This window comes from Drosophila innubila (genome assembly GCF_004354385.1).
Source record: "Drosophila innubila isolate TH190305 chromosome 2L unlocalized genomic scaffold, UK_Dinn_1.0 4_B_2L, whole genome shotgun sequence".
NCBI classification, from domain to species: domain Eukaryota; kingdom Metazoa; phylum Arthropoda; class Insecta; order Diptera; family Drosophilidae; genus Drosophila; species Drosophila innubila.
Window position 1 is genome coordinate 8039893 of NW_022995372.1, and position 288358 is coordinate 8328250.

Below are 288358 nucleotides of genomic sequence, written 5' to 3' on the forward strand. Positions count from 1 at the left end.
GGCATCAAAACAAGATTAGTCCCAAATAAATGGGTGACTAAGCTGAAACTAATGAACTTGATGTTTGTTTAAGCCAGTTCTGAAATGCTCCACAATATAGAAGCAAGCTCATTTCGATGGCTTGAATGAAGTTCTTAATATATCAATAATTTTTATTTATTGTAGGCTTTTAATATTGTTTTTGTTCACAAAATACTCGAACTTAATTTTGTTACAATTGGTTATAATTATTATTCGGAAAATGTATTGGTGAAAATCAAAACAGCATCAACTAAATGAATTTAAGCCATGTCTTTAACCAGGCGAATTTATACAGAATTTTATCAGGTACTGAGAATACTGTTGCCTTTTTAAGGGCGTCGCTTAGTTGAAAGATAATCACAACTTTTCTGGTAGTTGAAATTGAGCTTAAGCCTGATCAAAATTAAATTGGAAAGCTTATGGCTTTTGGTAAAGTTTTGCCAGCAGATGCAACCTGTGCTGTGCCACCTTGTGGCAATATAAACTAGCGCTAAAATGCGCACAACTCGTTCATCAAATCATTTTATGATAACGACCTACAACCGAATTTTAAAAGAAGCAAAGAGAAGACAAGAGCAGGCAAATCGTGAGCTTTGGCATCTGGAACGGCAACTGCAGCTGCAGCAGCAGCAGCAACTGCTAGTGCTTCATGTATATGCAACAAACAGGGGCAACTCAATTCTCAGTCAGTCGAATGGAGACTTGACTAAATGGGTCATACGGCTGAGTGCATTTTTGGGCGCGTCAAAGACGTCGATGTGTAAACATCAGCAGCTGCCTGACTGAGACGCAGTTCCGCTCCCTATTCCACTCAACTGCTACCCAACTGTTGCCCAACTGCTGCCAGATTATTACAGTGTAATGCGTCGCTTTCTACTTACTATACTTGCCGAGCAATATGGAAAATGTGTCACTGTCCCTCTTTGCCCTTTTCCACCATTCAGTGTTTCCTCTTGCCTTGCATTTGCCTTTGCCTGCGAAATATGCTAATGATCAACTTGAGACATGTTCAAATTATTGTCGAGCAGCTGCTCTGCGTCCAGCAAGTTAAGCTTCTGCAGCAATGTCTTAAAACTACAAATTCTGTTGCAAAAAAACAAAAACCTATTCATGACTTTTTCACAACTTTGAACTCTCCCATTTACTCAACTGTTGTATCCCGCCATCAAACAAAGAGAATCAGTCCTGCTAATTAACTGTGTTCATAATTTACTTTTTCTTTTCTTATATTTCTATTTTTATCCCATTTTATTTTATTCTGCGTTTTTTTATTCAATTTATTTTTTTGTTATTTTGCGTTGCTGCAAATTACGCGAGTATTTAATATAAATTTAATTAGCGCTGCATATGATTAACATTAGAGCTGGCGGCAATTTTATGCAACTCCCAGACAGACAATTGAAGCGCACCGAGAATTGCTGAGAGGTTTTTATTGTTATAGATTTAATTATTCAAATGATGTCGGTGGAAAATAAAGTGTGGATCTTCACAAGTAAAAATTTCAGTAATTTTGTAATATAAATTATCTCTATGCTTACACAAAATAAGAATTATTTTTGAAAAATTATATAAAACCGTAACTATATAAGTGTTTCGGTATTCGGCTCTTGAAAAAGAATTTAATTCGTTTTTGTTCGGTTAACGGTTTCTACACCTGTTCCGGCATTATTTCCTGATTCAAATATAGTAGTTGTTTTTTCGTTTTATTACCAGAAAATCAGCATAAAGAATACAATAGACTTAGTAAAAGAATAAGCGACAGCTTAGACTAGCTAAGATTAATTACTTGAGCTAAGTAACAGTTGCACAACTGAGAAAGGATTCTCATAGCTGTCAGCTTGTTTGTCTTCTTTCTATTCGTGAGTAACTTATCTAAAATGACAATAAGCTTAGTGACACCTCCACTGCTCTTATACTATCGCTCTCTCTCTCTCTCTCCTTGAACCCTTTCCCACTATAACTACTTTTTTGCACACTCCCCCTACTGGTTTTAATTGCAATTTCTGCTTTCGTTGCACATTTCAACGTGTGTTCCAGTTTTGTTTTGTATTTTTGTTTCTTTTATTTCCTTCTGCGTTCCCTATCAGCTAACTAAGGCGCGACAAGAGAATGGTCTTTGCCAACTCACTAATACTCACACACACACACACACACACAACAACAACAAAATAAAACAAAGAACACACACACACAGAGACATACGAATATGTAGCACAAATTGCACATTTTCCCCATTTGCCACTTGGCGAGCGTTGAATGTGATTGTAGCGAATGCAAGGACGAATGCACAGGATCCCGCATTAGTTCACGCACGGTTCAGTGCGCCAAACTTAATCCTTGTGCTCTGCCCCCACTCCTTCTGTGAGTGTATGAGTGTGTGTATGTGTGTATGTGTGCGTGCTTCGCTGGATCGTTAGTTTATAATTTTAAAGTTGGATTAAGCTTGCAGCGTGCTGAGGCAAGTGGTGGTGGTGGTGGTGGTGGTTCGGGTGCTGCGAAGGACACCACAAAAAGAATGTTCTGGTAAAATCAGGTCAAATGTATGTGTCACTTTTACAGCTTATTATGGCAAGCAGGATAACCGACCTCTGCTCTCTTTCTCTTTCTCTCTCTCTCTCTGTCTCCCTGTGTCTCTATTCAGCCTCAGCTTACCTCGCGCTTTGGTTTATCCTTCTCCTGCAGCCTTTATGGGCTACATTATCGCATAATGTAATCATTGGCTCAATGATGGCATGTCCTCAAGACAAATTCTTTGTTAACGCACCGCACACCCGAGCACAGTCGAGGACAACAAGGGACAGCACGTTCCTGTAGTGCTCCATAAAAAAATCCAATAAAATAATAAAAGTTAGTTTAGTTAAAGGCAATAAAATGACAACAACTCTCACATCCTGCGCGTTATCCTGTAAGCATTGCGCACACAATGACAATTTGTCTTCGGGCTGCATTTTATTAAAATGTTGCTTAAATAAAGGATAGAAGAAAATTAACGTTATAGTGGGGTCTGATCGACTATTAAAGCCCTTTTTCTCTACTTCGACATACTTATTAGATAATAAAATACATGTATCCTTAAAGGAACTTTCAAGTAAAATGTGTTACATATTGTACTACGGAAAATAGTTTTCTTAATTAACTTCGGTCACAGTCGAATTTTCAGATTAGATAGAGATCATGTTAATATTGTTATATCTTAAGAACTAATTGCAATCTCATGTCTTCTTCTGCCAGTTACATTATTTACCACCAAGTTCATGTACCCTAAGGCGCCAAATTTCATTATTCACTAAGTATAAAAGGTTCTATTGTTAAAATCAATAGCCCACCCCCTACTTACTTGCCATAAGAATTTGAATAAAAGGCAGCCATTATTCTCTATAAATTCAGGTGCCTGCGGCAAACTCGATTTTTCCTTGAGAACTTTTTACAAATATGCGAACAACTATTTTTATTGTTGAAAGTTTAATTTTTTTCGTGACTTTTATTAAAGTTTAGTTTATAAAGATAGGCCTTCAATATACGTTGCTTTTTATTTTTATATTAACAACGAATTTTTTGCGAGTTATTACAAAGTTTTTGGTTGTGTAAGAAGCCATTCCGCAGGAAGTTCTTAATAAGGTTGTTCGTCACAAATAAAAGTTCATTATGGTAAAGTTTGTGGTAAAGAAGTTCCATTCTGTGCCACCTTAAAGAATTTACCTGTCTCATTGCAAAACGCATTTAGATTTGCCACAAACAACAAAAAGTTGCCTCAACTCACACAAAAACTAATAAGTTTTTCCGGAAAAAGATTTGCACTTGTTTTCTTAAGTTTCAAGTTGCTGAACGAACACTTGTAACGATACTTTTTCTTATGCTCTTTCAGCAATTTTTATGACTACATTCGTCTCCCTCTTTGTCTCTTGTTTCACTATCTCTATCTCTCTCCTCTCTGGTCAATTAATATTTGTTTTCTGCTTTTTGGCAAACAAATTTGCATATTTATTGCACAGCGTTGTAGTGCGAGTAAAAATGGGGGTAAATAAATCTGCAAGAACTGTAAACGGCCATAATGTAAATAACGGTAACCATAAACCATAAAAAACGGCTGCAAAGTGAGCCAAAATGAGTTGCTGCTTATCGGCCATATTGATCTGGTTCTTAGCACAAAAAATATGTTTACTTTGAGTCAGCGATTTGATGTACGAGTCGAGATATTCGAAATGAGATAACTTCCAATTTATTGTGTTTTTCTTTTAGCTCACACACAAACACACAGGCACCAACTTAAACACAATTGGCAACATAACAAAATCAAATGCTTTGTGTCTACAACTTTTTAATGCGACAACTGCCAAACAACGAACAATGAACAATGAACAATGAACAACTAAAAACGAAGAACAACAACAAATGGCAAGGGCAATTTGTCAGAATAAACTCGTACACTCATATGTATACTAACTTAGAGAGAGTATATGTTGCCGACTTGGGTCCACGATAATTGATTTACTTTCTCCTCATTGTCGTCAATCAATTGCCATTCCCATTGCCATTGCCAGCACTCATACGCCACGTACACCCGCTGTCAACTACAACGACGACAACGACATCATAACGAGCGACTCACACACACACACACACACACACACACACACACACACACACACGTATACCCTCAAACATGCTGGATTGCTGATAACATTCGACTTTGGGTTCAGTTTCGATAGATGGGCGTGGTTACGCCCATTGATTGATGTCATTTTGTCAGTGGCAATTCCAGCAGTGCCACCAGGGGGCACTCAACTTTGCTCAGCACTCTGATAAAGGCTTAGGTTGGAGTGCAGTCAGCGTGATAATCTATCGGTTACCAAAGTAACTGAATCTAAAACGTAGCTGGCCTTAAATATAGAACAAGCTACAAGTTTTAGTATTTTAAATTGTTCTACTTATAATTGTTTTATTTCGTAACAGTTTTTGATTTTTTATTGAATGTTGTGTGTTCTATGCAGTTTCATTAAATCTTTTATTTTTTTTAAGTAAAAAAAAACTATTTGGAACCTCTAAGCATAGAATTCTTTTCAGTGTATAGCATACTTTTGGGACCTTTTATAGCAAGCGCATATAACATACTGCTTAAAAACTTGTCAGCGAAATGTAAAACACAACAAAAATGTATAAGTTTTTGAATAATAAAAGCAAAGCAAACTTAATGTTTAAATAAATAAAAGCAGATTTTAATTAATTGAGTTCATTATAGATTAATTTAACATTATTTTTCGAAAGGTTTAATAACAGCAGAGCAGACGATTAATAAACTAAATGTGTTTCCGAACTGATTTTAAGTCATGTCCAATAATTTTTTGTTTGTTTTTTAATCAAGCTGAACTTCTCTCTCTATCATTATATCATCTTTTTAGTATTAAGTTGCCAAAAAAGTTGCTAAAGTTCAGTAAGCTTCCAGCTAAATATAGAGGTTATCATTTCATATCAAATAAGCTTGACAATCCTTCTTAAACTTGGTCCAACTTAGTAAATGCATACGTTTACTTTGATTATTGCCATCTTTTACGTCTTCTACTTCTCTTATATATATTTTTTTGGCTATTGTTTATATTAAATGAATTGATAAATGTAATATTTGCTTCTCTTTGCGACTATTTCAACTGTTATAGTGTCTGTGAGTCGTGTTCTTGGCACGTTGCCATCTCCACTCGCAGCGTAATTTCATGTGTGTCTCGCACAATTGCGCCATTTAGATGAGATGAGATTGAGCGTGCCAATGTCAGTGTGTTCCTCTGCGTCTGTGCCTGTGTGTGTTTGTATTAGTTTTACTGTTTGATGGCTAAAGTTTGGCACGTGACAAAAGCCTGAGCCCGCTGTGGACCCAAGTGTGGGGTCTGAGCCCGGCGCTAAGTCGCGATGTTGGCCACAAAATGGCAAGCAGAAATAATGATGCTTATATTTATGAAATTTATGCGTGACACCCACTTGAATTCGACTATTTTTTGTGTGTGTATGTGTGTTTAGCTCTGTATGTATGCTGCTTATCAGCAGGCCACCAAAAGAGAAGACCTTTGCTAGCTGCGGGATGCCCAACAGGAAGCGTTGCGTTTTTCTCATGTTTTTAATCTTAATAAGAGACAATTTTTTTTTTTTTTTGCCAAAAATGACAGTTAGGAGAATTGGTAGAGGAGGTATAAGATGGAAAAATGGGGAAGCTGAAACTACTGGTAACAAAGTGCTGGGCAAAATGTTTGTGTCATAAGAGAGAGAACATAAGAATAAGGGCATGACATACTTACTTGTAGGCCCTGACCCTATTGGCCATTATTATCAATGCATGCGGGTGCTAAAGTTTTGTCCTTTTCACACTTAACTTTCTTCTTTCATTCATTCATAAAATGAAATCAAAAGATCATAAACACTTCAGCCTATAAGGACATTTATTCGAATGTGTCTGCTGTTTGCTCCCCGTCTGTGTCTGCTCGTGTGCCAGTCAAAGATAAACACGATTATATTTCTATTTTTATGCCCAACAGCGTAGCTATTAGATAAATAATATAGCTGCTTCTTTTTAGTCTTGGAGATTCATTTTCTTTGATTTTTGTTTGGCTTACGTCGAAAAGTTTGCAACAATTTATCGTTCGTTTTTCGTTAGTGTGAGTTTAAGTTTGTTCTTGGCAGGCGTTGCTGGATAATCAACAAACATATAAATAAAGCCAATAATGGCTGGAAAATTGATGCGTTTTTCCTTAAACTTGTATACCCTTTAGATAATATAAATCCGAAGAGGGAGAAACGATTGATTTCTCAAATTACAAAGTCATTGAAGATATTTTATTTAGTTTTTAAAGAATACGCATTTATTTTTTCGACTTACAGGGTATTCAATTTTCGTTTACTCCAACCTACATCATTTAAGCTTTAGTATTTTATTTGTTGAGAATTTATTATTGAGCTTTTGAGCCGCCCTTCAGAGTGCTTTCCATTGCCTGTCTCAGTCTTTGACCTCTCCAAAGACGGTCACCAGATTTCATGTCGAAGTAAGTAAAACTGGGGTCATCCGTCGTTTTGGGTCTGTATAAAATATTTATGTACTTGTTGGCCCTGCGGCAAAAGTTGCCTGTTCATTTTGCTGTATGTTCTAATCAACTTAAACAATTTTAAATATTTATCATAATTCGCTTTTGGCGCCTATTGCATTTTTAATGCCTCAAATTAATATTTGTTAAGCATGAAATACGGTTTTTTAATTTATTATGAATTGTATTTTTCAATGTGCTGCGGCATTGGCCTCTAGCCATCATTCAATGCTCTAATAAAATCGACAAATTGCTTCCAGTTTCTGACAAAAATTTGCTCTGTTGCATTTTTCATCGGCAGCTGCAGAGGCAACAACAAAAACGATTGCAATTTTAAATGACTATCGCAAAAATCAAATAAATAACAAAAACCTCCTACATATAGTATTTATTAGACAAATGAATGCTAATAAAGTTGTATATAGATCATTCCTGTAGAGATACCCTGTAGTTGTTTTCTCAATTATTAGATTTTTTTATATTTTTAATATTTTCTTTGATTAATCTGTCTGAGCACAAAAATAAATTTTTATTTCTTATTGCTATAAGAAAAATTTAGCATTTTTTGGACGGATTGTAGAGAATGAAATCTCTTTATAAAAAGGTATTCTAGAAAATATAATCAATATACAGCTATATTAATAATGACTTAACTTCTATAAATTTAATAAGCTTGTTTGTCAACTTTTTGGTGACAGAGTATAATAAAATTTAGGGCATATTATAAACCTCAACTGTGCTCTCCAAACACGACACAAAGTGTGCACAGACATACGAGTATAAGGGACAATAAAATGGGGAGTAACAGGCTATAAATAAGAAGAAAATAAAGAGAAAAGAGCGTAAACGTTGAAAATCAAATAAATCAAATGCTCGTAAATAAATCATTTGAATTTATTTTCATATGACCAAACGAAATGTTGACAAAATAAAAGCACAATAAATATACTTGAAATGGCAAGCAAATACAACATGACGACTCGACACGTTGCATAAGGACCTTCCGCCGTTCGCAGGACACGAGCCACGAGACAACAGACACAGGAGTGACAACTTAACAGGGAAGGTGCCACAACCACGGACACTACAGATACGGACATTTCAGCTTAAGGACCTAAAAGACTGACTGACTGACAGAGAGACAGACAGTCAGAAAAACTGTACTGCCGTTTGGGCCAAAGCTAAAAATGTTATTTTCTCACTTCCTGCACCTTTGTTTCTCTGTTGTGTGTGTGTGTGTGTGTGTGTGTGTGTGTGTGTGTTGAAGGTGTGTGTGACTGAGTGTTGTATGCCTTGCACTTGTGGTTAGTTATTTGGCTGCTGTTGCTGCCACAGCACTCAAATATTTGACGAATGACGACAGCTTCGCTGCCTCCCTTGATTCCAAACTTATTTTCTCTGAAAAGCTTACAATTTCATTATGATGCCATTTTAATACCCTATCCGATGGAGGCTGTGTTTAGGCCATAAGCATAATGATGATGAAAATAACTTTGTATATGAGATATTGTTTTTATTTTATTTATCTATCAATCTTGCAGGAAGACAAACGATTGTCGTATCATAATGTTGAACTCAGAATTTAAATTGCATATTTTATAAATATATCTATCGATTCATCTATCTACAGAGTGTACTTAGTGACATTATATTTTGCTTATTGCATAGTAAAATTAAGTATTCCCTTTCCAGAGTGTGTATGCAAACTTGTGCAATCTGTCGATGTTTGTACTTATGTGTCTATTTATTATACTATTCTTTGTTTATTATTATTTGAAATAAATAGCATACAATTTGTGTTTTTATTTCAATATACAACCAAAGACGTATTGCCGAACTCATTAGAACTATTGCCGTTTAAGGATCTTTAATTAATAAATTGTCTAATTGTAATAAATCTAATTGTCAGTCCTTTTACAGTTTGAGTACTTCTACAATTCATGTACACAAAAATTAATTAGAGAATTTGAATCGCTCTATATATTTAGCTCTATATATATTTTTTTCTTCACTTGTCTATCTTATTTTCTATCAATCTACTTGTCTGCATTTTAATGGTGCTTCAAGTAAAGTATGATATTGTCGTCTCATATTAATTAAATGAGTTCAATTAATTCTGCACGTGCTGTCACTCAACATCGTATTCGTATCTATGACATCCTAACAACACAAAATGTAGTCGCTATACCAACAATTTAAAGTGGCAGCGAATGTCAAAAATAAAAGCTTAACAAGAATAAAATCTGTATTATCAGGCCTGTTTCTCTTTTCACTTGTTATTTTAAAGCGTTTTTTAAAGTTTATTTTGTTGACACTGCATTCAAGTAAAATACTTAAAAACTATCAAACAAATTTTGCGAAATGAAATTAGAACAGGTTACAACAATTTATTTTCGGAAAATCTTGTCTAAAGTGAAAACTCGAATATAAAAGAGAACATCGTAGTAGAGTTTTGTGTATAACAATTTAAACTTTTTTCTTTATCACTAAAATTAAAAAAAATAACGTTTACGATATTAAATATTTATTGGAGCCTATTTTTAACGCAATCTCCTGCTCAATTCTGAAGCTTGTCTAAGGAGTTCATCATCCGCTTTATGCATTGCTGAGCACTTTCAAGCTTGTGACGTCATAAATGCTTCTCGTTTCCACATTACCCATTTTACTTGCCTGTTGTTGATTGCTTCAACCAAACATTTCCACTCGCTGTACAAATTTGGTGCTCTCAAGAGCCTTGCCTCAACTTAATTTGCCAATGCTTTTTGCCTGGGCCGCCAGCAAATCCTTTAAGCCCAAGCGTTCGTTGTTGTTTATGCCAACTGCTACAACAAGTAAACAGCCAAACAGCCAAGCAGCCAAGCAGCCAAACAGGCAGTCAGGCTTTCAACAACTCGTCGGTTGCAAGTTGCCTGGCTGCGTGCCGTCTCAACTTAAGCTGTGACAACTTCTCCTTCTCTCTCTGGTATCTCCTTCTCATCATCCCTCTGCGAGTGCCTACATCTAAAATTAATGCAAACTGGCATAAGCCGAGGCTCTCTACTGTCGGCTTGCTGCGTTGTTAGTTAAGTTGGCAACAAAAGTTGCCAGCATCTTGGGGGCAACTTGACTGTATAACTGTTTGTATGTGTGTCTGTGTGTGTCAAGTCCACGCCCACTGGCAAAACAAATTAATTACATTTTATTTAAGTTTGAATTTGTTTCGTGGCCAATGAAGACGATTGAATATTTCGTCAGCATATATTTGGCATTTCATTTGCCGCACTTTGTTGCAGTTGCAAATTGCACAGCGAAAGTTACCCGTTGTCTTCGCTCACTCTATCTCTCTCTTCAGACAGAGAGTCTGTCTTTCTCCTTCTGCTTCGCCTGCTGTTTCTTGGCTGGCACGTGCCGCACTTCCATTGTGCTAATTGAATAGTTAAGCGCATTTGATGTACCGCCAAGTGTTGCTTGGACGCAGACTGTTGCAATCTGTTGTTGTTGTTGAGTACTTCATTTGCAAGCGTGCCACTCGTGCAACTCGCTGTTGCCTTCTCCTGGCAGCTGACTGATGTGCAACAACAACAACAACCACAATCAGAATTATTACAACTACGACTACAATTCTCCAGTTAGAGCCTTTGTCTGCAACAGGCAATCTGCCACTTTTGCGGATATGCTGCTTATAATTGTTTTAGCCTTTCAACAGTGCAACATGGCAACAACTGCAATCTTTCTCTCTCATTCTCTCTCCCTCTCTATCTCTGTCAACAACAACAGCATCGAGGTGAACATATGCTCTTACGCTTTGCTGGCCTCTGAACTGGCTGTTGTTGTAACTCCAAGTGACGCCACTTTTGCATGTCATTCCTTCAACTTCTATGGTTGATGCTGTTCCTGTTGTTGCTGCTGCTGTTGCTGCTGTTGTTGTTGTCGTTGTTGTTGCTGCTGTTGCGTGGCTTATGTAGGTCACTTCTTGCGTTGTTAACTCATTTGAATTGCACGTCAACAGTTCGGAAAACAAAGCCAAAACTTTTGTCATTTGCCCAACAATAACAATAAGAACAACAACAGCAAATACAAATACTGCAGCAACAATAACAAAATCTACAACAGCGGCAACAACAACGTAAACATTGTAGACGTATTCATTTGAGAGCTACAAACAACTTTGTCGTTTAGAGCAGCTTTAAAAATTCGTGTTTTGCTTGATGTTTGCTAACCTTTTATAGAATTTGTTGAACAATTTCTTCAAAAGAATTTCCAGAACGTCTTTAAAGTGATTAAAATGAAAATTCTTCATTTTGTCAATTAAATTGATTATCCTTAAAACCATCCCAGATCAAATACTTTGCTATTTAATTATACCCGTTACTAAGAATATATGTTCAAATATATTAATATTATGTATTATCTTAATTAACCTCAGCAATAACCAAACTTATTAATTATTAAGGCAAGACAAGCACCCAAAAGTATGCAATATTTTTTATTAGATAATCATTTCTATGAAGTACTTTTATACATATTGAAATAAGTAACGGATATTCTATGGTAGTTTTATAGAAGTTTTATTGATAAGTAAATTCTAGATTACCCTGATATTTTGTATAGTATTAATGAGTATTTTCTAACTATATTTATGCAAAATGCATTTTTTTTATTGTTAATTGCAACAAAATATTAATTGACACTAAAAAATAAATGTTTGTATCACAATAATCGAGTAGATAAAAATTATTTTTGAAAATTTTAGTATTAAAATACTATTATGAATGCTATAATTCTCAGTATTTATCAATTTAAACCACAAAATCCATAATAACAGTTGTCATTATTTAGAGGGATTTATATTTACTAGAAACATAATTTGGCAAAACACTAATTAGCAACGCTCATTTATAAAAAACTTTGTTTATTTAACGTAAAAGCAAGTAAACTTTTTTTTTTGACTTCGTTCTGTGTTTGAAGCGCACTTTCATTTTCCTTTTTTGGGGCAAAGTTGTAATTAATAATTATAGAGGAAACCATTGAAGTAATATAATATTATATTTCCAATGGCAAAATTGCATTTATTTTGTTTGTCGGTTTGTTGGCAAAAATGACCAGCTGAAAGGTTTTCGGACTAATTTACTTGGCGTATTTCCTACTTTTTGGCGGGATCAGCTGGCAAGTTTATGTCCATTAAACTTCCGCCACAATTTCGCTTTATTTCTGGACTTTCTGGACTGAACTCTGGCTGCGGTTGTAACTGACTGGCCGGAAAGTTTATGCTTTTGTATTTCCGGTAAAGTAGCGCGAGGTTCTCTGTTTTCTATATTCGTCTATTCACTTTTTTTTATTTTTTCTTCGAGCGGAAAAGTGCAATTTTGAAATTTGTGCAGCAACGGAGGCGACTGAGTCTTTTATACTTGTGCTTTCTTTCACAAAAGTAATGTTCAAAGCTGAGCAGGATAAAGTTTCTGTCAGCGAATTGGGAAAGGGGAAAGGACAACAAGCTTGCTTAAGCATTCTTAAAGCTGTGACTGCAAAATATTACATTGCTGAGTCACATAAATTTGCATAAGTTGACTCAAAAATTGGGTACACTGGCTGAAGTTCTCAAATATTGACGCTAATTTCTCTGACCTCAATTGCAGCGAATTTAATAATAGTTACGCGTCACTTAGCTGTCATATTGCCAATTGATTTGACCAAAATGCGTTTTTTGTCGCACAATTACTATCGTGACGAGAGCTCGGAAATATGCTATGCATAATTTATGAACCAGGCTTATGTCAAGGGAGGGAAAAGCAGGCCCCGAAAACCGCCAATAACGGAACCCATTTGTATGCAGTACTCAACGCTTAAGCGGAAAAGCAATTGAGTTACTAATTACTTTTGCGTGAGCTTTAATCGCCTCTGGTCGCCTCACCCAGAGAGAGACAGACAGAGAGAGAGAGAGAGAGAGAGAGAGATAGAGAGAGGTCCTCATTTGGAGCGCCGCTTTGGCTGTCCATTAAAAGTACCTCCAAAGCGATGTTCGCTTAGGCGATGGCATAAACAATTAAATATTTACAGGCAGCAGCTGCTGTTGCCTCTGAATTTTACCCTAGTATTCTGTCAATTGCCTGCAGATAAAGGTCAAGGCTGTAAGGCAAGGATAGAATCTGCCTTCTCTTGGCGCTCATTTGCCTAAGTCTTAGCTGCGTTAATTGGCGCCTTTTGTTTGGCCTTAACTGCGCTAATGGCCATAAACTGTTGTTACAACCAACTGGGCAGCGACTGCTTGAAGTGCGATTGAGAATTTCTAAGCAACCCTGCCCTCAAGCAGCTGCCGTAGCTCATTCTAATTGCAAAACCGGGGCAAGGTAAATACCTTGCCGCAGGCCAACCGAATTCTAGTGCCATGAAAACCTTGACAACCATTTGCAGTAATAAGACCCTCATTAATGAAAAATTTGTACTATAGATTTACTTTTGCAATTGTGAAGATTCAAGAGATTTTAGACTGCATACTATCTATTGCAAGCTTGTTGACTTTAATTGTTAGTTGCTTAAAGTTTTTAAATTAAAATTGTGAGGCAAAACCCAGAACAAATTTTGAAAATCATCAAAAAAAATAAATGTTTTGAACAATGTGCTTAATAAAATTGAAACCGAAAAACTTAAATGAAATTGAAAATAAATTGTGCTGTCTAAACAACAAATTTTAGCAGACAAAGTTCGCAAAGCAAGTTTAAATTATATGACAATCTCATAAGTTCTTAATTGCTGCAAATTATAATCAAAATCATGATGACAATGACAGTGTCCGAGTTGACATTGTTGCTGCAGTTGGCATAAATAAACCAAAAAATTTAATTATAGTTCCGGCAAGAATGTGAGCTGAATATAAGCAATTTTAATTACCAGAGAGAACAATAAGAAAAATGAAAGCGAAAACACATCATAAAATTTGAACTCACAAAAATAATGCATATGCAAATGTTATGAGTCCTCTTAAAGAATTGTGAAGTTGTGTTTTATTTATTAAAATAAAATCAAATATAATTTCTTGCCTAGTAATATGAAAAACGTGCAACATTTCAAATTATACAACCGCCATAAAAGTGCACAACGCAAATTGCAAAAATATCTCAAAGGCAACAGCAACACGACGATCATTAAAAATCGTGAAATCAGCAAAGGGAAAAGCAAACTAACCAACAACAGGAACAAGAGAAACAGGAACAGAAAGCAAGCAGAAGCAGTTGCATTTATCATTTAATCATTCACAGCAAGTGCAACAAACTGAAATTACAAAGCTTCACGCCTCGGCATAACAACGTCGACAACGCGAACAACGCAATCAACGACATCAACAACAACGATAACAACACAGTGAGCAACTGGCGGCAACAACAAATTAATTGCTGGTTGTGCCACAAGGTTTGGCAGTAAACAACTGGTGACTGGCAACGCGGCAAATTGCTGTGCCCAAAGGTGTTGTTGCCGTGCAACCAGCAGCAACTGCAGCGACAGCAACAACATCAGCTCAATATAAAAAGCGTTTGCGTTTCTCAGCGTAGTTATGGTCGATCCATTAAAAATCTTTTGGGTTTTGACAAATAGCACCTATTTGGGTAAGTGTGTATAGCAATTTGTATATGTATGTGTGCGTGAGAGTGTGTGTGAGTTGTGTTGCTGTTGTGCAAACAAACTAAGTAGTCGAATGTGCACGCATATATGATTATTTACACCTGTTAAAATTTCATGATATGTGTACGTACATTAGGGTGTGTCCCTCTGTGTCTGCGTGTGTGTGTGTGTGTGTGTGTTGTAAGCCATACTAATGACACCCCTGTGATTGTGATTGTGTGTGTGCTCTTGTCTTCAAGCTTTTTAAATATGCATTAATATTTTTGCGAGTGGCTTTTCTGAGTGCGTTGCGACTTCAACTTAAATGTAAAACATTTTATTCGCTTTTTATTTTAATGGATGCATTAATTTAAGGACTAAGGACTAGCTAAAGCATAGGCACAACCACAGCAAACAGCAGCCATTATGCTAATGACTGTCATATGTTCAAGAGCACAAAAAGTGCTATAAAGAAAGGGTTTTACTTTGTGAAATAAAATAATATGATGGAGTTAATGTTATAACTTGTGCAACTTATTCAGTAAGTGACAGAGATAAATATAGTAAAAGATATTTCTCGAAACTTACAAAGGTGTTGCAAAAATTTTTAATAGTTCCAACACTCGAATATAAAAGTAATCAGTTGTCGATTAGGTTGTTATTATCACCAGATTTAATGCAATTAAATTTCGTATTTTTATTTACTGGAGGCTCAATTCCACTTTGCTACAATAGAGATGCAGGATATCGATAAGCTGTTTGATAAAGATTGCATATATTTTACTATACTCGTAGAAAAATACGTGTATATCTATACATTTTCTACAATGTTTTTATAAAATCTAATTTAATCCCCCAATGTATCTACAGGTCAATAAAGAAAATTATTTCTTCTTCTTTGTTTATAAAAACTTTCTCAGAATTTTAGTTTCTTTTTATTTGCATATTTATAAAATAGGACCAAATAAAGTGTATATTTTGAATCACTTTTTTTTTGACATTAATAAATTGCAAAATAACTATTTATGACCTGTCGTTGTTAAATCCTGCATTTAGGAAAAATGCAAATCTATTTGCAAGCATGAAAGGCAAAGCCAAATACAGAAAGTTTACCAGATAAAATAAAATTTTTGTATATGCTTTTAATTTACTAATTAGTTTTTCGACATACATAAACAAATAAATAAATAACGGCAATATATATTTTATTTGTGTTTTTGTTATTTTTTGTTGTCAACAGAAAATTTTAATCCCCTGGGCAGTAAACATTACCCATGCCCATTTATAAAAGCTACAAACATTGTGTAATAAATTAGCCAAGTTTATGATAATCTCCAAATTGTGTTTACACATGTATATTGGATTTAGTTTGCGACACAAGTTTTTCCCTTCAAAATGCAAAAACGAGAGAAAGTTTTATCCGGCTTTTCTACTTATTATTATAAGCTGAGTGTGCGATGTGGAAGGAGTAACGCTGCGTATGCGTAATGTGTCAAAATGTCAATGCCAAGGGCGAAATCTGCAAATGAGAAACATATCAAATGTTGATCTATTTATAAGTCAAAGGGTTCTGTCTGCTGTTAACTTTGGCAAACCAAATAAATATAACTAAATTAGCCTGCGGTCAAGTTCATACCGTGAGGGTTTCTGTGTGTGTGTGTGTGTGTGTATGTTTTAATTAGTTTTAACCTGAATTTATTGCTGTATTTGAGCCGTAATAAAATAACTTGCTGAGATAATGATAATAATAATTATCAACGCCAAAATCAAATTTTGAGCAAGTAAAGTTGGAGAGGGTAACAATGGGGAAAATGGCTTATAAGGTTAAGTAAATAAATAAAATAAAATAAATTAAATACTGCTGTAGAGTTGTAAGAGAGAATGAGATAAGGGGTAAGTAAGGGCGGAAGAGTAACATGATTATTATATATGACTGTCGAAATTGATCAGGTCAGCAAATTCTCTCGCCTGTATTAAAATCAGCGAGCGAAAAGTTTTTAATTGCGGCTGACCCTCAATGGACATAGGTCGTAATTAGCCCGCTGCCGAAAGTACGCTCCAGTCCGTGTCCCAGTCCGCTTCTTTGTCTCTATCCTGGTCCTTCTGTCTGCCCCTACCCATGTCACGTGCTTCTAAGAGCTGTTAATCAACAGCAGCAGTGAGCAGTGCGAAGACCTTGACAGCGACTGGCAGCAGCAACTCATTATGGCTGACAAAATATTTGTCAGCTCATCAACCGTTGGCGTTACCGTAATCGCCATTGCCATTGCTGTGCGCCATATTTTTTGCGTCATCGTTCTCTCTTTTTTATGGATTTTGAATTCTTTTATTTTTACGTTGGTTTTTTTTCGTGTTTTGTGCGTTTTGTTTGCCGTCTGTCACTGAGCTCACTTCTCATTTATATTTGCGTTTTTTTGTTTCCGCGCACTTTTTAATTAGTCAGGGCTGCAACGACAAAAACAACAAATATCTGGAAAAGCGGCAACAGAGAGAATTTGATGTTATAAGGCATATAAAAAACAGGGCATCATTTCATAAGTTTAATTAACATTTCGGTAACAGCGTAAACAGCGGGTTGCAGTTGAGTTGAGCTGAGCTGAGTTTAGATTGAAGTGCAGGTCACATCCGGCAGCGGATGTTATCCTTTGGGTAACTGGCTATGTGCTGGTGCCCCCTCCTCCTGCCCCGGTAAGGTTGTTGATGGCTAATGAATACAAATATGAAATAAAAAAGTATATATTCAGATTATATATTAACATTTGTGGGTCGCGTCTCGCAAAGCAACACATAGCCTTGCTTTTGCGTTGATTCGCGCCTAATTGAAATTTCCCATCAACAACAGCAACAGCAACAACATCAACGAGAAAATCATATAGCGGTTGGCCTAAAAGTTAATGAGTTGCACAGCCGACGAGGCTGAGGTTGTAGTTGCCCCAAGGGCGTTTATTCGAATAACGTTGGGGTTCAACGAGTTTATTAAATGGATTTAATTGTGTTTTACTTTGTGAGCCAAACTGAGGTTTTTGCGATTTGCGGCTTTTTGCTGATTCAGCAAATCCAAAATTTCGTGCTATGTACATATAAATCATGCGGCTTGACTCAGTAATTACCAAAAAACATTGCATATTAAATTCCAGAATTTCTTATCAGCTGGAATAAAATTCGAAATAATTACCTTTAAAAATAGTATTGCTTTTAAAAAATAATATTAATTGTTTTACTGTACATTTTCTAACTTTATTTATTTTGATTAACAATAAAATTACAAAATTTATGAACTTTAATTAAGAGCAGAATCTGCTGTCAGCTCAAATTTATTCCATACTCTTTCATGTGCACTACTTTCCTTTGATTCCTTGCATGAATACACATCATGAACTGCGATTGTCAAATCATCAAGCACCAACAACAACAACAACAAAGAAAAAAAAAGACACCGAAAAGGGCTTCACCAAAAGTTCTACAATGCTTGACCCCCAACCTGCAGTCACCTTAAATGTAATGCGCTTTGTTGCCCTTTTGGAAAAACGTAACTTCCGTCTCAGTAAACTACTCTGTAACACACTCCCTCACTCCCTACCACTTACCTGCATCTACACTTTTTGTTTACCATGGCTGATTTAAGCATCTCTGACATTTGACGCCACATTCGCTCTACACTAAATTATAAAAAAATAGAGAAAAAAATATATATATAAAAAAAGACAGACAAAAAGTTTTAAAAACAGCACACAGCGTAGAGAAATAAGTCTTTGTAGAGGAATAAGTGTGTTTGTTTGTATGTGTGTGTGTGTGTGTGTGTGTGTGTAGTATGTGTTGGTGTTTACAGAATATCTTGTTGCTGCCAGTCATTCATAGACTGACATATGCTAAGGTATAGCGCGGGGCGGTGGGTAGTTCTGTTCTGGCTGTTAGTGTGCCAGTTATGAGTCCATAAATAGCTGAAGATAGAAAGGGAAAGGGAAAGGGAACGGGAAGGGGAAGAGGAAAAAGGCGGGCCACGTAGGCGCACTTCACGCTGCACGTTAATAGTTTAAAGTGAGTCCTTTTGACTGGCTGGCTGCTCAGTTTGCTGCTCAATTTAACACCAACAAAAAGTCCACTTAAGCAGGCAGCACACTCTGCCTCTTCTCCTTCTCCGCCCATTTTTGTGAGTGCCAAAAATTAAGTCAAAATAGCGTCGCGCAGGCAATAAAACAAATTCAATTTCAGATTCCTTTTGCAGGTGTATGTATACAGGTATTTATTTAGCCTGGACGAATAACATTCGGAGTGGCTTTGTAAATAGTAATCACTGCTTGTGGATTTTCTTTTTTTCGGTTTTTTACTATTATTATTTTTGACCTATTTACAGAAGTTGTACGCTTGAGTTGTTGCCTCTAAAAGAGTTGCTTGCGTGCTGTATTTACCATTGCTCATTTCTCATTTTCTTTCGCTTTCCGGTTTTGAGTATTACGTGATGCCCCCGAAAACTAAACAAGGTCGAGCCAAATTCAATATTAGATTTCATTTGTTATTATATTAAGAAAACAAATAAAAGTGAAACATCAACAACCTCCTTAGTTTTCATTTACAAAGCTCAAATAAATAAGAAAATACTATGCAGCTGAGACTGGGATTATCCTAACATTTCAGACAGGTCTTCATTTGTATGACTTTCAATAAACAAAAAGTCTAATGAAACTCGACTTTTGTTTGTAGCTCAAGAATAAATACAGTTTATTGGTTTTCTGTTTGGTTTCAGCCTTTAACTTAGTCTATCTTTTTGCGACTTTTAATACTAGCAAAAACCATAATTATTGCATATCTAAATTTTAGTCTATTTCAATATCAATTTTTTAAATTTAAATCTTGCTTACAAAGTGTACCTATCCAATAGAACTTTGTATGTATTGTCTAATTTACATCAACAGAATGCTTATCCCCAAGTTCATACACCAAAATAGTTCACATTTGTATTGAGAATATATTGTAATTACATTTGCAAAATAATGTAAGTACAAAGTATTTGGCAAACATATTGAATAAGGCTATAAAGCGCACTCAAAACAAAATCATTGAATGGCTCTTTATATTGAACATGCTTTTGTAATGTAAGCTTGAGAGTTAAGGGTAGAAATGTCTATAGAAAATAAATTTAAAGTTCGCAGAGCATGAATTTATAAGCCTTTAAATGTCATGTAAAAGATTAAAATGCAATGCGAAGTGCGTTTAATAAAATGGTTTATGCATTTTCTTCAGGGCGATGGTGAACGGCAAAGGCAGGCAAAGGAACGCCCAAGCAACCGTCGTCTTTTCAATATTACGCATACGCAACGAGTGCCTGTCGACTGCCTGCTGGCAATATTAATTTTCCAACAACTTTATGATGTGTGACCATTTGTATGTGCATGTGTGTGCATTTCTTTCTCTCCCTCTCTTTCCCTCTCATTTTTCTGTTCACTAAGAGCATTCACAGCATTTATTTTGGTAGATATATATATATATATTTATATTATTATTTATTTATACACAGTATTTTGTTTTTTTGTCTTATTTTATACCAGAATCTTTTGTGCTTACACAAGTTGTAGTTACTATAAAATTCTCACAGGAAAAGCAGATTATTGCTTCCGGATGTGGGCAACTTTATAAAAGAAGTAAACTTTTTGCCTCACCTCCTGCGTTGAAGTGGCTTTGATGTGTGCATTGCTTGGCTGCCAAAAGTGCACTTCAAGAAATCTCTTTCAAAAGAGCTTTGCTCTGGCAAAATAAACCAATTATGGTATATACATCAAATATTTAAATACTGTTTACATTTTATTCGATATGGCAATTTTATTGAACCTGATGCAATAAAATCAACTTGCAAATTAAGCAAGGGATCACTTCATATAATATTGAACATTTAGGGTGTTAGTTTTCAAAAACTTTTTGATTAAATGAAAGTTTCAAATAGATTTCTGCCACACATACATTGCTCGGCTATATAGAAAGTCATTAGCGCAGCACAAATAAAATTTAGAAGCAGCAAAACCAGAGAGAAAACTCTTGAAAGTCCTCAACAACTTTGGTTTAGCAAGACATTAGCAGGAAATAAGCAAATAAAAGCGACCAAAAAAACTATACAAAGTGCTGAAAAGTCCAACGTTAGAGAGCTTGAGTTTTACTTGCAGCTTTGGGGTGCACTTTGTGGGATGTTCGGGTGAGACCGAACTACAAACTTATTTCACTTTGAGACAAAATGTTTTCTAATTTCTAAACGAACACATAGAGAAAAATAAAGAGGAATAGAAAGCTGAAGAGTCTTTGTTAAGTGACATTGCAACGAGCTGTTTATTATTATTAATTTCATTGACAATTTAATTATGCTCATTACGAAAGCAGCTTGCCTCAGAAGCGTGTCACAGTTTAATGCATGCCACGTTTCTCACATAAACCAATCCAATTTACGACACTCACAAACGCCAAAGGCACGCGCGGCAATTTGTCAATCGATAAATTCTGCCATAATTAATGCTGCTTATTGGCATTTCATATACCACATTCCAAAAAAAAAAAATAAGTATCTGTGTTATCTATCTCGTTTTTCGCGGTGAGGTCTACATCGAGCACGACATACCCTGAGCCCATGTACTCTTTATAAAGTTGATTGTTGCCCATTTTCAATGCCAGGTATCAAAATTACACACCGCTATGAACAACTTTCGGTTTTCTGAAGTCACTGATCACTGCAGACTACGTTATTAATGCCGATTGAACTAATACATCACTCGATTCTCACTTCAACGCAAGGATCACAATTAATTTATAGTTAAATAATATAATATAATAATTGTTGAAAACAATTGAAATTGATTTAATGCGAATCTCAATCTATTCGATGTACTTATATTCGTTTACGACATTGGACTTTATTTCCTTATTCCTTAATACAGCTTAGACACAATTTGTTGCATAAGTTTGCCATTGATTTAATCAGCTTTGCTTTTAATTGTAATTACCCAAAGGGATGCTCTGTGAGCTATTAAAGGTGGTATACAGAATTGGGATATAGAACGTCAGGTAATAAGTATAAGGAAAATGTGAATAAAGCTTAAGAAGGGGAACAATCATTCTGAAAGCTGGCAGAAGATGTAAAACGAAAGGTAAGTGTGATGAAAGAGAAAGCATTGTTGTGGTGAAATTACAGTTAATATGGCAATAGATTCAACCAAAGGAAGTAGCTGAATAAATAACAGGCGATAGAAGAGCAACAATGCTACTTACAAAAAATATATTGCAGCCTCACATTTCCTACTAGATAAATGCAGAAAATCATGCTATTTATTTGTGATAAAAAGCTAAATTCAGATAAGTGTACATCCTCAGTTCACAGCCGATATCACTCAATAGAAAAAAGAAATGAAAAGAAAAAGAAAATAACAAGCTATTACATTTCCTTCACCTCACAATTAAACTTAAATTGAATTTCTAATACTATTAAAAGCCCTCAGCATGACTTGCATTATAAACTTAGGGCGAAATTTAATGTTTGCTTAGTTACGTTTTAGGATAACAATCATAATGTCATCAGCAGTAGCCGAGCTTTTATGATTTTGCAAAATCATTGTAGGGATTTTTTGCATTAACTTTTCGACTCATATCATTTTAATGTCATTGCTATAACATAAATATAAATAAAAAACAGACATTGAACTTGTACATACACAAATACATACATAAATGATGCTATAAACATTAGGAAATAACCAATTTGGCAATTTCCTATATGCGGTTCGTTTATGCATAAATATTGAAAGATGGCATCGAATATTTTTCACATTTAAGCATTGCAAATATTTTGGGAATTTTTTTTGCTAGATTTCATTGCGTTGGGCCGCAATAAACAATCTGTTTATTTTAATATGCCGCCGGCGTATGTGTAGCCATTGTAAAAATATTATTGCTCATACGCCATGTACGCCAAATATTTACCAAATATTAACAAATAAAGGCTCATTGAAGACAAAGATACACAATACAAGATACACTCTCGTTCTATGAATAAATCCATAAAATACAAAGACAAACACGAGCAAAGCAAATATCTACACACATTTATACACATATACTCACTTGAATATATGTATGTATTGATTCCCATGCGAAAACTATCACTGTAAATATTATGGGCACGAGAAAGACATGATTTTAGGGGGAAAGAGCGAATAAGATGCGCAGCATCGAAACATTCAAAATCTCATTGAGAACGTTTAACAACTTTGATAGGGAGATGGTAAGAAAACCAAAAACAGGAAAGGAAACATGTCGAGCAGCAACAGCGCCAACTTTGCGCCAAGGAGCAAAATCATCATCCTGCATGCTGTCGCCTTCGTTCTCGTCAATGTCGTCGTCGTCGTCGCCGTCCTGACGACTGCGAAAAAAGCATTAACCCGAATTGGAAAAAATTGGGGGAAAATAGAAAAAAAAAACAACAACATAAAGAGTAACAGCGAAAGCAGCCACCATACAAATTGGAATGTGTGTGTATGGCACACAAAACAATAATACGAAAGAATACGAATTCGAGTACGAGTCTGAGTACAAGTATTTGCCAACGTTGAGCAACAGAACGAGTAGGAAAAAACAAAAAAGAACACAAATAGAAAATACTGTTAGCTAGCCAAATTCTAGATACATAGAAATCCATATCGCAACTCTCACAAATAATATATGAATGGCTCCACATACAAATAGAAAGGTCCTGTTGTGCAAAGGACGCAAACGACACAAGAGCCGTGACAATCTTTTATGTGATTTCTTTTGCCTACTTTCGTAGTGCAAATGGTATGGAATGCCAGGCAATCCAAAAATAGGAGTAGAGCTGTAAAACTTCACTGAATCCTTCGTCTAGTGTAAATACTTACGTCTAGAGCATTTCAAATTTATGAGCGCCAAAAATGATTTAATATATGAGCATAGGAGGACTATGCAAAATGTTTACTAGTTCGACAGTCGTATACTTAAATTCTGCAGAGTAAAATTTGACGCATTTGTATTTAAATATAAGGATTTTCTATGCAGTTCAATTCAATTTAATATAATTTTGTTTCATAAGTAATTTCATATTATTTACAAATATGAAATGTGATAGATATCTAATGTGAATTAAATATTTAAAGATATATTTTTGTCAATACCTTATTGAATATTTTATTTAAAATAAATAATAAAATTAAAGGTTTTATTTGTTTCGAAATAAAGAGATTTTATTTCACCACATTTTAAGTTTAGATTTATCCAATACATATATCATTTAATATATGAAGTTTCGCCTAAAGTATGTTAAGCATTCCTTTCATAGAATTTTCCAAGCACCTCCCCCATTTTGTACTTACATTGGCTTGCTCGGCCATTAAATGGCTTTCCATTATCATCTCAAGTTCTTGGAGCTATGAAGCATTTTACCGCCAAACACACAATTTAACAATAGCTCAGCTCGGCTCAGGATGGGAGACGGGTGTTTGAGAAAATCGTTCTACTTTGGCAGTGTGGGCGATAAAAACAATTTGAAGCAGGACCTAAGCATAGCTCACAGGCACTCAAATAAAGTAAGGTCAAAAGGAAGAAGAACAATAACAAAATGCAAGAGGCAAGAATACCGGTTTTTTTTTATTTAACATTTTAAACTGACTTTTCATGCTAAATAAGTATGGCATAAAAACAACAACAAAGCTTGGAGAATAGGTTGCAGGATGTGGGCAGCCAGCAGCTGTGGTTGTGTGTGTGTATGTCTTTTGCTGTGTGTGTGTGATTGTTGGAGTCTCTGCGGGACAAACTGAGCAGCATTTCCCATGGTGTCTGTATATTAATTTATTATCATTATCAGTGATTTTAAAATGGCGTCGTGACATCGTAAATTATAAATGGTGTTGTCTAAGACTAGACCAGAGACTGGGGACTACTTAACGCCTGCTATGCCACAGTTTCTCTTCGTGTGCCGCATTGTTGTTGTTTTTGTTCTGGTTGTATTGCTGTGTATAATTTGTGGCATTAAAAACAGCGACATGTACACGTTCCTCAAAGTGTGTACCATGTGTGTGTACTTAATATGCTGTCAAAGGTTGCGTATGCGTAATATTATGCCAGAGACTCTAATTATGTACGAGGCTAGCTCAAAGTGTTTGTAAGTGTTAAATTTTTGGTTTTATAAATTCAAAAGTGGTGTAAATTTTTTATATTAATGCTAAGATTTAATATTCGAGTTTTAGTTACTTTACATTAAGAAACTCTACTCCAATCACTTCTCAGTTGATACACAAACAAAACTTCAATGTGAAGTTATTATTAGCTCTGATAATCCGCTAATCTTAAGCCTTAAATGAAACTTAATCTGACATAAAGTGGTTTTAAAACTACCTTATCCTACAACCCTCAGCTCGTCTACTTAGGTTATTTAAATCAAGTTACCCACGCACATTCTCTAATGCTTACATGCTTTAATTGAGCTGAAAGCTGTAAAGTTAACACACATCTTATGTGCTCAGAAACGGGGCCAAGTTGTGCCCCCTTTTTTCTGCTCATGCAGACGTTTCTAGACTGCGAGCTAAGCGATTTACGCGTCGCTAATTTACACTAATGTTTGTCATTTTACATTTTTGCATAAATGAACTGACAACAACTGACAACTGTATGTGTGACACACAAGGCAGAAGTTCTCTTGTCTCTGAGCAGCCTACCGCATCTCCCTCTCACCCTCTCTTTCTTAATGCTGGCAACACTTTTTCAAGCTGCTTAATCATTTAATAAGTAAATTATACGCCCCGTTGTTCACAAGGATTCCCGGCCAAACTCTTTAAATACATTTTGTGTTTCTGGCAGCACTGTGAAAATGTTTTTAATGAACTTAATTATTTTGCTCGGCTGCTGCCGTTTGCCATTTAAGATTTAAAAGTTTTCAGTTGGCCTTTTCTTCAATATCCAAGAGTTTTTGATCTTTTTACCAGAGTATTTTTGCAGAATTAAAAAGTTTTCAAGTATAAAAAACTATGAAAAGTATACTATTATTTGTATCATAATTAATTTAACTTCATTTATAAAATTATTGTGTCAACTCTTTGACTGAGCGTATTTATTTTTTTCACTTCTTCAAGTTACTTTTTTCTTATTTGTATCCCTCGTCCTTTTTATTCCAATCTTAATTAAGTTGAAAAGCTGCTGTGACAGCCGAGTATCTCGAGGTGCAGACGAAATAAATTTAATTTTGAGCAAACATAAAAGAAATGACATTCAATGTTGTCTTAATTACGCCCATGCCAACAGAAAATGGCATACTTATATTGCGCATACGCCAGGTGTGACAGGCGAGAAACCTCTTTAAGTTTTAATGGCATTACAAACTTAAGCAATTGACAAAATTAATTACAGCATTCAACTCAAAATACCCTCTCCATTTCTCCCTCTTTCTCATTGACTTTTGCAGCGACGAATATTCGATACCAGATCACAGGCGGTAACATAGGCAATGCATTTGCCGTACAGAACACGACCGGTGTCATCTACGTGGCCAGTCCGCTAGACTATGAAGCACGACCAAGGGTAAGTGGTAGTATTCAATGTTCTTTCGTTCTTACCCTTTTTGTCTATCGTTTGAGCTGCTGACAGGCGCTACTCAAAACTGGAGCTGTAACTTTTTGTTGTTGTTGTTTATTTTTTTTTTGTGTTCATCTTCTACTCTCTACATGTTTTTTTTTTCATTTTTTCTGGTTTTTGACTCAACTTTTGGTTGTGCATGCATAATTTATATATTTTTGCTGCCTTACTGATTCAACGAGAAAAATATGCAAAACTATGCAAAACTTTCAAGCGAACAATTTTTCGACGTTGCGTAGTGCGACTGCGACGAAAGTCCACAGGAAAAAGAAATCAGAAAAAGAGAGGAAAAAAATTAATCAAAAAAATATGTGCTCATGCAAATACACAAGCACACATAGCAAAGCTAATATGCGTGCACGTGTGTGTGCGCGTGTTTGTGAGTGGCAAATTGTATTTGTAGATCTACAGCTGTTGGAACATTCCCACTGCGAATTTTTAACACGATTGCACGCACACAAACGTCGAAATGCTAATTTAACACGATTGCTACCCATTTACACCCCCCAGGCGGAAGGATGTGTGCATACTACACGGAACTGTCAATGCCTCATCAAGCAACGCCATATCAGAAACAATGCCACAAAACATGTATTGCCCTTTTGCATTTTTTGTTTCTGATTGTTGGCAAAACTTTGCCATTTATTTTATTATTGTTTCCTTAATGTCTGGCAACTCCCAAAATATCCATAACAAGAAGTTTATTAACCTTGCATCTTGGTAAAATTTTAATTAGATGTACACCTTTTCGATTCATTATTTTCAATTAGTATGAGCTGCGTTTGGAGGCAACACGCAATCGGAAGAACAACTACACCACCGTTGTAATTAATGTACGCGATGTTAACGATAATCCACCTGTATTTGATCGTCAAACATATCGCACACAAATCACTGAAGAAGACGATCGGAATTTGCCCAAACGCATTTTGCAGGTGAGCAATAAAAATGAGAAAACTATTGTTTAAATATTTTTTTTTTGGGCGCAAAGAAAATGATTTCAGTGTAAAAACTATTGCCTACTTTTGCGCGCAACTCTTGAAGTATTCATGTTATGTATACAGATGTAAATATTATTTAAATATATATAATTGGATGTCAAAAATACAATTTTCGTGATTAAAAGGATTAAATCAAGCAATTGCAATGTTTTACCATTTTTGCAGTAATCTCTTTTGGCCTGCTATAGTTTTAAGTAACATACATCATATTAAATTCTTTTTAACCGCCCGCCTCTTGCTATCATTATTTTCGCATCCCACATTTATTATCGGCTTCTTGGTTTTACGCAATTTAAATATTGACAGCACGAACAACAAGGACAACAACAACAATAACAACTTTGAGCAGAACAATGCATACAATTTGCATAAAAAGCCAATGCTCGAAAATGTGCAGAGCGAAAAACAAGCAAGCCAGTCGATTCCACTTCAAGCCACACGATCAGGCCACTCCCTTTGTCCCATGGTCCTTAACCAGGCGCTTCACTCTACCCAAAGATTCAGTGAGCCGAGCAATTTCAGCCGTAAATACAAAATAAATACTCATTCATTAATAATAACGTGATAGTTGCACAACGGTCTTACATGAAATATGTGGGAAAACAAGCATGTGTATATGTACGTGTATGTACTACCCTCTGTCTGTGTGTGTGAAAGTATGAGAATCCGTGGCAGCGACTTTTATTTAAGCCATAATTTACAACAATCAACAACATGAAGGAAATACCAATCTGTGCACTGGCAAAAGGTTAAATGCTCTATATGAATCGACATAAAAATCATGAATTCAATGCGAAATAAATATATAGAAAATATAAAATAATATAAACAATTGGAGTTCAATAAAGCTATTAAAGAGAGTTACTGACAACAAAAGATTTTAATTTAAATAAATTCTGAATATTTCTTGTGTTTCAAAAAGTTGGCAAAAAGTTTAAGATAATTTAAAACAAAAAGTTGTAATGATAAATGTAATTTAAACATGTTTGTAAAAGAAGTGCATGGGTTGGTAAGCTCGATAATAATTTAATAATTAGTTTATATTAACAGTTTAAATAAATGCTTGATTTGCATAAGTTTTATGGTTAAGTCCATGTGATTCATCCATAACTCTTTCATGAGTCAGCAAATGTTTGAACATTCTTTATACAATCAATTCGCAAGCATTTAATTTACATTCCATTTTTATACCCTATCAAGGGCTATCACGATTTTAAGCAATTGACTGATACATAATAATGAAGGCATCGCTAATTGAGTTTTTGGGTAGATCAATCTGATTAACTCAAAATGTTAAAATTTCAAGAACCTTATAGAGATTATATCAAACAAGAAGTTGTAATTAGTTAGTTAAAAGAAATATTTGACTTTTACAAATATAAATTATTCTGATTAAGAACTTTTCACCTAGATTCTGGGTATTTAACACCAGATAGTCTTTTCAAAACATAAACTCCGTCCTTTAAATCAGTCAACAGCACACCGAAAGTGTTTTATGTAAAAGGCGACTGTGTTTTCGTCTTTAATAAAATTTTTAATAACGCAATGTAAAGTCGACTGCTGAATGGCGTTGGTGTCTGGTCAGCACAATTTTAATTACACATTAATGTAGAAGTAAAAAATTGAAGCGTCGCGACGCGTCGCCAAGTGAATCAGGCCATTAATTGTCTATAGTGAACGAACATGAACTTATATAGAGATATACATGAAGAAGAAGGAGGGTGGAGAGCTGAAGGTATTGGCTGCTGTCTTCGACACCTTTGACAAAATTGATTTTTTTGCGGAGAAAATTGAATGCAAATATTTTTGGTATGAATTTTGTTGTTGCCGACGATGCGACAAGGGAAAGGCCTTTTAAATTATGCATGCTGAGCCCACGAGCTGGTATATGCATTGGTATGCGTGTCTTTGACAATACGTGTGCGAGTGTGAGTGTGTGTGGGCTGTTCAAAGGACAATGGCATGGCACACACACTGACAATAATAATGGGCACAATGATGGCACGTAGACAACTCTTTTGTCATATCAAATTGTGTTGAACATTTAACGTAAATTGTCGGATTGTCCATGGCGGAAAGCCGTATGAATGGGGGATTGAAGGCACTTAACACATGGCAACAACGGCACTTTTTTTTTCAGCCAAGCGGCAAGTGGCTGTGGCATACCAATGTTGCCAGCTTCATTGAGCAGCCAGTCATACATAAATAAATGGCAATAGAAAATGATAATGGTGGTTTCCCTGCCTTCCTCTCTTATCTATTGTTTTCCATTAAATGCATTTTCCTTTCTTATCTGATAGCTGTAAAAGCTATCACATTGTTTGACGAGAGTTTACAATTATTGTCTTAATTGGCTTACCAAGTGTTTGATAACTTGTTTGCCAGCAAATCCTATGCGTACATTAGCAAAACTCTGAGAAGACCGACTACAACAAGCTTAACTCAATTTGTTTTGTGACCACACAATGTACAAACTTTGTTTTTCTTTTGAGCAAGTGTGTATGTTGCAACTTCGCCAACAGCAATAAATTTTAAGCCATTGTCAGCTATTAAGAGTCTTCTTAATAAATGACAAAACTAAGCTCAGTTTCCTATTAAATTGGTCATCAATTGTTACAGCTCTTGGTATTTCCAATAGGTTTTAAATAGTCAAAGACACTCTAGTTGTTAATTACGAGTAAGAGCTATTTTTAGGAGTGTTGAATATAATAATAAATATAAATTAATGTTCTCAGGTATTTTTCATACATTTTATTCGCATTTTGGTATTGTTTTGTTCATAAAATATGATTGTTCATATGACAGCTATATGATATAGTAAACCGATTTTAACCAAATTTGGTGGGGATGCTTAAAACCAACTTAACTCCATTTTATTTGAGTTTGGTTGAGATATCTCAGAAAACAAAAAATTTTTACATATTGAAGGTGAATTTTAACCCAATTGCTTCTATGACAGCTATATGATTTAAAGCACTGATTTAAACCAAATTGGGTCATATATATCAATGAGGAACCCTCCTGATGGATAAAGCTTTGTTTACTAAACTTTATCGCAAATATTCGTATTTTGTAGTATTAAAAAAAACCTGTACCCTGTTATTCCCAGCGTTACCATATGGCAACAGCCGAAAAATGGACCTGAAAATTTTGAAGCAACTCAAAAAAAAGTTGCTCAGGACGACGTAGGTTAAATATACTGACATATCTTTATTTGGATAAACGTCCCATTTTCGTTCGTATTTTTTACCTTATTTTAATAGCCAAGGCAATATACATTAAATATATAATAAATAATTTACCAGTTCTTAACTCTTACAACGTTCAAATGCTTCGATAAACACAGAAAAAAATAAAACGATAATATGTTTCTCACAAAAATATCAAGTTATTTGTTATAAGCAAACTCTCTGGTTAGTTTTATATTAAAAAAAATGACAGGAGAGTCTTCTTAAATGAATTTACTTATTGAAATCTACTCTAAACCCTCAATCAACTAGTTCTCTTGCATTTATCTTAATTTTAATACATTTCTCAACAAATCTGTGTCACCTATTTTCCAAACACTTTTATCCCGCTTTTTTTAGCTTTATTTGAATTAATGCCAAAAAGCCACAACTGCTTATCAACTTAATATTCGAAGAAAAGTAGCAAACAATTTGCTCATAAAAGTACAGAAAAATATATAAATATATAATATTTTATATTGAGTCAAGTGGCAACCAAAATATTCCAAGCAGGCACAACAAAATTACCCAAAATACAGATTTCATTTAGTAGCCGCAAAAGAAAAAAAATAACAACAGAAACAACAGATACAGCAAAAAAATTCCACAAGCCGATTGAATAATTACATAAATCTGAGTTGTATTAGCATTTTTAACCAAGGCGCAAAAAAAGGACTGACAATATTTTGTAGTCGCATTCGAGGAAAACTGAACGGAATACAAAAAAAGACAAAAAAATAAAATACAAAATACTAAATCGAAGCATAAATTTACAAGCAATCTGGGATGCAAAAACCACTGGTCGCCACGCCCCCTTCCCTTTGCTTTCTTATGCGCCCACGCGCGTCTGCTTATTGGACATTTAAAGGTTTTTGCTCATTTACATATTTGATTTATAGACTGAATATTGTAAGTAAGGTCCAGAAAGGGCCACCGAGCGCTTAACAGTTCTTTTTCCCTTTTCATTGTAATGCAGTTTTTACTGATCTCTCTCTTACTCACCCATACTCTATATCTGTTTCTTTTTCACTTGCAGGTTACTGCTACGGATGGCGATGTAGATAGACCAATAAATATTGTATATTTCCTAACTGGCCAGGGCATCGACCCTGATAATACGGCAAATAGTAAATTTGATATAAATCGCACAACTGGCGATATTTTTGTACTCAAGGTAAGTGGCACTCATAACATTCAAGCTGATACCGACACCATAAAATCCAAACCCTAATGAATGACAAATAAATTCTCCAACTGACGCGGACGAAGGACCCCCCGTAGTGGTGAGTCTGTAAATGGCACACCATAACATTTCATTATTTTTTTTCTTCCTTTCCACCTGCAGAGTGCTCTCTGTTATTGGTTATAGAAGAGAAAGAGAGAAAAAGAGAAAGAAATGGCGTGTCAGCTGTTGGCAGTTTACAATCGGGCCAACAGTTTTTTAAATGAAATAAAAAACTCAAAAATTATAGATTTGTATTCAAAGCATATTGTCATATTATATGGTGGCCTTAATAGTCTCTGTTGTTTATTATCCTCAAATCCAATCTTTTGATTTTAATATCTGATGAGGTAAAGTAAAGTCATTAAATTGTCAAACGACAATTGATAAAAATGTTGAAATATTTATGAATTAAATATTAAATATATTTGGCAAAGCAGCCAATAATAATAGCAAATGTACAACATTTAATAACATACAATTTAAACGCTTTAAACTATTTTCATGCGCAACATACTCGCACACAAAAAAATTAAATAAATACCAACATTCGGTAGTCGCAGCAAAATACTTAACGTTTTTATTTTTTTTTCTGAGACTTGCTTTTGATTGTTTACACCGCGACTGCGAAATGTAAAGCTTTCCATGCGCGTCGGTGGCGTATGATTAATTTAAAACTGTGTCAAACCGCGCATTCTCACACATACATGCAGAGCATACATTTTTTTGGACTATAAAAACTGCAACCGTTTGATGCCAGCTACATGAACTCCAATTAATTTCAGACAAAGTCCATAAAAACAACCAGTCAAATGGCAGTGGCAGCACAACCAGGGTGTCATCAGCATGCCACCAGGACCCATGCCACAATCCAGTTTAGCTTCAGCCCTGGCATTCATATGCTGCATCAAATGCTCAAATGTTGCTGCTGCTACTGGCGGCTTGTTTAATTTGTTTTATTGTTTTAGTAACTGTATAAGGGGGTGCCAGAAGGGGTGGCAAAGAGTGAAGGAAAAGGGGGAGCCGACAGCATGTGGTATTTGTGGTTTTGACGCTCTACAAGCAACCACATGTAAATGACATTCGTCGTTCGTTATTGGTGCGTGGTTGCCTCGCATAAAATTGTGTTTAAAATGCTGCCTGTTGGTGGGAATACAGGAGGAAAAAGGGTATAGCAGGAGCAACGCTGGATCGTTGGGTTTTAGCAAGCGACACTCGACAGCTGCAACGCGGCATTTAATTTGTAATTGCTATTGCCATTGCCATTTCTCGCATTGCGACTGCGATTGCTCTAGAACTCGTTTTCCTATTGCGATGCGTGTCACATGGCACTGAAACGTGCAATGTTTCTTTTCCCCATCAGCTTAAATTGAGCGAATGCCATTTTCTGGAATTTCTGGAATTTTAGACAGTAGTCTTAAATAATTTCGTTGCGAATTTTGCATAATTGAAATGATAAGCTCGGTTGGGAACTTTAAAGCAATTAATAATTTAATGTAAGTTTCAGCTCTATAAATAATGCTAATTAATTGAGAGTAAAAATGATTTGACTATTTTATAAAGATAACAGAGTTGTAATTAAATTTCCAAATTATATTTATAATTAATATGCAAAGCTCCAGCTGAAAGCATAGCGTAATAAGCCTCATATCGACTTTTAACATAGGCGTTCAGACAATTTGCCCAGTCACAAGTGTTGTCAAGTCATCGAAATAGATATATATGAGACACATATCTATATTGGATATTAGTAATATGAAACAGAGCAAACCAGCAAAAGTAATATGAAACAGAGCAAACCAGCAAAAGCAATGAGAAAAGTCGAGTACTTTGAATTTATATTCCAGATATTCGAAATGATTTTGCGAAGCTTCTAATGTGAAATGTAATTGAAACAGGCTTAATCCAGAAATACCAGCAACAAAATTCCAAATGAGCTGAGTAAGCATAATTTAAGGATAATTTAAATAGCATCACAGGCAGGTAACACCCACCCAGTGGGGAGGAAGGGGAAATTGGGCGAGTATGACACACATTTTGTTGAAATTGAACACATTTCATTTGATTTGATGGCTTTTATTTTGTCGTCTCGGCAAACAAACGATGAGTGAGGTGGGACAGTGGAAGTGTAGACAATAACTGGGATTGAGGTGATTTCATGTGGATAACTCATTTAATGAGAGAAATCTAATATGAAACATAGCAAATATAGCCGCAAGGATGTCCACACAGCAAGGGAGAAACAAACGAATCAAGAACATAGGCAGGCTCTAACAAGGACCTGAATCTGACAATGAGACATCCCAGATATATGTCCGACTGTATGACTGTCTGATTCTGTTGGCTCAGTTGCAGTTTCCTGCCACTGGCATAAAATAATTTGCAAACAAATAGACAAAACGACAGAGAAACAGACAAACAGACATACAGCTGGCAAATCAAATGGTTCTCACTCACTTCCATCTTCTCCACTTTCCTCTCTCCTCTTCATTGCAGCCATTGGACCGGGATCAGCCCAACGGGCGGCCGCAATGGCGTTTCACAGTATTTGCCCAGGATGAGGGCGGCGAGGGTTTGGTCGGCTATGCGGACATTCAAGTTAATCTGAAGGACATCAATGACAATGCGCCACAGTTTCCGCAGGGCGTCTACTTTGGCAATGTCACCGAGAATGGCACAGCCGGTAGCCCGGTGATGACAATGTCTGCCATTGACTATGACGATCCCAACGAGAGCACAAATGCCAAACTAATCTACTCAATTGAGAAGAACGTCATCGAGGAGGAGACGGGTGCCCCCATCTTTGAAATTGAGCCCGAAACAGGCCGCATCAAGACAGCCGTTTGTTGTTTGGACCGTGAACGGACACCGGACTACTCCATCCAGGTGGTCGCCATGGATGGCGGTGGCCTAAAAGGTCTGTACTCCTGAATACACTCTTACCTCACACACAAGCACTCGTATGCCCGACAGTTGTCGAATGTCTGACTTTGATTTTTTCCCTCCTCACCTTTTGTTACAGGCACTGGCACCGCCTCCATACGTGTCAAGGATCTGAACGATATGCCACCACAGTTTACCAAGGATGAGTGGTTCACGGAGGTGGATGAAACGAATGGCACCTACATACCCGAAACTCCTATTCTCACTGTCACCGTGCAGGATGAGGATGAAACCAACACATTCCAATACAAAGTGGTGCCAAACAGTGGATTTGGTTCTGACAAATTTGCCATGGTCCGAAATGCCGATGGCACGGGCTCCTTGAAGATTATACAGCCACTGGACTTTGAGGATCCTCTTCAGAGCAGCGGCTTCCGCTTTCGCATCCAAGTGAATGATAAAGGGGAGGATGGTGGCAGCGATAAGTATCATGTGGCATATTCCTGGGTCGTCGTCAAGTTGCGGGACATCAACGATAATGTGCCCAGATTTGAGCGGGATCACATCGAGGTGTCCATCTATGAGGACACAAAAGTGGGCACCATTCTCGAACAGTTTCGGGCCACAGATGCCGATCAAGGTGGGCACTCGAGAGTCAACTATAAAATTGTGAGAGCCACCAATCGGCGACGTCAGTTTGCCATTAGCGACAAGGGCGCAATTATCATACAACGACCCCTGGATCGTGAGTCTGTGGATCGTCATAATGTCCAGATCTTGGCCAGCGACGATGGAAATCCTTCACGCACAGCCACAGCTACACTTACAGTTGTTGTCAAGGACGTGAATGATAATGCTCCTACGCTGGCTGAGGATTACAGGCCAACGTTGCCGGAGAATGTCTCGGCCCGCAAGATTGTTGAGGTGGCTGCCAAGGATGTGGATGATCGACAGCGGGGCAATGGAGGTCCTTTCAGTTTTCGACTCGATCCGCTGGCCAGTGATGAGATACGTGTGGGCTTTAAAGTGGAATACGATCGACGTAAGTGAAGACATATAATGAAATTATTTAATGTAGCTTCAAGCTAAAAATATGCTAAGGAACGCTAGATGAAATTGAATGCTCAAAAACAGGATCTCTTCAACGAAAACTCAGAAAAAATACTTGATATAATTTATTTTTGTTTTAATTTGCAGTGATCGCAAATAAAAGAGCTAATTGACTTCTAAAATTTAATTTTAACTCATATTTTACGAACAAAAAAAAAAAAATTACAGGAAAACAATTCAATCCAAATTTTGTTTAATAAAATCAAAATTAAAAGTAATTTTTAGATGTTTAATATACAAAATAAAAATTATAATTAGTTTTTATTTTTTATGAAAAAAATGTTAATACATTTTACATAGCATTTATGAATAAGAGAACTTTATTCTCATCTTATCCAATATACAGGACAAACAGAGACATTCTTTCAGTACAAGGCCCGAAAAGTTGCTAGAAGATTTTTCCAAGTGTAAATATAAAATACTAGTCGGAAAGGCTATAATCGAAATCCCGACCATAGAATACCCGTTACTTATTTCAATATATTTTAAAGTAATTTATAGAAATTACTACCTAATTATAGCTACTGCATACTTTTGGGTGCTTGTTTTGAAATAATTATTAATCAATTTGATTAACTTATGCTGCCGTTCTACTAGTCCGTTCTTGCTGCGATTAATTGAGACACTAGATATAAATATATTGTCTTAAAAACTGTCAGTGTGGTGGTTTTTCGAGATTTAAAACAAGCTTGACCTGCTCCAACGCCATTGGGATCTGCTTGCCAAATTTGGTTGCTTTTTCTCTTATACTCGTAATCTCTGAGATCTAGGCGCTCACACGGACGGACAGAAGGACATGGCTAAATCGACTCGACTATTGATGATGACCAAGAATATAAATAGTTTATAAGGTCGAAGATGTCTCCTTCTCCCTGTTACATACATTCCAACGAATACTATATACCCTGTTACTTATTTTTGAAGAAACGAGTATAAAAACTATTCAAAACCAAATTTGACTAGCCGATTTTATTACCTAAGGAGAAGAGCAAACAGTTTGCTCAGTTATGAATCTTTTTTGGGTTGCAACCACAGGTCAATTTAAGTTCATTATCAATCGCAATTCTGTGTGCATTGACTGAGTCGAGAGATTCCCTCGGTAGTAATCTAGTGCAAAAAAAGAAAAAAGAAAAATAAAAAGTAGAGGCACACTTCAAATGTGCAGAGGCAACCAAATGCAGCATGCAACCGCTTGAAGTCAAGTTGGCTTTTGGGTTTTGGCAACGAAGTTTACTCCATTCAACACAATCAGAATCAAAAACGTTAGACCAAAGTGTGTTTGCATAGTAATGGTGATTGAATTACGCCACAGACAATCAGCATCATCAGCATTGTTTGTGTACAGAGTTAGTTAACTAAAAAAAGAATAAAACAAAGAAAAGTGAAGAGAAAGGAAACTGCCAAATTGGGAGAGTTGGGAGTTAAATGGAGGCCAGTTTCTGGCCAAGACACTCTCAAATTGACTCTTCTATCTCTGTGTTATTTGCCATTTCATTTGCTTTCTCCGGGGCGTAAATGAAATTGGTCTTCCCAGCTTTGCTGCCTTTGGTTGGGAAAGCTATTTGAATTGGTGAAATATCCATTATAAAAAAAAAACACACAGAAATAAAACAAAATCGGGAGGTGAACAAAAGAAATTTGAGGTGTCACTTTAATAGGATCCTGACATTGACAACCTTTGCAGTATTTGTTTTTTGTGAATTGGTTTTTATAAGCTAATAGGGTTCACAATGTTTTTCCTTTGAAATTTGTTTTTAACCATTTATTACGGGTCGTCGGCGCGTGCTTGGATTTCAAGATCGATTTTTTTAGACGTTGCAAAATAAATAATTGATTCGAAAAGCCGATTAAATTCTTTGGTATAAACAAAAAAAATAAAAAATTAAAGGGGATTTGTTGTGTCCCAAAAGCGATATTATTAATTTGCATAATTACCTAAATGAGTTGAGTAATTACTACAAAAAGTCCCCATTTATACGTGGTCAGCTATCATTGAGCCTACAAATTGTGAATCAAGCTAATGTAAAACCCATTCCAACTAGCCATACATATGTTCAGCTCACACTAAATAATCATTAATTATGCCTAATTAAAGAATAAATGATAGCGACTCTTATGTACATATATAGTATACAGATATTGTTGCTGCCAATGAACCAAACAAAAAAAGAATACAAATTACTCAATTGAAATGCATTAAATATTTTATTATATGCATATATTGATTGCATATCAAAGCAACCACATTTTAATTCGATAATCACTAGTGAGTTTCATATTAATAATGCCACAAAATGTCGAACCATTATTTAACATTTTGCTCAATTAACATTATGCAACTTTGTAGGTGACAAGTTTCTACGCAAACATTGTTTATGAAATTACTCTACAATCAATAAATATTTTTTGTATTTTTGTTATTAAATTTAAAAAAAAGCTGATACACAATATTAGATGTCCAGTGACTATATTAATTTATAATTTTCAATATTTTATTAACTAGAACTTTTACTTGTCAATATTAAATAATTAATAAACGTGACAAAATATTCTTTGAAAAGCAGCTATAATTTTTTGAATAACTAATAAAAAACGTTATTAATATAGAATTTTAGGTAAATTTTGAAAAAGATAATTAATTACTAAATATGCAATTACTACAGCTAAAATTCAAGACATCTAAGGCACCTGCATAGTTCTACAGAACTTTAATACAACCGTTTACAACTGAAATTGGCTCCATTTAAATATCATTTGCTAGCTTTAAATAAGCTAGAGAAAAGTCTTGAATTTCCTCGTCCTTACACAAAAATTTCTTATTTTTTTCCCCCTTTTGCTGTTTTCATGTACTCAACCAACGACAATACGAACAACCCTAAATGAAATCCATTTGAATGCCTTGGCCAACAACAATATTAAACGGCAAAAACCCTAAACAGGAGGCGACAATGGGAATGGGGTGGCCATCATCTCCTCGCTGCGTCCCTTCGACCGTGAGCTACAAAAATCCTTTACCATACCCATCGAGATCAAGGATAACGGGGCCCCTGCCATGACGGGCACCAGCGCATTGACGGTGACCATTGGCGATGTGAACGACAACAAAATGCAGTCCGGCAGCAAGTCGGTGTTGGTCTATAACTATCAGGGCCAGTCGCAGGACACGCCCATCGGACGGGTGTACGTCAACGATCCCGACGACTGGGATGTGCCGGACAAAAAGTATTATTGGGAGGCGCAGGAGCATCAACGATTCAAGCTCGACACTGACACGGGCATCCTCACAATGCGCGCTGGCACACGACGTGGTCGCTATCAACTACGCTTCAAGGTTGGTCTTAACTTTAACTTTAACTTTAACTTTAACTTTAACTTTAACTTTAAATTTAACTTTAAATTTAACATTAACTGTAACTGTAACTGTAACTGTAACTGTAACTTTAACTTTAACTTTAACTTTAACGTTAACTTTAACTTTAACTTTAACTTTAACTTTAACTTTAACTTTAACTAACTTTAACTTTAACTTTAACTTTAACTTTATAACTTTAACTTTAACTTTAACTTTAACTTTAACTTTAACTTTAACTTTAACTTTAACTTTAACTTTAACTTTAACTTTAACTTTAACTTTAACTTTAACTTTAACTTTAACTTTAACTTTAACATTAACTTTAACTTTAACTTTAACTTTAACTTTAGCTTTAACTTTAACTTTAACTTTAACTTTAACTTTAACTTTAACTTTAACTTTAACTTTAACTTTAACTTTAACTTTAACTTTAACTTTAACTTAACCTTTAACTTTAACTTTAACTTTAACTTTAACTTTAACTTTAAGTTTAAGTTTAAGTTTAAGTTTAACTTTAACTTTTAACTGCCTCCATTAGGTGTACGATCGAGAGCATGGTCAGGAGGATATTCCGTCGAATCTAAGTGTCACTGTGAGGGATATCACAGCTGAGGCAGTGCAGCAGGCGGGATCCATGCGCTTGGCCCACATCACGGATGAGGATTTTGTGCGCACATGGAATCCGCTGAAGCAACAGGTAGAACCCTCGAAGCTGGAACGTTTCCGCAACAAACTTGCCGAGCTACTTTACACTGATCGCGACAATGTGGATGTGTTCAGTGTACAGTTGCGTTCTCAATCTCCGCATCCCTTGACCGATGTTCACTTTGCTGCCCGCTCCGCGACACAGCAGCCATACTTCAAGGCGGTTCGGCTCAATGGGGTTGTCCAGATGCATCGGGAAGAGATTGAAAAGGAGGTGGGACTGAATATAACCATGGTGCATATAGATGAATGTCTGCACGAGGGTCGTGGCAAATGTCCCAGCGGTTCTTGCACCTCCCGCGTTGATGTTGGAAAGAAACCCTACACGGTTAGTGTAAATCGCACCGCCTTGGTGGGAGTTCGAATGGAGTTGAGTGCGCAGTGTGTGTGCCGGGCAAGAAACTTTACGGATCATGATTACAATTGTCGCTACCATCATTGCTTCAATGGGGGACGCTGTGTGGAGACACGGAATGGACCACGCTGTGTCGCCTGTCCCGTCGGCTATGGAGGACCTCGTTGTCAGCAATCGACGAGGAGCTTTCGTGGCAATGGTTGGGCTTGGTATCCTCCATTGGAGCTGTGCGCCGAGTCGCATTTGAGTCTGGAGTTTATTACACGCGAACCGGATGGTCTGATACTCTACAACGGCCCTATTGTGCCGCCCAAGCAAGGCGAGCCCGTTATCAGCGACTTCATAGCCATTGAACTGGAACAGGGCTATCCACGGCTTCTTATCGATTTTGGCTCTGGCACACTGGAGTTGCGTGTCAAGACCAAAAAGACACTGAACGACGGTGTCTGGCATCGTCTGGACATCTTCTGGGATGCGGAGAATGTACGCATGGTGGTCGACTTTTGTCGTACTGCCCTCGTTGCCGAGCTGGAGGATGGCACGGCGCCAGAGTTTGATGACAACGCCTGCCAGGCACGTGGACAGATTCCCCCGTTTGCGGAGACACTGAATCTGAATCAGCCGCTGCAATTGGGCGGCCTGTACAGGCAACACTTTGATCAGACGCTCTACAATTGGCAATATGCATTCAGCTCAAAGGGATTCGATGGTTGCATCCGCAACGTCGTTCACAACTCCGAGCACTATGATCTGGCATTTCCGGCATTATCGCGGAATAGTTTTCCCGCTTGCCCGCAAACGGATGAGGTGTGTTTGAAGACGGAGCACACGGCACGCTGTTGGGATCATGGCAATTGTGTGGCCAGCTTGGTTCAGGCCAAATGCCATTGCCAGCCAGGTTGGATGGGTCCAGGCTGCAATGTTCCCACCGTGCCGACCACATTCAGAGCGCAGAGTTACGTGAAGTTCGCCTTGAGTTTCGAACCCGATCGGTTTAGCACTCAACTTCAGTTGAGGTTTCGAACCCGTGAACAGGCGGGCGAACTTTTCCGGGTGAGCGATCAACATCAGCGGGAATATGCCATTCTGGAGCTGCGACGTGGTCAACTGCAGTTCCGCTACAATCTCAATTCGCTGAGGAACGAGGAGCATCTGCTGACGCTGACAGCAATTGCTGTCAATGATGGCCAATGGCATGTGGTTCGAATTAGCCGATATGGCTCGGCAGCCATTATGGAGCTGGACGGTGGCGAGTCACGACGATACAATGAATCCTTTCACTATCAAGGACATCAGTGGCTGAGCATTGACAAGCAGGAGGGTGTCTATGCAGGCGGCAAGGCCGAATATACGGGCGTCAAAACGTTTGAGGTGCAATCGGACTTTCAAAAAAGCTGCCTCGATGACATCAGGTAGAGTATCACACACATTTCACATTTCACATTCTCATTCCCAGCTGCTATGCTAATTATGCGGCATTCAATTTGCTGTTGTTTATTTTTGAATTGTTTTGAAGACTCGATGGCAAACATCTGCCACTGCCACCGGCCATGAATGGCACCCAATGGGGGCAGGCAACGATGGCCCGCAATGTGGAACGCAATTGCCCCTCGAATCGACCGTGCTCCAATGTTATCTGCCCGGATCCTTTTGATTGCGTTGATTTGTGGAATGAGTACGAGTGCACGTAAGTACAGCTCAACGCCTGCCACTACCTTTCTGTCTCCCTTCCTCCCACTTGCTCTCTGCATCTCTTCTATTGTTGTAATTAGCACCACAGTCGAATATGTGCTGAGTTGAGTTGTGTTGGGTTGTGTTGTGTTGTGTTGTGCAGTGTTCATGTTGTTGCCTGCATTTTGCGGGCTTTTTCCTTTTCATAAAACATTTTGTGTACATTGCAACAGGCCACCACTGTGGTTGCCTTCTTTTGTTGCACATATGTGATATGTACTCGAACTGCACTAATTGCATACAATGTACTTGCCCCATTCACTTTGTGATCTCATTGTGAATCTCACTTGAACAAAAATCGTATTCAACAATGAACATTTTTGGCCCTTCGAAATACGTTTTCTCTTGGTTATTAGGGAGGTTTTTAGAGGTTATAAGAGACATTGTTGCATCAATGTCGATGTAGTTTGCTCTGATATTAGAATTTACCATTTTTCATTACATATTTATTATTATAGTGTGTCATGTAAATTTTCTAATGTAAATTTATTTTTGATTAAATCATTTTGTGTTGTTTAATTTTTTTTTATCAATTAATTTTTTTTTAATATATAAAGTAAGTACACAAATATTTCGTTAACCATTTGAGTTAGGTTTACTTGCCACAAACAGGCACGCAACAATGCGTCATTAACTGTGGCAGGTGCCACATAGTGTCTGTTTCACATTTATATTTTTTTATATCTATTTCTAAGCTCAGGTACACCTGCAGCAACTTATGATGACTGAAAGGGGTGTGAGGTGTTGCAGATAAATCGAAAGTGAAGCCAAAACAAATAATATCAATTGTCATCAGCATGTCGTGACATATCCCAGATGCAATGCCACCACAAGAATATCTATAGTATATATATATATATATAAAATAAACATAAAAATATTATTTTCTTATTATATGGAAAAGTGTTTCCATGAGAACCCGTATTTGCATGCCAGCACATGACTTTCGATCCTGCCACAATGTTGACTGCTGCTGCCAGCTGCCATTTGCAACACCTACTCCATGCGGAGAAGCGAGCACATTTTCCACATCATTAGTTTTGCCGAGTGACTCCATTTCAGCCACACTGAGAACAAACAGACGCCCCCAACCTGTTCTCGTCCTATCTATCATGCTTTTTCCATGTCGCCCCCTCTCATTTTACAGTTCCCCCGCTCCCCTGTGCCAACAGCTCGTGCTCCATTTACTTTTGCCATTATATCAGCAGCGGGTGGGAAGCTGCAGCATTTACTGTGAATGGCAGCCCACTTTTGGACCCATTTGTAAGACGAATTGAAGAGTCGGTTGGCGCTTTAAGCAAATTTAAATAGTGCCACACGGATATGGACACAAAACGTTGCCTTACGAGTTTGTCCAGGTGTCGACGTTCCATAAATTATGCCCGCTTTACCCTCAATTCGAAATTCATTGTGCTGCGGGAGCTGTGATTCGTGTCAGCTGGCGAAATGTTGCCACTTTCTCTCTTCTCCTTCTTTCTCTATCTTCCCCACTTTTTCACGCTTCATAACAAGATGAATTGACCCACATTGTTGCTTTAAATATATGTTTAACTTGGCTTCCCAAAAAAAAATGTGATATCGAATTTGTAGTTCTACATTAAAAGCACATAAGATTCAAGGATTCCACATTAATGTAAGGACTTCTCTGACAGCGGCTTCTATAGTTACTGAACAAGCAAAATTAAACTATATTAAATATATCACTGCGGACGGCAGTTCGCGTTAGTGACGAAAGCAGCACGAAGGGTGCGAAAGGCGACTAACTATATATACAGCTAAGTTGGAAAATTTGCTACGACTGTCCGATCAGATCGAGTTATATACCGATCGACAGGTTTAGTTCTAACTTACAAAATGGCGTACTAAAACTTTTTCTAACCAACCTGGGTCATGAGATACGGGGGTGTAAGTGGGAGGGGAAAAATTTTGATAATTGCAGCTTATGGGGCCGTTAAGGCTTTTTAATAAAAATTTTTAAAAATTCTACTTAAAAATACGCGTCGATTGATACCTCAATCACCCAAATCCGATAACTGGTTCAAAAGATAAATAAATTTGAAAATTTTAGTGGACTTCTCAAAATGAAATGAAAAGTCAGTTTGTTTGTCTGTTTGTCTGTTTGTCTGTTTGCATCAAAGCGCTAAAGAAGCTTAAATGTAATGATGGGGATTGATTCCTTTTCAAAAATCTAGAAATGTTTGTTCTACGACTTTTTCAATTTCCCGCTAGTTTAGCGGGAAAACGCTAAATCCCGCCAAAATTCTCAACAGTTTCCAAACCATAGAAGCTACAGATATGTTCTATATATCATTAGAAAGGTGTGTTTGAGGGCTTTTAGGCGTACCTTTAAACTTTTTTCTGAAGTACTCAGGTAACATTTTACAGGTGAAATAAAGTTTTTTAGCTTACATTTTGGCGATTTCTGACAAAGCGGCTCTAACGATTTTTGTTAAATTTTAATATGTTGTAATACGTACAATTTCGCGTTTTTTGGTATATGAAACATAAATTTTGGTTGAGGGGTTCGGAAGATATTACTTGTTAAGTGAATAAATACATTTTTCTATCGGTCGAAAATCACGTTTTAGTACGAAAAACTTTTTGGTTTTATGAGATATCTCAACCAAAATGATACAATATGCATTTAACTTGGTTTTATATATTCTGACCAAAGTTGGTTCAAATCGGACCACTATATCATATAGCTGTCATAGGACCGATCGGGTCAAAATTAGGTTTTAGTATGAAAAACTTTTTTGTTTAATGAGAAATCTTAACCAAACTTATACAATATGCATTTAACTTGGTTTTATATATCCTGACCAAAGTTGGTTCAAATCGGACCACTATATCATATAGCTGTCATAGGACCGATCGGTCCAATATTAAGTCTTAGTATGAAAAACTTTTTTGTTTTACTAGATATCGTAACCAAACTAATAGAATATGCATTTATTTAAGACTTATATATCCTGAACAAAGTTGGTTCTAATCGGAACCACTATATCATATAGCTGTCATAGGACCGATCGGGTGAAATCCAAGTCTTAGTATGAAAAACTTTTTTTTTCATAGTAAGTACGAGGTCTCCGACAGTATAGTATGCTCGGCTGTAGCAACGCGAGCAAAGCGAGCAGGGGGCGGGGCCCCCTAGTTTTTCTTTATAATTAAAGAAAAAAAATTTTTTAAATATGAAATACGTTCAACAACTAAATTTTTATATTTTACTATTTGCCTGCATTAATGATAAAGTTACAATGTCAAAAGCAAAAGCAATTGCAAAAATTTCTGATATCCCACAAAAAAAACCTCTAAACGAGGTAAAAGTCTAGTGACGAAAGCAATTTCTAGACCCAAAATTTCTGATATCCAATTTTGTGACGAACAAAATTCAGTTTAATCTAAAAATTTTAAATAAAAATATAAATTAATATAAAAAAACGAAAATTGGCATTCGGCACTGCGCAAAAAGTTATTTTTATGTACAAAGAAGATCACCCTTTTTACTCACAGTGCACAATGCCAATTTTCGTTTTTAGACCCCGTACTTAAAAAAAGTACAGGGGTCTATTGGGTTTGTTTTACCGAATATGTGCGTAACAGGTAGAAGGAGGCGTGGCAGACCCTATAAAGTATATATATTCTTGATCAGCATCAATAGTCGAGTCGATATAGCAATGTCCGTCTGTCTGTCTGTCCGTCTGTCTGTCTGTCTGTCTGTCTGTCTGTCTGTATGAACACCTAGATCTCGGAGACTATAAGAGCTAGAGACACCAAACTTGGTATGTAGGTTCCTCTATACTGCAGGCAGATCAAGTTTGTTTCAAAAATCAGCCACGCCCCCTTAACCGCCTGCAAATCGACATTGAAAATTTCATATCCAAATTATAAGAGCATTTTGAAAGCCAGAAATTCCAGATTTTGCACAGATGAAGATATAATTGTCCAAAATTTTTGCTGAAAATTTCATTCTGATCGCACAGTAAATAGCGAAGATATTCAAATAATAAATTTTGCTGTTAAATTCGTTGATGTCGCGTTGGCAGTAATTAAAACTTGAATATCTTGATAAAACAAAAAATTTTTATATATTAACATATTAAATAACAAATTGGCGTCCATTCAGGCGTGAGCTTCGGTGGCGCAGTGTACTGAGTCGCGGAGTCGGACAGTGCTCGTGGGTTCGAGTCCTGCCGTGGGCGAAAGATTTTTAATTTATTTATGTTCGAATTCAATTTCATTTTATATTAAAACAAACTCAGTGCTTATTTAAAATGTAACATTAAATGTTAAAATATAAATTATTTCTTTTACTTTTTAATTGAGCACTAAAACAAGCAATATGGTCATTTAGGAGGATAAAGACATAAGTGCAAGAGTGGCTCAACACTTTGAGCCTTTGTCTTTTGAAAATTTTTGCAATTTTGTCGCGGGTTCGATTCCCGGCGGGAACAACTTTTTTTCCAGCTGAACTTAAGCTTTTTTTTTTAATTTGTACAATTTATTGAAATTGTTATTTATGAATGTTATACTGACATTTAATATTGAATACATGTTTAAAAATTTCATTTAAATAATTTTACATTGGTATTTATATAAACGTTAAGTTAAAATTCTATGTTAATTTCATGTTTATTATAAATTTACTGTGTAAATTTATGTTTGTAGTAAATTTGTCTTTTTTTGGTTTTCAATTATTTTACTATTTGATTTAACATTTAGCATGTTTAACATGCAGTTTTAATTTATTCTCTGTTAAGGTTTCACTTATGCTTAACATAGCCAAATATGCATAAACGCATGTTTATATATATGAATGCTTAGCTAGAAACTTCTTTTGTTTTGGCGCGTGCCAACATATGTATGTATGTGTGCACTTAACAGATCTTTGAATTGCACATATGGATGTCCTGCTCTTCCTAATGATTAATGCATATGTATGTCTATTTGATTTTAAACTGATTCTTTTTCAACTCTTTTGTGCGCGCTGTGTACAAGTGATTTTGAAATTTGATTTTGTTGTGTTACCAAGTGTTCCATTTTAAGATAATTTGTGTGACTAGAATTTTTAATTATATCGGAAGCAAATTCGAGCGGCGACAAATTTAATATATAAGAGTTTATGGTAATCTTAAATATTATTTAGTTTTTAGAAGTGACTGATTTTGGATAGTAAGTACGGGGTCTCCGACAGTCGAGTATGCTCGACTGTAGCACCGGCCGACTAGCTTAGTTTTATATTAATTTATATTTTTATTTAAAATTTTTAGATTAAACTGAATTTTGTTCGTCACAAAATTGGATATCAGAAATTTTGGGTCTAGAAATTGCTTTCGTCACTAGACTTTTACCTCGTTTAGAGGTTTTTTTTGTGGGATTAAATTATTACAATGATTATTTAAAGCAATAATATTAATGATCATAATAATAGTTGATTATTTAAAGCAATAATAATAGTCATAATTAATTTCTAACTCTCATTACATTATCAAAACTATTGCGATTTCGATATAAAAAAAATGTTAAAAAATTTATCATCGTACGACTTCCAAATTAATCAAACCACTAAAATTTATATTACATATAAATTTATCTTAATTATTTTTTTAATTTTTCATACATTTTTTAACTAAGGCGCATTGCCATCTGAAATACTTTTTGTATCTTTAATGACGCTGAGTTTTTCCAACAACATGATAAAAATATTTTGTTGGAGCTATCAAAAATTTAAGAGCATGTAATTGAAAATGTTTCAAACACATTTTAGTTTTAGCTTGTGAAATAGAGATTACTCCTAGAAACTTTGAACTAATCCTTTAGGGAGCTGAGCTTTGTCTCCCCTGCAGAGCTAACGCGCTTAATGCTTAATGCAGAAAAAAATACACAACCATTTCGACAGCAAGTCCTTTTCCGTTTCCGCTTTCCACACTCCTCTTTCCCTAAGGAATTTCCACCAACTGGCCAGCAACTTTTGTGTCCAAATAAAAAGTTGGAAGCTTTTAAAAAGTTATGCACAACATGAATTTTACAAACGTAACACTAAAACTAATGTCTGCTCTCTCTCTCTCTGTCTCTTATTCGCTTACTTATTTCGCCTCTTTCTGTCATACAGCTGCAGCGAAGGACGCATCATGTCAACGGATACAAAAGGCTGTGTCGATCGCAACGAATGCCTAGACATGCCCTGCTTAAACGGTGGCACGTGCATCAATCTGGAGCCGCGTCTGCGATATCGATGCATTTGCCCCGAGGGATATTGGGGCGAGAACTGTGAACTGGTGCAGGAGGGACAGCGACTGAAGCTTAGCATCGGCGCCTTGGGCGCTATATTCGTTTGCCTGATTATCATATTGAGTAAGTACTGTAGAGAGCAACAGCAGCAGCAGCTGCGCAGTTCCCCTCCCTTCCATGGCGCAAGGGAAGCAGGAACACCTCGCTAAGCTCCTGCAATTTCGCATGCATGTGTGTCAGTTAAAGCGGCTTAAGCCGCATTCACATCCGCATAGGAGCAATCTCTCTCTCCCTCTCTCTCTCTCTCCCTCTTTCTGTTGCTCTGAGGACAGCCTCCAACTGTGGCGTGTTGTTTTTAGTTGTCTGTTTTAACATGTAAATGCAATTTTCAGTAGGTTGGACACGCTGCACTTAAATTCCGGCGAGAAAAAATATACCCGCCACATTTGTTTCCATAGGGGGGAAGTGGGAATTGGGGGACACTCGTAAAGTGCCACATTTCTTGCCCTCTTTTTGTTTTAACGCCAACCAAGAGCAATTTATTTTGTTAGCGAAATTCGACGATTGCATGATGGCTAATTAAAAAACCCCATCCAGCAACCCAATGAAATATATTTAAGCAATTACAAAAAGTACTACGAAATATTGATGGGAATAGTTGACCTTTTTCTACTTTTATAAAATAATATTTGACATTTATTAAAAGGCGAATATAGCAATCGTAATTTTTAAAACAAAATAAAAACATGTATAAAAAATAAATAGCAAACACTTATTTGTTTCAAGATAAATTCAAAAAGATTTTGACCAGGGACGGTAAATAATATTTATTTTGTTTTATTCAATTGAAAAAAATCATTCACTTCTAGTAACTTTAAAAGAGCGTGAAATATAGCTAAATTTGTATTAACTGGTAATCTATGAAATTTCACAATGATCTTCAAATTTATGATTTTTATAATGTTACTCATAAAACAATGATTATTTTTGAGCAAAAAAAAAAACCCAAAGTTGTTATTTTGATTCTTTTTGTCTATTTCATTTATGAATATATCGTAAGTAAATAACAAATGGAATGTACCTTTAGTAATAGCTTTTACAATTTCTTGCTAATGGACTGTTAGCTAATTATTCATTTTGACTAAGTCGATGAACCTTAAAGCAAACTGTCATTGAAAACATAATTTATTTATTTGTTTATTCAAGAAATTAAGATATTAAGCAATTAAAATCGATAAAAATAATATTTTAAATTTATTGCCAGCAGAGTTACGGGAAGAGTTTCTATTATTTGTAACCGTTTGCGTTTCTTCCTTATATTGATGAAATTTTTTCTAAAATTTGGCTTTTACTTTAGTACAAGATTTCATAGTATTTCAATTTGAGCTGCGTGGCATTTATCAACACTGGCACTTAATGTACTAGCGAGCAAACGAGCGGCGTTAAGTGGATTTGACCATTTTCCAAAAAGTTTTACACACAAATGTGAGATGGCAATTGCGAATGGTACACTCTGGCGTATACGCAATGTGCGACACTTTATTTTAGTCGTCGGTTGTAGGCAATTTGACTCGTTTGGGATTTCAAAGGATTTTCAATTAGCGTAGATTTATTTTTTTTTCTCTCTCGATGTCTTTCTTTTTTGGTATTATATGGCCCTTTCTTTGTTCAGGCCAGCTGCCGACAATTTATTTGTAGCCATATTTAAAAGCTGAAGCTGATTTATCCATGAGGCAGCAGGCCTGACAAAAATAATCGAGGCTAGTTTTAATGAGAGGAAATGGGAGAAAGGCGTGTGGTTTGAAGTTGCAACAGTAACAACAACAATGGCAAAATGCCTTAAGCTAATTAGGCGTTTCGGGCCAGCTAATTACACAGTTGGTGTTGCCTTTTTCGTACGCATACGCAGCGTTGGCCATAAAACCGCTAAACCGCAAAATAGGCGCAATAAATAAACGCAAACGAATGCTCTGGCACAACAGGAAGGCTTCCTTCATCCCTCACTTCCTCCCCTCACACATTTTCCGTTTATGAAGTGAAAATTTCAAGAAACTGACAACAACTAACGAACACACTGAAGGCCAATTTCGCCTTTGTTGTTATTGCATTAAAGTGGCGTAAAGACAAAAACAAACTAAATAATTATCCAACATTATTTACAGTCAACGCTTCCTCCCTCTCTCAGCTCTCTGATGCCTCTTGTCTGTGTCCTGTGTAATCTCAGAATCGTTGAACTGTATTTTTGGCATAAAATTTCTAGTGCCTTTCCCAGTCAAATGGGGGATAAAAACCCCAACAAAAAATGATACAAAAATAAGTAAAACTATACTGATGAGCTTCCTTACAACAGCAACTAACCTGAAGTTTTGGGCAAAAAATAGGCAACTATAGAAAGAACCAGTCCAGAAAAAAGTCATTGTAAATGTGTAGTATAGCTAAATGTAAACAAAGGCACCCGAAACAACCCAAACAACGGGCTTTGTTGTTCAACTGGAGTACTTAGTTTTTTGTTTTTTTGTGCCCATAGATGTTACAATTATTGCTAAGTTTTAGGGTTAGTCTCTTGGCTTTTAGTCCTGTCTGTTGTATTCGGCATTCTGTGTTGTTCTTGCTAGTTGCACGAATGTTTGACCTCACAAATGGTCGACGTACAATAATTATCAAGTGTGTACTTAAAGCTCAACTACACTTTTGTAGATTATGTATATAGGAGACTAAGTATGAAAATTAGAAGGAAAATTTAAAAAATGCAGAAAAATTTACAATATCAAAAAACTAAAGCTTTAAAAAGCTAAACAAAAATTAAATAGTTTTTGATAAATGAGGAAAGTGATTTATTCATCATTAATTATTAATTTTAAATTATATTTTATTGAATACCAATATTGCTTATAAATTGTTTTAAAAAGTTTAAGATTATTAAATATTGTTACTTATAATTTTATAAGAAAAAAAATACTTTTTTAAATCGAAGATTATTAAAAACACTTTAATTTCTTAATTAATTTAATTTGTACACTTTTCTTGCATTTTGTCACTATAACTGTAGAAAATTTTAAAATACTTTCAATTGCAACTTCTATTATTTCTCATTTGTATAATTTTAGCCTTCAATTCCACTGATATTTCAGCAACTTGCCCCAAGTACCATTTAATGAAAGCAACTCTTACCACCGCCTGTTACATAGTATAGAACTTAGATTCAAGGATGCCTTCAGGCTTTTTTTGTTTTAAAACCTGAGTGAGACAAGAATGAAAAATATACACAAAGTGACGCAGTTGGCTAAATGTTCGTGGCATGGTGGATAAAACAACAACTTCATTTACGTTTAATGAGGCTAATTAAATATAAAGAAAAATGTAGCTGCAAAATAAAGTATAAAATAAGAGAATGAAAAGATAAACATATAAATGAAGCTAGAATTTTTTAGGGAATAAAGCGGGAGAAAACACTGAAGATCATAATAATAATGACAGTCGCTGAAAAGTTCAAACTCTTGGCTTATATTAATGAACTTTTTGGCCAAGTGTTTGGCCTTTTCTTGTTTCTTAAGCAGACAGAAGCAGCTGCCAGTTGTTGCAACTAATGAATCCGCTTAACCAAAGTCAACTTGCAACACGCTGCAGCGCCATGGCGCGCCATTTGAAAAGTGAAACTGAAACCGAGTCTTAATTATTTTTACTTGACTGCCATGTTTGCGAAGAGGGCTCTTTCTCAAGACTGAACCCAGTTAATATTGCTGTCAACTGAGGCACAAATGATAAAATGCACTTATTTTTCACGGCTAGTCTGTTTTTCTATTTTCCTTTCCTATTTATTTTTTTTTTTGTGACAAGTTGTTTACACAAACTGGAAGCATGTTGCAACTGGAGTCGAGTGTAGTTTCGCATTGGAGAAGCATAAAACTTATTAATAAGTGGATACTACTTAAGTCAACTTAACACAAAAAGAGTAAAAACAAGTGGGAAAGGCTATAGTCGAGATTCCGACCATAGGAATACCCGTTACTTATTTTAATGTATACAAAATTTCTTTATAAAAATTACCACCTGATGAAAACTACTGTATTCTTTTAGGTGATTGTATTGAAGTAATAACTTTATTAATAACTTTGGTTAGCTAATACTCCCGTTCTAAATGTTCAATCTTGCTGCGGTTAAGTGAGATTATAGATAATATTAATAGATACCGTAATTTACCATAAAAAATAATTGTACTTTATAGGGTCGCAGATGCCTCCTTCTAACGATCACAATATACCCTTTTAAATATTTTTTAAGTAACGGGTATAAAGAGCATAACAAGTTTGCTGCTTTTGAAATGTTCCGTTTTTGGCCCCGTAATCCGCTTAGCTTCTTCTTCTGCTTCTTTCATGTATGAGTGCTTCTCTTTTTCCTTGTTCGGCACCAACAGGCACATGCGTAGTGTCGTGTGGCACAACTATCTCTCCCCTTCTTTGTCTTTCCCTATACCCTATCTTCAGTCTCGCTTTAGGACAAAGTTTAACCTCACAATTACAAGTACTGCAAGTTGGTCACCAGAAATAGTTCATTATCAGTTTGACAATTGCAAAGTGCCTTTTTATTTTGTCTTTGGTTAAATAATAAAACTTTTAAATTATCTAACCAAATAAGTTGTTCTCCTAATGCAAAAACGATTTTGGTTTTCAGCAAATTTGAAATCTATTTTTCAACTATTAAAGCCGAGTTCATAGTTTTGACTACTTTCTGTATAAAAAGTGTAGCTTGGTAGACTGCTAATTTATTGATGGAAATGTTACAAATTTGCTGCAAATATATTCTTCAAAATTTCTAAGTCGGTAAAAAGTATGCAATCAATTATAGTAAATGGGCTGCTTGGGTATTATAACTCAACTAAGTTTTCTAGTGAATTGTTTCTTATCTTAATTTTATTAAATTCATTCTTAACTTTAACACAAAATCCTAACAAACTTTAGAACGACTTTTAATTGTTTGTCTTTGTTGTTTAAATTAAATTTAAAATTACCAACATTTCATTAATATGTATTTAAATTTTCCATCTCCGATAGTTCTCGCATTGATATTCGTGTTGTATAATCGCAAGCGTCGGACGAGCAAAAAGAAGAAGCGTTCCGGCACCGAGAAGGATGTGCGCGAAACGGTGATTAGCTACGAGGACGAAGGAGGCGGTGAGGACGATATGACGGCATTCGATATAACACCATTGCAAATACCCATCAGTGCACAAGGAGGAGGCACAATGCCACCGGACATTGCCGCCTGTAAGATGCCCATAATATGTAAGTAAACACATGCCACGTGCCACCGTTCCGTTGAGAAGAAAATGCTGAGAGCTTGAACTATGAACAGATCCAGTGATGACGCTGTTGCCACCGGGTCAGGAGTTGAATGTGGCATATCTGATGGAGGAGCGAAAGCAACGCATCGATAAGGATCCCAATGCGCCGCCGTTCGATGACCTGCGAAATTTTACGTTCGAGGGGAGTGGCAGCATTGCTGAATCGCTCAGCTCGTTGGCATCAGGTGAGGCGAATCTATAGTCTAACTTGACACTGACCCCTGACCCCACTTCTCCCCCTCTCTCTCTCTCTCGCTTGCAGGCACAGACGATGAGAATCAAGACTTTAACTATTTACAAAATTGGGGTCCACGTTTCAATGCCCTTGCCGCGATGTACGTGCATGATAAAGCGAAAACCAAACAGCAACAACACGAGTCTCAACTAGGTGGCGCCACGCCAGCGGATAATGGCCTGGCCGTGGTTGCAACGGGCAGCGGTGCCGGACCGGGCGGTGGTGCTGGTGGTGCCAGTCCCACAATGGACCCGGACAAAGTTGTATTATAAAAATAATAGACATAAATAGTTAAGTTGTAGTTAAAAATGATGTTTCAGCTGTAAGCATTACGCCAGGATGTGGCACATTACATAGCATATGTGGATTGTGTGTGGATTGTGAACTGTGGATTCTACAGCACTCAACTACAAACTTATGTATATCTATGTACATCTATCTTTAAATATAAATGTGTGTTTCAGTGAGTGTGCGTGTCTGTTTTAGGTTAGGTTCATATACGCCATTGCGAGTACCGTTACTTCTCCAATACCAACAACAAAAAATACTAAAATACAGCATTGAAACTACTAAAAAACAAAATCAAAAATACATTTTAGCCAGAGTTTATTCCAATCAGGAATACACATTTTCTCCAATTTATTTTTTCTAGTTTTGTTTGTTTTTCAATACTGCATTACTGTCAGTCTCTTGTGGTATTTTTCCCGTGAATCAAACTAAAATCGAAAACAAAACGAATACTACAGCGTATATACCCGAATGTAAGGTATATACCAATCGAAAAATTACCAAAACTTACTTAGATTAAGCATAATTAATATATTACAAGAAAAGAGTTTATAAAACTTGCAACACCCTGTATAAATACGGCATTAACTTTAGCACGTAAGTTGCGGTCCAACAGACCAAAACTAGAACTAAAAGACCCCCATTTCGATTCTATTAAATTATCGCTCCCTTAACACCTTTTCCTCATTCCTTCCCCATACATTTGTCTGCAACATTGGGTGCAACCCACTCGAGATTTTTTGGACTTTGCTCTGGACAGAAGCACGTGTCCGATTGCCAACCGATTTCGCACCTGCTGCAGGCGTCACGTGTCCAGCGAAAAGTTGATGTTGCAACAAGCGGAGGCAGCGGCAGTGGCTGGAACACTGCTCGAAACTTTGGTGAAATTTAAAGCAAACTGAAAAGTACTGTAACATAATTTTGTACATAATAAATTCTGTAATTTAAATATTTAATCTGAAAATAAAAGATTCCAACTATGAGGCAAGTGGAAGCAGAATCTCCTATTACAAATGGTATGGGATAAAAAATAAAAAACATACAGATACACACCTACACATACACAAACAACTACTAGACTAATTGACTACAATTAAAAGTAAATTTAAATTTAATTAACGCGAAACAAAATTGATATAAAAAAAACAATTTCATATTTCTGCATTTACTAGTGGTGAATAAAAAAAAAAAAAACAAAAGAACAGACACAGCAAGAGAAAACGATAAACAGAAGAGTAAAGTAAATTATTATAATAATAGTAAAATTGTATAACATGTATTAAACTAAAATATTTACATGGCGATACAAAACGTTAATTAAATCTACATTAGTTAATGGACAATTTGTTAGTAGTTAGCACTTAAGCATAATTTTTTAAAAATTAATAAACCCCCAAAAATAAAAACAATAAAATTTAAAATGCTGTAAATGTCTATTTCTGGAAAAGGTGGAAAAGGCATTTTTACCCACCTTTAATTCACGATCCTTGTCCGCCGAATATCTTTCCCTCTCTCTCTCTACCTCTTATCGATAGTCACTAATATGGCGTCAAAATTTGAGTTAAGAAAAAGCAAACTATTTCGGTAAATATCAAGTGTTATGTTATGCAATGGACTGGCAAATACCCTGCAATTATAAAAATAAAACATGATTTATTTAGCATCTGTTTAAAATATTCCTGGCATGTAAAACAAAAGGATATTGTTAGAAGTTCACTCGATAAGCTCGATATCTCCTAATCAGCTCTTATTCTAGAAGTTGATGTCTCGACTTCAGATTATTCTCATCATCGATCTCAGAATGGTTTGCCAAACAACATACCCCGTCTGTTTTATTTAAAGGAGTATATAAAATTTACAGGGACAGCGAATTTAAATTCAACTCAACTGAACTCACCGAAGCAAGCGACAGGCGACAGGCCAAACATGCAATGCGTTTTATACCAGAACAACAAAATGTGGCCATTGGGACAGTGGAAGAGGAGAGGCATAAGGAAGCCTGACCTGACCTTTAAGGTCTGCGGCCGTCTGGCAGGCGTCCTTGTCACCCAAATGGTTCCTGCCCCGGCCAATTGTGATTTGCTTCGATAACATTTTTTCGGCGCATAATAAATGAGGCAGCTTTTGTGATATCGATACGAAATACGAGAGCTGTGTAAATCGAGCCAGAATTTGTTGATAAAATTGATAGCCTCAATTTGTTTAAAGATAACACGAACCATAAATGTATGTGGTATTATGTGGATTGTGTGTGGATTATGTGTTGTTACTTGCCAAATGATTTTACAATTTACTGAGCAGGCTTATGCATACATGACTCATATAAATAGCATATTTTCAGTTAACTTGGGATTGTTTAAGAAATTACTGAGCAATTTTGTGCTCTATCAAAAATTTAAGAAAAAAATTAAATAGAAAATATGTTCATTAAATCCATTCATCAAATGGTAACCTTTATTCGTAATCAACGTTCAATTCTAAGATGCTCTCACCAAGAAACCATAGTTTCGAAATCAATTCCTAGTCCCCGCTTTTTGAGTTGAAAAACGTGATTTTTTTTATTTTTCAATGAATTATTAGCATATCTTAAGTATTTTTATTCCGATCCTGAAAAGATTGGTATCAAAACGTGTGTTACGACCAGGACTTTCAAATACAAAAGCAAATTGTCCTTCAAGCATAATTTTTGTTCTTGCATGGAATAAAATCGCAAAATTCTTCAACTTAAAAATCGGGGACTAGGAATTGATTTTAGAACTATGGTTTCTTTGTAAAAAAAACATCTTAGAATTGACCGTAGATTCCGAATATAGGCTACCATTTTTTTTTTTTTCGAAAAAATCGATGCACTTTAGTGTTAATATATATGTGCAATTCTCTACGCATTCAAAGTGAAAACAAATTATGACAAACCGCGAAACTTATAGCTATTGATTAGAACTGTAAGTGCTGTTAATTTTGATTTTGGGCAATGGTTAGTTTAAAAAAAAATTACAAAAAACCAAGGCATTCGCATGCAACTCTGCTTTTAGCGGAACCTGGTGGAGTATTTTAATGCGACAAGTTTTAAAATGTTGTGCATTGATGCATCTTAATATTGTGGCTTATTTTTAATTTAACTCCAATCACTTTGGCGCGCGACATTTTGTTCCATTATGTTTTTTATGTTATTTGTTTTATTTGTTTATTATTTATGCACGACTAAAAGCAGTCGGAAAGAAATTTATTAGTTATTTGATCCTAAAAGAAAGATATCGTCGAAAAATCATTATTATACAAACACTCCATTTTGGAAGTGAACTTTTGGCAAAACCGGCAAAAATACGGAAATCTTAATTTATTCAAAGATGCAGTGGGTATGCTCAAGCTAATGAACTAAATAATGTGTAAAATGTTTAAACAAGTAAATTGAAAATGTTTCTGCAAGGATATTTTAAAGATGTGAGTTTTGATCAGTTTTACGTTATTGGCTGCGGTTGACATTTCTGGAGAATTGCCCATATAACAAATATAGTTTTTAGTATATTTTAAAATTTAAATAATTATATTAAGTTACTTTATTAAAACTCGATAAAAAAAGCCTACGAAAATAATAGTTACATATGATTACAGTTTTAATTTTTTCCGAAGATATAATATTTTTTTTGGAAATAAACTAAATCTCATCGTGAGGTCTCTAAAAATTAAGCCAAGCCGAATTTTTCGAAAAAAGTACACACACTCAAATGCAGTTATTTTAAAACAAGATAAAAGTGCATTAAACGGATATCAAAACACAGAATAAATAAAGAAGTATAAGTAAGCATAAGAGAGAAAATAAAACAAGTCACGTTGTTCGAGTTAATGAAGCTCTTCGAAAGACAACGCAGAAAACATTCTGCTAATTGATGTTTGCAAACAACGAATGCTGCAACTGTTGCAGCATGCAACAACAATATCCATTCAACAACACTGAAACCACAATTTTTATAATTATCACCCAAACCTCCAAAGGCCATCGGAATGTGCATATGTATTCGGCATATTCCATTAGGCCATTTTGAACTATTTTCTTCGAATGACTTAATAATAATTATTCTAATTTATAGCCAAATTAATGCAATTTCATTTTTATTTGGAAAATATCAATGCAAATTCTGCGGAAAAATCCACTCTCTCTCTCCCCGTTTTCTGCACAGCCGTGAGCAATGCAATTTATGCAAATTACATGGATTTTGGCCCAATTCGTTTGCCATAACATGCAACTGTTAAATTATTGAACACAATGCACTTAATTTAATTATTTTTATGCTGCAGCAAAATTTGTATCAATATTTATGAAATTTTATTCGAATTAATTTCTCTGCATATTTTTCCTCTTTTACTCTCTCTCTCTCCCGATCCCATTTAAGCCAACTCTATTAGCAGCTCAATTCAATGGGTATTACTTGGACCAAATTGAAAACAACATTTGGCTGTTGTTATTATTTCTAATTGGCTTTTTTGCCGAGTGCCCCAAAGCGAACTCCGGGTCCGCATTGGCATTAAACACAATTGCCAAAAGCTGTACGTAAATGGCCAAAACTGAGCGGCATTAGACGCTTCCTAGCGTTGAATTTAAATATAAATTATCGCATAAACATAAAATTTAATTATGTAGTCATTTTTTTCGTTGTTGCTGTTGTGTTTTTTTCTCATTTCACCTGCAATAATTGTTTGATTTTAGTATAAATTATTGACGTTATTAGTTTAATATAAAACAATTAAAAGATATTGCTGCTGCGGCTAATGGAGCTAAGAATTAACAAATACGAACATAAATAAAATAAACGCGTACAATTTCTTATTTGTTAGAGGAGCTGTTAAATGTATAATAATACGTTCTAAATATAACTAACAATAAATTATTGAATAAAAAACAAATGGCGCCACATACTAGTAATAAAATATATTTTAATTAAAAAAATTTAACTATTAGGAGTTAATCATCATCATAATTAAAAATAGTCTTAAAAGTGAAACATAAACGATTATTTTTAATTTAATGTTATTAAAATTGATTTATTTAGCAATTTATTTGAATTTTCAAATTAATCCGTTTGAAAATTGTCAAACAAAAATATGCCGAAAACTTTCAATGTTGCCAGACTTGTCTAGCCAGAGTGCCAAAGAAGACTTCGCAAAACAAACAAGAGGTGGCACAAAAAAAAAGCTTCACAAAACACACAAAAGGTGGCGCCAAAAAATCCGTATAACAGTGTCTGTATCTTAGTGTGTACACGAACCGCTTATAAAGGTAAATTTAAATATTTAACGGTAAGATTGACTTTCTTGCCGCCACTTTTCTCTGTTTTGCGAACCTTATTTTTGGCACTCTCTCTCGACAATTTTGATGATTTTCTGCAGTTGTTGAAATTTTTATGCGGAATAATTAAAAAATTCAGTAAAGAAGAAATAATTGTTAAAACATTATCAGATTTTTTAAGGAGAGAGAAAAAGGTAGAGAGCTACAGCTAATGGTGTTTGACTAAAAGCTACTATGCAATTTGCCTAACTTACCTAAAATATAAGCGATATTTCTGTATAGTTGAACGCAAAATTTTGTCTAAATTCCTCATACGAATTGAAAATTTTTTTAATTACAAAGAAAAAGAAAAAAATTGAAAGAATTCCATTTTTTTTTAAATCGAATATAAGGAAGACAAATACAGTAATCATAATTTAGAAATTTCTTCAATGAAAAATATTCTGAGTCAAAATTAGAAAGACAAAAATACTTTTAATTTGGCTATTCCTAGTTTTTGTCTTCTCAAATTTTGTTTCCTAATTTTTGTTTTCCCAATTTTTTTGTAATTTTGGTAATCGTATTTTTGGATTCCCAATTTTTTATTCCAAGCTTTCGTATTTTGCGTAAAATTTTTCGTATAGGGAATCAATTATAATATTTATTTATAATTAACAAAGGCAAAGCTTTCACACATTAGAATCTGTGTTTATTACCCGACAAATTACAGTTGTATTGACACTCCGATAGCCGAAAATAAGGCAACTAATCAGCCGCAATTCATTCAAAAAACGCTTACGCAAAATTCTCACGCCGCGATTGGTCTTCAAGAGACTCCCAGCGGAGATGCCTGTTAGCATCACGTGGAGCTGCCTCCGCAAAGTAACCCACAAAGATAAAATCGGAGGTAAAGAAAAAAGAGAGAAGAACAACTTGATGGACCACACGTTGTTTATAACTATTAATCATTCGATTATTAGGTTTAACAATGAAGATTTGAGGTAGAAATAAGATTGAAAGCTACCAAAAATCTTGGCAACACGAAACTAAATACATTTAATCAATACAATATTAATTTTAATTAGTAGACCCAAAAAAAAAGTGTAAATAAATCATTCATTTTTAATTGTCATCAAATTCTCTGCTGACAGCAAATAAAAAAAATAATAAATAAACTCTCAAAACTAGCGTTGATTTCAAATTACAAATTAAAAACAGAGAAAAAGCTGAAGGAAAAATGTGTAAATATTTTATTAATGATGTTATTTAATCAACAAACACAATTTGTTAAACATTAAAAATAAGCCAGCAAAAACTACTGTTAAAAATTTAACTGAAATCTTTACCATTTTTCTCGGCTTAAAATCAATAATGAACTGTCAACTGAAGAGTGTGAGTGGAGTTTGTTGTTTTAGTTCCCGCTTGTGGCATCAACGTTGACCTTTCTTAATGACCGCAGTTCCTATGCCACGTTGTAGTTGTTGTTGTTCCGACTGCCTTTAAAACACGTTAAGTGGATTCGCATTTTTTTGAACAACGCGCCAAAAAACTTCGTTAATGACTTTGCCGGGGCAGCAGTTGAAAGTTAATTGTCGTTTAAAATATTTTAAACGATAACGAAGAGAGCTTAAATGAAGAGCGATAAATATCTTTAAAAAGCTAAGAAAATATTCCAAGTAAGTTAAAGTAACAAAAGAAAAAATATATATATGATCTTATTGCTATTAAATTAAATGGTAAAATATAATAAATCTTAACAAAATAAATTTAAAGAGTACCAAAGATTAAAAAGGAATGTTTAGAAAATTAAAAAATTGGGCATTTTAATAAAATCAGCGCAAAGTGTTTGATAGACAGTAAGAAAATTAAATAAATTTAAAAAATATATTCTGGAACATCAAATTAAATATTTTGTGTTTAATTGTAAAGAAAAGTTCAACTCCATTAGGTGTTTAACTAAAAAAAAATTAATGTTCACCTAAGAATTACACAGGCCAACAAAAAACAACTTTGTAAAAACTTTTTGAACCATTTCACCTAAATCTTACATATTTTTGGATGCTGAGCCCGTATTTAGTATCAGTTTTTTTTTATCACCCACAGTTCTCTCACAATATGACATCAACTATATATTTCAATATTGAGAAAATTTGATACATAAAATTAAAAATCATAGGTTTTATTAGGTTAGTGTCAACCACGACTTAGAGCGTTTAGGTTAATAAAGATTACAAACGCACTGCGAGGTTATATTTACCGGAAGAAAACAAACAGCGGTGTCATTTATCAGAACTACCAACCTTATAACATTTGATCAGCAAAGACACAAATGATTATGTACTAGACTGCCTAGTCATATTGTACTGAATTGTACTGACAACAGTGCCATCTAGTTACTGATTACATTTTGGAGGGGTATTTGAATTGTATTAACTCTTATATTATATTATATTTTTTTTAATATTAAAATGTGAGAAATTGGTGGGTGATACAAAATTTTTATTATTATTTTCAGAATCAGCACACGAAACTACACAGGAATTAGGTAAAATTATTGAAAAAGTTTTTTCATTGTTGGCCTGTGTTATTTCTTATAAATATAAGACGTGTCATTTTTAGTGCATTTTAAGCTAATTTAAAATGTATTTTAATACAAACTTGCAACCAATTAAATTACCTTTAATTGAGTAATAAAATAATTCGAGCTTGTAACAAATTAATTTACTATTAATTGAGTAATGATATATTGATATTTTCAGTTTAATTTAACCCAATTTAATAACTGCTGTTCCATAGCAACGAATTTTTATATTGCCATGTTCATTTTTTATTTATGGAACTTTAGCAGTCATCATTTTTTTAGTGCTATATTTTTTGTATTTACCTGAAACTGAAACTTTTGCAACTGACACTTTTATCGCGCTGGTGGTCGAGAATTGCAGACAAATTTGTTCGGGTCCAAAAGTGGTCAAAAAGTTTTTGTTTAAATGCGGACGCTGCGTCAGTTTTAATGACTCTGACGACGACGATGCTGGCAAACTGAAAGGCTGACAAACGCACGTGTCGGAGACGGAGTCAAGATCTGAGGCAGTGTCAGACGAAGTCTTGGTCAGGGATGCTGTTTGTTGCCAGCAAGTTGCAAGCAACTGTTGAAAGCACACCTTACGCACGTCTTTCTAACCAATTTCTGCGCTTCTCAACTTTCTCAAACACTCTGTCTGACAGACAACTGAGACAATTGCAGAGAAGGCAAAGAAGACAGGTAGAGAAAAAAAGAGAGAAAGAGAGAGAGAGATGAATACATTTGGAGTGAAGTTGATTTTGGCTGCTGCCAGAAGTTTATGGACAGCCACAAGCAACTAACTAAAGGCGACCACAAAATACACGCAGACCGACAATTCTAAACGGCATTCATTCACATTAATAGAAAGGAAAAAGAGAGAGAAGAGAATGGAAATGGGGAGCGGGAGAAGTACTGAGACTCTGTCTGAGACGGAGACTAAAACGCGCAGTGGAAGCTTTTTAAGATATTTAGCTGCGGTCTCCCATGTCCCAAGTGTCTGGTCTTCACACAGGCGACTGTGTGTGTGTGTGTGTGTATGTGTGTGTGAGTGTGGTGTGTCTGTGTGTATGTCGGTGCGTTAATTCATCATTCGTTTAAATGGGTGTTACCTGTTAAGTGCGTTTATCACGTGCTGCTTTGGCTCTTTTTTTTATGAGTTTACCTCCTCTTGTTGCTGCGGTTAGCTGCCCCACCTCCCCCACTCCCCACTCTTCTGATGCCCTGTAACCGTACCTTCGCACCAGCGAGTTTTAAAGTCAATAACTTTCATGTTTTCAATAAAAAACGTGAGACATTTTAATTAAAATTTAAGCTCTTTAAATTTAATCTTGAATTATTATATGAAATTTTAGATCATTTTAGGTAGAGAGCTGCATGTAATTTGAGTTTTTCGCTAAAAAACTGTAATTCATATTCAATTTTAGTCTTGTACAATGTTATGTAAAGGATTAAAATCGGCAACTTATAATGGATAGTTTATTTCGATTTGGTTTTCTATAAACTTAACATTGACACAAAAAAGTTTACTCTATTCAAAATTCACAACTGAACAAATCAATTTGTTTATTAATATTCAAAATAGTCCGAGCCTATCTAAATAATTAGACATATTTATGAGTTCATAAATTGTACAGATATGATTACCATTCGGTTTTGTTTTCTCATTAAGTGTGGAGTTCGAAACAGAATCAAAACTTCGGCAGCTTTTAATTAAATCCCGATAAAGGCCGAGAAATTTGTTGCGGTTTGTCTAAATAGCTTCACAAAAGGTAATCAAACTGAAAAAGAATTTCACCAAATTGGAAACAGAAAAAAATTCAAATAAAAAGAAATACGAGTATATATGCATATAAAATGTGATGACGATTTCTTATCCCCCTTTTTGGTGCGCACTTATTTATGTAAATCTTGAAAGCGTCCACAACGCAACTGGCAAACAACCAAAATGCATTTTGTGGAGCTCCAATCACCAGCTAAACCAAAACGAAAACCAAATCCAAATCCACAGTCAAAGCCAAAGCCTATTGAATAATTTTGATTTGATTTCTTGACTTTTTTCCTTGCCTATTTCCTTTTTTGGACTGCTTTAATCACTTAGTTACTTGATTTTCCACTTTATGACGGATTATGTGCAAATGTTTTCGAGCGTTGCGAGAAAACGAAGGAAAAAAGACAGACACAAATAAATCTGTTGAACAATTGTAAAATTTATGCGGATTGGTATTTCTTCGATTCAGTGAGCTGGGAGCTTTTAAACCATTAATCACTTCAGATTCGGCCATTTAGGTTCCTTGAAATTTATGTCATTATTATGTGAGAGGTAACAAGCTGAGAGTACAGCGAAAAATCTAGTATTAAAAGCACAATCCCAAGAGCCTTTGTATATTTGTGACTGATATGGTCAAGAACTATTGAATTATACACTAAGTATACTTTTAAATCAAGTAATCGATAATACTATAGGAACTTAAAAAACAGGATCATAGGTGAGCTTTAAGGACAAGAAGACGGTTCTCAGTGATATGCTCTAGTAAAAATAAAATGAAACAATATTTTCCTAGTTTTACACTTAATCAAAAAATTAATGATCAGAATTTTAAAATGACTCTTATTCCGTGTATATCGCTTTCAGTAAATACTGGCCAATAGATAATTTTCATAGAAAGAAGAAATCAGGATCATAATGATGAATGCTTTCAAATAAAACTAATTTTAAGCTGCTCTTATTTTATCTAAGCTTATTCTTCGATTGTCAACAATTCAAAAAGCATGCCACGAATTTGTTGTAGTTGCTGCATTTTGTTGCTTGTTACAGTATTCATCCCAGCTTTAGGCGGCTTGCATCCGGTAGCGGTTCCAACTTCAACTCCAATATCAATCCGATGCGATCCGTTCGCCCGTTGACCGTTTAACTCTCAACAACTTCCGTTACGCTTGAAAAGAATTTTTTGCGTTTATTTGTTTTGTCGACGCTTTTGTATTATTGGAAGCTTTTCGAGATGATTATCTATCTCTCCCTCTCATTCTCTTTTGGCCGCTGTCTGTCTCTCTGTCGATCCGTCTATTAGGCTCTTTTGTTATTCTCCGCCAACCATTAATATCGCGCCGCCGATCGCCTTTCATAATTGTCACACATTTTCAATAATGAGACAAAGAGGGGACAGTGAACGAGTCAGAGAGAAGAAAATGTACTGAAACTGGTTCTCTGACTGGCTCTTTGGGTCAAGTCTGTGGGACCCCAACGATTTTTCTATCATTAGCGCATTTTAGTGCATCTCCTCCCCTTTTTTTTAAGATCACCACAGCTTGCACATTTTACGGCGTCATCTTTTGATTTATAATTAGTACTTTTAATCATATATTTGCTTTATCATTGGACTTATGAGAACGACTGGAATGTTCCAAGGTTGCTTAGAATAACGGTTTTAACTTGAGATTAAGTGACGTGCAAAATGAACCTTTCTCAACTTTGCTACCGGATACAGATAAGAAATGCAAATGACTTATGTATAAATAAAATAAAAAATTGCATTGCTACAAAAAATATGCATTCGAAAATTGAATTCGAAAGTATCTGATTCAAAAAAAAAATCTTTCTAAAGAACAGCGAATATCAAAATATTTGCTGTGCACTTTAAGTAAGTATTTCGAAATCGTTTGAAGAAAGAACTCCGAACTTTGGATACATTTTTATTTTTTCTGTTTAGATGGTTTTTGATATTTTGGACTCTCTTAGTGATGTAAATCCAAACTTCATATCGAGTTTTATAACAAAATAGCAAATAATAAGTATCGAGTTTTCGATATATCGGAAAATAATAGATCGAGTTGCAAATATTGAGTGTTTAAAAAAAATAACTTTTTATTTGATAACGCAATTATAATCACACGCGTACTTTTATTACAAATCTTTTTTTTCTTGTATCGTTTTGATGCCTTATTCAAACTTTGACAAATTTGTAGGTCATTTATTTCGGTCTTTCATTAAATATAGTATAACGATCAAACTTAATTCTGCAAACTAAGTGCGATGAACAAGCCCAATTATCCTTTTCGGAAAATTCGAGTTGTCGATACTTCGATGTATTTTTACATCAGTAGACTCTCTGATCAATTGCAAATAAATCCTCTCGAAATGAACTCACACTATGCAAAACATAAACAAAACAGAGCTGCGTTCATTTTACCGGCTTTTTGATCGCCGCAAATGAATCCACAAAGACTCTTGCGATCTCGTTCTCTTGTTGTGCCTCTCACGAAGACAGTCGCGCTCTCTTGATCATACAAGCACGTGCAGCCCAAAGCGGCACCTACAACAACAACCACAAAACAAAACAGACAACTGTGAGGGGGGCACGATGCATTCTCTCTCTCATTCCCATTGGCGCGCTCTCTCGTTAAAGAAAACAGCAACAACATTGCTGTTAGGAATGTGCGTGTACCGTGCTTTGCTCAACGCAGCACGAATTCGATGAGACAAACCATGATGAAATAAGTATATACTCTCAACATGAGACAAACGAATCTCTTGGCTTGGTGTTCGTGATCGTGTCTGCGTTCGGGTCACGCGATCGTCGCTAGTTTAACGAAAGCATCCCATTGGAAGACGCGATCATCGCATTTGGTCTTCAGTTCGATTTTAACACGCGAAGCGCACACGACGTACAATTTACAATTCGGCAGCGCGTCTGCAATGAAAGTGATTAAAGAGTGTGTAAAGAAGTGCGATAGATGCGCAGCTTAGTGAAGCGTGTGCGGTGGGAGTAAAGTGCGAGAGGAGCGAGAATAACGCATAAATTTAAATTTTACTGAATGCTCCTGTTTGCTTACATTGAGCAACGGTCTGTGTAAAGTTATTTTTGGAGTTTTTAGATTTCGTTTTCATTTTCATTTCCATTTTTGCCTTTGCCTTTGAATTCGTGTTCCGTGTCGGGAGTTTGGAGCGTTAACGGAACATTTGCATTTGCCACCCATCGGGGGATCCGAGAGGCATTTACAGTCATTTTTGCAGCATGCTCCCCGCTCCATTTCCGCAGCGAGTGCAAAATATTTTGTGAAGAGAAAATATAAAGTGAGAAATACTCGAAGCATATTTATTTTTGGTCCCACCCTTTTGCCATTGCCCCCCGCCACTCACATGTGTTTCTAATAATGAAGTGTTTATTTTCGGCTCTCAAGTGAATTGTTGTTCTTGTCGAATGCCCATACAATAAGTCGACTGAGTGTTTTGTTTTTTTTATTTTTGTTATTTTGCCAAGTGCAACTGCGGATTATCTTTGGAGCAGCGACAGTCCATCGAATGGATGTGGTAAGCATAACAGCATTTTATTCGCAGATACATAATTTCGATATTGAACTTTATCTCTCTACATCTTGCTCTCGCTCACCCTCTGGCAATTGTGATTTATGCAGTTGCATATTCCGAGTATCGAGTACATTTCACATTATTCTCTTGCGGGCGTTGGTGTTTTGAAAAATGGCCAATTTAATGGCTGCTGTAGAACTATAATTTGTGTGATTCCCCCACTTAGATAACGCTTCCATTTCGTTACATTTCTGATTCCCTGTACTCCCTGTAGATGTATCTTTTTTCGTACGGTTTACGTAAATCACGTTTATGTTGCTAAATTAACAGTTCATTTTTATGAGAACCTGAGAATTACTGGAATTACTTAGGAGTCTCGTTCGTTAAAATCTCTTGAGGTTAAAGAGTGATAAAATTATTAATAATAAGCATGTGTACTAAGCTTATTACTATTATTTTATTTGCCATAAACTAATGTGAAATAAACCAAAAAAAATGAAACATGTTATGATATCAACTCCAGTTATCCCCAAGAAATAAATTTTTTTTTTAGAAATTAGATATTTTATTTAAAGTTCACCCCATATAAATTTCACGTATTTCTTGATTATTCTCTATTTATAAAAACATTTTCAACTAATAACTAATGTCGCCTTGTTAAATATTATTTCTTGCACTTCAACTTGATCTATTTCGAAGCTTTCTAACGTCAAGTGAGGCATTTCATGTTATTTCGTGTTGGCTTTCAGTAATTTTTCTTTTGTTATTAGAGAATGTCAACCTTAAAACACAAACAGTTGCCGGTTGCCCGTTGTCAAGTTGCATCATAGCCCAAATCCGCCTTGAGGCACAAGTTTAAAACAAAAACTCACAAATCATGTTGCATACCAGCCACAGTAACAATAACAAAATAACAAGGCGGACATCTGCCGCGCCCCTTCTTCTTCTCTATTTCTATCTCTCTCTTTCTCTCTCTCTCTCGCTCTGCAACCCATTTGCCACCCTCGAAGCGTCCCCTCTAAGGCAAGTTGAGATCTCGCCAACTATTTGCACACATAAATCTGACTTATGACGCCCACTCAAAGGCCTTTGATGGGCGGGATGACGTTGGGAAGCGTACCGGTACAGGGTCTGGGCAGGTCACAACAGTTACTGTTGATGATATGTCGTCTCTCTTTGCACCTCTCTCTCATCCTCTTTTCGCAGTGCCAACTGCCAAATGGCTTTCAAAATGAAAAATGCTGATAACTGCAACAAATCACACAAATACACTCTACACCCAGTGGGCACTTGTCGACGTAAACTGAAGAATGTAAACTCGTTCATAAAAATCATTTATGGCCCCAAGACAATAACACAAAGAAAATGAACAAATTTCCTTAAGCAGCCGCCAAAGAAGCATCTAATTTTGAATACAATTGCTACAATTTGTTTTTCCTATGAGGATGCGAATTATGTGAGTGGATATTTTTTTTTAGCAAATATATACATATTTTATAACTAAAATATTTCTTATCAACCAATTAGCTTCAGGCCCAGAATTTTTAAATAAATTAAATTCGGCATAAAACCCGCTTAAAACATTACCTGATCTGAACGGATCAAGAGAAAAATTGAAATATCAAATTCTTTCTAAAAAGCTGCTCAAATCATTTCAATAATCTTTAAGCTTATCATAAACATATGTAAAAGGTCAATAACAACAACGATAGTTAAGAAAATCTTTAGTAAAGCAGTAAGGAGTGTTTCAAAGATGATAATTGGTATTTCTACTGTCTTGATTGTGGAATTGAATTATTTACAACATCGTGGTACACAATCGTGTTTCATTTGTCCATACACTAACTTGACAACTGTACATTGACTTTATTATAATGTTAGTAAAATCTTAGAGAATTAGATATGTTAAAAGTAAAGCTCAAACGATTTGCTGGTAATTTAAATAGGGACATTCCCAAAGTCGAGTAAAGTTTAAATTGCCGAGTTGAATTGGGAATGCGGTGGTTATGGTGCTGTCGCTGAATTAGCTGGAATTGACAGGCAAAATACATCGAGAAAAAATTACCTAAAAACACCAGCAAATCGAATGAAAGAAACCGCAGAATGAGGGGGAGTTCCTAGTGATAATCTTCCAGTGGGCCTGGGAGAAAGATGATGATGAAGATGCGCGCGCGAGAAAAACGTGACTTACCCAGAGCCAGTTTTGGAGGCATTTTGCGATTTGTTGTTTTCGTCTGAACTGAAAGAAAAACAACAAACAATTGGGAGTGCAACAAATGACAGTGAGAAATTTGCCTTGTATAAAAGCAACAGAGTAACAAAGTTTTGACTCCAAAGGAATGCAATCCAAATGTCAAACTATTGCAAATTGAGGGCGACAACTGAAATGTTTTAATATCGATGGGTTCACAATATTGTCAGTTCGCTATTTTTTTGACATTAATGATAGTTGAGCCAAGAAATTCTTTGAAAAACTTTGACAACGACAGCAAGACAAGATAAGTGGAATATGCTAGAGATGGAAAAATAAAAATCTTGTTTAAAATTTCGTTGAAATGAAACTGGAAAGTATGTTACAAAAATTGTTCCATGTTCTGCAATTTTTTTTTTTTTTTGGCAAAGGAGTTTTTATTGATGATATAATAAAAATAGTAAAATGAATGAAAAAAATTCTAAATAATACAATCTAGTTGTCAATCCATCGGTAAATAATACATCGAGTTACCAATATCAAACCTGGAAACTATGGACAGTAATGGAAAAAATGAAGTTTTAAATTTATATGCGGATTCAATTTAGAGGCCAAATACTATAATGTAAAAACTGACATTCGCAAGGAAATCCGTTTAGATTTAAAAAAGTTATGATAGTTTGAAGTTTTCGGAAAATCGTCAAGGGGAAAGTATGATAAAAAATAGACAGTGATGGAAAGTTTGAAACCGAATCAAATTATAGTTGAGGTCTTGATTTTTCATGAAAATAGATTTATTATTTGATTGATAGAAAAAAAATAATTTAGCTAATGTTTTCGATATTTCAATGTATTTTTACATCACTAGGACTTTGACTTATTAAAAAAATGATAAAAATTCTAAAACAGAAACTACTTGTTTAAATTAAATTGCCTTAAAGAAAATTCCAAATATGTGGAGTTATTAATCGTATCATGTGCTCATCTCCAAGACAAGCTGTCTGGGTATACAGTTGTGTTGGCAAGTTTCTCTCCCACTCTGTTGGGACTGTCGCCCTGGCATTTTCGCTAAATTTTTATTTGTTCCCACAGTTTGTCGCTTGGCATAAATACGTCGTTAGTCCCAGTCTGAGATACAGATACATCCACATTCACATGGACAACCATATCTACAGCTTCAGCTCCAGCTCCACTTGTGGAAAAACTTGCAGGAAGCCGCCGCAAAAAGTTGAACAAGACAATAACAACAACAACGACAACAACAGCAACAACAACAACAAGAGTAACAACAACAACAATAACGACAAGTAGAACCTTTCGAATTCAACGCAATCCTAATAGCAATAGAAGTTAGTGCCATACAAGCACGTTTAATGTTCTTGGAGGCGGTGCAACAACAACAACAACAACGAGAGCGACAAGAACAACAAGGAGGAATGAGAACAACAACAACAACAGTAAAGTAAGACCGTGTATCTTCAACGTGAAGTGTCTGTGAAATGTTGCACAAGTGAAAACAACAAATGGGTCGCCTTGTCAGTCGACTTACAGCAGTCAGTGTGTGGCATAGTTGACCCCACATATCCCCTCCCCCCCCCCCTACCCATACCCCATTCGTTGCATTCACGTTTCTTTAGGGTCTGTCGATTAGCCGGCAGTTCATGTCAATGTCTGTTGCTGCCCCCTTCACACCTCTACACCTCTCAAAACTGACTCTGCCCCTGCCACAGTCAACATTTCACAGTCTACACTCCACTTGTAAAGTCTTGCCGCCTAGCGTTGCACAATTGCTCGTCATATTAAGCTGCTCTCGCTCTCGTTCTGACTTCCATTCGAAAATGAGAAATTGTCGCCGATTGTCAGTTGTCAGGATGTGCCTCAGTCCCTACCCCGTGTACCCCTCGCAGTGTTCCCCCCTAAGTGCTTATAAATCAACTGTGCCTCATAACTCTGCCTCTCTTTTTTTCTGCAAATGTCACAACGCTTAATGAAGTTCGTCAGGGGACACATTGGAGTCACGGGATGGAACACATTAAATTCATATGCACGATTCCAGATTGCAAAACTCACAAAACTGGCCTTAAGGAGGATGTTTGTATTTATTAATAGGCATTATTTTCAACGTTGTATTATGTTTCGAGTTCATTTAACAAGTTCCCTTGAAAAGACCACAAAATTAATAAATTTTCCTTTTTTATTGGGAGGGCTGCAAAATTGTACCAATTTGTATTGGTTAGGGAATAGAGGATTGAAGGGGATTAGTGTTTCAATTTGCTAGAAATTTAATAAACGTATATGTTATGATGAGTTGTGTTTAATGTTCAAGTATAGTTTAGAAAATATTTAGAGTTGAGTTTCATTTTATTGAGATTTAAAAGAAACCATCTAGTTTCCATCAATATGCAAACAATTTGAATTTCGCTTTGAATTCTCCCACGATTAAAAGGTGCTGCGAGCTCTGAGACTAATTGTTTCATTCAAGCCTCGACAACAGCTTAACCCACGAACCACTTGGTGGTACAGTGGGTAGCATAAGTAGTTCTCCAAGTTGCAGTCGTCAGGCTAAAACACATTTGGCTACCACTTAATTTGCACTAGAAGAAACCTAAGCTCAAGGCACTGCACGTTCTTTCTGACTGAGAATCGAGTTTTGTTCCAAACTGAAACTCCAATAAACTTATTAGACGGCATACGGAATACAATTACTTAAAACAGGTAGGAGAAGAAGAGAAGATTAGGTAGTCGAGGAGGCGTAGAAGAAGGTGCTGATGCTGCTAGTTTGTCAACCAATTTGAAAAGCCGCTGGGCAAAGTATCGTGAGAATCTTTTGCTGCCACAAAAGAGGAACCAACTGGCAAAAGGAGAGAAAAAAAAAACAAAAAACAAAAACAAGAAAACGCAAAGTCACGCGCAAGATTTTTTGGCCTGAAGCGGAGGTCGTAGTCGTTGTGGCTTTGTTGCTTTGGTCTGTCGATGAGGCCAAAATATGGCAAGAGTTAAGGCCAACTTACAAGCACATGAAGAATGCATTTTGCGCCAAACCAAGCTGTTTATATGAATGTATGTATGTATGTGTTGTGGCCCTTTTAGCGCGGGCGTGCAAATAAATCTTTGCCACAATTGCACTCTGTCTGCACTCTTGGCTTAAAAGGGGCCATGGCTGCGATGCAAGTGTTTTCAATCGCACACAGGAAGTCTTGCGCGTGTCTTACCATCTATGGAGGATTTCAGAGTTCAGAATTCAGTATTCAACCAATTTTCGAATTGTCTCTAGGCCTATTCGAGACTGTGGCTGAGACTGAGACTGACTCTGAGTCTGAGTCTGAGATCTTTAAACGCTAAACAGTTCCATGGAATGCGTTGTGATTGAAGGCACACCGAACTATGCGCAGTTTGCAGACAGATTCCAGATATCAGATTGCCCAATACCAAATCAGGTTGCACTCGTGTATGCGACTTGTTCCATGATCATCATGATGATCGTTTCCATGTAGCACAATTTATTTGTTGCCTTTTTCATGTTGTCCACATGTTGTGACTTTGTTTGGCATACATAATAACAACAACAAACAAGATGGAGAAGAGGAACAAGTAGAAATGTCGATAGATCACTGACTGATCATCAATTCGCTGACTTTCTGTCTTAACCTGGCCTGGCCTAATGATCGTCATGAGTTTTATTTTGTTTGGCATGTTTATCTGCATCTTTCATGTTCGCATGTAATTTTCTTGTGCCTCTTTGTAAGTCTGTCCTTACGATCACTGATCTGTGCTGATCATTTGCTGTTTACATGCTCTCTTATTCTTCAATCGTATTTTCCAACCTAATTAGCTTTTTGACTTGCTTGTTGTCGATGTCGATGTCGCTGTCAATGTCGCTGATTTCATGTTGGCCTGCCTTTCGATTGTGAGTGATCTTCTTCACGTCGAAACGATCAGCGCCGCGTCAATTGTTCATGAGAAATAAAACGTGCTTTTTCTGTAAGTGATTAAATGGAAATTGAAGTGGAATTAGTAACAAGCCAGCAATTATTGCAGTCCGACAAACAGACAACCAACGATCAATTCGATTACAGTTGAAGTGTTTAGCGATCAGTCTGAGAATCAAACGATCACTTGATTTATTCCCATATTTGTACTCGTTGCTACTATACAGTTTTGCTCAGTTTTGTAACAGTCAGCTTTTGTCTTATCATAAAGAATGATCTTTAGCTAAAGAAAATATAAATCTGATCAAGTATCAAATAATCTTATTATAATAAGAATTATATTATATGCGATATGCTCCTGCACAATTATGGAACACTTAAGATTTATCTCCTTAGAAAAGCTGACTGACCTATAAATAAATATGAGTTGATCTTTCAAAGAATCAAACTAAAAAATTTCAGCTATGAATTTGAGAATCGAGAATGCTAAGAATCGAATGTGAGTTTTATTAGAAACTTTGTTTTTCGTAAATTATATTTTTTGTTCCACTAAACTGTTGGAAGATCTCTTTATGAAAGTTAACTATATTCCATATATCTCCATTTCTTAGTTTCTCAATAATCCACATTTATCTTATCATATTGTGCTGTTTTTCCAACTATCAAAAACTCGTTTAAAAAAAAAAAAAATGTTTTATTTCCACATATCATAAAGAAAGATCTCTATCTAAGGGCCCATTCAACAGACAAAGACAAATTGCCACATTAAGCGATAGCCGATCTAAGGGAAATAACAACAATTAATTCAATTTGCATTTGTTTAAAATAAAACAAGCCACCGAAGAGAAGAAAAATGAAATTTTTGCCATGCATATGCAAATTGAGAACCCAAACAAATTGTTGAATACAACAACAATAACAACGATTACAAAAACAACATATATAAGCGACTGAGGCAACAACGCCCGTCGGGAACTATCAAAGCCATACCAACTATTTGGTATGGCATGCGATTTTATTGACCATTTCAGATTCAATTAGAGGTAATTTAATTTCAATAATAACTAGATATGTGGCACACTCACACTGGGATACATAGATACAATTTTGTATCTCAGCCGTCTCTGTGGTTGATGCTCCTCCTCCTCCTTCTTCTTCTCTTTCTCCTCTTGCTGATAGCTCTGAACCGCAAGCTTTTGGGCACATTTTCTGCATGTTGGTTACAGTTATAGGCAGTTATATGTATGATGATACTGTTACTATTGTTATTGTTGCCGCTGTTTGTTGTTGTGTCATACATGTGTAACTGGTTTTTCAGTCACTGATTTTTTTTTGGTCAAAGAGCCAAATGTTGATTTGAATGTTGCGTGCGGTTAATGCTTTGAAATTGCTACGCGTTGCACTTATTTAACTTGATTTTATTTCTTCTTTGAGAGGCACTTAGTTACTTCAACTTGGCTAATGAATATGACTTGCAATTGTTGCTACGGGGATACTCAAGAGTAACACAAAGTGTGTTAGTTGTGAAAACAAATTGTTGAATGTGATTATGATAATGATACCTCTGGCTAGGATCTTTATAAAGTTGGTCTAGAAAGAATCTTTGCTATAGAAAAGTTTCGCAAGTCTCTAAGGCCTGAGATAATGCAAATAAAATATAGAAATTATGTTACTTCTGACGACAATTCGCGCTAGTGACGAAAGCAGCACGAAGGGTGCAAAAAGGTGACTAGCAATATTTACATCAATATGGAAAATTTTCTACGACTATCCGATCATATCGAGGTAATTACCGATCATAAGGTTTAATCTTAACTAACCATACTGCATACTTAGACTTTTGCTTACTCACCTGGATCATGAGATAAGGGTTTAGTGATGGCAGTTTAATGTGGCCGATGGAGCCTTTCGTTGAAATTTTATTATTTTATTTATGTTTTTAAAAATTCTTATAAAAATACTAGTCTGATTCCTCGATCATTCTTTCTACCCAAAAATAGTTTTTTTGCGCAATATACCGATTGCCGAATAACTATTTTTATTTATAATTATAATTAAAATTTTTTTTTATAACTTTACATATATTAAATTGAATATCGTTCGTCACCAAATTGGATATCAGAAATTTTGGGGCATCTAGACTGTTATCACTAGACTTTTACCTCGTGAAGATGGTTTTTTTTTTGAAGGTTTGTACTAACAGAAAAAAAATTTTGCATATTAGAAAAGTTTTCAGTTTTAATCTGGATTATCTGAAGATAAACTTTTTATCTTTCACTTTGTAAAAATTAAAAATTTGTATATAAAGTCGGTAGTCATATTTTCTTTGAAAATAAGAAAGTAAATACTGTGAATACTAACTTTTTAAATAAATGTTGGAATAAAAAAAAGAGTTCAGCTGACGTTGCATATCTTATAAGAATATATGTGTCTTATTAACCAATAGGAGATTCTTATACATAATCCAATCATAATTAAACATCCCTTATCATAATTAAAAGCTAAATATGTATTTTAAGTATGTATTGCATTCACCTTTTGTATCGCTATAAATATGTTAAAATTTTTTGACATTTCACATTACGTTAACTAGCGCATCTGAAATTCCAAGCTGTCTGCCCTTCGTCAGATATTGTATAATTCATGTTCTCAATTTAAGCTAATTTGTTCGTCACTTGGCCACAACAAACGGAAAAAAATGCCAAAATACATTTTTGTTGTTTGTCTTGATGTGGGACACACTCTGATTCCCTGTATACCTGTATTTATACGTATGTATGTATGTGTGAGTTTTTTGTGTGTGCTACCATTTGTCCGTGTCGTGTGTCCACTTTGGACTCCGCATTTGAATGTCGAACCCGGCACCTGCGAAAACAAAGAGAGAAACACGCAAATGAATTTTTGGGTTGTTGTTAAACATTTATATTGTTGTTGTTGTTGCTGCTGCGTTTTGTGTGCTCTGTGGCAACAATAACAACAACCACAAAGAGCTTGAAAATTGGCGTCGCTGCGTGCAGCTTGCGGTTGAAAGACCGCACGGTATTTGCTCCGTCTATTTTTATCTATTTGTTGTAAATGCAACAAAAAGCCGTAAAAATTTCAAATTCGAACAGAACGAAAATTATGATAGAATATTTATGGCAATAAGAAGAACAACAAAACGGCAGCCGTGAAAATGTTGCCAAGCACACGCATATTGTATGTATGTTAATTAATTAACAATTAATTAAGTGAAACAGCAAAGCAACAAAAGAAACAACAGCAACAACAACAATCGATGACGTTGCTAATGGTTAATGATGAGTTTTTTGGGTTTAGGGCTTGGCCTCATTTCGACCACGGGTTTGTCTCCAGCTCCATCTTTTTCCACTTCTGGTTACGGTTAGCGTGCCTAAATCTCAAATTGTTTGTTGGCCCGAGAAATACAAAAAGCGAAGCCGCTTTCAAGCTGCCGTTGTGCGGGTTAAGCAAACTGCATTGCATGCGTGCCCCAAACGCATATCTATATCCATATCCACATCCATAATGACTTCAGTTGGAGTCTTTGTTATCAGGGGAGTATATCAAATGCGGGACAGCTTTTTATTAGACTCCAATCGATGGCTCCTTCGCTTGCCCCAAACTGAAGCATATGAAATTGATTAATACAGCATGATAAATATTTTTGATTTCGACTATTTATTTATTTATTTTTTTGTACACGATATCGGTTAAGCCTATGATGTATAGTTGTTTGATAAGTTATCGTTTTTTTTTTTTTTTTGATAATAAAGCATGTTGAGGTGTGGAAAATAAGTATTGTAAAATCCATTAAACACAAAGTTGTAAAGAATTTGATCTTTATGCAGGAGTCAAATGGTTAATCAGCTGTGATCTGTGTGAAAGTTGAGAAAACTAATCTCAAGTTTCAAAAAAAGCCAAAAGTAAGGAAAAGAGCTATTTAATTAGTTGTCTTTACAATGGAATGAAAGAATGAGATTCAGAAAGTAACTTAAAGCACTTGCAAAGCCACACAAAGCTGCTGAATTCAATTAAAACCCAAATTACTCAGCTGTATGTACTAGATAGCAGTACAACAGATTTTACCTCATGTCTCCTTACCTCCATTTGCTATTTGGTAAAGCTGCTGCTCAGCATCGGGCCATTTAACAAGTGCAAAATCTGCGTATAAATCTTCTAATCTCTTTGTCCAAATCGCGAACACAAACACAAGCCAACGCCTTAGCACCTCGACGGGAAAAAGAAAACCAAACCCAGAAACTGTGGCTTACATGAGAGGAGGGAACTGTGTCTAGTCTGGTCTGGGCCATGTCCGTGTCCGTGTCCGTGTCGTCGCAACAACTAAAAATGAATCAAATTAGAATGCTTTGCCAAGCCCAACAACTTCCGGCTGAAAGTGAACTTTCCAAAAAGGGTTAACCAACTCCGTCCAGGCCATAAAACTTTTGGGTGAGGCCATTATGCGGTCTTAGGCGGTGTTGCTTCCACAATGGCTCCACCTTTCTGTGTGTGGGTGGATCGGGGGATGGCATGCTTGGAAATGGCTTAAAACAACACAAATTGCTTGCATGTCTGCGCACTTTTATGACAGTCGCAATCAAAACTTGTGGCAGTTAATTAATATTTGAGTTTGTGTATTGGTGTATGTGTGTGTGTATATTGTGTTCACATCCTGCAAAAATTGCCAAGCCTTGAGCATTTGCCAATGATTAATTCGTCACTTGATAACGAGATGATTAATTGGAATATGCAAATTTTGTAATAATAAAATCATTTCAATATAAAAACAATATTAAATATGCTAATACAAATTAAGAAAGCTCTTCTCCATAGTTTTTTTTTTTTTAAATATTCAATATTTGGTATAATAAATTTTTTTAACGGATCAAAATTAATTTTATTTGTTTGAATAATTAATTAAAAAAAAAGTTGTACAACTGATTCATTTTTTATAAATTTAATCAGATCGAACATAAGATACAAAAAATAAAGCCAATTTAAAAAAGAAGCGTTGAGCATGAGAAAGAGTAGTACTTTTTTAAATAGTGTTAACAGCTCCGCCCCATAAATTGAAACAAATGCCAGTCAAGGAGGTCAAGAAAAGTGCTGAGTAATTGTGTTAGATCTAAGCCAACTAGCGTTTGTGGTAGTAATTCCATGTGGCGCAAAAGACTTTCAACTTTTCATGTCAAATCTTTTAAAACTCATCAACATCATTTAGGGGACCTGGCCATGATAAATGATGCACATGTTCAGTGTAGTTATTCTATTTTTTTTTTTTTACATAACGAGTATTCACTTTTCATTTATCTGTCGAGGATGTTGAAAAAGTGCAGATATCATGTTGTTACTTAACAACAAAAGTCGCAATAATCATAACGAGGATAACTAAAGCAACTCTCGACACTTGTTTAGTACCATTTATTTATGATTCTTTTCTTGAGAATTCTGCGGCTAGCTGGGGAAGTTATGGGTCTGTGTAGCTTATGAATTAACCGCAGCACTTATTGGTAAACTCAGCGGGTCTTTTGACTACTCCAATCCTGGATAATCCATTCGGTTATTCCAATCTCCTTCCCTTTCTCCCTCCCTGTCTCTCACAATCATTTTCAGTTTGTTATTTATTTATATGAATTTTTTGTTTATTGCTGACGGTGCCTAAGTGGAGCACACAATGGACACAGCTGGAGAAAAAAAGAAAAATGTATATAGTATATGATAAATGATTCTATACGCAAATTTGTTTATGAGTGCAGCTTTTTAATTGATGTCTGCACTTCTCAGTCACTCGCAGCTGTGAATGGTTATTTCAATGTGAAACATTGAAATTCAAGTCAACTAAATGATTTTATAGCGTAGTCAGAGTATACTTAGCCGGCTGGAATCGTTAGCGCTTTTATGGGACTCTAAAATCAACGCTAATGACTCAATTCAGGCTAGCAAATTAAGCAGTAGGATTTATGCCTTTTACCAGTACTGGCGCAAGCCAGTCTCATAAACTTTGCCCCAAAGGAGCCTCACATAAAACTGACCCGCAAACGACAACGCATGCTATGCGAATAAATCAATATTTAAATTTTATTACCAGTGCCACAGGGCGTATACGCGCTATCAGCAAGAGGTGGGTGGGGGGGGTACTACTCCCCCTCGGCCCCCTATTGGCCAGCCTCTGACTGTCTTGCGCTGTGAATAATTGTTAATGGCCACATAAATACGAACTTACATATATGCGTTGAGGTATAACTTTCCTGTTGGTTTAGCAAACATTTGCTTTTCCACTAATTTACAAACACACACTTTTGTATGCAGATGTGCGTGTTTTGTGGTTTAAGTTGCAAGAAAGGCAATGTCTTAACTTTTGATTTTATCAATAAAATGTTGAGTTGTAATTAAATTTATTGGAGACTTTAATTATTAAACTGATCAAGTTTCTTTAGTTTCAGTTTCCAATTTTATCTTTGTGCATTTTTCAAAAATCAAAATATATTTTTATACAGAGAACTTGAAAAGATTATATATATTTCAAATTTGATTTTAAAATTTTAAATAGGACTTCTAAAATGATTCAGTTATATTTTTAAATCATATTTACTTTACCTATAATTAATTATTATAAAAATATGTTTTCTCAGGTATAAAATAGTATATAAACTTAATTTTTCTATTAATTTGAAAGCATACATATTTGAATAAACTTATTCTCCATTTTTCAAATATATTACTGTGCATATATATTTGTTATATATATATCAAAATAGACATTTATTTTTATTGACAAATTGCTCTATCAAAAAGCAAGCATCTTACAGACAAAAAACAATAAAAATAGTTTGTCTCTAATTTCGAATGCTTTTCCTCTCTCTCGTAATAAATGTGCGAAAGAAAAGTGATGATGAAGCGGGGAAGGCGGAAGAGTATGCGATTGGAGCTGGCGGTTAATGATAAACATTTTCTTGTTGTTCTCGTTGTTGTCTTGGGTGGGTTGGTAATGGTACTCGTATGTAATGATTATGGGGCCACTTTTCTCATAAAAATTCAAGCGACAGTATCATGATAATGATGATGATGATGATGGCTATGATGGAGCAGAGGCCGAGCAAGCAGAAGCTGATGATGTCAAAAGCAAGCAACAAATAAGACCAGCAACAACAAAAACAACAGTAATGGGGCAAACACTTGAATTGAATCATTGATAAACAGGCAGCGATTTTTTATTGCCGTTGATTATGCTACTAGGAATTTTGTTTCGGATTTGGACCCCATCCTGATTATGCAGAAAGTATTTTTACCAACACATCTAGGGCTTCAGCCAGCCCCAGATCCGACCCGACCCGACCACATAATAATCATTATATTTTATTACATATATTAACACGAGAACCCACACGAAGTCAACTTTTCCTCTCCCCAGTCCAACTTCTCAACCCACAGGAAAAAAAAAGTTGCACGCCTCAAAACATTGTTTGTTTTATCAACCGAAAATGCTAAAACAAAACAGAATTTTTGCTAAGGGTTCCGTAAGAGGGTCGTGTGGGGGGCAGATAGGAGAAGAGGGTAATTTCCATCAAAGAGGGGAAATTTTGGGGAGGAAAGTCAACGCTTTCGGATTATTTTCTCTTCGTCGTTGGTTGATTGGCTAATTTTGTGGGAGTGCTTTTCTCGGGCATTTAGACAAGCCAAAACGTAGCTTCTTTTCCCTGCCCTCCCCCTGACTCATCCTTCGGCTGGGGTTGAGTTTCCTATCCTTTGAAATGAGATGATTCGGTCTGTCTTTCATCTTTGTGTCAGCCTGTCAATTGGTTACTTGTGCAAAACTGAAATGAATATCAAGCTTTTGTCGGGATTTCCTCTTCGACTTTAATTCCATTAAATTAATTTAAGTTTCGTTAATTTGGCAAAACAAAAGCAAGTTGAAATCTAATCCAATTCCCAACTTTATTCAATTGCTTCTTGAATAAAATAAAAAATAAATAAACATTTGAAAAGACCAATTCATTTTTGACATCCCTTTTGCTCTGGAGTATATGTTGAGATCTATGCCGCAGAGGCTGGTAAAGACCAGGGAGCACATGAGACGCTTTGGGGGACAGACGCATGTTTGGTCCTTCTTCAGATAGGTGAACTTCAGCTTGTGGTCTGTATCTGGGGGCGGATAGTAATAGCAGACGATGAAGAAGCCATCAAACATAATCGCTGAACTGCATCCGATGAATTCCAGTGAGGGCCAAATAAGTTGAGATATGGCCTTTTTCTCCTTGAACTCATCATCGATAACATCCTGCAGTGTGACGATTTCTGAGCCCAGTTTCAGAAACCAATGCCTCACCGTGCGTCCCTCCCATTCGATGAGCACCTTCAGACGCCTTCTAGGCACAAACAGTGAATTGTGACCCACCACGGTGGGTTCGTAACCCACCACAAGGCAGGTGTCACTGTAGGGCCGACATAGACGCAAATACCGCTCAGCCATGGCCTGTAGATGAACATTCCAGTAGACCAAATTCATGTTGGCTAAATGATGCTCACGGGCCAACTTGTTGCGCAATCCATTGTGAACATTCACCATTTTAGCCCGAGATGTCATAGAATCGGGCATGGGAACAAACCTCTTACAGTTCGGTGACAATTTCATTGGATTTTTGGCACACAGGAAATTCTTTGTTCCATCCAAACAAGTCTCATTCTTCGGACAAATTGTTGACTTGTTGCCAAAATTATTATAATACGGATTGTTGTCATCATCTTGCTTGTCTCGATTAAGCGGGCTTACTACAACTAATGTAATGCTGAGCAATAGAAATTTGATAACTTTCATAATGTAGTTTTAAGAGCTACTAGATTCAAGTCTAACAAGTCCTTTATGACAATTCTAACTGTAAGTTTAAGAGACAAGTCCGTGTCACTAAGAATAGATCTAGATTCTAGAAAATAGAGAATAGCTATCTTTGATTTGATTGTTCTTTTAGTAGGTACACAGAGGTAAAAAGACGTACTAAAATTAAGCTGAATGAACTCGAATTAAGTATTTTCGATACTTAAAACTCAAAATTGACATAAGTACGAAGTACTCAAAAAAAAAAATATAAAAAATTTTTAAACAAGTATAAAGAACAAAGAATCTTGAGTAAAGTAAAACTCTTAAATTACTAGAAGTGAGTACGAAAATTATTAATATAAGATCGGGACCCAAACTTGACTAAAATATGAAGTTCGTGAAATTTTGAATTGAGTGAATTGAGATCATTAATTCTTATATTATTTTTGCGCTTTAAAGTTATTTTAAGTTTGAAAATACTTCAATAATTGATTTTTCCCTCTGTGTATATTCTTTTCACTTGATAGTTTTTTAAACCATAAATTTGATTCGAAAAATATTTTTGTCGAATTTTTTTAACGAAATTTCTCAAGATAATTTATTTAATTCTTACATTTATTTTTATTCTCCCAAATTTGTTTTATTTAACAAATAAAATATTTAAGTCGAATTATTTTGATTTTAAAACCGGTAATTTATTTCAGTGTAAGAGATCCATTATCGAATTAATTTCCAAATATAAAAAACTTTAAATTATTTTTAAGAATTCTTATACAGATTATATATTATAGACTTTTTAGTCTTGTTTTTTTATATATATATAAAACATGATAAAAGTGCCCAACTATTTAATTAAAAGCTAATAAATAATTCATTGATTGTTTATTGTTTAAGTTTTGCTATGGAAAATATAGATTAGTTTGTTTTTCATATGTAATCTACTAAAGAATAGACAAATAAATTCAACTTTCCGATATGTAACTATTTTGACTGGGTAAATTAGTTGGCCAGTGGCTTTACCTTCAAATTGTGGCGAGCATAAAAACTACGAGAATAAATTGCCAAAGTAAATTTCATGTGATTTTCTTTTGCCCAGAGTCCACAGCCAATGCGAAAGTCAGAGGCACTGGCTGTGGATTTCCAGAAAATTCAATTTAATTCAATTCCCGCCAAGCAGCAGTCACAAAGGGGGCCAATATGTTTATCAGTTTATTGATTTTTAGCATACAAAACAAACATTTTACCCCCTCGATTTTCGATTGCAATATGCCACATACAGACTTACAAACATTTGGCAAATTTATCCACATGCCGCACGCTCCACTGGACGATTGCTCCTTTCTCCCCTGCCTTCTCTTTTCCACCATCTTGAGAACTTATGTCAAATGGCAGAAGATCAAATATCCTGTGGTTAAAATGCGATTCAGTGATAAATGCGACACACATGCGACGGCCAAGCGAACAAACAAACAAACACGGTCCAAAGACCCAGATCCAAAGACCCTAACCATGTGTGGCACAGCAAGGTTAGCAATGGGGTCATTTGTGCCCGTCACGCGTCCCACGCATAATGCATGCCGAGCCATCAATATTGAGAAAGAGAAAGAGAGAGATTTTTTCTCCTTCATTTTACAACAGACTCTATAGAGTAATCCCATTCCAAACAAGACTATTCCATTTCCATCCATCGGAAAACTTCATGCACGTTCTCATTGCCAGTCGCCATTAGTTTTTCCCCAGTTGCAAAAGGACTGGGTTTTGGGTTTGCTTCATGACTGTGTTTGCGGTCGAAATTAAATTGCAATTTCAAACTTCCTTCAGCCAGTTTCATTTTTATGGGATTTGCGTTACGCCACGCTTTGTTGCAACTACTGCTTTCCTTCAATCTGCCCCTCGAATGTGGCTACGTGCAAAGTGCAGCAAAAGTTTAGCAATGGATAAATGCAGTAGAAATAGGGAAATTGAGATAGAAATAAACCACATCGGTCTTTGGGGTTTGGGTTGGGCTTAGAGCTTGGGCTTTAGGGATAGGTGTTCTCAGTTACCGTTACGGTTAATGCATTTGATTTGCACTTGAAGTGTCAACAGATCTCTCTTTCTCCTTTTATTGGTCAATGCTAATGGACAATAAAAATGAATCTTCTTGCGAAGCCCTTAAGTAACTGTCGAAAGGGTATCAAAATCTGTTGGATTTGTTGATTTACTCTAATATTAAATATAGATAGATAGCGAAACAATTATATACACTTATTATTGAAATACATTTTAATAAATAAATCTGATTAATTCTAAATTAAAGTTAATTTAGTTTAAAAGAAATACTATTTGACAACTATTAGGTACTTTCACAGATCAGTCATACCTATCAAATTACCCAAAATTCCGTACTAAAAGCGTTTAAAATAAATTGTTAACTTGTCAGACTGCTGGTTAAATATGTATTGACTACTCATCTTTCAAAAGGGTACATGAAATATACGATTCTCTATTACAATTTCTAACGAATAAAATAATATGAAAGACACTAACCCCTGTTTTTTATAATTCAGCTAAATTTTGCATAACATATATTATGAAACTTGGCTTTAAAATTCTATACATTTTATGAAAAACGGTATTTAAATTTATTAATAGAGAACTTAAGTACCCATAGAAAAAATGGGATACAGAAATCTGGTAGTGATAGTTTATATTAAATTGCTAAATAAAATGCATATTTTTGAGAAAACGATAAATAATTTTATAAATTATGGAGGTTACTTTATGATATTAATTTAAATGCGTATATGTAAGTCATAAAATATAAATCGGTCTCTTTTGAAAGCGTATTTATTATTCAGCTTTCGGAAAGTGAACTATCCTGTTATGCTCAATCCCATTTTAGTTTTCGACTTTTTTTTTTTTCATATTTTGTAACTTAACTAAGGTTCATTCATTTAGCAATGTCAACAGTCGGCTGACCAGAGGCGCCTTTGTTCGCACTGAATGTGCGAATGAATGACTGAAAGAAAGAATGAATGGAATTGTGGGGAATGATAGGAAATGAAAGGGCATAGAATGGAAACGCTCGGCAGCTCTTGGGATCTTGCAACTTGCCTCTCACGTAGCCGCAGTTAGTTTGGGTCGTGTCAAGTGTCGTTGTCACTGGCGCGGAAATCCAAAACCTGCCAACTTGACTGAGCAAAAACTGACTAAACGACCGACTGACTGACTCTCAGACTGACAGCCTGACTGAATGGCCGTGCGAAATCTGTGCGCTACCAACAATGGCAACAACTTGACCATTTCCCCTGTTTTCCCGTCTCTCTGCATTGAAAATGTGGCAAGAAAAATGATATGGCGGCATTTGGAAGCGCATTGCAAATGAATTTGATAAATGAAGCAAACTACTTTTTGTAGAGGGCTTCAAAACTTGGATAGCACGTTAAAAATCGAAAGCACAGTACTCTGCGATTGTCTTCAATTGCCGTTTGACTTTGACTTGCCTAAGAGAAAAAGAAGAATATGTATAATCCAACACTCTAAAGTCTTTCATCTCCACTCTCCATTTTCCCCTCGCCATTTTCCATCCCTCTTCTCACTCAAGGCACCCACAAAGTCTGCAATTAATTTCACTTTCAATTTAGCGTCGGTCGCTTTTAATTTTTACATATACATATATAGTATCTGTGTGTGTTTTTCTGTAGGCGGTCGCATTTAACAGAATATGTGTTGTTAAAAGTCACAGAAAAGCGCGCATCGACATGGAAATTTATTTTAATTGCTTCAATTTAGATAATCAAATGAGCTTTGATGTGAAGTTAATTAAACAAATGTCACACCCACAAGTTGTGCAGAGTGTGAAACGGAGTTAAAAGCTGACCAGTGTTAAAATCCGTAACAATTAACACTTGATTCGTAAGCTCATTAGTAGACACTCATCTTTAAAATTCACTTTATAGTTTCAATTAATTTCTTTCAACTGTAATTCCAATTCAGTTAGTGAGGAGTCACAGCTTAATGGTTCTTAATAATAAGTTAAATTTGTAGCACAATTATTATAAAGCTCTTTTGTTAGCCCAATACATTTTGTTGCTATTTGCTTTACATCTTCTTGAGCAAATTACAACACACATTTAATTATGATGGCCCACAAGTTTATTTAATTTATATTGTAGGCCGCATTTAATAACCGGATAGTTGGATATTGTTTTTCTCTCTTTTTCGTTCTCGCTCTCTCTCTCTATCTCTTTCTAGTCGAATTAATTAAACCATCCTCAATTATTAATTTGTAGGCATCAAATTGCAATCAGCAACTTCCGTTTAGGCGCTCTCCAATTATGCACAATTCACATTTTTTCAGACGCACGAACCTATCATTAGCCTAGTTCCACACGGTTTTTATTTTCACACTTTTGGATCCGGCACTTATTTTATATAATTAGTCCTCGCATTGGTTTTTCAATTAATGCAGAGTTCGACAAATTTGACGTGCAACTTTTTCGACTTAAATCCTCCAAAAACATCACCCGTCTAAGTGAGTTCTATGTGCTTGAATATCGTCGACAGGATTAGAGGTGAGAGCGTGTCACAAAAACCATTAAAAAAAGTGAACCGTGTGTCACAAAGAAAACAAGAAAATTTGTCATGAAAGACAAAAAATAAATAAATAAATATTTAAAAATTGAGCAAAAATATTTTACAATTCCTTCGCTTAAAATTTAAAGTTAAAATAAATAAAATATACAAGTTCCTTAAAATAAATTCTAATAACTTGATACTGCTCTAACACCTCTATCTATTTCTTTTTTATATAAATATATTTTCTCTAAAGAATTCGGATCAATTGAAAACTGTTTATAATTTTTTTTTATTTAATTTAAAAACATTTTTTTTATATCTGTTTCACACGTGCCTCTTTCTGGGCTCAGCTCTTTTACACTCTATAAAAAGCAGATGAAATATGCGGCACAAATTTTGGCTAATGCCCAAAGCTCGCTCTGGCCGAACAATAAGCAACTTTTCGACATTGCACGCAAGCGAGGCAGGTTGTGAGAGGTCAAGGGAAATAAACAAAAGAAAAACCCGAGAAAGAGTCAGAGAAAGTGAGAGAAAGAGAGAAAGTGAGGAGAAGAGAGGGAGGGAAGAGAGGACTCTGCTTGTTAAGTAATAAACGCATAAGTGGTCGCCATTGTTTTGGCATCTCGGTATTGGACTTGGAAATGAAACTTATTAAATTTTTTTGGCAAGTGAAAATAGTTAAAGGTCCTCTATAGCTGGCTGTAACCTTACCAACTTATTTATAACTAATTTACGTTTACTTATACTAATATATCTACTTATATGTATGTATACATTGTATATATACATCTCGTCCTGGGACTGAACAACAGCAGGATACGTGCTTAACTTTTCCCTACACTCAGTTGGCCTTGGCTCTGGAATAGTTTTGGAGTGTGTATGTGGTTTTGGCCATAACATAAGAAGTATTACCGGCCATTATTCTTATTGTTGCTGTAGCTTCAGCAATGTTAATGGTATTTTTTCAGTGTTTTGCTGTTGTTTAAATATAAAATACAAGAAACAAACTATTATGTACCTCCTTGCCTAAATCGTTCGCCTCCTTCAATTGACTTGTTTTGTAACTTTGACATTTTTAAAGTTTTGGCTTTTGGCATTTGACTTTTGCCATAAGGAGTGTGCAATTCTTCTGTGGCATGTCCACGTCCTTGGCATTTACATATTTTAATAGTCTTAAATGCATTCCATTGTCTCGAGGTTTCTGTTAAATTGAAAATACTTAATCAAACTTATTTCCGTATGTGTGCTGATTGTGTTTGCATTCGATTGCCAGCAGAAAGTTATTTATTTATAAACTTACTCCTAGCTGTAGGCCAAGAAGGAGCCATTCTTTAATTTAAGTTAGTTTATAACTTAAATCTAACTATTAGTAACAATAATAATAATAAACTTACTCTAGTCAGTTTTAAAATCTCATTAAAGGTATGTTAAATATTAAAAGTTGTCTTCTTGGTAATCACTGGGGGCATTCAGCAGGTAATTTTGATAATCAATCATGATACCGGATTACTACTTTTCACATTCAGCAGGACATTTTTAACAATCAAAATTATAAAATTTTTCTTTGCGGAATCACAAAAAATGTATCGTACAAATAGTGTGATACCTGATACTGATTGTTTATTACGAACGATGAAAGGAGATTTTTCACGTCATTCAGCAGGAACTGATTACTGATCCATCACAAGTAAAGGAGCGATTACCTGTTCAAAAACCTGCTGATTGTGATTGTGATTGATTTTCATCAGGATATTATTTGTTTTTTAACCATTGCAAAATCACATTAAAGCTCTAATCTTAAAAGTGAACTGCTGTTAAATGCATTTTACTGACTTGTTGCACTTGGTTACTAAAGAGAACTAATTTAATTCTATTGAATGGTGTATAGTTTTAAAACGTATTTTATTTATTATAATAGTTGACAATCACATACATAAACTATTTAAAGTTAACATTTAAAGTTAGTTCTATAATCGTAACATATTGTTAAAGAGTTACTCACTATTAAAAAAAGTTTATTATGTGGATTTCCAATATCAATAATAGAAAATATGATAGTTTTTTCGGCTTTCACTTTTATAACTATTCTTTTTTTCCATTTTTATAATCAACATTTCTTCAATATCTGCAATAAATTGCAATGTTTGTGGCATCTGCTGCACAGTGCATTCAATTTATAATCAATTTGCAGTTAAAATTCGCACAATGGCTAAAATGTACGGCGATGTCTGCGATTGAGTGCCAACAACCCAACGGCATTTTGTTTATGACCCATGCAAATTTATTAAACACAATTTTATTTTCTCTTCATTTCGAGTTGTTTTTTTCCCCTCTTTCTCATCTTGTTTTTTTTTTTCTATCTGCGGCTAATTGTAAAAAGCCTACCAAAAAGTTGAAATAGCTGTATGCGAAAATTTGTTGCGACAAAATTAAATGAAACGCAGACACATAAATTTTCCACAGACAAGCGGAGTCTGACATTGAAAACAGTTGAAGAGGGGGAAACGGGATGAGAATTGACTCTGGATAGAGGCATGTGAATAGTCTATGCAGACGCATTCAAGTGTCGCAACATTCATTTAATTTAGCAGCTGCAACTGAAACAGAAACAGACTCAGACCCAGAACTTTATTAGCCGCAGGCACTTGAAACAACTTTTTTGGCCGAAACATTGTCAATTGCCTCTGAGTTTTGCGTGTGTGCTTGTGTGTGATCGTCCTGAGACCATCAAGAACTCATTTCCGACTCTTGGCCGAGGGAAGACCCTTAATTGCAATTGTCACAATGTTACTTCCACAAATTCCTTGTCTTTAATTTATTAAATGGAGCACAAACGTATTAAAAAAACTAAAGCAGACTTGGACTCTCCCTAGTTTCAAGTTTGCATCTACAACTTTCCTGCCTATTCAAAAAGTTGAAGTCAGTTGTGGCAGTGGCAAGTTTCCGCTGTCAATTCCCACAGTTATAATTATGAGTGCGTTGTTTCGCCTCTGTGATGTTGATTAACCTTCCCAGGATTATTCCGATCTTATCCACATATACATACATATGTGGGTGCCTATAACTAGTAGCTTGTTATTTTCCCCCAACTCGTTCATTCTAATTGAGTTTTGTGAGCACGTGACAGACACCAGAGATATAAACAGGAAAATACAGAGTGAGAGAGAGAGAGAGGGAGTATATTCAAAAAGGAAACAAGGCTGCAACTCACACTTGTCGTCGTTTCAGTTTGATGCATGGCATTTTAATGGAAAGCCAACAGGAAAATGAAGATTAAGCTTCTGCAGGATATGCGTTGAGCTTTCGGTTGACGGCAAAGGAGTAATGATATACTGCAAACTGTTAAGGAACATTGGGCTTAAAAGCGCAAGATGTTTAACTTACGGTTCTCAAAGTGATACAGTTAATTAATTTAGCAACACTAGCTTAGTAATGGAATCCTAAGTAACACAAACACAATCGTAGATGACTGGCATCTTAATTATTCTTCGACTGCTAAAAGAAATAAAAGTCTTGAAAGTAAACAAAATATCTTGATTTTAATACCACTTACTTTTCTTTTTTGTCGATTGTTGATATTAGACATAAGTATTTTTTATACGAGTAACTATTTTTATAGCATTGAAAATGGGCAAAAAAGGGTATAATGTGTTTGGCAGAATGTATGTACCAGGCAGAAGGGGGCGTGGCAGACCCACAAAGTATATATATTATTGATGAGGATCAACAGCTGAGTCGATTGAGCCATGTCCGTCTGTCCGTCTGTCTGTCTGTCTGTCTGTCCGTCTGTCTGTCTGTCTGTCTGTCTGTCTGTCTGTCTGTCTGTCTGTCTGTCTGTCTGTCTGTCTGTCTGTCTGTCTGTCTGTCTGTCTGTCTGTCTGTCTGTCTGTCTGTCTGTCTGTCTGTCTGTCTGTCTGTCTGTCTGTCTGTCTGTCTGTCTGTCTGTCTGTCTGTCTGTCTGTCTGTCTGTCTGTCTGTCTGTCTGTCTGTCTGTCTGTCCGTCCGTCTGTTTGAACGCGTCGATCTCAGAAACCATAAGACCTGGAGACTTCAAACTTGGTAATTGGATTTTTGGATCGGACCTCTATATCATATAGCTGTCATATAAACAATATGTCGAAAATGAAGTTTTAGTATGAAAAGGTTTTATGTTTCTTGAGATATCTTAACCAAATTGACAGAATGTGCATTTGTGTTGGTGCATTCGGGGATAGACGAGCGAAGCGAGCAGGGGCCGAAGTTCCCTTTTTGTGCATCTTTGTTTCTCATGCTCAGCTTTTATTTAAATCTTGAAAAAAGTGACAGCATCTCTAGAAGCCCAACTTATAGTCAGCATTTGCGAGTTGACCAACACTGACTCTGAAGCGAAAGTCCAAAATTATATATATGTACATCAATCGTCCATAAATATTCATATTAAGAGATCAGTTGTACTTTTCTATTACACATAACTACACAAACGCTACCCAACACTGTTAGTTAGCTTCCTTTGTAGTAAGTTCATTATTTAATCTGTTGATAATGTTCGGCACATTATTCCATTAATGCCCCTCTTTCCATTTGCTTCCCAAATAATCCCCCCTGTACTTTTCCCTCGCCAGTGTTGACTAAACTCTCTGAAATCATCTATAACATACACATAGTAAGTAGACAAGCTGCTGCACAAATGAAAATCAATTTTTGTAACTTTACTGATTTTGCCAGGGATGATACGGAAGAAAAAGCACAATACTTATTTGACTAGGAATCGTTATGTGTGTGATAGTGTGTGCGGGAGTGTCTAGGGGGTGTGTGTGTCTTACAATAATAAACGTATAGCAAAAAAGTTTATCGCTGGGTAGAAATCTATTAAGAAAGTTTTGCCAGAGCGCAGCAGTTTTACTTGGTTATTGTTCCATCGTGCCACAAAAGTCGAAGATTCTGCAAAAAGTTGCAGTTGCCTTTATGAATTAGTTGTTGTTGTTTTGGTTGTTGTTGCTGCTGGCAACTTGCCCATAGATAAGTGTTAGCGATAGGCTATTGAAACTAAGTCCCAACTCTTAACACAAACCAAAAACATACCCAAAACATGAAAATGGAGCAACAAAGGAAATTGAAGAATTTTCCTTACCTACCAAATTATTTCACTTTACAGTTTTCTCAAACTCTGGCATTTGTTTGATATTGTGCGTTGACATCATTTTCGGTGGCAGTTGCACAGAGCTTTCTTCAACAGCAGCTCTAGGAAAATGTCAAGAAAATTGTTTCGACTCTAGCTGCGAGGCATTCACCAATTGAGTTTTAATTAAGAAAGTTATGAAATGCCAGCAAGCATTTTGTAGTTCTAATTAAATTTTCAAATCTACTACACAGCCACAATCTTAACAGCAAGTACTTCTTAAATTCTCACACACTGACATCTTGATTGACTGACAGTCGAAGAGGCAAGAATTGGTGGCAAGATGCAAGTGGCTCAGCTCGTTCAAAAGCGAACCATCAATGCCAGACACATCAATTGTCATTATTTGTTACCATCACATTTTGAACTAAAACAAATACTATATGAGTAGAATGACGCCTCGATGTCTGTATTAATTTTTCTACTTATATATTGTACGCCCTTACTTTGGGTAGTAAAATTGTGTTGATAAATGTTACATTAAGTATATTTTTCAGAATCGGACTGAAGATAAAATTTCTCCATCTCTCTTTTTTTTATTTAGGATTATTTATTCATTTAAATAGATTTTCAAATAAAATTTATTCAATTAAAATACCTTAATAACTTATGTAAAACAAATACAAAATTTAAAATTTCTATTAATTTTCATGTTCAAAAGAGTATTAACTTGTCGACATTCTAACACACTGTCGAGCTTAAAACTGCTCGGAGAAATTGCTTATATTGCTTAATGCGCAAGAAGTGCCAAAGGAGCTAGAAAAACTTTTGTTATTGCATTGCTTTTATTGCTATATATTTAAAGCTTTGCAGTTTTTCCGGGGGAAAACAATCGCATTGAGGCGTGTAAACTTTTGACATCCCAAAATTAAACAGACAAATTGCGGGTGAGATTGTTAAAAGCGACAACTGCAGGCTTTGTTAAAGGATAAGCGAAGAAATACAAAATGACAAAGATAAATGGAAAGAATAAATGGTCTATAAATTAAGAACATGCAAAAATTATAGACAAGTTAATATTAGAAGGAAAAAGTTGAAAGTAAAATAAAAATAAAAAAATTTATTTTTGTGCGCAATTGATTATGTTGATTTGTGTTGAAATTGCAATGGCTAATGAAAACGTTCAATTCGAATTTAAAATAGCTCTATAAAAAATACATAAAATAAATAAATAACAAGTACGTATTAACAAAATTCGACACTTGAGCAACCCAAAATGGTCCTGAGTTTCAAGCTGGGGATGTCAACGGATCTGGTGAGTGACTTGAATAGTCCGACACGTACGTGACTCGACTCAAGTGTGAAACCGCAGGGGGAGAGAGAGCCTTGAGATGGTCCAAACAGCCAGCAGGATACCGGACAGGACAGGACAGGACATGACCAGGCCACGCACTCGCCGACTCTGATGTGGCCGGCGTGTTTCTTTGCTCAGCTCAACTTAGACTGCAGATGGAGAAGATTGCTGGTGAAAATGATATTACTCCTACCCGAAAATGTCAGCGGTGAGCATGTCGTCCTTAGCAATAAGATACATGCTCTGCCGTCAGGTCAAACCCGCTCATCTGCCAGGAGCATGTGTCTAGCTGGTAACAGCCAGGTCTCAGACATGACCATTGCCTGGCCTGTTGTTCTGTTTCAGTTTCTGTGTTTCTGTTTCTGTTGCTGTTTCTGTTTGCTAGGATATGGGAATCCTCTTTCTCTCCCTTCATCTGTATCTTACTTCTGAAATGAAGATAAATGTTTAAATGTAAAGTTGAAATGCTGGCGTATGTATGTTGGCAGTACAAACGGAAACACAGTATCGCATGAGTGACATGAGCTGGATAGTTAGAGTTATGTTTTATTCGTATGCGAGAAGGAAAGTTTTGTAATGGCATTATGGTATTATATTACTGAAAGATATGCATATGATAAGCTAGCCTAAGTAGCAGGATAATATTATTTAAACAGCTGGCATTACAAGGGCTTAATGTCACATTTCCATTTATTTAGTTTGTTAAATAAATGTCGAAGAAAATTGTTGCGAATTCCTTAAAAATTTATGTGATAATAGAAATATAAACGGCAAGAAATTTAAATCTTTGAAATCTAAAGTAGATGATTTTACAAAAAGAACTAAATTTAAATATAAATCTCAAAATAATGTTATTAAAACTTTTTTCTCAACTAAATCCTGTTTTATATTAAAAGACTAATTCAATAATTTCATAAAGATAGGCGAGAAAATTTAGAAGTTACGCATATATAGATAAGTAAGTAAATAACTTTTATTTGACAACTAAATAAGCTGCATATGTTTAAAAAATGAAAAAATTCGTTGATTGTGTTCTTTCTTTAAAATACTTTTATGTATAGCAACACTCTCCCACCTTTTTATTACATAGACAGCTTTCCAATCTATTTGCATACATATTTTAACGTTGCCAAAAAACCAAAGCCAATATTAAAGTTTGATACATTTCTTAAACTTGCATGTGTTTTTTATTGTTGTCTTATGTTTTTTGCAGTATTTCGACAATAGATTTTCATGCCCAATCGTTAGTCTTGTTTCTGTGCTGCGTAACCCAAAAAGACATAAAATCTATATTTCACATTTTGTATTCATAGCGTGTTCTGTTTTGTTTTTTATTAAAAGATGCAATCGAGCAAACCACAACAATAACAAACAAAAAATATTTATTTACTTTAGCGAGAATAAAGTTTTTTCTTGTAGCTTTTGCAACCAATTTTTCGCTTTTTTCTTTTTATTCTTTTGGGATACTTTGCGGTTGAACATTCTTTCAGCATAATTTGGCTCATTAAAATTCCACAAAAGACGCAAAACAAGTTAATTTTTAATTGCTTTTTTAACACCATTCTTCTCAAGTCATCGATAAGAATTCGATTGCGGTGTATCAACACCTCAACCTGAACCTCAGAGACTGAGATTGTGTTTTGTAATTACAAATTGTGTCAGGCCTGTCTGTTTATATGATATCCTGCTGATCTTTTGATCCCCTATCTTATGGGTATTTTTTGCTTCTTCTTTTGCGTTACTTTCTTCTCTCATCTTGCACACATTGCACGCACATGTTCAACTTGCACTTCCTATATGAGTTGGGGCAGGAGTGAGTTCTCTCTTGGGTTTGAAATTTTAAAACAATGGCATAGCATATGGGTGTTTGCCCTCACAAAAGGTTCAAATTCGTTGAATTTAATAAAATAGTTGACCTTTCTGGCGCAGTCTTTTCCTCTCCCTCACACTTTCTCTCTCTTTCTCTGTGGATCTTTATGGCTCTGGCTGATACTCACGCACGCGCACACGCTCGCATTATTTTTTATTATTTTGACTTTATCTGAAATGCTTATCCATCATTTAATGCTGTCCCCCTCTGTTTGTCCCTTCTCTAACTGCACAATGTGGGAACATGCCTGGGTCGTTCATTCGTCTGATTATGATGACATTATTGGATGAGCCCAATGCTCATGAACCAGCATCATTTGCGGTTTTGGGTTGTGGCTTTGACTTGAGCTGCGCCTGTGGCTGTGGCATGTGATGTGATGTGATGTGTTGTTTTGTGTTGTGTTGTGTTGTGATGAGGCTGCCCCTTGATCGCATAATTATAGAGAGGGGAGCGTAGGTATAGCATTTGACTCTAAAATATCTCTTACTCTCTCTTTCTCTATCTATCTCTTCACTCTTGACTCGCACAACATCTGTTGCAGTAGTTCTGCCACTGGCGTGTCGTCGGTCACATTTTGTTTTGCCCTTCTTGTTGTCGCTTCTTTGTCTTTATAATATACATATGATACCCTGCATAATTGCCTCGACAACTGTTATGCTAGCCATTCAATATAATAATCACTTTTGAAATGTGTTTGTACCCATTTACGAGTAATCTACTTTTCTGTCTATTCTTTTACTCAAATTTTTTTTATTTGTTTTTACCAGTTTATAGGGTATTTTCAAGTGTATGTATAGTGAATTTTTCGGTTTCTTTCGTTTTGATGTTTTTTTTAGTGCAGCTCAATGTCAGCATAAGTTGCGCTCAACTTTTTCATTTAATGCGCTTCATTTGTCGCTTTATTGTGACAGTTTCATTTGTCGGCAGTTCATTAGTCATCGAATTTGTTTCAGGACCCTCTGCCCCACTGATGATAGGGATAGTAACTCTAGAGGACATATCAACAAATTATCACTAATTTATGTGCACATATTGACACCTTATGTTACCTATGGAAAGTCAATGAAAGCAATAAGCGTGGGATCGGCAATTCAAAGATTATATATTAGGCGGCAAATAATACCGATAGGGAAACTATCCGTTTCATTATAAAATTATTTTTCACAAACCAAAAACCAAAATGGCACATTACGGTACTGTTTTGGAACATTTAAACATTCATAACTTAAGCGGAATGTCATTTTGATAATTCTTTGGCTTATAAATTTATTCAGAATTCAAATTAAATTTGTTCAATATGTTTTCTTCTTGGTTTCGATTAAATGTACAAGAGCAATATAGTAAAAATTGAAATATGATTACTACGTCTAAATTTTTATTTTAGAACATAATAGTTTCAGTATCTGACTTAGTCCAATAAATAAATAATAACGTTTTTAACCTTCTTCAAAGTTTAGAAGAAAGTTTGTTTCTTACTCTTTTTATTTTATTTATATTAGCACAGCTTAAGTTTCCATATATCACATATTCTAGCTTTCGCTTTCCCTACAACTTTTATGAATTTGAAACATTTTTCCCACTTCAACTTACGAATTTGTTTCTAAGTATTTGATTAAATTGCGCTGTTCGTTTCACTTTTTGGAACATTTTGGCTAATTACAGCCTCATTTTGACTGAGCCTTTAAGTTGTATACCCAACTTATGTCTACCTGTCGCTTACCACAAATTTTTAGCCAGTTCAGCTTTCATTTTACCCTGCTTCCCGACACCACGCTCGATTTATTCTATGAACTTGCCACATTTACTCGTTGCCACTGCAACACATTTTAATTCCAACGCTTTGGGGTAATTAATTGCGTTTCTTTTAAATTTCAAATTAAAACAGCCTTAACCCAAAATTGTAGTCCCCCTGCTTCCCGTTTCCCCTGTTTGCTCCACCAATTTGATAACCTTTCTTTTAGAAGCATTTGCCAAAAACTTACGCATAGCTGACGCTTAATTACAGATATTCGTGGAGTGTATTCTTGCCACCTCTGTCTGCAGAGCGTATGTGTGTGTGTGTGTGTGTATGTGCTGTTGCATGTTCCATTTGCCAAAACGTTCCACGCTCGCTCCTTGCGAGCCGCAAACACAAAGTTCCACTCAGAATTCCGTTTGCTGGCGTCGCGTGCGGTGCGCGTCTTTTTTTCGTCTGATTGGAATTTGTGCGACGGTAACGGTACGTCTTACTATTAGGTGTGTGTGTGTGTGTGTGTGTAGTTGTAGTGCCTGTAAACAACGCAGACTCCAGGACATCTGTGGGTGTGTTTGTGTGTGTGCATTTCCCACTTGGCGTGTTCCCATTTCGCTGCCTGCACTTTTTTTGCCCACCCTTTTTGTTGTCATTTCTTGGGTTAACTTTGTCAGCGCCTTAGTGTGTGTGTGTGAGGGTGTTTACTTCATCATATGGCGCTCGTTTTGCGTGTCCCTTTAGGTTCCTTCCCCTCTCCCCACCAACTGCTACTTTACCGCTCAGCGTTGCCAACTTTCTGACGCGTCCTTTTGCCATCGCGTTGATTTCATGCTAAATTTACCAACTTTATGTGAGCGTTTATTGTGTGCATAACTGTCGCTGCCGGGACCTGTATATTTCTCTCTGTGCGAAAGTGTATTGGAGTGTGAGTGTGTATATATGGCAACCTTAAATAACTGCACATAAATGCGTAAATGCGTATAATATTGTGGCGAATTATAATTTTTAGCTGCGCTTCGTTCCCCTCTGTGCAGTCAAATGCAAAATTCATTTTATGTTTTTGCATTCATGCAAATCACAATTTATGAGCTTGACTTGGACTGCGCTTTTGCGTGACGTTCCCCCTTTCCCTCTTTCCGCCTCTAAACAGGGTGTGGTTTAACATGTGGCTGAAAACCGCTATGAACTTCTGGGAAGTGTAGAAACATAAATTATAAACAAGCAACAAATGAGAGCAATCGGTTAGCTTTAGAAATCAATATGAAGTTTGGGTAATAAATTGGCAATTTCTAAAAAATCAATTTAATAAATTTATTATTATTTGTTGAGCAAATATTGAATCAAATACCATTTTGGATTGACAAATTTTTTTTTGATATATTTTTATCTTTTATGAATTTTTTAATATGTTTTGACTTAACATTTTTGTACAAAATGAACTAATTAATTAACTACATCATTAATACATATTTTAAAAATGTTATAGCCGCATATACTATTTATATTAAATATATTTCTCTTAATTAGATAAATTAAGCATAAATGTAAAATAAAATGAATTACTTAGATAATTGTGTATAATCTTATTAATATCTTGTATATTAAAATTTGTAGTCTGAAGTAATAGTTGAATATTATTGTAAACGTCTTATGATACGTAATATTAATTTGTAGAGTCACTCTATAATTTTCATCCAAGTCGCTTGCTATGTCTTTGTTAATTAATTAACTCAATACAAACTTGGCTAACTTGTTTAACTGTCCAATATTTGCTCAGACCATTCTAATCATCTGTACTAATGGACCCAGTTCATAAGTTGGCAAACAGTCTCACAAAGTTATCAAAGGCAAGTGTCCAACACATTTTAATAGAACCAACTAAAAAAAAATAGCAATAATAAATAAAAGAGCAGACAAACTGTAAGGAGAGTCTGGCGGAAACTCATGAAAATACAGGATATTACACAAATACAGATAAACAGCGAGCACCTAAGAGACAACAACAACAACAACTAGGATAACATAGAGAAGGATAGGCTGAAGCTGTAAGGAACTAGAAATAAACGAAATGTAGGAAGTCAGGAAGTTTCATCTGCGGTTGGCATGAGACCCAACTGTGAATAACAGCAGGATGTTCTAAGGATGCTCAAAGTCTCATAAACAGATGATGAAACTCTCGCTCTCTCTCTCTCTGTTTTCCTTTAGCAATCTCTTTCTCCCACACTCTCTTGTGAAGCAAATTCGAACTGCAGCTCTCTCATTTCTCAGAGTGGAAGAGACTGCTCTCTCTCTGCTCTCTCGCTGCACGCATTTGGTGGTGGGAAATTTTATTTTTTGGCCTAGGCAGTGAGTAGGTTTTTCAATTTTTCATCGGCTCTGAGGACTTTTCCAGACTGCTGCACGCTCATTGTGTCGATTGAGTTGCTCGTGACAGGACAACGGTGCCGGATAGTGTTAAATCTCGTGTGGAGTGTTGACTTCTCAGATGGCAGTTTAGCAAAGCGACCGCGCGCACCGACTGAATGCAAAGCATATATAGACATACACCGTCCTCCGCCATCGCCGCCCCATTACTTTGTATGTACAGGCGCTAGAGTGTATGTGTGTGTGCGTGTGTTTCGCGTCGCGTGCTGTATGCATGTGTGTATGTGTGTACGTCTCGTGTGTTTGTGTCTGGGCAAAATGGGCACAGTGAAAAATTGTTAAGCAAAATGTCAAAATAAAAATGTTTATCGAATGCCCATAAATTGTTTTTCCCCCTAGAAAATACGTCTGAAAAAAACGACGCTGGCGATATCAAATTATCAACAAAAAAATACAACAAAATCATTATACAGAGAGAAAATCTGAAGAAGAAGCAAAGTGTCGTGAAAATTGTGAAAACTAAACAAACCAAATCGAAAGCGAAAAAAGTCCAAGAAAAACTCGCTTCGAAGTTTTAAAAGCGAAGAGGAAAAAGTAAAAAAAAAAAAGCCACACGCCACTCCATGAAAATCAATAATTTGGATTAGTAGCTGTTGTTTAGAGTTCGGGAAAGGATTCAAAACAAAGTAAGCAAATTAATAACAACAATATAGATTTAATATGAATTAAATTATTTACGAAGCTCAAAAGTTTGCCAAATGTGCACAACAGTTAACGACTCTTGATAAATGTAGAGAACTAAGCAAAACTGATGCCAATTTTTTTTTTATTATCAGAAAATAGATTTTTTAAGCTGCAAGCATTAATGCTTAATGTGAAATGCTTTTAATTCATTACAATTGATTTTAATTAATTATGAGCGTACCTGTAGAAAGCGTGCAAAAAATGCTAAGAACCAATTGCTATTTATCCGATTTTACACTGTGTGTGTGCCCATATTTGAGGTTAACACACCTTAGACATATACATACACGTCTCCCACAGACACACAAGTCTGTAAGTGTGTGTGTGCGTGTGTGTTTGTGAGTGTGGAGAGCATAGAGCGAGGCTCTGGCAGCCCCAAAAGCAGCTCCTGTGCGTATGCAGCACTTTTTTTCTGCTCCCGCTCCCGTTGCTGCTGCTGCATGAAAAATCGATCGATGTGCTCCCGCTTTACGTCTGGCACTACAATTATGTGCGGCCGCTCTTCCCAATTCCCCCCTTGCTTTCTCAGAACGGCTGCCGCTTATCAGTTAAAAACTCCTTCGTAGTATTCGTACTATGCACAGGAATTGGCAGCACTGTCTGCAAAATTTCTACAACTACTACTCCATGTGTGTGCGAGAGCGAGTATTTGTATTTGACTCACTGTAGTTGTGTGTGTGTGTGTGTGTGTGTTTGACTTTGTGAGCTTTGGTGGGGTGTTTTTTTTGCGCAGCTGGCGCTGCTGAGAGAGAACTTTGCAGATTTATGCCCTGCGCTCTCAGAGCTGCTGTTCTCGCTTTCTCTGTCTCCGCTTCTCTCCAATTTTCCTTTCTCTCAATTTCTGCTACCATGTGCTGCGCTTGTTCTTGCCACTTTTCTTTTGGTTAGCCTTTCTTGCCGGTTTTCTGTTGTTTGCTTTCCTATTTGCTTTTGTTCGCATTGTAGAGAGTGAGAGAAAGCGTCTAAAAAATGCTTAAACTATGGTCATAAATAGTTATAATTATTTAAATAGCTGCAAACATTCAATAATTTCATATAAACTTTTGCAATTTTTAGTTTAATAAATTGCATTAAATAATTGTAATTTTTGTGAATACAAAAACATAAATTAACTCGCAAATAATATCTAAGATATTTTTTGATTGAAAAACATGACAGCTATTAACTATAATTTGACAACAATAACAACAACTATAATCTAGCAATTTGCCAGCAATAATGTAATCAGTAAATTGCGTCTACACTTTGAGCCAAAAAAATACGAAGAAAACAAAAAGACAGAGCCTCAAAGCGTTTCAAAGATGATTTACAAAAAATGGAAGAAAAAAAATCAAAATAATATATACATAAATCTACGTGCCAATCTGAAAATAATAAAGCCTTGTCTGGGACGCAGACAGAGCAGTATGAGCCAAGTGTGGCACCCTGCACAGTGGTACAAAGTGTTGAGAATGCTATTTAATAAAGTTTACATTTTGTCAAAGTTTTCGCAGTGTATGTAAGAATAAATAAAGTTATGATAAAAAAATAAATATAAATAATTTTTAAATATTGTTTAACTAAATTGAACAATTTATAATATTTGACTCACTGTGCCCCATTTTGGTCCATTGACAACCATTGGCAGCTGGTCTGATGTTATCGCCTTGGACCAAAACGCCGCTGACTTTCAACGGTGGGAACTTCTGAGAAGCAACAAAAAAGACAAAAACAACATGAGAAACCCAAACTGCTTGCCACCTCAAAGCTTTGATACTCCCCTCTTCTTGGGCATAATTTCGTTGTTGGCCAAGTCAATATAATTGACTTATCTGCAGCATTGCTTTGGCCTGCACCATGACGCCAAGTTGTCGGTCTTTCGGCTTGTCGTTCTTTTCATTGTTGCTGTTGTTTTTGCTGCTTACGGAGAGGGCCCAGAAGAAGGCTCTTCTGCGGTTTTGTGCTCACATAATAAAGCTCGATGGCCCCGTATTTGACTTATTGCGGTCGCGACTCGCAGTTGCATGAGCACAATAACAAAATTCATTGATCGAACTGAAAAACACGTGAAATATTGGGTCATAACTATTGATTGGGCTTGGGGCCTGCTTTGCGGTCGAATTGAAAGCAAAATAAAATAAAAACAGAAAAAATCCATTGTAATGTGTATGCAAAATACGCGTAGGGAGATTGCCAACTTCCTTCTGAAAACAGTCTCCGCTTTTTTTTTGCAATTATATTTATAATTCACGCCGCAATATGCAGTTAATTTTTTCTCTCTTTTTGCGTCAAATTGTCTATAACAAATTCAGTTATTTATATTTTTTAGGGCAATTTTCCGCTTAAGCGACAAGTCAAGCCCCCTGAAGCTGAAGAGAGTCCAAGCAAATGCAATTTATTTGAACCTTAACCCATGTTTGATGTTCCACGTCTTATTCTTGTGCTCACGTTTTCAGCATTCGTTGTGCTGGAATTGATGAAGCATAATTTAATTCTTTTATTGTTTACACTGCAAAATACAAGTATATTTTCTATCCTGACCTCCAAAGGCTTGACGAAATTCACGTTAAAAATGTGCTTGGTTTTATTCAAGTGTGCACAATTTTTAAATAGATTTCCCTTTCAAATTACCATGATTAAATTTATTTTAATTTTCAGTCTGTTTAAAGGCAATGAGATTCTATTAACTGAAAACTAAATAGTTTTTGATAATTTTTTTATCGGAAGTGATGAATAAAAGGAAGAAGAAAATCATTTATATTAATTGTAAGAGTACATATATTTAATTAGTTAATGGGATTAATAAATTTATATTACAAACAGATCTCACGTGGAACTATAACTACAAAATTCAAACTGCGTTAAAAAATACGTTTTTACCAGTAGATAAACTTTATTTGTTTCATCTTTCTTCAATCCTTTTTTTTTTATTTCGCAATCTGCTTAAAAAATATGAAAGAGTTTCATTGGTTTCTCAAATATTTGCATGCTGTGCATATTTCTGAAATTGTAATTTTATGAGCTTCAGTTTGGGTACGCCTCTTGGACATTCCATGGGCGTGGACTTTCCATACTTAATGGCAATAAATCTTTATTTCCAGCCAGGTCCATGTGCGTTTTATTTTTGGTTTCAGCTTGCATGCCTGCCCTGTCCGACTTGTGGTCGCTTTGAGCTGGCGAAATAATAAAATGAAATCTTTATGAATGAAATTTCTACTTAATGCATTCGTCTCGACCGCTGCGTTGTCCACACATGCGGTTCACACATGTTCTCAGTTCAACTTCAGATGGGCAACTCGTATGATCGGCATCTTGCGTATATTTGACTACGAGTATGTGTCTTTGCTGTGGGATTCTTGCTGACATTTCACATTTCAAGAATGCAGAATTCTTTTCTCTGTTTGTGTCTGCTTTTTGCCATTTTAATTGAGTTTTAAGCATAATATTTTGGTACCAACATGTGATATTTCTAATAAAATTTCATTAAATTTCGCATTTTGCATATGCAACTTCCGCCTTTTGGTGCACTCGAAGGCCCCTCACAATGAGTTGAAACCCCAATTTGCTTTTTTTTTTTTGCTTTTGTTGTACATTTCCCGTTGCATTCCGTTGCTAATTGACGACAATTAAAATTTATTAGCTGGCAACAGCAATTAAATGCAAGAACCGCACACAATTTCTGCTCGCTCCGAACGAAGAAGATTTTTTAATTTTCAAACAAAAGGCATCAAATTTATTTTGGAGAGTTGACTAGAGTGCATATGTCCGAAGGGCTTATACTAGTGATGTTAATCCAAATTTTAGATCGAGCTTTATGTCGAAATAGAAAATCGACACAAACAAGTATCGAGTTGTCGATATATAGGAAAATATTAGATCGATTTGAAAATATCGAGTTTTCTCAACCAAATTTTCTTAACTTGAAAACGCAATTTTAATCACAAATACATTACTATAAATCTTATTTTTCTAAATTCAACAAATTAACTACGATGAACAATCCCCAGTGAGTTGTTGATTTTTTTTTTGAACTCGACTTATCGAAATCGAGTTGTCGATATTTCGATATATATGTTATTCTGAGCGTTGTAGATATTATGTAGATATTTGCTTAAGCTTTGCACCGGTTCAATGAATATCTCAGTATTATTTTAAATACGCTGCTGAATTTTGGTAGACTGATAATAGATAATAGTGACATTGATTTATTTAAAAATAAAATCAATTTCACAATATATTCATATTGAAATTTGCCTTGCCCAAAAAAAACAGGGAACTCAGTCTTTTGCCTGACCCAAAGCCAGTTAGTGCGTCCGTCCACTCGACAATCAATCAAGCTCAAATGGAGGCAGCGGCAGCTTGAAGAGGGCGAGGCAGCATTGATGTGGCTGGCAGCGGGGAATTAGCTGCTAATCTGCGTATTGTGCCGTCAGTTCTTAGTTAGTTTTTGCGACAAGCGGCACTTGCAACAAATTGCTAATGGAGGCGACACCAGCTGCGGCAACTGAAGCTGCGGGTTGCTCAAGTATATACAAGTTGCAAGTGACAAGTGGCAAAGTGAAAGACAAAGAGAAAGATATTAACTCTGCACCAAAACAAAAAAGAAAAAAGAAAGAACATGAATGAAATTGCAACTTGACGCACTGCAGCAACAGCAGCAGCAACAACAATAACAAAAATGAAAATCGATGGAAATTGCAACCCCAAGCGAAAAATCAAAGCTAGGCAAAGGAAAGGCAAAACTCTCTGTGCCGGGTGATTGCCCTCTTTGCCGGCTCTGCGGTTGTATTAGAGGATATCCCGCCTGTACACACACACATACACAAATATGAGTCTCTGTGTGTGTGTGTGTGTCTCAGCATCCTTTTGGCAGGACACACAATTCACATGCAATATTTATGTGCGCTCGCGCGTCACATCCTTTTTATTGTACTAGAAGGAAGGGTGTGTGAGACTGATGACGAGGGGGAGACTGGGAAGAAGGGTGGAAGTAGGAGAGCGGGGTGGCGACGACAAATAGCAACCTGAGTGCAGAAATACTTGTGACAAATCTGAACAGAAAAAAAGTTATGAGTGGATACGACACACACACACTGGGACACCCCTCGTAGCCGGCATATAAAAAACTCTGAACTCGGGCGCTATAAAAATGTAAAATTCATTCGGAGCAACAACAAAGCTAAAATATAAATAAGAAGAAGAGCGAAAGATAAAAAAGATGAAGAAGAAATGACAGCAACAGCATGACTGCGCATAAATACGTGGACAAAGAATCAAATCTCTAAAAGTGAGAAAGAGAATATAGCATATGAAAAAAAAGATGTCGGAGAGGGAGGATAATCAATGATGTTCCCTGTCTAAATATTTTGTAAGAATTATGAAAGGTTTTAAAAACAAATAAGAAGGCTTGCAAAGCCACCATCGCTAGATGGCGCCAGAGCTGGATTCCCTTGATTATAAATTTCACACTATGAAAATTTGTTTATTGCAATACTTCTTTATTTATTGTCCGATTGTTAAGAAATTTGTAGGATAGGCAGATAGCAGAGTATTGCCCATTATGCACTTCAAAGAGTGCATTACTGAATATGTAATAATTTGTTTCCAACCAGTTTACCATCCCGTTCTTCCTCCTATTAAAATATTGTGGGATAATTAAAGTTTTGCTTAAACTGTATACATTTTCCCTATTTATTTTCTTTATTTGTTTAGGCACTTTTATTCCCATTGGTGTATTTTTCTTTAGTCACATTCCTGTGTTTTTATAGCCCCAATGCATACCAATTAATTTTTCGTCGCAATTGCCGTCGGCTGCGATTTTCAATTAAATTAGTAGAGCTGGGAATAGGGGAGGTGGGGTGGTTGTAGCGCCTTTTTGTGCCAACGAAACGTAGTATGTTGCAAATGAAAGTGTAAGGCGTGTGTGGGCAAAAAAAAGATAGAGAGAGAGTGAGAAAATTCAAATAAACAAGCTGCTGAATGGAAAGCAAACAAAATGCTATTAAATGTGCACAAACAGGGCACAGAAATGCAAATATTTAACCTTGATGCTAGTTATACATGCCACACACATGAGTGTGCGAGTGTGTGTGTGTATGTTGCAAGTTGAATGGCCTTTTTACTTGTGTCGTGAGTCACCCTCCCCTTGCAGCAGCACAAACTATAGAATGCATTTTGTATTGATTCGCGGCGAATCTCACAATACTCACAGAGAGAGAAAGACAAAGAGATAGAGAGAGAGAGAGAAAGAGAGACTGAGCATACTGCGTTCTACTTTTGTATATTTTCTTTTTGTTTAAATTCAATTTTAGTGCATTGCACTTTTTGCCGACGTCAACGGCACGCCGGAAGTGCGGCCTGCCAGCGGAGGAAGGTGGCAACAAACAGTGGGAACGTGCAACCTTAAAGGGCGGTGCAGACAGTTTGGCAACAGTTGCAGTCATCAACTATTGTTATTGTTATTGTTGCTATTGTTTGGGCATATTGCCAGCTCTTGTTCTTGCAATTTGTTGCTGCTCTGCGAATAACCTTTATATATATTCTTTTTTCTTTTTCATTTTAGTTTTTTTTTTTGGCACATTTCATGCTTGATTCAACAGAAATGGCAAAAAAAAATTAAAAGGAAATTGAATAGCATATTTTTTTTTGTAATTTGTGTAGCTTCTTCCGAAACCTTTCAAATCGTCACGACGACTCGATTCTTAAAAATATCGCATGCTAAACGCAATATAAGAATGTAATCAACTATTGGCCAAGTTAGTCCACTACTGGGCCAACAACACACGCACAGACTTGTCTGTCTGCAAATTTAATTAAGGTGTTATTACCTCTAGTCAACACCTTGCAGGCGTCACTATTATTAAAAAGAGAAAAAAGCTTATTTCCAGAAATTCACTTTCCTGGAAGCCAGTTAAAAGGCGGCACAAGCTAAACGAAGTCTGGAGTTTCAGCTGCTGCTCTTACATTTCAATTTAATGGCTTATTTCAGATACGAGTATGTAGCCAAAAGGTTTGTTTAGTTCAACAGAATTGGAATTACAGCACACACACACACACACACGCACACACACTGACGTGTTGTGCCTTGGGGTAGGGCGCCCAGTTAATGAGCTTATAATGGAAATTGCTTTTCATATTTACAAATAAACGTCCATTGTAGTTTCTTCAATTTTGTCTACTAATATTGTTTTCTCCGAAATTGCTTACAGTTTCGTGGTATTTAAACAATGACTTTATTAATATTGACAAATTATAACAGTTAATAAAGACATTTCAAAATTACATCAATACATTGAAACTTAATTTACAATAACAGCAAAGTTCTAAATCGATTGATATTAGTAATTAAACTTTAAATACTTCTTCCATTGACTAAGTTTGTACCAAAAATTTGCAAGACCTAAATTGTAATTATTGTATTTATTACATGTACAAAAATTCAAGTAATTGTTTTGACAAAGAAAAATTCTCACATATTTAATTCTAATTTTATTTCTTTTTATTTGTCGAAACAATTATTTGTCATGTACAGAAATTTCTTTTCAAAATTTAATAAAATTTTAAATTAAATTTTAATTATGTAAGCTGAGCTTCTATAAGAAATTTCCATATTAAGACGTACTTGAAACTTTTTCTAACAAAATCGCTTGATTAGCAGCTAAGTATTGAATTGTCTAGTTCAGAATTTATTTATTTATTGTATTCAATAATAACCCAATTTGTATGTAATAATCTAAACATTATGGAGCTTTATTAGTTTCTCGGAGTTGGCGCCCTTTTCGAAAATCAACTTGCTGAACTAGGGTCTCTTTAAAGAGCAATCTTAAGGTGTTTTGAGCTCAGACACCGCGACTATCATTATCGCTGAGTTTCCAATTAGCGGCAACTGCTTTGGTAGCTGCATTCAGATACAAGCCAACCTCCCTACCAGCATTTACAGTAGGCGTGTCACCAAATGCCCATGTTAACACATAATTTGTAGCTGCCCAGACGAACATAACAAGGAGTCCGCAAACGAGTCTCAGAGTCTGAAAGTCAAAGTCGGAGGTATCGCGTTACCTGTGCGTGCCGCGACAAGACTCGATGCCATGTCTAGGGTCCGGTGTGGTGTCGGGTCTGGCTACTGTGTTTACCCATTCTTTTTTTTTTCCTTGATCTGGGTCTTCACATAATATGCAAATATTTGCAGGCTGCATTGTTTAAGTCAATCCCTTTTGGCACGGGTACAAAAAGTGCGTAATGACTTTATTTATGGGAAGTGGGAAGGCTTGTCGGGTAGACAATCGCCCCGAGGTGTAATTCAGCCAATATTTGCATTTAAAAGTCAGTTCCGAGATGTCGGCCTCTTCTTGCCTCGAGCGTATTTGTTTAAGGGGTTCTCTCTCCTCTTCTCTTCTCTTCTCTTCTCTTCTCTTCTCTTCTCTTCTCTTCTCTTCTCTTCTCTTCTCTTCTCTTCTCTTCTCTTCTCTTCTCTTCTCTTCTCTTCTCTTCTCTTCTCTTCTCTTCTCTTCTCTTCTCTTCTCTCTCTCTCGCATTCACAAGTGTTGACAGTCCTTTTGGCCAATAAAGAAGCCCTGCATTAATGAGTTTTCTCGGAAATTTTTCAGATTTAAAATATGTGTAGTCTGACCATACGTGGATTTCTCTCGAATTTAAATAGCCAAGGATCAGCTCAATTAATCATTGTCTTGTCAATCTCTGAGTGTCACCAAAATGTGGATAACGCTTCACATTTTCCCAACGCAAAGCCTCAATGGGACAACTTGAATTTTCGCTTGGTGTTCCTGCTACCAGTTTCTCTTCCTCTTCCCCAATTCATATTTGATGAAGCACTTCGTTTTGGTCTGTTGTATCCCATCCCGGCCGGAAGCATTAGGCGAACCCTCAGAACCAGAAATAGGCGCCGTTACAAAAGCAAACCCTAAACCCTTAGCCTCAATTTCCCCCTTTTCAGTCTGGCCCTGGATTCTATTTATTTGGAAATGCCCAATGCGGTTGACTACCTGAATATATACATATCTATGCGTGTGTGTGTGTGTGTGTGTGTCTGGGATTTGTAAGGAGATTTGCGCGTGTTTCCCTGTAGGGGATTTTATTGTTGTTGTTGTTGTCGTTGTCTGATTGCGAGTGCCACGCGCTACATATAAAAAAGGAATCTCCCTTTGACAGGACCCCGTAAGCGCGTCGTCGCCTTTGATAAAGTGCGCTTGAATATTTCATGCAATACCGAACAGACACAATGTGTTCTATTGTATTCCTTAAATTGCCTGCTAAATGCTTAGTTTCAATTTACATAATATTTTCGTAGGGGTTGCCCGCAGTTCCACCGAGCAATATAAAAAACAAGAAATTTTGTATATTTAATAAACATTTCCCGTTGAATACATTAACTTTAAGGGTGTTTTAAAAAAAAATATTGTTGCCGATATTATTAAATTGCTTAAACATTTTGGAGTTTTCAAATATAGGGGAAATCTACCAAAGGAAAATATGATCTACATACAGAGAAAAGTGTATAAAATCTGGTTGACTTTTCGAAATAAATATCTATATCTATCTATATTTAGGAACATCATACCTTTTATGAAAATGAATGTGCATTTTCGGAAAGAATTCACGGGATTGGATAACTTACATATGAATATTTTTTATACAAATTTATTTACTATTATGTAGCTTAAATGCTTTAATACAAAATTTAACACAAATTGATAATACAATCTGTTTTTCATGTTCTTCGTCTCTACAATATCACACAAAAAAACCCCTACACTAGGTAAAAGTCTACTGACGAAAGCATATTCTAGCCCCAAAATTTGTGATATCCAATTTTGTGACGAACAAAATATAGTTTAATATAAAACATTTAGATCCGATTTTTCAATGTCTCCATAAATTTTATTAAATAGATATCTTCAAATTTGTCATTAATTTCTATACAATTTACTTCAAAATATCTCTGATATAGTTATCAAACCATTATATAGACATTCAAAAACCAGCCGTTAAATAAAAATATAAATTAAAAAAAAAGAATATGGGCATTCGCCACTGTGCGCAAAAAGGGTGAGCTATCACGACAATAAAAAATACTTTTTTCGCAGTAGCTGTATATATTGCTAGTCACCTTTCGCACCCTTCGTGCTGCTTTCGTCACTAGCGCGAACTGCAGTCCGCAGTGATTCAGTAGCTATTTTCCAGCTGACATACCTAGTAAAGAAATTCATTAAATTGTATTCTTCATAGTATTCGAATATTATTAAAGAGCTGTGCTTTCTTAAATTCCAAACGCACTTTCGACGCTTTCGAGGGTTTGACATTTAATGACATTTGCTTTTGTCAACATATATTTATTTCTCACCTTTTATCAGCGGATCGCATCTTAATTGCAATTAGCTACGAAAATGTATACCATAAAACGGTACAGACTCTTGAAAACCAATATTCTCTTTGGAATGGTATCTCTACGATCTACTAATCAGTCGTCTACTGGTTTAGCTACCACTACAAATTATCAAGTGCTGTGATTTGCATAACCTGATGTTTTTGCCGCTAATAAACCCATTGGTTGGCCATAACCAGCTGAGAGACACAGATCTCAGATTATAAATCATTTACCATTTGTTTGTGTCTCTTTATAAAAGTTTGTCTCACTTTCAAGTTTGAGTATTGCCGTAAAAACTAAATTATTTCATTGTTTTAACTAATTCGATTGGCTAGCATTTTGCAGCAGCATCTCAAGATTCGTGTAGAAATTCATTGGAAATTCGCAGCTTTTTCAATTAATCAACACTAAGCCGATTTTTTTGTTTGCGCCTTGGAAACGCAATAAGCAAATTGCTTAGTGGCACTTAATTAAAAGCGAAGATAAAGCGAATACAAAATCAACTTTAAGACCACTTTTAAAAGAGTTGGAAAAAATGCCGAGCGCTCTCGTATATGCGCTACAATTTGGCATAAATGAATAAATTATTTGTATATTTGGAATTTTATATGCTTTTATATGTATTTATACATCCATTCAAATGATTGATGCGTAATGTTAGCCACAAGACAGTCAGAAGAAAAATTTGGGAAAATTGTGTATGCAACGAATTTGAGATGCTCTGCAATCTACTTTATAATACTAAACTTAAATGATTTAACAAATAAAATATTATCTGTATTCTATCTTAAAAATAAATTTTAATATAATTACAAATAATTTCACTTAAAATGTAATTTGTATATACCGGAAAATACATTTTTTGATTTCAGCATTTTTATTATTTGAATTATATTATATTAATAATATTACTATATATCTTCTAAAATATATGATAAATCAGACTATACCAGATTCTATACTCAAGTTTTGTTTATTTCCCTGCACAGTAATTAAGGTACATTTTGTTATATTTTGCCACGCCTACGAGGGCAACAGCGGCAAGCTTGGAGCACAGTTTGGCGACCACTCCTCCACATCTCGACACTCGAAGCAATTTAAAATCGATTAAAAATCGACGGCCGGGACCACCTGCTGTGCCCTAAGCTTGGGATTGGACTTGAATTGAGATTTGGCTGAAGAGTCAAGTCGACTGTCTGTGTTTCATTCTGGCAATAATTTTGGACAAAAACTCAAGGCGTTGCCTCAACATTGTTTATTCGAATTTTAAATGTAGCCAGCATTTTAACATGTTTCAGTAGCACAACAGAAAAGACACAGAAAACAGGCCTCATTTTGTTTTATTTATTAATTTTTTTGTATTCACAAAAGGCAGCGCTGTATTAAATTAACGCGTGCCTGGCAGCTCTTTTGTGATTGTCATAAATATTTGAAAAGCGCGGCCGAAAAGTGCTTAAATATTTTGGTTATTAACTGCATGTGCTCAATGCCAAAAAAGAAACATAAGATACTCTGTAAATTAAAGTATGGAACTTCAAATCTCTCATATATGTAACTGCAGCTTTAAATATAATATTAAATTATAAGAACTATTTAGGATACAAATTTGGCATCCAAGTCTATTCCAAATATTCGGATTATAATTTGTATTCTTTACAATAAACATAAAATATGATTAAATATTAATAAATATATTTGAATTGGGTAATGAGAAGACAATAGAATTATATTTGGCACTTAGTTGTCATTTATAGGAATAAAAGATTTGAAAGTGAGCACAAGCTTTCCAAGTTTATTATACACTTACAGGGTATTCGAAAACTTGCCTAATGAAGTTTTAATAGTTGTTATTTTCTTTTTATAGTCACTAGATAGGCAATATTGTGTTTTCTTGTTTATTGATTTTATTGTTGTTGTCATGTTGTAGCCAATGGCATGCAATTAAAATTCGTGGCATTTACGAGTATTTACTAGCTCTTCACCCGCACATACAAACAAGCAAACAAATAAAATTGTTTTGTCTACTTTTTTATTCATTTCGGGGCTCCTATTATTTGGCCAAATGCACATAAAAAGTTTTGAATTGGAACTTTCTTTGACCACAAATTTGATTGCCACATTTAAATTCAGATTAAATGGATGAGTACTACTCTTAAAGCTTTGAATATTTAATATTTACAGCACAAAATATCCGCAATAAAGTTATGAAAGCCTAACTCTTTTAACTAGTTTTCATTTTATGATTAAAAACAGATTGTAATAACTTTCCCTGCAAGCTTTTCCCCGTTTTCCCTTTTAATTATTGCGACTATATTTCTGGATCGACCGTTAATATATATTTTTCAAATGTTCTTCATTTTTTAATTTTTATCATCGAAAGATATTTTATTAATTTACTTATTTCGGATTTCCATTTCCGCAAATCGTTTTTCGTAATTGATCAACGGATACTTCATTGTTTTCCCCATAATTTTTATACTCAATGTTCATGCTCCACCATTTTGATATGTCAACTCGAAAGTAAGTTTCATTAGCAACAACTTGCGCAATCAGCCTGGCAATTTGTCAAAGTTTCAGTACCCGAAAAAGTCAATAATTAACATACCTTGTTAGAAGATCGTTAGATTGATGACAAACATGCTCACTCAGCTGTCTATCTCTCTCATTGCCTCTCCCCATCTCTTTCTTTTACTTTGTAAAGTGCTTTTGCTGAACCCGAAATCCTCTCGATAATTACGCGTAAAAAGCAAATAAAACTATTGTCAACACATTGGCAAGTCATAAAACTGGAAACGTGAAACGGCTAATATCAAAAATGGGAATTATTTCCTTCCTCTTTTTGACGTCTGTGGCGGCGCCTGCGCAGCTGTTGTAAATTCCATGTGTGCTCTGCCCTGCCCTGCCCTCGGCTGCAACCTTTGTTAGGGCTCAAAATGACAGGGTGCGTGCCGGGTCTCTGATCCCCGGTTTACCCTGGGCACAGTGACGGCGACTTGGCGTGCATATAAGTAGTACATTGGGTAATTAAAATAATGTTCAGTGTACAATTTTCAAGGGCGGCCATGTGTGGCACACATTTGGACATGTTGCATGGGGTGGAAATTATAACAAAACAAAAAAGAACAAAAAAAAAAAATAGAAATGCATCAACCCAAACTGTCTGTAAAGCATGTCAGCAGCATCAAAGGGCCAAGCAAAATTTCAAATGCTGAGCGAAATCCTTGACAGCGACATTTTGTCGTAGTCTACCTCTATGTTCCTGTCTCTCTCTCGGTCATTCTCTTCTTCTCAGTTTCTCTCTGTTCGTGTGCTAAATATCTTGAATATTTAAAATTTACTGCTAATGTCATTAAAAAGTTTTTGCTTTGTGCAACATTTTCTGTTTTCTACATGCACTTTGTTCACTGACAACCAATTTAAAATCTAAAAAGTTGACAATTTTCTTTTGATGGCGTTAGAAATGGTCGTTATGCACTTCCGAGAGAATATTTTAATACTTTCATTATGCCAGAGTTCAAACGAAAAAAGCAAACAAATGTTGTGGCTGAAAATTTAATTTAAATTATAGAAACGAAACTTGATTGTCTTTTCTGATTGTTTGTGTAGTATATAATGCTTAAAGTTTCTTCTCTAATCAGACTTTTAAAATAAGTTAAAGTCATTTCAATTATTAAAAAAATTATACTTAGGGTTAAAATAATGGACTATTTTTATCAAGAAATTTGTTTTATTTCTTCGTCAAATACAAATTAATGTCAACTTTGAGAAAGATTAAAAAATGTAATAAAATGTGATTTAAAATGGAAATACAAAATTTGTCTAAATTATAACTTTTAATGTCTAAAGAAACATGATTTTAATATTTATAATTGGATTTTTATGAAAAAAATTGTATTAGATATAATAAATTAATTGAATATTTAAATATTGACAATATTTCTTAGAGTAGTAAAGGTTTTTCGGACAAGGACTTTTATCACTCAACTTGTGCAACACATTTAAATTGCATGAAAAAATTATTTTATTATACCTCATCAAAATATCCACTTTATATTTGCCTTCTTTTTTAATTACAGCCTGCCGAAGCCAAAACAAACACATCAACAGTACAGCTTTAATAACAATAATGAATTGAATAAGTTAAGGAACTAAAACAATTTACATGAGTACAAACTAAAGGAATACAAAGGAAAACTTCATGTATTACATAAGAGTTACGTGTAAAGTCCACAATTAAAGCTGAACAGAACACAAAGTTTAATTTAATAATTAACAAAGAATAAAGAACAAAGGAAACAGCAACAGTAAGCAGCAAGAGGAACGCTCAACGCGTGCCACAGGCGAAATGCTGGCACGACGTTGCCTGTTGGCGCCCACAGCGCGAGGACGAGGACGAGGACGAGGACTCCAACCAGAAAGGCAACGTAATGCTTTCACCTCATGCAGAAATCACATGTTGCTGTTGCTGCTGATGTTGCACCTCAGCAACAGTCTTCTTGCAACGGCGGCAACTCCCAGCTATGCCGGACTCAGTGCTGACAATGCAGCCAGAATGTTGGCCGGAAGTCCAGGTGATCAGGTGGAGAGCACAGTGGCGCATCAGCATAATGGAGAGCACAGTGAAATGTCGCTAGTGTTGCCCCACGACACTTATCCAGGATTTAGCATAAAAAAGTTTAAAACGCGTCCATTGCATCAAGCGAATGGCACAGCACATCATGTTGCAGGAGCAGGAGGTAGAGGGGAAGGAGGTGCTGCCTATCATATGCTGGACAGTGATTACTCCAAGTATTTTACAGTCCTCGATGATGGTGTGGTAATGACCACGGCCGACATCTCTCCGCTGGTCAATCGACCCGTTCAATTGGTGGTTGTGGAACAGACACCAAATGTCACAAATACACACAGCTTGCAACTTTTTGTGATGCATCGCAATGACATGTTGCGCTTTTCCGGTTCCCTCTTGGATGCCAGTGGCGAGGTACGTGAGAATCATCCAGCGGGCACACGAGTGCGGGGAGTACCCTTAATGCAGGCCTTCAGTGGCTCCATATTGGATGAGGAGCTCGCTGAGCCAAAGAAAGTGCGTTATACCATCATCGATGGCAATGTGGATGATGCATTTGCGTTGCAAGAGCGTCGGGCAAATCAGAATGTTCAGTTGAATGCCAAATCTCTGATCATCGAGGGGGATGACGAGTCGGGTGTTTGGCTCGTCACAAATCGTCCCTTGGATCGTGAACAGCGTGCTCATTACGATCTCTCCGTGGAAGCATCCGATGTGGATGGCCTGGATAAAACCGTGTCCAAGATACAAATCACAGTGTTGGATGAAAACGATAATAGGCCGATTTTCAAGTCACAGGATTACAAATTCGCCATTGCGGGTCAGAAATCTTCCAGCATGGACAGCAACAATAGCATCACCTGGAAACGATTTGCCATACTGGGCAAAGTGGAGGCCACTGATGCGGATGGCGATAAAATTGCCTATCGCTTGAAGTCTCCAAGTAATGTGGTCATCATTGTGCCACAAACAGGAGAGCTAATGTTGGCCGGGGAACCCACCTCCAATGAGCTGCTCCTCGAAGTGATTGCCCATGATCTCAGATATCCCAGTCTGCTGAGCGCTCAGCCAGCCAAGGTACTCCTCGAGTTCCTCGCTCCCGAACCTGTCTCCTTTATAATGCAGCATCTGGAGCACGATGAGGTCAATGCCCATTCACATCATCGGGAAAAGAGACGCGTGACACGCGCCGTTCGACCCACCAAACGCATTGAATTTACTGAGGCCGATGGCGACACTGAGGGAAAGTCCGTGTTTCAGTTGGAGAAGGAGACGGATAAGGAAACATTTAAAATACGCGATGATAATCCCTGGGTTACTGTGGAAACAAATGGCGCTGTGCGTGTCAAAAAGAAGTGGGACTACGAAGAACTCGGCCCTGATAAGACTATTGATTTTTGGGTTATTATCACAAACATGGGACACAATGGTGAGTACAGCTAAATTGAAATTGATACATACATATTAAACTTTATTGCAAAAAAAGTGTACTATAAAATCTATGGTAACAAATCCTTCGGGGAAGCAAAATCTTTTGATGTCTCTTGATACTTGTCACAAGAGCTATGATAATCTCTTCTTTCGTAAAACCTTATAGCCTGCGGATTTTATTCGACATAAATTATTTTGAATAGTTACAAATAAATATTAATAGCTAGCTTAATAAAAACATGTATTATAGTATATTACTGGAAAAATTTTACAATTTTTAGTAATACAATACATCATATGCACAATCTCTGTAGTGCAAATATCCATTCTGGACTTAAGTTATAGCCAGTGAATCAAATCAAAACAAATAACGGTTCCGATAAGCTCCGAAACAACTATTTCGGTATAATTTATATTTGTTTTTAAATCTATATATTGATCAGACTTGTATTGTACTCCAAAAGGGGTTGTCATTCTTATAATTTGCTGTTACAATTAGTTTTTAATTCATCTTTGTGTATCTCTGTTATTTGAATTAACAAAGAGTTGAAATATTTTATATTCAAGATGACTTTCGAATTTGAAGTTGAACTGGGTAAACCATTTAATTGTGGCAAGTAACTAAAATATATCCAATGCTCAAATTGAACAAAGCCATTTCACATTAAATATCAATTTTAATAATCAAAAAACTGTCAACATCAATGTGTTTGTTGTTTTTTTACATGGAAAACTCTACATTTTCACAATTAAATCACAGGGAAAAATGTGATTCAATGACTCAAGCTGCTTTTGTGTGAAATTTGATATTCAAATATTTGGTAGTCATGACAAGTAATTACGCTTTCGACTGAAGCAAGTAGAGCAAAAAAGCAATCAATGGAAGGAACGAGAAATGCAGGGATAAAGTGAAGGAAGAGAACATATCTGGTTGGCTGGTTGGTTCGTTGGCTCGTTGCATGGTCAACAACACATTTGGCCATTGTGTTTTGTCAGTGATTTCAAGCGTAGCTCAATAAGCAAATATTGAAGCATTTTCAACATGGGCATAAACAAACCGAGCAGTCCTTGGTAGTTCACTCCTGGACTGCAGCCAATCGATTGTCCGACTACCTGACAGTCTCACTGTCTACCTGTTTGTCAAACAGGACCAAATAAACACTACAAAATGTCCATGCTGAAACAGAAATGGCAGAAAATGACAATACTGCTTCAGTTAACTGACAGACAGGTCCATGAATTGTTTAACTTCCCTCGATCTCGACCAAACCAACATTACCAACATCAGCTTAACTCAACGTCGGCCTGAATTTTGCATTTTCCTTGATTTTACTTCAGTTTTTCCGCACTGCATTTGCTAATTGCAGCACAGACTGGATATAATCTTTAGTTGGGGATTGTAGGCTGGAGACTGGAGACTGGAGACTGGCGTTAGCATGAGGGCCTGTCGCATTGTTCATCTGTCAGTCAATTAACAATTTCCATAAATTCATTCATGCAACTGCAACATGTCGCACTCCACTGTTCTCTACTTCTTTTATTCGCATTAATCGTTTTTTTAACTGCCGCTTTTCATTAAATTTTTTATTGTGTTCTTTAGCTTGACACATTCGAAGAGGAGAATGAACTTTTCAATAATAAATGAAATGCGGATTTTAAAAGCTGTGAGTTGCGAGCAGGACGAAGATTCTGAAAGTACATGTGTATTGACTGTATTAAGTGAAGTGAGTTCTCAGCAAGTTAACGAAATAAATTGGAAAAATAATTAATGCCACGCAAGTTTCGCTTAAATAACATTTTGCAATTCTGTACCAAGCTGAATGCTAAACAGTTTTTGATACAACATGCTGGGAGACAATTTAAGTGTTGCTTTTATGCAATTCAATTAATTCTTTTTAGGTCACGAGCAACGCTGATTTTACAATGAAATTTAAGTATGCCAAAGTCTAATTGGAGTTAATAAAACAATTAAACAATATTTCTTCCTTTCATTTCGTTCCTCTCTTCAGCACTGCAAGAAAATTAAATTTTGAAACTTTTTCTATAAGATTATATTACTATTTGCTTTGCTTAGGCATACTGTTCCCAAGAAACTAAATTGAACAAATATACATTTTTGAAATAATCTCATTTGCAGCACTGCTTCTGAGGCAATATTTACATGAGTGTTGCAACTTGAACAACTCAACGAGATGCTTAACAACATGCCCGAAAATCATTATGCTTATCGATGGGACATACAATGGGTACTTACAACCAATTGGTTGTCTACTCACATATCATATATATCATATCATCATCATGTCAGGAGATCCGATGTGATTCATATGCGTTGCACATAGAACTGATTGTTACGGTTGCTGTGCTCTGCAATTCGAGTTAATTTATGTAGAAAACGAAGGGCAGGGACAAAAAAAAAGTAGAAAGTCTGTTGGGTCACTTGTGTGTGCGCCAGGACATAAATGCCAGATAAACATAATTCATTTAGTTGAGAGGAACCCAACAAAAACACTTAACAATGCGTTGCACTTGGCGTTGTAGGCGTTTGTTGAAGGGCTTCCTGGGAAGCGAAGGACAAAAAAAATGTACGACAATATTTTTCATTCATTTAAAATGCTACGCCAATACACACCATATACTTAGAGAGAGGGAGAGAGAGCAAGAGAGAGCACTTGCAGATTGGAATGCAGTAGAGCAATTGGAACGCTGAAAATGAAACAAATGAAACGCAATGAGATGAAATGCTGAGCAAGCGCACTGAGAGAAGAGCACAACGAAAGAGAGTAAAAATGAGAGAATTATATTTAGGGGTTGGGTTGCGAGTCCAACAGGAAACGGCTCGTTACAATTAGAAGGAAGAACTCACACCCAAAACACACACCCCAACCCATTGTCGGGTAAAACAAACGCATGATTTGATGCAGTGCCTCGGGGGCATGCGGTAGTATTGTGGAGAGGGGTGCAGTATTTAAGGGACAACGGAGGGCAGCTGGGGGAACTGACTGATTGAGTCGCCCACTCGAATGGCGCGTGTTTGTTTTAGAAATTTCGCATATCGCATTGTTAGACAACAAAAAATATATATGTATATAGAGACTGCAAGAGAGAGTCCCCTCCTCTCTCCACGAAAAACACCCCCTGGAATGGAGAGTGATGGGTGGGGAGGTGGTTTGGTGGGTTCTTTCCTGCTGCTTTTTGGCATTCCGTCACTAATGCAAAAACATAGCATGTATGAGTATACAATACATATAAGAAAGGGAAAAGCAACAAAAACAGGGAATTCCCTTCATCCTCTTCTGTGTTATTGTGCCATGTAAAAGGGAAAAGGCATGAAAATTTATGCAGTGCATAAAAAATGAAAACTTGCACGCATGCAAAACAACAATAACACATGCACACAGGATATACAGGACACAGTTGCTAAAAGGATCACGAAAAGGGGCAAAGGAAGACTATTTGATAATGTAAAGTTATTCAGCAAAGGGTGCATGTGGCATGTGGCAGGTGGTTGTTGCTCCCGCTGGTGTTTTGTTTTACCTCACAAAACTCAAAGATTGGAAAACCAAAAAGCTGAAACTTTTTACTGTCCTTTCATATTATTGAGCTGCTCTTTCGGGGGCGTGCCACAGTGCCACAGCTGCAAGTTTTGTAAGCGATAAAAACTTTTTTTGAGGCAACCGCAACACACAAAAACCTGCAACAGGAACACGACAAAAGCTCGAGCGAAAACTAGTGTCGAGCTAATATTACAGACATACTCGTTAAAGTTGCAGCCTCCAGGGGAATGTAACCCCCTCAGAGAGGAAAGAGGGGATAGATAAAACGTCATAAACTGCAGCTGGTGACCGTTAAACGAATCCCAGCGTGAAACGTGCAACATGCAACATGCTAAATTCCATGACTAATTTTTATTGCCAAGCGAGAAATGCAGCATAACTTCAGAAATACTCAAAAGAGTGTGCAAGAAGCAAGGGAAACCATAAAGAAGAAGAATGTGATAAATTATAAATTTTAAAATTCAAGTCGAGTTGCAAATTTACACGCATTGCTCAAAAACTTAAAACTTGCAGCAGAAACACACAGAATCACATAATAGTATCAGAGTGTGTGAGAGAGAGGATGTATGTCATTGTATAGCTGAGTTAGATTAACTGTTGCTGCTTTGTACCCAAAGTAACTTACTTAATTAAACATTAATTTACATAATTTATATGCATGACGGAACTTGCAAGGTCTGCCAAGACAAAATCTTCAAGGTTTTCCTCCAAAGAGTCTAAAGTTAAGGTGTATTGTGGTTGGGCATGAAGAATCCTTTAATTTACAATATACATTTTAAATGATTTGTAAACCAAGTGGATAATTTGAGAATATACTTTAATATATTAAATTCCAAAACTTTTAATGATATTTCAATTTATTGTTTGAATGCTGACAATTAATTTTTAAGCGACACTAAAATATTCAAGCAACTATTGTTAGAATTTCAATAGTACAGTATTTTAAAGTCTAAAGTTTGTGATAATATTTAACTTATTTTGTTTTATTTTAAAAAAAAATTGTTTATATATTTGTTAAAAATTTAGAAGCATTTTGATATAAGCACGTCGAATTAGAGAGTAAGTAATTTCATATTTTAAATATTAAGAATAACCCTAAAATATGAAACTAACATTTTTAATATTAAATTTTTAATTTTCCGCATAGTGTAAATACCAACAAGTATATTGTGCTGAGAAAAAACATAAAGTGTCTATTAAAATATAGTTTATTTTATCTGTTTTTTGTGTTAGTTTTTGGACCATTTGAAGTTCATGTTCTGATAAATTTCAAAAATTGTATGTGTGAATTATTAAGCACATTTTTAGGATAGAACTAAACTCGAGCTGAGTTACAACAACAGCAAACTTGTGGGTAAATACACATCATTTATGGCATATTTCATGTTGATGTTCTGCTTAGTTCTGCTTCTGGTTGAGCATCAGACGCTAGCCCCGAAATGGAGAAAGAGAGAAAGAGAGAGGGAGAACAGCGTGATGCTCTTCTGGGCTTCAAAGTGTTTTGGCCTAAATTTTGAAGAGCCACAGCGACAAAACGCTGAAGAAAAAGCGCTGCAAAAGTTTCGCGACATAAATTCCGTATATGGTAAACGCCAGAGAGGAAAGTGGGGGCGTGTTGGGGAAAGTGGTTGTGATGGGCGGGGCAGTGGGTGTCGGACAGCTGCGAGTTTTTCAATGTGACAGTCGAGCATGGCGAATATTTAGCAAGTTTTAGTTTACGCTACATAAAATGTATTGTACGTATACACAATTTATATGTAACGGTGACTTAATGTGTATGTGTGTGTAACCTTCCAAGGCAGCTAAATGCTTACAAAAACAATGTCAAACCCACAAGAACAACAAGTGTGTCACACAGCTGGTTTTGATGTCGATGTTGTTGGTGTTGGGATTTAGCACATAGATGGGTTTACCTTTTGACAGGTCTGTGTGCGTGTGACACATTCATGCACACATCTACACTTACACCCACACATACACACAGACTATACAGTCTGTACAGGTTATCTGCGCGCAATCTTAACCCAAATTAAAAATGCAAATCTGTATTTTGACCAAAAACGTTTTGACACTCAATTTGATCGTTATTTGATTCGATTTTGATTTTGCATTAGTGTGTATGTGTTTGGTTTTCATATTTATTGTGGCTTTTATCTAAATTCTAATTGGAATTGGATTTAAAATTGTTTGCCATGCGGTTACACTGACAGACCCTGAGTCTAATTTTCAGGTAATTGAGAGAGGGACAGAGAAAATAAGAGGGTGATAAACGGATAACTACAAAATATGTATAATCTCAATCACATTTTTGACATGATTAAATAAACAAAAATATATTTAAGATACAATAGAATTGATGAATTTTGTTATTGTTGCAAATCTTTAATGAAATAAAGCAGAAGTCAACATTAAAAATAAATAATAAATCGACTGGCTTTTGATTTTGATGATGCAGTAAACTTTTGTTATATATTATACAAAGAGATTATTATACAAAAATTATTGTACCAAAACGTCAGTCAAATAATTTGCTGTAATGTGGCAAACATGAAAAAAGCATCAAATTGTCTCGAAATCATTTTACAAGAAAAGTTACTCATGTCAACAACGTAGACTATTTGATTGTTTTACCAAAGAATTTTTGTTTGCGCACTTCAATTTGTATTTGTATTTGGATAAGAATTTACATTTGAATTTAGTAACATAGCGAACATGAGATACACATACATTTTAGGAGGGGCATGTAAATTCGTGTTCCTTTTTTTACACTTAATGACTATGCTGTGTAGATAGAAAACAAGTGCAAATTAATATATCTGTGTTCTGTTTTTGTTTGGCCTTCGCCCAGGCAAATGGCAGCTTTCGATTTTCCCACGAATTATTTAATCATCCGCAAAGTATGCAATAGTAAACTAAAATTAACCAATTATGTTTTTTCTTTTATTATAAATAAAATAAAAATATAATGTTTATCTAACTAGAAGCATTTTTTTAAATTATGTTTGCATATTATTTCTAAATTTTTAATTTTAAAATGCAGTTCTCAAAATAATACTTTTCAGCATTTCATATAACAAAAAGATAATATTTATATCAGAATATCCCTATTTACTATGCATTATTACTAAGTTATTCACTGAAAAATATTATTAAAATTAGTTCATGCAAAACAGCCACTTACAAATTTTATTTGATTTATGCGAAAATTATCGGTAAAGTTCACTTAATGTCTACTTAAATTTTATGAAGTTTTCCGACACAACGTCCTATCATGAATTATATTAAGCTGATTTTCGGCCAAAAATTACAATAACAACAGCCAAAAGTGTTGACAGCAACAACAGCTTTACTAACAAAATGGTTGACAGCTTAAAAGTCAAAACTCAGCAAATTTTACACTCTGTCGATTTTTGTCTACAGAAAATACACGACTAAAATTGATACAAGTTTTTGCTATATATATAAAGTATTTATCTATACATAAGTTAATACTGTTGTTGTTCTGTTTTGGCCAAGGGTTGAACGCTGTGTATACTTTGTCCATGTTATTTGCAGTCGTCTGTTGACTTCGTGTTATTGTACCATTTGTCGTTTAGTTTTTCCAGTTTTTTTCTCGTTGCTTTTCCTGTTTTGACTGCACAAACTGTGCGCCATTATTTATTGCTGGACTGGTCATTATGTGTTATTGCCATTGCACATTCGTATACCGGCGGCCATTTTGGCCAACTAAAAAGAAAATGGCAAACAAACAAAAGTCGCATCGTGAGAGACTTCTTCATGTTTTTGTATTTATTTTTGATTTTATTTTTTGGGCGCAGTGCGGCTGAGCCAGCTGCTTCATCCGGCGGCTGCCATAGCAACCAATCTACTTTATATACACACGCAAACACATTCTCAAACTAAAGGGCGCCATTTTGTTGCCAACTGAGTATGTGTGTGTCTGTGTCTTCCTTTAGGCATTTTTGGCTTGACTAAAATTCGGTCTCTCTGTCTGCTCCGATTAACAGCGGTTGCAACTTCGTTTTGCGGCTTTTCGAACTGACGACAGTTTTTTTATGTCTGGTTTATTATGTCATTGTTGGTGTTACTGTTGCAACATTGTGTGACCCATCACACACACACACACACGCAATTGTAATTGTTCTATTTGAAAATATTATTGCAACCGTTTGCAGTTCACATAATGAAAAACGGCATGTGTCGAATATTAATTGATCGATTTTCAAATGTTTGTCTTGCTCTTCAATTAGCTTAGCTTCCGAAAAATACAATTATCATTTGGTTTGTTAATTTGTGTATGAAATAATCTTGTCACAATTATCATTTTATTTTATTTTTTTAATTGGTTATTTAATTATTCTGTTATTATTTCAATTATCATTCGTGCATCGACATGTTCCGAATTCCACTTTCGACTTAATTTAATAAAAACTAAAAATAGTAGCATCATTTTAGTAGCATCAAAAAATTTAAAACCTAACTTGGCTAAATTCTTTTTTCACCTTAATGCGAAGATAAATTTCAGAAGAGTGTTCTAAGCTTAAATACAGGCATAGTCGATCAATTCATTGTTTGTTTAGTTTAAAAAAACGAAAAATCAGAATAAGGAACAGGTATAACAATATTTAATTTCGATAAACCTAATTTAAATTCACATTTTAAATTCTATCAAAATGCTAATCAATCAATCAAGTTACAAAATAGCCCCCATTTTCAGCTGTAATTCGATAAATGGCACTCGTTGGATTTTTTAATGGAAAAATCAATCGATTCAGAAAAATGATTTCTATAGCAAAATGCAGACAAAATATATATTTGACAAATTTCGTGTGGCAAACTAAAGTTTAGCGTGAAGCAACTGAGTTGCAAGTTATCAGTTAAGAGTTGCAACTTGCGGCATTTGTTAAGGAGCGGATCCTTGCAAGGATTGTTTCCATTTGTTTTTCTTGCGCTCGCACATCCGTTTATGCAAAAGCCGCAGTAATAATTCATGGCACAAATTGCGTTTATAACAACACAACGTTACGTTACGTGACAGGCAAACAAACGGACTTATAGACGGACGGATAGGCAAACCGGAGGCCGCCACGCGAATAGCCAAAGGCCAGTTAGCACTGCCTAACTGCCCCCCAAACTTTCCCTTAACTCGTCCTGCGGCATGTGGATTTGCATTGCAGAAAAAAAGACTTGTGTTTGAATAAAAAGAGGCGTTTTCTTCCTTGTGGCAGTTATTTATAACATTTTGACTCGCAATTGAGTGAAAATTGCGACTCTGTGATTTGTGTGGGCGTCGTTTGTTATTAGCCAACACTGGCAACACGTCATGCTCTAATTAACAGCGCACGATATTGAGCCAAATAAAGATATCACCACACTGACGACGATAAGTTAACGTTCAGCGTCTTTACACATGATTTGAGCTGCAGCAATTGCAGCCACAAATCAGATCCACTCAACCACCAAATATGTGTGACATTGTGTCACTTGATCCATGAAATTTCACATGTCAATGAATTTGATTTTGATTTTGCGCACGCAAATAAATTTAGTGACACGCACATGCTTGTTAGTGAAACTTGGCTTCATTTTTTTTTTCGACACACTACAGACATTTAAGTATCACAAGCATTGCATGAGAATTTAATTAAAATCTAAAATTAATTTTTATAATATGTCGATAATATTTTATAGGCGATAAGTGTGCACTTTGAATGCAATTAACAGAAAATGCAATTCAAAATTTAATAATTTTATATTTTATAATAGCGACCTGAAAATAGATATTATTAATCTCTAAAAGGCCGTTTTCTCATCTCAATTTCAAAGCCTACTTTACCCTATATGTAGGCTTTAACTTTTTTCGATCTCTCATCTTGGTTTTAACAGAATGTCACAAAATGGGTCACACTTTTTAAAAATGGGCATCACTTATCAAAGGATATGGCGGAAAATTTAAAATCATGAAATTTTTGTGTGAATTGTGCCTATACCTCACAGACCTTAAGAGCTAGAGGAACCAAATTCGGGAGACAAACTTCCATGAGTATGGAGAAACTCAGGATTATATCAAATTTTTTCACGCCCCCGTTCTCACATGCAAATCACAAAAACAATCCATTACACCCACAAGATGGAACTCTTTTGTTTTTGAATAACGCTTCGTATTATTTAAAGCTACTTTTCTGGATAGTCTCATTAAGATCAGGTAAACATAGAGGTAATAAATTATGTAAAATGATGATTAATTTGTAATTTTAATCTCATCTAAATTATCACATTGTTTGTAATCAAAATAGTTAGTACTTTAATTTCAGTTATTATTTAGACTTATCGTACTTTAATGAACTTTTATTACTACCTTAAAATCCATTTATTTCCACCCCAAAAAGTATGAAATAAATTGTATTAAAAATCAGAAAGAATCCATTTATTTAACGATTTCCACATATTTTGTAATTATTGTAAAATTTTAAAATTGATGACCCAATCAGGCATTTTCAATAAGCTTTTTGCATCAACAAAAACATAACTTGAGTCTCATAAATTTGGACCTCTAGACTCATAAATTAAAGCACATTTATGTCTGAATAAGTAATTCAATGATTTGCACATAAATTTACTTTTGTGGTATCTGTGGAAAATATGTTAACAACTCTTTTAATTAAAGCAGCCGCTCTTAAATTGTGTAGAACAATATTTAGTTTAACCAATTTTAGCTTAGTGAAATTTGTGCTCCTAATCATTAAATATTTGCACAAGTTATTTATGACAAAACAGAAAGACAATAAGTCAAAGAATAATATTTTGCAGACCTTTTTTTTAATAGTTTTCTCTGTTTAGTTTATAATTATCGCCAAATGGGTGACTAGTGCATAAAAACACTCAATTTCAATATTTTTTACGAGTGTTTCATATAACATAGAACTGAACCGAACAGGACACAAATCAAACAGCAGGTGGCAACTTTGTGCTGCAAGGCAGGATGAGGCCAGTTTGCCTTTTTGTTTTTACAACGTAAATACAAATTGTTTGAGAGGTTTTATAACCAAAAAACTCTCTCCAACAGAAAAAAAAAAGTAGCGATGTATATGCTTCGGCACGGAGGAGGGAGTGGCTTTGGTTAAAATTTGTTTTTGCAGAGCCAACATGAAATTGTGCTGAGGTTCCCCCATGGGTAGGCCAATCACACTTTGCACATGCAGTGTTGCAGTGTTGTTCACACGATGGGCAATCCCAGACCCAGACTCCGACCTCCCCGAAGCATCCCTTGACCCCGATCCCGAACCCGACCTCAGAGTTCTGAATGCCTTGTGGATTGCGCAATGGGGGATATTCAGCGTTTACTCATTAAAATGCAAAATGTTCGCGCTTGTGGAGCTGCTGTGCATTTGTTGGCCAACAACAACATCAATTTACAGAGAAAAAAAAATCTGATAGTGTTTGGATTTTCTGTCACTGGCCTTTAATGACAACATGCCAACTGACCAAAGCGTGTAAATTGCTGCACCATTGTGTGGTTTTAACTATATTGAATGGAAAGTGCGTGTCACATGTCCCAGCAATAACAACAACAACAACAACAACAACAACAACATAAACAAACGAAACAACAACAATAAGCATCATCTACATGGCTTAATGTGCCAAATGAGCGTTTTCTTGTGTTGTGTGTGTGCCTTAAACATTATCAGCATTTCAATTTTTGTCTACTTCCTCTTAATTTGGGAAATTTTCTGAATACTAAATTTTCATTTCGTATTTTTTGGTATGTATAGCAAGTGAGACTTAAATCAGTATCAACTGAAACAGCAACCACTTGAAATATACAGCACGTTCTACAAATTTTCATAGCATACATTTCAGGGCTTACGAAATGATTACCAAGGGAGAAGCTTTAGCGAGAAACATAGCGAAAACGATATAGAAAATTAAAGAGAGAGTGGGAGTTGATGTGGGAGACAAGGGAACATTTCTTATATATTTTCTTATGACTACTTATTGCGATTATTATTGGAAAGCTGATGGCATAAAAATGCATATTAAATGCGGCATTAACAATAATTTTACGCTTTTCCCGTTCAAATAATCCCACTTGGGGGGGGTTGATATTTTAGTGGCGTTGCTCAAGTGGCAACACATAAAGTGCACAGACTGATTTATGGGACAACTCTTGCGAAATGTAATTGATACGCGTATGAGATTGGGTTATGAATATAACCAAGCAGTAAGACATATAGTGAAGTACTTGGCTACATGAAGTGTGTGCTTTCGCATGTGGCTGTTAAAGATCATGTTACTTGAAGAGCAGACTAAATTAAGTTCTTAAATAGTACAGCGTTATTTGAAGAAAGATATTTTATGAAGAAAATGTAATGTGATAAAAATTAAATTGGCAATGTTTTGTTAAAATTTAACTAGGTATAATGACTAGTGATATTGAAAGATATTTGATGTTAAGTGGTTAAATTAAAAATTGAAAAATACTCGTGGCTAGCTTAAATAAAATTAGAAAATAATCTGGACATTATCTGGATGTTTTGGAAACTTCAACAACAATTTTTATGACAATTGAAAACCATGTAGTCTAATTAACTAACTATAATGTGTAGTCACATATGAAATATACAATATATAAATAGAGTGACTGTAAAATAAAGTCATAAATATTATATCAAAGGCATGAAAGCATTAAATATTGAAATATTCAATCGTAAATAACATTTAGCTCTAATATACTTGACTACTTGCTGGCCATTAATTATAGGCAATTCAACAGCCCATGCACAGCTCAGTATAACAGCAATTCAGAAATTTCGAAATGTTTATCAGAGACTTTCACAGTTCAATGGATTTTCCAGGGTCATAGATTTTTGCCAAATACAAGAAAATTTATGAACTTTTAACATTTTGAACTCAAAGTTAAAGCTGCCATTTGCCAGAGAGAATTCGCCATTTCTAGTCACTTGCCATTTTTCTAGGTGTTCACACAAAACACTGACACATTAATCAGAAGCCAAAGTCATAAAAAAAAATGTGGATGAAATGAAAAAAAGGAATCTAATATGCCGTGCCAATGCCTGAGGCTTTAATGACTGAGACTCAGGTGGACTCATCCGTAGTGCGTTTGATTTGATTGGTATGCAGGTGGCCGCTGGCTGTTCCTGTCGCTCTGTTGTGACTCCCATCTACTGTGAAATTGCAATCAAGTCAGAGTCAGCGCAGTTGCTACAGTTGCTGCTGCTGCTGCACACAATCGCCATCAAACTCAATCAGGCTCATAGCTGATGGCTGGATAACAGCCAACGCAAGCCAGATAAAGCACAAGGCCCCTGATTCGACGGCATACTGTGGAGCTTCTGCTACCGGTACTATCTTCTACTCTACCTTCAACATTCGAAACCTCCGGCTGCGTGAAGAAAATTTCATAAATTTTCGCTTAATGTCTGCCATGTGCGCAATTTCACTTCACTTTGAGCCGAGGCAGCAGTTGCCGTGCCGCAGTTATGCAAACTTGGCCCAAACGCTGAGCCAGTCAGGTAACTGGTCTGGCATAAGGTTTGCTGATTGTGTAGACCATTATGACATTTTAAACGAACTTAAAGCCTTTACAAATGGTTTATTTATGGATTCAAGTCACATCGAAGCGAAGATAAGACAGATAAAAGAGTTGAAAGTTTTTTTTTACATATATTATAAAAGGATATTTTTGCTATCATAGACTTTAAAAAAATCTAAGTAATATTGACGTAACATGCATACAAAACAATGTGAAATTAGAAAATATCTCTAATTAAATTTAGCTGGACTTTGATAAAGAGCCTAAGATCAAATTTAATTTTAATCGAATTAAATTTATTCCTTACACTCATTTTAGAAACACATTGGTTCTAATTTTGAACAGTCTTATGTTCATAACTCATACAGAAACTCCTTAAAAGACATAGAATTCTGTCAAAGAACTATCTAAATATAACTTTCTTAATTTTTATATATAATTCATTCTACATTTCGAAGCGACTGGCAACACATACGAGTATATTAATTGTAATAAGTCTAATAAAATTTGTTATGAAATATTTGAATTACACCTTAATAATTTTATTTAATCAGACAAACTCTTGACTACTTTAGCGTCCATTTAATTTGTGTCTTTACTGTACCGTTTACGAGAAATGCTAAAGTCTACTTTTCAAGCAGTTAATTATCTTTCATGCCAACAATATTTTAGAATATTACTTAAGCATTCTATTCCTCTCTCTCATTGTCAATAGAGTATATTAACTTCGAAGTCTTCCCTTGAAGATAGTTTGCCTTCTTGTATCCATTTGCTGCTGTCCTACACTTGCCTTGACAGCTAATGGCCCCATGGCGTTCCTGGGGGCTTCTGAGTTTTCTGCGTAAATTTTAATTGAGTCTTCGCTCGGTTGGGCAACTAAGGGTTCTCAAGTCTTCTTTCCCTTTGCAGCGCTAATTAATTTATTAATGTTGGCATTTTTTAAATTTTATTCTCAATTATTTTTTATTTGTACTTTTTTTTGCCCTGGTTGCTGAAATTGGCAATTAAATAGACTGGCATTAGCTGGTGGACCGATAAGGCAATGTGTCTACGAGTTTCGCTCCAAATGATGGCCGGCTTTTGCTTTATGGCTGCCCCGTCATTGTGGCAACATCAGCGGCTAAAGAGCTGCTAAAATTGCTGAAGCATTTGCGCATGCTGAACGTTTTAAATTGCGAGCTTTATTTGTCAGAAGCAGGAAAAAAGAGAGAGAAAGAGAGAGAGTGGGATATAAATAGAGGAAAAGAAATGTGACACCTACTAAAGTAAAAGTTTTATGGCTGCCTCAGCAGAAGCAGAAGCAGCAACAGCAGCAGACATAACATTATCTTTATCAGAAACTGCCAATTTGCTGCCCTGACATGCGGCAAGGCGTGGCAGATAAGCAGACGCAACGACACGTCTCTATCTGCCAGTCTCTGCCCCCTCATTGTTGGTCTTGCAACACACACATAAGTGCACACCGTTTTTGTGCATGAGCTGTCGCATAATTTTGCATTCATTCAGCGGAGAGACGACACCAGTTTCCAGTCTCTGCCTCTGGGGCAGACAACTTGCTGCTCGTCCCTTTGCCAGGTGTTAACTCATTTGCGCTGCAGTTAAGTGACTCAATAAATGGCAACTCAAACTGAGGACTGCACGCTGTGCTAGCATCTGAAAATACATATATACACACACACACACACACACACACACACTCACATGCACACACATCTACATAATATTTATATAGTTGTCTCAATTTGAGCCTGAGTTACAAGCCAGCTTATTCCGGATTCGCATGTGGCATGTGGAAGCTGCTGATTTGCAATGACAAATTTTAATGCTGTCAAATGTTTTCATTAGCTTGACAGCCAGTTGAAACCACTTGCAAAAGCGGATAAATTAGCTACCTAAGAGTAGCTGACAAATGTGACCTAAATGAGGTCTGAATTATTGAGCATTAATTTTGCTTCAAAAATAATATAAATTTATATAATTTACTATTTAAAAAAATTAAATTAAATGAATTATGTGGTTGTTTGTCTTTTTAAATAATTTTGTAATTCTATTCTAAATTATTAACCGAATAAAATATACTTGAAAATATAAAATATTTCTGAAATTATTTATTTTATTTTCAACCAAATTAAACTAGCTATTTACTTATGTAAAGTATTTTTTATTATTCATAATGAACACTTAATTTTCATAAAAAAAAACTTTTTTGTTGCAATTTATTTACTAAAATTACTAAAATTAATTTATGATTTTGCTTTCATTAAAGCTAAGAAAATATTAATATTAATTAGGACCTTTAATCAATTTTACAATTTTAGAAATAACAAAACATAGCATGTATTTTTAAAGAATTCAATATTCAGGATGTTATTGTTAAATGCATACAATATGCGGATAAAATGGCAACGACTCAGCATTTAAAAAGTGAAAGAAGTCTAAAATATTTGATCGCTGCCAAAATCGTTGCCCCGGGAGCAACGGCGCTGTCAAGAAGAGTATAAAGTAAACAACCATATATAGTACTTAAATTTTTATCAGAGTTTTTTAAACAATTGGAAAAGAATAGCATTTTTTCTTTTATGTATATCTCCTTTTGTTGACTATTTATTATATATACAACTTTTACTCCGCATAATCTCGCAAGGATTCCAACAAAATAGCTGGAGCAATTCCCCAGTGATTTCACATCTCACACTCCCTCTCAACTTCATCAATAAGTTCAATATTTGACTTTAGCTTTAGATACTCCACACACGCACAATGCTTTTGTTGGCAGCTTCATTAAAAGCACGCCATCAAAATGAGGGTAGAAAATGGAAAAGAAAAGAAAAGAATATGTCCATCAAACACATAACGCAAATATTACGGGAGTCATAAAAGTCAGCAACAAAACTACCTGGCCGTAGTTATCGCTGGAATAAACTGAACCCACAACGATATAACCAAAAGCAACCACAATAAAAAAAAAAAGTAAAGTAAAAACCAAAGAAATTTATTTGAAACGCAACTGAAATGTCAAAGAACGGATAAAAGTTTCGACTTGACTGCATTTTAATCAAGCAAAGAGCAAAAAATATGAACAGCATTGTGACACCCTTATACTACTTAATATGACTTTCTTCTACTTACCTCGACGCTGTCGTTGGGGGCACAAATGAAGTGTCAACGCTTAGCAAGGGGAATGACAAGTGGCATCAATAAAGCTTTGCAACCACTTTCTATCTAGTCCCCTGTTAAGGCAAAGGTTAAGTTGAAGTTAAATTGCGGAAATGTAACAATCAAATGATAATGACATAAATGTTGCATTTGCTCGATTTTCCATCATTATTGTCTTAATAATTTGTTGCAGGAAATTACATTGAAATTACAAGTAAAATGAATTGAAATCAACTCTGAGTAACTTTGGATGGACATAGTAGATGAAAAAGTAACTTTAAAAGCATTAGTTTGCATTGATTAAATATTTTTTAAGTTTAATTTTCATCTTAATTTTCAAGTTATTATTTGTATCTACTCTATCTTTTAATCATTAATGATACTGTTAATATTATCATATTGACTTAATCAGATTTATTTGATTTAACGTTTAATCCATTTTATTAATTTTCTTATATAACCCAAAGCAAAGAGTCCAACTAATTAATAAATAAATTGTCGCTCTGAAATTGTTTTGTAACACAACAGCTTTAAAGCCACCTCATTTTGTGGTGTCTTCATAGTAACATTTCAATTGGTTGTAAGCAGTAGTTTATTGTCTAGAAGTGGCTTTCAGATAGTGCCATTACAGATACATACTTATGACAGCCAAGCCACATGCTATTGTGCCCCAGTTCTTATCAAAACTACCACATGCATTAGGTGACAGTCACACGCATGGCAGCATTAGACTCTTAAAAAGTCAAAGCCATGCAACTTTATCCAGAGAAGCGGAGATTTGAGAGGTGAGGTGAAGAGAAATAGCAACATCAGTTTTAATGCTCCGCTTATCACTACCTAGGGATGGCTTTCAAAGCCATTCAGCCATTGTCATCATAAGCCAAGGCATCTCGGAGTGTTGCAGTGGCTGCTTAGGGGTTAGTATCACGAACTTGCAACATGCAACTCAACCAGACCCCAAAAGCGAACCCGGAAAGGCGCCAGTCTTTTGTTTCGCATTTACTTTGCACTTCAGCGACGTTTGAGACAACAATGTGAAACCAAAAGAGAGTAACACGAGGCTCAAAACCAGTGCTGAAAAACAACGAAAATCTTTTTTTTTTTTTTTTTTTTTTGGGTTGATCACAGTGTTGGGTTGCACACGGGAAACAGGAATGAAAGAGCTTCGCAAAAGCCTAAAGCCACAACGACTATGACGACGACAACATCGTGGGTAGACAAACAAAGCTGCTTATTGTTTCAATGGATTAAGTGGAAACCCAGTCATGGACCATGGACCATGGACCACGAGACTGTAGTCTCTGTGGATGTGGATGACTTCCAATTTTAGAAAGAGAGAGAGAGAGACAGAGAGAGTTAAGTGTAAAGTGTAAAGTGCTGAGCGTAAGATGATGAAGAGCAGAGTCGCCTTGCTAAGTCCTTCTCAGACAAGGGCATGAGCTTGAGTTTGCCGCTTAGGGTGGCTTAGGGTGGCACTCACTCACTCACTCACTTGTCCCGCTCTCAGTACTACTCAGATGCTGCACGACTTCCATCAGCTTCAAGTGGGTGCCAGCTTCAAGTTACTCTTCCTCTTTTTTCCACATTTCCCTCATCTTTTTCTATTTTTTTTATTTATCTACGCAGACAGCTCTCTATATAGTACGTGTATATGGAACTTGTATGCTTTTGACGGTGGTGCGGATGTGCACAGTGGGTGGTCAGGCAGAAATAACTCTAGTGAGTTTCTTGGATACAGTCCATGTGGGTGGTCCTTTGCCCTTCTTTCCCGGAATCACTGTGCTAAATTGATGCGCATAAAAATTGAATTTGTTAGGGAAAATTGACAACTTGAAGTTGTGTTACGTGCAACGTAAGCGAAATTTATTTATGCTCTACGTTTTATAAATTTATTTTAATGGTCTCCTAATGTGATGTCATCTGACGGCAAAACTTATTCCCTTTCTCTCTTCTCTTCTTCCCGGCTCATGGTTTCCTTTTGTGTGAGAGCAAAACTGATGATAGTTTGCAGCATACGAGGGAAAGTAATTTACAATTTACAAAGCAGCTAATAGAGCATCATTAATCAGTTAGACTTCTACATATGAAACTGCATAACACTTTTCTACCATGTTAATGTACTTCTCTCCCATATAAAAGCAGATACTTGTCGGAGTATTGTTAATAAATGTGCGTCAGACTCTAGCGATAAAATATTCAGTTGAATTTTCTTAGAAGCTTGGCTTCATTTTTTGCATAAGTACTTCAAGGAGCTTGAACTTGATTTAAATATCACATTAACTATATGATCCAATCCAAATATTTTTGTGCTTGATTTAAAAACATTTTAAATCTTTTTCATAAACTTTAAAAAAATTATTTCTGTCACCTTATGTATCAAGCCTCTTAGGGCTACAGTTTTAGATAGACTATTGTAATTTATATATTTTATTATTAAAATACTTTTAGCATTATATATAAAAAAATAAATAAAATTTTAATTTAACTAATCGATTGACCGACGTTAGTTCGGTATTCCAGCTAATATATTCTATTCTTCCTATAAAATAGAAGTTTATTGGGATTGAAAAATGAATCGTGAAAGAAAAATGAATAATCGTTTCTTATCAGCCAACCTTACTTTATTTTATTCCCTACCGAAAACTTTCAATAATTTGCAATTTATTTTCAACTTGCTGCAAATTGTTTGCATCGTGTGTACCTAGCTTTACACTGTCTGCCAAGAGTATGCTGCAATACTTAACTAAGTGAAATTCATGGTTTAAAGTTGAAGTTAGAAGTTGCAGCCAAGTCGACTTTAGCAATTAAGCCTTAAAAATCTTATGCTCTTTTGTCGTTTAGCATAACAATAGGAAAATCTCCAGATCTGCCATTTTTTACCATTTTCCCGATTTGAAATTTTGTTTCGTTTGTAGCCTGAAACATCGTGTGCATTGTCGCCACGGAAATCCGCCATGTTGGCTGTGGTTTTTGCTTTGTGGCATGCCCCAATGCACAATGTGGCATGCTTTCATTTATGCATTTCGTGTTATTTAAATTTCAACTTTACCTGCCAGCCGCTTGCGACAGTAAGCCATAGAACAGCGTTACAATGCCAAACTGGCAAATAACAAAAACTTGGCAAATGTAAAGAAAGTTGGCAAGACGCCTCAAGAGACTGCATTCTTTTCTTTCCATTCCTCTGCACATTTGATGGAGAGTTGTGCCAAAGTTTGTTGCATTTTTGTGCAATCTGTTGAACAGCAGAAAATATATATTTTTTTTTTGGCAGTCCTTCTTTTCTTTTAACATGTCTATAACATACTTGACGAGCTTGTGCTCTTTGTCTTTAGCATGATATTTGCTCACTGGTGAGACAGAGGGAAGAGAGGGAGCTTGGAAAGTGGAAGAGTGGTTACTGCCGCCTGTTTACAATTCACTTTGCTGCACTTGAGAAATTACACATGCTTCTCCTTATCCCTATCCGACTCTACCCCCGCCCTCATGTCTCTCTTTTTGCCTTTTATCGCGCTCGAATTTCGTTCGCCTTTGTACTCAGTCCAAGGCTCGGGCAAAGGGCAAGTAAATCGTCTGTCTTATTTGTCTACTACTACACTCACACACCCACACACACAGATACAAAAACATGGCCACTTCACCCACCTACACACACACACATACGCATACTTGAAAGCAACACTCGCTTCTAATATGCGCCAGAGTCATCATTGGGGTTCCTTTTTGGACCCTTTGTAGGGCTGCCATGTTGTTGTTGTTGTAGTTGTTCTTGTTCATTCGATGTTGTTGTTTGCTGTTGCTGTTATTGTGCCTGTGCTGTTTGCGCCAACCAACAACAACGACAACAACATGATTGGTATTTTCCGTTGCAGACATTTCTCGCAAAAGGTAGCAAAAGGCGACCCCTGCATTATTTTTCTTTTATTTTTCTTTTTTCTTTTATTTATTCCGTTGCTGCCGGGCGGCTGTTTTATTGATTTTCTTTTTGAACTTCCTTTTCACGTATTTTAATTTTTATGAAATTCCTGCAAATTCTAGTTAGAAATGTGCAACCTTTTCAGAAATGTACTTTTATATTAAAACTGTTTCTATACCCAATAGGGGCGTGAAATAGTAGAAGCACATGGCGAGCAATAAATTGGGTTGGAAGCTTACATATAATGGGTATTCCTTGATTTGATTTAGTTTAATATTTCTATATATTTATTTTTTTAAATTAAAATCAAATAATAGCATTCTTTTGAAAAGTGCTTTCCAATTTGTCCTAAAAACTAAAACGAAGCGAAGTTAAAACAAAGTGTCGAAATGACCGACGAATTAGTTTTGCAGAATATTTGCAATAATAATGGGTATACTTGCAACATGCAACATTTGCTTTGGACTGCTTTTCCAGCTCATTGCATCTGAATGGCTTAAGTGAAATTCAAGCGCTTTAAATTACACGCTCTGCAAATGGCAGTTGAAAGGCAGAAAATGTGGGGAAAACGGAAAAGTACAAGGGAGAAACGGGCTCTGAGCTTAACCAACTATCCATTAGTTGTTATAACAATGGCAAAGTTTTCGGGTATACCACAGAGACACACACAGTTGCTGCAAAAAGTATGCATAGACAAACAAAAACTGCTAAAATTAAAAAAAAAAAAAAAACAAAAAACTAAAAAATTTCCATTTTTCGTTTCCATCCATTTGCAGCTGGCATCAAGTACACGGATAACCAGCGTGTGATTATCCTAGTGAAGGATGTGAATGATGAGCCGCCCTACTTCATCAATCGGCCACTGCCCATGCAGGCGGTGGTGCAACTGAATGCACCACCCAACACTCCCGTTTTTACACTACAAGCACGCGATCCAGATACGGATCATAATATACATTATTTCATTGTACGCGATCGTACAGGCGGACGCTTTGAGGTGGATGAAAGATCGGGAGTGGTGCGCACTCGGGGCACAGATCTCTTCCAGCTGGACATGGAGTATGTGCTGTATGTAAAGGCGGAGGATCAGAACGGCAAGGTGGATGATCGACGATTCCAGAGCACGCCAGAGGAACGTCTATCGATTGTGGGTGGCAAGCGGGCGCCACAATTCTATATGCCCAGTTATGAGGCCGAGATACCAGAGAATCAGAAAAAGGACTCCGAGTAAGTAACAGATGTTAAACAATAGCATATTTTAAATTAACTGTATTATAAGAATCTTATTACTATTATTATTATTATTATATAGCCCGTATATATAACATGGTCAGATGCACTATTTCATTACATTATTATTGTATTATAAAAACATCAAAAAGTCGAATATTTGATCCCCATAGAAGCGATTTTTTCTTTTAACGTTCAATCGAGTTACTATAATCGATTTTCATGAAAAATAGATAATAGAAAAATGAGCTTAAAAATTGGAGCTAAAAATTTACGCTTTTTGACAACTTGAAACTGTCATAACTTTGTCAAAGCCGACTTTAATGCAGAAGATAATTTTTATCATAAAATTTTACTAAAGCACAAAATTTAACTAATGAGTCATGACCGTCCACTTTTCCGTACTTTCCCTTACTTTCTCCTTGACAATTTTTTGATAACTTCAAACTGTCATAACTTTGTCAAATCTGAACTGATTTGCTTGCGGAATGTCAATTTCATTATTTTTTGGCCTCTATTTTGGTTCAATATTAATTTTTTCCATCATTTTCCCATACCCCATTAAAAATTATCCACAGTTCCTTTTATGTGTTGTAACGTTAATATTAGCCCATATTCATTTTGATGATTTGCAGTTTTAGTTTTATGTTCATTCTGTTAGATAGTTAAGCTATATATAAGACTAACTCTTGCTGAAAGTTGGAAAATCTATGCAAATTAATGTTGGGCTGCCAATAAATGCTATTCGAATGAGAGCATGACAATGTGATGGTTCTGCTCATTGGAATTCCAATAGGAAAACAACTGTCAAAAGGCAGTCGAGCGAGTGACAGATGAAAAGCCAAGAGTACTCTGGCAACTCTATAATATATGCATGCATTTTACATATCCGCCACAAGATGACAACCCCAACCACATACATAAGCCTCTCTCTTCCTCTGTCTCCCATTCGCTCAACGTCTTTCTCTGTCTGGTTGCAGCATCATCTCGGTAAAGGCCAAGTCCTTTGCGGACCGAGAGATACGCTACACATTAAAGGCTCAGGGGCAGGGCGCAGGGACTTTCAACATTGGACCCTCATCGGGCATTGTCAAACTGGCCAAGGAGCTGGACTTTGAGGACCTGCGACAACCGCACGTTTATTCGCTGATTGTGACAGCCACCGAGGATTCCGGTGGTTTCTCCACATCCGTTGAGGTAAGTTGAGCAAACCATACGTTACATTCATGTATTAAATACTCCAATCTCACTCTCTCTCTCTCTACCCTCTCCATTCCCTTAGCTTACCATACGTGTCACGGATGTGAATGACAATGCGCCCAAGTTTGAGTTGCCCGACTATCAGGCCCACAATGTGGATGAGGATATCCCGTTGGGCACCAGCATATTGCGTGTCAAAGCAATGGATGCGGATTCGGGTGCAAATGCCGAAATTGAATATCTTGTCTCGGATGATCACTTTGCCGTTGACTCCAATGGCATTATTGTAAACAACAAACAACTCGATGCGGACAACAACAATGCCTACTATGAATTTATTGTTACGGCAAAGGATAAAGGAGAACCGGCCAAGTCTGGCACAGCTACAGTTCGTGTCTATACCAAGAACAAGAACGATGAGGAGCCCAAGTTCTCGCAACAAGTTTACACTCCCAATGTGGATGAGAATGCCGGTCCGAATACTTTGGTCACCACTGTCGTTGCCTCTGACAAGGATGGTGATAATGTTCGCTTCGGTTTCGTTGGCGGCGGCACTTCGTCGGGACAGTTTGTCATTGAGGACATCACGGGTGTCATTCGACTTCACAACAAAGCCATCTCTCTGGACCGCGATAAGTATGAACTCAATGTGACGGCTATGGATGATGGATCCTGTTGTGTTAATGGCGATCAGACCATACACACTTCTACCGCTGTGGTTGTCGTCTTCATCACGGATGTGAATGACAATAAGCCGGTGTTCAAGGATTGTGGCACCTACTATCCCAAGGTGGAAGAGGGTGCACCTAATGGCAGTCCGGTTATCAAAGTCGTGGCCACCGATGAGGACAAGGGCGTCAATGGACAGGTAAGCCGGGCAAAGTGATATTTGAATAAATGAAGCGAAATCAGGCAAAAGATTTTAGGCTAACTTTCAAGTAAAACAAGTGCGCGGTTACAGTCGAGCACGCTCGACAGTAGGATACCCTGTGCTCAGGTACTCTGTACTGAAGATGATTTACGACCAGTTGTTCCTATGGCAGCTATATGATATATGGAACCGAATTAAACCAAATTTGGTCAGAATGTACAAAACCAACTTGAATGCATATTCTATCAGTTTGGTTAAGATATCTCATAAAACAAAAAAAATGTTCATACTAAGACTCAATTTTCGATTAAGCGTCTCTATTGCAGTTAAATGATATGGTGGATTGATTTGAACCAATTTTAGTCAGGATGTATAATACGAGCCCAGATGCATATTCTATCAGTTTGGTTAAGATATCTCAACAAACAAAAAACTTATTCATACTAAAACTTCATTTTCGACGTATCGCTCCAATATCAGCTATATGTGGTGGTCAACATATAGTGGTCCAGGAACCTACATACCAAGCTTAAAGTCTCTAGCTCTTTTTGTCTCTGAAATCCACGCGTTCAAACAGACAGACAGACAGACAGACGGACAAGGGCTTCTGTTAATGTTCATAATTTTTCAACATTTAACCAATTTATTGAAGCAAAATATTATTGAATTAATTCGAAATTTTAACTTTATTCATTTCAATTTAAACATTTTTTTCAAATAATTTCAATGGTATCCTAATGCCATTGGCATTTAACGTAGGGTTGTTTAAAATTGTTAAATATTTTGTTTGTTTATAAATAGAGTGTGTTGTAGAAAACACTTTACTTTGTTGCTGCTAAAATAAAATGGCTTTCAAATTAATTGAGGCTTATGATATTTAGGCCACTTTCAACACGATTAGGGCAAATTGCATTAGAAAGATTTCGTGCCGAGATATTGCGAGCTGTGCTGCCAGAGTTGCCACGCTCCAAGTTCAGTGCACTACAAAGTGCCGAAAGTGTAGGGGTTTTGGTTGCATGTCATGTATGTGGCGAGTAACGCCTGAAAGCTATAATCACAATTGTGTCAATCATTAAACAATTTTGCATGTTCTTGTCGCCCGTCAGGTTAAATACTCCATTGTACAGCAACCGAACCAAAAGGGCACCAAATTCACAGTGGACGAGGAAACCGGAGAAGTTTCCACAAACAAAGTTTTCGATCGTGAGGGAGACGACGGAAAATTTGTGTCGGTTACGGTAAAGGCAACAGATCAGGGAGATCCAAGTTTGGAGGGCGTCTGCTCCTTCACTGTGGAAATCACCGATGTGAACGATAATCCGCCACTCTTCGATCGACAGGTAAGATGTGTTAACATAATATATAGTAATCAAAACTTAATTAATTTTCTTTCTTATAGAAATATGTGGAGAATGTCAAACAGGATGCCAGCATTGGTACAAATATTTTACGTGTTTCCGCCTCTGACGAGGATGCCGATAATAATGGCGCCATAGTCTACAGTTTGAGTGCTCCTTTTAATCCGAATGATCTGGAATACTTTGATATACAAACCGAATCTGGTTGGATAGTGCTAAAAAAACCGCTTGACGTAAGTGTTTGGTTTCCCCATTATTAAAACTTATCTTTCAATACCTTTTTTAAGTTTGCAAACCCCAACTAACCAAGTATTATGATTAAAAAAAACTCAAAAAAATTGCAAAAAGCTGAAATACAGTAATTCTTTATAATTTTATTACTAACAATCCAACACTGGGCGCTTAGCGCCGTCAAAGTTTAACTGCAAAAAAATTAATAGAAATCTTGAACAATTATTGTGTTCAGTTATAATTTTTAGTTTAAATGCACTTTTCTTTTGTTTGAGCCAAAATTTCTAGGTAGACCAAAATACTACGTTTTTTGATAGCCGCAAGAGATAAAAATGAATTCGATGTGAGAGCAGTGCAAGTTTTTTGGTCACAATCGAAATAAAAGTATATTTAATTTATCAATACTATTTTAGTTTTTTCTTTATTTTCTACTTTGTTTAGTTTATAGTGCGTAATTGGCCAATACTTAAAACATAAGAAACATGCCAAGCAAATTGATTTTTAACATTTTTTGAAACAAATCAACTAACAAAACACTAAACGAAAAACTGAAAAAAATAACCATAAGGAAAAAAAAAGTTGGTTCAGGTTTGGGAAAGCTTTCAACAGACAGCTGCTGCTTTTATCTAGGCTTAAGCTAATGTACAAATAGAAAACCAAAAGGTTTTATCAACCATATATACTATACATTCTTCTAGAAACGATCACGCCTATTTTTGAGCATCGTTGTACAATTTTTGATGGCTAAAAAACGAAAATGTTATAAAAATTACAGAATTTGATTCTGTCTTTCTTTATTTATCAATATTGTATTATTTTGTATGCCAATTTTTACATTTTGCTACCCTCCAAAAATCCTTACAAAGCCCCTATAAAATATTTAAGAAAAAAAGATAAAACATAATTTTTTTTGTCGAGACTATGAGAATTTTTGAAGGTCTCTTGCTGAAAGCTATTTAATCGATTTTTGATTGTAGCTAACAATTTTGATGAGCGCAATTTTGCATGGCTCTGGAAAATGCGAATGCCAAAGTGTTTTTTCATTTTTTTGTAATATGTATATACAAAAATTAGGAAAGAAATGAATATACTAAAATATAAAGATAACGACGTTATTTAAATATATTATTTAACTGCACCTTTTATAATATAATTTACATTTAATTTATTTTCAATATTGATTGAGCCGAGTTAATGTTTATGTTTTTAATTTCATATGAAAAATCATTTTATGCGTGGTACAATCGAAACTGTTATCGACAATATTAGGGTTGTTATCCTGTAAGTAATCGAATTAATTCGTATGAAGTGTTTTATTCATTCGCCTATAATTATGTGCTAACCCAAGCAATCAAATCCAAATTCACAATTCGCACTTCAAATTGTATAAGCTAACGAAACTAACTTTTGTGAGAGTGCACAGAACACTCAATACACTTCTTGTAGTATAAAAAGGAAGCCTCTGAAGGATTCATATTGCTTCCCAAATATTCAATTATATACATAAAATATCAAAGTATAACATCCTAGTTAAGTTTCAAACATACTTCATTAGCGCAGAAATTCATTTTTTAAAGCAAGAGATAGTCTCGTCAAAATATTTAAAATTCCAAAAAAAAGTTTTCCTATTAATATGTTTCTGTGTATTAACTCATTAAATTTCCAAAATACTCCCGTCCAAACTGAAAATATCCCTGCTTATTCCTTATCAAGTCCAACGATGCTTTCTATCATAAACCCGCCAATTTATATCTACTTTCAAAATATTTTACTTATTTCATTTGATTTATGTTTCATACGTATATTTAATATTAAAATACAAAATTTTAAAAATAACGTTAACTTGTAACGACAACGATGCCAATAAAATATGTAATCGTAACGTTACGTAACACACAACGTAAAACCCAATACACAAGCCGTTACCTAACGAAACAAAACTAACATTCGCGTTTAACATTGTGGCTAACATTTGGCTGCAAAACTGTATAACTGTATACATTGCCTATCAAAAAATCAATCAAATCAATTCAATCAATCGATCAATCAACAGCGCGATCGTTATCGTCTGCGCGTACGCGCCTCGGATCGCGGCGATCCGCCCTCGTATGCCGATGTCGATGTTGAGTTAGATGTCGTCGATCGCAATAATAAGCCGCCCATTTGGGATAAGAGCATTTATGGGCCGATCCATATACGTGAGAATGTCACTGTGGGTACGGTTGTAACATCGGTTAAGGCAAGGTTTGTATAGCCAAGACACTACACTACACTTTACTACAAAATTACTTACCACAGATAATACGTACATTAGTAAAAACTGCGAGTTGAAGTTCCTAACAAAACAAAGCCTAACAGCGACCCTAACATAGTTAGATTTTTTAAATGTATAACAGCATTTCAGCTAACATAGCTTTAAGCTTCCGAGTAACAGTTATGTTAAGTTCCGAGCTCTATTCGTTCCGTGAGTGTGAAACTTAACTTGACGAAACATAATAAAACAGACCCCATTGTGTCTTTGCTAAACTTACTCACTTAACGAATTGACGCTCGCTTAACGAAGCTTACTCACTTAACGAACATAGTTTTGAGCTTACGAGTACAAGTATTTTTAAAATACAGTCTCTTTCTTTCTGTTTCTGTCTTTCTCGTATTATATAAGTAAAGTTTACGTTTTGTACTCAAGCTTTACGATATACAAGTTTTTTGTCGTTTGTCGTAAAAGCTCTACGATTTTTTCCACAACCATCAACAAAATGATTTGACAAACATTCGAAACGAAAAGCGTAAAACTGAAAAATTATAAGTATAAAAACACATTAATCTAAATGCTGTTGTTGGTGTTTGTTTTGAGCGTCCTTTTTGAATGACAGTCTGAACTTGTTGTCGGGTACTTTTGCATTTTGCTGCAACTTAACACCACCCTCCACACATTAACCATTGGATTATGCTTACCCAGAACTCTGACTTCTTCCCCTCTCAGAAAAAAAACTACCCACACATGGTAAAATAAATGCTTGAAATAACTGTGAGCTAAATGTTTAATGAGAACAATTTGGTGTTGGTTTTTAGTTGGGAGAAAAGAATCTATTTATACCAGGTTGCAGTTTAGTTTAAGCTCTAGGAAAGAAACAAGGTAAATACTAAATAAATATATTCACAACTGTGTTCAAAAATGTTAAAAAGCAATAGTCAAAAAATTTGAACCCAAAAAAAACACAATGCTAAAAGTATGCTATTAAAATTGTAATAATAAAATGCACAAAACCCTTTTTTATTTTATTTGTTATGCATTTAGTTCAATCATATGATATACAATATATCATAACATAATATATTTATATAATTATGTTCAACAGAATTACTTACAATTAATATGTATGCGATAAACTTTTAGTTACGTTTTATTTTAAAGTAAGTTTTTGTTAACAGTTGAAGGCTAGGGTCGAGACTTGGAAATAATTTGCACTGCAAGGAAAACATTTTGAAAAATTACAAAAGAAGCCAAAGAAGTTTCAAATTTTTTTGAATTTTTAATTTTAATGCTGATACTACTTCTATAAGGTGTTTATTTCCAGTTTAAATTTTGAGTTTTTCTAAAACATTTTGCCTCAGCTTGTATTTAATTGTATCAATATCTCAAACTAGATTTGAAAACTATCTAAACTTTTTTGTATTTTGCATTTTTTTCTAATTAAAACTTTATCGACGTGTCTCTGTGTGTTTTTGCAACGATCGCTTGTTTTTGAAAAACGTGTCTTGAATTTTTGTATTTGAAAACAAATCCAATCGCAATCTATATGTATGTGTATACAAAAATACAGCGCGAGACATACAAATTAGAGGCGATGGCCCAAGATAAGGGTTATCCGCCATTATCACGTACGGTTGAAGTACAAATCGATGTGGTCGATCGTGCCAACAATCCTCCTGTTTGGGATCATACCGTTTATGGGCCGATTTATGTCAAGGAGAATATGCCCGTTGGCGGCAAAGTCGTCTCGATCAAAGCCAGGTCTGTTAGATCAACGTTTTACAAAACAAACCAAAATCTCAACAAAAAAGAAATTTTCAAAATATAACCCATAATTACCATTTTGCTTAGTTATCTTTAAAAAGCTAAATTTACGTAATATATATCTAGGTGTTCAGTTTCAGTTTACTATTTTGCTATTCATATCATTTACATGCTTTTCGGTTTTTGGTGTCATTAAGTAGCTTTCATAGTCGTAAGTTTAATGTGTGTGTTATGAATGCTAATTTAGTTGTTGAATGCACTTCGTGAGTCAATGAAAAACTATTCAGTTGTCATTTTCGCACTGTCAACATAGTTATAGCTCCCTTGTTGCCCATCCTTTTATAAATACAAAACCCTAATTCACCAATGCACTAGTAAAAACACATTCCATTGTCTTAGAAACTACGCACAAAATCACACGAAATGCACAACAATAAATTTAATCCTTTCATTTATTTTTGTTTTAACTGACTACTAGTGTTGCTAAGTTGTATATAAGGCCAAAATGTCTAAGTATTTATATCCATTTATTATTATTATCATAAATTGAGCCGCGAAATTGGAGCTGCTAATTGAAAAATTCACTTTCGAGTACATTTTCAATCAAATTTTACGTAAAACGACCGCTTAATTTGCTGCCCAACTCACAGCTTCAAAGTGAGATTTCGTTTGGCGCTCAACGTGGGTCGCCAAGTAGAATAAAATTCGTATGTTTTCTCATATTTTCTTTTCAATGGGTTAACCTTCAACTAAAATAACCTAGAACTACTTGGACCCTTGGTCAGTCTTCATATTCCGAAGCGATCACAGACTAATCTTTACTTGGCTTATGTCCAGAGTTTCCGGCACAAAAATGTAAAGTTTGAAATAAATAAAGTTTTGTTTTTTATAATTGCAATTAAAAACTTGAAGAAGTGCACTTAAATGACATTTGACTTGCACTATGCCAGCTCTATTTTTAACTCCCCCTATCTCTTTTCCTATCTCTCTCTCGCACTGTGGGGCAGCATTAACATAACGAATAGCGTTTTATCTTCGTGGCAAGGCAACCACATGGCACTGACGTTTTAATTATGCGCCAGTTTGTGGCCACTGGCAGTTAGTATTCTTTCTGTTTTTTTCTATTTTTTATATGATTTTTTATTGTAAGCACTAAAAGCAATGCACTTAAAGCGCGACTGCAGATTGCACATACGCACAGTGGTACAGCCCAAACCCTGCACCAGTTTCTAGAATTTTTTGTTAGTGTGCTCTCTCTCTCTCTCTCTTCAAATATGTTATCATTGGCACCTATAAAATGTGCTTGGGTTTTATTTCAGACTTGGTAGTACTTTTAAGTGCAATCGTAACTTAAAAACCATTTTTTCTGTCGTTTTCAGTTTTTATTACAAATAATTTTTTTTCTATTCAATTTTATTTTCGCAATTATAATTATCTTGTCCCAGCACAAAATTGTCAACTTTTTATATTATCTCGTATATGTATATATATATATATAAATAAACAAAATATATAGTTGTTTGTGTAGTCCAAGATTCTGTTAAAGAAGAGCGACAAAGTGTGCTGAGACTGAGGCACACAACAGGAAGCATTTTCAAGTGCGCCCGAATATATCATATTAAATGTGTTTGTTGTCCTGGTTGTTGTCGTTGTTAGTACTTAGTGCTTAGTGCGCTTAATGTGCGCACTTTCAAGTGTTTGCCGAGTACCGAGCATACATTTAAGCGCTAGCTAACCGAAAACGGCAGCCAAGTTATGAGTAGAACGAGGGTTAATCTAAAAAGAACTTGACGCTTAATGTTAGTCTAGTCCTACTTTTATCATCTTTTGCTTAAATTTACTTTGAATATATTATTTATTTTTTATTCCCTTATTTCAGGTGTCTATTAGCCTTAATTTAATAAAGTCATAGTACAAACTGCAAACCTAGGAATTTTATGTATATTTTAAGTGCTCAGAAAAGTTCAATTAATATACATACTTAAAATACATACACTTTAAACAATTATTTCACTTGACGAAAAACACAAAAACAGTTTTCATTTTGCAGTACAAAAAAAAAACCAACAAAGAAATTTAGTTGATATATACATACTCAAAACAGTAACAAAACCAATCACAAATAAAAAAAAAAATAAAAAACAAACAAAAACCATTCCCACTTAACAAAAATTTCACACTATCCACAAAAAACTTTCCCAAGAACATCTCAAACTGCCCCTCTAACCATTTCAAACACTCCACCAAAAATTTTGCCACAACTTTTTTGCTATACGAATCCCTTATCCTTTATCCTCCTGCTATCATATTGTTTTTGGCTCCCGTCCTTGGCAACTTTTTTTTGGCGCAGTCTGACAGCCTTCAGTTTTTTCCTCGAGACGCAACATTTTTAAGGCAGCTTCGAAGTTTTTTTTTTTTGTCCCTCCATTCGTTGTTCTGTCAGCTGCAAGTGTTGTCCAAGTGCAAATAAAATTTATTTTTTGTTTGTGCCCGTTGCCTAATTTGTTTTTCATTATCATCGCTATGCCTTCCACACTCAGCAAACAATCATCTTGGAGAGTGTGGACTGTATTTTCTTAATCCCTCTCCAATAACTTTTGACACTCGAATGGCAATTAAATGTTTTGAAGCCATTTACTCGTTCTTTTTTTTTTTTTAGAGTTGAGTTAAGTTAAGTTGCTGCTGCTGTTGAGCAGACGTTTTTATTTTGCGTCAAGCTTTTACTCTTTACTTTTTACGAATGCACGAAAGACGCTCGCAAAGTGGAAAACAAACCAATTTGTCCCACACTAAATAATAAGTCTTGAGCATTATTTTCGTTTTGTTGTGTCATAAATCAAATTTTTGATATGTCGCATGTGTGTGTGTGTGTGTGTGTGTGTGTGTGTGTGTGTGTGTGTGTTGTGTGTGTGTGTGTGAGTGAAAAGTCTGTGTAGAAACTTGTAAAATTCATTAACTATTTAAACTCTTAGTTGCAAATACTTTATATTTGTTTTTTGATATACGGAAAAAAAGTATTTGTAGCATAATTCTCATAATTTTCAAATTAACTTTTCATGTAGAAAACTCTTTCAACACTTACTAAATAAGTTATTAACGATGCATTATTGTTATAAAATTTGCTCACATATAATTTCTGTTTTTGCCCCCGTTAACGTATGCAGTTCGGGCATTGAAGGCAATCCGACGGTTTTCTATAGGTTAATGCCCGGGTCAACGGCTCAAACGAACAAATTCCATACGTTCTATCTGCAACAGAGACCGGACAATGGTGACACCTGGGCTGACATAAAGGTCAATCATCCGTTGGATTATGAGAGCATTAAGGAATATAATCTAACCATACGTGTGGAGGTAAGTGAAATCGTTTCAACTCTATTTTCAATTTAAAGTTGCAATTTTGTGTCTGTCCAGTCCAAAAAAATTAAGTGGGAAAGATATCGGAGAACCCGTAAATGAAACTCTTCAAGTTCCTTGTGCGGACTCAATTAGGCGCTCAGCTTAAGATGGCAGCATGTATTTGACTTTTGTATTTGAAAATGACTTCGAAATACGTTTGTAATTATTTTATTTGAAAAGTTTTAATTACTTGCGCGAGTTTAGCCCCCATTCATTCCTTTCCTTACAACAGACATGCAAATGCAGTGTGGCAGCAATTTAGCTGTCGAGTTTGGCTCGGATTTTGGTTTTGGGTTAGGTTGGGAGGAAATGCCGCAATTCATTAGAAGCTCAAACTGATTGAGTGACAGTTGACAGTTGCCTCTCACACTGAATTCTCAATTAGAATTCAATCAGAGTCAAGTTTTACGTTCAACTAACGCTCAGCTCATTAGTTGAGCTATTCAACTAGCACGAAATTATTGACAAATTGCTTCAGCTGCTTTATAAATTAAACATGACCAGCGGACAGGAGCAACACAAGTGCCACAAATAAGAGTTGTTCCCAAAGGACATTGGCTGTATGGCATTAGTTGCATAGATGTTATTAAAATTCAATTGGCATTGCATTTTGAAATCTGCATTAAATGCAGTTAATTAAATATCCCCCGGACATGGCAATATTTGTTTTGCAAATGACACTCAAATAGCGGGGATTGTTTTACCATTTTACAACATTTACAATATTACAATTCTACAATTTCTGAATTTAATTTTTAAAAATGTTTGCGGTCACAAAATGCATTAAATACAAATTTGAAATTTATTTAAATAACGAAAATTGTAATTACTAGATTTGCCATACTTTTTTATTCAAATGTTTTGCGGTTGAAGACAACAGCAATTGGATGTGGCTAACACTAAAGTAACACAAATAAAAAGTTTTATAAAAATACATCAACAAATTTAACACTATTCTGTTAAAGCAAGCTTTCGTTTTATTGAGACTGAATCTTATCGATTTATTTGCTTTAATTATCTACCATTTGAAGATAACATAATTGTTTTGTTATTTATCTTTTCTTAATGCTGTTCAGCTTACACGACAATATTTAATTAATATTTTGTGCTGTAAAATATATGTCAATCTTATGCAATATTGTCAGCACGCCTAAACAAACTTCTGTCAAAGATGCTGAAACCTGGCAGTTCCGTAATTAACAAGAAAACAAGATAAATTCATATTTACTCATCCAGATAGCATTACCACAAAATAAATAATTCATTTGGAATTGCGAAATTGAAATTAGTTGCTCTGTTTTTATTGCCCTCGCTCAATCAGGGAGATTGAGTTTTATGTGTGTCAAAGTCAGTGCAAGCATGTGCTTCATCTACTCGATATATTCATATCATATGCATTGGATTAATTCCCAAAATACAACTGAACTGTGTGCAAATAAGCACAATCCTGTTGATATATACCATCAACATCGGTGTAAAAACAAACGCTTACAAAGTATGTTTCGGCGAATTTCCCTAATCTAATTCACAAGGCATGAGAATTATTGATTGATTACAGCTGCTCATCAATCAAATGAGCTAGTGTCAGATGATCAAAAGTTTGTAAATACAGGGGAAAATATTTAAGCGGGGAAGCTTGACCAAGTAAATAAAATCCCTTGAACAAAATTCTAAGGTATAGAGAAGTATTCTCAAGTTCCTAAATTTAAATTTGAATGCTCAATATATTTTTTCTCATATCATGTATGCATGGTATATAATTCTACAGTACTTCATTTCTTCTTGTTGTTAAAGAAGCTCGGAACATAAGTTTTATTGAAAACAATTTTCATGTAAATATTTGCAATTACTTATTCACACATGTAAAAACAGGCAATAAACGTTGGGCGTAAGTAAAATATGCCAGGCGTTTTAAATATTGATTTTTTTTATTAATTAAGTTTGCACATTTATTAACTGATAATAAAAATGAGCATATATTTACTAAAGGAGGAATAAAAATGAATTTACAGAATTATTGATTGACTATTTAAAGTCTAAACTTGAATTTAATCGTGTATTTTTTGTATTGCAATATTTACAGAACAATGGCGCCCAGCAATTGGCATCGGAAGCGACCGTTTACATAATGCTCGAGGATGTTAATGACGAAATACCGTTATTCACGGAACGCGAACAGGAAACAGTGCTGGAGGGTGAACCGATTGGCACCAAAGTGACACAAGTGAATGCTATCGACAAGGATGGCACATTCCCAAATAATCAGGTGAGCACAGAACGCGAACAAATTGAGTGAAGCCTGTGAAAGCTGATAAAAGGATAACAGGTCAGAAGATGAAAAGGGTGTGTCAGAAAATACCAAACGATTGTTGGCAAATGAATGGCTGTTACAGCAACGACGATGAAGTACGCCAAAAGTGCCAAAAAAAAACTGCGATAATTCAGAGTTTAAAGCGTCATTTGGTTAATGTGCCATAAAGTGCTTCCATGCTATTATGATGTCAAATGTTAGCGTTAGCAAAACTTTAAGTTTTATTTTAGTAAAATATCTTAGTTATTTTTTTAATCAATCTATAAACGCCTATAATAATAGAGCCTTTAATGACAACTAGCAGATTGATGTTAAATAATCTATCGTTAATCACTTTCTTAGTTGACAAGTATGATTAACTATTTCAGTGTTTACCGTAACATTGCAGCATGTTAAGCTGCGCTGTTCTTAGCATTCACTCAAGATTAAGTAAACCAACTTTGCTGTTTAATCAAACAATCTGCATGGCTTAGAGACTTCTTCTTCAGGATTCACCTTGACTGCTTCTTTTTACATTTTTACAAGGACCTTTCACACTTTTAGCACTTATCAAGCTCTTGGCTCCCTTTATAATTGTATTTCTTGCTCTTGCCCAACTACCCAGCCGGCTGGCTAATAAATGTCAAAGAATTGCCACTTTTCTTTTTTTTTTTGGCTGCAGTATTTTCACACGCTCTTCAGTATCCTAAGCCCTTAGTGAAAGTTCAAAGCGTGGACCATAAGGAACGAAGGGCGAAAAAAAATGGAATAGAAAAAAGAAAACTAAGAAGAGAAAAAAGAAGAAGTAAGCAGAAGAAGCATAGTCTGTATGCCTTTTTATGCGTCTGACAGTCGGGACCTTGGGCCAGGACGACAAAGGGATTGTGCAGCCTTAAGCTATACTCTCGCGATTATAATAATATGCCACTTTGGTGACTGGTAAAATGGCAACTGGTAACTGGTAGATGGCAATGGCGTTGGCCATTCTCTTGACCACATTTCGTGTCCCGCAGCCAAGTAATTTGCATGTACGCGCAAAATGTCCGCACTAATTAGCGTTCTTTTTACATCTTTTGTTTGTCTCGTTTTCGTTCTCGTTCATGTTTTTGTTTTTTATCATTTATAGCCAGACGCGTCGCCAGATTTTGATTATCATTATCATCATTTTGGCAGAGCTTTAATGTGTCTTGCTGTAATTAAATTTGTTTGTCGTACTCGCCAAAATTAAATTTCTAGCAAATTTCCGCACATGTTTTAATTAACTTCCTGACACTATTTTGATTTTCCATTTGCCATTTTCTATATACTATATCTATTCCATGTTTTTTTTTTTACAGGTTTATTACTACATCGTCGACTCGCCACGTAACGAGGGCAAAGAATTTTTTGAAATTAATTTGCAAAGCGGCGAAATCTTCACCAAAACCGTATTCGACAGGGAGAAGAAGGGCGCCTACGCCCTCGAGGTGGAGGCTCGCGATGGTGCACCCTCTGCAAGACCCAACAGCAATGGACCCAATTCAGGTGAGTCTCAAATTGACAACAAGTTTTCTGTAATAAAGTTGTATGAATTAAAAAAAACATGTTTTTGTAAAAATAGGCAAAGAAAGGAGTCGAAAAAGAGAACTGCAAAATGACTTGTTTTGGGCCTAGGTTTTCAGCTTCTGTTGAGCATTTAACATGTCAACTAAATTGCCAATAGGTTTTAGTTTTTCCCAGTCGTATTTGCACTGCAACGACAGCAGCTTGTTTGCAGCCCTTCAAACCGAATATCTTCTGTAAATATTGACCATGGGACGACGATCCAAACAAGTCACAGTAGGAACGGTAGGAACGGTGTGGCGATTTGGCGTTGTGCCTGTCGATGTTTTTGTGTATTTAGCCAAGTGCATTTTGGCTTTTATTGATGCACCATGTAGGCCACGCATTTGCCACATTCAATGGCAGTACTTGGCAAATAAATGCGCGAATAGCAAAAACATTTTCCAAACCCAACATCATCATCACCTGCAACGGCATCATGTTCTCTTTGTTCGGTACATTTAGTTTTTCATATAATGTACAGCGTTGTAGTAACAAAATTAAAAGAGGCTTTACTTTTAAACTTTTCGCCACATAGTGAACTAATAGAAAAATACCGGCCATTAAAATAGTTTCCCTAGTAACTGCGCGTCGTATTCATAAAAACAGAGTGTCATCTGTTGGATTTATATTTTCAATAGAAGCATATTTTCCATATAAAATCTATTCGTTTGCCACAAGTGGCAGACACGCCCCTCGTCACCCTTCCCCCTCCCTCTGTTCACATATAAAATTGTATGCTAAAAATAAACAATTTGTCTCATATCCAAATGCCACACAATCAAACACAATTTTTAGCGTGTTCTGTTGCTTTTTACCAAGTATTTGCTGTTCATTAAAAATTGCCCCTGAAACGGCAATCAATTTCGTATGTACAATATATATGTTTATTTTTTATGTCCTTGCCAAGTGCTTTTCAATTGTTTAATATGGCGCTGAGCCGCACATAAGCATTGTTGCTCGACTGAAACATAGGAAAAAAATTAAACGTAGCATACTTTTCAGCACACCAACATGAAAAATGATGTGCAATCAACACGCTCAAAAGCCGGCGACGAGTCGTTGCTTTTGGCCATGAAAACGAGCACGAAAATTAAAAAGTTTTTTCTCACTCATTTTTGTTTGCTTGTCTCACTTTTCGGCTGTTAGGGACAGGAGGAGTGTGAGAAAGGGTAGCATGCAAATCACAACAGTTTTGGGACAAACCGAAGCTTACAAATATTGATATTCATGCCAGAGCGAAAAGTTACGCATTGTTAACCAGTCGTAGACGTGCAACAGCTTGTGGTCTGCCCCATTTTGTGGCAAGAAATTAAAAAAAAATGGTTCTTTGTTTACAAGGATAATATAAACTATTGTTTGTTAAATGTACCAATATATGTTTGAAAGTTGTTTACCCGTATACAATAAAAATATGAAAATAAGTTACAATTCATTTATGTCAAATATTACTGATATTAAATTTTTTATATACTGCCTTCAGCTAAACTACACCATCAATTATTTAATAAAATGTTGGACTGACACCTTTTTATCACAATTTTAAATATTTTAAAGAATGTGATTAAAATTTGCAATTTCATTTCACATATCTCAGGCTACTTTTTTTTATTTATTTAGTCGAACAATTAAAATTAATTCGAATTGCAGATCATGTATTGAAATATTTGCTTGCTACTTTTAACCGCATGAAATGCTGGAAATTTGTTGTGTTGTCTTGTTGTGTTTTTGCTTCCACAGCTACAAGTATTTTGTTAGCTTGATTATGTTACGAATGTTCTATGCCACTCCGTTTTATTTAATTTCAATTTTGTTGCAATGCTTTGAATGCATTTGTCAGTAATTTCGAATTCGAGTTTTCCGCCATTTTCCTTAGTTCCCAGGGCTTCCTCTACGGTTGCCACTTTGTTTGCCCTTTGTTATTGTCTGGCTTTGAGCTGGTTGCAAAACATTTGACTAAAAGGAAGCAGAAACAGCAGGTTTTTTTTTTGCAATTGTGGTTTTATTTCAGTTGTACACATACAATGTTATGTAACGTATTTGACTCTGGAACTCTTTGCGATTTATTTGCCTGTGACGTTATATGTTGGTGCAAGGAGAGGAGGAAGGGAAGCGAATGGCTATCAAAAGGGAGTTGAATGAGAATCAAATTTGTAAAACGGCGACCACAAAATCATTTGCTTTTAAATAAGAAAAATACATGTATCTGTAACTGCTTATCTGTAACTACATACAGTTATCAATGTTGTTTTCTTTTTTTTTTTGTTTGTTTGTTTCTGTTTTTTTTTTGCTGTTTGCCTTTGTTTTGTTTTGTTATCTGCGGTACGTGCTCTTCTTAGCTATGCATACTTTTAGGCTTAACGCAGCCTGCACGTTCTATTGACTCCAGCTCTGCCTTGGCCAAAGACAAACAAACATGACAAATGCTGGAATACTGAATTTTAGCCCTAAGGACATTGATATTTTCATGATTTAAGCACTTGTACCTTGTTGACAGTTTGTTTATATAAATATACGTATAAATACATATTTACGCGTCTGATCAACAATTGAGCCACTGTTAAATGTTTCCTAGAGGTCAGTCATCAAAATTTCCCCTCATAAAAATCGCATTAAATAAAATAAGCACAATTTGCATGAAACACTTGACTCGACACAACAAAGATGCCTAACAATAGCCTCGATTGTTACACACATCATAAATTTCCAGTAAAAACCCAAAACCGAAGTCAAACTCAACTCTTTCTTCCTCTCTCAGCTTTCTCTTTTTGGGCATGAAGTTATTAGGCATCTCAGCCTTTTTGGGGAGGGCATAAAATGTTGAGGCAGTTTTCTAATTTCTGGGGCGGAAATAAGTGCTCATAAAAAATGTTCATGCTTCTCATAAAAATTGCCAGGCAGCAGTCATGGTATCAATAATACGTATACGCAGTGTAGCGCCAACTACAAGTGAAATAACGAAAAAAATGAATAAAATAAAATGGAAGCAGAAAATAAAACAATAACAATATCATCGTCATCGTTGCACTAAACGCCTCACTCGTATCATATTCGATAATGCTTTCATGTGCTGGGCTCGTCATACAGTTTATTGCCTTGTTTCACCCACGTGGTCTTTTCTGGCATCAAATTGCGCACACTATTCTCTATACGATGTACGCTCCTAGATTGGTTTGATTTTCAGCTTGTAAAAAACTATAAAAAAAAGTCGCAGTTGAAGTTAAAAATATTTTCAATTGCAAATACTCACAGTTGTCCTTACTCGCTCTCTTTCTGTCTCGTGCTCGTAAATTCTGCCATCAGTCATTGGACTTTAACCTTCACACGTTATTTGCAAGCTATTTTATGGCCATTTGTCTGACTTGAAATGACGACAGCTTTTCTCTTGCCCAGTTCATCATTTATGATCGATGTTTGAATGGAGTTTTGTCAATTTTTAAATGCACAGTTTATATTTGAATCAATAAACAAAAGAAAGCTTAAGCACTAACTAAGTTATGAGTATACTTTCTTTTCATTGCAGGTATGTAAAGCATATGTAGTAGTTAAATCTAAAGTGATATTTAAGGTAGGAATCGCATTATATTAAATATAATTATAATTTTTGTTTGTCGTTATTTGAAACTAATATCAATAAAATTGTTGAATTCCTATTGACAATCTTTTTTTATTAATACATAACATAAATAATTACTTTTCCTAAATACCCAGACAGTTTTTAAGGTTATTTCCTTACTTGCCAAAGCAATCATATTGATAACGGAGTTCTCTTTATTAAAACCACTTACTACTGTGTCCAAAAAATAAGGTGACATTTGATTTTAAACTGCGCGCTTTGAAGGATTAGGAGAATTCTTTTGTTTTAGGTTGGTAGTACTGTGAGTGACATCTATGTCAAATTTCATGTGAAAATATTCATTACTGTTTGAGATACGCGTCGTTTTGTGAGCTGCTAAAAGTGAGTTTCTCGTTTTTTGCAATGTCGAAATTTGTTGAGCAAAGAATTTGCATTAAATTTTGTTTGCGGAATCAATTTTCTGCTGCGGATACGTTGAGGATGGTGCAGAAAGCCTTTGGTGATGAGGCTATGTCTAAAAAAATGTTTACAAGTGGTATAGTGAGTTCAAAGCCGGTCGTGAACGTGTCGAAGACGAAGAGCGTCCTGGGCGACCATCAACCTCAACTGACGAAGCTCACGTCAACAAATCAAAGATTTGGTGTTGAAAACCGTCGATTAACGATTAGAGACCTTGCTGATGATGTTGGCATATCAAAGGCTCAGTCAATACCATTTTGAAGGATGTTTTGGGCCTCAAGCGCGTCAAATCTCGACTGGTACCGAAAACATTGAATTTTTTTGGAAAAAGGGCGTCGCGTTGAAGTGTGTGAAACGATGCTTTCCGACTACCAGGATGTCATGAAACGGATTATAACTGGCGATGAGACTTGATCTATGCTTACGACCCCGAAACAACCGATCAATCGAGCGAATATCGTGCCAAAGGAGAGCCGAGACCAAAAAATCGCGCCAAAGTCGCTCCAAAATCAAGGTCATGTTGACTGTTTTCTTCGATTATCGTGGTGTTGTGCATTATGAGTTCCTTCCACCGGGTCAAACAGTCAACAAGGAATATTATCTGAGCGTTATGTGTCGTTTGCGTAACAGTATCCGTCAAAAAAAGGCCAGATTTGTGGAGAGACAACTCTTGGTTTCTGCACCACGATAATGCACCATCCCATACTGCACTCGTAATTCGTGATCATTTCATCAAAAACTCAACCCATATCGTTCCGCAACCACCGTATTCACCTGATCTGGCACCGTGCGACTTCTGGCTGTTCAGCAGGCTCAAAGACCGCTCCGGGACACCGTTTTGACACGATAGAGGAGATTCAAGCCGCAACGAAGACGGAACTAAAGGCCATCCCGGAAAGTGACTACAACCAGTGTTTCGAAAATTGGAAAAACGTTGGCAGAAGTGCATTGTGTCGGGAGGGGATTACTTTGAAGGGGATGAAATTGATTTGGAAGAATAAATACAGAATTTTCAAAATAAATACAATGTCACCTTATTTTTTGGACACAGTAGTATATTTACTCTAGTTTCTTTTGCTTCCATATTTGCGTCCACAAGAATATTTAAAAAAGCGGCATTTCCGCATTGGCAACTTGATTTGCTTGCTTTTTCAAGTCAACAAGTTGCACAAAGTGCCAACTGCAACTGTAAACATTAAAATAGTCTTGAGAACTGTCAATACCGAAGACGAATAACAGTCCCAAACTCGAAAGGAAAGATACGTTGTTGAATGCGGGTAAAGAAAGACAAATAAAAAACCAATACATATTTACTTTCGACCATTAAACACAGCTACAGGCACTTGTCGCAATTTGCCAGGAGCGTCTACTCTCTTTTTAAAATAGCCCGTATAATTTTCAAGTGTTTGCAAATTTGCCTTTAAAACTAGTTATATTAAAGCTGCTTAAAGAGACAAACCTGAAATAGACTCAAGTCTGGACGCGTCAATGGACGCATGTCTAGTGCAATAAATCTTGCAGATTATTTTAATTTCGTGCAAACTATTCGAGGCTGAAACCCAAGTGGAGAGGAGAGGAGTGGATAGGAGAGAAGCGGAAAGTAAAGTGGAGACAAGTGGAGCGCTGAGTTGCCTGTCAACAACTTTTGCGATTTGAGTGCGTAACGCTAACGCCAACAGCAACAAAAACAATAGATAAAACAAAAGAAAAAGTTGGCCCACAGTAGAAAAGCGTAACACGAGCAGCGTCTTTTCACTAACATCTCCAGCGTTTTCATCCTACTCTCAGTTACACTCTCTAGACAGACATTGGTAATATGCAACCGAAATAGAAATAGAAGAAACAAAAATCAGGTTAAAATCCACAAAAGGCAATAGAAACGAAGCCAAACGAATTTAAATGAACTTCTCAGAGAATACGAGCGCAAAAAGAGAGAGACGAGAGAGCGTCCTCAGAAGGAGCAAACTTTTCGAATTTTCAGTAGCATTAGCCGTGGTCTCTATGTTATGTGGAAATAACTTTAGCAGTGCTTCAACAGAGAGAGGAGAAGTTGGCGAGCTGAGAAAAATTCAAGTGGAAGCTATTCCCCAATCTGCCTTAAGCAATTCGTAGAGTGGAACTTATGTTAAAATTGAGTTGAGCATTGTCGGTGTTAACTTACAGCGAATGTATTAGATGGTAACATAATTTTATTTCTGCTTAAAACTGTATATGCTGAACATTAGGTTAGCGACACTAACAAATAATAAAATATAACAATTTAAATATATTTATACGAGTATGTTCGCATACAGACACACACAAGTTTCAACTCAAAATATTTGAAAGTTCAATGCTCAATTTTTTATAATAATTTTTCATTTTAACATTGCGGATGCTTATTTTTTTTTTCTTAAATGTTAATTAACAGAATCCACACGCTATTTCATTTCCCCATTATAACATTGTGGAAGCTGTCAACCCTTGTTCGAAATTATTGGACTATAATGTTACTTGAATCCCCTTAATTCCTAAGTTCCTCTAACATTCTGTCTGCTAACTAACAGCCTGAGTTACTCTAATATATTGGCTTTCAAGTTGTTTTTTTGTATAGCTAGCTGCCAAAATTTGTGGATGATAAATTGAATAGAGGAGTTCAATTAACATTACGTATACGCCTGCAGCAAACACCAAGCATTGTGGAATCTATTACACACTCTCTGCTATGTTGCAAATTCCTGCTGCTAACAGTGCATCAACAGTGCCGGCTTTCGTCAGGTCTTTGAACTCTTTTTGCGCGAATAAATGGCGGCAGCCCCTCCCCTCTCTGAGTCCCTCTTGGCTGCTTTTTCCGAGTGCACTGCTTCAAATGCTCTGTATTTTTCCAACGAAGCATGCACGACATGTGGACGTGAGTGTGAGTGTGAATGTATGAATCTTGAATGAATGAATTGCTGAATAGAAATTCTTATACTATTTCTGACCTTGAGCAGTTGGCAATTGACTTTCGCTTTTGCTTTCTCTAGTTCAACGGCCTTTAAGCTCAGTTCTTCAGCTGCTCAGTTGGGGTTGCATGCAACAAACATATGAGTAATCGCATATTCCCTGCTTGGCATTTTGTGCTGAGGCATTACGTTGCCATGAGGACACTTTTGCAAGGGCCAAAAGCGAAGGTCCTTGACAACGGAGACTCTGTGGACTGAAGCAGAGCTTAAATAAATGTGCCCCCAAACATGTCACGCCCACTTGGCAGGCAGGAAAATATTTGAGTCACTTACACACTCACACACACTAGCACACACTAGCACACACACACACACACACACCAAGACACTTAATGCCACAGAAAGTCATTGTGGGCGCGTCTATTGAATACTTGACCATATTTATGGCCTAGACCGCCGTCTCCAACTGCAGCAGCTCCTGTGTGAACGTGCAACGCGCACTTTTCAATAAACTGCTTAGTCGGTTGCATGCAACCACAACCACAACAGCAACAACAAGAGCAACCACAACAACAAACGATATCTTGCAGTGCTCAGTGATTTATAAGTGGAACCTGCGACAGCTCTCTCCCTTTTTATGTGTCTCACTCTTTCTCCCCCTCTCTCTCTCTATCTCTCTCACTCGCGCTCTCCGTCTCTCTGGTGCTTTGCATCTTGTTGCTATCAAAGCGCATATAAATTACCGAGCAGAGTCTTTGGCCTTCCAAACTTCTTCCCGCTTCTGTCTTCACCCTTCTCTGTTCACCGAATTCTCCCAATGGGTAACTCCTTCTATAAAAAGTGCTGTCTAAGCGTTTTCTGATTAACTGCAAAAACACCTGTGGCGCCTTCTACCTGTAAATTTTACTTTGGAGTTTAGTCGAACATCGTTAGCTTCGCACTCTATTAAATAAATAATAATGTTAGTACTGCTATCCAGAACATTTTTTAAAAATTAACCTAAACAAAAATAATTATTTATTATTCAGAAACAATTAAATACTAATAAAAAAGTATTCAAATTGTGTTTATCTTTAAAGTTTGTAAATATTTAAATTCAAAAATATTTTACTCTCATACATTTATTGAAGACACATTTAATTATTATTCGTTACAAATTCTAATTAAATAGTGTTAAACAATATACAATATTATTCTGAAAGTTGTTTTAAAATTGTTATGCTCTCACCAATATACAATTATCTTTTGAGTTTTATTCATTTACGTGTATTGAAAGCTTAAAGTAACTTTAACAAATTAAGAAAATGTCAGCATGATTCTTTACTTAAGATTACTTAAGTAGTGTTGTAAACCTATATTGAGGTATATACTATACATAACAATTTGACTTGCGTCATGATTTAAAGCTAATTAAATGTCACAATAACGACTATTTGTGGGTCCTTTAACCAGAATGGAATTTTAATTAGACTTTTGTCCAATAGCAAACACACACACACACACCTACACACCCACACACTCCTACGTACATATACACACAAAAATGCAGCAATGTAGCACCTGCTTCCAGGCCGCAATTATGTCAACTATTTGGAAGCTGTTGTTGTGGGCAATCATTAACCGAATGCCATTCATTCACTTTGGCTCCTACCGTCAACTGTCGACACCTTTAAGCACAAGTGCCACGTGTCGAAAGCCAACAACTACAACAACAACAACAACAACAACTATAAGAACAAGAACACAATAAGAAAGTGTCACGCCCAAATGTCGCATTTAATTGATTTGCATGTCCGTTGACTTTACTATTGAAACTGTAATTCAAATCGAGGCTTGAAGCGTGCCTGATTAAAACTGAGCACCAAGCAACAGTGTTGGTTAACTGCAAAATAAATACTCTCTACCTGCTAATTGAAATTAAAGAAGCTTTTACGCATATTAATTTGAAATTCTTATAATTAGTGGCAAGTTTTATTGGAAAACTTTTTCCATGCTGAAGTCACAAGGGTATTCGAAGTTCGGTGAACTCAATTTGGCATTGCTTTTCTTTTGCTTTTAGACAAGATTAACGTTAGCCACGCTTGCCACCTTTTGGCCCAAATGATTAATGACAGCGATTTTGTGTTGATGGCCAGATAAAGTTGGCCCTCTTCTCGCCCCGCTTCGAACATATTGGCGCCAGTTGCTGACGATGATAATCACCAAAATCATGATGCAAATGAAGAGCTACCTTAAAGACCCTATACTGGAAATATACAAAGGGTCGATTGAGTTTGTGAAAACGAAAATATACATAAAACTCAGAATAATGTTTGGTGGATCCGATCAGCATCAAAAATAAAAGAATTAAATTAAATGAAAGAATTAATTCCCTATAGTTTTTGGGTTGGACTGCTTATTTTGAAATTTTTGAATATACTTCTGCTACTTTTGAAGAGCGAGTGCAGGGTCTCTTACAGTCGAGTTTCATTTTGATTTTCTATTTTTTTTTTGTGCGCGTTTACCTAAGTTAATCAGCGCAAAGCAGATGAAAACTACTACAGAACGAAACTTGACTAGAATATGTGAAACTCAACGAAAGCACAAAAGGAACTGAGGTCATCTTAAATCCACAAAGTGAGTTGCATGCATAGAAAAAGCAGAGTATGCGTTAAAAAAGATTTCTTTGGTCCTCGATGCATACGTAATGATTACAGTTCTTTGAGAGAAAGAAATAGAAAAAAGGAGCGGCAAAAAAAAGAGAAGCAAAGCGACGCGAAAGCGGCTCATCAATTGTGAGAATGAATCTGCATAGAGTATGGAAAAGATTTCGAGTCTAATCTGAGGCAAATTAGAGGAAAGAGTAGACCGTTCAATAGGTGGCAGTCAAAGCAATGACTTTAGGGCAAGTTGCAGCTGAAGGGAGGGAGGATGCTAGAATCAATTCCGACACCGTGTGTCACGTGCAGCGACATCTGGCGTCGGGTGGAGGAAGTGATGCAACCAAAGCCATCCTGTCGGTTTGTTTGCGAATTTGTGCACAGCGTTTGATTGAAAGGCATTGCGGTATGTACGAGCTACACCCCCAACACACACACACACACACAAACACGTCTCCCACCTCTGTTCTCGCTTTCCAATAAAAACGTCGCCATTTTACAAAAGTGAAGTCTTTGGAAGTTGTGTAATAGTTGAGAGTTTTTTGTTTTGCATATTTTGAAACCGTGCATTGCAGAGCAACACAATCATTCAGTCAGTCCATCAGTCAGTTAGTCAATGAGTCGGCTAATCAGTCACTCAATCAGCCACCCAATCATTCAATGAGTTTAAAATCACAAATACATTGTAATCGATTGTGGCAAAGTGGCAACAATAAGTGCGCTTTGAGTGCGTTCGAAAATATTCATCAGTTAATTTAGGTCATATATTTATTTTTATTTTTACATAAAGTTTTTTGAGCTTAAAAATAAATCATGAATAATTTGTAGAAATCCTGACACTAAAACAATCTTTAAAGACCCTATCAACTCTGCAAAATACTCCCTTAAATCTCTATTTACATACTTCATGCCTGCCTTGGGGCATGCAGCAAATCTCTTGATGCTGCCAGATGTGTAGGCCATTTCACGATAAAGGTGCATACTACCATACATAGGTCCTGGACATGCAAAGAGCTGCGGCCTTGCGATAAAGTTGACACTTTATGCGTTTTGAAGCAATGAAGCAAGTGCAAATGCAACAGCAGCAAAAAAATTTGACTTAAACGGCGTGCTGCCATTTTGGAAAGGGTAAACTTTAGCGTATTTGCAAGAAAAGAAAACCTTAGCAATAAAATTGATATTTTGTTTTTTCTCTTAAATATTTCGTTTACAAAAGTTTTATAAGCCAAGAAAATGATTATTAAACCACTTTAACTCTATTTATTGACTTATATCTAAAAATTAGTGATGTAAAAATAAATGGAAATATCGACAACTCTATTTTCTTGGACGAGATTATCGTGTACTTCAACTCGATGATTTTTTTTTGACAATCCATCGAGTTGATTATATCAATTTCCATGAAAAATCGACAACTAACTGGGGCTTGTTCATCGTAGTTAAAGTGCAGAATAAGATAAGTCCTTCAATTTTTAAAGAGCGTCCATAATAAATAAACTACAATATTGTCAAAGTATTAATTAGGGATGAAAACGATGCAAGAAAAATAAGATTTCCAAACAAAGTTCGCATGTATTTTGTGATTATAAATGAGTTTTCAAATTAAATATTTTTTTTTTTTTTTTTTTGGAAAAACTCGATATTTTCTACTCGATCTACTATTTTCCGAATATTGACAACTCGATACTTATTTTTGGCGAATTTCTATTTCGATAAAAAACTCGATCTAAAGTTTGAATTTACATCACTACTAAAAATACTTTAATTTTAGCATTTAAAATGTATTTAAATTATTTAAAATTGCTTGAATTACATTTTTCTGACTTCTATAAAAAACTGTCAACTATACTTTTAGTATAAAATTACTTTATCTTTGTCTTTCCCCTTCAGATGCCACAGGGCGTATTTTAATATGTATATGGTACAATCCATCCCAAATGTTAGCAAACTATTCCAAAAAAGAAGCAACTAAATTTTTTGATTGGAATTTGCAACAAATTTGTAGAAATTCAATCGATTTCACTGCAGTTTCAACATTTAAATTCATTTGCCAATGACTTTGCTTGACATTTATTTTTATATGCTCTTCACCACAGTCAAATTGTTGGTGCATTGATTTTTATACTGCTGCGTTTGTCAATTTATTATTTTATTTTACTTTTTTTTGGTTTGTTCGCGTAAAATCAATTAAAATAGCTTAGCACACGGGTCGTATACGCAATGTATGTCTGTGAGTGTGTGTGTGTGTACTGCCATAAACAGAGTTGTGTACAACATGAAAACAAAAACAACAATCTGAACAGCAACATAAACAACTAAGCCACTTAGTTGTGTAATTTAAATTACCAACACGCGTATTTCTCATTACTTCTCTTCATTCACTTCTCTTCTCTCTCCTCCCCCTTCTCACATTGCACGAGTCTCATGTCTATGAAGCGTTCTTCATTTTCTTTTATTTATTTTATTTTATTATATTTTATTGTTGTTTTGTGTGTGACAAACAACGCTTTCTAATTAGCTCAATTACCTCTTCGACACGCCCATTACTCCCCATATTAAAAGCTACAAGTGCTATTATTAAAATACTAATTTATTTTTGCTGTTACGTTGCATTATTATGGTTTGCGGAACTGATTTAGTTGAAGTGCAACTAAATGCTTTGAATATTCACTGCGTAATGAAAATATATTTTGTTGAGTTCCATCCGCTAATAAACATTGAAAGAATAAATCAACGCTAACTGACTTAAAATTAAATGATGTATTAACATTCTCACATTTCCCATTTAAGAAAAAACAGAAGCAAATATCTCTGCAAAGAATTCAATTTTTTATTTATTCTTTCAATTGATGTTAAAAGCTAGTTAATTGAGTAAAGGGAAATTTTATATTAGGCTCCAAGATGATCTTAAACTGTTAAATACCTAATATATGCACTTTTCCTTCGTCGTTGAGAGATATTCCAACTTTTATTAACCTGTCGGGCTATTTATTCACAGCATTTGTATTCACAACTAACTCAGTTAATTGTTTCATTGGATTTCGCTAGTCGCCTTCGATAAGTTTTCTCAGTTGCTAACATTTTATTAAAACTCCTTTTCAAACTGTCTGTTATTCATTCATTCCCGCCATTTGTGTTGAAAACTAACTTACTTTATACGCAGCGAATATTTCTGTGCAAAGTTTAATCTTTCATGTAAACGTGGAAATTTAATTAAAAACTTTATGACAAGATGTTGTTGCTGCTGTTCTAAAATTTACAAGAAAACCAATTCTTTATTGTCGCTTTTTCATATTTTACTCTTTTTTATATATTTGTTTTTTGTTTTTTCTTTTTTGAAAACAAGAAAAAATGCTTGAAAAAGTTCTGTGGCTGCCACAAGAGCTACAAAAGCCGAAACTTTTCTCATGTAACCAATAATAGCAAAATGAGAAGAAGTTGTAGATGTTGCTCTTGTTGTTGATGTTGTGCTGTTGTTGTTGTTGTTGTGGTTGTTGTTGTAGCTATGATATATTGTCATAAGCGTTGACGAAATGCAAATATAAAAATCACAAGCTGGAAAATCATCTAAAAGCAAAACGAGAAATGAAAACACACAGACAAAATGTCCGCAAACACACACACAGATACTCACACACACACGCACACAGGCACACACAGCTGCGTCTGACAGTATAGAATCACATGAAAACAACATGTCGCTGACATGTTCAGAGCAAAGCGGGAGACTCTGGGAGAGGAAGAAAATGAGAGGTGGTGGGGAAGGGGAGATGAAACTCACTTTAGACGCTTGAAAAGTTTTTGGCATGCCTGGGAAAACTTTTCACATATTTTACTTACAATTAAATGCAATTGTTCACTGAGAAAAAGCAGCGAACGCGGAAATTGAAGTGGAAGTGGAAACTCGACAAAGAGACGACCCTGAAACGAAGGTCGAATCACACACAAAAATACGACAACAAATACGAATACGAGTCTATTCATATATGTGTGCGTGTATTTTTTAATTCCCCCTTGACTCAGCCTGTGGCTCAGTAACAAACTCAAAATGAAGTTAACATTCAGCCACCTGAATTGGGAGAAAGAGATGGAGAGGAAGGAGGGGAAGTAGAATGTTAGAGGTCGGATATCTGCGCGGTTGTGTAATATTTTATGATTTTTGCTGCGCACAGCGCGTAAATTATGAAAATCTACTTAAACTTGCGCCAAACTCAAACCGCACGCACCCATTGGATAAAAAAGCGAAAGCGAGGCTCCGACTAAAGGGAAATGTGAAGGGAAATAGGGAAATGGGTATGGGTATGGGTATGAAATGGGATCTCAGCTTCAAGGCAATGGACTAACGAAGCAAAAACAAAAGTCGTAGACTTTTAACGCTTCTTTTGCATTGTTGTTGTTGCTCTTTTTGTTATTTGCTGCGTTGGCATTTTTCTTATCTTTTTGTCATTCGTTATACCCTGTTGCCAGGGGATAAAAACCACAATTATGATTTGTTTGATGTCTAAACATAGAAAATGCGACATCTAGCGCTAATTTATAATCAGCTTTGTCTAAATATCAACAATAAAAGCAATTATAATTGAGTGTTAAAGATACACATATATTTAAATAAAATATATATTTTATCTTTTAAATGACATACTCTTTTATTCAATAAATTACTTTTCATACATTTTTGCAAAGTTTTATTAAAAGTCCTAACAAATTTTTATAATTTTTTTTATAAATGGTTATCTGTATCTGTAAACTGATTATCATCCACACTCATTTACTGAGTAACTTTGTGTCGAGCAGACTTTACAGCTTCCCTTTTGTGAATCTTAAATTTAAATTCCCATTTGTTGCATTTGTGCGACATGCTTCATTACACTTGTATTAAGTCCTGAATCATGTCTTAACTTGTTATTCAAATTTCTTCTGATTCTTGTTTGCCACTTTTACGTTTGTTTATTAAAAGCATAAAATCCACACTGAACAAACATAATTAAAATTGCTTAACTTTAACTTGGTCTTTTTTTGTGTTGGCAATTAGTTATGAAAATATGCGTTTAATTGCGCGTAATTAACTCTAATGAATTTAAATTCTTCTTTTGGCCAACAGCAATGTGATTTCATAAGAGACAACCGTGAAATGTACTGAAAATTTTTGTCTGTTTGATTGTTGTTGGTATATTTGCTGTCGGTTTGTTTGTTGTTGTTTTGTTGATGTCCTTTGTTTGCTATTTGTCGTCAGCTGACAATGATGTGTGTTTTTGGCCCAGTCGCAAATGATGTATGCAATCATTAATTTATGTGCAATGACATTGATGTGCCATAGGGGCAGTCGAATTACTAATTAGGTTATACAACAACAACAACAACAACAACTGCAACTGCAACAATTATTAAATTATATTGAACAATTAAACAATTTCCTAGTTATAATCGAGTCGCAATTGATTAAGCAATTAAGTTAAATTGGATTAAAATTTATTGCATTTAAAATTCGCTTGAATTTCAGAAGGATAAACTGTTGTGGTAACGATAATGTTAACAGATTCTGTATATATATTATGTCATTTATCGTATGATATAAGTAAACTATAAGTAGGTAATAATAAGTAAACTCTATGAGCTTCGTGGCACTTTCCTTAATATCTTAAAAGACATTATCATATCGCCTTCCTGATGTCTTTCCCTAATGTTATAAGTGGAAAAGACATGCATCAACCATCATCTACTCTGTATGCACAGAAAAGTAAATAAAAACCTTGAATTTTTTGCTGCCACTTTTTTATTTTTTTTTTTTTTGTTAGCAAGTAAGTGAGCACAACAATTCAGGTCAAAAGATGCATAAAACTGTCGGCATAATTCACAAGTTTCTAAATAGCATGACTACGATTTGGCGACTTTAATACAGATGGGGTCCTGCCAAAAACAGAGCCATGAGGGAGGAGCTAAAGCGAGGAGATGGAGTGGGGAAGGATAGCAGACAAAGTACAAGTGCAATTACCAATTAGAAGTTTCAAGTTTTGTGTGTGCAGCGGAAACATTTTCATTGCAATTTCTGATTTATACGCAGCGACAGCGACAGCAAAACGATGGCAAAAAGATGAAGAAAAAGTGGTATGAAGTGTATATGTGTGGGAGAAGAAATAGGAAAGGAGACTCTAATAAATCAACGAAGCAAGAGCGTAACAAGTTCTTCTTCTTTATTTCAAGACTTATATAAATTCCAAGTATGCAATAACGAAGCCAAAAGAACAATCAGCAGTCAATGTAAAAGTAAAGAAAAAAGGAAAGGACAATATTATCTATAAGATGGATTTTAATACGTTGTAAATTAAAAGATAAATATTTAATTCAACTAATTCAAAAGTTGATATATCATTTCGAATTTCTTGCATTTCTGTTGCACTTTGTAGATAGAAATGTTTACTTAATATAGTTTCATTAATTATCGATTGTTTACCTATTGTTGCCCACTCAAATTTGAACACTTTGACATGAGTTCCCATGCCAAACTTTGAAATTAATTAAAAATTCTTCGCCCTAACTATTTTCCATGTAGATTATTAAACATTTAATATGCAAACATGCGACCCTGCACTTTTCACCCTCCTCTCTCTCCGCTGACAAGCATGCAAACACTGTTATTATTAAGTAATTTTTTAAGAGAGCTGCAACGCCTCCTTACTCCCCCTTCGCCTACCCGCTGAAACTCATTGCATTTTGTTGCTCTGCGGTTTTAGACGACATGTCGCATTGTTGTTAACGCAAATTTCCGTGCTGCATGCAACAAGGCTAAAAGGAAATCTGCTTCTGCTTGCCCCTTTTGCTTCCGTTTTCCCATTCCCCCTGCCTCTCTTCTTCATCCTCTCTTAACCAAAGGAGCTCAACGCTTTTGACTTTTAATATGCAGGCAACCCAAAGCCGTCGTTACCTTAAACCCCCAATCCCCGTCCCCCTCTCCGGCGTCCCTACTGCATTGTTGTTGCATTAAAATTACATATTTTGCTTGGGCAGCTCTGATGTTGAGTGTTGCTTTGTTTGAAGTGCTACTTGTCCCCTTAAAGTACACACACTTTCCCTTTTCCTCTTCTCCCCTCACTATACTTACTCCTTTGCCAGCACTGCAAATTTATGACTCGCAGCTTTCCTCCCCTTCCCTTCGTCCCCTTCCCTTCATCACCTTAACTCCTCAGCGCCCCTTGCTCTTGATTCCTTCCTTGCATCCTTTGCACAGTCTTTTATTAAAGTTTGCACATTTCGTTCTTCACATGCTCCTCGTTTATGATATTGTGCTCTCTCCATATACCCTTACAAAGGATATTCAAATTATATAAAAAAGTGAGCAAAGTGGCTGAAGATTTACTCGCTTCGGACCCAAAATCGTACATCCATATATATACATATGCATATATTCTTGAATTTTATTTTAAACTACTTATCAGGGCTCACAAATAATAATACTTTTTTTTAAAACCCTTACTTTTAAAAAGTACATGGGTCTTTTAAGTTTGTTACACAAAGAAATGTGCGTAACACGCATAAGGAGATGTGTCATACCCCATGAGTTTATATGTTCATAATCAGCATCAGCATGCCAAATTGAATAAAAATGTTGACTTGTTGTTGACCAACTTTAAACTCTTAAAACTTAACTGATTTTAATTGGAATGTCATTTTGATCATGGTTTGCCCATTAGTAATGATTAAATTGAGTTTTTTTTTAAGAATGTGACTGTTATCAATATATATTTCAGTGTAAAGTAAAATAAATTTTTTTTTGTTATCAAAGGTCATCTAAGTTCTTAGTTTGCAACTTACTTTAACATGTTTGTCATTAGAATATCTTTCATAGAGTATTTCTGACTCGGGTATTAGCTGAATGAAGTGTTTATTTTTGTTACTCTTTTCTACTCTGACAATTTTTCATATGCAACGAATTTGCATAAAAAATAAAACAGCAACAGAAGCAGAAGCAGAAACAGCAGCCACCACGCCGAAAAATTGTTGCGTTGCTGTTTTTCTTTATCTGTGTTGCGAGTTTGCGAATAGTGTGGGTGAAAAGGGAGCTGAGAAGGGGATGAGAAGGGGCATGTCAGCGGATCTGTTGTTGTTTTACAGCTACGCCTTTTGCCCCATGAATATATACGAGTACATGCAAATTTCGTGCCAGTTTTTCATATTTTTGCCTCCATATCCCTCTCTTCTCCCTGTTTGCTCTTTCTGCCAATGCATATGAGTAGCCATAATCATCAACATCCCACTTTACCCCCTGCCCCGTCTATCTTGGCCCAAGCTGTCGTACTAACGCACTTATTAATCTGTAGCTTTTTGATTGAAATTCTATCAAGCTGTAGAAAATGCTTAAAACTCGACAGATGACCAAAAAAAACATTACCAAACTTTAAAAGGAAGAGGATTTCAATGGGTCGTGTCCCAGTTCATATTGGTACACATAAAACTAAATATTGAAACTTCTTATGAGATAGTCACAGCTTGCAACCAACTAGCACTAGATGGCGCCAGCGCTACCTGTAACCTACCTTAACTGTAGTATTATTAGTATATTATAGTTAATGTTAAAGTGAAAAAAAAAGTCAACATACATATCACAGTTAATTTTTTATATATAAAATAATAAGGCGATAAAATAACTTGTATTTTGATATGATCGGTTTTTGTTTATTATCAATAGATCAGTGAATACAAAGTGTTGTTTAAATGTGATTTAACTCCAAGTCCTAGCAAATGTTGTCAAAAAACTAGCTATAATAAAATAATAATAAAATGTTGTAACAAAATTTGCGTAAGAGTGATATTTATGAATATGCGAATGCAATGTTTGTCGAATTAAATTGTCGTATAAGACCTTAATATCTTTATCACAGATATTTTGATGTAAAATGTATAGAATACATTTTCAATGTCAAATTCGAATTTATCTTTTTGATAAAATTTAAGGAGACATTGAAAAACCGGACCTAAGTAAGTATTTTAAACAAAAATAAATATGAATTCAGAAAATAAAATAGCAGACTGTTCAATAAAGAAATCATTTATATATTTTATTCTGTAATTTCGCAGAGTTGCAGTCAAAATTAAAACAAACCAATGGCCCAAACATGTGCTCATTTTTTTCTGGAGCAACATATTTTAAATTGTAACATTTAACAAAAGACTGAAACATCAAGAATAATAATAGAAGTACAGGGTATACAAAAAATATGATACAAAAAGCGCGCTCAAAGTGTAAGTTGCGAATGCATTTCAATTTTGCATCAAAGTAGTTCAACAGCAGCAGCAGAAAAAAAATGTTAACAAAGGCAGCGAAAATTTGCAATCGAACAGTGCCACGCCCCCCTGCCACACACAGTCGCCCTTAATCCCACAAACGCACACACGCACACACGCAAATACACGACACAGTGGGGCCAATAAAATCGCATTGTTGGCCAACCAACTGAAAAGCCTTGTTTGAGTTGTTCCCTGCACTGGAAAGGGATGAGAATGCTGAGAGGGAAGAGAAGGGCAGGGCTAGTCGGAGAAGGCCGGCTTCCAGATTATCCTTTGGATTATTCTGTGCAGCATGACTGCGTTTTAGTTGCACTGTCTTGAGCACAAAAGACAGCTGCATGCAGGTTTTCAACCGGGATATACGATATTTGAATAAAGTTCGGCGCAGAGTGTGTGTATGTGTGTGTGTGCTTGGCAAATGTCAGTAGTGTATCTGTGTGTTCTGTGTCTTCTTTCATGAGTCTGCAACTTAATAATTCTCTATGCAGGCGCCTCGAACTATGCAACGGACTTTTACAGAGAAAAAGCCAAAACTTGCTCTTGCATTTCTTTAAAAAGTGTACAACAACAATAACAACAACAGCAAGCAAAAAAGAAAATCATGCGAAGTTTCCATTGCCTAATTGCAAATGTGTTTGCAAGAACCAAAAATAATTTCCATAATTTGATTTTATGCAAAAGTTTACAACAGTTTACGGGCGAGAATGGGGCATGTTTACGCTGTGTACATATCGAAAAATATAAAATTAATTAAAAGAAGTAGAAATCGTGTTAGATGTGGGAAGACGACTAGCACAGCTAGCCCCGTAGGTTGTTTAAAAATACACTTCGAACCATTCTTGGCATATGCAAAGTATGGGATTAACCAAATTGCATTAATCTATTCTGTTTTTGAATATATATATTACTTGCTTTCGAACTTTAGATCAACTTGATGTGAAAATTTAGAGTATTTGTAAGTACTTAAAGTCGACCTATCCGCCGAACATTCCACTTACGAGGTATGCAAAGAGGCTGCAAAAGAAAAAAGATACTCAAACCATTTACCTCCCCCTTCATACAAATACCAGAGTATGGCTTGCTTTTTTCCACTGCTTTTCTTGTTGTTCTTTTAATTGAGTTCATCAACAAATTGTTTTCATAAAACCTCGACTCTTTTGGGGGGGATGGCATTTTTCGCTTCTCTTTCATATGTATGACAGATGGGGGAAGAGGAAAGAGGACGAGATGGAGGGAGATTGTGGAGGTGAAATACGCTTTGGATGCTGTGCGCGCCAGAGCTTATAAAGAACACAAATTGCCATTGTTTGTTGGGTGTGTCTCTGGTTTCTTGCGCTTTGCCTCTGTCTCTTTTTGTTGTCAGCTTTCTCGCTGTAATCCGATGCGCTTAGTAATTTTCAGCGGTTTTCCACATGGTCACGGCTAAAGCACACACAGTGCCCGCAAATGTGCCACACATCCTTCAAAACTTCACAACAGTCGCAGTCATACAAAGAAAAAAATTTTAATGTTTAGAATTTGGTCGTGTTTATGCTCGTTATAACAATGACAATGGCAGGGTAATAACATTTAACATATGCGAAATTTAAATAGCTTTTAAATTTTGACAGGCTTGCAATTATTCAAAGAAGTTAGCCGAACACTTTCCCCTTTAAATTTCTAAATATGAAATTAAAATTTAGTTAATTTAAATGCTGTGCGCTCATTTCATGTAAAACCATAAATAGTTTTGTTATATTAAATTTACAAATTTGATATTTAACTATGGTTTTTCAATAACATCCTTTTGCCTCAAATAATTAAAATCATCATAGTAGATTATAGTAAATCGCCCTTAGTACGCTATAATCAATTATATTAACAGAGTTAACATACAGTTAAAACTAACAGAAAAAAAAGCCGTAATTTTGATCTGACGTTAACAGAGTTGAAAGCTTTGGAAATCGTAGAGAGTTAACCTTTCACCTTTTGAACGTCGCGACGTAGGTGTAAACTCAATAAGCTATATAAACAAATGGCAGCTAAGACTCAAAGTTAGGAGTGCGGGGAAAATACATATACAAAATGAATACTCTTGGCAAATACTTGTACAAATGTCAGCCACAAAGCAAACGAAGGCCAATGAAAATCCTGTCCGGCCATAAACAAACAAAGCTCGCCATGACTATGAGAGTGTGTGAGGGTATGTATGTATATATATATGTGTGTGCGTGTGTAGGGTTAAACAGAGGCTCCGCTGTAGTGCGGGTCAGTTGCGGTCATTGAGAGTTCGGAGTCGAGGCTGCTGGTCAGTTTGGTGTCAAAACAACAAATTGTTTTATAATGCGCAATCCGCCAGACAAAAGGCAAATACAAAGAAAAATACACACCCTTAAACACACGTGACGTTGCCCAACAATGGCAACAGCTTGAAATTCGGTGTTAGGGGCTCCATTTGGAGCTTAGACAAAGCCTCAGTTATTGCATTTCAACCCAGGTCCAATTTTTAGACGCGGCGGTCAAAAGTCACAACAATGGGATTCATTTTCGACTATTGACTTGGGGGTATCTGCGTAGGTGGTGCTGAGTGGTGCGGAAGTGTAAAGGCTTTTAAGCCATTGTACGTTCTAAAAGGCCTTTTAATAACATTTTCGGGGACTGCGGGGCTTAACTAATTGTTAGCTGCTTCACTGCCACGCCCACTCTAACCCTTCGCCCGAAACCCTAATAAAGAATGGTGCACGTTATGAAATAGTTCAGCGTAAATTTCTCATTGCTTCTTTTTGTACCTGGCTGTCCAAAAATGTTAACCCAAAATGCCTTTGTTATTTACATGTGTGTGTGTGTGCAGGATAAGGTGTATTGGAGCACTTTACGACCTTTTGTTCTGCTCTAAAAGCTGTTGCATATTTCACAAAATTAAATAGTTTTTGAGCTTGACGACGGCATCTATTGAAAAAGCCCATCAATTTCCTAGCAATTGTATGTAGTGTTGCTCATTTTATTGCTGAAAGTACACTGTATCCTATTAAATTTTAAGCAAGTAAATTGCTTTTTAAAGAGATTTTATTTATAGATACCGTAACTAATAAATAAAAAAATATATATATTGGTTTACAACCATCAAAAATTTTCAAGTTGAGTGTCATTTTGATCATAGTTTGGCAACCAAATTTTTTCTGCATTCAAATTTTAAAAATTTCGCTCAAATATATTTTATTCGCCAGAGCTCAATTTGTGTTGGGTTTTTTTTCGAAAATTCAAAACGGTAAATCTCAAGTTTCAACTTTTAATCAACTTCTTAAGTTATTATTAGTATCAATGAGCACTTAACCAATTTAAAATGTTTAACAATTGATTTGTTTGACAGTCCTTTTTTTTTGCTCAGGTTATTTATGAGAAAAGGAAAAAGACATACAAAAGTTGTTATTTATGTTTTACATGTTGTACATATTGTTGTAGAGCTCACTTCGCAGAGGTTGACTGCCCATCCCTGATTTAAATCATAATCGAATAAGAAATGCAACTTAATTTCTGTTAAAAGTTGTATTTAACGTGTAATACTTGCAGACCATTTGTGTAGTTTCAAATCTGGGAAAGTGGAAGTGGAAGTGGCATCGTTTTAAAGTGATTATTTATTGAGTTCACACCTCGGCAGTTGCAAATTGGCCTGACTTATGCAATTGAGCGAGCGAACGAGCGACTGACGGACGAACACTTGAAACTTAGGCCTGTGCCTGTGCTCGGCATTTCAGCTCGTAAATTGGCATTCATTTGCATTACCGTCGAAAGTTATTTGCACATGTGTGCACTTTTGCCTGGCCGCACGCTTCAACAAATTGGAGCTACTAAAGCGCTAAAACGTGACACAGGACAAGAGGACGCACAGAAGGACAAACGAGTACGAGAATTGTATGTGCAGAACCCAAGAAAATCCCAAGTAAATTCGAGTGCAACAAGCTGGCAGCGGATAAGGTAAATGCGCCAGCTTCTTAACGAACTCAATGCCAAGCCCTGTTTCTTTTTTATATATATATTTTATTTCACTTTACTTGCACTCGAGTGCGCCTTTTACTCAAACGCTTATTGGCTTAGTCAAAACGCAACTGCAGCTGCCATTGACTCAATAAACGCCATATCCTTATGCTACTCGAAGTGGCCAAGTTGCCGATAAGCCGATTTACTTGGCCTTTTTGCAGCCATGCAATGTGATGGAATGACAAAGACAGGGAGATGGAGAAAGAGCGATGGGAAAAAGACTGGGAGTTGTCGTTACTTACTTAGCATATAATATAATCCTTATAATCCTTTAATAAATACAATTAAAAAAAAAAGTAAAAGTTAAAAAAAAATTAAATTAACATTTAAAAATATATAAAAAGTATATTTAATATTGTAATAGTTGAAAATATGAAATTATAAATCTTATATTTTAAGCAGAATCACTAACAATTTTTGAATTTTCTTGTCTTTACAGGTATGTTAACTGGTCTCACTGTTAAACCAATTCTTAGCTCAATAATCGTATGTATGCACTGTTACTTTAATTTATCAGTTTAACTTTTTAATTTCAAAGTTGGCAAAGTAAAGTTTGCAGGCAATAATTGATGCCAATTCGAATTAATACGCTTCAACAATCTTTTAGATTTTTTTAAATTCTTTGTAACATCGTTAATTTTTAGTGAAAATGACAGCAAAAATCCGCATGAAGCGCTCATGTGAAGCAATCAACAAATCGAATCGCATCATAATGCGTAATGTCATTTAAATGAGTTTAAAAATCAATCGAGCAAATATTTATGAATGCACTTGCATAAACTGACAACAACACACTTGAAGGGAGTAGGGGGTAATTTCACTAGCAGGGTAACAGGCAGAGCTACCTGACAATGTCGGCGTTGTCATTTACAATACTCTGTGCAAAACAAACACAATATGACAGGCAAAAACAAACGACCACAACCACAAGCGGAGCGCACAAGTTGAGCCACAAAGTGCGAGCGTAGTTAAGGTGTCGAAAACACACACAAACAGGCAACAACCACGCCCATTCACAAGCAACCACACACACTACCAACCCCGCCTACTTTCAAGGTGTGTTACAGGCAAATGTTTAATTTTCAGAGATTTTTCTACATGTTTTATTGTATTTTACTTGAGATAGCTTCATTTAAGCTTATCTGCTAAAGGAACTGGTGTAAAATTTCGCGCTCAAGATATTCAAATCAAAGTCTCTGTGATATTTGACATAACTGTTAGAAACATATTTAATATTTTTGTGAGCTATAATTTAGCTTGTTTTCCCCACGGTGCGCTGATGTTGCCGTCATGGCCATACTTGTCATAAATATCGAACAAGCTAGCTCTCCCCCCTCTCTCGCGCACACTCAACAGCTGACTGAGTCATTGTTTGGCCCAAACAAACACACAAAAAAAAAGTCAAGCGATTGATTTAAATCACACTTGAAATTATGTATATATATACAAAGGGTATATACTCTGTATAGTTGCGTGATTGCCGCGAGGCGACATGGCAATTTACGAGTATTTCAATTGGCTGTACTTTTGCTATTGCAGGTGTCTGACAGCCCGAAGGGGGCGTATAAGCGTATGGGCAAATGGGGCGTATGCGTGTTTTTAACTTATGAAGACACGAAACGGAATTGTTGTAATTTATGAGTTTCAAGTTTCAAGTGCTGCCACACAGCGCGTTTGGGACGTCTGTTTTTAGGGGTCAGCTCTTTCGGCCAATTGTTTATGACCCAAACACACACACACACACAGGACAGCAACATATATGTGTGTGCTGCGTGGCATAAATTATGCGTATATGTGAATTAAAGTGTGACCAGCTCAATTCAAAATGAAATTGAATTACAATCGTGAATCATTTAAACTCCTAATTCATTTGAGTGACTAGGAAAATCTTATTTTTTTTCAAACAAATTGTTTCTTTTTTTAATATCATTTCATTTACATGATTTCTTCGTAGCACGATTTCAGCATTTAATAAGCAACATTTTTTGGGGTCGCATAAACATTTCGCATTTCGCAGCTCAAGTGTTTATGGCAAAGTTACGAAACTTCAGTAAAAAAAACTTGGCAATTTCATCATCAATATCAGGAACTCTGCGTTTGAGTGCCAGGCACTTGGTTATACAACTTTAAAAGATCTGAATCAAAATTGCCCGACTGCCAGAACACCCTGTAAGAGACGGCTTTATTTTCAGACAGTAAATCTATGAACTAGTGTTCTAGTTAGATTGATAGATGTTTTTACTTTAACATACCTCTTTCATCTTGGTGATACGAGAACCCCCTTTATAAGCTGGCTTAGAGGGTATCAGCACACCATAAAACTTGCTTATTTAACATTGTCAAAGGAATTCACGTGGATGATGCTGTCAAAAATGTTACGCTTCTTTGCCAGCAGTTGCAGTCTTTGAAGTATTTTGGTTTTGGGTTTTCCATTCTGCGCAGCGTATAAGGAGGATAATGAGAAGCAGGAAAACCTTTGCCTCCCAACTGCGTGCTAATAAACTTTTGTAGTGACCATTGAAACTAGACCAAGTTCTTTCCTAGCTCACAACATCTTCTTTTAGTGGCTAAAGTGCGGCTCAAAATTTTCGTGCCAATCTAAGTTTAGTTAGCCCGAGATTAAGAACGTTTCTAAAGTAAAGCGACTTTCAGTTGGGTACAAAGTTCGCAAGGCAAATTGCATACCAAATTCATTTGAATATTCTTTAAGAAATATACAACAAATTCTTATTAAATTCAGTCTTCAATGTTAAAGTACATTAAAATAAATACTTTTTAATTTAGTTCTATTAGTATTTGATATTTTTTAAAAGTATTATTTGTATATATATTAAATATAGTATACAAAAATCAGACTTATATTCGGTGCTTGACACCAATTCACCAATTCACTTAAAAAACAGAAACTCTTCCCAAAGAAACTCTCCAAAAGTTTTAAGCATACTTTGCTTTTGTTAACAGCTTTGAATTTGTTCTATAAAAGTGAAAAATTTCGAAAGCTTATGAAGCGCAGGCGCACTTATACTGTATAAGTCATTTATAGCAACTCAACTTCGAAATTGTCAAAGCTTTCGTGTCTTTGCTATTATTTCTACCATAAAATGAAAAGAAGTGTATTAGAATCAAAGTAGACTAGTATATTTCACAGTAGAAGATTGTATAATAATCAAAACTTATGCAGCATCAAATTTTACTAATATGTGTGCTAACTATACATAAGTTTATAATTTTATTAGGAGCTCTATTACTTATATTTACTTTTATGCATACACATGGTATGTGTCTCAGCTGTTTTAGTGTATAAGCCCAGTAGAAGTTTTCTTTCGATGTTACAAATTCTTGGTTTGCTTTTAAAATAATAAACTTTAGAACAGCAAAAATTGTAAGATAATCTAATACTGCCTTTCTTATACTTCAACTTCTACTGCATATGTATATAAGAGTGTAAAAACAACTGTAGCAGAAGCTGAAGCTTAAATATCTTATTTATAAGATCTAAACTTTGTCAGCTCAATTAACTTATATTGAGACTTATACCATATAAGAGTGTATAAGTAAGCCGCTTGTACAGAGTTTGATTAAGCTGTTGGGACTTTTGATTCGGAATTAAAATGGGGAAGAAATTCAAAGCGTAATATCCCTGCTGGATTTCCCAGTTAACTTTCTCTGGCATTCTATAAAGCTTCTCAGCTTTTTAGCCATAATTTGTATAACAATTTTCGCTTTACTTTGCTTTTGAGAATATATTTTTTTCTTAAGAGTATTTTGTGGTTCAGTCAATGCAGTTCTTAAAGGGGAATTAAGCGGTTCCTGAACTGCTTACACTCTAGAACTTTGATATCTTGGCTTCGTGGTTGGCTTGACTTTACTTGACTGCAGTTGAGGGTCGCAGCGGGACTCATTAGAGTAAATTATGAACAGTTTAAAAAGTCATTAAGAATGTGTAAAGGAATAAGCAAACAAGTCGAACAGAAAAAGAAGGGAAAGCAGCAGCAATAGGAACAGGAAATGGCAATTGACTGTCAGTTAAGTGGCCAAGACGGGCTGCAACTTGTTAGAAGCTAATGCTAAGCTGCTCAAATGTGAGTACTGTTGTCTGAATAATAAACAAGACCGTGCAGTTACTCCAAGCATCGAAGTAAGGTTAACAATAATAACAACAGCACTAACAAAAAACAATAACAACAATGGAAAGCCAAACACATTTGTCAGTCAATTTTCAATCGGCATTTGATCCTTTGAGCTGCACGTAAATTTGTTTGCTATCAAAATGGAAACGCGACGACGAAGGGAATCGACTGAATGGAATTACTATCACAATCAAAATCCGAATCGGCGCCAGAATCAGTATCCAAATCAGATTCACTATACGAAGCGCAATCAAATCACCGATTCAGCATGTGTGTGTGTGTGTGTGTGTGTGTGTGAAAAGGAATAACACCTGCTCAATTCACACAGAAACGTGTATCAAATGAAAATCTTTTTGTGTTAGGGAATCCATATAATGCAGTCAATTGAGTTTTGTCCAAATACGTTGCGAGTATTATTCGTTGCAACATGCAAAACAACAAATCATTGATTCCAGCTGCCTGGCAAATTTATTATTCCAAATGTAGAAAATCTTCTGCAGGTGTTTCAAAAAGGATTGCCTACTTTTCAGCGCAGAAATTCTTTAACTAAAGTACACGTTTTATCAGTTGAACAGTCAGTAAATTATTAAGTCAGTCCGTCGCATTGACAGCTCATTAGCAAATAATTCTAAAGCATTCGACTGTAAATTTGTAATTAAGCCAGCGATGCATAATTCTCAATGTCCAATTTCAGTTGAAGCTCTCATAATTGTGATTGAAAATTCAATTTCTATTTCAAATTTACAATATTTGCATTTAAAAATTATAAACAAATGTGGATTAAAAATTGAATTAGGCAATTATTGTTCTTGTATTAATTTTAATTAGATTTATATAAATGGCTTCCTTTAAGTCGCTCCTTCCACAAATTCGCGAGTCGTACTTTGCACACTTCCTTCCTTCCTTAACTAGGAGGCAATTAAAAATTACATTTACATTTTGTATTGATTTATACGATGACTTGCTTGATCCTTCCACAGGTAGCTGACATTCGAGTGTTTTCTGTAGACACAACTTATTCTAACTCATTAACTTAAAATTACTCATTGTTGGAAAAATTACTTGTCATTTACTATTTGTATTGGATGTCAATTAACTTACACATAAGTATAAATTCATGAAAATGAATCATAGATATTTAATAACCCAAACTTAAAAATTACTCATTGTTGAGAAAAATACTTCAAGCATTCTTACTTTAAGTAGGGAATGTCTACTATTGTATAAAAAAAACATTCAATATAAATAAAATAAACAATTAAAAATATTTAAATATTTAATAAATCGATATAAATGAAATTTATCTAGAAAAACATTGACTTTTCAACTTAAAAGAGTTCCTAAAGTTATCAAGTCGTCAACTTTCGACGATAAATTTTTTAAAATATAAAAAATATATGTAAAAAATTTAGTTTCTTTTTTTGGAAAACTTTCACTTTTATCTAACTCAATTTACAATGATGGGAAATCTCTAACATATATACTCTAATATTTAGAGTATTAAGTCTTCGAATTACTCAGAGATCTTTAGCCTTTCTTTCAATTCGCATAATTAAATATATAAATCAAAGATTTCTTTGTGTTTTTGTCTTCAAACATTTCAAGAGAGAATGAGAGAGATGCCAGCTGAACAATAAGTTAAATAGCATAAAAATTGATCAGGAAAAGGAAACATAAGCTGGTTTTTGGAAAGAGAAATGCTTTCATATCTCAATTTAATTAATTATGAGTATTTAAACGAAAATGCGTAGCATGGGAACACAACGTTCTGAGATGCTTGTAATTTTCAATTAAGCTACAATCATGCTGCATGAACAATGTATACAAAGCAATAATTTAGAAGGCCAAATGAACAAAAAAAAAAAAATTAAAAACAAAAAACAGTGACAGAGACTGAAGCAGAAAAGTGTTTTCTTGTTTGTGTGCCTTTCTTTTCTGTGCCTTTTCCATTTGTTCAAAGTTGTTGCAAGAGGCAGAAGCAGATTTTTCAGTTACATTTGCTTGTCTGGTCCGCCTGTCTGCGCAATTAATTTGCAGCAAAGGCGGACACAAATCAGCTGAGAAACACGAACTGAAAGCAATTGCTGCACTGCCAAGACGCTTGATTCTCGTTTCCCTTTTTCTTCCTATATTTTTTTTTCTGTCTCCTTCTTCAAGCTGAATACGCATAAATTCACATCCGGCGACAAGATGCTGTAGTCAGTCTAGAAGTCAGGATGGCATGAAGTGGGAGCATGAGGGGAATTGCAGCTTACCCCGCTCATTTCAGCCTGGCCAAAAAGAAATTGTAAACGTTGCAGTTTCTTAGTTTGGCAACATGGCAACTTCCGCTTTAGCGAAACGACACCAAAAACGAAACGAAACGAAACGATACGGAACGGAAATGTGCAAATGAGCACACCATGCATATCTTAAAAAATGGGTGAGGAAGGGGAGAAGAGGGAGACAGATAGTGAGAGAGATGGGGGATATGCCCTTACCACTTGAAGGTCCAGTTCTAGTTTTCCATACTTTCTAGAACCCAATTTTATATCTACTGCTTGTCACTGGCAATTTTATACTTATTGTTGTTGTTGCACCATTTGTGGCAGCCATAAACGAAGATGACAACAGCGAGGCAGCAACGTTTCACTTGCCGCTTTTGTTTTTTCGCCTAATTGGAAAACTATACACAGACAAATTGCCAGAGTGCTAATTCTGCAATATTGCAACACAAACAGTTGCTGCCACATTGCCACATGAATATGCAACAGACAGTGTTGCAATTTCAAATTTTGGATGCTAAATTGAATTTATGAATCACCAAAATCAGCTAAAGATCAAATTTTGGAAATTCGAATTACAATCAGCAAAGACGCGTTTTAGATTTTCAAGCATCGCTGTTAATGTGAGCAGATATTATGGCTGGCAATTAGCTTTCAACAACAGAAAAGGAAACTTACAATTCGAGTTTATACTTTGCAGATCCGTGTAGATTTTTGAAAAAGTATAAAAAAAAAAATATTTAACCTACTCAAAATACCTCGAAAACTTAAAAATTTCATTTAAACCTAAATGTTGATATCCTGTTACTATCAAAACTATTATACCTACTGCGAGTATATTATATTAACAGAAAATTACACTTGTAATTTGAATAAAATTAATACATATTTTTAAATGTGATATGAAAAAGATGTACAGCAGCTTTATGTCAATAACATTTCTAATTCCATTTCATCATGAATTGTGGAAAACTGTGGTTTTCAATTAGATCAGATTTAGACTGAACTGCGAACGGAGACCTTAACCCAAATAATTGAAATACTGGCACGTAAAAACCACAATGAATTTTCGTTGCTTAGCTATTTCAATTTGTTACTCATTTGCACGTCACAAACAGCAAGTCCCCCTTCAACCTTCCTCGTGCTCCAATTGACGCTGCATTGGGTAAACAATTTTGCAGCCACTTTTAAGCCAAATTCGAGTGTGTTTGTGTGTGTGTTGTTTCAATGTGAGCCTTAATTAGATTGCATTTGTGCTTAAAACAATGAAAAACAACAACAAGTAATTGAAATTCTCGTTTGGCAAGGTTATATAATCAAAACACATCGACAGATCAAACGTGGCCAAAAGAGAAAACCAACTGTTCACTTTCCAAAATGGAATCAATTGCATTCATTTTCTGTTCTAATTTCGAAATATTTGTTAAAAAGTGAGAATTACAATGAAACAGAAAGAAGGAAGATTGTACCTAAATAATTAAATATTTAATGGAAAATCTTAAGAAAGTAAATAGAAAAGCTTCTTTAACTAATTATTACTGATAATTGCTACTTCTCAACCTTAGCTGTTATCTCATGCTCTGTTTTCTCTTGTGTTAGAGATTTAAACACCACAATCTTAATTGATACTCTCTTCCTTTTATTTCTGTCTGTTTCGCTGCTTGGCTTTTATGCTTTAATTTTTCAACAAATGCCATTGAAGTCAACCGCAAATGCGAGAAAACGCACAGCTTACACACTGACACAGACACAGACACACACACACACAAACTCGGCATGTTTGTGTGTATGTTTGTCTAACTTTGACCGCAAAAAGCGCGTGTCAGAGTCACAGCGAGCAGCGCTGCCAACGCCAGCTGTGATGAATGACAGCAGCCAGTGTGTGGTGTCATTCATCAGGCTGTATAACAGATCAACCCTGCGCATTCCACCACCCCCTATTTCCCCCATTCCCTATTTCAGTCGACCCCTTTCTCTGCCACGCTGCTGGCATTAATTGAAAAATTCATTACAATTAGTCGACGCCGCTGACCAGGCTTTCTACGCTGTCGAAAGTAATGAAAGTAGGGGGAAAAAGGAAGCCCCTACTTTCATTACTCTCTAAAATTTTATATAACTAGAAGCCTGTATTTAATATCAATTATCACGTACTGAAAGGAAAGACAACAACATATTGAAAATGCTTTTTAAAGATTCATCATTTAAAGGTACATTTGCATAAAATATAAGACTGATTTTGGACTACATATATGTGTGCTATATGGTCCGATTTTAGTCAATATTTCTGCAAGCTGAGCGTGAAGTATTTATTAACTTAAATTGAATTTACAAATATTCAAGCAGCTTTTTCCCCATTAATTTTAGGTCTACTCGTGTTTTTTTTTATTGAAATCTGTGCGATACTTTATTACCAGGTGGCAGGTGTCAGCATTGCGACCTTTGTCACACGACGACTCAAGATAAAAATTTTCATTATCATGTCAACTGGGGCTACAGCAGACCCGGCTAAGAGACACACACCCATAACACACACCTCTCCTATTTTTCTTGTATCTGCCTTCTAATTGATCAAAGAAATAAAAAAGAGGCGCCAGAGATAGAAAGAAAAAAATGAAAGAAAGTTATGTGAACAATTTTCACGGCAACTTAAAGCCGCTTAGCAGCTAGTTAGGTTCATCGTAGGGGACAGGGACTGTGAGGTGTTGAAACTTATGCCTGAGTGGGCTTTCGGGTTTGTGGGTGAGTCTACCTGACAGGCCAAAATCCTCTACGACCGCAAACCTGGCCTAAACTTTTCCGACTCAACGTTCATTAAGATGCATTGCATGGCGGGTAGAAGAGGAAGTGGGTCTAAGAGAGGGGATAGAAAGGGAAAAGAGGATAACTTGCCTGTATGCATTATGTTCTGGTTGCGGCTCTGATAATAACCCAAAGTTTTTCTGCGGCTTCAGTTGATTATTATGCGACTGGCAAACTTGGAATTGTTAGTGCGTGTTAAGTATTTTGCATTAATTATCTGAGAGCAGTTGCAAAAAGTTTAATTGAGTCATTATGCAATTGCATACGATGCACTACAAACTAATTAAAAATGCAATTAGATGTGCATCTCGTGCTTACAACAAACCAAAACAAGACTCTATGCGGAAATCAATAAACTGACCAAAATTTAAGTAGAATCACAATTCATTGTGCAAAAAACAAGCTATCGAATAACGATAAATGTGCCAAAAAAGTTTTTGCCTGGAAATGCCATAAAATAGTAAACTACATGTGGCAAAACTTTGTTTCCCGTCTGCAGACCCGTGAGGCATTTTATGACCACGCCCCCATCTTCCACTACAACTTGAAGCATTCGTCAGGAGAGAACTTGACGTGTACGAGTATATAGTTTTTAGTAGAAGTATTTTATTTGAGTTCAGCTCTGTTCAGTTTTTATTGACTTTTCTCGAAGAGGTGCAAACAACAACAGCAACAATAACATTAATAGAATAAAGAAATTTTGGATCAATTGATTCTGACGTAAGATTTTTCTTATTGATTTTTCAATTTGATTTAAATGTGAGTCAGAGACTTTAAAGTTGAAACCAAAAGTTTCTGGAGTTCGCGATAAACTGTTTGTCCATTGTGGCAAAGCTAAACGAGAATTTCTTTGTTTATTGTAGGTTCTCGTTGTTGTTGTTGCTATTCGCTTTCTCTTTCTCCTCTGTTAGTAATTCGCATTGTCAACGAATGCACAATTGAGCTCAAGTGTCAATTCTTTCCCCTCGTCTTTCTTTTCCAGCTCAAGTTGAGCTCATAACAAGTTTAAATGTCTTGGAAGGGCGGTCAGTTGATGTTATTGTGAAAAATTGAGACGCAGACGAAGTGACAGAGAGAAAGAGAAAGAAAGAGAGATAGAAAGAGATTGGAGCATAATAAAACACAAAAAAAAAAAACAAAGTGTGCTTGGGGTTTCTTTCTGGCTTTGAAAGTGAAATATTAAAAGTTTGAGAATATCTCTCATACGCACTGTGGTACGCTTTAATAAGGCCATTAAAACATTGTTGAAATTCTCTTTCAAAATGATAATTTTTAATTCTCTATAGTTATTAATAAAGCTTATTAAAGGTTATTATTAAAGGTTATTAATAAAGGTCTAAATTTTTAAAAGTGTGGATATTGAGTATATATATTATATATCTATTATTACTTACATTTTTTTTTAAATTTATCTTGGCATTTCCTTTTTCTTTGAGTCTGCGAAAGCCGTGTATCTTCAACGCCCTGTGGTACACTAAAATTGTTGTAAGTCTTTAGTATAATCGTTGAAATCATTTTAAATAGTACAGAGAAATAAGCTTTTTTCGCTTTTTCTTTCTTTTAGTTTTGCTCAGCAGCTAAAATGAAGCTCAACATTGCATTTCTTCTCTTTTATTTTCTATTATTATCATACTTATTATTATGAAGAGAACAACGCTTATTATCCTTGCACTGTCAGCAGCTGGACAATGCCAAGAATGCAATTGTGTCAGCTCCCATCTCCCAACTGGCAACCCAACCCTCCCTTCCGCCCACCCTCCATCCGTCAAATGCTATTACCATTATTTAATCAGACGCCCACTTGACTTAAGTTTAGCTTTTGCTTTCGACTTCATCTTCTGCTTCCCAGAAGAATATATCTTTATATTGTGGTCATAATTTATAAAAAAAACAAAAATTGAAGAGAAAATGAAGAAAGGCAAAGACAATCTGTGTTTGTGTGTGTGCGATGCAAGTTAACAGATAATTTAATTTTCTACTGATTGGGGAATTGGAGCATGCTTAAAACTAAATGAAACTAAACCAAACATAGCCTTCAAATTAACAAAAGCCCCTGTCTAAGCAGCTGGAAGAGAATTGTGTATGTACTCGAATTTGTATTTATTTTTATGAAATCAGTTTGCCAGCTCTGGCCAATGATTTCGAGGCTTAATTCTGAAGGTGCACACTGATTGCCATGGCAAAATAAAAGGCGGAGGAGTCGGGAATTGAGTGTGTGGGCAGTAATAGCTAAAACAAGGTCAGCAAGGGCGTAGGCAGCTTTAAGCACACTCAGCATACATGATCCTTAATATAAAATATTATACAGTAGAGTGGGTCCCTTTTTGTTTAAGACAAATCGGTTGTCAAAATTGTAATCTTCAACGAATTCTAAGAAAGCTTGTGCAATAAACCATCATTCTAAAATCAAAATAGAGCTTTTGAAATTTGCTTTATTATGTAGGTATTTTTTTTTTACAAATTTTGTAAAATGCTTTGCTTTAAAATATAAAAACTATAAAATAAATGAAATCGTTTTTCAAATATAGCAAAATTGCATTAACTATATTTTTAATTAATTTTTTGTACCAATATTGAAGATAATTCATGTTTGTGTACCCGCAAATAGTAGAGAAAAGTTAGAGCTCGGAAACTTCAATATCTTTTATATAATTTCATGAATTGTACAACTGCTGGACAACTTTCTAGCAATGAAAGATTCAGAGTTTCAATTTTATTTTGTTATTTTGTATGATGTGATACCAGTCTGAATGGATTTTGGAAGTTAAGAACTTGTTAGACAGAGTGTAGGGGAGGGGTATGTGCCCCCCACTGCCTACGCCCTTGGAGGTCAGTCTTAGACAACAGCAAACAGAATCGAAATCAGAGTCCAGGTCCGAGCCAAGTCCTGCTGCATCAGCACATAAAAAAATGACAGAAGATTCTGCAATTGAAAGAAATAAGCCAGAAAACAAGCACTGGCAACATCTCAAAAAACAAATGAACTGAGGAGCTGAACACGTAAGGTAAACACAGCAGCTTACAGCTTGTAGACACTGTACTACGATTACTTTTTTCTGCAATTGAAACTTTCTCTCTTTGTCGCTCTCCCTCTCTGTCTCTCTCTCTCTCTCTCGCTGGGCAGCTAAACATTTAACAGCTTAACTTTTGTGGGCAGCCAACTGCAATTAATCAGTGGCACGTGCCACGCCCAGCGCCCACAAATGCCTCTATCTTTTGCACGCGCACAAATTATGGGCAACATGGACAACGGCAACAGCAACTTGGACAACGATAACAGCAACAACTTGGCCAGCAACAAAGACAACCAACAGCAACAATATAACAACAAATGGTGGCGATAAAAGTACGAGTTGCCACTTGCAATGTGCTGCCAGATTGTTGACGTGACTTTTTTCCACTCGGTTTGGCCTTCAGTTTTTTTCGTTGCTGTTGTTGTTTTTTTATTGCTTTCTGTAACTGCAACAATGCGGCAACTATTTTGATATTTTCTGTTAAATGGTCAGAGTTTTTTCACGCTCTCTGCAAATTACTCGAACAAACTAAAGTGGATGATGACAATGACAATGATGATGATGACAATGATGATGATGATGATGATAATGTCAATGTTGCCTATGATGATGTTAACTTTTGTTCGTTGTCTCATTGATGTTTTTTGAGCATGTCAGAAGTGAACACTGGTTTAAATGACAGGAAATTCCGTGCAACACTTGTGTCATTTTTCAAAAGTAATTAAGTGTGAGCGAGAGGGGAGATAGCGAAAAAATTTTATTTCATTTTGATTATAATTGCACTCAATGCGATTGTTTTATCAGGAATGCTTCGTGAGTGTGATGTATAAAAAATATTTATAATGGAGAGAGATAGAGAGAGAGAATAAAAGAGAGAGACAATCAAATAGAGCAGGAGAAAGTGTTGTCAGCTTGCTTGACAAGTACGAGTAGCTTTAGCATCTTGTCTTTTATTGCCATCTGCAAATCAATCGATAACACTTCAATTTTAACACTGCTAGCAGCATTACTATTTAGCTTACCTCTCCCTCCCTCTCTTCTTCACTCCGCAATTGCCAAAACAAGGCATTTAACGCATCAACAAAATTCGCACATGTCACCAATTTTCTTGTTATTTGACACTTTGTCTTTGGGTTTATCAAATTTCGTTTAGTTGTTGCAGCATTTGTCTTGCGGCTGTTTATTTTAACAACATGACCCTCCCCCACCCCCTTTTTTATCAGGATCCCCCTTAACCGCAGACACTCCCACTAATATGAGACTCAAATAGTAATGTATTTTCTTAATTAAAATCGAGTAGTTTCTTGTTTTGGCAGCAGTCGATTTTGGTGTCAAACTCGTGATGTCTTGCAGCTATTGTCAGCACAAGCATATGACCTAAAGCTGCATGCTATCAGATATAACACTTTGTGGATCTTAACAGCAAATTGTCGTTAAACCTAACATTTTAATTACATTTCACATTCAACAAATTCTTTTACATTCTGTTGATTAAAATTTAGATTTAATTTCTTGCTCTTTTGTGCGGTTAATAATTGTTAAAATAGAAAAGAAATTGTGTATTTATGTTGTGACAAGTTCTGCGCTTGACAAACACAACAGTACGCTATAATTGTGATTTGATACCCTGTAAACAGACAATAGAAGTGGTATATGGGTTGGCTGTTAAGCCTATTTCAAATAATTACAGCAATTCAGAAGTTTTTCACTTTTACTTCAACTTAAAATATAACTTGACATTTAGTTCTACTACTTAAGCTTCCACTTCAACTTTGCTTCATCTTCAATTTCTACTACTTAGCCTTATTTTCTAACTTCTGTGTCTACTTCAACTTCAATTTCTACCTCTACTTTGAATTCTATTTACTATTTGTAGTACTACAAATCTGACTTTTAATTTTACTTATTCTATACTTCAAGTTCTAGTTCTTCTTAAGTACTACGACATTGATTTTCACTTCATGTTATATTTCAATTGATTTTTGTCTACTTAAATTTCGACTACAGCTTCAACTTGAGATTTGATTTCTACTTCTACAGCTGTTAACAGAGAGTATCACAAATTGGATCACTTGCAATTAAAATCAAATTTTAATTCTCAAAAACACCTTTAAACAATAAAAAAAGTACGTTCAGCAATTTATATTTAATTAAAAATGAATGAAATCACATTCTTTTGAATGCTTTTTTCTTAGAATGCTGGATGTGTTAACAATAAGTTGAAATTTTCTCGCCCTTTATGTAAGCTGATGACGTAGGGGTCGAGACAAATCACAACAAAGGTGTCATATTTAACAATAGAAAGGTGAGAATGAGGGAGAAGGAGAGTGGCAAAGAGAGAAAGAAAGGAGAAGACGAGAGCGAGGGTTTGGCTAACAAAGTGCTTTGTAATCAGCTTAAGCTTGAGTTTGAATGATTTTCGGGTTTTTCGTTCGTAACCTAACTTGTTATAAATATATAGCATACTTTTCAGAGGGTTGCTTTCCCCTTTTATTTTGAGGTTACGTGTTTAGCAATCTGTGGCGCTTATATAAACACTTTACTTCAGTTAAACGACGACACGTGTGACCATTTTTCCAAATTAAGTCATTTATCAGACGCAGTTTACAACGCGAATTTTGCCAGGTGTGACCAGCTGCTGTTTTGTTTGTGTGTTGTTTGCTTACACTTGAACAGCTTCCCTGTTCTATAATCAACATTAGATACGAGTAATTTCACGCCTGGGCGACAGTCGAATTTCGACTCTTGACTGTTGATGTCCAAATTCTCAAATGCATTTAATTAACTTTAATTTGTTTTAATTAAAACTTGAAAATTCTCATTTAGTGACTTGCCCAAAATGGCAAAGTTAACGAGATGCGCCCAAAGAGGGAGAAAGAGAGTGTGTGACTAAGAGAGAGAGAGAGAGAGAGAGAGAGAGAGAGGTGCAACTGTTTGCCTTGTGCTAAGTCTGCATAATCCTAAACACAAAAAAAACAGCAACAACGTAAAAAGAGAAACATAAAATATTGTAAAGTGGCGCCCGGTTGCATTTTAATTACATTTGCATAAGACGCAGCTTATCTGAGCAGCGACAGCAGCAGAGGCAGAGAGAGGGAGAGTGAGAGTGAGAGTGAGAGAGAGAGAGAGAGGCAGAGCAAAAAATGAGAGCAGCTGCATTTATAGCTCTCGATATACATATTTCAATTAAATCAATGCTTTTGTTAATAAATAAATATATGGACCTAACATTAAAAACGAGATAAAGAAAAGGAGACAAAGCAAAATCAAATTAGTAAATATTTTATTTTATAAAATTAATTCTCGTATACAATACTTAAGTTAATAAACGTTCAACAACCACTAACTACTGAGGCCTTCGACTCGAGTAAATATTAAATTATTATTAATAATACCCTTTAAAACATGATATCAAATCACAAATTTAATATAAAAGAAAATAAAACAAAAGGGGAAAACATAAATTCATATTACTTTTTTAAATTCATTGGGATACAACTATATTGAATATTACAACGAAAGAAAATTAAATTTAACTCAACTATTTTTTTTTATACACTTTACATATCACTGCAGGTAAATTAATGAACAACATGCAGTATTGCTGTGGTCTTTAGTAAGGTTGGTCGGTACTTTGAATACCCATGCTCTGTTCAAACCACAGCCCAGATCGAGGTAAAACTTTAATTACTTTGGCGCTAAAGTTCAGCGCACTTAACTTTGTGCAATCCACAGAAACTTTAAGCCTCTTACCAAAGCACAAAGCGAAACCTGAGCAAATTAAAGCCAAAACTTTTATACTTTTTGGGCTTTGTTTTTTATACCCTGAGCCCATTGAAAATGGGCAAAAAAATATAATGTGTTTGGCAGAATGTATGTAACAGGCAGAAGGAGGGTGGCAGACCCCATAAAGTATATATATTCTTGATCAGGATCAACAGCCAGTCGATCTAGCCCTGTCCGTCTGTCTGTCCGTCTGTCCGTCATCATCTGTTTGAACGCGTCGATCTCAGAGACTGTAAGAGCTAGAGACTTCAAATTTGGAATGCAGGTTTGTGAATACCATACGCAGGTCAAGTTTGTTCCAATTTTGATGCCACGCCCTTCGCCCACAAATTGAAAATAACGATTTACAGGCGCAATTTTTGACATAGCACTCCCTAACTGAACAATCAGTTGAGAAGTATGCGTAAAACGACCCTGAAAATTTCAAAGCGATTGACCCATAAATAAAGAAGTTATTTCGGAATTTAGATTTAGTTGAATAATTACATTTGGATGGCAAATCAAACGTGCGAGCGAGACAGCATGTTCACGTTTGTAAGGCACAAAGACAGAACGAATAAGTACCTATTTTTTTTTGGTACCAAATAAGAATTAAGCGATAAGCAAAAATATTATCGATATCATGTAATGAAATTGTTAATGTATAATTTATGTATACAAATATACAATTTGATTGAAATATAATTGTGTTAATATATAAATATGTATTTTTGCATGGCAAAATCAGCAGAAGCTGATAGCCATGTATGAAAATTGCATGAGAGAAGAGCGATCATTTTGCAGCACTACTTGCATCTTGCCGAGCACTGAAAGCTGCAAAAATAATAATTTTAATTATTAATATTTTCGATTCCTACACATATATATAATAAGTATCTGCTTATTATCGTTGTAAAAAAAAAACTTAGCATTTTCCGCTTTAAGAATCTCATAAAATTAGACATTGCCTTTTATTTCAATTTCGGCACTGCAGCAGCCTTTGGCAGGCTTGAATTTGTTGCGAGTGGAGAGTGAGAGAGAAAATGGGTGCTGCCAGATGCAGGCTGAGCAAAGTTGTAGTTTGTATTACTCTTGACACACGCTACATCGATTGCAAACGATTACGATTTGATTATTTGATTTACATTTTAATTAATTTTAAACAAGTTTATTATATTAAAGTTTATTATATTAAACTTATTTAAAATTAATTAGAAATTGATAAATTTAAATCGCAAGTCGTAATCGTAATCGAGTGATATTAGTTCAGTGAGGCATTAATAACGTAGTCTGCAGTGATAAGCACAGCAGTGACTTCAGAAACCGAAAGTTGTTCATAGTTGGTGTGTAATTTTGATATCCTGACCCATTGAAAATGGGCAAAATCAACATAAAATACATGGGCTCAGGGTATCCACTGTCGAGCGTGCTCGACTGTAGCCACCTCACCGCGAGCAAGCGAGCCGGGGTAGCGAGCGAAGGAGCAGGGCGAGCCCTTTGTTTTTTTTTTGTCCTTTGGTCAATAAAACAAAATGAAAACTGCAAACAGGGAGATAGGCAAATATTAGAGGAGAAAAAATGCGACTACAAGAATTTGGGGGAAAACAAAATGAAAACAAATGCCTGACTAAAATGCATATGCGACACACAAAGATAACGAGAAGATTTGTAGGCGAACCCAAAAAAAAAAGTGTTAAAAAAAAGAAAAACGAAACAACAACAAATCAAAAGTCAACTGCGTAACCCAACACAAAGTGAAACATGCATTTAGTCCCCCAACAAAAATAATGCAACACTTTAACTCGACCTGCGAAAAAACATAGTCAAATGTCATTGTGGTCATTGAATATGCATTCACCTTGTTTTCTCACTTTCCGCTTGGCTGTCGGAAAAACTGTCAGCGCTATGCATAGAAAATCCCTAGCAATATTCGTATTTCTGTCTCTGTCTCTCTCTTTCGACTTTCATTTCCGACTCGAAAAAGAATCTATTCGAATATTTTTTGACAACACAAATTTTGGGTGCACAAATAAATTTTGCATTGAATTGAAATTTGGAGAAATAGAGAATCGAAAATTCAATAGCACATCCTATGTAAATTCATAGTCAGATAAGCTGCAATTCCGCTTTAGTATTTGTGAACTAAAATCAAACAGGATAACACAAACAATATATATATATTTTTCTCTCTCTCTCTCTCTCTCAATTGCATTTTTGTCCAATGTAATAGTTAACTATTTATACCTGCATTCTATTCGTAATTCTGTATAATGAAGCATACATTTTGACTCAGCTGCGCTCTATGTAATCCTTTAAAACTGACGCAAAAAATGCAATTAGTTAAAAATACTACAAATTACTACAAATTTAAGTAAGTGAAAGTTGTTATAATCCAAATGAAAATTGTATTTTATTTATAGTGTATTTTTTATTTATTAATTATAATTTATTCTTGAACGATAATCAACACCTTTTAAGAAACTTTAGCAAACACATAATCAGAGCTATGAACAAACTTAAATTGCAGTTAATAATATTTGATACTTGTATTACAATTAAACAGACAGTCTAACTTTAATCAAGCAGATATTTAAGGGCAGCACCGAAATTGTTTTAAGTGCATGCCAGAGTTTTTTTTTTAATAAAAAGCAAATTATTAGTATATTTTTAGCATTTTCTAATCTTTTTCTTGAATAGTTGTCCCACTTTTAATTCTTGTGAAGACATGGACTAGATTTGATTTCAATGCCACACATAAGTTAACATGATTCACAGCTGCCATGTAAATCGAATCACCATCCATTAAATCAATACAAGAGTCGGCAGAATTACGACTTTGGTGCACATAAAATGCAATTTAATGTCTTAGCTGCTGACAAAAGCATTGCCACACTGTAGACCTGGCCAAGGACATGTGTGTGTACACAGTACACAGACACATATTGTAAAATAGAAGTAGAAATAGGAGCATAAACAATATTTATAGTTATCCCTCCGTACCCAACAACAACAACACCAACAGAAACAACAACAACTCGTATGTCTGAAAAGAGTTCCACTTTTCCCACTCCAAGCTAACGACTATGAGTTTTGTGGTCATAAAAGACAAACATTGTGTTCGCATCTGTGCTTGTTATAGTTTTCCAGTGCTCCCAGTTTATTCCAGTTTTTCCTGTTGATGTTAAAGTAAATGCTACAGGGTGACACAGGCAGATAGCTATTTTATGTACATTGCCAACTTCATTTGGTCGCCATTCGATCAGCATTTGAAACACATTTCAATGGTTTTTATAGCTCTCAGGCCAAGCACATCAATCAAATGGTCAAATATTATTGGCAAAACATGCGCCTATCCTGTTTTGATTTCTAATACATGCTTTTTTTCTCTCTCTCGCCATACATTTGCCATGAAATTTAGTGACAAAGCAGAAAGACTTGCAATAAATACTTATACCACACCATCAACACACTGAGACAGGGGCGTGCCGCCGCAAACTAGGCTACAATTTTAATGCCATCTTATCAAAAATGTGAAAGGAGGAGAAAAGAGAGATAGAGAGTGCGAGATAGAGATAAGGATAGAGAGAAGACATTCGGACACTGCGTAATAGTTTGATAAATTGCGCAAAAAAATTGATTGATGCTTCAAGTTGGAGTCCTTGCCACACCATCAGCAACATTCGCATTCGTGCGGCACTGTTGCAAGCAGGCATCGTGTCTGTTTTCAATATAAATAAGCGCAAATTGCGCCTGTGTCACTGACGGTCATCATGTCTATAAGTCAAGTTGGTCTCGTCTACGCGTCTGAGCATAAATCAATGTAATTAATGCGAATTTAGCAAATGCCTTTGCCGCAACAGTAACAACAACAGCCACAACAATACGACTACTTAATGGCATTTCGAGTACAACAATTATTCACTTTTGTTTCTCTATTTCACACACACTTTCTTTCTCTCACTTTCCCTCTCCCTCTCTCTCCTTCTCGCATTGTTATTGTTTTTATGCTTCTCTATCATTATTTACACACATTGCCTGGCAGACGGAGGCCGTCAAGGTCGTACAGTATCTTTAACGTTGAAACACAACGAATGAAACAAATGAAAGCAAGAAAGTAAACACAGGAATTGTTGTAATTTATATAAATATAATTCTAAATTTTATACCCTGAGTCCATCGAAAATGTGCAAAATGGGTATAATGTGTTTGGTAGAATGTATGTAACAGGCAGAAAGGGGCGTGGCAGACCCCCCAAAGTATATAAGTTAACACCAGCTAGGTTCAATTGGGCAACCGGATGCCGTCGCGACTAAAAGATACTAATTTGTCTCAATTTATATATTCTTGATCAGGATCAACAGGCGAGTCGATTGAGCCATGTCCGTCTATCTGTTTGAACGAGTCAATCTCAGAGACCATAAGAGCTAGAGACTTCAAACTTATTTAATAGGTTCCTGGATACCGTGCGCAGATCAAGTATGTTTTTTTTTTTTTTTTGAATCAGACCTCTATATCATATAGCTGCCATAGGAAGGATAGATCGAAAATGAAGTTTTAGTATGAAAAACTTCTTGGTTTTTTGAGATATCGCCATCAATCTCATACAATATTCATCTGTGTGGGTAATATACATCCCGACAATATTAGGCTCAAATCGGCCTACTGTATCATATAGCTACCATGGAGACGCTCAGTCGAAAATCAAGTTTTAGTATGAAAAAAATTTTTGTTTTTTGAGATATCTTAACCAAATTGATCAAATATGAATTTAAGTTGGTGTTAGATATTCTGGCGAAATTTGGTTCAGATCGGTTTTCTATATCATATAGCTGTCATAGGAACAATCGTTCGAAAATCAACTTTCAGTACAGAGAACCTGGGCACAGGGTATCCTAGTGTCGAGCTGTATTGCACTGGGACAAAGTTTCGGTTTTCGGTTCTTGAACTCGAATTTATTTTGAAACAGTTATTTTCCGTTAAGGTCCAGGTACCGGTTCCGGTATTATTCCCTGCTCTCTACCCACTCACTTCCCCTACTTTGTGGGTAGCTTACGCCTTTGTGAAATTTAAGCCTAACCAACACTGAAATTGCCTTAAAGTAGCTCTCTCCCTCTCCCTCTAACTATTTCTCCCTCACACCTATCCGCACTACCCGCAATCCGCAAATAGTTTCAAGTGAAATAAGTGAGGTTGCCTCCGCTTTTTGGCCAGGTCAGTTCATTTAGCCGGCTGTCAATGCAAACGCCGAAACTTTTCTGCGCTGAAAGATACAATTTAATGCTTGAGTGCTGCGAGATGCGGCACAAATCCCATTTCTCCCTTTCACCAGCTCTCACACAAAAGGGGGACTCTTTGGAGACTTTTTGGAGTAAATCTGTCATGCCAGGCACGCGTAACGTTAGTTGGACTACAAGTTGTGGCAAGTTTGGGGCAGGTTCAAGCTGCTACCTGCTGTTACCTTCTAATGGATAGTGCAACCAATCAATGCGTAAGCTTTGAACATATGCCAACTCTCAACTTGCCAGCACTCGCTCAATACGTTTACTTAGGATCGTAGAAGAGGGGAAGAGAGCGGGGGAAATGAGAGAAGCTATTAAAAGTTTGCTCAAAGTTTCGCACATAATTTAAACTATGACATAGAGGCCGCAACTTGCTTCACTCCTGTTCATCCTTTTTTCCTTACATGATTAGTCTTTTTGGGCAGCAACAGCTGCTCTCCTGCCTTCTCCTTGGGCATGATATAGCACTTAATACATTCCGATATCGGGAGCAGGGAACTGAATTGAAGGTGTCAACTGATTCTAAAAGTTTAGCTAGTCAAGTTACTTCAATTTACTCGTACTTTAAGTGACCGAACAATGCCAAAACAATACTCGTCCATTAATTATGTTTGGCTTCTGTTGCTGCAACAGTTGCAAGTTGTACTAGTCGAAGTCATGCCCCATAAACAAGTCAACTGCAAGAGTTGCCTTAGGAACACATACAGTACTAAACATTTCTCTCACAACCCCACAAAATTATGGGCATTGCTAAATGTGCAACAACAGCAGGAACAACAAGAGACATTTCAATTGTTCAATTAAAAGTAGTCGAAGAGGAGTATGCCCTGTAAAGATATCAGTAATTCAACTTTGAGGTAGAAATTGTTTATATTAAGGAAAATTTATATATTGAATAAGTCTTATTCCATATGAACAATTGACTTATAAATTACATTAGTTACAAAATTAACTTCTATTTTAAATTTAATTTTGATAATTAAAATGAAAAGCATATGAAACCTAGAAAATCAACAAATTCGGTTTATTTTAAGAAATGCTTTTTAAATCTGAACAGAATGATTATCAAATATCAATAAATTAAAAATCTATTGTTATCACTTTAAAAAAAGTTCAGATGATTTTTTGTAATAGTTACGCGTGAACTCTTGTTACACCCTCTAAGCCTAATTAAATACAACTACGAGGTATAAAACTGGCTGCGCTTCTCGCCTAACTATGCAAATTTCAACATGTTGTCCAGATAGAAGAGCTTGTCCTTTTGCTGTTGGGATCTGTAAGCAAGAGAAAATCGAAAACAACTCGCACTTGAAAATTAACACTGCATTTATGTAAAATGTTCATCACTATTACTTTAAAATTTTCAAATTTTTCGACTCACGTTCCATGACATAAATCTTATAGACTGCTGAGGTAATTTATCATACACCTGACTTGGTTGATACTATTTTTATGTACTTTTTTTAGGGCCATTAGCAATTAATTTGTTGATATGCCGAAAATTTTGGCTTCATAAATTATCCAATGTTGCGTACGTGACAAAAATTTGTGGTTGATTTTCCATTAGGAGCGCAGCTGGCGTATCCTTGCATCCTTGTCGTCCTGTCAATTGATTTAAATGGCTTTGAAGCTGTCGCTGGCACATAAACTAATTAGAACTGTATGTTGACTTTGCTCTCTCAATTTGTCTTCACTAGAATTGAGGTTTAGGTGAGCTGAGAGAAGAGTGAAGAAAAGAGGCACCACCAAAAAGTTTAATTCAACCAAAAAAAAAAAGAAAACAAAACAGAAAACGAAAACGAAAAACGCTTGACTTTGCACTTTGTAGTTTTCACTAATTGCCAACCGCAGGAATGTGAGATATTTGACAATGGAGAATCGAGAATCCAGAATTGAGATAGCAGATAAATAGGAGACAAATGAATGCAATGTTTGCATTGTGACGATGGTTGGTTTAAATGTTTTAAAATGAAAAAGCCACAAAACCGCAAACATGACAATCATATACATGGCATACGAAAATCAAATAAAATAGAGAAAGGACACAATAGAGTTGCATAGAGAAGCGATGGGAGAGAGAGAGAGAGAGAGGCTGGAGTAAGATATGCGAGAGACCGCAACAACATTGTTGCACCTCGCATGTGGCATAAACAGCTGTCGGACAGAGGCAGAGCCTTTTCTCTGGCCGCAATCATAAAAAATCAACGAAGCAGCCAAGCGACAAATGCATTTCAACAATTTTTACGACCAGAGAGCGAGAGACTAAGAGAGCGAGATGGAGAGAAAATACCCACCCACACACACACACACACACACACACACACACACAGGGGCAACCACAAAACAGCAGAGCACAGCAAAGGACAGTTTTAAGAATTGCAATAAAACATTTGCAACAATTTAGATGCCGTTACAGTTGCTGTTGCAAGTATTGTTATTGTTGGCGTTGCCTTTGCTTTTGCTGTTGTTGTTGCTACTGCAGCTGCAACTAGGCAGCTCTATACACACATTTTTGATATCTACTTGGACATGCAGTTAGCTGACTTTATGACCAGGCCACATTAAGCGCCATTAATGGCTGGCAACATTTCCGTTTCCGTTAGCCAACCGCGCCAAGCGATTTGTGTTGTGATTTCGCAGGTTCAATTACAGAGTATTCCTATAAATTTTAGTGACAAACCCAAACGATTGTGCAACAAAGAAGAATCTTTATCTCACTTAAATTTCATGCAAGTTTCTGGTCAGGAAAATATTTTAAGAACTTGTCTCTGTGACTTGCTACGAACATTGAATATCATTCCAAATTCATTCAAGTGCAAAACTTGTCGATAAACTTTGTTGAATGGAGAGAAAGTCGACAAAATATGCTTTAAGCATGTCGTTACTTAAATGCACTAACAGTTAATGTTGTGACTATTAACATAATATTATAGTCTCAGTCTCAATAGCTAAATATTTAAATCTATACTTACTACATTCGCACAACTGTGACACATTTTTATGTGAGCTAAGTAAGTGATAAAGTTGACTTTGATTTTGCCACTCGCTCAGGCTTGACTCGCATTTAGCCACGCCCCTTCTTAGACTCCCCCTAAAGTGCATACAGTCAAGTGCAGTGAAGCCAAATTGCTTCAATGTCAATTTTTATGGCTGTACAAAAGACTTTGTCATTGTGTCTGATATCAAGAGTTTCGATTTGTTGCCAAGCATTGGGCAAATATTGCTCACAACTAACAACTCGATAGCTACCAGATGAATGAGAGTTTTAAAGTACAAAGCTCAATGGGACATTTGTATTTGTATTTGTTGTATCCTCTAATCAAGCCATGTCATGTATACTTTCCACTAGGAACGGTTAAAACAATCCCAGCTCAGAGCTCTTACGATATTCTAGACAAGTCTCATAGGCACAACCACTAAATTTAAGGCAGCCCGAAGTCTATCCATAGCTAAATCTAAATCTCTAAATCTAAATCTCAATTTATTCACGCTCTAGAATGTTCTTCTTAGGGTATATTCAAGTCTAATTGGTTTTATCTCTTGCTCCACATCTTCTGTTAAACTTCTTTTACTCATTTAATAGTGTCATGCTTTTCTTGCTATCTTTCTTTAAATTATTTTCTTATAGTAACCGATAATATTTCCTATATGTCACGTCATTTACATTTTACTCTATGCAGCAAAAATTTACAGGAAATTCTTGCATCACCATGCAACATTAAAATTACATAGGTTAAATGTCAACTTTTAATAAATATGACAACAAGCTATAGCCTCATCTACCGCAAAAAATATTTCAATGTATATGTATGTGTATAAAAGTTATGTATGTTTGTATATAAAAAATTGAATTTTGATGTAATAAAGTCAAGGCAAAAATGTTGTGAGGATTTAATGAAAAATATGCATGAGAGTCAGGCGCCAAGTAAAACGAATTAAATATGTGAAAATAATAAGTGAGAGCATTGACAAACGCTATAGTATGATTGAATACGAGATACCCTAGAGTCAAGAGTGATATTACTTAACATGAAATTTAATAACGGAACAAAATGTCAAATGGCCTTATGCTGGTTTTTATTAAATTTTAAGGTATACTGGGCTATGTGATATCTTATGCAATTTTTAATCAGAGGTATAACTCAACTGAATATTTTATAAAGCTTTAAATATTCAAGTGTAGGGTGACATCTGTAAATAGCCTCTAATGCAATTAATAGAGGGTATACACAAAAATTCAATATGACATATTGTAAATATAAATAACGCATAAATTGCATAGCACATAACACGAAGAGAGGACATGCCCTTTAATTAAGGATCAGGCAGACGCCCAGCTAAAGGCTTAAAGTGCTGCCCATAATCTATATATTAAATTTTCTCTTTCGCACAAAAGAGCTTTATTGAAAGGAAGCAGAAGACTCGTTGAGTTTTCCAGTTGTAGATTAGCACAGACTAAACAGTCTCAGCTGTATAATATATTCTGTGTTTATGGCAAATGGAAGTGCATACAAGTAGAAGTATTAATTTATTTATTATCAGATATGTGGGCTTTGAAATTGCCAAGTTTTAATTAAAATGTCGTCGACAGATCTCAGTCAGGTTGGCAATTAGCAATGTCTTGCCATAAATTTCATTTGCAGAATTGGCTTAGCCAACAACACACACTGATACACAGGCAGGGAAATACACATTGTGGTATCATATTACACATACGCCAAGTGTGCCCAGATGCAGTCAGAGAGTTGTCAACCTGCTCACTAAATGTGCATAATTTTCGCTAGATAAGACGCCAGCAAATGCAAATTATAGCCCAAAACATGCATATGAAAGGAACAGTCACAGATTGGTAGAGAGTGACAGAGATAGGGAAAGTGAGCAGAATATAAGTAAATTGATAAACAGACAGCTTTCTGCCCTGAAGTGAAAGCACACGTGGTTTAGTTGTGAAACACTTTGTGCAGGCAAAAGTTTATTGTTGCTATTTAGCCTTGCCACATATGCAGCAAATGTGTGTGCCACAAAAGCAAATATTCGGAGGAAACCTTTTGCTTGGTCAACTTGATATGAAATTTATTTAATTAAAGCAATCCTGTTGTCCTCGTTGAGGCTTTTCCTATAACAACAATTATAAATGATTTATGTAATTTACTTGCAACTCGACACTATTTGCACTCTCTCTATCTCACTCACTCTTTTCTACAATCTCTCTTCCTTTATGCATCTCTGAGATAAGTTGTTCGTCTATATTTACCTGTCTTTGGCCCACAATTGATCCCTATGACTACTTGGCTTTCTTGCTAAGTAGCTTATTGAATTATGAATGCCTCAGCAGAGCAGTTGAATGATGCAACGAGTTTGCTTTTGGTATTCACGCATTCGCTCAAAGTCAGTATGAGCATCTGAGTGTTGAACATGATATCCTATTGATTATATTTTGAAGTAAACATTGTGAGTTACTATCTGCTAGTTCACAGTGCGGTTATTGTTGGGTATTTTCAATTTATTTGAGTTGAACACTTTCGGTTGAAATATAAACCTCCTTTGAAGTGTTAGTACTTTAAGGTGAATGTTTTGCCAACAATTGAGCATGAGTCAGCTTAAATTGATAAACAGCTAAATCAAATAAATTCATAAAAATGTCTAACAAATTATTATTCGTTTAGGATTTTAAGTTCTGTGTCTTCGATGTTCCCCACTTTAATACAATTTGAGAACGCCATCAGAATCACATAAATTACATCATCACATTGGCACTAGGAGTTTTCCTAGTCGACAAAACAAATGGAAAACTGAGACAAGTTCAACTATTTAATATGCAAAACGCGTCAATTTGTGCCACATAACCAGAAAAGTCACAGAATAGAAAAGAAAAGAAATAAAATGAAATGAAAGAAAAGCAAATGATTGTCGCCACGAATCATAGGCGTCAAATCGTTAGGCCGCCTGTGTCAGTCAACATTTTGCGCTTGGTGTAGAAAATTTCATTCATTCATGTGTCTAGAGTACGTGATAATTGCATACTTTTCGCACAGTTCGCATTCGCCTTGGAAATGCCAACGACAGATGAAAATACTTGTAAAATTTAAACAGGCAAAAAACTGAAATCATTATTCTTTTTCTTTTCTGTAAACAGTCACAAAATTCATACGCATTGGCATTGCTGATAAGAACGATAATCCGCCCTATTTCGACAAATCGCTGTATGAGGCGGAAGTGGATGAGAACGAGGACATACAGCACACAGTGTTGACAGTGACAGCCAAAGATCACGATGAGTGTAAGTATATTTGCATGCCTCGAATTAAGAGAAGAACATATCTTCTGTTCTGGCCATGTGTGTAATACGAATTGCTAACAATTATTTTCCAGCCTCACGTATTCGCTATGAAATCACCAGCGGCAACATTGGTGGCGCTTTTGCGGTTAAAAATATGACGGGTGCCATTTATGTGGCCGGCGCTTTGGACTACGAGACACGACGCAGGGTAAGCTGGGCGTGGCATCCACCCACCACCCACAGAATTTATCCTTATTTTTCAGCTTGACAATCGATGTGGTTGCCTTAGAATTTATGAAATAATCGCAATGGTTCAGTCGACTGTGAAATTTGCTTATGTCAAACTCAAGTTTCTACTGAAACTCATCCTATGCCGTAGAACTGTAATACAGAAAATATTCGATTTTGATTCTAAAAATTTCGAATTTTTGTTTTTATTCTCAACATTATGAAAAGGAAAAAATATCGCAACTGTTATACACACAACTGTTACATTTAATTGTCAGACGCTCCTTTAATATGCAATGAAAGAAAACTTTCATTGATTAGCTTTGAAGTCGCAGGATGAATAATAAAAGAATAGCTTGTGCAATCAATTTAGCAATTCAATATGTAACCCGAGATCTCAGTGGCTATAAAATTCATTAAGAAACTGTGTGGTAAGTGCATTTGCTTCTGAATTTGATTACATAGCAGAACACGGCATAGTGAGCTCACCGCCAGGCTAGTTAAATATTTAACAGTTCAAACCAGTTAAGTTACATGCTGTGGTCAAAAAGGCGAAATACAAAGCAGCGAAAAGAGTCCGGGAAAATGTTGAAAGAAGGAATGGAATGGAAGAGGAGAAAGTTGGTAGAAACATTAATTGAATTTCAATTTCGAACAATTGACCCAAAAGTGAAGTCAGCCATTAGTTCACTTGAAGAACTTTAATTAAATTCAATTTCAATACAATACCCATACATATGCAAATATTTGAGTTGAAATTTGAGACGAGAAAATTAAAATTAATAATTTACCGCATGACATTTAATTTGTCGTTCAGTATGAGCTGCGTTTGGCCGCCTCCGATAACTTGAAGGAGAACTATACAACGGTCATAATACACGTCAAGGATGTCAATGACAATCCTCCAGTGTTCGAGAGGCCCACATATCGTACTCAAATCACCGAAGAGGATGATCGTAACTTGCCCAAACGTGTGCTGCAGGTCATTAACTAAGTGAAACTAGTTCAAAATTAGTTACAATCATTATTATTGATTCCTTTTTTGTTAGAGTTTCATTTTGTAGCGCTTTATTCATGTTATTTGCATATATGTATCAAGCATACGACATGTTGTCCCCGAGTCATATAAATCCCTTAGTTTAGATATTATTGCATGTGAGTTTTGCTTGAGATTTTATCGCACAGCTGGTTTAACCAGTTACAAAACGAGCTTGAATTTATTGTTTTGTTTGTTTGAGCTTGATTTATTTTTTTATCTTATAGTATATAGTTGGAGCATAAAGTCAAAAGTTACTTAAATTAATGTCAATTCAATTGACTTGGCACTAAGTAAATATTTATTTCAATTATTTACATTACTTAAAGTCTTAAATATTTTACACACTTCGCGCATTTTACAATTTTTTGTCACTTGATGCGAGCACTTTCGGTAATTGCAAACGGCTTTGACATTTTTTACACTGACACTTGGGTAAAAACAGTGTCATATTTAAAAGCAGCTGTTTGTTGTTTATATTGTGAAGAGCAAAAAGTTGGATATATGAAGGTTTGATTGATCCCATTACATTAATTTTATATGCAAATATTTCTACATATTTATCTCATGAAGAGAAAGTCTTGAATATAAAAAAATATATAAAATCAAGATGCATAAAAAGTGCATCAAAGTGTGATTTAAAAATGTCACACGACAATAAAATCATTCTATATAGATTAATCATTAAGCACCCATTGGCAATTAGTGCAAGAAAATCCATAAAAAAAAATGTTTAATTACAAAAATTACAATTTAATTATGAGTTATTGAATAAGTTTATTAAAGTTAACTAACAAATTATTATGCAAGCTTTTAGAGAGACAGCTCGTAATATTCTGTGACAGGAATACACACATATTCATGCTCATATGAACATTTGTAAAGTATTGTGCAAATTAAACATTGTTTAAATGTATTTTAATCAACCTTTTTTTTAAATGCTTACAATAATTTAAGTTTACACGTAATTTATGCGTAAGTTTTTGTGATTAAAATTTATTCTTGATCGTTATTTTTTCTTTATTTCTCGTTCTTATTTTGTTTTCGGTTATTCTGCAATCGACCGTACTTTATTTTATTTATGGCTTTATTTTTATTGTTTACACACGGTCCCAACAACCACTGTTGTTGTTGCTATTGTTGTTGTAATTTTGTGGTCGTATTCAGTATGAACTGAAATTGGTTGCCTCGGATAGTTTGAATGAGAATCAAACAACAATCGTCATAAGCGTACGCGATGTCAACGATCTACCTCCAGTCTTTCCACAAACATTGTACGAGCGCTCCCTCAACGAGGAAATGGCCACGCCCTTCACCATCATGCAGGTCGCTATGCCCATATAAATATACATATAAAATATCATATACATATATATATTATGTACATATAACAATTAATTTAACATGACAACACCAACGGAAAAAAATAAAACCTCATCGTAATCATTTCTCTTTCTCTGTCGCTCATACGTAAATTATGTATATTCAAGCAACAATAACAACAAAAAGTAATAATAATTTGTGGTACAAGATGTAAAATTATATTTTATTAAACAACGAAAAAGTATAATTGAAAGGAAATCCATTGGCAAACATACTTCGAGATACACACTATAAATATTTGTTATTAAGGCCGATTCCAGTTTCAATTATGTTTTACATTTGTTTTTTTTTTTTATTTAATTAGCATGTTCCGATTAATGTTCTCGCTATATATATTTATTTTACCTAGAACTAAATAGATTTAAATGTAAATTATGTTATCTTTATTATTGTAGCTCTGTTCACATTTCTATTACTTTTGTTGCTCTTGCTTTTAAAGATAGAACTGTATGCTAGATTCTGTAACTGATTTACAGATTGTTTGGCTTTTGTTTCTCATAATTAAATTTAATTGCATGTACAAATATTATCTATATGTATTTAAATACACAAATATGTACACTCTCTTACGACTAATTAAATTGAATGTGCTATTTAATTTGTGATGCGACATATTTTTACTTAAACATAGCCTTATTTCAGTATAATTTTAGTTAGTTTGTATGTGTTGTTTTACCCGCTTGCGGTTCACTGCAGCTTACTGGCATCTGTTAACTAATTAAAGCTTTAAAATAGAATCTCAAATGCATAGATTTTCCCAAATCACAATTATTATCACAAAAATTATTATTTGTATATAAAAATACATAATAAATTAAAATTACCAATACGCAATGTAGACTGAGATTTGTAAATTAAAACATATTTGTAAGCTATTAGCTTTGTTGTATTTTAGTGTTTGTTTTAATTTAAATTTATTTATTGAATATTGAACTAATGTTTCAATTGTTTTCATTACTTTCAAACTGAACCGCATTGGAGCAGGTCACCGCAACGGATGGTGACAAGGATCGTCCACAGAATATTGTCTATTTCCTAACCGGCCAAGGCATTGATCCAGATAATCCAGCCAATAGCAAATTCGACATTAATCGTACTACTGGCGAGATATTTGTTCTTAAGGTAAGTGGCAACAACAACATTAACAATATCAACAATAACTCGTTCTTAAAATAACAGAATAATATGCAGCTTAAGCATAAAAATACTGTCAGCAACCGCAACGAATTTCGCATCAAATAAATAAATAAACTTAAAATTGGGTTAAAATAATCGGTTTGAGTATGCTCAATTAAATTAATTAAATATAAAGCGATAGCATCATTTTAAAATTTAAAGAGACATTTTTCTGTTAATCAAGCCATTAGGAAGAGTTAATAAACTGGACACTTCAGGCATGCACTTTTGAATCGCTAACTGTTTGCAGGGTATTGTAGAGTGCTTACAAAATGCAACTGACCATGGCCACATTGGAATACATCACAGCACAGATGTTGTGGCCAATAGCGAATGAGAATGATTGTTAAATATGCGCGCGGATAAAGCTCCATGAATGCACACTTAAGCACAGTCTGTGGGTCCTCCTCCACCTCCTCCACCTCCTTCACCTCCTGCTGCTGCAAATCCAGCGTAAATACAAACGTGCGAAACTCATTATTTAACATTTAAGTCTGGGCTTCGAATTGTGGGCGGTTTTGTGGCAACGCATTTGACTCGTTTGACAGTGATAGTATTTCCATTGATTTATGAAGGTGCTACGATGTTTTACCATGTTTTTATTAATTAAAGAGCTTCAAGTGCAGTAATTAATAAGAATAACTCTGGCAGTTAATTAATTGAAAAATATTATTGTAAAAATAAACTGTTAAGTGGTCTGAATTGATCAGGCAAGTATTATATATGTGTGTCAATAAGTTGCATTTTCTTAATATGTGCGCTTTATTTTCATGTAAATTAATCTAAATTTTGTGGGTGAAAACAAAAATAAAATAAGACGGACATCTCAATGATAAAGTTATCAGTCTAAGAATATGAGAGACCGTTTTCAGATTTTCAAGCTCTCATTATTTTGTAAAACCTAACACACAAGGCTATATTGACTTGGCTGTTGATGCTGATCAAGAATATATATACTTTATGGAGTCGGACAAGCCTCCTTCTCCTTGTAACATACATTCCAACGAACACAATGTACCCTTTTACTTATTTTTTTAAGTAACTGGTATTATTTTTCACATTTTTGGCCATTAAGTAAAATATTTTCGCAACGAAATTATCTACAAAATACGGCACAACTTTGTGTTAACGTAATAATATTGTGCAAGTGGCAAATGAACAACAATAATATGTAGAAGAGCCACAAAAAAAAAGGGGAGAATGTAATGAAAAACCAATGTACAAAGTCGGAATGAACAACCACATGGGCAGACAGACAGACAGGGAGACATGTGTATAGCTATAGTAAACTAATCCCTTAAATTGAATATGTCATAACAATGCTGTGAAATTTGTCATGCAAATTAAAGCGATGACGACGCATGAGGACTTTTTCATTTTTTATATATATATAATATACATCTATTTTTTTTTTTTGCTTTCATTTTTTACGACTAATCCAATGTCAGCGCTATGAAAAGCTGTTCCTCTTACTCCAGCTCAGGTTTTGTTCAAATTCTGTTCAGTTGTTAACGTTGTATTTGTTACGTGCGACTGTGGTTGTCATGCCAAGGGGTTGGGATATGAAATGTGTGGAGGATTTACAAGGAGGTGAGGGTTCAGGATAAAGCTGGCGTAACAACATGAGGCAAAAGATACAAAGTGCTGATTAAAATCGTTTTTTCAGTGCGCTCTTGTTATTTTAAAGGTGTGGTCCCCAGGTGAAGGTAAGAATTGGGTTGATTTCGGTTTGGGCTTGGGCAAAAATGAGGCTGGAGCGACTGGAGCGGCTGGAGCTTTACATCACTCAAGCTGCCTCTGTATGCATATCAAAGTCAAAATCAGTAGGGACAGGACAGACGACCCACAGGTTCAGCTCAGCTGGCTGCCATTGTGAATGGATAATTTCACAGAGTTACAACAGAGGGTTTCCCCAGGATTTCACTCAGTTTCACTTGTGTGTTTTCGCAAGAGGGATAAGGCTGTGAAGCGGGAGTTTTCACTGATGTTAATCGGTTTTGCGGTTATGACAGCTCAAATTACACAATAGCCCGAGTACACACATCCTACCCACCTATCTCCCTGTCCCTTTATATCATTTTCTATTCAATATTTACAATGTACTTAACTCCCTTTCTGTCTCTCCTTCTGTCATCTATCTCTTTTTGGTGCAGCCGCTGGATCGCGATCAACCGAATGGACGACCACAGTGGCGTTTCACAGTATTTGCCCAGGATGAGGGCGGCGAGGGTCTCGTGGGCTATGCGGATGTCCAGGTCAATCTGAAGGACATCAACGACAATGCCCCCATCTTCCCGCAAGGCGTTTACTTTGGCAATGTGACGGAAAATGGAACCGCCGGCATGGTGGTTATGACCATGACCGCCGTGGACTACGATGACCCGAATGAGGGCTCAAATGCCCGACTGGTCTACTCAATCGAGAAGAATGTCATCGAGGAGGAGACTGGTTCGCCAATCTTTGAAATAGAACCGGACACGGGTGTGATTAAGACCGCTGTTTGTTGTTTGGATCGGGAGCGCACGCCGGATTATTCCATACAAGTCGTCGCAATGGATGGCGGGGGGTTAAAGGGCACGGGCACGGCGTCTATACGTGTCAAGGATATTAATGACATGCCGCCGCAGTTCACCAAGGACGAATGGTTCACGGAGGTGGATGAAACCGATGGCACCGCCCTGCCCGAAATGCCCATATTGACAGTGACAGTCCATGACGAGGATGAGACCAATAAGTTCCAGTACAAAGTTATCGATAACAGCGGCTATGGCGCCGATAAATTTACAATGGTTCGAAATAACGATGGCACGGGTTCCTTGAAAATTGTCCAACCCCTCGACTACGAGGATCAATTGCAGAGCAACGGCTTCCGTTTCCGCATTCAGGTGAATGACAAGGGCGAGGACAACGATAACGATAAATACCATGTGGCATATTCTTGGGTCGTCGTCAAGTTGCGCGACATCAACGATAACAAGCCGCACTTTGAACGCGCCAACGTTGAAGTCTCTGTGTTTGAGGACACCAAGGTGGGCACCGAGCTGGAGAAGTTCAAGGCCACCGATCCTGATCAGGGCGGCAAAAGTAAAGTTTCCTATTCCATCGATCGTTCATCGGATCGTCAGCGGCAGTTTGCCATCAATCAGAATGGTTCGGTCACAATACAACGCTCACTCGATCGTGAAGTTGTGCCTCGACATCAGGTCAAGATTCTGGCCATTGATGACGGCTCACCGCCCAAGACAGCGACGGCTACCTTGACTGTCATTGTACAGGACATCAACGACAATGCTCCCAAATTCCTTAAGGACTACAGACCCGTGTTGCCGGAGCATGTGCCACCACGTAAAGTTGTCGAGATTCTGGCCACCGATGACGATGATCGCTCCAAGAGTAATGGACCACCATTCCAGTTCCGTCTGGATCCCAGTGCTGACGATATTATACGTGCCTCCTTCAAGGTCGAACAGGATCAAAGTGAGTACAGCAGAGAATTCTTGAGCATTGTAAATTATTTTTTTATAATTGTAATAGATTCTATGAAAAGAAATAAATTATTTCGAGCGCTAACATAAAAAGTAAGCTTCGATATAAATTTTGTAGGGAGCAATTTCTTTTTTATTTAAAAAAATAATTTGTTTTTGGGAAAATTTCGTTTCAACTTTAGTTGGAGTCTCTTATAGGTAGCATATAATTAATAGATAATATTTCTAGTATTTGAGGTATAGTTGCCATCAGTTTTTATAGACATGTTTAAATTTATAACATATTTTTGAAAGAATTTGGATTATTATCGTTTTCCAACGATTTTACATTAGTATATAGCTCGACATATAATATACGAGCTCATTACACCATCAAAAATTTTAAGGTTTCGAGTATATAAGTCGCCAAGCTTTAAATTCAAAAAGTTTTTCAAATACTTGAGTCACAATTTAAACAAAGCAGAAGCAAAACATTTTCTGCTGTCATCGTTAGCAATAAAATGTCCAGGAAAGCAATAGAACAAACAGATAACAAAACGTAGTAGAATGATTGCTGGAGAATGAGAGATTTGAGTTCGAATTTAGATTCGAGTTCGAATGCGTTGTGTTGCAACTCTAACAAAAGCATAAAAATGCAATTACCTTCGAATAGCCCAAAATGAATAGCTAGCCATTAAACGGAAATAGTAAGCCGTAGTCCAAGCTCACAACATGAAAATTTAAATAACAAAAAAATGTGAGCAAATGGGAATTTCACACACACCACTCACACATGTCTGTATCCGTATATGGTTCCAGTAAAAAAAAAAATGGCAAATGCACAAGTTTTCAATTAAATTACCCAAACGGGGAGTTCCGGGAATCACCAAGAATCGTGCGGCAAGCAAAGCCAACTGCATTTAGTTTGTAGCCCATGCAGTCGATGCGACTGTGTGTGTGCGGAGTGTGTGTGTGTGTGTGTGTGTGTGCGGAGTGTGTGTCTGGATTGGGGGTGGCAATCCAATTCTGATGTGCCAGCGGGGAGTCAAAAAGTTTACGCCTGTGGTCTGACTTTCTTTCTGTCTGTCTCTGTCTCTTTCACACACTTTCTCTCTCTCTCTCTCTCTCTCTCTCTCCCACCTTGTCCCTGTACACCTTGTCTGCTCGTATTTGCATACAATTTGACTAAAAACACACAATGGAGTGTCTTTAAAAATACATTTGAAATGTGTAGCAGGCACAGTTAGAGTGTCCCTGGAAGTCAAGTGATGTGTGTGGTGTGCAGGATTAGTACTGCCATTTGTTGTATGCAGCACACACAAACTGATGCATTATACCTCAGTGTATGCTGTGTGTGGTGTTAGCACTTCTTGGCTCAAAGGAGTAATTACAACAAATGGGCACAAGCTGGTCGAGGCAGCTCAAGTTGCCACTGCAATCAGCCGGAAACGTGTTGGCTAATAAAGGTGCTTAGTTTTTTGGGGTTTTCACCAGTAACAGTCACCCTCTCAATCCCTCCGTCATCTTCTGCCCCTCGTCATCCTTTATGGCAAACTCATTGGCTGCTCAACTAACTCGAAAATGCTTTTAAAAGCTCAGCAACAAGGATAAATTTGTCATTAGAGTATATTGCTGTAATTTTGGATACAAACTACAGTGGCACACGAAAGTTAATTGATGTAAATATGAAGATATCCGTATGCTGCAAATGTTCTACATAGTTGAATTAAAAGTAACTATTAGGAAGGAGCTCATTAATAAGCAGTGTCATTCCACATTCAAATTAGCTCACATTTTGTGAGATGCAATCATCTATTATTAAAATAACTGTTAAACAACTTCTGCGAGAAAGTAGGTTTATCTTAATTCTTGAAATTATAACGATTTCAATAAATCTTTGAGAATAGATACGAGTACGATGACTAACTTTATTTACCCATTCTTTACGACAGAGGGCGCCAACGGTGATGGCATGGCTGTGATATCCTCACTTCGATCCTTTGATCGAGAGCAACAAAAGGAGTACATGATACCGATTGTGATCAAGGATCATGGTTCTCCTGCAATGACAGGCACTAGTACATTGACCGTGATCATTGGCGATGTGAATGACAATAAAATGCAGCCAGGATCGAAGGACATCTTCGTGTACAACTATCAAGGACAATCGCCAGATACGCCAATTGGAAGGGTTTATGTCTACGACTTGGATGATTGGGATCTGCCCGACAAGAAGTTCTACTGGGAGGCACAGGAGCATCCGCGCTTCAAACTGGACGAGGACTCCGGCATGGTGACAATGCGAGCGGGTACAAGGGAGGGTCGTTATCATCTGCGATTCAAGGTCTACGATCGGAAGCATACACAAACGGATGTCCCAGCAAATGTTACGGTCATGGTACGAGAGATTCCCCACGAGGCGGTCATCAATTCTGGGTCGGTGCGACTCTCTGGCATTTCCGATGAGGACTTTATCCGCGTGTGGAATTATCGCACCCAGAGCTTGAGTCGCTCCAAGCTGGATCGCTTCCGTGACAAGTTGGCGGATCTGCTCAACACGGAGCGGGAGAATGTGGACATTTTCAGTGTGCAGTTGAAGAGACGTAATCCTCCATTAACCGATGTGCGTTTCTCGGCACATGGCTCGCCGTACTACAAGCCCGTCCGACTCAATGGCATTGTGCTGATGCATCGCGAGGAGATCGAAAAGGATGTGGGCATTAACATCACAATGGTGGGCATCGATGAGTGTCTCTACGAGAACCAGATGTGCGAGGGAAGCTGCACAAATGCCCTCGAGATCAGCTCCCTGCCCTACATGGTGAATGCGAATAAGACGGCCTTGGTCGGCGTTCGGGTTGACACCCTGGCGGACTGCACTTGTGGTGCAAGGAACTTCACCAAACCGGAATCATGCCGCACCACACCTTGCCACAATGGCGGACGCTGTGTGGACACCCGCTTCGGACCCCATTGCTCCTGTCCGGCGGGCTACACGGGTCCACGCTGCCAGCAGACGACGCGCAGCTTCCGTGGCAATGGATGGGCCTGGTATCCACCCCTCGAGATGTGCGATGAATCGCATTTGAGTCTGGAGTTCATTACACGCAAGCCCGACGGACTGATCATCTACAATGGACCCATTGTGCCGCCCGAGCGCGACGAGATGCTCATCTCGGACTTTGTGGCCCTCGAACTGGAACGTGGCTATCCCCGTCTCCTGATTGACTTTGGCTCTGGCACCTTGGAGCTGCGTGTGAAGACCAAGAAGACCTTGGACGATGGCGAATGGCATCGCATTGATTTGTTCTGGGATACGGAAAATGTGCGCATGGTTGTCGACTTTTGCAAGTCGGCGGAGATAAGCGAAATGGAGGATGGAACGCCGCCAGAGTTTGACGATATGTCGTGTCAGGCGAGAGGACAGATTCCCCCCTTCAGCGAGTATCTCAATGTGAATGCGCCACTTCAAGTGGGAGGCCTTTATAGGGAACAGTTTGATCAGTCCTTGTACTTCTGGCAATATATGCCCACAACGAAGGGATTCGATGGCTGCATTAGGAATCTCGTGCACAACTCAAGCTTTATGATCTGGCCCATCCGGGTCTATCCAGGAATAGCGTCGCCGGCTGTCCACAGACGGAGGAGGTGTGTGCCCAGACGGAGGCCACAGCTCGCTGCTGGGAGCACGGCAACTGTGTGGGCTCCCTCTCGGAGGCACGTTGTCACTGTCGACCCGGCTGGACGGGACCTGCTTGCAACATACCCACTGTACCCACCACCTTCAAGGCGCAGAGTTATGTCAAGTATGCGCTGAGCTTCGAGCCAGACCGCTTTAGCACTCAAGTGCAGCTGCGTTTCAGAACACGTGAGGAACATGGAGAGCTCTTCCGAGTTAGCGACCAACATAATCGAGAATACGGCATATTGGAGATCAAGGATGCCCGTCTACACTTCCGCTATAATCTCAATTCGCTGCGTACCGAGGAGAAGGATTTGTGGCTCAATTCGGTGGCTGTCAACGATGGGCAATGGCATGTGGTGCGCATTAATCGCTATGGCTCTGCGGCAACCCTGGAGTTGGATGGCGGTGAGGGCAGACGCTACAATGAGACATTCGAGTTTGTCGGACATCAGTGGTTGCTGGTGGATAAGCAGGAGGGTGTCTATGCTGGCGGCAAGGCCGAGTACACGGGTGTGCGCACCTTTGAGGTCTATGCGGACTATCAGAAAAGCTGTCTCGATGATATACGGTGCGTATGCTTATTTTTCTGCACTCTTTTATTTTGCATAAATGAAAAAAACAATGCTTGATCAAATTAACCAGTTTCTGCACAGTATAATAAGGTTTTTCACTGATCTAAATTCTTTTTTTTAACAAAATTAAATTTTATTCTTTTTTTTTCTCTCTTCACAGTCTGGAGGGCAAGCACTTGCCTCTGCCCCCAGCCATGAATGGCACCCAATGGGGCCAGGCGACCATGGCGCGTAATTTGGAAAAGGGCTGCCCCTCGAATAAGCCCTGCTCCAATGTCATCTGTCCCGATCCCTTTGAGTGTGTCGATCTCTGGAATGTCTATGAGTGCACGTAAGTTTCCTCAAATTTTTCTTAATTCTTCAAAACATTTTCAGCATTCATATTTGCGTTGCCTTTTCGTTGCTCATGAATGAAAACGTTATACAAAAAATCAAGAAATTGACATATCGGACTGATAATAAACACAATAAACTACACCTTCAAGAACAAGACACATATACAGAAAATCAAGCATACGCCACGTGTTACAGCAAAGAAAATTGTTTCGATCACAATAAAAGTACTCCAACAAAAATTGGCGTTAAACATTCGATAGTCAGATTAATTAATTAAAGCTGTGCCAAAAATATAACAAAAATTCCAAATAGAATAAGACAAAGAGAGTTGAGCTTATGCCGTGTCTGTCAAGGGACATTGTCCAACCCTGGTCCAATCTCTGGAGCCGTCAGGACACCGTTGGTTAGTCAGTTAACGTTGCGTGACAAATCAATCGGATTAAGTCGTAATTCGACCTGTGTTGTATTGTCGCTGTCTCTCTCTCTCTCTTACTTATTCACGCTTGCACTGGCACTAGTTTACACACACACACAGCCATGCACTCTCTCTCTCACACACACACACACACACACACACACATACAGAGCCCATCACGCGTGGCGTTCTTGTGCTTAATTGGCTTTTAGGCTTTCACGTTTTGTTAACTGAGCTTTCATACCAAATCAACAGCAACGTCGAAAGCAACCGACTTACAATTGGACATACGAGTACAATTGGCGCAGCTTTTATTGTTTATTCACAAATAATTCACATTCACACTCGCACTCACACTCACACTCACGACTTTTGTAATAAATGTTAATCTGAACTGATTTTGGCCTGCTCAGTTGCGGCGAGGGACGCATCATGTCGCCCGATTCAAAGGGTTGCATGGATCGCAACGAGTGCCTCGATTTGCCCTGCATGAATGGTGCCACGTGCATCAATCTTGAGCCGCGTCTGCGTTATAGATGCATTTGCCCCGACGGCTTCTGGGGCGAGAGCTGTGAGCTGGTGCAGGAGGGTCAGACCCTAAAACTGAGCATGGGTGCTCTAGCTGCCATACTCGTTTGCCTGCTGATCATACTGAGTGAGCAATTTAAATCCAATTCAAATATATATTCTATATGCAACAACAACAGCTCGTATATAGTTAATATACATATATATAGTATAATATATTTCCCAGTCCATCATAATTTATTAGCTGTAAATTGAAAATCATTCATGCAAATATCACCAAACAAATCATGGCTTATCATTTGAGATTTCATTTTCCCACATCGCAATTGTTTTATTTATTTTGCGGCAATAGAAACTCATTTAGCCATGCCAAACCTTGCCATATCACACATACCATATCATGTCATACCTTACCCTAGCCATACCATTCATTCATATGTCAAATGCACAAATCCAATCATTCAGTTTGCACATGCCTCGATTCATTCATAAAATGAATCACAGCTCACTGAATTTGGAAATACAAAAAAAAAAGCAAAACAAACAAAGCACAAAAGAGTTTTATTTTTGTGATATTTATTAGCTTTTTGATTCTTAGTTGATGATATTTATATTTAAAATATATATTCACAAGATATCTTTATCTACATGTTATAGAAAAAATGTGTTTTGCACTCTCTGTTACCTTTAACTTTGCTCCTTATTGTTTGTTTATGGCACATTATCCATTTATCCCGTCAATTCAATGTTCAATTTATAGCTCATCGCCTCTATGTATAAATGTTTTATATTTAAACTTTATTACTTATATCAATGCTTTTGACAACTGAAAGGTATGTACTTAGTTTCGTACTATCTAGCAATTTAATACAATATTTTTTAATGGTTTTTTTTTTTAACTAGATAATTATAAAAATAGCTTTGAACGAAATATGTATAAACACATATACAAAAATAGCTAGAACATATTCTAAGAGTCAAGGCTGCAAATATTTTGATCTAAATTCGCAATAACATTTTGATTTATTCACTCCTTATTGCAACACTTTAAACTATAATAAATTATAATAGTTTGCTTTTGTTCAATATTTCATTTTGAGCCTTTTGATGAGTCTGAAATTTATAATTAAATTAAAATAACTCAAGAACCGATATTGTAGTGCTTTATTCAATAAACGTCTGCAGTGTTGTAAATTAGTTAAAGCAGCTAAATAAAACAGGTATTTTAATAGCTCTTACAGGTATAACTTTTCAGTTGCACATACATAAGTACTCACATAAGTAACTCACCTGTCACGCCCCTAAAAAACACATACACACACACACGCACAACGATGCACTTGGAAGAAGCCAAGCATGGAGCCCTGAAGAGCTCAAATGCCTTCAGGTAAGATAATAAATGTGCAGTCAAAGATACAAGTTGCCCATCAGGACGAGAGCCAAGGCAAGGCCAAAACTTGGGACTTGGGACTTGGCAATGGCAGATTTAAGCTGTGGCATTTCCAAAAATCACAATGAAACGAAAGCAAGAAAACAGATAGAGACGAGCTGAAAAGGAAGTCAGAAGAAGAAGTCACAAGTTGGGAGTTAGAATTGTAGTTGGTTTTAGGTAGACAGCTCAAAGGAGACCTGCCAGTTTCATTCGTGTTGGCCCGCGAGGATTTGCTTTCGTTTCGTCTATTTTTGGCGAATTTTCTATTAAATACAACTTGAGAGCATTTTCCGCTGCAGGGAGCACACATTACACATACGTCTTCTCACTGTTTGCACATTTGTAGATAAATAACGTTCAAAGAACAAGTAAAAAAGCTGGAAAAAAGCAAATTGTTTCCTGCTAACTTTAAGTAAAACTTAATGACGTAAAATATGGCAAAGTTACAAAGTAAAATAGAAAGGCAAAAAGCGGTGCAGAACTAAAGAGAATTATCAAGTACCCACTTTTGATCAGCTTAAACTACGCACTTGGGAGCAATCGCAGTAAAGAAAAAAAAAAAAAATATATATATATATATATATATATATATATATATATAGATATATATATATAGAAGAAAACTATGCGAACTTTTTATTTCTTTTGTTTTTTTTTTTGCCTTCTGCAAAACTGCCGCTGATTTAGTGTGAAAGTTTTTTTGCTGTCCGTTTTTTTTTTGTGCGGCTGCCACTGGCCGCTGTGTGGCGCTTTTGTGCGATTTGTTAGCTCGTTTTGATCAAAAGTATTTGGCAAAGTCTCTGGCATTTGCCAATAATCGTCAATATATCAGTTAAGTGTCTTATGTCTGCATTTGAAAAGTATTCAGAAGACATTGTCTCTTGACTTTTCTTCCTATTAACAAAAAAGAAAAAAATGAACAAACAAAAATTTAATAAAATGCGAAACAATAAGTAATCCTGCAATTTTTATCATTATTTTTTCATTTGCGTTACACAAAATAAGAGCAGCAAAGTGGAAAATGAAGTGAAATTGAAAAAAAAGAAGTAAAAGCCCTCGAAAAAGAAATTGAAAAGTATAACTACGACAAAGTTTTCGGATGAGAAACAACTCGAGCATTGTAATAGCCTCAGAGAGAGAGAGTAAGATAGTGAGTATGTAGAGTAGGAGTAATAAGTAGAACGGGGAGAAAGAAGGGCAGAAACTTTGCTGCGTTTCGCCTGAAAGAGCAAACTAATAGCTTTTCAAGAATTTTAAAGGATCTCAGCGAAGGTCACACACATTTCCGCTTCGGGGGACACCTGCAAAACATGTCAATTCCCACCGCATGTGCAAGCAAACTAATCAAAACAAACTTATAGAAGTGTCAAAGGTATTCAAATGCCAAAAAACCCAATGCAGTTGCCCAAAAGAAAGGGCCAAAAACTTTATTCAATTCTACAACAATTGCATCATAATCATAACAATAAAACAACAACAAATGCAAGTGTAAAAACAAAAGTGCACTTAAGTTGCATGTTACCAATATGGGAGTATGGGTAGAAAATACGTTGTGACATTTGTAGGGTGTTTTATACCGAAGACAATGCATAAAGTTTGTCAGACCAAAGGGAAAATCTTAAGCTGCCAAACTGTGCTGTGGAAAATGCGAAGGGAAACCCGAACGTTCTATAAGACTTTTCGACAGTTTCTACACACACTCCAACACTCATTCAAACGTACGTATATTGCATACGGATACAATTTGCTGTGAGGAGAAGCTAAACAAAGTTCCAGTTTCATAACGACGCGTATAACAAACGTGAATAACGAACAAAGCAAAGCAAGCGTAACACAGATAAATCTACACAGATACAACTATACACATACAGCTATGGTCACATAAATAGCGTAAAAGAAAGAACTTTTTTTTCTATATTTTTTTCTCATGTTTTTTGTCATAGTTAATTTTCGCCATCTATTAATAGACTATGATATCCCCTTAAACTTTTGTTTCTTATATCTTATATTAATATTAAAAAATGTTGTACCTATTCATATTTCGTGTTACTTATGTGACCATGACTATACACAATTCCCTTGCATTGAATGATGAACAAACAAATTTTTAAATAATCCCCTTTTGTTTAATTCAACAACAACTCCACACACACATGCACACACACACACACACACACACACACTATTCATACACCTTATGAAATGAAACTTTGCGGACTGTCAACATCGATACGCTTGGTACGCTCGCTCCATTGTCACGTTTAGATGTCCTGCGGGCTATAAGGTCTCTGGGAGCACTTGCGTCAACGAGAATGAATGCTTGCTGTTCCCCTGCCGCAATGGAGGACGTTGTCGCGATCATCATCCGCCAAAGAAATACGAATGCCATTGTCCTTTGGGCTTCACCGGCATGCACTGTGAACTGGAGTTATTGGCCTCTGGGGTGTTGACACCATCGCGTGATTTTATTATTGCACTCTTTCTTTGCCTAAGCACATTGATATGTAAGTATACCACAGACGACAAGGGATACGAGAAAAGAAGAGTAATGTGAAAGGTGAAAGGTGTAAGAGCAACTCCGCCTAACTTAAGGTTAAGTAACTGTAAACTAACATATACGCTTTAGAACAAACACACAGGTGATAGTAAGTTAGTCCTGGCAAAATCTAGCATGGCCAAAAAGGACATTTATTTTAAGAACCTAGAAAACGAAAGCTGTCTGCTCTGTTTTAAAACTTCCTTTACAATATGCGAAAAAAAATGTGTTTAACCTTTAAAATGAGGTATTTTAATATGTCCATTAAATAATGGGTTAAATTCTTTTTAATTATATTTATTTTCAGTTTTAAGGAAATTAACCTTAATAATTTCGTTTGCAATTAATTATAACCGTTCATTTATTGCATGTTCTCAATTCAAATTATGCTTAAAGTCCATATACTAAGTTTATCATTTTATTATTATTAAATGAAGTAGATACGATTTAAAAAATCGGAACATGCCCTAATTTAAGCGATTTGTATATATATCCTTGCTTTAGCCACTTAAGCCTTTCGTTTCAAAATCTGCTCCATTTTCATTTGAATTTTAAATCGACTTTCTTATTAAAATAGCCAACCTTTTTAAATAAATATAAAACATGAAATGGATTGGTCTTCAGAGCTGAAACGAAACTTTTACTCGTATGAATATAATTTAAGTATTTATATAATTGCCAGCGCCTGAAAATTAATTAACCCATTCATTCACCATTTCGCCACGCCCACTAGGTTCACTGGCTGGAACGCCCTTTATAAGTGGCCGTGACAAATATCAAAAGTCGTTTCCGCAAATTACATGTGGCCAACCGATAAACATTAATTTAAGTTTATTCAATGAGCGAAATGTTGTTATTTTTAAATCAACGGAATGTTATTTAAACAACAAATACGTATATTAAAAAGAATAAAGAAAAAAGAAGTTAAGAGGAAACCGAGAAATGTGAATTTGAGTAACACAATAATTGCAATTACTATACGCGACGTCCATTTTGGGGCCATTGCCAGCTGCCCTGACCAAGTTGTGACTCTACCTCTCTCCCTCTTTTCTCACTCCCTTGTTTTGGCCCTGTGTCTTGGCCAGGCAAATTACTTGGGGCCAACTTCTACGGCTGCGGTGGAAACGAAAAAAAAGAAAAACTTTACGACTGTGCAACAGATGCTGCAATATGTTGAAATACGCGCACACAAAATTAGAAAACAGCAAGCGAAACAGGACAACAAGTTGGCCAAGATGAGAGACAAAGAGAGAGAGAGAGAGAGAGAGAGATAGAGACGGAGAAAGAAAGGAAGGCAATGGTGCGCCTGCAGCTCGATTTGCCATTTTGGCCAACAATTTTGACTTGGCCACAGTTACAGTTACAGCTACAAACTCAACAGAAACTGGGACAATCTGTGCCTTATTTGTTTGTTCATATTTCTTTTTTTTTCATCGTTCCTTCTTTAGTTTTTTGTTTTTTCTTTTTTTTGGTAAAGTCGCGCGTGTTTTTTTCTATATTGCTTACAGCACATTTTATGCAATTCCCTTATATTTTATTTATTTTTTTTTTGTAAGAATTTAATTAAGAATCTTTCTATTTTTTTGTGGAAATGGTTAAGCGAGCAGATAGCACAGATTTTTCAGGCAGCATTTTGCTGCACTCTCCGCTGTGAAATTGCTTTACGTTACGAGTAAAAATCGCCATTTAATTGGCTTATGCATGCTAAAACGAAGTTTATTTAATTTAGTTTGTTGTTGCATATACGACGAGTTGATACGCAGAACACAATATGTATGCTGACTAATTGAGATGCATTCGTCTATTCGCACAGTACTCGTTCTTGTATTTGTGGTCTACAATCGACGTCGGGAGGCGCATATCAAATATCCAGGACCCGATGATGACGTGCGAGAGAACATCATCAATTATGATGATGAAGGCGGCGGTGAGGATGATATGACCGCCTTTGATATAACGCCATTGCAGATACCAATCGGTGGCCCAATGCCACCTGAATTGGCGCCTATGAAAATGCCAATTATGTGTAAGTGCAATTCAATTGTCCATTTTTGTATATTTGATTTTTTAAACCATTTTTAATTGACTGAACCTAGGCACTTTAATACATCATTCGAAATTCCGAATTAGATTTCATAGTTTTTGAAGTTTAATTTAAAATAAATAAAAACTAAAAATCTGTGAAGTGAGCTTATTGGATTATTTAGTTCCAACTGCGATAATAATTTTATTTCGACTCTGCGAGTACATTTTCCAAAGTCAATCAAGAATTTAATAATCCCCTTTTAGCGCTCTCGTAATTCGTTAAAAAATCACTGCGCAAATTTCAGTACAATAATCAGAATCCAAATTGGGCTTGAATTAAATTGCTTTTAATATTATTCCGTTCATTATTGCTTTCATTACAGAACTTGCTAACATGTTTACATCAATATTTGTTCACATTAATTACAGATCCCGTGATGACGCTTATGCCCGGCCAGGAGCCTAATGTGGGCATGTTCATCGAGGAGCATAAAAAGCGAGCCGATGGCGATCCAAATGCTCCGCCCTTCGATGATTTGCGTAATTATGCATATGAGGGAGGCGGCAGTACAGCCGGTTCGCTTAGCTCGTTGGCCTCAGGTGGGTAAACTTTTTGATTATGACTGTCATAGTATTTCAGAAATCACCATGACTAGATTTTGCACCCAATATCCGGCAAAACTGGCACGATATAGTTGGCAGCCATTGTAGCTGTGCTCCCCAACAAAAAAGTAGGCTACAATGTAGTAAAAAAAACCTAGACTGTTGCCTTTATTTACTGTTCTAATTCTTTTTGACATTTTCAGGGCAACAACGCTCAAAAACCGCTGAATATTGGGTGTAAAATTATTCAATACACTTTATAAAAATTCAAAATATTAAAAAAATAAAACACACTAGTAATTATGCATGAAACATTTTATATAGACTTTAAGGTCATATTTTTCTCATGCTTAAGTAACCGCTGAATATTGGGTGTAAAATTATTCAATACACTTTATAAAAATTCAAAATATTAAAAAAATAAAACACACTAGTAATTATGCATGATACATTTTATATAGACTTTAAGGTCATATTTTTCTCATGCTTAAGTTATTGCGTTTAAGTAAGACGTTTAAATGTTGTTTATTTCTTAGCTTTGAATATACGTAATGAAATTATTCGATACGAATTGCATATAAACATTAACTTGAACATGAGAATCCGGACCAGGTTAAATGAGGAAATTCCTATATTTACCGTTTGATACACAATCATTGCAGGTACCGACGATGAGCAACAGGAGTACGACTACCTCGGAGCTTGGGGGCCGAGATTCGATAAACTGGCCAACATGTATGGCCCGGAGGCGCCCAATCCGCATAACACCGAGCTCGAATTGTAAGTTAAGAGTCAAAACGAGACGGAATATGTGAATACCAGTAACAAGAACGCAGTTAAGTAGCCACAAAAGTTGCATTTAAATTTCAACACGACAGTTGAGGAGATGAATAGACGATCTAGATAAACAGAAACCGAGATCCCCAGCTGAATTACACACAAAGAAACGCAACCAAAGAAGCATCCAGCTGGCGTTGGCAAAACCCTTAAGTTATTTCAAAGAGAATACAAAATGAACAGACATCGTAAAGAAAAATGAGAGAAAAACTTTAAACACACAAAATGACATTTGTAAAAATACTTCATCACCATTTAACTTTAATAATTATTATAATTAATTTATTAAGTGTGTGGACGTAAGAATTCAAATTGCGTTAGAAATTTGCTATGAATTTGCAGATTAAAGAGAATTGAGATTTAAAAGAGAAAATGAATGAGAGAGCATACCAAAGCTTAGTTTAGATGTGTGCATGAAATTCGAACGATAATTTTGTGTGTTTGTGCGAAAGAGATGAACAAAAATATATTTGTTGTGCATATTATTTTAGATTTCAGTAATTATTGTAATTATTATTTTATAAGTTATAATATTTAAGTGATTTCCGTTTGGCTTCCATGCAAGTCATTTAGGTCAGAGGCCAAGCGAAACTCTCAGACACGTTTTTTTTATAATTTCATTTTTATTTTATTAAATTTACTTAAATGAGTATTAAATTGTTTTGACTTATAATTATTTTCTAAGATTTACAATTAAATACAATTAAAACTTTACATAAAAAATGAATACCCAAAGACTGTTTTCGTTCCATCATAACAAGTACATATATACATACAAAAAAAAAAAAAAAACAAAGAACATAATTAATATATATACTATATAATTATATTAAAAAATTTTAACTGGAATTATAGTGCGTTTCATGTGTGTCCGCCACATTTGAGTGTATCACTAAAATTTAAAATTATAATCGGAAATACACCGAAAAAATCGCGGGCGAACTAAGCAGCAACTGTTTCTTTCACAGCCAACAAAAAATAAATAACTTAAACTCAAGTCCCTGTTCCCCAGTTCCACAATTGTATGACTTTCACAAAAAGTATTCTATAACCTTTTGAAGAATTTAAAATTAAATTGACTTACTACCACACAACTTAAAGGTATTGCTACAAAGTGAAAACTGGGCACAGTCCTTTTAAACATAAAATACTCCTACAAATGATATTCTAAAACAAAATTAAGCTAAATCTCTTAACACACAGAAATAAGTGTAACTAGCAGCTGCTAGCGAATAAATGATGAAAAAAGAGAAATTACCTTTAGATGAACTTAGCGCAATTGATATAATTAAATGGAATACTTCAAAAGAAAACAAATAAAAAATAAAAATGAAATCATTATTATATGGTATAGAAAAGTATTTTACATTGTATATATTATTAGTTTTAGCACGTAAAGCAAGTAATTAAAGCATACGAAATTGGTAGCAGAGCCTACAGTCTTATTAAGTCATTTAAACTAACTTCGAAAAATAAACGAAAATAATTACGGATGACAACATTCAAACCACATTTCATTTTTCATAAACATATACATATAACATATATATGTGTATGAATACTACTCGTACAAAAACTAATACAAAACCAAACCAACTGCATTTAAAAAAAACTTTTCCACTCGACAAAATACGAATATAAAGGAAAGAAATACAACAGCAAATTGTTATTTGGCTAGTTTATTTTTTTGCATCAATTCAAGAGGCCGTGCAATAAAGATTCGCCTGGAATTCTTTTAGGCAACGCAATGTCAAAACCAAATCCACAAGTTAAGCCACAGTTATGAGTGCAATTTAATATAATAACCAAAATGTTCATTGTTTCATTTGTTGCATACATAGTGCGTACATACACGTGCATACAGTACGTATATACACGAAAGCCACACATTACAAAATTTACAGGCATGTTCCGGACTTTACTTTTACACGAAATTCACAGAAAATAAGTCGAGTATACTCTTAACATCATCGCTTGAATCTGAAAAACTCTGATATCTGTCTCTATTATTTCATTGATGAGATAGTGGAGGTAATCACAAGACATTAGAGTTATTTTTAAAAACTTGAAGAATATCTAAATATGGTTCGACGAAAGTCCAAATTGTTATGCCTGTGAAATTGATGACAAAGTGAAATCCGGATCACGCCTGTAAGCTAAAGTATTGAACATTGAGATCCAGTTCGTAGCTACAATAAAAGTTTATTTCTCCGCTGATTTTCTGTGTTATTTGTGCATTGAAAAATCAGCTAAGTTAAGCAATTTAAAATAAAACCGAAAGTACAGAAGTGACAGCAACCACATAAGGAAACATAGTACATACTAAAATCTTAGTGTTTTCCAGGCAAAAGCCAATTATTTTTTAATTCTCGTCTACCCTCCGCTGTAGGCAGGTACGCAGCTTTCATTAGATCGAAACGAAAACAAAAGTGAAGAGAAACCTAAACAAAATCCTAAAGTAAACTACAAAAAGAGTTGACTATTGAAAAGTGCAAAGATTTTAACGTAATTGTTAAACCATACAGCGAAAAGAATATTTAAAAGAGGAAATAAACAAACAAAAATGAAAACTAATATTAAATGCAACTTTGCTGTACTTGTTTAAATTCATAAAGAGTACATTTTAAAGCACATTAACTGTTAAAAGTTTATATACACTTGAATCGATAAATGAGAATTTTCATATTGATTGCATGGAGTTCATTTTGAGATTCTTCTAACAACAGTACAGCAATAACACGATGTCTTAACACTGCCAATTGATAATTTGATTTTAGTAAAGACTTTTAAAGCAAATTCAACGAAACTTTTGATTGAAATTAATGAAAATTAATGTTAGCTTCTTTGCCAGATATATTTTCGGGATAATCTTTTTCGGTTTTAAATTTGCATTTATGGGTATGTATAGGCCGATTAATCGTACTTTCCGAGAGCCAGACATGGTTACAGTACGGATAAATTTTATATTTATAAAACAGCAGCACATTAACGGGAAGAAAAATAGGGATGATAAGTAGAATGAGAAACGGAGAGAAAATATTAGAAAGGAAAATAAATTATACACTCATTTATACACATATTTGTTATATATTTTGTAACGTAAGTTAGAGGCATATTCGAGTAAATAAACTATAAATAAATTATGCACTGAAACTTCATATAAACCAATACACATATACAAACACTCACGCACACACATATACAGACAACATACAATTTGATAACTATGTATTTATAATGTATGCATTTTTTACCAACAACAACAACAACAAAAGCAAAAACCCATTATAAAAAACGCATCACATTGAGTCAAATAGTATGGAAAACGTAAAAGAAAAATGAACAGAAAATCAGAAAACCAACAAAAAACCAAAAGCCGATTTCAAATGCAGTTTTAGATAAATTTGCATATAAGTACATTATTATGTAAAATCACTTTAAAAATACTAGTAAAAACAAAAGGAAATTAAAATAAATAACGAAAGCAAAAACAAAAATGAAGTAAAATAAATATAACAAATGGCAACTAGTATTAAAATTTATGAATAAATTACGACTAATATTAAAAGTACACTGCAAGCAAAAATAAGTAAAATATAATAAAGAGATGCAAAATCGATAGCTCATGGCATTTGCAATGCGAGCTACATGAAATAAAATGAGGAGAAGAAAAGAAAACAGATGGAAAATACTGTTAAATATTATGAAAATGTCGAAATTGTAAGCAGATTACGGTAAAAGTCGAAAAATGGGAAAAATCTTAAGATAAGGCAATTTACACACACACAAACACATTCATAAACACATACATTTATACAGACAGAAATACAGAAAACCACACAAACAACTGCAATTATACTAAACGAAATTATTATAAAAGCAAAAAATGCAAAAAAAATGAAAAGCGAAAACAAAAAGAACAACTAAATAAAGAATCTGTAACGTTATATGGAAAACCAATTAAAAATGAATTTTCATTTAAGGTCAAGTGTTCAACGGACACGACCAACAAAAAAAGGGGCAAATCCAATCGACAAATGCTTAATTTGCTTTTTAAAATATATATTTATCTAAATTTAGTGCCTTCTTCCTACTGTGAGTTTGCCGGGGAAAGTTATTCCATAAAGTGCAGCACTTAAGTAAAATTCTTTGATTTATTTAACAACCTGCAGTAAAAAGAGAAAACAGAAAGAATAAAGAAATGGATAAAAAGAGGAAACGACAACTAAGTAAGATGACTGCCGTCATAAAGTTACTCAACCAAAATCAATACAATTTGCTTCACTCGAATGCCGTGGGTCAATAACTAGGATTTTTACTGCAAATGAGCAACGCCGCAAACTCCATTCCAGGGTTGGGCGTCAACAAAATATAGCAAACTTATTAGATATGATGAACGAGCTCTCCACAAACAGCCCGATATTGTTCATAAATATTTGAGCAAGAATTGGAAAGCAACATTCAGAAGCATGCTCTCATCAATCGATAAACACGCACCGACGCCTTTTTAAATCAGCAAGGAAAAGATGTGTTTAAACATCTGTAAAAAATCATGCCACATTGAACAAAAATTTTAACTTGAATAGTTGATAGGTCAAAGGTTCATAGCTCTGTCACAACTGGACCGGTATTCAAGCGGAATGTCAATTTGATTATGGTTTGGCCTTTAAAAGCAATGAATTTTAATTAATTACGTTCAAATAATGTTTACCTCTGCAGCTTGGTTTCGATTTTAATGCAAATACTTTACCCCTTTTGAAATTTGGAAAATTCAAAACACTTTGAAGATGGTAAACAAATGTTATATCAATAAGCATTGCCTTCTAAACACGTGTTGCACATTTTCAGGATGATTTCATAAAACATCATTGAAAGTTTTCAAATTTAATTGTCTACAAAGTTGCGTTTAATACTTTAATACTGCCAGCTAAAATAGTTTGCACAAATTGCGCCTTTAAAATATTATCTGGTATTAGTCATTGAACTGGCCGACGTTCAACTTGTTGTATGCGCAATTCGTTTTCAGCTTTAAACAATTGCTTAAACTTGCGACAAAATCGTATAAAATGGCAGGACTTAGAGAAGGAATGAGCAGTTGGTGGATCGCGGAGATAAATGTTCAACAGGGAGCAATAATATTGTAAATTTGATGCTTCATTGGCGGCAACAAAGGCATCGGTAACACTGTCACCACCAAGGACTGAGAGTCCCGTTTATTATATTTGTTTTGTGGCTGCGCAAGATTTTTATTTTCTCACACCCCTTAGCTACAACAACCTTTGTCCATAAAAATGCCAAAATGAAGTCGCAGAGGACCAAATCCGTTCTCAAAGGCAACCATGCTCTTTTTTTGCTTTGCAATTTTTAAAAAGAATGCGACAAGGAAAACCCACACAATATTTGTTTTGGAATTTTTTGCTAGGGGCTAAAAGATTTTTTACATACTAACAGTTGTTTGTTATTGTGTAAATGCAAGTGTGTGTGTTTGTGTGTGTGTGAGCATATAGGAGTATGCGTGTGGGTAGCTTGTGTAAGTATATTTGTAGATGGTGTTGGCTTTATTTGCTGATAGTGCAAACCAATTGGGATACGGATATATATGTTATATATATATATATATTATGCTACGGTCTTTAGTCTGACCTGAGGTTGTTTAGAAGTCTATTGGCTTTCGCTTCCTCACACAAAGTTTGTTTGTGTGTATTCCATTTGAATGCTGGTCCACCTGATAAAAGATTACAGACAATTGCATAAATATTTGCAAAAAGCTGACTTTGATTTCGCAACTGGCTGGACACAGTAAACACATTTTAATGTTCGGGTAAACTGTTGTGATTTAAGACTTTAGTTCATTTCTAAACGTTAGTGAAATTCCTCCAGAATTCCGCTCTTAAACATGACTTGACAATGTGACCTTTAACAACAAATATATCTTGCATTCTGAATCTGCGCCCAAAAGCACGCTACACATTCGCCCACAGGATAAGCACACGTCATCTGCCTTTTCATTTTTTCCATTTTTTGCTTTTTTCTTTTTTCCCCAGCTAACACATTTCAATATTTTGCCAACATGTCACACAGACGACATTCATTTCCTATAGTCAACACGCACAATTTGTCGCTTTCAAATGAAATGAAATGCTTCAAGACAACAGGAGCATAACAAAAAAGCAGTCTGAATACGATAAAGTGGCAATGCCTGACTAGGAGATACTCTGTACACCGTTTGCTGTGCTTTTTCAGTTTCTTCAAAAAATAGCTTTTAAACAGAGTCTATTCCATCGAGAATCCCCTTAACTCAAACAGTTTTTTTTTTCATTTACTCATTCCTCAGACAATGGCGTCATCAAGCAAATAAACACAGTCAATTTTCTGGTACAGGGTATTAACAAAAAAATCGGTTGGAAAACGGTTAGAAAATCCAATGTTGCACGTATTGCAACAGAAAAACAAAATAGTACGACTCACAGCTACCCTGTAAAGCGGATAAAGGTAAGACTGCTTTGCTATTTTCACAGTTGATAAATACCCCAAGGCTGGTTGTGTACAGGATATATTTAAAAAACGTAACATGTTACATATCCCAAAAGCGAAAATCAACACACTGTCAGAGTAACAGAGAGTGGATCAGGCGGCATGAGAAAGATGCCGGGATAAAAGGTGCGGGGGCGAGGACGATAGAAACGAAATAAAGGGGCTACGTTTAACTAGGCGCACGCGTGTGCACAGCACGGAAATACTTATAAGCAGAGCAACAGCAGAAGGAGCCACAAAATTTCATTTGGTTTCAGCCTTTTTCTTGAAGAAACCCAGACAGAAAGTTGAACAGGAACAATTTAAGCAACAATCATGGACTTGATAGCGGCCAGTTCCATTTTCCATGTCCCACTTTTGTGCCGGTCGCTCGTTAAGGCCAACTTGTCAGTCAATCAAAGGTCAAGGGTTAAACGCACAATGTGGACCCCAAACGAGGGACACAGAGCCTGTGTCATGACAAGAATTAGACAAATAGCATAGCAAACATATTAAATTTTATGGCTACAAATTGCTTAATGAATGCGTATAAAACCTCAGGCACGCACCAGGCAATAGGACACTCCAAAAGAACCTTCTCACAACATATGCAAATAATACAACAAAAAGACGTAAAAGTAAAAATAGTAAAAGAAAATGGAGCAAATACTGGATGCGCTTCATGTAGCGACAAAATTTTCATTACTATTTGGTTTTCCACACATTTGCATAAATCCAAATGAAGCACGTCTCTTGACAGGCTTCAGGCAACAGTTTGGCAGTATAACTAGAGACGGACAAATGTCGTGAAGCAATTGGATAATAACACTATAATAGCTATAATAGCCTATTTCTACGACAGCACATTTGGCTCATTCGACGCCATTTTCATCATTTGGCCCAAATGTGGACTTCATTTCAGTACAAAATACGAATGATCATTTTGGCGCATTCATAATGAATGAGCCGTTTTTTTGCCATTCGCCCCGGTGAATTTCAGTATTTTTTTAACGAACACGCGATGTTTATCGATAAACTCGTAAAAAAAAAGCAATTATCACCTTAACCAGCTGTTTTCATCAATAAAATCGGTAGGCATTAAATTTGCGCCAATTATAATATCATAATAAATATTAAAATGTTGTTATTGTCTGCTTTTTATAATTTCTGCACAGAAGCCGAACAGCTGATTTGCTTTGGGTGTCTTAACAGTTTCACATTTGGTCGTGAGTGGTCGTGGAAATAGCCTATTAGAAACATAATCTTAAATATAGAGGTTGCCAGGCGCACAGCCAGCGGACTTTCTTACATGCAGGAAAAGAAAAATGTTTTTGTTTGTTTTTTATTTTCTTCAACTTAAAAATAAAATAAATAAAAATAATAATAATATTAAAATTCGATTAAATATAAGTTGAAGCTCATGCCTACAAATAATATTTAGTTGGGCACCGACTATTATAAGGCACAAAACTTTTGTCATACATGTTAATTTCGGACAAAAAGCTTAATTTGAGCGTAATATTCGAAATGAAAATGGACATAACGCCAAAAACTTTTTTCGGCGCTAAGTCCTTGGGCGTAATGTCATGCCACCCTCAAGACCATTTCTGCTATCGAATCTTTTTATGCAGATTTTCATGCCACCGAATAAGATGGCTGAAACTTAGGACAGAAACTATATAGAAGCTGCGGCCAAAGCTTTAAAAACAACTTATCCAGACGATTTAGTTCAAGAATAACTTTGTAAGAAAATTGGATTGTTATAAAAATTAAGAATATTAATTAAATGAAACACTACGTGCTTCGGATATGAAAATCGTGCATTCCCGGGCCGCAGCAAAAAGCCCGAAGCCCGGTACTCCCAAAAAGGCGCAAGAGGCAAGATTTCACGCTTACTTTTTTCATGGATTGAAAAAATATTTCTGTAATAATTCACTGTTAACATAATTTACGAATCTTTTTTATCTACACGATATGTTTATGAAGCTAAATTTGGAATTTGATAAAATCACATAAAAATTAATTTTTTTAATAATTTCGGCTAGGGTGCGAGCCGGCCCTATTTAATAATTTGTTCTCCTTAAGACGTTTGCTCTTTCTGCCTCCATCTGCGGCTTCTGGAGAAAGGGCGTTTATTAAAAATAATTTAAGGACTACGATTAGCGAGGATATAAGGATATATTTTGTGTATCATGATACCTGAGCATGTATCATAAAAATAAATACTGCAAGTTTGTGCTATTTTTTTGCTCCCGTCAGATATATTAATCGAAATACATGAAATGTTTATCGAAAGTTTTCTTTATTACACATGTGCAACTGCAAGAGCAGTTTTTTAATTAGATACAATTTATTTTTATTTTATTTCCTATCTGCGCTGTTCATTACTTTTATTATCGATAATTCGAATATCAGCTGTTGAAAAAGAAATGTATCAAAGCGGTCACCAGGAAGTATCAGTAGCATAAAGTTTTTGTGATATTTGATCAGGGTGATATTTGTTTTCTGGTGAATGCCACCATTATTTAACAAATTTTTCACTTTTAAGAAACGTAAAACGTAAATAAAATTGTACAATTTAAGAAATATTAAGAAACAATCAGTAAAGGTGTTAAATTTTTAATAAAAGTCACGAGTTTCCGTGTTCGTTTCATGCATTCTATGAAAAATGCTAGCACGCTCCCATCTCTAATGTAGACCACATCAAAATACGCACCACTTAATTGTGCCCCAAGAGTTTTTGGGCTATTTGTTTCCTAAGCTCCTTTTAATTGCATGCCAAAGTCCCTTGCACAGATTCGAATGCTGGCAGTGAGAACATATTAAACATCAAGCGGTTAACCACTATTTGTGATATTAATTGGTGTCTTTGCCTCTGCTCTAGATGACCCTACCCAAATACCACCGCCCCCCACCCACACACGTACACAACGTCAGCTTAAAGTGTAAGTGCTTGAACGATTATTAGATTTTCGGGTTTGTCAAATGACTTTGGAGTGCGGTATGCATTTACCGCTTAGCTGCGGGTTTTGTCTATTATCCAATTTTATAAAATATATTGATTTGCTTTGAATACCACATACTGCAGAGTCGCTAAGTAGCTTAAGTCATTTAACAGTCTTGATTGATGAGAAATTATCTACTTCAGCAGCATTGAACTCTTCTCTTACCTCGACAATTAACCAATTCTAAGAAATCAGCTTAGCTTATACTCCACTATAATTTACAGTATCCAAGTACCTTAGATTATCATATGCCGTGGGTTACGCCTCATAATGCAACTACACCAGGCTTTGTTTAACACTATTAAGCCATGACATACAATAGGTCGAGCACGGTGTGGCAACTAAGCTGTACTGTTTAACAGTCGTTCATTGAAATTCAGATAATGCGGAGTACAAATGGGAAAGATCAAATTTAATGGGCTAATGCCTTAAGAACATTACATTTGAATTACTGAATGAAAGCAATCCACATGAGCTTACATATCTTATAGGCTATTTCCACGACCACTCACATTTGCCAAATTTGCTTACATTTGAATGTGGCACAATTGTGAAACTGTTAAGACATTTGCCATTCACCCGAAATAAATCAGCAGCTCGATTTCTGTGCAAAAATTATAAAAAGTTATAATAATAAACATTTTCATTTTGCAATTATAATTCATGCAAATTTGTTTTGCTTACTTATTAATTGAACAAAACAGCTGGTTAAAGTGGTAATTGCTTTTTTTCACGAAATTGTCGATAAGCATCGCGTGTTCGATATAAAAATACTAAAACTCTATATATATTTGAACATATTTTTTTGAATTTTTATTCAATTTCAAGATATTTTAATATAATTTAACAAATATTTCATTTTGTCAAATCTTTCAAGAATTTTTTAGACATTTTTAAGCAATGTTTTTTTCAGGAACACCAACAATTTCTTTTGGGTTGCTTTAGCGCTTTTTTAGATTTGTAGGGCACACCTGTATAATTTGGACCCAACCTATCATAAATACAAATATTTAATACTCAGTTGGAGAACAAAAATAAATTTATACTCAATTTGTTGGCTGCGTTCTTTTCCTTTCTCCCATTTCAAGGAAGTTAAGAAACATTATCCGCCATTTTCCGTAAGATAAATTATATTTTCCGAGTTTCAGTTTCAGTTGCTGATGAAAACAATTACAGTTAAAGTTATGACAGAAAAGAAAAGAGAAGTTTAATTCGCACTTATAATTCCACACTGTTATGAACTTTTGTTGCCGCAATTCATATATTAATATTTATATGTATGTGTCTGCATGTGTGATGTCAGCTGCAAGGAAAGCCCGTATAGGGTCCAGGGCTACTTTATGGGAATTAATCAGCGCAATTATGCCAGTTCGTAATATAATTTACGAAATGAAAAATGGCACAGTGTGTCATATGATGTAAATGTTTGTGAAAATGAAAAGTAAATTAAAAATATATAATTTCAGCTAACTTTACTTAATATTATTCTTTATTTTTTGCATGGATAAATATATGAATTGGATATGGGTTTTTCGAGTCAATTACAAAAAACGCATAATTTAAACATTTCGTTTATTATTTTTACTCTCGAGGTTCCGTCAAGACTCTTTCTGTGCCGTCTTTCACTTAACATAAATACACAAAGACAAGATACACTCGCACACACACTCACAGACACACACACAGACACTAGTGTGCAATTGGCTATGTCTCCTTGGCTGCGCATACTGAAAATGAATTTTACACATTTTTTATTTGAGTGCACTACGAATACGGCCGGAGTATGTCCTTGCCGGACGACGTTCTGGCATTCATTATGTCCTTTCAACGGGCAGTGGTCCACGTCAAAAGCTCCGCCAAAGAGTTTATCAGCGTCCATTGCGTCGTCGAATCCTTTTCCCCTCCCAGCCGCCCTCTTGTCCATTGATATAACGATTGCAGCTGCCACGGCTGCTGCTGTTGTTGTTGTTGTTGTTGTTATTTCCGTTATTGCAGTTGTTGTTATGGTCATTGGTTTACACTCTCCTTCGGCGTTTCCAGACTCAAACTCACACACGCAAGGACTAGCACACACACATACACACAGATGCACTATGGTAAAAAAGTCCGATATTTTGGTATAAAGTCCAATTATTTGTTGCTCGAAATCTTAATAATTTTTTTCTAAATCTGGATTCTCAGGACTACCCCAATATTTGAGGCTCGATCAAAGTCAGCTGATTTAGAATTGCCCCGTAAAGTGAAAAAGCGCGGAAATTTACTTGCAACTTGCAGCGCGAATTGTGTTTGTTTGGTAAGCATAGTAAAAAATGTTAATCAAGGTATCTTTAATAAGTTGTTAGAAGAGATTTTTAGAATTTGTGTTTAGCTGTGCAATTCTGCAATGTGATGTTCACGTGTAATCTTAGCTAAAAACCCACCAATTGATGCAAGTTCTGTGGAATGTTTCTTTTGCATAGTGAAGAGTATTGATAAGTTTCAGGTGAATTGTGACTAACAAAACCGTCAAGAATCAGATGTCACTTATAACTATTGCCCGTTTTGCCCTTTTCTCAATAAACCACATGTTGCAGATGTACGTTTATAATGAAAAATCGGATTTTTCTCAAAGTCAGTATGGGAGGAACGTGAAGACAAGGTCAAATAAAAAAACAAAAAGTATTAAATATTCTACTTAGCTTTAACAAACAAATATTCCAAATTTTAAGTGTTTAGCTTAACGTTTAGATTTTTTTTAATTAAAATGTTTTTATTGGTTGGAGAGGGAGGCGGTGAAGATAAGATCAAACTGAAAAACAAATAAAATCTTATTATCCACTTTAGTCTAACTAATGTTCTTGCTAAATTGCAAGCCTCTACCATTATATTTAGATTTTTTTTAAATATATTAGACTTTTCTTTATAGTCGAACTGGGAGGGTGGGGTGAAGGCGTTGTCCAATTTAAAAAAAAAATAATTGCATTTCTACATTAGTATAACTAAGCTCCATGTAAAATTTCAAGTCTCTAGCTTTACATTTAGAGTTTATGCCAAAATATCAGACTTTTTACCGTTGTGAGATGGTCAACACTAACGCATTTGTAATTTTTCATTAAAATTTGTGCGCTGTTGGCTTTTATTAAATGAATATCCATATGCGTTTACTTCCTTTGCCCAGAACCCCACCACTATTCACATTTCAATGTCTGTACCTCTGAATTACTTTCCCTTTGCCTAGCAGAAATCTTTGCTGTCAAGTAAAATTGCAATCACGGAAATTTCAAATTACTCACAAGCTACTCTACACAAATAATTTAAATATAGCGAACTCTTCTTTAAAAATTCTGCACCTGTTAAAAATGGGTAAAATAAAAGAGTTATTTTAATTTTTTTAAAATACCAACGGAAATCAGAGAAATAATGTATTTATAATCATGATCAGCCAGTGGCCTAATAATAGCAATAAACTTTTTATATTTACTTAATTAATAATCTTTAATTAAATTATTCAATAGTGCAAAGTCTTTCATATTTTTTATAATAGTTTTGAATTATAATTCATTTTTGTTGACTTCTTGCTAGTACCGACGGCGATTCGGTTTTTGCTTTATTGTTTTCCACCATTCGTCCCGTTTTAACTCAATTTTCTTCCCATTGTTTGTAAATCTACTTTCCTCAGGTGTAGCAGGAAACGAGTGACATTTGGACACACAGTGAACCGGATGTACACAGTTCTTCGACAAGCACTGTGAAAATCACGTAAATTTCATTAACAATACTCTACGAAATGCATTGCAATGAAAATAATAGTAACAATAATTGCAACGAGATTTAATTGTGCTGCTGCGCCCAAAAAAAGCCAGTGGATGTCACACGTACACAGCAATCACCACCGCAGACATACATACACACGCACACACTCACACTCACACATATAGAGAGTGTGTCACAATGCGCAGAAGGTGCAAAAGGATATGCGCCATGAAATCCATGTGCTTTTAATGTTGAAAAATGAGATTGTGAACACGTCGTATAAGCGAACCCGCCGTAACTTCCCCTATCCTTTTTGGCATGTCCCCCTTGCACCACTCCTTCACATACCCCTACCCGTTGTTGGACTGCACTTTGTGTGTGCAGCGAAGCAATTTGGCGTATGAAACGGGTCAGGTCAGAGGCATGCCCCATGCTTCGCATGCTGGAATTTATACAGCACTCTTTCGAAAGAGTTGCTTTTCTGCTCGTGTTGGTGTAGTTGTTGTAGTTCAATATATGGACTGACTGCTGCTGTTTCACCCGCTTCCCACTTTGCCAAGTCATTAAGTGAATGTGTTGTGCGTATGTGTGTGTGCATACACTTAAATGCATTTTTACTCCTTGTGCCACATTTAATTGAAGGAAATTAGTTTTAAGTGGCTTTAATATTTTAACTGGCCGTCGGAAAATGCTCAACATCCCAAGAATTTGCAATTACAGAAAGCGAGAGACTTAAATTTAAAACACAACACATTCTAAAGATACTATTGACTTGAAGGATAAATACAACGAACCGAATCACACTTAACCGGTTCGGATCATGAACCGAGCCTCTGGTATTATATACTCGGCGAGCCCGAACGAATCGGACCAAGGCTCGAACCTAAACCTTGGGTTCTACAGGTATATAAATCTAGCTCTATGGTTCGAACCATATAACCGAACCTTTACCAACATTTTTGTGGTTTGCAGCTTTGAATAAAACCCCACTAAAATACGATTTAAAAGTTGTTCTTCAAGATACCATGTATTAAGTATCGATTTAAAAGTCAAATAGCAAACATAAGTCATGGAAGGCTTTTTCAAATTGTATAAAAAACAAGGAACAGTAGTAAAAGCAGCTGTTTGGCCAAAATCCAATGCCCAGGTATCAGTTATTTGGGTAGGTGAGCTCTATAGGCCATAAATTGTATATTTACCTGCTGCTTTTATTTCCGTTTCCGTTTGGCGCCATCGCTATTGATTCCTACTTATACTGCTGAGGCACATGTTGTGCGAATGGAAATAGTTATAAAAAGTTACGCATAAGAGAATAATGAGGGAGTGCGAATGCGCCAAATTACCATATAAATAGATTACAGAAAGTTGAAGGGAGGGGAGTGTAGAAAAGGGTTGAGAAAGAGGAAAAATCAGCAGCACTCACTGGCAGTCGGAGCAGCAGGAGCCGCAAAACGTTTTTCCAATTTGCCAAACGGAAATCATTTTCTTATTATAGTTGCAAGCAGCTTGCAACATCATCATTATCGCCTTCTTTCCTCTATATCCCACACTCCTCTCTCTCTCCCTCTTTCTCTTTCTCTTTTCCTTTCCCTTTCTGTTGCAGCTGATTAGCCGGGAGGCTCTTTGCCACATTAGCAACACTTTTACTGTCAACTCAAAAGGAATTATGAGCTGCCGCCAAAGGAAGTCATGAGTTTGCTTTAGAGCTGCGGAAATTGCAACAGTCAACGACAGCGAAGAAGTCACAAGAACGAATACGAGTTGCTATATGAGTATGGGTATATAACTATACGAATATGAGTGTGTATTTATGATGCTTACATTTTACAAGTTTTTGACTCGATTTTTACACATATTTAACTGGCAGGAAATTAATATGTTCGAATTATTCATTGACTGTAGACAACGTTTTCATAGTAAATATGTTACAATGCAAAATTAACTTAATCTTTCAGGTTAATATAAAAAAAAAAACGTTTTCATATTTTGTGTGCCATTTTGATATAGATTTTTTTCTTTAACCACTTCAATGGCATTTCATCGTTATTTCAGAGAGAGCATCAGATGCACAAATTGGGCAAAAAAATAATGGCAATAAATTTATAACAAATGTAATTAGTTTTGCGTTTCATGCAACACCGTTGGGTGCCACACATACACACACACACACACAAACATAAGCAGACATATACGCTTTGTGTTCAAAAGGGATTTTGGCCAAAATGGCAAACTGTTACATTGTAATTCTAATTGTTGTCGTTGTTGTTGCTACTGTTTGCCAGCGGCGAAAACTAATTTAAAACATTTTAACACTTATTTGTAATGTTGCAAGCATTCGTAGTGGTAAATTTGTAGTTGTTGCTGTTGTTGTATCTTATTAGATTCACTTTTGCTTATGCCTGGTTTTACGTTTCCGTTTTGTTAACATTACACTTTTGAGAAGCATTATTATTACACACATACTTCTTCTCGCTCTCGCTCTCTCCCTCTTTCTCTCTCATTCGCACTCAGTCTCATTGGCTAAGCCCAGTTATTTGTTTTACGGGGTTTTTCAGCTTTTATTGCCATAACATTTGTTTTAATAAGGGAGCAATAAGAACAACAACAACAACAGCATAAAATATATATCCACTTTTATGGAGTTTTAATTTGTTTTGTCGCCAAAAATACTTCAGCCCCTGCTTGGGACCCAAACTCTTGCCCTTGTCTAATATCCGTTTCACATTTTGGTAAAGCGAAAACACTCAAAAAGTGTAATTACCCAAATGGCGTTATAATTTACACGTGCTACTACCGAATGCCAAAACCGTCTACAAAGTATCGAGCACCGGGGACCCAATATCCATTACCGAGCAACGATTACCAAATGTGAGGGAGAATATCGCAAAGGAAGCGGCTGAAAGTCGAAGGAAAGATTTGTGTAGACGATTCAAAGAAAAGTGAACACAATAAAATAATGTCAATCATTATAAAATGTTGGCAGCACTTTTTATTTGTTTACAATATTTATAAATATGATTTAAAATATAAGAGTGATTATTATTTGGCATGGCAGACAGTATTTTTTTGCATAAGATACTATAAATAACATCTATCACCTATGGATTCAAACCGATTTTTTTAAGATTTAATTTTAAATATTACATAGTTATATTTATTAAAATCAACCCACTTGGAAAATAGACAACCCTACGAAAAATAAGATTGTTCAGCAGAAAATAAACTCAGAGTAAAAATCCTCATGCAATAATTGCATAAATAATAAAATTATTAAAATTATGTCTCCAAAATAATATTTATTTTCTTTTATTATTCACACTCGCTACTAGTCAGTATACTATAAATGAGCTTTTCAAACGTTTATTCGCTTGTCTCTCAGTGTAGCAATTAAATTAAAAGGCAGCTTAATTTGGGCATCAGTAAATGTAAAATAATTTGAATATTTATTCATTTGGATGAAGAGTGATATGGCAAATATTTCACATTGGGTGGAAAAGTCAATTCTCACTCAATAGGCCTCTCAATTTCACCAGACGTTTGAGAATGAAAGAGAGGGATAGAGATTTGCAAATAAATTACAATACGAAAAACGTGAGCTAAACTGAAATATGTTTTGCAAAATTCAGTCGAAAAATTTGTGAGCATTGAAATTGGGACAACATGTGCGCGCCTTTTTCAGTGGCATTTGCAATAAATTTCACTGATTTACGAGAAAGGAGAGGAGGAAGGAGGAAGGAGAACGCTTAACAGAGTAAATAAATGTTGCAAGTTTTTTGTGTCGCATAAAATTTGTTGCACTTTAATGTGACCCAAGTGAATGAATCTACTTTTACTTTTTTCTGAAAATGAATTAAATATTTGACATTTTAGCCAAGAATTTGAATAATGCATTAGCCACGACCTCAACAGGTGAGTGAGTGTGTGTCGCGTTGTTGCAAAAGCTTTTAGCGCCCAAAGCTATGCAAAGTAGCAGACACACTTACAAAGTTGCATGTGGCAAGTTGTAAGTTGCCAGTTGTGAGATCTGAGATCTGAGTTGTCAGTTGCATTTTGTATGCAAAAAATGCACTTGTCATTAGCCACAGTTTGGATTGAAAGTGCTGCAATCTCGCTTAAAATGCCACATGCCACATACCACATGCACACTGACACACACACAAACCCGCACACACACACCCGATTGCTCTAATCTTTGGCCAAAAGTTTTCGCATTAACTCGGCATTTGATACTCGAAAAACTATTATAGAAAAATATTTTCTCAAGCTCCGTCTACTTCTACATTGTATTAGCTGTCACTCCCAGTGTGCGTGTGTGCATGCGACAGTGTCTCTGTGTGTGTGTGTGTATGTGTGTGTGTGTGTGTGCGTGTGAGTGTGTGTTGCAATGAAGTCGCCATTGACAGCCAGGAGAAGCGACTTGGCATGTATGCATGTATGAGTGTGTGTGTGGAGCGTGTAAATGGAGTCTACTTGCCCCAGCTCCGGTTGAACACTCACTTTTGCCACAATGTGTGTGTATTATACTTATGGGCCAAAGGCGTTGCACTGTGACGCCTCCAACCGCAGCACGTTGCAAAATCAGAATTCAAAGATAGCTTTTCGATAAAGAATTGTTCAAGTGCTTCAAAGAGAGTTTCATGAATTTTTTTATATTATTCAAGGTATTTAAACATTAAATTACGGCAGAACATGCACATTGTTTAAGTTAAGCACCAGTGGCATTTAAGGATTTTAAAGACAATTATTTTGACCGATTTTAACCAAAATGCCTGTGTTACAAGAATTCTTAATAATTGATCACTTATGACTGATGTTCTTAAGCCTGGTTCGAAAATGGGTTTTGTTCCTTATATTTATTTTTATGCTTTATTTACATAAATAAAAATTAAATGAAATACGTGGACTATGACAGGATTATACGTGGATTATAATAAAATCTAAGTCTGTAAGCTAGTTTTCTTTGATTAAATGCTACAAATTATTTGCATTCTTATTTAATACAAAATACAATTTAAGCAAATATTTACTCCATGATCTGAATCTTTTGGTTATCATTTCTGTTAAAATTTTGTTTTGTTAACTATTAACAATTTTTGATAACATTCTTATCGGAAAAGTCTTTCAATTGGTTCCACTGTGAAATGTCTAAGTTTCTCTACTTGTTTTGGGAGGTTAGATTGACACCGTATAGACCCGACTGAATTCCCGCAAAGTCACTGGATCGCAATTCCCCGTTGAGTTTCTCAGCTGCAGCTGCCGATGTTGATGCCACTGCTGACGCTGCCCCTGCAACAGGACCAACTTGGTTGTATTTGCAGCTTAGTTAACACAAAGGCATATTTACTTCTGGTTTCCTTTTTGGCCAAGTTGCTTGCATAAAATTTGATAAATTCCAGATCCGAAGCTCTAGACTAAAGCGCAAGCTTCAGTGACTGACAGGAAATCTAATAAAGAATGCGTCAGTGTGTATGTGTGTGTGTGTGTGTGTGTGTGTGTGTGTGTGTGTGTGCGTGTGTGTGCGTGAATGAGTGTGAGTGTGTGTGAGTGTGTGTTTAGGTATCAGGATGCCAATGCGGTCAAAAGTTAAAAGGCTGAGAGTCCTGTGAAAATGAAGAAAAATACTGGTTTTCAGGGATTTCTGTTGGTGAAACTGTTTTAGTTATTGCCTCGACTTGGTTGAAACTCATGGCTTCACCACTTTGTGGTTATATTAAATGTTCAATCCCTTTTTCAACCCAATTATTAATAACGTTCATAGAATTTCATTTGAGCTTAAATTGAAAATCGTTATGGGATATGGGAAAATATTTGCCTCGCATAAGAAAACAATTTTACCAACCTTAAAGCGAGTTCGCTGACTCTTCCCAAGTCTGAAGCTTAAACCTCTCTACTATATTGAGATAGGTATAAAGCTCAACCAACTGTTGCCCCGGTGATATGTAACTTGTCAGAAGTTTGTTGACGCGCAGATTAAACGACGTCTGGGCAACATGTAGATGCCACACAGTGGATCATTTATCAACTGAGCTGGCAACATGTAAGACCTCACAATGTCTACATAGTTAATGGAATATGTGTTGAGTTGATTATGAGACGTGGGATGACATGAATAAAACTTAAATGAATCGATTAGCTGCATATTCAGTGTGAAATCTAAATTTTATAGTTTGCCAGCTAAAAAATGTCTTTAAAGTGTGTAACAGCTGTTAACTATTGCCTTAAAATGATCGTTAATTGCCCCACTGTTAATGTCAAAGTTACATGGAGCTTTAAAAATACATATATATAATATATTAATTATGAGATGTAACTAATTCTCAATAAATTTTAAATTTTTAAATAATGGACTTCTTTTTAGTGTTTTCCAAGCTTAACAGCTGCTATCGATTGCCGGTTAAATTGTGCATATTCCCGATTTCGCTGCCCTCTTTATCCTCCTCCTTCTTGTCTTTAAGCACAGAGAGACACAACCCGGCAATCATGTGGTTTTTAACTTACTTATAACTAAGAATTCCAACTACATTATATTGCATAACATTATCATTTTCTGTTACTGTCACACTGTTAGCAGCTTAGGAATTGCCATGTTCTGTTAATGTTACATTAACAATAGTACAAACAGTTTTCCTATGCAACTAACAAAATCGAAATATTAATCAAAATTTAATTAATGTAACTCATTTAGTAATCCACTCTTGGCAGACTTATGTGAAAGGGAATACACAGCTGGATTTTGACTGAAACAGTTGCAAACAAACAGTTTACTGACTGCTAACAGGCATGAATTATGATATGCAGACTTCTTGGCTTTATGGCCTTTATGGCTGTGAGGCATTGTTTAGACCATTACGAAATCCACAGATATGAACTTGGCTGGCACCTGCTGTGCTACAAGATGATTAAGTTCTTGCTGCTAAGAGAAGCTGAGACTGGGACTGAGACGGAGACTGAGGCACAGGTAGAGCAGGCGTAGGAATTCGTGGGCTCTCGAAGTGAGCAGAGTCCTTGATGTCCCTCGGTGCGATCGACGGCATTACAAATCACAACAATCAGGGTCGTTCAATTGCGCATATTGATTGTCAGCATAATGGGCCACAATCACAATCGCAAACGTTGCGGATGCGAAACTCTCGACTCGAGGATGTGGCTAAGGATGTGGCTAAAAGATGTGGCAGTGTGGAAGTGTAACAGTGTGGCAGTGTGGCAGTATTGTGCTATTGGTGTTGATTACGATTACAGGTCACATAGCAAAACGCACGCCCACCTACTGTGACTCAAAGTCTCGAGTCCGTTATGTCTACTTTTATGCTCGACGACACGGCTGCTTGGCCTTGTCACAGTTCCCCATTTCCATCTACATCTTCTTCCTATTTTTCTTGCTCTCGTTGTTGCTGTTGTTGCTTGTGTCTCAGCTGTCATTTGTCTGTGTCAGCGCGTGTATTCCCAGGCAGTCGGGCTGTTGCAAGGACGAGGCTCATCCATCTCAGATGTGCGAGTCGTCTAACATTGTCGCGCTGCTGTCTGCCCCTAACATGGCAAGGGGCTGATCTCCCTCCCACTCCCTACCAGGACGTGTGTGTGTTGGTGAGTGTAATTGTGCGCACCCTGGATAGCCTCGTTTGTCATTGTAAATTATACGGTTAAATTGTACATATGCCCGATTTTGCTGCCCTCTTAATCCTCCTCCTTCTTGTCTTTAAGCACAGAGAGACACAACCCGGCAATCATGTGGTTTTTAACTTAGTTATAACTAAGAATTCCAACCATAAACTACCCAGAACCTGACTTGACTTTTGTGGCAACTGAATATTCATAACGATATGAGGCAAAACTAGAAAAAATAAGAGAAATATAAAACACAGTCTCTGGGCCAGGCTTAGCCCAATTCGCTTGGCACTTGCCAACAATTTCCATATCTTGCACATGTGCATGCAAAAAAAAGAGAATATTTAATATATTTCTATACAACGCATTCAGTTAAAGTCGCTCTATAGTCCAAATGGAGAAAAAACTAAATAAAAATAAGTTGTAAGAGTGGCGCTTCAAAAACTGTAACACACACAATGTTAATATACAAAAGCATAAATAGCGAAATGTAAATACCCTACTTGAGTTATATTAAAAAAAAAGAAAAACTTTCGACAGACTTAAAAAAACTTAAAAAAAATGTAATTATTTAATATTCTGTCAAGTTAATACCACAACACTAAAAAAGTAAAAATACAAAAAAAGTGTTTGTCAATATAGCTTTTATTTAAATTCCAAAAAAAATGGAAATAAACTCAATTTTCAAACGCAATAAGTCAAATAGAAAATATATAAAATAAAATTAAATAAAATTTTAACTTTCGACTTTATTCCCCAGAAATGAAAATGAAATCAATTAATTCAAAAGCAACCTCGTAAAGTTGAATTCCTAAATTTGGCTAATATATAATTTATTTAAATCAAAGCTAATTTCCATTTTTAAGCTGGGTCGAAAAGTGTGTTTTACAAATTTGTGTGACATTCACACCAAAACAAATTTAACCTAAAACAGATTAACTTATAAAAATTTCACAAAATAAAAAAAATTAATAAACGATTAAACTGTTTTCAGTAATACCCAACAAACAGAGAGTATTTAGGATATTATGCAACAAACTATGACCTTTATGCGAGTTTGACAGAGGGAAAGAGGAAGGGGCAGGAAAAATAACAAGAAGAGAGTTGAGTATTTGTTTTTATTATTATGAGTTAACTGCGGATGAACATTTGCATTTATGCATTTACGCTTGAAAATGAATATGCATATGAAAATAAAGTTTTAGCTGTTTTATTAAATTTTTTTGACAGCAACATTTCAAACTTTCGAATCTAAGTCTTTAATTAACACTCTCTCACTTTGTGTACTAGCTATTTCCAACTAAATTTATACCGATCTCCTGCCGAGCACCCCAAGCAGTTGGTGGATTAATCTCTGCCATGTGTGAAACATTTTTGTGCTTCTTGCTTTGGTTTAATCTTCGTGTTTTTTGAACTCGTCTGCGTCTGGGGTTTTTGCCTGGCATCATAAAGTCATTTAAGCATATAAATTGCACTTTTATTTTGCCCGTTTGTCACACGAATACAATTACTCAGACACGTTCCAGGGGAGCAGGCAAAACACCACCACATGCCATCCGCAAAACGAAGTTTTGATCATGCCTCAAGTACGTGAGAGGAGAGAGTTAAAGGCGAGCTGAAACTAGCCTAAAGTTAAAAATTAAATACAAATTTCAGCTCATCTGCAACATAAAGGGCTTTCCTTGCGACGGAAGGTCCTCTTACTTCCCTCGATCTGAAGTTATATTTACATTGTTTTCAATGCCGACAGGACTGACATGGGAGTTGACCTAAAAGTGCTGGCTAATTAACGCAGCAGGCAGCAGTTTTTGGGGCAGTCTAAAATTATGCATTAATAATGGCCAGCGTTGGCCCAAAGTCAAAGCAGCGACAGAAGGACAACAAGCTCATTTGGCCAAAAACACACAACCATACACACGATCACACACACACACACGCACACGGCATGCGAAGCGTCAATGGCGAGACTATTCAGTGGCGGAAGCAGACGAAGTCCTGTCCCATGGTGGAATGGAGAGATTGCCAAAGCTCGCGCTGACTGCTGCACTGCTAAACGGAGGCTGCAAAGATCAAGAGGGAGTCCTATGTTCAACGACAACCTGGCAGATTTTAGGACTAAGAGGAAAACTCTGCGAAACGCGATCAAAGGGAGCAAATCACGATGTTTCCAGGAGCTCTGCGATGCAGCGGATGCTGAACCTTTCGGCGCAGCCTACAGAATGGTAATGGGCAAACTCTTCAAGCAGCCAATGCCTACTTGCGCTTCAAAACTGAAGTCAATTGTGACGCACCTATTCCCGCAGCAACCACCGCTTAACACACCATTCAATCTGTCAGGCACCGATGATGCCGTAGTCCAAACAACTTTGAGCGAAGTGCTGGAAATAGCAGCCAAAATCAAACCAGGAAAAGCACCAGGTCCCGATGGCATCCCAAACGCTGCCCTCAAAGCAATTATTGCCGCACACCCTGACGTCTTTGTAGACATGTTCAACAAGTGTCTGATGGAACGCACGATACCAAATAGGTGGAAAAAACAAAAGCTGGTTCTCATCCCCAAACCCGGAAAGGAGCTGGAGGATCCATCCTCCTATCGCCCGTTATGCATGCTGGATAGCACGGGCAAGATACTGGAAAAAATAATCTGCAATCGCCTGGAGAGAGAAATCGAGAGCCGCCGCGGCCTCTCTGAGCACCAATACGGATTCCGCAAGCATCGAAGTACAACGGACGCTATTGGCCAGCTCGTAGACACAGCAAGCCGGGCTATCGAAGGAGCTCGGGCACAGAAGCAATATTGCCTGGTATGCACTCTAGACGTGAAAAATGCATTTAATTCGGCAAATTGGAACATCATCCTGCATACATTGGAAAGACTCGGAATCTCGCCATACCTCATACAGCTGATCCGAAGCTACTTTAATAGCCGTGTCCTTCTGTATGACACAGATGATGGTGAGCAGCAATACCTGATATCTGGTGGAGTCCCCAAGGCTCAGTTCTTGGCCCCCTACTCTGGAACATCATGTATGATGGAGTCCTGCGCATCACCCTACCGCAGGGATGCACGCTCATTGGTTTCGCTGATGACATTGCACTGATCACAGTTCGCAATCTGCTAGCTGATACCGCTGATAGCTGCAGTGTTGCCGTCGATGCCATCATCACCTGGTTAACAAGCCACGGCCTCTCTCTCGCTGAACATAAAACGGAAGCCGTCCTTATAAGCAGCAGGAAAAAACCGCAAAATCCCTCAATTCGCATAGGCGCTACAACGATCGTGACCCGACCAGCCATTAAATACCTGGGAATAATGATCGACCATAGGCTAAAGTTCAAGGACCATCTCCAGTATGCTAGTCTCAAAGCAGCCAATGCCACAAACGCCATAAGCAGGATGATGGCAAACACCAGAGGCCCAAAGCAACAAAGCAGGAAGCTCGTGGCGGAGTGGTCACCTCAATCCTGCTGTATGGATCATCAATCTGGGCTCCAGCGATGAGCGTACCCACATACAGCCGTGACTGCAAAGCCGTGTACAGGCGATGCGCTCTACGAGTCGCTTGCGCCTTCCGAACTGTCTCAGAAGCAGCATCCCTAGTAGTTGCTGGAATGATCCCTTTGGATCTCTTGGCAGCGGAACGATGCAGTGGAACAACAGGAAATAGGGACCAACGGGCAAACACCTTAACGCAGTGGCAAGCCAGATGGGTAAACTCTACAGATGGAAGCTGGACGAGGCGTCTCATAAGGGACATCAGGCCCTGGATTCAACGTCGACATGGTCAGATAGATTTCTATATCTGTCAGCTTCTAACAGGCCACGGCTGTTTTAGAGCCTACCTGTACCGCTTCAAGCACGCGGACAGCCCATACTGCGATCATTGTCGAGCCGAAGTAGTTGACAACGCCGAACACGCCTTCTTTGTGTGTCCCTTATTTGACCCATTGCGAAGCAGGATGAGCTCAAATGGCCACCAACTGTCACCGGACAACATAGTCGACCATATGCTGCAAACAGAAGAGAACTGGAATGCCGTACGGCTGATGGCATCAACCATAATGAAGGAGCTGCGTCGTCGAGAGAGAAGCAGGACCTCAGAAGAACTCTAGGAGCTCAAGGCTGCTATTCGCCCCACGAAGTAGAACTTCATTGGCAATCCCGTGGGAGCGAACAAATGCCTACTCTTCTGTTCTTTTTTTATTTTCTTCCTTCTCTTTTTAATCTATTACTGTTATATTTATATATTTCTTGCTCTGTACATACATACTATCTTGCTCTATTAAAATATAAAAAAAAAAAACACGCACACACACACACACACACACACACACACACACACACACAGAGAATCCACATTCATTGTCCACCGACTGCCGAGTTCAGAACTCCTTGCATACTTTTAGGCGTGCATGGAACGTAACAACAAATTACAATGCAATTGCCGACCGTCTCTACATGTGTGTGTGTTTGTGTGTGTTGACTTGCAAATTTATGTGTTTGACTGTGTTTCCTGCATTGACATTTACTTGCGGTTATTACCGATGCAACAACAGCACGGCTCCACAGACTAATTTTGCATAAATGAAAACCGAAAGCAGAATGTGAATACAAATGGATACTGGATGGTGAGGAGAATGTGGTGAATGAGAGCCAAATGCAAGTGCAACTGCCTCAAACTGGCTGTTCGCCTTGTTGTGGCTGCAATGGTTGGATTTTTCCGCCAATTGTTTTCGGCACTTGCGTCGCTCGGGCTTTTCACACACTTTTGTTGTTGCCCTGGCATTTTGTGGTCGGCCACATCCTGGCCAAATGTTCTCTCTACCATTTTTGGCCCAGCTTCCAAATTCTGCATGCCATTAAACTTGGCTTTAATGTGTGCATTGCAAAATATTTCGCTTTTGCAGCTGTTGCATTACATTGTCCTAACACAGACAGACACAATTCCCTCGACAATTCAAACCACAAGGTATGCTTATTTAAGCCTGTCCCCAGGCAGCTCCAGGTAGACATTGAAACGATTGCACTTGCCAGTTTAGAAAACAATAGACAAATTTCTAAATAAAACTTTACAATTATTTAATACCTTACAAAAATATTTGCTTTTATGTTAATAATTATTTAGAGAATATTTAATAATTAATTAATTTGCTAAATTTAATTAATAAATTATTAATTTCTTAAATCTAATTAATTAATTATTAATACATTTTTTAAAATACGTTTATATTACATGTTCTTATATCGGTATTATTTCAGAAACAATAAGTTAAGGTTAGTTTCGCTCAGTAAGACTTTTAAAATATTAAACAAACTCAATAGACCCCTGTATTTCTTTATGGTACGGGGTCTAAAAAGAAAACGGAAATTTTAATATTCCTTGTTAAGCTGCTGCTCAATAAACTCCATTAGAAAACAAAATGTATCAATATATATCTAAGACAATTATTATTAAAAGCCCAATGTCACATGTACACTTGGATAAATAATTCTATTATTTTGGATATAATAAAGATGTATTTAGTTTTCACAAATATATTTCAAAAACATAAATTAATTTTCCTAAATGATCTTAAATATTTTATACTATGCACCTTTATTGCTTTGCTCAGCAGATGCTCAATAAACTCCATTTAACATGCATAAACATATCTTTCGGACAATTATTATTGAAAGCAGAAACATACAAACAAACAAGGATAAAAACACACCCATAAACTCAAGTGTTTCTAATTATTGGGTAAATACAAAATAATTTTTGTTAAGTGATTGTAATTGTTTTTGTTGAAACATGCTGCCTCTATTCCCAAAGAAACATAACATCTAAAATTTTGTGACAACTTGTTGATAGCAGCAACAACAGCAACAACAACAAGAATTGATAGAAAAACTTTATAATCAGACAGCAGAGCGAACAACAAAATGTTGTTGCTAAGTTTGAACATACATTCTCTGACGATGTTTGACAGGCAAGCTGGCATAAATTCGATAATTTTAGACACGCCCACAAAACGAGAGCAGGAGGAGCAAAAACAACTGCGCGTAATTTCAATGCTTACATAAACTTTAATTAAAACGACTTTGGGAAGCGGTAAGCATCAACACCACAAAGTGGGAGAAGGCTAAAAAGAGGGAAGGAGAGAGAGAGAGAGAGAAAGCTTTCTGTCGCTTGACATGACGCTCCTAATGAAGTGCATGAATACCTTAACAGCATGGAGCGTTGTCTGCGTGTGTGTGTGTGTGTGCGTGCGTGTTGATGTGCATGTGTGTGTCTGTGCCTGCTCATAATCATTTTGATGGGCACGTAAAATTCAAACTAAAATCACTCGAGCGCCATTCACAATATATTATATGTATGTAAGTATGTAAGTGTAATTTGTGTGATAGCGATGCTCCAAAACTAGAGGTATACAAAAATAACAAGAGCAACAGCAACAACCATAAATGTTGTGGCCCAAACTAATATACAACATTTGCACGTGACTTTGATATTGAAAGCGTTCGCTGGGCGAGCCCAGTTAAGTATGTTACACAAAACATCATTCAGCATTCATTGCCACACACACAAACACACTCACACACATACTAATAAATGTAGTCAAACTATCTGGATTTATGTATAAACTTTGGCTAAAATTTAATAATCATTTTTGTTTTTTATTTGCGAGTTTTGTTTCAGCGATAAACCTCAAGAGCCTAGGGCATGCTCATCAGCATGACATGTTCGTGCATGTGTGTGTGTGTGTGGATGTGGTTGTGAATAAGTTTCGAATAAAGTTGTTTAAGCACAGCAAGTGTCATTATATTATTATTATTTATATAAGTAGAAATAGAATTATCGAAGAGCTCGACTCTTCAAGTCCACGTATATCAAATATTATTATTTCATTATCAAATAGGTTCACTAGCTAAGATCACAGTCTCAGACAGACATTACACAAGTTTTATAGTTTTTAAATAAATTGAATGCCAATCGTTCTAGCAAGTAATATATACACACACACAAACACACACACACACACACACACGCGTACACACAGAAAGAGACAGGGACGCCATTAAACCTGGTGTTGACCTCAATTTCTTGAAACTATCAGAAAATAAGTCGAAATTCGCATTTTACTGTTTAAATGGCTTTGGCATTGAGTTTTTCACAATGCAAAAATGTTTCAAATACTCGAATTTATAGTTTCTTCTGTTCTCTTGTTTATTTTCATTTTTATTTTCAGGCGCACGTGCATCGAATTTCAATCGAAATATTTACAATAGCTTAACCGAAGGTCTGACATGGGCTTGGGGTTAGAGTTGGGGCTAAGGTTCGCAACAATTGCTTGGGAAACTGTTGCTGTTTGACCTTTTATGTAGGGAAACATGCACGAGTTTAAATAATACCCTGTAAGCTACTCACAGCAAACTGCAAAACTGTTGCCTTGCTACCCTTTCAATACTTCTTTCCTAACTTATGTGTTTGTTCATTGAATACATATTGAAAGTTGCCGTATTAAGAGCTGACATGTTAAGCTCTATTTATTTAGATTTTTATAAAAGGTATCTGAGGTAGAAAAATCAATGAAGCTGCCACACAAGTGTGCTAAGATACTTTGGAAATAGACAACCCCGGCGGCATTGTCAATTATTTAACAAAAGCAAACTGACCACAGGGAAGCTTAAAGATACAAAGCCTTCAGCTGTTGTATAATATAATACAATAATTAGGTAATTAATCATATAAAGCACACACACAAATACACACACCACTCCGGGCGGGTCATTAAGTCGCTTAAGCTACCTCCATTATGTCTCCTACCCGTCTCTTCAATGAACAGGAGGCATAAATTGCTAATTAAAGACAAACAAAACACTTTAAAACGTAAAATGCGTAAGCAAATGGCACATGACTATGCTTGACGCTGGGCTAAATTATGAAAATTGAAAAGAAAATATTTAAGTATAATGGAGGGGACTAAGTGCAAACTGAATAAAAAGCTTACCTGTTGAGAAAACAGGAAACAAATCCACATTAAGGAAGCAACTCAAGCCCGACTTTTGTCTCTTCTTATTTAATATTTCAATTTGCGTGTGCTTTGCGCTAATTTTTCCTAAGACAAATAACAACATATGCTACCCGTCAGCATGCTAATTTCTTTAATGTCTTTCATTTTTTTTAAATAATATCTAATTTGATGTTTGACTGGGGAATACTCTGCACTGATAATACTGAAGATAAGAAAATTTTCAAATTAAATTATGTTATAAGTAACCTTCAATTTAAAACCAAAAAGGTAACAAGTTATTGTTATCAGATATATTCTAAGTAGAGCAGATTCTGTCCTCAGATTTTAAATAAAGATTATAAATACGTGCTCCATCTAGATAATTATTACCGATTACCGTTTAAAAGTGGACAAAAAGCCATTTAATGCTATTTCCATATAGTAATGTTGATTCAATAAATTGCCACAATAAAACAGCATGAATAAAAAAAGGTATAAAAGAGAAAGTGAAAAAATATGCATAAGTATATGGGCCAACGGTACAATTTAAAACTCATCAGTATACGTGAAAGCTTAGCTCTGAAAACAATTGACCAGTAAGTGTTTGTTTATTTAAGGCGACAAAATACGCAATGGCTGATGGGAGAAAATAGCAAAGAAATTGTTGACAAGCCCCACAACAAAACCCAAGAAAATAAAAAACCATTTTCAGACTTTTCCCTTATTTATACAGGCTATGTGAAAGTTGCGCGTAGAAAGTTTTCATAATTGAAATTCATAAAATACAAGACAAAAGCAAAAAAAAAATAGTCAAAAAATGGGAGAAAATACTGAAACAAGAGCATTTTTATAGCCGGGTTCGTACGTAATGCGCCTGGGAATTTTCCAACACAATCCACACATACAAAATCAAAGTACTCGGTATCAATGAAAACTCATTTGAAGCCAGCTCAGTTCACATTTCTTTATGAGAATGAGAATGGTTGGAATGGTATAAATAAATATAATATGCTGTATGCCCAGCGGACTCGGAGCGAAAATTTAATCAAGCTTTTGCCCGGCTGCACAAATAATTTTCACAAATTCGTTTACGCATTTTCCTTGCCATCGTCATTGACCTGCCACCCGCACTTCCCACAACGCCCAGTGTCCTTCGCCCTCTGTGCTTGGTCCTGTGTCTTCAGGCCCCTGTTACAGTCGCCCCGTCGTAATGGGCATGCAAAACGTTTTTTAATCCCAGCACTCGCAACTGTGAAACTCTCAAAGTTGGTTGATATTGTTGCTGTTGCTGCTGGCCAATTTACGTCGAAGTAGAAAAAGTGTAACTGAAGTTTAAAGGCTGTCAACGCCGCACAGTTGGAGTTAACTGACAAATTGACAGTGGATATGGCAAGTTAAAGCACACACATTCATATATGTATATACAAAATACTGCAAATTCACAGATTCATTTAAAACATTCTCGACTACAATATTATAGTGCTGTAAGCTTCACTCAATTTGTAGTTGAACTTTTGTTGCCACAAAAGAGCAGAATATCATTTAAATCAAGAGTGAGGTATATAAAACGTTATATAAAAGAAACGAGAATTATTTGAATATATTTTAGCTTATTTTAGTATTGAATAAAAATTATCTAATTAATTAGTCAATATTATTTAACATCTATATATCGCCTAGAGCGCTTTGCGGCTTCTTTCTGTGTTAACTAAACTCAAATAATGCAAATTAATATAGCATACTTTTTGGAACAGTTAGTGGTTTCATTAAATTTGGAAATGCATCGAAATTGGCGGCGTAAAAACTACTCTAATTTATGCAACATTTAGTTAGCTTTTTTCTTCGTTATTTGTGTCTAATATATTGTTTTAATTCCAATTAAAAGTGAAGTATTTTAAAATAAAATTTTTGGGGTTGCTGTGTGGTGACGTTGAATTAGATGATATTAAATGTAGTTAAATACAAATTACATTTAAATTACATTTAATCAAAACAAAAGTATATTCTTTAATAGTCTTCAATTAATGCAAAACTTTTTAATTTCAATTAAAGCCTGAAAATAAATTCACTGCTACTTGCTCTTCCCTTTTTCCACGGCACACAGTCACCCAAGCAGTTTAATAAATACTCGTAAACATTTTTTCTTTTGATTTGAGTCAGTTTGCTACTTCCTTATTGTTGTCTGGGGCACGTTGAAGACACGATCTTTGGTCTCAGTGGAGCATGGAACATTATTATCATAACCAGAATATTTGCTCGATTTTCTCGGTTTTATCCACTTTTTCTATTTTTCTTATCCTGCTATTTTCATATTTTATCATATTTTATTTGCCAGCAGCACTGTTCCGCTTTCAATAAATGTGAATAAAATGGATTGAATGGCCCCGTCAACCTTGCCCCTGGCAATACAATGAAACTGCTGCTCATCCTTTGTTCTCCCTGGTCAGCTCAGCTCAGCACAGTTCGGTCCGGTTCAGTTTTTGTTGGGTTTATTAAAAAATAAAGATACAGCTTTGGCCGCTTGGCTAGAAAATTGAACAAAGTTTTAACTAGAGGCCAAAACCGTCGGCAAAATGTCAGCTGAAAGTGGACAGCTTGCAATTTTGTGGCCATCGTGGGAAAATCAACAAAATATGCTCGCATTTAAATGTGGCTAGCTTTTCATTTTGCCAGCGGTTTACGGATTTGCATTTAAATTATGTCAGAGCAACGATTCGTTTAGCAGATACACTATGTTTGATTTAAAAGGGTAAGTTTTAGGGAAGTTGGCCAGCAGTTTGGTGTCAAATTTCAGTCCCAATTCGATATGAAATACTATTAAAAACCAATCAAAAAAAAAAAAAAAAAACCACACTGAAGTAAGAGTTGTGAGGCGTTGAAAATGGCACCGCGTGAGGCGCCACCGCCACTGGATCCGAAACAGCCGGTGCTTTACATCGAGTACTGTCCGGTAAACTACTCCTACCGGAAAAGGGCCATGGATCTACATGCCTCATTGGCGGAGGCGCTGCGCACCATGCAACCTCAGTTGCAACTCCAACTCCGGCTCAACGAGAACTGCTCGCCACGTGTCGGATCCTTTGAGGTGTCCATCGCGGTTAGGCCAACGGACGATCATCATGCTCGCCACATGTTATGGACGGGCATATCACGGGTGCCAGTCTCGGCGAAGGTGCCACATGTTGACGACATCATTGCCCCCGCCTGTCTGGCATTGAGGCTGCGACACAGCCAGGCGGGCGCCAGTCAAATTAACCTTGTCCGCACTAGCGACAGGGCTATCAACAAAATCCTTCAGAAGGACAGAAGGAGCAGCCTTTAAATTAGGTCTTGCATTCAGTTCGGTATTAGAAACCTGTAAATCTCAAGTGCAAATCTCAAGCAATGTTATAAGGTGCCAATTCATCAAGACAAAAAGTGAAAAGAATATTTAAATATAGTGAGCTTATATTGGGTCACTCAACCGTTGAGATTATTAAATTTACAATAAAAAACAAACGACTCTAATTGAAAAGTAATTAGATTTTAATTTTCTTAAATCGACATATTTTTCAATTCAATTTCCCATTGAATTATATATTTTATATTTTATTTCTTCCTAATGATACAATCACTGTCATTCGTTTATAAAAATTATATACAGCAAAATAAGAACAAAACAAAAATTATTAGAAATTATACAAAATTGTTAAACTATTAACAAAAATTATTAACGAACTAAGAAATCGTGCATACGGTTTAAACAGTTATCTTTCAAGCAATATAATGAGTTCTGTTTAGTTCGATTTCAATCAACTTTGTGATCAATATCAATACAATTTCTGTTAATTGAATTTACATAAGCAATCTTTATTTTAATTTCCCAGCTAATTGAACTGTGTAAAAATAATACGAGCATGTTTTCTTTCACATTTTCCCCACATTTATTGACATTTTCTTTCAACAATTTTGTATATCTTGTTGGTTTGGCCCAAAGGCTAAATATAACATTGTTATTTTAAAGTTTTTGCTTGCAACTTGATACACAATGAAAAGAAAGGCAGCAGGAAAGAAAGAAAACGGGAACAAACTTCATTATAAGTAGACGGCTTTATGTTCTCGTCATGATGTGTAATTGCCGGCAAGTTCACTTCTTTTTGCTTTCAACTATGTAAAGAAGGCGCGAAATATGCTGGGTTGAAATTTCCGGAAGCTACAGCACTGAAAGGACAATGTCCCCCCTGGGTACCGCCACAGTCCCCCTCTGAGTGCATGTCTGACTGGCGGCTGCTCATTTTCACTCTTGACACACACACACACACACACACACACCAAGTGTCGCTGAGAAGGGGAAGAGGAGGAAGGCGGGGCTGTTAAGTCTTTTGCTGCATGTGATAGTTGAGTGCTGAATTTCGGCATCATTGCATTTTCAGTCAACACATACACACACTTGCTCAGACACATGCATGACGCACAATAAATCCTGTTTTAAAGTAAGTTGTGAGTGAAAATGTTTGTTTGTAGTTTCTGTTGTTGGTGTTGTTGCATGCTGCGTGCTGGCTTGCTGCATGACTTAAGTTTTCAACACACGCATACAAAGGGTAGACAGACATGCAGTCATTAAACTAACACACACACGCATACTTGGCAACTTGGCAGGACGTGCTGTGCGTCCTTTAAGAATTCTCCAAGCTTGAAAGGCAGCATAAGTAGTAGAAAACGGCAGCATATTAATCTTACAGCAACAACCGGAACAACAACAACAACAGCAGCAGCAACAAAGTGAACAACAACAACATTTCAAAAGAAGAACAACTGCTTAACACAATAGCCGAAGTATGATTCAACTACATACATACATATGTATATGCTGCAATCCTTGCACTCGTTTTATATGCTTCCGCAACTTCCCCAAAATGAACAAAACAAAAACAACAAAACGGAACATGATATTAAAGGGTTTTGTACTTTTTGTTCTTTACATTTTGCTTTTATTTTTCCCCTACATTGTTTTCCTTTGTAATGCGCACAAAGTACAAATGAACTTCATTATAAATAAAATGGCTGCACAAGCTGCCTTTCGATTTCAGCATCCCAACACTCAGCTCTCAGTTCTCAATCCAATTCAGAGGCACAGTGTCTGTCTCAGACGTGTTCGTCTAAGAGCTCCTCTTTGCCTTCATCTGCACTATGGTCCGGATGACGACTTTTTTGGAATAAAGTCATTATTTAAAGTTGTTCAAATTAACGATTTTTTGATGGCGATGCATTCAAAATACATCCAACTCAAATTTTGCATAGTCAAAACTCTAACATTGTCCAACACTGCTTAGCAAACAGCTGTTAAACAGAGTTGCTTAGAAAAAAGACCACATGAATCTGTTATTCCCATTTTTTAGGTTGAACTTATTTGTCTTACTACACTAATTCAGAAGCTTTTTTAACAAAATTTATTTTGACCTATATTTCTTGTGGCTTGTACTTTGTGTTAGTATATCTGCGATGTTAAAAATCAACGTGCTATATGTTGTTTTTTGTAATTTAAAAACTTGCCTCGACAAAAAATATTTTATACAATTTTGTCTTTGAAAAGAGATAACTAAATTTGTCAGCACTTGTCAGCAATACGACTATATGCATTTTGAAGATTGATCAATTCTAAAATTCTACTGTTTAGCTCAAGCTGCGCAATTTTGCGCATTTCTCAAATTTTCACTTTGTTGCAGCTAGCCTTATGTTGAAAAATGCGTAGTTGTTTAAGGTGTAGCGACAACACATGAGACAAAATGACAAAAAAGTCATCGGCACCACTCCCACTTTTGTAGTCCATTTGCGTATTTATATCATAGGCCCAATGCAAAAAACTAGACATAAAAAACTTAATTCGTTCTCGAGTTATTAATTTATTCCTAAAAAATCGACATCCGGACCATAGTGATCTGGGAGTTCGTCTTCTTTGAATGCAAAATATTATAGCATGCTTTTAGGGAACATGCGAAAATAGTTTTCATGTTACATTTACATTCAACTAAGTCAAATTTAAAGCAGGAGAATAGAGATGAAAGTAATGATTTATTCTAATTCGATTGTAAAAGGATCAGTCAAGATCTGAATTAATTAAAGTATTTTGGTATTTCGAGATAAACAATAATGTGGTTAACATCTTCAATATATTTATAATTTTAAATATATTTATAATAGTTTCAAAAATATAACTTATTTTAATATTTAAAGTTTCGTGTGTAAATTCCTTTACATTATCTACAACTAATTATATTTTTTATGATTTTCGGCTTCCAGTTTACTGAACAATTTAAATAAATTTAAAATTATTAATAATATTTCTTTCCATAATTGCACTCTCTACACTGTCACTGATTTTTTCGAATTTTTCTTGCACTTTTGCATTTTTAATAGACTGGCGTCATTTACATTTGCTGACGCTGCATGTATTTAAGATGGAAAATAGAGAAAAGCAAGTGAAAGAGGAGAAATAGAATAAGTGGGTGGCAAACGAATTCCAAGAAAAGGCAGCAACTTCTATGCAAATTTAATGCTGTTGACGCATATTTTGACAAACCCTGCAGGATTCGCAGTAACTGTGTTTCAGGATTCACAACGCCAACTGTCAGTCAGTTAAAAGACGCTGACGGCAATTTATCCCGAGTTGGCTGAAACTGCTGCCATTTTTAATAGCTTTTATCATTTGATTACCGTTACGAATGGCTGGTGTGAAAATCAGACATGCATTTTTTCACTACATCAAAAATGACTGCATCTGAAAATGTTTGATTTATATGCTTGAATTTAAATAACCTACCTCAATTTTGATTCGACATCAAATTGATTGACATAATAAATTGCTTAAAGTCAATTTAATTGATACAAGAAATCTTTTTGTATATTTTATTAATAATTGTCAGAAATATTTCTTGAATTAAGTAAAGAAAATTTATGCTGTAATTTTTTTAAATCCATTTATAAATTCGATTTAACTTTTGACATCAAAATTAATAAATGCAGATTGGAATGTATTTTTTTAATTCTTTTGATATGCATTCCGAACAGCTGCGGAATTGTGAAATTATGCGAAATAAGTGTCAAATCAATTTGACAATTTGATGCACATTTACTAGTTAAATTTCGAATTTTTAACAATTTGACAATTTGACTATAGACTTTCATAAAATGCTATCGAAATTAAAAGTCAATACCGAAATGCCATTCGCATTTTAATGAAAATCTTAATTGATGTGTTTTTTTCTATTTATATTTAAAAATAAAGTAGTATAATTGGTGTAAGTGTGAGTTGTAAATGTATATTTTTTATGCATAATATTGCACACATAATGTAAGTTTTAGTCGCGGTTATCAACAACGACAACAATAATCATCAATTGCACGCAGCTGTTTTAAGTTTTAGAACTTAGTATTTTTCGATAATTTTAGTAGCATTCGTTGGCTAACCATTGTATGTATTTGTAAATGCAATTACTTGACTCGTTGTGTGTTTAACATAACCCTTCCTCACCAAGGTCAGTTCGGGTTGCAAGTGAACCAACTGAAACGGGAGCAGCTCGATTTCAATTAAGCAACTGGCAGCAGGTGCGAGCAAATACGCCTCGACATTCAAAAGCGAAATGAGAAAAAATGCAAATAAGATTTTGACATATTTCCTGAACGAAAAGACAACCAAACCGATAGAGAGACAGAGAGACAGAGAGACACCTGAACAGAACTGGGACTTGACCAAGGGAGAATGGCACTGGGAGACGAGGTCAGTCAGGCATGAGGTCATCTGACAACTGGGCCGACTCACTTTTGACACTCAGATTGCCATTGCAGATTGTTATAGGCCACTCTCGAGAGACAGTTACATGCCAGGTTTGTTGGGGATGTTCTGAAAAGTCGTGAGAGACACCAGAAAGTATTATACACATGTATAAAAGTGAAATTGAGTACAACATTCCATACAAAAAGTCATAGCTAAAATAAACAAAATGCTCTTAATTAAAATTTGTCTTCAATTTCAATTATGAATTTGCGAAATTGGTAAAAAGTCTTACTTTTTTTAAAATTATAATCAGGTAATAATGCCGGAACCGGAATTAGTAACCAAAACTAGCCGTTTGACTTTTAGTACCGGAACCGAAACCATAACCAAAATAAATATTTTTTCTTGAAAAGCTGCCGTCTCTAACGCTCTTAGCTCTGTAAAAACTTATTAGATTTTCATGAGGAATGTTATATTGATCATGGGTTGGCCTTCTAAGTTCCTTCTGCATTTAAATTATTTTCGTTGAAAAAACGTTTCTCCCTAGATTATGTTTTTGATTTTAGTGCAAGGACTTTGAAGTGTTAAAAATTTTAAATTTTTAATCTCAAGTTTTCGCTATTTATCGACTCTTAGTATCATATGTGGATCAAGTGGAAAAGCTATAGTTGAGATCCCGATCCCTAGGATCTGATAAATATTTTTTTTTATGTTATTTAAAAAAAAAAAATGTGCTTAAAGTTTGTTGAAGGTCATGCAGTGATCATCACTTGTTAAGTTACTGGCTTGCAAATAATAGGCGTTTTCTACATCGCTCATGGAGAGCTGGCAAATACTATCCTCCACCGAGAATTCGTCATCGCTTTCCGCTTCGCTATTTCAATCAAAGCTAACAAAACGCAATTTATTGGCGATTTCCTCGAAAAATTTGACTTACAGAAGCACGTCCCATTATTTTTGTTCGATTTATGGAGAAATTCGATCGATCGATATTGTAAAGTCTATAGAAATCTGTGTGCCAAATTTGGTTTCTCTATCTCTTTTAGTCTCTGAGATCCTTTTGCTTATACAGACGAACAGACGGTTTTCGTGATTTGCGGATGTGGAAGGGGCCGTCACAAAAGCTTAAAACAAAATTGACCTGCTCCAACGCCTTTTGAGTCTGTGTGTGAAAGTTTGGTATCTCTATCTCTTATAGTCTCTGAGATCTAGGTGCTCACACGGACGGACGGACGGACGGACGGACGGATCAAGAATATATATACTTTATAGGGTCGCAGATGCCTCCCTTTTTTTAAAGTTATTTTTTAAGTAACGGGTATAGCAACACTACTAGGGCCGGTTGTGTTCGTCATTTGCACCCTCATATTTTTTCAAATTTTTCAAATTTGAATATATCTTTTTGATAAAATTTAAGAAGACATTGAATAACCGGCCCTCAATTTTATTCTGAGACGTTTAATTTTTTATATTAAAATCATGCCAAGCTTGACAAAATTTTTTCTTGTAAAGTTGCCAGGTCAAAAGTCGGACCAACTCCAAACATTTATCACTTCTAAATTCATTCTGCCCCTTGTGCTTATTGGAAAATTCAATTGGCAAAATTGACTGTAAAGTTAAATCAAAATAAAGTGAAAGTAGAAATTAAATTAAGCTTTATAATAATTAATTAATATTAATTAATTATTTGTAATATATATACTTAGTTTCTCATTTAGATATTTTTTTCGGTAAAATCTGTGAGTTTCTACTAATCGGAACACTATTATTTTCTAAATCCGCACAATCGTACTGACGCTTGGCCCAGTAACACTTAAAACTCGCAGTAAATGTGTCGCTTTGTCATGATCTACGAGCGAACATAAATTTTTACTGCTAAGGGGATGAAGAGGGGGGTGTCAGATGACAGGGAGGAGGAGAAGTACAGTTATCATTTTGTTTGCGTGGCTCATGTCAACGTCGATACAAATTGAATGGCAACGAATTTTTGAAATTATTATAACTACATATCGTGGCCAGTTTCTCCAACGATTGTAGCAAGTTGTTGTTGCAAAGTGATTGTTCCAATTGTTGTTGTAGTTGTTGTTTTTTTCCGGTTGTAGGCCGCGCTAAAAACTGATTGCCGGAAATGTCAGTAATTGGTTGCACATGCCCCATGAGCAGTTGAATGTTGCACTGTTGAAGCGCTAGCGGTTGGGAGTTGAGGGAGTCGGTTTTTGGTTGAATATGCCACACATGCCACATGGGCATTGTGGCTGCCGTCGACTGTTGCAGTTTTTAGCATTATTATTGTTATTATTTGTGCAGAGCTTGTTAATGATTTATGCATTTGCTGTGCATAGAAATGACATTGTACAACGGTGGATGGTGATGGGGAGCGGGAAATGGAGAAGGGCAATGGATGCTGCTAATTTAAATGCACATTTGGGGCACTGCACAGTGGCAAGGGCTGGAGCAGAAAGATTGGGAGAGGGAGGCCAGCTGCGGGCGACACTGTCAACGACTGCTGTGATTTATGCTCCTTTGCGGCGAGCCACATAACAGCACCATTTGCTGTTAACTGAGCACTGTAAACAGAGCGCATTTAGCTGATAACATAATCGAAGAGCGTGTGTTAGGTGAAGAGCGAATTTCCCTTGAAGAGCGTCAAACTGTTAACTGTTAACAGGAGCTGTTAACGCTTTTAAGAGTGCAACTCTCGCTCTTCAAAATGACTGTTTACAGTGCCGTGCTCTTTAGGCTTTTGCTCTGCTAAGCGGCACAATAATTGTGGTGTTGCATGAGCATAGGTCAGTAACTTGAGTGTGGCACGTGCAACACGCATAAATCATTTGCCACTTTTTTTCACTTTTGAGCTGGAAGCTAAGCTGATCGGTAAAGCATATGTTGAGGTATTGCCATATTTAATCGAAAAGAAATTCCACTTTAAAGGCGATTAATTGATTAATGTTACATGCAACATTTTTGTTGTGTCATGAAACACGCACACGCTAACTATTAACTTGAAAATTGCTGCTTTGTTTAATCATGTTTCGATTATAGCGGCAATTGTTCCGACTACAACAGCAACAATAACACTGCACAGTCATATTCCTTCCCTTTTTTCCTGCAACGTTTTCCAACACTGCTCACATTAGCAAAATCAAAATGGGCCTTTTAAATTTAGCAAAGTCATGAGCACAATTGAAGCACCTAATGTTGCAGTTGGAATTGCAATTGGAATCGAAATCACAGTCAATAGCTTCCTAATGGAGCTTACAATCAAACTAGCAACAACAACAGCAACAACAAATTTAAAACAACATTAGCAACACTTAAAAATCACATGTATTGTGTGGGCATTGTTGGATTTTGCATTTGAGTCCACTTAACTACAAAGCAAAAAAACCAAATGAAAGTCCTTTTGCTTAGTCCATGGCTTAAATACAATAAGCAAAAACAAAAAAAATATTTTATATAATTATTTTTTTATTTTACTTTTATCACTGTGGACGGCAGTCCGCGCTAGTGACGAAAGCAGCCATACAGCAAATATAGAAAATTTGCTACGACTGTCCGATCAGATCGAGTTATGTACCGATCGAAAGGTTTAGCCCTAACAAAATGGCTTACTCACCTGGTTCATGAGATAAGGGTGTGTAAGTGGGAAAGGCTAAATTTAAATGATTGCAGCTAATGGGTCCGTTGGGGCCGATGACCCAAATCCGACAACTAGTTCAAAATATAATAAAATTTAAAGTTTTTAGTGGACTTCTCAAAATGAATTGAAATATCAGTTTAATTGTTTGTCTGTTTGCATCAAAGCGCTAAAAAAAACCCCAGATGTAATGATAGGGATTTATTCCTTTTCGAAAAGCTGGGAGTATTTGTTCTACGACTTTTTGAAAAAACTTCTAGTTTAGCGGAAAAACGCTAAGTCCGCTAAAATTGAAGCCCCAACAGTTTTCAAACCATAGAAGTTACAGATATGTGCTATATATCAATGGAAAGGTGTTTAGATTTTTTTCCTGAAGTACTCAGGTAACACTTTACAGGTGAAATAAGGTTTTTATCTTACATTTTGCCGATTTCTGAAAAAACGGCTCTAACGAATAATTATATTGTAGTACGTAAAATTTCGCGTTTTATGGTATGTGATACATAAATTTTGACTGAGGGGCTTGGAAGAAATTACCTGTTAACTAAATATATACATTTTTCGATCGGTCGAAAATCACGATTTAGTTCGAAAAACTTTTTTGTTTTTTGAGATATCAAAGCCAATCTGACAGATAATGCATTTATGTCAGACTTATACATCCTGACTAAAGTTGGTTCATATCGGTACACTATATCATATAGCTGCCATAGGAACGATCGGTCAAAAATCACGTTTTAGTAGGAAAAACCTTTTTTGTTTTTTGAGTGATTTAACCATTTTGACAGATAATGCATTTAAGTCGGTCTAATATATCCTGACCAAAATTGCTTCAAATCGGCACTGCGTAAAAACAAATTTTTAAGTAAGTAGCTCAAATTTTTTTTAATATTCATATATTTTTATACCCGTTACTTAAAAAATAAGTAAAAGGGTATATTGTGTTCGTTGGAATGTATGTAACAGGGAGAAGGAGGCACCTCCGACACTATAAAGTATATATATTCTTGATCAGCATCAATAGCCGAGTCGATATAGCCATGTGTGTCTGTCCGTCTGTCCGTCCGTCCGTCTGTCCGTCTGTCCGTCCGTATGAACAAAAGGATCTCAGAGACTATAAGAGATAGAGATGCCAAACTTTCACTCACAGACTTCTATATACCCCACGCAGATCAAGTTTGTTTCAAATTGAAGCTACGCCTCCCTCCGCCCCCGCAAATAGCGAAAAACCTTTTGCTCGTCTGTTTGAACAAAGGGATCTCAGAGACTATAAGAGATAGCGAAACCAAATTTGACAGACAGATTTCTATATACCTTACGCAGATCAAGTTTGTTTCAAATTTAAGCCACGCCCCCCTCCGCCCCCGAAAATCGCGAAAAACCACCACACCCACAGTTTTTATGATAATACGTTTTTTGTGAAAATAAACGTTGTCTATTAGTATTATCTATTATCCCACTGAATTGCATCAAGATCGGACAAGTAGAACGGCAGTTATGGCGATTTAATGTTTTCAAAGTTATTTCTTTAAACAAAAGGATCTCAGAGTCTAAAAGAGATAGAATAACCAAATTTGGCTCGCAGATTTCTCTACACACCACGCAGGTCAAGTTTGTCTTACATTTTTATCACGCCCCCCTCCGCCCTCGCAAATCGCGAAAAACCACCACACCCACAGTATTTAAGATAATACGTTTTTGTGGGTATTAGAGTTGCAAGTTGCTATTATCTATTATCCTATAAAATCGCAGCAAGATCGGACAAGTAGAACAGCAGTATTAACATGCCGAAGCTCTTGAAGCAAAATTAGCTCCTTAGAGTATGCAATAGTTTTAATATTATTAGACTTAACAAAAATGCATCAAATAATTCTCAACTGGTTCTGACGACGCAAATATGACATTCGGCTTGAATCGCTACTCGACTCAACCCAAATGGTATCGATGAATCTTCAATGATGATGGAACTGGCATCTATCGAATCGTATTGAGCATACTCCTTGCATTTATGCAAGTGTAGTATGTTGTTGAGCGTGTCAAGTCACCGGTTACTATATAGAGAGGTCGCTAACCAAGGGGATTGACATTTAGCAAAATTATAAACCTGAAGAAGTTGCTAATTTAAAATTTTTTGAATCTACAACTAATTAACAACAGTAACACAATATGCCAAGCAAACTTTTCTGTCATTCTTGTGCCTAAGAATTCTCAACTGGATTCAGGCAATATAAAATAACAAAAATTAATAATAACAAAATCCTTTTTTCTTAAAAAAAAATTCTTAAAAAAATACCTTTATACATATTTAAGTTAAGTAACGGGTATCCTATAGTCGGGATCTCGACTATAACCTTTCTTTCCCACTTGTTTTATTTTAAATTTATATATTAAATTGAATATTGTTTGTGAAAAAATTGGATATCAGAACTTTTGGAGCATGGAAAGACTTCCGTCAGTAGACTTTTATTTGGATATTAATATCATTTGTTGAGCAACATAATTTTTATATATTTTCTAAACCAAAACATTTTTTAAAAAATTTAATATATCGATAATTGATAAATTAAAAAAAAATTACTTGAATAAATCTTTGTATTATTTTAATTAAAAAGAGTTAGTTCTGTTTTGTTAATTCAAAGCAAATAGACAAACTTTTAAACTGTCTATTAAAGTAGATAACAACCTTATTAAAATGTCGTTTGTTGCATGCCTCATTAGTATGCGACAACACCCCTTCAGTTAGAGTAAAATAAGTCAACGACATCACATTTCAGCGCACATTTCGACTTTGGTCAAATTCGTTTGTTTTTGCGCGCGAAAATCAGCTAAATTTGGCAACAAGATAAACACAAAAACAAAAGAAACAACAAGGAGAACAACACAGAGAACAACAACAACAAGAAACAAAATAACAAGAGCTGCCACAACAACCACAAAGCGTTGGTTTGGCCAATTGGCGATTTGCGTCACGCGACGAGAGACGAAAAAGCAAGCGAAAAATACGCGCGGTATGCAACATGACTTGCCATAGTGTAGGTGTGAGGAAGTTGATGTGTGTGTGTGTGTGTGCGTGTTTGCGTTTGTGTGTGTGCCAGCAGCCATTTGGTGGCAAGTTCTCTGACTCCTTTTGAGCTGTTTCAAAGGCTTCCTCACATAAGACAGCAGCAAAAAAATGTGCCACAAGAATGCAAAAAAAGAACAACAGCAACAACAAAAACAAAAAAAATAAAGAAATGAAGGAGTGTGATAGATGCTGTGTGACAGGCGTAGACAAAGGCACGCTCAGGAGACAATGACGTCGCCAAACGATGATGGGAATCTGCCACAGGAATGAGAAATCCAACTCGAAGGAGACCGCGACGAGTGTCAATATGAAAATGTATGCGTGTCCTTTGTGTCGATCCCTTAGAACGTGCATGTGTGCACGCGTGTGTGTATGTGTGCACGTGTGTGTGTGTGTGTGTCTGTGAGTGTTTGAGTGTGTTGATATGAATTATTCATAAAATGGCAATGGCACTCACTCGGTGAGCCACCACGAATAAAAACCAGAAGCAGCATTCGTAATGCTTGCGATGCCAGTCAAAAATTAAATTTTTTTCCCTCTTCTTTTATTTGTTGACTTGTTCTTGCCACGTTTGGTGGCAGTGCTGGCAAATGCACAGCGGAATAAAATATAACAGGACAACAAAACGAACGAAGACAACAACAACAATGAGCGCTATTTAAGGTGACTGGCCAAGCTTACTCTAATACTCTATCTTGGTCTCTATCTGCCTGTCTCTCTTTCTCTCTCTCTCTCTCTGTCTGTGTGCGAATTTAAGTGGGGCATGAACACGTGTCAGGTCGTGGCCTGCGGCGGGGCAAAAATCAGCTGAAATTATAATTGAAATAGTTAAAGAGTACGCAAGATGAATTAAATCTAATTAAATGCATACAGAAGATATTCGTTTCCTAAACCAAAATTATGGATGGCAAGTAATTTATGTTGTGTCTCCAAATGACGAGCTTTCGTCAACAATAGATAATAATTCATAATACTAAGATAATATCCTGATTGTAAGTCTTACAATGTAAGACCACTTACTATATTATTACATTTTTGTAGTTTTTTGTATTTTTTTATTTTTAGACCTCGTACTTAAAAAAAGTACAGGGGTCTATTAAGTTTGTTTTAAAGAATATGTGCTTAACAGGCAGAAGGAGACGTGGCAGACCCTATAAAGTATATATGTTCTTGATCACCATCAATAGCGAAGTCGATATAGCAATGTCCGTCTGCCTGTCTGTCTATATGAACACCTAGATCGCAGAGACTATAAGAGCTAGAGACACCAAACTTGGTATGTTGGTTCGTCTATATTGCAAGCAGATCAAGTTTGTTTCAGAATTTGGCCACGCCCCCGTTACCGCCCAAAAATCAACATTGATAGCTAGTGACACCAAACTTAGATTCCTCTATATTGAAGGCAGAGCAAGCTTGTTTGTTTTTTGGATCGGACCACTATATCATATAGCGCTCAGAGGAACTATCTGTCGAAAATAAAGTCTTAGTGTGAAAAACTCTTTGGTTTTATGAGATATCTCAACCAAACTGATACAATATGTATCTAACTTGGTTTTATTATTCTGATCAAAGTTGGTTCAAATCGGACCACTATATTATATTGCTGCCCGATCGGGCGTAAATCAAGTCTTAGTATGAAAAACTTTTTTGTTTTCTGAGATGTCGTAACCAAACTGATAGAATATACATTTAAGTTTGTCTGATACATTTTTTTCGAAGTTGATTCAAATCGTTCCACTATATCATATAGCTGCCATAGTACCGATCGTGAGAAAATACAGTCTTGGTAAGAAAAACTTTTTTGCTTTATGAGATATTGTAATCAAATTGACAAAATATGCTTTTAAGCTTGTCTTGTACATCCAAGTTTTATTTGTGAGCGAGTTCAAAAAGTGTATTTTTCTGTTATGTTTGATGCTAGTTCCCAAATCCCAGTTTCTATGAAAAGTAAAGGGTGTTTTTGAAAGTTGGTGATATTATTTAAAAAATAATCAAAAGAAACCTTATTTAAAATAAATTAATTTATATAAGTCTTTATTTTTGAATTTGCTTTTGTTGAAATAAAAACTTTAAAAGTTATTATATTATGCATATTTGAAAAGCTCTATGTTTCCATCATTTAATTTATTTATAACAAAAGTTCTAATCCCTTATCATGTCAATGCTATTCGCACTCATTTATCATTCATTCGCTTTTGCTATTTTCTTTTCACACCAAAATCTTACTTGTTAAGCTATCAATACTTAAATTATTCCTACTGCTGTTATTGTTGTTATTTTGCAATGCCGTTAATTATATATATCTGATTTGACATGGGTTTCGGGATTAGCATTTCGGGTCCTCGGCTACGCTTGTGTATCAAATCCACACTTGAGTATATTTGAATAAGCCTTGAAAACTCGCGCGCATTTGCAATGCTAACCAATTCGCAATGGTGGACGAAAACACACACACAAAGACTTACGCACTAAAATTCAAATGCAAATGCGCAACTCACACGCAGCAGAAAGTTTTTCTTTTCTACTTTCAACTCTTTTTTACGGATGTTGTTGCAAGTTTTTCGTTGCGTCTGCTTCGATTAACTTTTTTAGCTTCGATTGTTTGTGCAAATATTATGGATTTTTACGTGTTCGTCATCGTCAACATCGTTGTTGTTGCTGTTGTTGTTTTTGTTGTTAAAGTGTTTGTGGATCACATTATGGTCTGGCGAAAAAGGGATAAGCATAATCATAAGCACGATGATGATGTTCATGTTGTCGTATGCTGTTGGTTTACGTTTATCCTTGTTATTGTTGTTGTTGTCCTTGTTGTTTTTGCTGCTGGATAAGCGCTCTTAGCATTTTTCATAGCTTGTCAACTGTAAAATTTTCACCAAATTACTTTGCCACTTAATTTACGCAACTGAAAACAAAGTTTTCCAATCGACATTGTTGAAGTAAGCAAAGCATTTTCCTAATTAGCCAAGAGTTCAAGTGAAGCTGCCAAAGGGAAAACAACAACAAGTGCTACTACAACAACAAGACTACTTTGCTTATGGAAAGTCTAAGTATCTTCAATTTTTCGATTTGCCATTTTTCACATTTATGTCCAAAAGCATTTTCCAAATTTATTTCACTAATTTCCCAATGTTTTGTGAATTTTCCAACAGATTTACCTTTTAACAGGCAGAGTTCAAGAACAGAAAATGAAGGTTTCCATTTTAGACTATTCTAGAGGGATTCTCTATATGCTTTGTTTTTTTAATTGCAAAAACAGAGAGCTATGTTGTCAACATACAGTTATAGTAAGTAATTTAGTTACGATTGTTGCAGACATCAATGAATGCTTGTATTTGATAAGATGTAAAGCCATAAAAAATATTTTCATTGGCAGCATTAATAAAAAAAATGCAATAATATAACACAAGTAATTATTTTGATATTTAATGAAATGATAGCCTTAAACAAATGTATGTAAGAGACATAGAGAAGCATTTGTGGCTTGCAATTTTCTGCGTTTCTATTTTATAGATTATTAACTCTTCTGCTCTCTTGTATATTTTTTTTGTACTTTCTTGTTGTTTATAAACCCTATGTTCTGTGTCTTACCTTGTGTTATCTTTGATTCAAAGGTCACCTTATAATTGGCATTACGAGTATTATCTTGTCATCTGCGAATTTCTAGCTGAAACAGACTTAAAAAGCCAAGTTTTTAGTTAGGTAAGCTTAAAAAAAATCCTGTACTGCAAATATAAGTTATTGTTTATTTACTTACTCGAAGCGTAACCTCGCGTTGTGACTGTTGACTCGTGAGCTATGAATGTTCTGCTCTTTGTCTTCTTTGATAATAATTATAATAACCCTAGTAGCATCGCAGAAACGCCAGCCTTGTCTTTATTCCTTTCCCTGTCCTTGGTCCTCTTTCTCTTCCTCTTGCTGTCATCCTACGTAGGTTATTGCCACTTGGATAGCCCCGGCATGCTCTTCATTTGTGGTAATAGTTTGTTAGAAACAGTAAAAACAAAAAGGAAAGCATAAAACAATTATAGTCCCGCCGCTCGCTGACATAAAAACCTTTGACAAATTTCGCCACAGCCTTTATGGACATCCTGCACTTAAGGCGGCCTTTTGTCACGACAACAACAACACCAACAATAACAAACTGCCTTGCTAATGAAAAGTTTACGGCCATGGGGCGTATACTTAGAGCAGCATGGGATGCGAGTTCTCGTACTCCCACTCATATTGTATCATGCCCCAACGCGTTGCATGTAGCAGCTCCTTGTGCCGCTGTCTGTTTAGTGTTAATATTATTTACAGGATGGTGAAGGGAAGGGAGTGGGGGAGAGTGCATGACAGACACATAAGCACTTTATGTGAATGACGCCCAAAGGCGTCAAGTGAAATTATAGCGTATACGCAGCGTGCGCCCAGCGCACAAAACTATGCAACAACAGTTTGCTTAACCATATTTTAAAAGCAAATGCAAAAAGCGGAAGCTGAAGCTGAAAGCAAGTGCAAAATGTGTCAGCCGCAAGCCAAAATAAGCCAGAATTGACTGGCAGGGTGCGGGGGCGGTCAGTTAGCCAGTTGGCCAGTTGTCCAGTTTGCCAGGGGGCATATACGTTTTATTACATACATTTGAATGCCGTCTGTCTGCGTTGGCCCTACTCCATATGTATGTGTGGACTGGTGTGTGTGTGTGGGCGACTTGTTTACACAATAAACCTTGGCAAAGTCATTAGAAATTTTCAATTATGTAAACAGAAAGCGGAAACCATATCAAATAGAATCCCACGTTTAGAGATGCACGCGGTGCGATAACTCGACAAATTCACTTTTGAAAATTAGATCATATATTAACTATTTAAAAGTGCACTTTATAGCATATTATATAGAGAGTCTCTCAAAAATTGAGATTGATGTTTTTTTACTTACTCACCACAGAATAAATTGGAACTAAAATAATGATAGTTAAAAGCACGTGTTTATTGTCCTATTATTTAAAAACAAAGTGACATATTTTTGAGTACAACCGTCCAATTTTTTATTTATTTATATAAAATAAAAAATTTAATAATGAATAAAACATTGAAAATGTTCTTTCATTCCTTTAAATATTTTATGTTACAATGTATTGATTTTATTATATTTTTCTATATAGCATTTATTTTCAATTGTTTTCAAGTTTATTAACTAGAAGAATTAAACAAATTTTAATATTATTAAAATTATAATCAAGCGTCATTTTGCATTATTTCTTATAACCAATTTTACTTTTCATTGATTGCTTTTTTACGCTTGCTCATCTCTGACACATGTGTTTATGGCGCTTGTGTCAGGTATTTTACGAGCTTTGTATCGATAAACAATAAAATCACACAACGTACATAACCCTAAAGACACTCTCTATTTCTCTTTCTCTCTCTCATTCTCTGTTCTTCCCTGGAGCCAATGGTGTAGCATTGCCGCAATGCTTTTATAAATTTTTATTTTAATTTTATTTATTTTGTTGGCTTGCATGAGGTTCCATTGGATTGAGCTTGGAGCTGGAAGTTGAGGTTGGCTTTTCTTATTGATGGTACCAAATGCAAATCGAAATTGAAAAGAAGCTGAAAGCGAGAGAAATGTTTCGTTCTTGTGGATGATTACGAGTGCTTGTATTATTTATAATGCAATAAATAATTTTATTATGTGCCAAGCCCAATAAACGCATTCGAGCCAAACAAATAATCGCTAAAGGGCAGACGGTCTACAAGGGGGAAACATGCATATAAAGCAGAGAAAAATAAAGTCACATCCAATTGTCCTGGTAAATATATAACACACCTTTAACCACTTTCGTTATTTCGTTTCATTTTGTTTCTCATTTCGTCGCGATGTTAGGATATGCGTTTGTCAATTTCCATATACATTTCCAAACATGCAACTCGTGCCCTGTGCCATATCCACAAACATTTTTACCCCTAATCCCGTTTGACTGAGTGTGCGTCCCAGTTGGATAATTGTTGACCCTTTTACCATCTCTCCATAGAACACAAAGTACTATGCGAATTTAAACGGAAGCACCTCTTAAGGCATGTTAACAGAGGGCAATGCCAAAAGTGAATATTAAACTTATTGCTTTATGACGATCGCTTTGAGGACTTGCAATAAACTGAGAAAAGAAATTGCATGCAAATCTGTACTTGAACTTTGTCCCGATGTTAGTCGCAACGTCAGAACTAGTATGTAAGCACGCTTGCCAATCCCTAAGTAGAAACACTCTTGTGTTTGTTTAAGAACTGTCTTCGTTTATTGATTTGTATGGGGTTTTATAGGTTATCTTATGTACAAAAGGACAGAGGTTACTATTGTGATAAAGTTTTCTTTACTCATTTCTTCTCATTGAGTAAATGATTCTTATGTGACGGAGTTATTTCTTATCTATTATGTATTCAGTTTTGTTTATGTTGCCCTTGTCCATCTATTTCTGAGCGCCAGGATCGCTTCCCATGTGGTAATCCAACGCCTTGGTGACCTGTTCAAGTGGTTTGCCGCACATCTGGCAGCGCATTCCGAGAGTTGCTTAAATACCATGTTCATTTATGAACAGAAATTTAGATGAATAAGTAATTATATCATTTTGAATTGATTATTTTGAATTTTTATGTTATAATTATTTTGTTTAAAATTTCACAAAATTCAACAACTCTTTTTTTTTACCTAAACCTTTTCTTTTGGAATAAGGTTGTTAGCTTGCCTCTATGACTTCCACTTAATGCTTATTTTATATAAAACTATCTGTTATTAAAATGATTATACCCGTTACTTAAAAAATAAGTATAAGGGTATATTGTGTCGATATAGCCATGTGTGTTTGTCCGTCTGCCTGTCTGTCCGTCTGTGTGAGGGCCTAGATCTCAGAGACCATAAGAGATAGAGCAGCCAAACTTTCACACACAGACTCCAAAATCGTTGAAGCAGGTGAAGTTTGTTTTAAATTTTTGACACGCCCCCTTCCGCTCCCGCAAAACGGGAAAAACTGTTTGTTTTTTTTATTTTTTAATGTATTCGTAAAAGAAAGTGGGAAAGGAAGGGAGGAAAGACTAACTAGGGTGAAAGTTTGCCTATATTGCACAAAAATCAAAATAAATAAATAAAACTTAGATAATGCCAACTGTGTAACCTTGCCATGTTAATACAAGTCATATTATTGGTATCATTACATGCTATTTGCATTTTCACATTAGTTTTGGCAATGCACAAAATTCTTTGAAACGTTATCGCAAGTATGTGCCACATGCCACATCAAATTATATGCAAAACCTTGTTGCCACAGTTGCTCTCCTCGGGGATGATGCCTCTCGCTCTCTCTCTCTCTCTCTCTCTCTCTCTCTGAGCTTACTGCCTGCACTTTATGAACTATATTATTTTTTCATTTCGTCAAATGAAATTGACACAAATGCATACACACAAAGAGAAACACACAGACACCCAAATACGGCATGCAACTGCAAACTTATTGATAAATAATAATTTGACGCAACTCAGTCAAAGCGAAAATTTAATTGCATGTCGGTCTGGGGAACTGGCGGAACGGGTGAGGGGAAGGCAGAGGCAAGAAGAGGGAAAGCGAGTGTGAAAAGTTGCTCCAATGCGGCATTACGTATACGCCGAGTCAGCCTGCTTGTCCCATTCTTTATATCTCTCTCTGTGTGTTTGGTTATCACGGCTCTGCTTTGTGCATTGGGTAACTGGCAATCAGTCGCCGTTAGAGACGGCTTTCCACTACTTTTGACTGGCTTCCACATGGCTACATTAATAAATGGCGCGCTTTTGTGTGGCACAGTTTGACAAATACTCGTATCGCATTCAGATCCAAACTCAGACTCAAGCTCAAACTCTTAACTCGGCTCCAGTTGTCAATTGGCATATCAGCGGCATGGAATTAACGCCTTTCAGCCCTGGGGAAGACGCCTCGAAAATTCTTTTACAACTTCTGCAGCTTCGTCTTCCAATAAACGAGTGTTCTGACAATGTGAATTCTCCCTCTCCCGGCTCCCTCTACGGGCATATTCAATCAGCATCCACTCTCCTGGAGCATCCACTTACAATTGTCGAAGAGTTGCCTCCAAGCCATAAAGAAACTCTCCCTCAGTCGTCGTCGCCGTCGCTGTTGCTGCCGTTCAATAAATGTCATTACATTGTCAAGTGCATATTAGCGCCATAATTGCGAGACGTGCGCAGAATTTTTAGCTGACAGAGACGCGAAAAAATTGAGTTTCCTGTGCATAAGTGCGACATTTACATATCTATAAAGCCAAACTAACGACAAACAAGCCAAGAATGTTGACAACCATAATCACGAAGAACAGATACCCTGCACAATCATAGGCAGCTTCCATTATTCTCTCTGTCTTCGTTCTGTAATTTTAGATCAAATTTTACAAAATAATAATTAACACGATATATGAAAATAATATAAGTAAAACAAATTACAATTAAACACTTTCTATTAACACAAATTTAAACATACCCCAGAAGATCAAATTTAACATAAAGCCAAAATTTACTTAAGCAATCTGGAGACGACAATTTACCTATTGGAAAATAAATAATTAGGTAATTTAAAGATCATCGCTAATTGCCAGCGGGAGCACGGAAATTGCACAAAGATGATGGTAAAATGTCAATATTTATTTAATTTTATAAAATATTTTCATGAAAGTAAACAACGTTTTCTAGTGCCAAAAACATAACCAATTAAAATGTTTTGCCCAAAATAAACAAGAAGCAAAACAAAACTTCAAAAGGAGTCATTTTAATAGGACGGTCAGCAGCAGCAACAACAGCAACAAACAATTCAAAACAAAAAACAAATTAAATGTGAAAATGCGGAAATTGATAGAAAAATGCGTTAAAGAAGTTTTGTAATTTCTCTTGGGTCTGGCTGAGAATGGCTCGTATTTTCCGGCTGAACGCTTGCAGTCAAAACAAAATTCATAAACCAAATGCACCATATCTTGCCACGCCCCTACTCCCACCCCACCCCCCACTTCTCCTATAACTCAAATTCATCCCAACTTCTTTCCGCAAAGCCAACAAACTGTTGTCTGCAGAGTCTGCGGTTACCGCTGTTGTTGTAGCAACGGCAAAGACAACAAACATTCATGATTACAACAACAATTTAGCCGACTGTCTGGCTGGTTGGTGGACAAAGGCTAACGGCCAAAATGTTTGCCAGGACATTCGCCATTTTGGTTGCGACGCGTCGAGTTCTCGCTATTTCAATTTTTCGGTATCTGAAATTGAATGGGCGTGTCCCTCCCACAAACTGGGCTTAAAAGCAAAACAGAAGCAAAGACATTGCTATTAGTCGAATTTTTTCATATTTTTCGCGTTCAACTATTTGCTTTTGGCCATTTGTTATGACCTATCTCACAGTCTAAGCCCAAACAGAAAGACAAGAAAGAAGGGAAGAAAAAATTGAAAATATTTCTATGGCAAAAATATTCAGTAAATTTTCTTGTTGCTTGTTTGCCAAATTTATGAGTATCGAGCGCTGAGCAAATACGGCAAAAAACTGGCAAACAAAAACACGGCAACAACATGGAAGTAACTTGGCCAACTACACTCAGATTTGGAATCCGGACTTAAATTCAAATTCTTCAGCTCGAAGCACTTGAACTTAACCAACTTTTAGTTGCATAAAGAGTTTTTGTTGCATAACTTCAAGCATTTGTTGTTGTTTGAATGTTGCAGATTTATATTTTATGAGTCAAAATGTTTGTCTGTATGTGGGACTGGCATAGTTTACCCCGTTTGTTTTTTAAAACATATAAAGTATTTACAAATACTGGCATCTGGATATGTGTAAGGTGTAATTGAAAAATACTAGATTTCGTGTTTTCTTGCGTGACACGAATATACATAACGAAAAATAAAAAATATTTATTAATACGTCGAATGCATACACATAAGTATATATAGCTGCAAAAATATTAATATTGTTTATGATCAGATACATACAAATGCTAATTAATTCTTTAAAATGTTTTAAAATTAAATTGATAATTTTTATCTCTGTTTAAAATTTGTAATTCGTGTCACGCTCCCGTCTTGAGTTCTTACAAAGCCAAAGTAAAATAAATTCGACTGGTTTTCTTATTGACAATTTCCCCAAGTTCTTTAATATCTGTATTTTATCTAAAAATATACATTCATATACAATATATATTTCCATAGAAATAAATCTAGAATACGGTTCAAAGGAACTCTTAGGATATTATTCATGGAATTTGAATGACAAAGGCAATGTTTATAGAATAAACGCGAGTATAATGATCAATTTTAGTATGGGAGTAAGGCGCGTGTCTGGCGTATTTGCAAATCATTTCAATTGCCCCCACAAGCTAAATTTGCAAATCTATTGCCAAAAATAATACTCAGACCCAGATCCCGTTCACCGTTTCCCATTTACCGCATCCTTTTCAGCTCTAAGCACGGCCAGCAAATATTTATCATAAATATTTATCCCTCTCTCTCTCTCTCTCTCTCTCTCTCTCAGTTACACTACAGTTTTGGCTGTCTGCCGCACTTGTGGCAGCGCCATGTTGCCAGTAATTGTAACAATGCTACATATGTACGCGTTTGTAGCAAGTGTAACTGTAACGTTGGCCATGGCAACGCGTGTCCTTGCAGTTGTTGTTGTTGTTGCTGTTGTTGCTGTTTTTGCAACAAACTGGTTGTTTTCACATGAATGCCGCGTGGCAAGCGCGATAAGTTAAATCAGTTTGTTGCGCCTGCAGCGACAACCAAAACATGAACTACAAATTGTTTAACACAAATCGCATGGGTGGTGAAATTGGTGGCATGCAACATAGACGCGAGCACCGTTACGATGCCAAGTGTCGAGTGCTGATAACAACCCAAAATGACAATGCCAGGTGCACATGACAATCTCATTGTGTCCCTCTCTAGATATTCAACTCTGATAAGGGATAATGCGACACCAAATACACAACGAAGTACATATACAAATACTTTCTATTCAATTTGAGCAACAAAAGAATATTGTCTGATTTGAACTTCCAATTAATTGCAATAGCAGGATCTTATATTAAATAAGAAGTAATATATTTAAATATACTCGGAAATTAATAAAAAAATATACAGAAGTGTTCCATTAAATTAAAGTGATAGAAAATAATTACTATTGTACATTAGCGTGGATTAATAATGACATTTTTACTTCCAAAAACGCTGTATCATCAATGGATTTTTTGATATAAAAAGAATCATTTTTTTGGAGGTCATCCCGAGGTGGCGCATCGACGATCAATTTTGATAAATAAGTCAAGAATTAAAAAATGCAAGATAATATTTAAAATAATCATAATTATTTTTCTTAGTTATCCCATACTTTCTGCTTTTTAAACCACATCAACTGTTAAGATCGATTAAAAAACATCGGACTTACAGAATTTTAAGAGTACCAAAATTGGTAAATATTTGAAATGAACTATTTAGGCTGGTTAATTTTGTAATATGGTTGTGAAAAGGTTGTGACATGGCCTGGCACTATAGTAGATGCAAGTACCGGTTATAAAATTGAGGAATACAAGTACCTGTCAATAAATAATGGGAGGAACTTAGAATTAAAATAGTTCGCATAATTGTAATCTTAAACACAGATCAGAGATAAATGTTTGTTTTCTTGATTTACGACCTTAGCAATATAATCTTGGTAAACAGGTGCCCGAAAATTGATATTATTTGATTATGCTGTTAGAAGTCTTTTATCTTTCTTGACGATCAAAGAATATATAAATACAGAACTGTTTCTCATTTTTTTTTTTGCCTTGTAAATGGATTAAGATAATTCAATATGAATATTTATATTTAATTAATTTACAATGTTATATGTTAATAATTAAATGTTATTCGTTTTTAGTTATTTAAAATTTACGATTTTAATTAAATTGTTATACTACAATTATCAAGGCGCAGACTTAGAGAGCTTAAACTGAACTGACAATGTCAAGCTAGGCACAAGAATACCTCCAGGATTTAATTAATTTTGATATTATGATCGGCCTAAGCTTGATTGAGTTAAAGACAAACAAAGCGAGAACATTAAACATATGAAGGGTCATGGTCAATGACGATTTCGCCACCGCGGAACAACAAAGGTTCTTGGAGCTGTAGTTAAGGAACAAATACCTATTTGTGTAACGGGTAAGTTCCCTCCTCACTCGGCCTCTCCCCTTGACTGCATTAAGTGCCTCTGCACATAAATAGAGAGAACATCAAAGTCAACGTGGACCAGCGTGGAATCCTGCTGATAAGGGGTCACAAAAGCAGAGGTACACGGACTATGGTCAAAATATCAGGGAGCTCAGCACTGGGCTCACACACACACACACAGAGACACGCGTATAAAATACATACATAAGTTAATCACAGCCGCTACGTGTCAATTGTGCGGACATTAAGTGTCCTATGCAGTACCAGGATGCCAATCTTTGTCCGTGTCCTGTTGTTCTGTCCTTGTGCTGTCTCCTCCAGAGTTTCCTCACATCCTCCACTAGTGTCGACGCGGACTGTTCTGTTTTGTCAGCAACGTTGGCATTGCTCCGCCTTTCGTTTCTCAGCTCAGTTCCAGACACTCGTGATGATGTTTAAATCACGTTAAGATTTTCAATGCGACGACGACGACTTGGCATGTTTGCTCACTTCCGTAACAGCAACTGGAACAGGAACAGGAACATAAGCACAAATACGAACACGAGCACGCGACACGCTACAATCTGCACGCACAACACAAACCACACACACACACACACACATTCGCAAACATTTGCAACACTGTTTTGGGCCTTCTGCTTTGAATGCTGCCTCGCATTTTGAAGCGTGCCACTGTTTGCCCTTCAGGCAATGCCTGCCACATTGCAGTTGCATGCAGCATCATCTGTCACTTTTCTCTCTGGCTGACAAAATTCTTGAATCGCTGCAAGCTATGGCCATGGTTAAGTAGTCCAATCAACTTCAATTTTCTGAAATAATGTTAGGAAACTGATTCGATTTTGAATTGTTTTAAAAACCGGTTCAAAGAAAAGAGATTTGAATATGGTATGAGGCGGAGTATATCAGAACTCGAATGTATTGGAATGGAGTGGAATGGAATGGAATGGGTTTAAGCAAAAGCTGTCTAGAAGAAAGCAGAAAGAATATGAAATCTTATGAAATACATGAAAAAAGAATTGAACAGAAATCAATAAAAAATCAATACAAGGGACAAAAATTAAAAAATAAATATAAGCAAACAAAATTGAATGAAACAGATCGGGGTATAGTCAAAATAGGAAGCAAAAAAAAGGGGAAACAAGCTGTAATGAAATTTAAAAAAAAAATAATATGAATGGCATATTAAATAGTAAGATAAAACAAAAGAAAGTTTAACAACTATTTGACTAAAATGAGGAATAAGGAACAGAATCAAAACTAAAACAAGTGGGAAAGGTTATAGTCGAGATCCCGACTATAGGATACCCGTTACTTAACTTAAATATGTATAAAAGTATTTTTTTAAGAATTTTTTTTTTAAGAAAAAAGGATTTTGTTATTTTTAATTTTTGTTATTTTATATTGCCTGAATTCAGTTGAGAATTCTTAGGCACAAGAATGACAGAAAAGTTTGCTTGGAATATTGTGTTGCTGTTGTTACTTAGTTGTCGATTCAAAAATTTTAAATTAGCAACTTCTTCAGGTTTATAATTTTGCTAAATGTCAATCCCTTGGTTAGCGACCTCTCTATGGTAACCGGTGACTTGACGCTCAACAACATACTACACTTGCATAAATGCAGGAGTATGCTCAATACGATTCGATAGATGCCAGTTCCATCATCATTGAAGATTCATCGGTACCATTTGGGTTGAGTCGAGTAGCGATTCAAGCCGAATGTCATATTTGCGTCGTCAGAACCAGTTGAGAATTATTTGATGCATTTTGTTAAGTCTAATATTAAAACTATTGCATACTCTAAGGAGCTAATTTTGCTTCAAGAGCTTCGGCATGTTAATACTGCTGTTCTACTTGGCCGATCTTGCTGCGATTTTATAGGATAATAGATAATAGCAACTTGCAACTCTAATACCCACAAAACGTATTATCTTAAATACTGTGGGTGTGGTGGTTTTCGCGATTTGCGAGGGCGGAGGGGCGTGATAAAATGTAAGACAAACTTGACCTGCGTGGTGTGTAGAAATCTGCGAGCCAAATTTGGTTATTCTATCTCTTTAGACTCTGAGATCCTTTTGTTTAAAGAAATAACTTTGAAAACATTAAATCGCCATAACTGCCGTTCTACTTGTCCGATCTTGATGCAATTCAGTGGGATAATAGATAATACTAATAGATAACGTTTATTTTCACAAAAACGTATTATCATAAAAACTGTGGGTGTGGTTTTTCGCGATTTTCGGGGCGGAGGGGCGTGGCTTAAATTTGAAACAAACTTGATCTGCGTAAGGTATATAGAAATCTGTCTGTCAAATTTGGTTACGCTATCTCTTATAGTCTCTGAGATCCCTTTGTTCAAACAGACGAGCAAAAGGTTTTTCGCTATTTGCGGGGTCGGAGGGGGGCGTAGCTTCAATTTGAAACAAACTTGATCTGCGTGGGGACGGACGGACGGACAGACGGACAGACACACATGGCTATATCGACTCGGCTATTGATGCTGATCAAGAATATATATACTTTATAGTGTCGGAGATGCCTCCTTCTCCCTGTTACATACATTCCAACGAACACAATATACCCTTTTACTTATTTTTTAAGTAACGGGTATAATAAACAGAAATAATTGACAACAGAAACAAGTGGAATAGATCGAAAACGTTTAGGGAGAAAAATGCATCAGAATGGGTAAATTCAAATATTATTAATGATTTCTGAGCCATTTCCCATTTCATAAGCGCACATATTTACTCATAAAAACGTCCAGTTTACGATCCACAGTAAGCCTATGGAATATAACTCTAGGGGTACATGTCAGCTAAAATATGATTTCAATTGTGGTTTGAGCCCATTATAAATGGGTTTCGGCTCGCAGAATTCGAGTACGAATCGCTATGCACTTTGATCCATTTGTCAGTTCCATATGACTACATCACCTGCGGAAATTTACTTGAAAACTGCAATATCTGCACTCACCGGTGCTGCAGCCACTTGAAGGCATCCAGTTAAATTGGATAAAACGTGCGGCAAATGCTATCGGTTGCATATGCCGAGGGGCAAAAATATTTACGACTTTGCGCCTAAATTCCAATTAAAAATGAATAGCTTTAAGTGTTTTTCAAAAAATATGGTCAGGGTGACCATATTTTTTAGACGCCCAACAGACATTAAGGAGGCGGAATGGAATGGAATGGAGGGAAAAACAATATTCAAACGATTTGTGTGCATACGAAAAATGGAAATGCCGCCAATGTCGAGTCCACCTTCGCCATGTGTGTGTGTGTCTGTGTGTGTTGCCTAAACTCAACTCAACTCACTCGTTGGTCAGCAATTAGAGTTCTACCGTGGCTGACCACACCCCGAGAGACAACAAGCCACAAAAAAGAGAAGAGAAAAAACTAAGGAGGAAAAATGCACAGCAAAGTAGAAAATCGTACAATCAAAATGAAACTGCTGACCAGCATTGAACAGCAGACAGAGAGAGAGTTGCAAAAGGAATAAGAGCTTTGAATAGATGTGAACTCCACATCCATATCCACATCCGAAATGGAATCGGAATCGGGATTGGGACTGGAATTGGGATTGGGAAATCGGAATTGTAGTGATGCTGACCATTAAAGTGCGGAGTAAAAAATGCACGTTTGTCAAATGTGTCTAACTCCAGCTCCTGATCCAATGTCCTTCCGATGGATGTTGGCCTCTAACTGACAAACTGACAGTGCGTTGTCCTATTCACGTACCTCGTACCTCATGCATTTCAATCACCAACACAACACAATTTAAATATGCTGATTGGGTGCGGAAATTTGGTTGCTCGTCAAACCAACAGACAACCAGACACCACAGTTGGCCATGGCTAACATGATGGGCTAACAGGACAACGGGTGGAAGAAGGAGCTGCCAATGCTTACAGCATTGTGCCACGCCTTCAATGCTACTGAGAGGCGTGTCTTTAATTGGCTTTGGCTTTAGTTATAGCTTTTCTGGCGCCCACTATGGATGTTGCCTTTATTGTTGTTGCAGTTGCTGTTGCTGTTGCTGGTGTTGTTGTTGTTGTTGTTATTGTTGGCGGTAGTGTTCACTGCAATTGTGTTTTAGCCATAAATTTTGTTTATTGATGAGTTTTATGTTGCATGGCAAGAGAGTGAATCATAGAGATAGAGAGAGAGAGAGAGAGAGAGAGAGAGAGAGAGCGAACACACATGTGACATTGCTTAGCTTAAAATAATTTAATTAATTCTTGTTTGCACTTTTTAGCCAAATTTTCTGCTGTTGCAACCATGTTGTTGACACATGAAATGGCTTTTATAATTGCTTTGGCACTCTTCTGCTTAGTTGGCAAATTTCTAAAATCGAATCACAGTTAAATTTCACACTCAACTCCAAAGTGCAATTTCAAATCACAATTTCAGCATCCACATATAACATTTAATTACAATTCTATTATGGAATATCGTATAGAATAGATGGACAGTGACGAAATATTAATATATTGTGTAATAGTCCATTGGGCTGGGCCAACTCTAAACAAAAAAAAAAAACATCAAATAGATGCCGATTTATCATGAATTAAGCGGTTAAAATTAATTTAATTTTAATTAAAAAGTGCAGGGGTCAATTGGGTTTGTTTTAACGAATATGTGCGTAACAGGCATAAGTATATATTTTCTTGATCTGTATGAACAAACAGATCTCAGAGACTATAAGAGCTAGAGACACCAAAGACAGAAATTTCAAATCCAAATTATAAAAGCAATTTTAAAGCTAGAGATTCAAGATAGACAAAGAGAAAAGTGGCCTAGATTTTTGGTGAAATTTTTTCCGATCGGACAGTAAATAGCCAAGATATTCAAATAATAAATTAAACTGTTTGAATTGATGATGGAGCGTTAGCAGTAATTGAAGCTTCAATAACTTGATAACATAAAAATTGTGTCGATTCTGTGGCGTAGTGTCCTGAGTCGCAGAGCTCAGGAGATGGTTGGAAAGTCGGTCGTGAGTTCGAGCCCTGGCGGGGACGTATGATTTTTAATTCGATAATTTTGCATTGAAATTGTGTATTTATTAATGTTATGATGACATTTAATGTTAATAAACTTTTTTTAAATTAGGATATAGAGTACTGTAAGCCCAATATGGCAATTTGGTAAGTTGTACTCAACATCTTGCGTGGCTCAATTGGTTTAGCCACCGAAATTTTGAAATGTCTTTTAAAATTAAGTCGTGAGTTCGATTCCCGGCTTCGTGAAATTTTTAGACCCCGTACTTAAAAAAAGTTCAGGGGTCTATTGGGTTTGTTTTAGTATATGTGTGCTTAATAGGCAGAAGGAGGCGTGGCAGACCCTATAAAGTATAAATATTCTTGATCAGCATCAATAGCCAAGTCGATATAGCAATGTCCGTCTGTCTGTCTGTCTGTCCGTCTGTATGAACACCTAGATCTCAAGGCTATAAGAGCCAGAGACACCAAACTTGGTATGTAGGTTTCACTATATTGCAAGCATATCAAGTTTGTTTCGAAATTCGGCCACGCCCCCTTAATCGCCCACAAATCGGATAAAAAAAACTATATCCAAATTATAAGAACAATTTAAAAGCTAGAGATACCAAATTTGGTATGTAGATTCCTCTATATTGCAGGCAGATCAAGTTTGTTTTTTTTTATGAATCGGTTCACTATATCATATAGCGGCAATAGGAACAACCGGTCGAAATTCAAGTTTTAGTATGAACAACTTTTTTGTTTAATGACATATCGTAGCCAAACTGTTACAATAAGCATATGACTTGGTTTTATATATCCTGTCCAAAGTTGGTTCAAATCGGACCACTATATCATATAGCTGTCATAGGACCGATCGAGTGAAAATCAAGTCTTAGTATGAACAACTTTTCTGTTTAATCACATATCGTAACCAAACTGATAGAATATACATAAAACTTGGTTTTATATAGCCTGTCCAAAGTTGGTTCAAATCCGACGACTATATCATATAGCTGTCATAGGACCGATCGGGCGTAAATCAAGTCTAAGTATGAAAATCTTTTATTTTTATGAGACATCGTAACCAACCTGATAGAATATACATTTTAGTTAACTAAATATTTTTTAATTTTTTCCATTATTTGTTTTTGCCATAGTAAGTACGGGGTCTCCGACAGTCGAGTGTGATCGACTGTAGCACCTACTAGTTTTTTGTGGTTTTTAAAAATTTTTTTTTTGTTTTCTTGATAATTTTAATTTGTTCTTAATTGTTCTTAACAAATCTCAAAAATGCACATTTCGCTTGGAACAAATCCAGTCTTTAAGATATGTATCTTTACCAAACTAACAGTATATAAATCTGGGTTATTCTTTTAATTCTTGACCCAAGTTGCCCATCTTATGTTTTAAGTAAACAATATTATTTACTCTTCGGGAGTTGGAAAATCGAATCTTATCAAACAGATAGTTTGGCTCTTTATTATTAATAATTTTGTGAAGTAAGATTAAAGCTCTTAAGAATGTCAATTTTTCCAAGCTGAGGTCAAATAATTTTTTTGAATAACTTGTTATGTGTTCTCTCCTTCTTATGTTACAGATATATCTTGCCATGTTTTTAAAGACCACATTCAATTTCTATTTACACCTAGAATCACAGTTAGCGAAAGCTTCTACTCCATCAAATTATATTTGAGTTATAGATTTTTCATAAAAATCGACTTAATTAACTCGATTGATCGTCAAAAATATATTCGAGTTTAAGTAGATAAAAATTGATTTTGCGAAAATCGATATTTCGATGTATTTTTATATCACTAGTTTCATGGTATGTGGAAATCCTTGGCAAAAATCTCTTTTCTTCTTTATTCTTCACAACTATTGCAATATCAAAAGATTATGAAATGTATAATACAGTGCCAGTCAACATAAGAAACATTTCGTACATTGCATTCTGATGACAATGATTTTGTATTAAAAAATCAAATAATTGCACCATTTTGTTCTGCATAACTAAAAACAAGCTGCCGATTCATAAATTGTTTTTCGTGTCGTGTTGAGGGAGGCGGGGGATTTGTGTGCACACCTCTCCATTTCTGATTTCCCTGGACAATCTCTTTAGCTGCATATCGTTCTGTCGTTTTCCAATGAACAAACGAAAAGGCCATCTACAATCCTAACTTCCATCTGCAGAGGCGTCACCAAGCTAATCTGCTAACTGTCAAAAGTCGCTGAAACAATTGGAAATGACAACAAAAATGAAGCAACACATAACCTGAAACAGAAACAGAAACAGAAAAAGAAAAAGAAAGCGAACCATTCTGTGCTAACATTGTGCAATGTCCATGTAAGTTGAGCCAAAACAAATTCACAGCCACACACAGAATAACACACACAGTCACACTCACATTCATATCCATTCAGGCAGCCAAGTAAATCTCCAATTGTGAGCGAAACTTCCTTGTGAGCGAAAACTGCTGACAGTTGCATAAACAATAAACGCTACCAAAGGACAACAAAAAGCGCATATAATCAGCTGATCGCACAACTAACAGATACCCTATTTGTAAGTTGTATCATACAAATTTGGAATTCTTTTTTCAATCAAAATAAAAAAATATTAATACATTAACACTTTCTTAGAAATAGGAAATGAAAATTAGGACGATATCAGAAATAATTTTAAAATTCCTATTACTGTTTGATATATTGGTTACAGATTGGTATTGTTAGAAAAAAACATTTAGTACATAATTTATTTAGAATTATTATCAAAAATAATCACCAGAGAAGCTATTTAGAAGGGAAGTAAAACAATTATTTGGTACTTTAAAAAAAAAAAAAAAATACGTTTATTACTCTGAATTTAAAGAATCACAAAATTTACAAAGAATCTTAAAATACTTTAATATTATTGGAATTTTCTAGTTTTTTCTTTAACTTTTCCATTCACATTTTGGTTTTGGAATCCGCATGAGGTCCCCTATTATAGTATATTTTTATGAGCATAAAAGTGAGCGCAGCTAACGAAACTAGCCAGTGAATGCGGTCAACATCAAAAGGAACACACAACTAAGCTAAAAGAGAGACGACGTGAAAGAGCGTGGTTGATATGGAGGAAAAGTGGTATAGAAGAGGAGGAGCGGAAAGTAACAAAAACAAAAAAGGAAGTGTAACAAGAAACTAAAACTAGAACTATTACTAGCTGCACCTCCACACTCACACACACACACAGATTGAAATGTACAGCCATAAGCGACATGTGTGGGAGATTGGAGTGGGGACGGTGAGGTATGCAGGGGCACATGCAGTGGCTGTTAAAACAACAATCTGACATTTTTTGCGCTTTGACGACAATTTCCCCCGCGGCAGAAAACGCCAACACCAAAGTGAATGTAACTGAACGATACAACGGGAGGGACAACCAAAAAATAATAGAAGAAAAGAATAAGCAAGGCAGAGAAGCGAGAAGAGGAGTAAGCGAAGTTGCAACCGAATGGGATGAGAAAGAAGTGGAATCAGTCGTGCTCTCAGCATTTGCCGTTCGCCTTTTGCCGCATGACAAAAGCTCAAAATTGATTGTGTAAATAAGAAAACGAAAATGTCGTTAGTTTACGTTTTCCGCTGACAGGCTATAGAAACGGAAAAGCAGTTCTAACATGGGCAACAGCGGCAGTAGAGCCAATATCTGTGGCAGTGGCAAAGAATTGGACAAAATGGCGTTGAAATAGACAGATAGAGGACGAAATTAAAAATGGAATTTGCTCGTTAGTAGTTTGCAGTTTATTGGCAGTCACTTTGATGCGAAGTATTTTGGCGAAAATGGATAACTGAATGAGAATGCGAATGAGAACTAGAAGCAGAATGAAAATGAAACTAAGAAATAGTTTAAGGCAATTCAAAAAAAATCTTAAGGATTCGTAAAATAAAATGTTAGTTACATACTAAGAATATAATTATTTGGAGCACTGTTAATTTAAGGCATTTAACAGATCAAAATTTATAATTATTCTAACAACGAAATAATAATTGCCTAAAATATAATTATTGAAATCATTGTTTATTTTCACAAAAACTTGTTAGTAATTTTGTTGTTATTAATTTTTAAGGAACCTAATGCGCAAAACATTATTATTTTTTATACAGCGATCTGCATACCATGTCCAAGTTTCCTTCGGTTCTATATATTTTAAATAAATATTTGTATATGTAACACATATCTTATACAAGCTACAACTGGGAATCCTTAAAACTCTCCAGTTAATCTCAAAGCAATCAATATATTAATATTTTACTTACGCACTAATTGAATAGTTTTCCTTTAATATTTATTTATTTATTTGAGTTCTTTTATACATACACTGTTATAGCTACAAAGAAGCTCGAACATATCCATATAAAGTTCACACATCGCAATTTAAAATTATTTGCAACCAACTAGATATTTAACTTCGAGCCAACAACAAGAAATAGCAAACATAAACCAAATATTTGGCCAAACAATTTCCCTAACCTGCGGTGTCGTTGTGCTATCTCAGATGTTGACTTTCTAAGGTCTAAGGCCAATGCGGTTATACAGTGTACACATATAATATATCTATGTAAGTGCTCAGCTGACAATCTATCAGAGAGTTTCCGTTGGCGATAAGCAGCTAGCCATAGTCAACATTTTGGCGCCATCAACTCTTGGCAATAGTTCAAAGTTCACTCTGCGGTTGCCG

At 35.9% G+C, this 288358-nt stretch overlaps 3 protein-coding genes and 2 long non-coding RNA genes across 6 annotated transcripts; 4 read left to right on the forward strand and 1 right to left on the reverse strand.

Annotated features, from left to right (window-relative positions):
• Nucleotides 1–14613: 14613 nt before the first annotated feature.
• Nucleotides 14614–53944, forward strand: LOC117779758 (putative neural-cadherin 2). The gene is made up of 13 exons (XM_034616063.1): nt 14614–14665; nt 26104–26219; nt 27044–27208; nt 31538–31675; nt 34220–34640; nt 34746–35648; nt 38656–39047; nt 39607–41540; nt 41645–41815; nt 47972–48213; nt 53142–53372; nt 53443–53616; nt 53694–53944. Exons 1-13 carry the CDS (start codon nt 14614–14616, stop codon nt 53936–53938), a joined length of 5184 nt encoding a protein of 1727 aa, XP_034471954.1. The 3' UTR covers nt 53939–53944.
• Nucleotides 17165–17515, reverse strand: LOC117794502. The gene is made up of 2 exons (XR_004618437.1): nt 17418–17515; nt 17165–17364 (listed from the first exon to the last, which is right to left on the reverse strand). It is a non-coding gene; the product is annotated as an uncharacterized LOC117794502 (long non-coding RNA).
• A 43102-nt stretch (nt 53945–97046) lies between the features above and the next one.
• Nucleotides 97047–114380, forward strand: LOC117794501. Of its 2 annotated transcripts, none has more exons than XR_004618436.1 (3): nt 97047–97120; nt 99398–99684; nt 114182–114380. It is a non-coding gene; the product is annotated as an uncharacterized LOC117794501 (long non-coding RNA). The 2 variants fall into 2 exon arrangements; XR_004618435.1 differs by having other exon boundaries at nt 97047–97114.
• A 173-nt stretch (nt 114381–114553) lies between these two features.
• On the forward strand, nt 114554–223509 carry LOC117794500 (neural-cadherin). The gene is given in 23 exon segments (XM_034635128.1): nt 114554–116101; nt 137062–137512; nt 138496–138712; nt 138798–139583; nt 140693–140926; nt 140986–141177; nt 142445–142456; nt 143229–143419; nt 148358–148547; nt 150676–150858; nt 152220–152406; nt 202749–202892; nt 202985–203100; nt 203938–204102; nt 206524–206661; nt 208869–210192; nt 212132–213754; nt 213757–214432; nt 214597–214767; nt 215601–215842; nt 221497–221709; nt 222138–222308; nt 222974–223509. Coding segments are annotated over 23 exon segments (9291 nt in total). The 5' UTR covers nt 114554–114558; the 3' UTR covers nt 223096–223509.
• Nucleotides 223510–254762: 31253 nt separating this feature from the next.
• Nucleotides 254763–255512, forward strand: LOC117781040 (selenoprotein BthD). Its single transcript, XM_034617756.1, has one exon. The coding sequence runs from the start codon at nt 254880–254882 to the stop codon at nt 255318–255320; it is 441 nt and encodes a 146-aa protein (XP_034473647.1). The 5' UTR covers nt 254763–254879; the 3' UTR covers nt 255321–255512.
• Nucleotides 255513–288358: the final 32846 nt, after the last annotated feature.

Coding starts and splice junctions, on each gene's coding strand:
- LOC117781040 (XM_034617756.1), top strand. CDS start 254,880: ATGGCACCGCGTGAGGCGCCACCGCCACTGGATCCGAAACAGCCGGTG.
- LOC117779758 (XM_034616063.1), top strand. CDS start 14,614: ATGGTCGATCCATTAAAAATCTTTTGGGTTTTGACAAATAGCACCTAT. Junction 27,209..31,537: donor TGCCCAAACGCATTTTGCAG/GTGAGCAATAAA, acceptor TTTCACTTGCAG/GTTACTGCTACGGATGGCGA. Junction 35,649..38,655: donor TAAAGTGGAATACGATCGAC/GTAAGTGAAGAC, acceptor AACCCTAAACAG/GAGGCGACAATGGGAATGGG.